Raw genomic sequence first — 288,358 nt, forward strand, 5'->3', positions numbered from 1 at the left:
CACGGTAGGGCATCAGACATGTCAGAGCTTCACTAGTGGTGTAAATACATTCCACGTGGATTCATTGTATGCATAGTCGCCTTTTAATGAATATCACTCAAATCGTCATGGTGATAGGTACGTACGGTTTGTCCAGCATGTCCTAGGTGTGTCTATAAATATATATTTTTTAAAAATAATAAAAAACAGTGGCCCGCCCTGGGGATTGAGGTAAAAAAATATAATTAGGAGACAGGCCCTGGGGGATGGGGTCATCAGGGCCAATAAATTAGAATAAGAAGGGGAACCACACAGCCCCCCTTCTTAAAAAATTAAAATAAATAAAAGACTGGCATCGTGCCGGAGGCCACGCCCCCTCCTTGCAGCACTCTGCAAACGCGCCCCCTGGCGAGTTGTAAGTTGGGGAATTAATTCCTCTTCAATACTGAGGGTCCCTGAGGGCCAACTAGCCCAACAGGCATCTCCAGTATGCGCCAGGGAGCTGCGCTGCAGACAGGTGTTCTGAGGCCAAGCCCCTTTTTACACCTCTCTGCAACGCAGCTCTGTGGCGCTTACTGGAGGTACCTAGTGGTCTAGTTTGACCCTAGGGACCCTTAGGATTCAAGGGGACTTAATCTCTCAACTTAGAACAGCCACAGGGCGCGTTTACACAGTGGTGAAGGGAGGGGACGGGGCCTGAGGTGACGTGTGCAAACACGCACTATGGCACGTTTTAAATTGGGGATATCATTTCCCTTCAATACTGAGGGCCTCTGGGGGCTAACTAGCCCACCAAGTGCTTCCAGTAAGCGCCACTGAGCTGCATTGCAGAGAGGTGGTCCAGGCTGTGCCACTTTTTACACCTCTCTGCAACGCAGCTCTGTGGCACTTACTGGAGGTACCTAGTGGGCTAGTTGGACCCTAGGGACCCTCAGGATTCAAATGAACTTAATCTCCCAACTAAAAACGGACACAGGGCGTGTTTACACAGTGGTGAAGGGAGGTGACGGGGCCTGAGTTAACGTGTGCAAAAACGCCCTGTGGCCTGTTTTAAGAGGTAGTTTTAATCCCCCTGCCCTATTATATACTAGGGGCTTACAGAGGAGGTCATGCTAATCACAGGGGGACCCCAACGCATAATGTTCCCTAGTGTATGTAGGTGTTTTCACTGTATTCTAAGTGTCTTTTAACATAGCACTGGCTCTAGGACTGGTTAGTCAGACTCAATTACCACCAGTATCCGTCTGAAAAAGTTGAGGGTACAGGATGATTTTGCAACAAGGATTCTTTCTGCTCTTCTTTTTGTTCTTTCTGCACGTTATTCTTCTTCCTGCACTTTTCTTCGTCTTTGATTACTTCTGTTGCTTCTTTCTGCACTTCTTTTTTTTCTTTCTGTGCATTTTTTCTTCTTTCTTCACATGTCCTATCTCTGTAGGTATAGTTAAAAATTAGCATTTAAAAAACCTTTGAAATTCACAGAAAAAACCATAGGTTTCACGCACGTTATAGTGAGGAATTAGCATTTAAAAAACCTCAGAAATTCACTGAAAAAACCATAGGTTTCAGGGGTGTTATAGTTAGCTGGACTTTTCACTTGTACAAAACCATTAAAATTCCCCCGTTATAGTTAGTTCAGCTAACTATAATTCGCGCGCCCGCAATGCACTGCTGATGACGTCACATATTACATCACTCATGACATGGTCAGTGACATCACTCATGACATCACTGATGACATCTCAAATGACATCACTGATGACATCACTGATGACATCATCCTTGTGATAGAGTGGCAGACCTCCTCTCACCCTAATATAACCTTTGATACACACATTCAAAAATAGAGACTAAAATTTTCAAAACAATGGACATACCAATACCAGTTACAACAACCTCTTCAGTAATTCTAAGATCCACATACACATCCACTCATTCACCAACAGTCCTATACAGTCACTCATACATGTACTCACTCATCAGATGTACTCATACACCTATATATCCTGTTACACAATGCCACTCATCCATAGAGTTACTCACACACATAGTCACTCATGCTAATAAAGAATCAAACATACATTTACTTGCATATACAGTTATACACACACCACCACACTTACTTCTACGGAAACTTACACATACTTAGTCTTTTAAACAATCACTTATAGAAACACATACTTATTCATACAGGAACTCTTTCAATCTCTCACTCTCACATATACTCACTTATATACACCAATAGTCACATATACTAGTTTAAAACATATGTAGTTACTCATAAAGACACTATTGAGACAGTCATTCACTCACTAACACACCCATACACACACTCATCCACCCATACAGTCCTGCACACATGCTACGTAATACCCCCCACCGAACCATGCAGACACTCAGACTGATACTCAAAAAACCAACTAATAACCTATATAGACACCCATGTAGCTACTCACCAACCCATGCAGCCACTTATACACAAAGTGAGAGACTGATACAGATATTTACATATTTAAACATTACTCACTAAGCCATGTATTCACTATGATACACTTAATCAGTCAGTTACACAATAAATTTTTCAAAAACAAATCATCCATTTAGACACTTATATACCCATTTATTCTTCCATCGACCTTGAGATATACATATATAAAACATATTTAATTTTCAGAAAAACAGACATTCACTGGATGATGTAATCAGTGATGTCATCAGTGATGTCATTTGAGATGTCATCAGTGATGTCATGAGTGATGTCACTGACCATGTCATGAGTGATGTAGTATGTGACGTCATCAGCAGTGCATTGCGGGCGCGCGAGTTATAGTTAGCTGAACTAACTATAACGGGGGAATTTCAATGGTTTTGTACAAGTGAAAAGTCCAGCTAACTATAACACCCCTGAAACCTATGGTTTTTTCAGTGAATATATATATATATATATATATATATATATATATGTACATGTATATATTTTGGACTCCATATGGTTGTCCAAAATTGAAGACGCGCTCAGCGAAGGATGTTTCATCAGAAACTTTACTTACAAAACTGGCATTTCATTACAAACATTTTCCATAGCGTGGCGCATTTCAGAGCTCCTCTCTTTCATCAGAGGCTTGCTCAGTCCACAGAAGCAGTAACACACCCACTTCTCCCCTCTGCATGCTAGTAGGTAATTGCCCTCAGGTGGGCCTCCATGATGAGTTCCAGTGCTTGTGCATTCTGGGAGTTGTGGTATGTGTTGTGCACCATTATTTCCCCCCAATGGGATCTGTGTTCTTATTGCAACATTATTTAATAAGTCCAGTTTGCATTTAAAAAAATGAAAAAAAAGAAATATATATATATATATATATATATATATATATCCCACAGAAAGTGCTCCGATCAGTGAGCCACAGACCCTGCAGGGTGGGTCAGCGCAGGGGCACCGGAGCCATCCGCATTTAAATCCACACAATGCCTCCCTTCAACTCAGAGAGGCGCGCCAACACCGGATGAAATTGGTAAAATGCTTTTAATATCATACACGAAGCCTTTCAGGTCGTATACACCCAACGCGTTTCTCCTCTTTCAAGGCTTGATCACGGGTGGAAAGTTTCTGCCTTTGACTCACTGCGTGATATTCACCACTGCCTTAATGTCTTTTTGCAGATTGAACTACAAACAGGGGAGTTCGTTTTTTCTTTTCCTTAAACGTAGCATGGCAACACTTTATTAACACTCCTTGCACAGTTGCTACTCAATGTTTAAAATAAAGAATGTTTGTAGATGCATGATTCCTTTAAAACCTGTTATTGTGCATGGCTGTTCGTGCTTAGCTTTTCACACAACTTCATCAGCAAGCGGAAAATCCATCTCACAACCCTTGCCTGCTCACCTTCGTTTTTCATCTGGGTTTTATTTCCGTCTTTTAACACTTGGTTTGCAAGGCGGGCCGGGCTCACAGCAAAATTAATCCCACAGAAAGTGCTCGGATCAGTGAGCCACAGACCCTGCAGGGTGGGTCAGCGCAGCGGCACCGGAGCCATCCGCATTTAAATCCACACAATGCCTCCCTTCAACTCAGAGAGGCGCGCCGACACCGGATGAAATTGGTAAAATGCTTTTAATATCTGGATTTCACCGGACAGTCCTGGTTTTCAGAACACTGTCCAGGTGCCCCACACTTTTCGTAATTTTAAATAAATGTCCCAGTTTTTGGGACAAAAGTCAGCTCTTCCGGCCAATCATATATCAAGGCATGCTCGCCTTTACCAGGCACCTACAAAGTCTGAAATAATTGAAGTAATTTATCTGTTTCTGCATGCCAAGCAACACATCCCGTTGTCTGCTCCCAGCACAGAGATAGAGTGGGGAGAGAGAGGGTGAGGTGCAGGGGGAAGGTCAAGCCATAGCTAAAATGTTATGTATATGTAGTCTTGTGAATGTGTGTGTGTGTGTACACACATATTTATATATATTTTGCACTTTGGTGCGCCAATACATATTTCATGAGAACTGACCTCTGCTGTGGTGCCAATTCTCGCTGAGGAGAAAAAAAGTTGAGGGGAGAATTAATTTTCTCTCTCTCTATATATATATATATATATATATATATATATATGTATATATTTTGGACTCCATATGCTTGTCCAAAATTGAAGACGCGCTCAGCGAAGGATGTTTCATCAGAAACTTTACTTTCAAAACTGGCATTTCATTACAAACATTTTCCAAAGCCTGGCGCATTTCAGAGCTCCTCTCTTTCATCAGAGGCTTGCTCAGTCCACAGAAGCAGTAACACACCCACTTCTCCCCTCTGCATGCTAGTAGGTAATTGCCCTCAGGTGGGCCTCCATGATGAGTTCCAGTGCTTGTGCATTCTGGGAGTTGTGGTATGTGTTGTGCACCATTATTTCCCCCCAATGGAATCTGTGTTCTTATTGCAACATTATTTAATAAGTCCAGTTTGCATTTAAAAAAATGAAAAAAAAGAAATATATATATATATATATATATTACATCGCTGTATTTAGACACTTATTTACCCATGTCTTCTTCCATTAATCTTTAGCTATACATATATTACAAATATTTATTTTTCATAAAGACACATATGTCATCAGTGATGTAATATCTGACGTCATCAGCAGAGGATTGCGGTCGCGTGAGTTATAGTTGCCTGCACTAACTATAACGGGGGAATTTCATTGGTTTTTTACGAGTGAAATGTCCAGCTAACTATAACATGTGTGAAACCTATGGTTTTTTAAGTGAATTTGCAAGGTTTTTTAAATGCTAATTCGTAACTATAACGTGTGTGAAACCTATGGTTTTTTAAGTGAATTTGTAAGTTTTTTTAAATGCTAAGTTATTTATTTATAAAAAAAAAAATTTCAGGTTTTTTACCGCGCGCGCACCGTGAAATTATTATTTTTTTTTTAAATCGCGAGGTGCGCGCACCGAGCGCGCGCTGTGGGCGCTCGGTGCGCTTCGCGCACCGAGCTCCCACGGTTCGCAGTGCGTGCCGTGCGCGCGCGGTGCGCACACCTTGCGATTTAAAAAAAAAATAAAAATGTTTTTTTCTCCCTTGGGGGACCTTCTGTGATCCCCTGACCAAGGCTAGGGGGTCAGGAACTGTCCACTCTGCCCCCTTTTCACGTTCTCCACCTTTTCTTTTCACTCCCTCAGACTGCGAGAGACAAAATGGCGGCCGACACTTCCTGGTTTCGACCGATTCGAATGTTTACCGAAATCTAACAACCAATCAGAATTGCGCTCGCGCACGGCAGGGTGCGCGCACGGTGCGCGCGTATAGATATTGATATGCTTTTAAATGCTATTTTCTCAGGAAATACTGAACAGATTTACACCAGACCTGCAATAGGCACTTCCTTGACCTTATGGCTACCTCTCTGCCAAATGTCACGTAATTCTGTTCAGCCGTTCGGGCTGTAGCTGCGTTTAAAGGTCCTATGGAAAAATGCATGGGGAAAACGCGTTTTGGGACCCCCCCTTTTTCTCGGCCCCCGCTTGACGAATCACCCCGAGACTTTCAGGGTAGGAGCTGAGCGGAGCGCCCCATTAGTTTTGAAAATTTCGCGAGGATTCGTCAACCGGCACCAAAGTTCTTCAAAATAGAATTTTGAGATTTCCTATGGAAACTAGGTTGTAACTATAACTATCTACTGGCGACCGCCAGTAGATAATATGTATATATATATATATATATATATATATATATATCTCCTCCTACTGGCGGTCGCCAGTAGGTAGTTATAGTTAGGACCTATTATCCATAGGAAATCCGCAACATTCTATTTGGAATAACTTTGGCGCCGGTTGACGAATCTTCGCTAAAGTTTCAAAACTCGTGGCCCGCTCCGGTCCGCTCCTATCCTGAAAGTCTTGGGGTGATTCGTTAAGCGGGGGCCGAGAAAAAAGGGGGGTCCCAAAACATGTTTTCCCCATGCAATTTTCCATAGGGACCGTTAGTCGCAGCTACAGCCCGAACTACTGAACGGAAAGACACGAAATTTGGCAGAAAGGTAGACCTTGGTTCAGAGTCGTGCCTTTGGGTTAAATGGTGTAAATCCGTTCAGTAGTTCCTGAGAATATCAAAAGTAAAATCACATATATATCTGGGCGGAGCCTACCCACACATCTCATCGTGAGATCTGATTGGCTGTCAGCACTTCATCCAAGAAGTGTTGGCAGCCATCTTGGGACCAATGTACATGATAGCACCTCATTAAAAAGCATTGCAGTTAATAGAAGGTTTTAAAACTTTAATTACATTATAAATCATTTGTTGATGGTACCATACTCATTTTAGGAATTGTGGTGTGTTCTAAGGTGATTTTACCATGTAAAAGAGCCTTCTGCTGGGATATCATGAATCGTGTTTAAGACAAAAATATTTTCTCATGCTTTTCCCACAGAGGTTTGGAAGGTGATCTATAAGCTAAACTGAGAGCATATTTTCTGTAAATTCACATTATCTTTCTCAGTCATGTGAGAATGAAGTCTGACATTCTCAGTAAAACATGTACATCCAACAAGGGCAGCGACTGTCAGTTGATTCCTTTGTGTTCTACTGCAGCTTCCCAGAGTGTTCTAAAAAACAACTAGAGCGCTAACAGGCCTACTTATGACAAACGTATGGCACACCTGAAGCCATCTTGATTGGCATAAAGTGGTATCTCTTAAAACATTTAATTAAAAAAGGAACAAAATGAGGGGGTTCACTTTGCCATAGAAAGTATGATTAATGCTGCAGAAAGAAAAATTAGGGCACATTTTGAGTGACTTCTCAAATCCTCTTCTATTTCATTAAACAATTCTGTCATGCAGACTGAAACATGCACTTTCAATACCAGCAGCAGACTTCCCTGGTGAGCAGTAGCTTTACTACAGTGATCTAATGAGCAACTAGAGTGCTAACATTCTGAATTTATGGCAAATGTGTGACACGTCTGAATGCCTTCTTGATGGAATCAAAGTAAAAAACTGAAAGTATTCCTACTGAGGAAACTGTAGTAAATGAGGAAATTAGGAAACTTCATAACAAATAAGTCGCCCAAGATGGCCACCAGAGACAAAAGAGTCCAAATGTAGCACAAATATCACCCAGATGTAGCCCAAGTATAGCCCAATGACAGAATGTCCCAGAGTGTTCTAAAGAACAACTAGAGCGCTAACAGTCTTACTTATGACAAAAGTATGGCACACCTGAGGTCATCTTGATTGGAATAAAGTGGTAACACTTAAAACATTTAATTTGCAAAGGAACAAAATGAGGGGGTTCATTTTGCCATAGAAATTATGATTAGTGCTGCAGAAAGAAAAATTAGGGCAAATTTTGTCTTCTCAAATCCTCTTCTATTTTATTAAAACATTCTGACATGCAGACTGAAACATGCACTTTGAATACCAGCAGCAGACTTCCCTGGTGAGCAGTAGCTTTACTACAGTGATCTAATGAGCAACTAGAGTGCTACCATTCAGAATTGATGACAAATATGTGACACATCTGAATGCCTTCTTGATGGAACCAAAGTAAACAAGCATTGAAAATGCAATAGGTCTCGCCCTCGTTTAAGTTAAAGCAATTCTGTTTGTAATTAGGTGGCTTTTAAGCTTTGCTTTTATTAGTGTTTTTCAAACTTTCATGTACATAACATGCATATGTATGCACATATGTATATGTATATGTATGCATGCATTTATATTTGTATTTATATAGATATGCAGATTATATATATGTTTATATATGTATGTATATATATATTCACTGAAATAAACATAGGTTTCAGGCCTGATATAGTTAGGAATTAGCATTTAAAAAACCTTAGAAATTCACTGAAAAAACCATAGGTTTTAGGGGTGTTATAGTTAGCTGGACATTTCACTCGAACAAAACCATTGAAATTCCTCTGATATAGTTAGTTGTACTAACTACATCTCGCGCGCCCGCAATCCACTGCTGATGATGTCACATATTACATCATTCATGACATGGTCAGTGACATCACTGATGACATCTCAAATGACGTCACTGATGACATCATCCAGTGAATGTGGTTTGGTTCGTTATTTAAATATGTATTATATATATAGCAATTTGCATTGAAGAATGAGTGGATATATAAATATAAATATCTGGATGGAGGATTTAGTAGCAGTGTGATTGACTGTTTACTTGACTAATTTATAGTGTCTCACTAAATATATCGGATAGTGACTAAACTGTGTGAATATCTGTATCACTTTGTCAGTTGTTGTGTAAACTGCTTCTCCAGTTGGTTACTAGCTATGTGAAAGTCTATATTAGTTATTGATTAGTTAACTGAGTATTTGTATGGGAGAGTGAATGTGTGTGTGGTTCGGTGGGGGGTGTGTGACTGCCCAAAGATGTGTGAATAGTTGATTCAGTAGGTATGTGAAGTTAAAACTACATGTTATAAAAGTTGTTTGGGTGAGTGAATATCTTTATGGGTGTGGCGATGAGCAAATATATGTCTCAATGGTACATGTCCAACAAACTAGAAAAATAAAAGCCAGTGTATGTGTCAGTTGTTGTATATAAATAAGTATACATAAGACTCAGTGATTGTATGAGTGACTGTATGAATAACTGTATACTTGTAATAGTGATTTTATAACACACTAAGTATGAGTTATTATCTATATGAATAGATGAAGTAGTGTTTTTATAAGTGCATAGCTAAGTAAAAGTAAGTATGATCCATTGTTTGCATAAGTGAGTAGGATGACTTCATAAGTGATTAGGATGTGTGCTGGTGTGTAATGTCGATATAAGTGTATAAGTATATTTGATAGTGTTCTAATAGATCATTGACAGCATGTATGAGTGAATCTATAGGTAAATGATTAGATGTGTGTATAGATCTAGGAATCACTGAGTGGGTGTTTAGAAACTTATATTGGTGTGTCAATGGTTTTAAATCTGGCACTCTGTATTTTACAGTGAGTGATGAAAGGTTATACTAGTGTATGATGAGGTGCATCTGATTGTCACGTGAATGATGTCATCAGTGATGTCATTTGAGATGTCATCAGTGATGTCACTGACCATGTCATGAATGATGTAATATTTGACATCATCAGCAGTGGATTGCGGGCGCGCGAGATGTAGTTAGTACAACTAACTATATCGGAGGAATTTCAATGGTTTTGTACGAGTGAAATGTCCAGCTATCTATAACACCCCTAAAACCTATGGTTTTTTCAGTGAATTTCTAAGGTTTTTTAAATGCTAATTCCTAACTATATCAGGCCTGAAACCTACGGTTTTTTCAGTGAATTTCAAAGGTTTTTTAAATGCTAATTCCTAACTATATCAGGCCTGAAACCTATGGTTTTTTCAGTGAATTTCAAAGGTTTTGTAAATGACAATTTTTAATGTATTAATTGTTATACTGATTTTTTTATACTGATTTACTACATTTTTTAAACTATTTATTTTTAGATATTTTATTTTTTTAATTACATTATAATTACATTATACATTACAATACAAAATATACTTTCTCAGAAAGAATTAATTTAGTTTAAATACTTTGCAAATTGGCAATAGACTTTTAAGTACAGTAGTTACTGTTGTTGCAATGGGCAACACAATTTCAAACACAATGCAACATTGAGCTTAATGTGAATTTCTAGTCAAATGCAATTAGTTACTTTATGGATTACTTTTCTAACCACAGGACTGGATCCTAGATTCAGTCCTTGGACATCTCCTGTAAACAGTTGAGTAAAAGCGTTTTGGTTACAGTAATGATTTTTAAGGAATATTATTGTATTTTAAAAGTTGACAGAAATTTTTTCACATAGAATCACCAATGTTATCCTATGGCAGAAAATTCACTTAGCAGGTAAGTAGTGTTATTGTTACTTTTTCTTACTCAGTGGTGGATCCTGGATACAGCACTGGTGAATCTCTTGTAAACAGTTGAAAGAATGTGTTTAAGTCATACAGATGATTTTTTAGGAATATTTTTAGTTTGTGAAAATAGACACAGAAACTTTTCTGCTGAAAACCATGCAATGGATTCCTATGGAAGGAAATACACGTTACTGGTAAGTACGCATAGAATTACTTTTCAGGGTCAGTGCTGGGCTAAAAGATGCAGCACTGGGTTCTCTCCTGATAACAGGTGAGTAAATCGGAATTCGTAGTTCGGCTGATTTTAAAGGAATATTTGCACGTTTCAAAAATGGACACTTGGAAACTTTTCTGCTGAAAACCACACAATGGATTCCTATGGAAGGAAATACAAGTTACTGGTAAGTACGCTTAGAATTACTTTTCAGGGTCAGTGCTTGGCTAAAAGATGCAGCACTGGGTTCTCTCCTGATAACAGGTGAGTAAATCGGATTTCGCAGTTCGGCTGATTTTAGAGGAATATTTGTACAATGGTGAAGGAAGTGGGCGGGGCCTGAGGTGACGTGTGCAAACACGCCCTGAGGCGCGTTTTAAGTTGGGGAATTAATTCCTCTTCAATCCTGCGGTCCCCTGGGGGCCAACTAGCCAACCACGTACCTCCAGTATGCGCCAGGGAGCTGCGTTGCAGAGAGGTGTTCAACCACGCCCCTTTTTACAACACTCTGCAACGCAGCTCCGTGGCGCTTACTGGAGGTACCTGGTGGGCTAGTTGGCCCCTAGGGGACCTCTGGATTGAAGAGGAATTAATTCCCCAACTTAAAACGCGCCACAGGGTGTGTTTGCACACATATCACCTCAGGCCTCGCCCCCTACCTTCACCACTGAGCAAACACGCCCCGTGGCGTGTTTTAAGTTGGGGGATTGAGTCCCCTTGAATCCTGAGGTCCCCTGACAGCCAACTAGCCCACCAGGTACCTCCAGAATGCGCCAGGGAGCTACGTTGCAGAGAGGTGTTCGGAAGCCACGCCCCTTTTTACAGCACTCTGCAACGCAGCTCCGTGGGGCTTAGTGGAGGTACCTGGTGGGCCAGTTGGCCCCTAGGGGACCTCTGAATTGAAGAGGAATAAATTCCCCAACTTAAAACGCGCCACAGGGCGTGTTTGCACACATATCACCTCAGGCCCAGCCCCCTACCTTCACCACTGTGCAAACACACCCCGTGGCGTGTTTTAAGTTGGGGGATTAAGTCCCCTTGAATCCTGAGGTCCCCTGGTGGCCAACTAGCCCACAAGGTACCTCCAGTATGCGCCATGGAGCTGTGTTGCAGAGAGGTGTAAAAAGGGGCGTGGCCTCATTACACCCCCAGTATTCAAGGGGAATTAGTTCCCCCTCTGCAAACGCGCCAGGGTGCGTGTTTGCAGAGTGGTGCAAGGAGAGGCGTGGCCTCCAGCCCGATCCCGTGTTTTTTTTTGTTTTTTAGAAGGGGGGCTGTAGCCCCCCTTCTTTTTCTAATTTATTGGCCCTGGGGACCCCATCCCCCAGGGCCTGCCCCCAATTTGTTTAAAAAAAAAAAATCGGGAAGGGGGCAGCGTGGCCCTCCTCCCGAGGCCATAATTTGCCCCGGGGACCCCATCCCCCGGGGCATGGCCCTTTTCTAAAAAAAAAATATTTTGGAGGGGGGCTGCCTTGCCCCCCTCCTGTGGCCACTTATGGCCCAGGGGACCCCATCCCCCGGGGCATTTCTTTTTTTTTTTTTCTAAAAATGTTTAGGAGGTGGGCTGCGTGGTCCCCCTCCCGGGCTATTACTAGCCCCGGGAACCCCATCCCCCGGGGCTGGCCCTCTTCGTTGGGTGCCGTGGGGGGTCCCCAATCCCCCCACGGTCCCAGCCAGCTCCCTGCATCCTGCGGGAGCCGGCATTGCTTTTCCACATGGGGAGCGCTAACATGCTGCTCCCCAAGTGGAAAAGCAATCTGCTTTGCTTCATTGAAGCGAGAGCAGGTTTCCCTGCTCTCGCTTCAATGAAGCAAAGCAGTTTGCAATGACAGGACGGGAGCCGCGAGGCTCCCGCCCTGTCATTGCAAACTACAGTGTCCCGGGGGTGGGCACCCCGGGACACTGCAGGAGCCGGCCCTGGGGGGTGGCGCTCCCCAGGGCCTATACAAGGCTCCAGGAGGGGGCCGCGCGGCCCCCCTTCCACATTTTGAAGTTGCCCCGGGGGGTGGCGGTCCCTGGGGCTGGGGGGGCCTAAGAGCCCCCCCACCCCAAATGTTTTCAAGCCCCGGGGGTGGCGGTCCCCGGGGCTGGGGGGGCCTGAGATGCCCCCCCCCATTTTAAAGAAGCCGCGGGGGTGGCGGTCCCCAGGGCGTGAGCCCCCCCGCTTATATTATGTTAGAGCCCCGGGGGTGGCGGTCCCCGAGGCAGTGTGGGGGGGGATTGGGACCCCCCACATTTTTTTTTCATTATGCCCCCAGGATTTGGCCCCCCGGGGGCAAATTAGCATATTTAGCACGGGAGCCCGCGCTGATTTTTTTTTTCTATCGGCAGGGTGCACGCATCCAGCGCGCATCCACCCGTATTGGTGTGTCAATGGTTTCAAATATGGTACTCTGTATTTTACAGTGAGTGATGAAAGGTTATACTAGTGTATGATGAGGTGTATCAGATTGTCACATGGATGATGTCATCAGTGATGTCATTTTAGATGTCATCAGTGATGTCATCAGTGATGTCACTGACCATGTCATGAATGATGCAATATGTGACATCATCAGCAGTGCATTACGAGCGCGCGAGTTATAGTTAGCAGAACTAACTATAACGGAGGAATTTCTGTGGTTTTGTACGAGTGAAATGGCCAGCTAACTATAACACCCCTGAAACCTATGGTTTTTTCTGTGAATATATATATATTTCAGCTTCAGGGTAATAATACCCGCACTCACGGGAGCAGTACACCCAGATTTTATTAGGGCGTAAACACACGCAGACGTGTTTCGGCAACCGCCCTTGTCTATAGCCTATTGTACTGCTCCCGTGAGTGCTGGTATTATTACCCTGAAGCTGAAATATTTTGTGCATTTTTGCCTTCGCACATCATAGCACCCGTCCGAGAGTGCGGGAACTAAGGCGGAACTTCGCAGCTTATATATATACACACACACACACACACACACACCTCTATAGGCATACATTTACAAGGCTACGCAAAAAAATGGGATAGGTCAGATATAAAAGTGAGACTAAAGGCTTGAGTCCTTCTTTTATGTCTGACCTGTCTCGGTTTTTGCTCCTTAAAATCTGGTCACCTTATGTATTGAGTTCCGAATTCCTACCCCACACAACGTTCCAGAATAAGCCTTGGATTCTTTGACTTCGTACCCTGAGAGTATAATACTAAAGGGTGTACCTGGTGCTCAGTTTTGGGTTCCTTAGTAGGGTAAATCCCAAGGGCAGCTATACTAAAAGGCTTGGATTGGTCCATTCTGGCCCCAGAAACCATAATCTGCCCTGAGACAGAGGACAGAAAAGGGATTCCACAGTATGGTAATACCTGTGACCCACAAAACACCAAAAAGTTTTGTGTATTTTAACATCTTACTTTTTTGTACCATTACTCCCTTTAAACGTCTAGAGGATGACAGCCTCTCCCACTACCCAATACCGCTCCTGACATATTTTTTCCTGAGCCTCCACTAGACCCATGACCCCTGAACCACATGCTCCTGGCTATGGAGCTGAGAGCTCTGTCTAGGGGGGTGTTCGAGGCGTGGCATCTGGGATGAATGAGTAGAGAAGGCCTGACAGTGAGAAAGTGGAAGAGGGACAAAGGGTGGAAGGGAAAGATTGAGAGAGAGAATGAAAGGCCGGAAGAATTGATGGTGCGCGCGTGAGAGGGACGGGGGAAAGCCGGAAGAGAAATGTGAAGCAGAGAGGAGGAGTATGGGAATACCGCGAGTTAGAGAAAAAATGGAATAGGGATAGAGAAAATAAATATGGGCAGATAGATGGGAGGGAGCTTAGGATAGAGATGGGTAGTGAAAGATTAAAAGAGAAGCAGGGGCGTGTGGAAGAGGACGAAGAAGAAAAGGAAGGATGAAGAAAGAAGGCGAGGCTGCCAGTCACGAGAAGAGACACTGGGGGCAACGTGTAAGGCAGGACAGGAAAATCGAGATGGTGGGCGTGTGAAAAAAAGTTGGGGGGTGGGCAACGTGAGTGAGAAGATGGAGAAGAGTAGGGCTGGACATTGGTAGCTAATAGGTATGGCAGAGTGTGAGGAAAAAAATTAAATGAGAGGAAGGGGAAAGACTGGAAATTGAGTGTGAATGAGTGAGGGAGGGGTGAAACGGCGGGAAAGTCGAAGTGAAGGGTAGAATTGTTTGAGGTGAGAGCACGGAAAGGATATAATAAGGCGGAAAAGAAGGCGGGAGATCGGGTGTGAGTCAGAGGGGCGAAACAGGTGGAAAAAAAGCTGAAGAAAAATGGAAAGAGTGGGCGAGGAAAGAAGGAGAAAATATAAAAAGCAGATTTCGATGGAGAGAAGCAGAAGAGGAAGGGTGAAGCGTGTGATAAATAAATAAAAGAAAAAAGAGGAGGGGTAAGGACGAGTGAGGAGATGGTGAGGAAAGGACGGAGAAGAGATTAAATGCAGATGAGCGTGTGAAATCGAGCGAGAGAGAGGAAAAGGATGGTCGAGGCTACCGGGCTGTGAGAGAAAAGAGAAGGTAGGCGGGAGGGTGTTACGGTGAGCGAGGCTGGAGAGGAGAAGGGTGAGTGGGAGGGTAGCAGATGGAGTGGAAGGGATGAGGGGGGCGCGGGTGCAGCGGCCCCTCCCGGAGAGCGCGGGCTCGCGGCTGGCAGGCACCACGAGCACTCACATGTGACTGCACGTCGAGCCTTCCAAGAGAGCAGCAGAGAGCGCACACGCCTGCTCACGGAGGAGAGGGGCGAGAGAGCGAGGACGGAGAGATGGAACGGGTGAGCGACTGGAGAGGGACTGAGGTGTGTAGGAAGGGGGGCAGGAAGAAGAGAGAGGGGCTATAATAAAGGAGAAAGTGAAAGGCTAGAAAAGGGGAGTAGTAGATATTAAATAAAGCGGGGACAGTATGGATGGATAGAGGGGGAAGACAGTGAAGAAGAAAAAGACAAGGGTAAGGGAACAGAGTAAGAAGAAAGAGGGAAATAAAAGGCCACGGAGGGGAGGAAGAAGGGTCAAACACGGGAGAGAGAGGTTAGATATATTATAATGAGGAGACAGAAGGCAAGAATGGGTAGAAAGAAAGTACGAGGGCACAATGGACCAAGGGGGAGGGAAAACGGGCTGAAGAAAAAGTGGGAAAGAGTGCAAGAAAAGAGGAGAGCAAGACGGGAAGAAGAAGAAGAAAGAAAGAGGAGGCGGTAAAAACGGGACAAAAGCAAACAGGACGGAGATAGAAGGGGCAGAGAAAGAGAGGACAAATGCGGAGGAGAGATTAAAGAGGATGTAAGGTGAAATTGGAGGGAGTGAAAGAGATAGAGAGGGAGGGGAGCAAGAATGAACAAGAGGCAGATAAAGGGAGAGGGGCGTTAAAAGAGACCCAGGGGCAACGTCGAATAAAGTTGTGGATAAGCAAGACAGCAAAGTGAGCAAAGGGCAGCGCGGAGTCACTGAAGGGGAGAAGCAAGGCAGGTGTATTGTTGGCTGAGAGAGTCCGCAAGTGTCAGGACATTTCCCCTCCTCTCTGCACACAGTTCCAAGGCCGCTCCCAAGGCTTGATTGCCCACACATAGTCTATAGCCTCAAATGGAACAACAACTGGGGCGGAACAGCAGTGCTGGGGCGGAAGACAGGGCCGCCCTTGGTGGCAGCCGCTGGCTGGCGGCCTTCCTCTGCTTCATCATTGTCCTCACCACGGCAGGAAACTCGCTCCTCATTCTGCTCATCCTCACTCAGCGCTCCCTCAGGAACACGTCCAACTTCTTTCTTGTGTCACTCTTTGCCGCCGACCTGCTGGTGGGGCTGGTGGTGATGCCGCCCGCCATGCTGAACCAGCTGTGCGGCCGCTGGGTGCTGAAGCAGCCCTTCTGCTCCATCTGGCACTCTTTCGACGTCATGTGTTGTAGCGCCTCCATCCTCAACTTGTGCGCCATTAGCCTGGACCGCTACCTGCTCATCTTGTGCCCCCTGCAGTACAAGCTTCGCATGAGCTCTTGCCGCGCTCTAGGCCTCATCCTGGCTGCCTGGAGCCTGGCCGCCCTGGCCTCCTTCCTGCCCATCACCATGGACTGGCACGAGCTGGAGTTTGACGTCCGACCTGCCAATAACACGTTGCTTCGGGGGCAGGACCAGTGCCGTCTTCTGGTAAGCCTGCCATATGCCTTGGTGGCCTCATGTTTGACTTTCTTCCTGCCATCTGTGGCCATCTCCTTCACCTACTGCCGCATTCTGCTCGCCGCCAGAAAGCAAGCGATACAGGTGGCAGCACTGACCGCAAACATGGCCACCAACGGCGAAGAGTCCGCACAGGTAAGAAGGACATTGATCATCAAGACATACCAATGTGCCTTATATTAACTTATATCATTGCATTATTTTATAATCTCAAAACTAACGAAATACTCTCATCAACCCTAATTGTAACACCCTTACTAATAGTGACTCTAAATTTAATCCTAATGGTAACCTTAGTCCTAATTCTAAACATGACCAAAATCCAATTTGTGACTCTTAACTTGATCGCAACACCAAACCCTACCAAAACCCTACCCTAACTCTCCTGGCCCCCAAGATGCAGGCCAAGCATGTGACAAAATATCTACAAACATGGTCAGCGGTGGCAAGGAGGAGTCCATCCTCAAGATATATGACTGTACTTACATTCATTTAAATCCTGCTATTAGCTCACAGTCCCAACACCAACCAAAACCCAACATTCAATCGTAATTGTAAATCTAAAGATACTCCTAATTATAACCATAGGACTCCTAACCCTAACTCCACTTGTAACAATGATCCCAAATGAAAACTTAGCCCAAATCCCATTTGTGATCCAGCTTCAATGCCAAGATCAAACACAACATGTGGGGCCAGATGTACGACCCATTTTTGCATGCACAAACAGGTTTGCGAACCTGTTTCCGCATGCAAAAACATATTGGGCTACGTACATAGCCTATTTAGCAAGTCGCATTTTTTTTTGCGACTCGCGAAATAGGTTTTGCAACTCGCTATTTGAGAGGGGTGTTCCCTTCAAAATAGCGAGTCTCAAAACAATGTACTAATGTTTTGCAACCGCAACTGCGGTCGCAAAGCACTGGCAATTACCACCTACTTCAAGTAGGTGGTAATGCATTTGCAAATGGGAAGGGGTCCCCAGGGGACCCCTTCCCCTTTCTGGGGACCCCTTCCCCTTTCCAAATGCATGCAAAATAATTTTTTAAGGGCCCACTGTCTTCCCTTAAAAAACGAAACGAAAACGTTTCATTTTTTTTTTTTAAATGCATCCCGTTTACCTTTAAGGAAAACGTGCTGCATTAAAAAAACAAAAGCTGCTTTATTTAAAAGCAGTCCCAGACATGGTGGTCTGCTGAGCCCAGCAGGCCACCATCCCTGGGAAGGCTGGCATTCACAATGGGCTCGCAAATTGCGAGAGGCACATTAATATTAATGAGCCTCACAATTTGCGACCCCATTGGGAATCGCAAAACAGTGTAAACACACTGTTGTACATTTCATTTAGCGCCTCGCAATTTGCGACTCGCAATGTGTCGCAAATTGTGAGGCGCTAAATGAAAGGGTCATACATCTGGCCCTAAGTCTTACCGTGCTGACCGAGGATGAAGGTGGTAACTATAACCATAGGCATGTTCAGCAGTGGGGAAGAGGGCACACGGGTAACAGACAACCACTTCTTGACCCTGTATGTAATCCTAAATGTAACCCTAACTGTAAAATTGGGGCACTTGCAAGCAGGGGGTGCAAGTTTCAGCACTGACCGTAGACATGGACAGCAGCAGGGAGGGCACAGGCAGGGGAAGATGGCATCTGCGCCCAGGTGGATGGAATAATAACCTGGTATTTGTAAAGCGCAAACTAATCATCCTTAAGGGTCTCAAGGCGCTGGGGGCCGTCGGGGAGATTAAGTGAGCTATTGCCCAGAGTCACATGGTGCTGAGCTGAGCTGCCTCCAGCACTGGGGATTGAACCATGAGCCCTGCGCTCCGGAGCCAGATGCCCTGGCCGCTGCGCCACACCTGTGGTCAGGAAAGACAGGGAAAAAAGAGAAAGGGTCAAATGAGAGAAGGAGAGAGAGTGAGAGTGGGAAAGGAGAGAGAGCAAGTGCCAGAGAGAGCAACAGAGAATGAATGAGAGAGTAGAAGGAGAACTAAAGTGAAAAAGAGGCAGGTGGCCAGGACTTAATTTGTAAAATAATAAGTGCCGGTGCCAAAAGGTTTCTCAGAAGCCCGCCTCTGGCACAGCAAACTGTCAGGGTAGCTGAATACCGAGGATCCATAGTTTGGATTCCACCTCTTGCCTCTTACATCCACCACGAGACACTCCCGCTCCTTTATCTCATTCCTGCAGGTTATCTTTCATCCCCGCTTTCTCCCTTTGTGACTGCTTTCCCATCTTTCTCTTCCTCTTTTCCGCTTTTTGTCTTTTTTCTCTCTCTTGTTCTGAGTCAAAGTCTGACAAGGAAAAATAAGTGTCAGTCCCTAAAAATAGGTGCTGCGGGGCACCATCTGCAACCACTGGCTCAAATTAAGGCCTGCAAGTGGGATATAAAATGATAGGAAAAAAGAAACTCTCGAAGAGCAGAGAGAGTTAGGAATAGAACAGAGATAGAGAGAAAGAGTTCATGCTTATTAAAACCCTAACATTAGCCTCAAACCACCCTTAAAAGGAAACTTTACACTTAATCATACCTGTAATCTTTACTCTAACCATGACCCTGACCCAACCTTAGATCTAATTCTGATACTCTCTCCAGGTGGATCACATTGGACCACCACCACTTCCATCTACCACTAGGTCGAACCTTTATTATTCAATCTACATTCAGACTCAGTTCACGGATCATTACTTTTAACTCTATCCTTTTTCTCATCTTTAACTAAACACCCTGGGCCAGACTTATCAAGGAATTGCTTTGCTCTTGAGTCGAGCAGGGTGTCAGAAGGAAAACACAATCCTTAAGTGAGATCTACCAAGCAACATAAGGCCACCTTCCGTGGCCCTGCTCAGCTTGCTAAATCTGGAATAACACAAGGCAGCTTAAATCGCTGCCTTGTGTTACTCTACCCTGGAAAGGTATTCAGTGGATGGTGCCTGGGTGTGATACCACGCACCCACCCATGTATTATGGCACATTCCTAAATTTACCAAGACTGTTAAACCTGGGAATGCATTAAAAGGTGATGTCTTCCCAGGGGAGGAACTGCAAGGAGAAATATCTTTATTTATCCCTTGTTACTTCCTCTTTCTAAGCGTGATGCATTCTGGGGCACACTTAGAAAGAGGAAAACACTTCAGAGGATCGTTTCTGTGGAGGATGGTGTCCCTTCCTGCACAAAAAGAATCCTGCCTACAACCATGGCACCCTTACACCATGGTTCAAGGGTGCCTGGCGTTAGCGCTAGGTAGCAGATTGCGCCAGCGCAGGCAGAGAGCATGCGGTCGACCTGGAAAATGGGGAGCCGGGTTTGAGTCTCAGCAGAGATGCTCAACATCCTGTGATTCTGGGCAAAACACTTATTCTCCCTGTGCCTAACAAAAATGAATGTGTCCGTTTGTAACGCAACTGGTGCCCATGTTCATTGCTCTAATACCTTCAGGTCAAGTTCGCACTATATAAACTCCCCCCCCCCCCCCCCCAAAAGAGATGTGCTATATGTTGGTAAAGATGGCACATTCCTACCATCTTCCTTTCACGCAGGGCAGCGCAATGCAGCGCAGCAAGATGTCTTCCTGCATTGCATGAAATAATGATAAATCTGTCCCTCTAACTTTACCACTGAAATTACCCTAATGTTAACCATGACCGTCAACCCTGAAATTAACCTTAACCCTATTTATAACCTAATCCTATCACTAACACTAATTATATTATATGCTATGGGCCATATTTATGGCAATAAACACGCATTGCAGCGCATCAAACTACCCTGCTGCACTGTACAGCATGACAGGGAAAGAACAGGAATGCGCTGTATTTAAGTCCGGTACGGTACTTTCATGCCTTTCACCTTGCGCTGGCGCTCTTTTGGCTGCCTAGCGCCAACGCAGGCACCCTTGCAGCAAGGTAATAAAGACATTTCTCTTTATTATGCCTCACCAGGGTAGGCATAGGTTTTTGGCGCATTGCAAGGTCTCCCACGTGTGGTAAACCTGGGAATGAGTCAAAAATAAGTCCATGGATGTTGCATGGGAACACCCATGCAATACCCATGAAAACACCTCCCTGGTGCAGAGTAATGCAAAGTAGCGATTTGTGCGTGGCCCCAAGTGACTTATGAAGTCACTTGGGGCCACGCAAGGTGGCCTTGCTTGACTTTATAAATCTCATTATTAAGTTGCGTCGCTCTTGCACCACGCTGCCTGGGGCTGGAGTGACGCAAATATATTCGTAAATATGCCCCTATATATGATATAAAAATTAATGAACATATATAACATTATATTAAAATATAGGCAACACAATCTCCAGCAATTAATCCATAAAAATATATTTAAATATTTTTCCATGCCTAAATTATTGTCAGTTACTAAATTAAATACATTTGAAATGAGTTGATCTAAAATGAAAGCTAACCGCCATAACCCTAACATTCTGACAACTATTACTAAGTTCGCACCAACCTTACAACTTAATTTAACAACAACGTTGACACTGCCTTTAATCTTCTTATTGGCAATTTTATATAGCCAGGGCCAGAGTCAGTGGTGCTATAGCATTGTGCATCGAATATGTTTACAGGTTTCAGGGTCCGTGAATGATTGCTGCATAAAACATACATAAAGACACTCAAAAGATACCTGCATAGAAAGTCAGACGAAGGTTTCCAGGGTGACTGCTACAACAGTGCTTATTTTGTGCCAGTGGTTGCAGGTTGTGGAAACCAGCGCTCATTTTTTGGGATTGGGACTTATTTTTCATTTCAGACGTTTCCCCAGGGCAAGCGAGAGCAAGGCAGAAAAGGAGAGAGAAGAGAAAGTGACCCATAGGAAAACAGTGAGAGAGAGGGAGAGAGGTATGAAAGAGAACTTATAAGAGTGCCACACAGAGAAAGGAAGTGCAGGGTTCGGGAGAATGAAACTTAAGGTGAACTCAAGACCATGCAGCCTTAGTACACTTGGCAGCCTGGCACTCCGCAGCACAGGCAGTGAGCTTCTAAAAAAGAACTAAATAGCGGTGCTATACATAAAATACAGGTGAATAAACAATGTATAAACAAAGAGACTGATATTTTTGATATTAACTGGGTAACTTGTCTTATCAATAGCAAATAATTCCTAAGCTTGCTTGTAAGGGGCACACAAATAAACCCTATGTTGTGAGAAGCAGCTCTGGAACAACACACTTTTCAATTCCTTTTTGGTGGTGTCTAAGGAAGAGACTGTCCTAATGTTTTTTTCCCCTCGGATGGTTTGTATAGGTGTCTTTGTGGAATGCTGAGAAGTAGGTTATATGCGCTGTCAGGTTGGTGCTGGTCCCCTGTGCTTGTCAGTTTCTGGGTCAGTTATTTCAGGACTAGCCAGGTGGGCACTGCATGACAGACAATGCAGGCTCGTCCATAGACTTTTCTTGACTCCATTGGAAGCCATTTTCAAGTGATCAGGTCAGTGACGTAACAAAAGCTCAGGGGGCCCCACTGAAAGGTACATGGAGGGGCCCCCACTCTGGATTTAATCCGGAGCTCTAAGGCCTTAGTACTTGGCTGAGGGGGCCCCCTGCATGTCGGGGGCCCTCCCGCACCGCGGGGGATGCGGGGGCCTGTGGTACGCCCAGTGCTTTAAATGGAAAAAAATAAGTGCAGGTACTCATCAAACGGAGTTAGAGGTGTGGCTAGTGGGTAGGGCTAGGGGTGGGGCTAGCGTGGGATATGATGCAATGGCACTGCTTCCATCTGATGAGTATTCATTTTGTACTTGCATTATCCTTGTTAGTAATCTCAAATTCCCCATATGTGCAGATTCCCTCTGCACATGGAACATAACACATGCTTAGTAATTAATAGCCATTTTGCTGTTATGACCCACTAAAATATGTATGCAGCCCATTGTACTTAAAGTGATCTCGACATATTGTGTGTGGTCTCTGGCCAGAAATGTTTTCACACTGCTCAACACTGTGATTTTTAAACCTTCCTTGTCTGATCATGAGCCGTTGCTGTGATTTAGGCCAGCACTGAGTGATGTTGGGCTGCCAATGTACTATCTTGTGCCAGTGATGTGGGGTCCTGGTTCAGCCCTATCAGGCCTTGCCTCTGGAATTTCAGCTCTTTGCTCTGTACCTTGTTTCTCACAGAGAACACAGACCTTGAAAAGATCAGGATGAGCTCACGAAGAATAGCACTTAGTTCATAATGGCATGCATGCAAAACCTTGTGAAACAGAGTGAAGACTTTTAGCTTTAAATTAAATTGTAACTTTCTCATCCTTTTTCCTTCATTCTCAAGAAAGCTAACAGAAAATAACAATGAAATGCATCTCTCTCATAACTCTTAGGTATTTCCAATACGTTGACAGGTATACATTGGGGGTCTGTAACGTAAGTGGCCATGGTCCTTCCACCTATCTTTATTACATGAAAGGAAATTGCAGGGGGAAACTCTGGCACAGCAGCTTCAACATGCACACTGCTAGACTACTGCTTTACCATTTTTTTCTTTTAAACCAGGTAACACCAACCCGTATTTGTACAGTCCTGGGCATCATCCCTCCTTTAGCACCATAGTTTTCAAGAGATCTCATTTAAAGGGCTCATCCTTATTTCCTCTTATATGCAATGAGATCTCAGCACTGTGGGGTACTGGGTGTTGGTAGTTTAGTTATGTTAATTTGTGCACTGTCATACTGGGCCGGCAGCGGATGTGTGGAGCAGAGTAGAGGCAGTGATAGGTGGGACCTGTGTTAGTTTTTAAGCGCTATGGAAACAAATCAATGACAAACATTTTTAGTGGCTGGAAGGGGGATGTCAAACATCTCAACTATCCCTCTTTATGAGTCATGAATCCACCAGCCCAGGCGTGGCACAGCCAAGCATGAAGGCAGATATGTAATCGTGTCTCCCTCACACCTGGTCTTCTTACATCGTCTTTAGTTGGTGTCAGAAGGTGAGTAGATAAATATTCTAGGGTAGATTCTTTGTAACACTATGCACATCTCATTATTTTAGCTCAGTTATCCCTAAAGATGACATTACATTCTTTGAACAGTATTACAATTCATGCATTACTGCCACCACACTTTAGAATACTTAGCATCTGCCACCCTCTGCTTGAAGCCACCAACCATCTAGGAGCTCCTAGGCCCCTCATTCAACCTATCCTACGTAACACATGGAAGTATGTTTGAGGCCTCAAATAATCAAGACTGACTGGCTTGTGGTGTCTTCTGGCACAGAAGTAATTTCAGCTCACAACCCACATTTCCTTATCAGATTCGTGACTTAACAGGGGTGTGTTGCCTACAGTGAAAGGACAGCCTAAAAGAACTCACTATGGATTCTGCAAGTCTCTCTGCTTGCTGGACATGTCTTGGAATTATACCCAATTCATCCATTCCCTGTCTTAAAGATTGGTACAATGATAATATAGAGCAGAGGATCATTGTCTTACAACCTACTGAACCCTTTTAATGCATTTTATGCAGCCATGCCAGATTCTATTAATTGCTGTCCCCTCTCCACCATCCCGCACACATGCCCCTAGTCCTCTCTCATCTTAACACGGGACAATAGAAAACAATAAATGCAGCAAAAGAGCATCACAGTTCTGTCCTACTTCAGATCCTGCAGGAAAATGAAGCCCAGCTAACCCCCTTTTCATTTTAAGGATTGGTCAGAGACCGCTTTAGCTGTGTCATCAGCCTTATGAAATTAATTTCCATAAATAAAAAATACACATGTAGAGGGGAATTTTACTCAACAGTCTTCATCCCTGGGTCTGTTCAGCTATCATCCACATTCTGCTTCCACTCACCACAACAAATAGCATGGGGTAAAAGCGGCAGCCCATGAAGGCAACTAACCACCTTGCACTGTGAGTGACGACATTTTTCCTAATCACATGGGCAAATTTGCCTTAAAAAGTGCACCTCACTGCCAGGCTGGTGGGCCAGTACTTTACTTTGGCAGTTTTTATCCATTTTTTAGTCACTGTGTTTGTTTAAAAAGGGTCTCCAGGTTACAGTAATTAAGGGCCAAAGTAGCTTTAACTTGCACCAATATGAATCATACTTCCATGTGATGTGTATTAAAACTAACAAGGGGTTCCAAACCAGTTGAGGAGAGGATGTTGCCGAACAACCAGAGAAATTGACCTTGAAGCTGGAGAACCGGGTTCGAGTCTCGCAGGGATGCTCAATATCCTATGATTCTGGGCAAATCAATTAATCTCCCCCTAGACTGGAGTCTAGTTTGTGCTGTATACAACTCCCCCCAACCAAAAAACAATTCTAAGTCACATGCCTGATAGGGTGCACTGATACTGTTAAATTATATGCAATGGTAAATTCTTTTTTATTTAAAATAATTTTTGGATGCTTAAGCTTACCACATATAGGAGGCATGTTTTCTTTTTTTGTGGCATAGTAGTACAATAATCTTTTTTTGAATTAACAATTGCACCAGCTTTACCAAGGCCACACCTAATGGCTTTGCCAATACTTGTTTATCTAGTGAAGCTTCTTGATGCCACACTGTTATTGTCAGGAAAGTGGAAGTATGTGATTCATTTTCACATAAATTATGGATCTGCCCCTTTTGGCATATCATCTGCTGCATAATCTTCAGCTTTTAACATAAAAAAATTCTACCTCAAACAGTTCAAAAGTTAGTAAAATCTTACTGATACATGCTGCTGCGCAGTGGAAGGCCCTTTCCAAAGGTTGACTTCTCACCTTCCTGTTGCTTATTGCAATTTTTAAACTGAAATGCAACCTATTGCCAGACAGTGTTAACAAGTATACAAATTACAAATAATGAAGTAATACAATCAGGAACTATTCTGCATTACGCAGCATAAGTTGCCTTTTCTTGCTGCAATAATTTAATCAACCCTGACGCATATTTACAGTGGCTCTGATTATTATTATTTATTTTCATTGGGCTTGGTTCTCAAATTTTCGTGTGTAGACGCACTCACACAGGCCCGAGCATACAAGCACATACCAAGAAGTGTGCACACTTTCTTTAAAACACCTTCTTAGACTGTCCAGAGTCTATATCTACCTCTTTCTCTTACACCTAAAGGCACACACCACCCTTAAACACTCCCAATCAGTCAAACACTAACACAAAAAGCTCACAGGATAAAGGACACTTTTAACTCCTTACCTCCTGTGGCTTCCTTAATTTCTGCTCTCAGTGGGTCGCCTGGATTCCAGGGTGTGCACAAATGCACACGATTGTGTAACTGTGATTGACAGAGCAGTGTCTGAATGGTATGGACACTGCTCTGTCAAGCTCAGCGTGAACGTGAAATCCGCGACACCTACACATAAAAGACATAATAAAACTGAGCTGCTGTTGAACGGTTCCAGCTCCGCAGGGGCTCAGCACAGGGCTACACGGGCATCATAGAGGCAGGCGCCACCCTGCCTCTGCAGAATTAGCGGAGAACAACATATCAGACAATAGTACCAGTACTCTCCTTGGCGGGGGGAGAAGTGCCAGTACTTGAAGGGATAAAAAAAATAAGGGACGGTACTCAGTACCGGTGAGTACCGGCCCATTTAAAGCACTGGTTACACCCCTGGATCAGGTTTGGGTAGCTGTGATCAAACGTTCTCGAGCCTGTGGCCAGCCTAGCTGCTGAACATGTTTTCTATTGTGAGGGGGGTAGGTATAGTTTGGAGCTTTCAACGCGTATTTATATATATGGGCGCCAGACGAAGATCAGGAGAGGGGCCAATCTAACTAAAGAATAATTGCCCCTCTGGGGAGTTAACAATTCAGATTCGGCAGGCGGGATACTACGTGACAAACGTGACGGATATCCTGTCTGCCGTATTACAAGTGCCATTGGATATACTGCACTTGTAATACGGCAGACGGGATAGTTGCACGTTTGTGACAGAAATCCTGGCCCCGTACTCTAAATCCAACCCAAAGCCTTGGATATGAGGTACCACAACCCCTTTTGGGAGGGGCGAACTGACCTTAGGCTGGTCACTCCTCCCTGTGCCTCTGTCCCTCTGTTGCCTCATGTACCAAATTACTGGAAATCCATACAATGTCAGTTTACTCAATATAGGAATAAGTGAGGAACTCAGGAAGTGGGTGTGGTGATTTGCTGCCACACAGGTAGGCCGCAGTCTTGGGGGCGGGGTATGCTGTCAATAACGATACACACTCGGCTTATGCTCTCTGGGCTAAGACCCCGAGCGGTCTTGAGCTGTTTTATTTATACCCTCGGGTGAGCCCGCCCTCGGGGTGGAGGGATAGGTGCTGTGCGTGGGTGAAAGGGCCGGGTGGCGCTGTCACTACATCGGGGCCTGTCTCCCTCAAAACGACCCCCTTTTCTACCAAACTGACAGTGATTCAGACTGGGTTTTAGCACATGTAAAGGCTTCTGCAGCAGGTGAAATGGACTAGACCATGGGTACTCACAAACATTTCCCCAGGGGCCACAAAGTACTGTCTGTGGCATGCCAGAGGGCTGCACCGATGCCAGCAATGCGGGGGTCGAGGTGATGAAAGGTAGGTCTAGGGGGGCGCGACGCAGATGCATGGTGTGGAGAACAAACCAAGCCTTCACGTGACTTCTGTCTGTCACCAACGCTCTATTCTCATGCACCAAGAATTAAAGTCAAAGCACTAACTTTAATGTAAAACGTGATAGGGAAAGAGCTACTTATCTGGTGGCTTAATTACAAAATGTGAAAGTGGAAAACCTGGCATCAGTCCTGGCTTCCCCACTTGATGAAAGTGGGTGATCCTAGGCAATTGGTTAATTTCACTTTGCCTCCTATTTCTTCATTACCACATATGAGAGCCTCTTAAAATATATGAGTTCAGGATGTGTACTATACAAAACCTTATCTTGTGTTTTATTTAATAAGCTATAATGTTGTTTTAATTATATAACAACCAAGGCTACACACAATGTGCACCTGACAAATGACTTGCCTCTTGGTTCACTAATGGCATTGTTTTCAGAATGGGGGCGTCATAAATGTTTCCAAGATCATGTTGAAAACTATCACTGCTAATAAATGCCTCTCACTGCAGTGATATATTTTGATCTATTAAGGTAAATAAATTACTCATGAATGTTGTTAAAAGACACTTTTTTGAAGTTTGCGGAGAGTTTATCATGTTTAGTGTAAGATGTCTATAAAACTAAAGGTGTTCCTAAAGATAAGTTGTCTAGGACAACTTCTTTTCTTATTTACAGTTACTTTAGTTAACGTGTAAATAAAGCATGCCTGTTTGTTTCACAGCTTTCTGAATCTGTGGCGGCCAGCACGGGCCGTGGGCGTTGGAGCGCGCGCGCAATGTGGAGGGAGGTTGTAGGGGGGGGCACGACAGGTCCCAAGGAAAAAAATAAAATATAATATAAACACTTACATTGCCACCCGGTCCCGCGTCCCTGCTCCTGCTTTCCTGCGTCGGACTCCAGGAACAGGAAGCAGACAGCCAATGCAGTGTTGTGATTGGTCTGTGCGCCGTCATTCGGCGCTCAGCTAGGGATGGGGGCCTGGGCATTTTGTCCATACAGGCTGTAATGCAGCCTGCATGGAGAACAGGGAAAGGGTGCGTGGCTGTTTTGGGTGGCCCGAGAGGACCGCCCAAACAGTCATTGAGCACTTAGGAGGGTTCTACCACTCCTCCCCTGCTCTGCAGCCACGTCACGCCTACTCACGCAAAGCTGTCGCAGCAGGAGGACAAAATAAAACGATACTAACATTATATTATTATTTTATTTTTTCCTTTCTTTTCCTACTTAAAGGCAGTGCGCGACGCTCCTCCACCTTAGCATGGGAGTCGCCCCGTTCTGAATGTTCCTGCTCTGTCAAGTGAACAGAAGCCCAGTGCTGCTGTTCACCAGTGAGCTGCAATTAAAGGTCAGGGTGCCCTTGGGCCATACTTTGAGTTTCCCTGGACTAGACCATGCTGAGAGGAGAGGTCACTGACAGTTATACAAATTCCTGAAAATTGTTCCTGTAGCCAGCCTGTTACTGTACCGGCACGGATCCATGAACCTGCAGTGGGTAGTGTAGTGTAAGAGGGTAGTGAAGCAAAAACCATCCCCACAAGCTGTAGTAAACTATGTAAAAGAACAAAACTACTGAGTATATTTGAGGAATAGCACAAAAACATACCAACGGCGGCCTCATAAAATGAACGGGTAGTCTGCTAAATATTGTAAAGAAAATTCAACTTCTCCCTGTATAGTGCCTAAAACGGAGCTTTTTCCGTTTGGGGCAAGGCTGAAGAAGAAGTGAGGGGGAGAGGGGTTTTAGGTGAGTGGTTGTAAAAGGATGGGGTACTTCGAGACACACAAAAATCCTCTCACAATCCTTGCGGAGGGAAAGGGGTAAGAGATGAGAGAACAAGAGACTTAGAGGGAAGGAGAGAGGGAAAGAGAGCGACATAGAGAGAGGCGAGAAAGAATGAATTTTTAATTGAATTTTATCTGCAGTTTTTCAGCCCGCATGCAAATCATGGCTGACTATCACACACAGAGAATACATATTTTCATAAGTTATACAGTAACACTATCTATAATATAACATTTAGAAAAAAAAATTAAATCATGACTAAAGACATAAAAAGCTCTATCCCTAACTATATTGCTTTAGAAGCATAGGGCAGGGCTAGCATACACCCCCTTCTGAAACAGTTTTGTTCTCTGTTCCTAACTTCTTCTGTAAAATCTTCCAGTTCATTATGTTGCTTTCCTAGACATAGGAAGAAAATTTGCTCGCCCGGCTCATTTAAATGTTCTTGGTTGAGGAGCTTATTAACTGTACTCTTTTCTCATGGCACTGTACAGGGGTCAGTCTAATAAAAAGTGTTTAAGGCTTCTGTGGCACAGTAGATGCAATTAGCAGAAATGGCAGTATTTCTCCTGTTTAAGGTATGAACAACATGTAGCCTTCTCTTGCAAAATGATTTCATCTCTGTGGTTTGTCAGCAGAGATACATACTGCTGTGCACCTGGCGAGGGATCAAACATGCCTATGTGGTCAGTATAAGAAAGATTATCTAATGCTTTCATTTCTTGTTCTTTTGCCAGATGTGTAAATTGTTTGGCAATTTAGGAGTTTATTTGCCTCTTTGCCTTCATTTGAATATTATTCAGGGCTTGGGCAAATGGCAAATTCAGTCACTTAGGGCCAGAATTATGAGATTGTTACGCAGTGCAGCGCAGTCACCTTGCTGCGCTGCACTTTGTGACAGGGAAAGGGCAGGATTTCAGTGTATTTAAAAGAATACAGTGGATTCCTGCCTTTTCCTCTGCACTTGCGCCGTTTTGGCTGCCTAGCGCCAATGCAGACACCCTTGCACCATAGTACAGGGGTGCCTGCGTTGTAAGGTGGTTTGTTTTTGCTGAGGAAGGGGCACCGTCCTAAACAAAAACAATCCCCTGAGGCATTTTCCTTTTTCTAAGTGTGGGACCTTCCACATGGACTGCCTCCCACATTTTGACTAGGGATGGTGTTGCCAGCTGGTAGATTTTAGCTAACTTCGCGGGACGCTGTTGAATGTGGGCCCATCTCACGTTTCTTCTGTTGTTGGTTGCCACTAGTGCACTATGGGAGTTGACAAATGTGGGAGAAGGTTTGGCAATACCTAGGTCCAATTGTCTGAGGGTCAAGATCAAGGCGTTGTGGTCACTATCCTGTCTTTGTTCAATGCAAAAATCAACAACTTTTCCTCAAAATCTTGTTTCCACCAAAATGTAGTCAATTTGGGAAGCCTGGCCTACTCTATTAAATTAACTCTGCCCTGGTTGGTCAGATTTGGTCCGACCATTGCATGCTCTTAATGAAAGATTTAAAGTGAGTGAATTTAGCTGCATCGCTAATGGGGACCATGTTTTAATAGGTGTGGTGAGGGGGTTGGGAATAGACCAGTAAAGGTCTTCTTCCGTTGGGGCAAAATGTGAAGGATTGGTGAGGGGTTCAAAGTGACAGTTAAAATTGCCCCCCACAATCAACCATATCCCTGGATCCAAGGTTGGGATAAAATCTCCCAGATGGGCAATGGTGGGCGATTCTTGGCTGTAGTTAATAGGGCAAGAATACACATTTATTAGGGCGGATTTTCGCCTTTGGTGGGAAGGAAGCAGCACGCACTGGATGTCACTTGTAGGGGTTGGCAGCTGATCCGCCCTGCAACCCAGGTGGGTGGCTACCCAGATGACTAAGCCACCAGAGGGTCTCCCCCTACCCCCGTGGAAGCTAGGATGTTATAGGAGGCATAACCCACCGTTGGAGGTCTTCACTCGCCCAAGTCTCTTGGAATATACAAATGTTGTGTTTATCAACAAAGGCGCCCCATTCTGCGCAAGGCAGTTTGTTTTTAAGACCTACCACGTTCCATGAGAGTATCCTCATCCTATTAACATGCCCACTCACCCCTCTCGTGACCCCTGGGATTACATCATCTTGGGTTGAAGAGTCACTAATGTCAACCACACAACCCTCGCCTGGGTCCCCCCTCGGTATACTTTCTCTACTTACTTCTCCCAGGGGAGGATCGGGTTGAGCATCAAGGACCACAGGTGATTTTGTTCTTCCTCCTTTCTGGATAATCATGTGGGGAATGCGTGGACTGTTGCCCGCCATAAGCTGTTTCGCACCCCGCCTATCTATATCCTTGGGGTCATGTCCTACCATTTGTGTGAGCCCAACCTTGGGTAATCCCTCTCTCAGTCAGTCTACCTCCTCCAGTGCGTCATATCTGTTGTTCACCGGTACGTTAAAAAGAGGATGCCTATTAAGGGCATCCCATCTACCTTCTAGAAGAGGCCCTTCGCCAACTTCTGAAAATGGGGGTGGAGCACAACTTCTTAAAGATGGCTGTGGTTGTGGGTAAAAAAAGTTCAGAGGTTGAAGACTCATGGCTGTTGTAAATTTGTGGCACTTAGTGGAGGTTTTAAATAAGTTGGTCACAGTGTAGGGGTTTTTAAAATTTATGATTACGCACTCACCCTTTTGACTTTTTTTCCGGTTTCCCACCCACCTTACTCTACGAACCATTATGATCTCTCCTGCTCTGGCATAATCAAAATGTTTATGTCTGACAAGCCAGAACAGGCATTTGTTCCTCAGCTCAAGGTGTGTTTCTTTGGTGCTGGGTTCAATAGACGGGACGCCTGTCAAAATGGCTACATACGGGGAGCAGGCAGGAGAGAGATATATATCTGGAAGATTTGAGCTTGGGCAAACATTTCTGCCTTCGCGCAAACCTTGCACTATTTGTCTGCTCGCTTTACTGTTGGTAGCTGAGACTAGGGGGCTAAGTGCGTCCCGACTTCTTGGTCGTGCTGACTTATTATTAGGTCTAATCCCGGGGCTGGTGCTCCTAAGTCTCTGTAGCCTAGGGGCACTTTGGTTCCCTGCCTCCTGACTCGGCTTAGGGCCCTTGCATGCTTTCCCTTCCTGCCCCAGCGGGGGTGTTAAGTCCTCGCTCTCAACCTGGCAGCATCCGTCAGTCCCTCTTGTGGGCTGGCCGGTGGTTAGGCAGGCTAGCCTCCCTTAAACACTAATGTTTTCGCCAGATTGGCTAGGTGGCTAACAAGGGGTGCCAGTTCTTCTTTAATAATAGCCCTCAGGTTGTTCTGTAGATCTACCATTAAATTCAATGCCCAAGGCGGGTGTATCTTGTGTACGCTAGCTGGGTTCAGCCCGTCTACTCTGAGGTCTCGCTCTTCTTCCCCCTGGGTGCTAGCAGTGATGTCCTCACAGTGTTTCTTTTTTTTGGATCCAGCCTCAGATGTTAATTTACGCTTTCCGTTCTTAGGGATGCTCACAGTATTTTTGCTTTTACACGTCACTTTCTTGTGAGATACCGTCTCAGAAGGTGGCGGGGAGTGAACATTTACCTGAATTTGAACCGGGTTTGACTGAATGTTCTGAGTGGATGGGGAAATGAACAAATCAGGGGTAAGTGATAGCCACCCCAAGTGCCCTCTGAAGCCTTTTATCTATAGATGTTAGGGGGAGTGGGGGGATACTTATCGTTTTGGATTGAGCGAGGCCTGCCCTCCTCCCCATTTTATTAGCTGGTGACAGGTTGGCTCCCAATTCCACTCTATTCTGAATTACAGCGTCACTCGTCCAACTACTAGGACCTGTAGACCTCTGGTGTCTGGGGAGGGAGATCTGCAATTATGGGCTTAGAGGTGATACAGCGGACTCTAGACACCCCCGTTATAACACAACCAGCCCATTTAGTCCCAAAGTCACTGTAGTCTGAGGATCCTTATTGCACCTCTGGTCACAAACGTAGGCTGTCTATGGCGGAGGAGTCACAGGAGGGTGAGCTGGGTACTAAAGTAGCGGGTGGGGAGATGAACTGGTACAAGTCTTACCAGCTGGTGTTTCTGCGATTCCGTTCGGAACGACCAAAGGGGGTGGCCCTGCCCTGCCTCCTCCTGGCGATGACGGGCGTAGACGGGCCAGCCCTTGGCCCGGGCACGCTCCGCGCGCGTCCCGCACTGTGGGGGCCCTGTGATGATTATAAGGGCCTCCGGCGCAGCGGGAATGACGTGACTGCAAAGCGCCTCCTGGCGCGAGTACCTCCACCGTGCAGTCAGCTCCCAACGGTCGAGGTGCGGGCGAAATCCAGCAAAGTCTATACGCGTCAAATCTTGATCTGTAATTCTTTACATGAATATAGAATATTTGGTGCACCACTATATATGTTTATTATTATAATGTGCCATAAGGTCACACCCTCGGGCAGCGGGTGCCTATAGTGGGTGCTTATCATAAGGATCTTATTTCAAGAATGACTAAATCTGGGACAAGTGGGAGATGCAGTACTCCTGGGCTCGCTGCTCGGTTGCTTTTGTTGTAATAAATCATTCTTGATCTATCCACATCTTCAACTGCAGCAAACATGCACGCACAGCCAGCCACGAGTCGCTCCTCTCCACATCTTTCACCTTACACTCTCCTGTTGTGAAAAACACTTCCACACATTCTCCTCTCTCTCTTCTACCACAACTAACAAACTTGCTTTGTCCGACCCACTCACTTTTACTGCTCCTTCACCTCTCTTTTGTAGTTTTGCCTCCCTCCATTTCTAGTCTATTCTCCACTTTTTGTACAATCTTTATGCTGCACATGATATGCCTCCACACTCTCTCTCATCACAATTACTCATCCCCACTACAAGTTTAGCACAATTTCTTTCCCTCTACATCCTCTTCCTCAATGTGCTAATTCTGCTCTGGGCTACCCCCACTCTCATTGCACATCAGCTCATTTTCCACTTTGGTATACTAACTCCTCCATCAAATATCACCCCCACACATATCTCTTACTCGCTATCACATATCCCAACACCATACTTCCTCCCCTTGAACCATCCCTCCCTCCCTGCTCCACACAGGCCCTATCATTATGCCTAACTCTAACAGTAGCTCTCCCTTTTTACAGCTCCAACAATCACCTCTAAACCCTCAAACATATCAACCACCAATCACAGTACCTCGAAATACTCTCCCATTTCCACAACCTTCAGCTATTCCGAAACACCCAATGGCCAAACAAACACCTAACCAAAAATATCAGCCATTTTGCCCTACCTCAGCACGATCACACAAGCATCAACAACTAATTCTGACTTTTATAAACAAAATACTCACACCTACTTGAGCCATGCAACATCTCTTCTCCACACCAACCCACCTTGCATTACCAGACCCTTGCTGTCTCCTTCTGCTTCAAATACCTCAAACATTCAGCACACCACTTCACAGCACAATCCCTCCCATACAAGGCTGTCATCAATTGTGGAATTCGGAGATCAGAAGTTAGATTATTATAACCCCGACCACCTTTTAATCACACCTCATTCACTTTCAACAAATGGAGAAAAAACATAAACATTATCACACACACCTTGCATTACCTCTTCTACAACACAACACCACTGAACTTGATTGCAACACATTAAATCAAATAATAAATTACTTGTAAAGTGTGATGGTATCCAGGTGCTACGAACCCTGCAGTAGAGGGGGTTCGGTTGAACAACCAGGTTTTGTGTCCTTTCCGGAATTCCAGCAGAGAGGATAAGGTTCAGAGGTGCAGGGGGAGGTCGGTCCAGGACTTGGCAGCAAAGTAGGAGGAGCATCCTTCACTGTTACTTCGGCGGATTCGGGAGGTGTGAGCGAGGGAGAGGGAGGCGGAGGGCAAGTGTATGGTGGGTTGGTGTAAGTTCAGGCGGTGGTTGATGAATGCTGGTCCTTGGTCGGGCTTTGTAGGTGTGGGTCAGTATCTTGAATTGACATCTCTTCTGAAGGAGCAGCCAGTGTAGTTTCCTCAGGTGGGGGGGGGGGGGGTGATGTGGGCACGTCATGAGGGATCGAGGATGAGTCTGGCAGCTGAATTCTGTATGGTCTGCAGTATGTTCAGGATGTAAGCGGTGATTCCTAAATAGAGTGAGTTGCCGTAGTCCAGCTGGCTGGTGAATAGGTCTTGAGTGACTTTCTTCTTGTTTTGATGGGGAGCCATTTGAGGATCTCATATGAGCAGATGGTGAGGAAGCAACACATCACCGAAACACAATCATCCACCAACTCCAATTGGACAAATAAAGACACAATCACCTTCACCTTCCAATAAAGGCTCCACCAAATCTCTATTAAGCATGACTGTGCAAGAGAGTGACTGCCATGAAAGACAGGATATCACAACCCACTGCTTAACTACCACACCAACCTTTTCACATTTTAATACAGGTGATGATTTTCTGTTCAACAATAAAGACAGTTCAATGGAGAGCAAAAATGATAATCATTTGTATACAATACATTCCTTCCAGAAAAGCAACAAGCCACACCTGTGTTGTAGGCTGATAAATGCATGTTCAGGGAGCAAAAATAAATACAACCGGGACTATTCACAAAGGTAGGTTACACTTGTGAGTAATTTACATGTGTAACTTTACTCTTACACTTTTGAGTAAATTTGCAACTTCTGGCTTTTCACAAAATTTGAGTGTAAAGTTACTCAAAAGTTTAGACTTACATGTCTCCACCCCCTGAAAAAGAAGCTGGTGCAAATTTACTACTAAAAAAACTGTAGTCATTCTAGCACTACACATGGCAAACTCGTTTTTTAATTTAAAAATTAATGTAACTATTATTATGAAAATATAAATAAACTACAATAATTCCATACATCACATTGAATAATTAGGAATGCAAAATAAAAAATAATACTTCCTATGAGTATGTATTTCTTAATTTAAACTTCAGAAAAATAATTGTAATTGAATTTAATATATTTAAATTAATTGCATTTAATTCAAAATTAAGTTACCCATGCTGTAGCATTTTGTTCTTTTATTCTATTTTTAAAATTAATATTTACAATGAATACATAACACTATTTGACTAACTTATTATAAAGTTTAATAAACTATTTTAAAATTGTAATTATTCTCTACCATAAAGATATCTCCACCCCTACTGCCCTGCCTATAGAGTATGGACTATGGCCATCACTTGTTCCGAGACTGAGAACTAATCATCACTATCACTATCAGTGGATAAAATTATTGCCTGAAGTCTGTCTTGTCTGAACAGTACATTACAAATTATCGACATAACCTGCTAGGAGCGTCCACTACTTTAAATCTCCACTTCATAAATCTCAGGTCTACTGAACTACACACAAAATCCAACGTAGTATTCTACACTCTGAAGCCGAGAAGTATGGACACAATTTTACTTAGTGTCAGCCATCGCATCTCAACACTTGGGAAGGTCAAACCCATTGCCCAAGATGACAGAATACAAAGCACCTCACTCATTCAATGACCATTGACCCTCTAAGACCATGCATGAAAATGAGCATTACTTCCGTCTTCAAAGTTTTAACCTCCCTTCGCTTTCTCTGCTCCTTTTAATCAACTGTTGCTGCATCGCATTGCTTCTGCCTCTAGGCCCAGAAGCACCTTCACCCCATAACATAATGATCTCCGAATTTCCTTTCTAATCCATCTGCACACCTCACAAATGATAAACAGGAACGCACACATCTATTACCAGTCAATACTTTCCAACTTCCACAATGCAAATATTGAATGAATCAATAACTGCTATATAACACTAACAACCATTTAATAAACCTAACCAATTGTAAATTAACTTCAATCATGCAGTCATCCAGAGAGCACAAGTCTAAAACCAACTAGTTTTATCCAAAGTAATTCTAGACCAATGCATGAAATTGTTTACAATTTGAACAATTAAACAATGGACTAACCACTAATCCCAGGTTTCCCGGAGTAGTGTAGCTTCCTAAAAAAGCAATTCAGTGCTTCATCAGGGATAGCAAGTGCAGTATAAATGCACCTTCAATAACATAACATAACATGTCCTTCCCAGTCCAGTAAATCAGAATATGCCCTCATGCCTTAATTTTGCCCCATGTGGTTGGTGGCCCTAACAATGGTGACCAGCGGCGTCACTAGGGGAGTGCGGGGGGTGCGGACCGCACCGGGTGACACCATCGTATGGGGTGACACCAATCTGGTTACGCTGTGTAAGTGTAACACAGCTCTGCAGCCTTGCCTCTGACTGCTTTATAATCAGGAGGAACAAATACTGCAGTGCACGCCAGCGCCACGCACGCACCACCTACTAGCATAGTGGTGATGGTGCGATGCGCGGTGGCGTACCCAGTTTGTGGGTCCCAGGGCCGTCAATCTTGTAGTGCTACCAAGGACGGCCCTGGGCCAGCCCCCGCGCTGTGCTCCTCTGACGCGCGCCATCACCACGTGCTTAGACTGTGTGAAGACAGAGACAGTCTCGGCAGGGGAGTGCTTCTGGGCGATTTGCAGAAGCAGAACCCATACGGTAGGGGCCCAGCCACCACCGCAGTGAAGTCTGAAAAGGTAAGATGTTTCGTGTAATCCAATCAGGCTGCTCGTAGTACCCGGAAGACCACACACACTGCAGTTACAGTTCATGTAACATTACAGTGATTCACCTGGAGTCAGCTTGGATGCCCCTGGGAAGAGATGCATGCACAAGGGCTGCTGTCTGACAAAGGCAATGTCACCCACTCACGAGTACCCCTGCATCCACCCACTCACAAGTACACCTGCATCACGTGCGGATAGGTACCGAGAAAGGTCACCACTGTGCCATGCACCTCATTATTAAACTCCCCACTGTAAAAACGTCATGAAACGTATGCCTTTTAAACGTAAACACCGCATACCTAAGGGGTTTATGGCGTGAGTAACCACATGCATATAAGGATTTTCCAGTATATTTCAAGTCAGTTTATTTACTTTTGCTGGACCTATTAAAAGGAGCGTTGACAAAGTCAGCAAGTCTGATTAGAACTTGCTAACGTATGTAAACAGAGGCATGCATAAACGAACACAGACAATGTATGTGGTCTCTCAGTGGAGCATGCTTCTTTCTAGGTCACCCCAGACTGGACATTTTTTTATGCAGTTTTTTTATAGCGTGAAACTGTCCCAAGGGCATTAGTGCACTTAACAACAAAACCATACTACTTACACATTTTTTCATTTTTTAAGCAGCGAAAGATTAAGTGATTTGCCCAAAAAACTGCTAAGCCTAGACAAGGATTCAACCCCTGCTCTCTAGTTCAGCAGCTCAGTTCCACAAGGTATTCACCCCAACCCCATCATGTGGCAAGGCACTTGCACTGTAAACTCAGGAACAAAAGAAAAGCAGCACCAGATGTTTAGGACAAAAAATCCAGGGCACAGACAAAAACACAAACAGAAAGTGACAGGTTACACAGAGGCACCGCACAAATAGTCTGTCTGCATTTGTGTTTCCCTACCTGTGGTTGCATGCCTTAGCAGCAAAGTGTTTCCCAAACTGTGGCTCAGGACCCACTGGAGGGTCGAGCTTACTTTTGGTGGGTCTTGAAAGTTAGTCCGAGCAATATACAAAGATGCTTGTAAATTCTGTATTTATCTTGTCACATTTTCTATGCTTCAAAGATAGAGGACATGACCTGACATTTGACTTCTGACAAAATGCTTCTTCTGTTTTTTTCAACGTGAAGGATTGGTATTTACAAACTTCTCTCACTTTGTGGTCAGAGAAAGTAAAGTGAATTATATGACAATATTGCCAGGCACAGGGAGTGCGAAAGGGAAGGATGTCATTTTTTGTAACCCACAACAAAATGTAGATACCTGTAAATTAAATGTACACATTCACCTGTGAGAAAACCAAGCACAAAGCCCCTTTAGTTCTGAAGAGTTATGGAAACACAGATTTGAATAGGGTTAAAACAAATCAGAACACGCAACTCATTGATGCACAAATGATGAACGGTCACAGAAACCCAAGCTCCACACATCATCATTTGTCACCAATATAGTTTTATCTGAAAAACTGAATGTCTGTGCAAATTTAGTGGCCATTTCAATGGACAAACATGACACCCAAAGAAAACAAACAATAAGAATGGGGTTTGGTGACATAAGGCCACAACAAGGAAGCATTTTCTGAGATGAGTCGGTGTGCATTGGGATGCTCAGCTTTAGAAGATGACGAATGCCAAGCATATAATGCTGCATGTCTGCACGTGCCTCCACAATAAAGCAACATGTTATTGAGCAGACATTGCCTCTGGGAGTTTTTTGGTGCCCCAAGGTAAGACCTTCCTCCTGATGACCTAAACAACATGAAGAAAAAACCTTCAGCAGAAGGCACAAAGTTTTTTATATGGCACAATACATACATGTGGGCCCTCTTCCTACCCCTCGGAACTCACTGTGGTTCATGGGGTTATCCTCAGGTGATGCCACCAGGTGCAGGTAGGCGGTCCAAAACCCTTCTATGGCCTTTGTAAATAGAGGACCTAAATTTACAAACGTTACTAAGGATTCTGTATGGTTCCGTTATTTGCCAACTGTGTCCACTGGCGGACTCGGAGCGGAGGAGGTCCATGCGGTAAGTCGTGAGGGGGTGACACCATGAGTTACCCGCACCGGGTGACACCAACCCTAGTGACGCCACTGATGGTGACCACAGTACATTATCCACTTACTGCTAACACGGGAACTAACGACTCTGGGTTCCAGAGGCTCCTCTACATATTGCTACCTATGCTGGGCTTGTCAGTTCTACAAGGTCCTTGCTGTTAGGAACAAAAGGTGACAACTGGCTTTATCCAGAGTGCTTGTACACTCTCTTACTGCTGCTCCCATACAGGACACATCAGTCATATCAGCCACTACTACAAACACCTGACTCGACTATCAGGCCCATATGTATCAATATTTTTTGCAGTGTAGCGCAGTAAGCCACTTTGCTGCGCTGCGTGAAATGGAAAGTACAGGAATGTGCCATATTTAACATTAAACAACACGTTCCTGCTCTCTGCCTGTGCTAGTGCACAAACTACTGACTAGCGCCAATGCAGGAACCCCTGCACCATGTGGCTGTGTTGTTGGCAGAATTGTTTTTGTGCAGGAAGGGACAGCTTACCACACAAAATCAATACTCAGAGGCATGTTCCTCTTTCTGCGTGTGCTGCATAATGCAGCACACTTAAAAAGAGGAAACAACGAGGAGAAATAAAGATATTTCTCCTCATTGCTCCTCTGATGGGGAGGCATACAATTCAGGTGCATTCCCAGGTCTACCAGTGTTGGTAAATCTGGGAATATGTCAGAATGCATGGGTGGATGCGTGGGAACACCCACGCTCCGCCCATTACACACCTCTCTGCTGCGGAGTAACGCAAGACAGCGATTTGCTCAGCCAAGCTTTACTTTAGATTTATCAAGTCATATAGGGCCACGCAAGGTGGCCTTGCGTGGCTTGGGAAATCTCATGTAGGTTTTGCGTTGCCGTTGTGGCCCCTTGCGTGGCGCAAGGGTGATGCAAAACTTTGATAAATATGGGCTTAAGTGTGCTCGATTGCATCATCTTTCCTTTCTGACAGGAGATACAATGTTGTGTTTTTCCCTTTGCCTTCCAGTGGTGGCTTGTGCAGGTGCTTGCAAATTGTTTGCCTGCTGCAATCATTCGCTGCTGCACACTACAAATGCGCATCTTAGACGCAGTAGAGTGAAATCGCTCCATATTTCTGGTTCTCTGTACAGTCGCGCAGTGTTTCCTTGAGTCCACATCGGAGACCTTTGGCCGGATGATAATAGGTGGGCGCTTTGGTTGAGCGGAAAGGAGTTCTCTAGATGTTGGAACCTGAACCGTAGAGAGAGGGTGGTTCGTCTCAGATGAGTCAGCTAGCGGGCCCAAGATGTGTCTAGGTTCCATTATAAAGAGTCCTTAGGAGCAGGCTTAACTGCAAGTGTGAAGCACTTTCATGGGAATCTTGCATTTCCATACTTTCAAGAAGCAGACAGAAGCAGTGTTGGACCTCTCCTCTCTATGTCAAAGTCAAATTATTATCACTTTCTACGTGCGTTCTTTTATGAGCGAAACCAAAATGGTCATAAGATGGTTATGATAAAGCATAAAAAAAGATAAAATAATAAGACATTGAAACTTTAAGGCAGCATCATATATGCATATTCACTAAGGAGAGACACGATAACAATCGAAAATATTCAGATAAGGAATGTCCAAAGTACACTTAGCAATGCAGTTGGGTCATTAAGCTTCGAAAGCTATTCTTATATTTTTTTTATCTGAGTTCCTGTACTACCCTCAGGATCTCTTCATTATTTCAGTGTCACATTGTCATTGTCTCATAAATCACCTTTAAAGCGCTTCATGGGATTAGTCTGGCATTTCTGCGCCCTAAATTGAAGCATTAGCAGCCCTTCAGCACCCAGTGCTCTTCAAAATCTGTCCTGTTAGAGGAGACCAAACCCTGCGACATGAGAACTGACGGTCACTCCTTGGAGCATATTTACAACAAAACGTTGGAGCGAGGAGCTGTGCCAAATTTGGCAGCGCCACGCTCTGACCTTTTCAAAACATATTTACAATACTGTGCACCCCTGTGCTTTCCCTAGCGCTGGCGCTCAAATTAGCTGCCTAGCTCCAATGCAGGCACCCTCGCAACATAGTGCAAGGGTGCCATGGTTGCAAGGAATTATTGTTTATGTGCAGGAAGGGACCCCAATCCATAATGGCGATTTGTTACATCTATGTAGCAAATTGTCATTATTTAATGATTATTTATGTGCAGGAAGGGACATCTTCCTGCACATATGCAATCATTCATGGCGTTTTGCTCTTTCTATGTGTGCTGCAGAATGCAACACACACATAGATAAAGCAAAAATGAGGAGAAAGAAAAGTATTTCTCCTCATTTCGCCATTCTAACACCTACTCTTGCATGGTGTTAGTTTTTGGCGCTGCCTCAGATTTACAGATCCTCGTAAATCTGGGGTAGCATCAAAAAGCAATGGGTGTTGCAGTGGAGCACCCACAGCAGCACCCACCGCACGCTTCTTCCATGCTAAGTGAAGTGTGTAAAGGGGCAGTATTTACAAATCAGCGCTTAACGCCGCTTTGTAAATATGGAGATGGGCATAGCGCCACCAGAACGTCTCTAAAAGTGACCTTCTGGTGGCGCTATCACCTTTTACATTTATCCCCATCCAAGTATTGGAATGGTTTATCCCGCTTTCTTTGTCTGTGCCATAACTCTGGTCATTTCCTAGGGGGCTCTAAAGGTGGTTGTTTGCCCAATTTGGAGGTGGTATTCTTGCATTCAATTTTTCGCCATGCTGTCACCTCAAAATGCTCTAGGGTATCACTTAATGACTGGAACACAGTGAATCTCAGACATGTAACCTGAAGGCTAGAGCGGGTGAGCTGGAGAACCAGGTTCGAATCTCAGCAGGGGCACTCAACATTCTGAGATTCTGGGCAAATTACCTAATCTCCCTGTGCCTAACAAAAATAAATGTGTCTGTCTGTAAAGCAAATGGTGCCCATGTAAAGCGCTCTGATATCGTCGGGTAAAGCTCATGCTATATAAACCTCCTAAAAAAATAATCTTTCTACAATGCAACATAGAAAAATGGATCACATTCAAACTGCCAATGCTCACAAATCTCGTTGACTTTCTTCGATGCCCTCACTTTTGAAGAGGACATCTTCAACATGACTAGCCAAGAGCATAAATGTTCTGGAGAAGCCACTACACTCATCTACCACAGTCACATGACAGGTCCCCAAATCGTTCAAAACTGGAGAGACCCTCCTACAATTGCAAAAACTAACATTGACACAGATGACATTGGCAACTGCCAGCCTATCAGTCGAAGCAGCCACCATCCAAGTCCAAGAAAAAAAGACCTGCCAACTCCCTTCTACACGACAAACAATCCCTTTCCAGGACATGCAGTACCACAGTGACAATACAGTTTACCTTGTGGTTGGCACCCTTATCAGAGGGGCGTAGCTGGTTAGTAAGATTGGGGGGTGGGTGGGGGTGAGCTTCAGATTTCCCAAGAATCACACTGACACATCATGTTAAAATGCATTATACAAGAAGGGCACCCAAGAGGGGCTTAAGGGGCCGCAGAAAAGGAAACGAATGCGGATTGGTAGGGTACTAAGTGAGGGAAAACACATTATTTTGTGAAATAACCAACATTTTTTAAATTTTTTCCAAACAGTCAGAGGGAGAGAGATGTGTGGATTTTTGTGTGTGTGTAAAAAATCCTGGTGAAATCCGATAGGCACCTCATCATACTCGACTGAAAGCACCTGTACCCAACTATTTATCACAAAATGCATTTATTAGGTGGTGTAACACCACAAACAGCCCCCCTGAAGCTACGCCCCTGCCTTTACACCACAGACAACCGTGACCCTTGCTTATTGTTCATCATTGATCTGTTAGATGCCAATGACACCATTAATCTTCCTGCCCATATAAACATCCTTCGATCGCATATGGGATTTAATGACACAACACTGGTTCACTTAATTTCTACCTCATCGGATTCAACACGTCCAAAACACCTCCAGAGCCCAGCAGATGTCCATGATGTGCAGAGGGCACCAAGGGCCCATTCTCTCCCCCTCGAGCCTCAACCTGTACCTGGGGTTGCACCACAGAATCAAAATTCACCAGAAGCCAGTTGTCCCCTCCAACAGGCCTGCTTCATCTTCAAGACCTGTTGAGTTATGTACAAGGCAGTAACTATCAATACCTAAGCCTTCCTCTCTGACCAACACAAACATCATTTCAAGAGGCCAGGACAAAGCACAAAGCCATGGCATCACCTGAATAGAATTCAGGAGACGCAAGAAGGAAAAGACCAGAAGACAAGCAACCTCAAGGTACATGCCAGTGCTGAAATAGTGTGCTGCGGACGAGGGTTGTATGTTCGCTCCTTCGTTGCGGGACCTTATTCACTAATAGTAAGGAACCCCTAGTGTCTCTCCCTCACTTGATGGAACCCGGAGAGAGCTCAAGTTTGTATACAATGCATGTCTGAAATGTTCACTCCCTAACCATGCTTGGGATGTTGTTGCTTCCTAGCTGGGTTCCCTCTGAGTGAGACCAGGGGAGGGCAGCCAAGGCATTTTCTCCCAGGCCCTGTGCTTCTTCAGGCCCTGCATTTGTGTTATGAATCACATTAAATGCAGATCTGTGCTTTTTCAATAGAACCGACATGGCTATGCTAGATGGCACCGAATACTATGGGAGCAATTCAAAAATACAAGGGAAACAAGGGTCAAGACGACAAAAGTAGGCTTATTTACTTGATAAACCAGCTGTAACGCGTTTCACCCGCGAACGGGCTTGGTCAAGCCCGTTCGCGGGTGAAACGCGTTACAGCGTTCCACGAGCGCGTATGGGACTCCGTTCGTGTTTATATTGTTGCCGGTTTTTTCCGCCGGTCCGCGCCACCCCTCTTTGTGGGCTTGAACTTCAGAAGGAGTAACCTCGCTAAACATATATATATATATATATATATATATATATATATATATATATATATATATATATATATATATATATATATCTATCATCAAAAACCTAGTGAGGCAGCCCGCACTCGAAGTCAAGGGATTACATCCTGTTTATTCAGTCATACCATCTTTGGAACTGGACCACCTTAGAGACGCGTTTCGGCAGCTAACTCTGCCTTTTTCAATCTAAAGTGCGCCATATTGGTGCTCTATTTAAATATGTTTTGAAGTGAAATTGTCCCCTGCAGTGATCGTACATGTTTTTTGATTGGCTGCTAAAAAGAAGTGCATAAATTGTGTTCATTAACTTTGATGTTTAAATAAACCCCCCTCCCTTTTTTTAAATTTAAAGACAAAAATGGCTGGGCACCGGGGGATGGGGTCCCCTGGGCCCAGCCTCCCTTAAAATAAAGTAACATGAAAAAAAAAGAAATGGCCAGGCCCCTTGGGATGGGGTCCCGGGGCTCAAAAAGGCCCGGGAGGGTGGCTGCTCAGCCCCCTCCCTTGAAGAAAAGAATAATGGCTGGGCCCGGGGTAATGGGGTCCCTAAGGGGTCAAGGGAAGGGGGGCCAAACAGCCCTCCTTCCTAAAATTTTTAAAAAAGGAAGCCGGCAACTCGCTGGAAGCCCTGCCCCCTTTCTCCACTACTCTGCCAACACGCCTCCTGGTTGGGGGATGAAGTCCCCTTCGCTGCTGGGGGTCCTTAGGGGCCAACTAGCCCACCTGTTACCTCCAGTAAGGCTCTCATATTGGAATTGCTGAAAAGGTGGTCAGAGGCCATGCCCCTTTTGTCCACCGCTCTGCAATACCGGTGGGGCGATGAGGTCCCTTTGCATCCTGAGGGCCTCAGGACTAAAGTGGACTTCCTCCCCTAAGCAGCAGTGCACCAGGAGGCTCGTTTGCAGAGTGGTGGAGAAAGGGGGCGTGGCCTGTGACCATCTCTCAGCAGTCCCACTGTGTGGGGCTTGCTGGAGGTAACAGGTAGGCTAGTTGGCCCTTAAGGATCCCCAGCAGTGAAGGGGACTATTTCCCCCAACCAAGAGCGCACCAGGAGACGCGCTTGCAGACTGGTGGAGAAAGGGGGTGTGACCTGCTATCAGAACTCAGCTCTCCTGCTGTGTGGGACTTAATGGAGGTAACAGGAGGGGTAGTTGGCCCACAAGGACGTCCTTGGGGCCAACTACCCCTCTTGTTACCTCCAGTACGTCCCACCCAGTTTGATTGCAAAGAGGTCTTCATGGGCCACGTCCCGTTTCTCCACCACTTTGCAAAAGCACCTCCAGACGCACTACTGTTTGGGGGATGAAGTCCACTTTACTCAAGAGGGACCTTGGGGACCAAGAAGCTCTCCTGGTAGCTCCTGTAAGTCCTATTCAGCGGAATACCTGAGAGCTGGTTAGAGGCCTAGCCCCTTTTCTTTGCCACTCTGCAAACATGACTGCTAATTAAAAAACCTAAGAAATACACTGAAAAAAAAGGTTTCAGGGATGTTATAGTTAGGAATTAGCATTTAAAATGCCTTAGAAAATTGTAGGGAAAAAAAGGTTACAGGAACATTATAGTTAGGCTGACATTTCACTTGTACAAAACCAGTGAAATTCAGCCATTATAGTTAGCTGAGCTAACTATAACTCACGCCCTGCAATGCACTGCTGATGACATCATGAGTGATGTAATATGTGACGTCATCAGCAGTGCATTGCGGGGCACGAGTTATAGTTAGCTCAGCTAACTATAACGGCTGAATTCACAGGTTTTTTACAAGTGAAAAGTCCGCCGAACTATAACATTCCTGTAACCTGTGTTTTTCCCCATGAATATATATATATATATCCCGGCAAATAGTCGCGATCACTCTGACTCCTTGAATGGTGGCGGGCTTCGGTGAGGTAGCGAACCTCCTACATACGGTCAATTTTTCAGACGTGTTTCGGAGCAGCCGCCTGAGCGTTTTTGCCATTGAAAAAATAAATATTTGATTAACCACGTTTACGGATTTGGGCTCCGTTTCTTTGGTGGAATTACTGAAAAATTGACCATATATATATATAGGAGATAGTTATATTTAGGACCTATTTTCCATAGGAAATCCGCAACATTCTATTCCCAATAAGTCTGGCGCCGATTGACGAATCTTCGCGAAATTTTCCAAACTTTTGGCCATCTCCTCTCCGCTCCTACCCTGAAAGTTTTGTGGTGATTCGTCAAGCGGGGGCCGAGAAAAAAGGGGGTCTCAAAACGCATTTTCCCCATGCAATTTCCCATAGGATCTGTTGTCGCAGCTACAGCCCGAACTGCTGAACGGAATTACACCAAATTTGGCAAAGAGGTAGTCCTCAGTTCAGACTCGTGCCTTTTGCATAAATGGTGTGAATCTGTTCAGTAGTTCCTGAGAAAATTAGGGTGAAAAAGTTAGTGATATCTATGGCCGGGGAGGATCCGCGCACCCTACCCGCACCGTAAGCGCACCCTCCCCGAGCCGAGCGTGCACCCTGATGATCACGCGCTGAATGCTAATTGACTGTCTACATTCGAAACCAGGAACTGTTGGCGGCCATTTTCTACCTCGGTAGAAGCGAGGCTGAAGAAGCAAGGGGAATAAGTGTGTAAAACATAGAAAGGGGGCAGAGTGGAAATACTCTGACCCTCTAGATCTGCTTAGCGGGTCCCAGAAGGACCCCCTGGGGCCCCCTTTTTAAAAAAAAAAAACGGCGAAATGGGTGCGCGCATCCTATCGCGTTGGGTGCACGGATTCTCTCGCGTTGGGAGAGCGGTTCCTATCGCGTTGGGTGCGCGCATCCAAAAACATGGAAAAAAAATATATAAAATAAAGTTTTGAACATATACTTACAAAATTATTTTAAAAAATATAAAAAAATATGTTTGAAAAACCCATTAAAAACAAATAATATTTTTTAATTTTGAAAAGATTTAAATGAAAAAATAGGTTAAAAAAATAGTGTTAAAAAAGAATTTCAAAAAAACATAATTAATGAAATTGACACACTGAAATTGAAAAATATCGAAATCCAATGAAAATCATTAAACATGATATCTTTAGAGATAAGTTATAGATTCTCTCGCATTGGGAGAGCGGTTCCTATCGCGTTGGGTGCGCGGATCCAAAAACATGGAAACAAAATATATAAAATAACGTTTTGAACATATACTTACAAAATTATTTAAAAAAATATAAAAAAATATGTTTGAAAAACCCAATAAAAACAAATAATATTTTTTAATTTTGAAAAGATTTAAATGAAAAAATAGGTTAAAAAAATAGTGTTAAAAAAGAATTTAAAAAAAACACAATTAATGAAATTGACACACTGAAATTGAAAAATATAGAAATCCAATGAAAATCATTAAACATGATATCTTTAGAGATAAGTTATAGATTCTCTTGTGTTGGGAGAGCGGTTCCTATCGCGTTGGGTGCGCGGATCCAAAAAGCATGGAAAAAAAAATATAACATAAAGTTTTGAACATATAGTTAAAAAAATATTTTTACATATATAAAAAAATATGTTTGAAAAACCCAAAAAAAACAAATAATATTTTTTAATTTTGAAAAGATTTAAATGAAAAAATAGGTTAAAAAAATTGTGTTAAAAAAGAATTTCAAAAAAACATAATTAATGAAATTGACACACTGAAATTGAAAAATAATATAGAAATCCAATTAAAATCATTAAACATGATATCTTTAGAGATAAGTTATAGATTCTCTCGCGTTGGGAGAGTGGTTCCTATCGCGTTGGGTGCGCGGATCCAAAAAACATGGAAAACAAATATATAAAAAAAAGTTTTGAACATATAGTTAAAAAAATATTTTTAAAAATATTAAAAAATATGTTTGAGAAACCCAATAAAAACAAATAATATTTTTTAATTTTGAAAAGATTTAAATGAAAAATAGGTTAAAAGAATAGTGTTAAAAAAGAATTTCAAAAAGACATAATTAATGAAATTGACACTCTGAAATTGAAAAATATAGAAATCCAATGAAAATCATTAAACATGATATCTTTAGAGATAAGTTATAGATAGGAATTAGCATTTAAAAAACCTTTGAAATTCACTGAACAAACCATAGGTTTCATGCACGTTATAGTTAGGAATTGGCATTTAAAAAAACAGTGAAATTCACTGAAAAAACCAAAGGTTTCAGGGGTGTTATAGTTAGCTGGACATTTCCCTCGTACAAAACCCTAGAAATTCCCCCGTTATAGTTAGTTCAGCTAACTATAACTCGCGCCCCCGCAATGCACTGCTGATGACGTCACATATTACATCACTCATGACATGGTCAGTGACATCACTGATGACATCACTGATGACATCTGAAATGACATCACTGATGACATCTGAAATGACATCACTGATGACGTCATCCAGAGAGTGTGTGTTTCTGTAAATTTTAAATATGTTTAATATATATATAGGGAAATACCTATGGAAGAATGAGTAGGTGTATAAGTGTGTGAAAGGATGATTTAGTAGGTGTGTGACTGACTCTATAAGTGAGTCATTAACCGTATCTTACTGCAGACTAGTGACTAAACTGTGTGAATGTCTGTATCTGTCTGTCTGTTGGTGTATAAGCGGCTGCATGGTTTTGTGAATAGCTATATAAGTGTCTCTATGGGTTATTGATTGGTTGTCTGAGTATCTGTATGGGTGCCTGAGTGTTTGTGTGGGTGGGGTGTGTGTGACTCTGTGCATACATGTATGAGTGGGTGATTTTATGGGTGCATGGTTTTAAGAGTGCATCTGTGATGGACTGTATGGTTGAGTGAGTGTATGTATGGGTGTGTTAGGGATTGAATGTATATCTCAGTGGTACATTTGTGACTAACTACATATGTGAAAGGCAGTATATGTGCGTGTAAGAGTATATAAGTGGGTAGATGTGAGAGTGTGTGATTGTGAGAGTGACTGTATGGATGAGTGTGTGCTTGCATCAATGATTCTATAAGAGCGTAAGAATGTGATACTATTTTTATGAGTAAGTGAAGTTGAGTGTGTATAACCACATAGGTGAGTAAATGTGAGTGTGATTATTTGCATGACTAAGTAGGTGTGAGAGTACCTCTATGGATGATTGGTAGTGTGTGAGTGTCTATATAGGTGTATAAATGCATATGATAGTTTTGTATGTTGTGACTGTAAGTATGAGTGACTGTACAGGTGAATGAGTGGAGGTGTATGTAGACCTAGGAGTTAATAAGTGGCTATGTAGTTATTGGTATTGTAGTATGTATGGTTTTGAGAATGGAACTCTTAAATTTTGAGTCGGTGTATCAAAGGTTATATTAGGGTGTGAGAAGATGTGGTAATTTATCACATGGATGACGTCATCAGTGATGGCATGAGTGATGTCATTTGAGATGTCATCAGTGATGTCATGAGTGATGTCACTGACCATGTCATGAGTGATGTAATATGTGACGTCATCAGCAGTGGATTGCGAGCGCGCGAGTTATAGTTAGGTGAACTAACTATAACGGGGGAATTTCATTGGTTTTTTACGAGTGAAATGTCCAGCTAACTATAACATGTGTGAAACCTATCTTTTTTTCAGTGAATTTGCAAGGTTTTTTAAATGCTAATTCCTAACTATAACGTGTGTGAAACCTATGGTTTTTTAAGTGAATTTCCAAGGTTTTTTAAATGCTAATTTATGAATGTATTTTTATATTTTTTAAATATTTATTTTACAATAAGCTACCTATATATATAGTTATAGATTAACTTTAGCCTGTAATATGGAATGGCTCATTTTTTTTTTTTTTTTATTTGGATAGAGTTGAACAGCATAGTTAATATCTTCTATAAACTTATAAACACTTTAAATTATTATTATTATGTTTTTTAAGGGTTTTTGTCCATGCGCGCACGGTGCGCGCACAGTGCACGCATGCGTACATACTCCGTGGGCGCATGCGTACGTGCTCCACGTGCGCATGCGTATGTCGTGCGTGCTCCGTACGCACGTGCTCCATACGCGCATGCGCGCGTGCTCAGTACACGCATGCACGCGTGCTCCGTACGCGCGTGCTCCGTACGCGCATGTGCGCGTGCTCCGTGCGCGCATGCGTGCGTGCTCCATGCGCGTACGCGCATGCGCGCGTGCTCCGTACGCGCATGTGTGCGTGCTCCCTGAGCGTTTTTGCCATTGAAAAAATAAATATTTGATTAACCACGCTTACGGATTTGGGCTCCGTTTCTTTGGTGGAATTACTGAAAAATTGACCATATATATATATAGGAGATAGTTATATTTAGGACCTATTTTCCATAGGAAATCCGCAACATTCTATTCCCAATAAGTCTGGCGCCGATTGACGAATCTTCGCGAAATTTTCCAAACTTTTGGCCAGCTCCTCTCCGCTCCTACCCTGAAAGTTTTGTGGTGATTCGTCAAGCGGGGGCCGAGAAAAAAGGGGGTCCCAAAACGCATTTTCCCCACGCAATTTCCCATAGGATCTGTTGTTGCAGCTACAGCCCGAACTGCTGAACGGAATTACACCAAATTTGGCAAAGAGGTAGTCCTCAGTTCAGACTCGTGCCTTTTGCATAAATGGTGTGAATCTGTTCAGTAGTTCCTGAGAAAATTAGGGTGAAAAAGTTAGTGATATCTATGGCCGGGGAGGATCCGCGCACCCTACCCGCACCGTAAGCGCACCCTCCCCGAGCCGAGCGTGCACCCTGATGATCACGCGCTGAATGCTAATTGGCTGTCTACATTTGAAACCAGGAACTGTTGGCGGCCATTTTCTACCTCGGTAGAAGCGAGGCTAAAGAAGCAAGGGGAATAAGTGTGTAAAACATAGAAAGGGGGCAGAGTGGAAATGCTCTGACCCTCTAGATCTGCTTAGGGGGTCCCAGAAGGACCCCCTGGGGCCCCCTTTTAAAAAAAAAACGGCGAAATGGGTGCGCGCATCCTATCGCGTTGGGTGCACGGATTCTCTTGCGTTGGGAGAGCGGTTCCTATCGCGTTGGGTGCGTGGATCCAAAAACATGGAAAAAAAATATATAAAATAAAGTTTTGAACATATACTTACAAAATTATTTTAAAAAATATGAAAAAATATGTTTGAAAAACCCAATAAAAACAAATAATATTTTTTAATTTTGAAAAGATTTAAATGAAAAAATAGGTTAAAAAAATAGTGTTAAAAAAGAATTTCAAAAAAACATAATTAATGAAATTGACACACTGAAATTGAAAAATATCGAAATCCAATGAAAATCATTAAACATGATATCTTTAGAGATAAGTTATAGATTCTCTCGCGTTGGGAGAGCGGTTCCTATCGCGTTGGGTGCGCGGATCCAAAAACATGGAAACAAAATATATAAAATAACGTTTTGAACATATACTTACAAAATTATTTTAAAAAATATAAAAAAATATGTTTGAAAAACCCAATAAAAACAAATAATATTTTTTAATTTTGAAAAGATTTAAATGAAAAAATAGGTTAAAAAAATAGTGTTAAAAAAGAATTTCAAAAAAACATAATTAATGAAATTGACACACTGAAATTGAAAAATATAGAAATCCAATGAAAATCATTAAACATGATATCTTTAGAGATAAGTTATAGATTCTCTTGCGTTGGGAGAGCGGTTCCTATCGCGTTGGGTGCGCGGATCCAAAAAGCATGGAAAAAAATATATAACAAAGTTTTGAACATATAGTTAAAAAAATATTTTTACATATATAAAAAAATATGTTTGAAAAACCCAATAAAAACAATATTTTTTAATTTTGAAAAGATTTAAATGAAAAAATAGGTTAAAAAAATTGTGTTAAAAAAGAATTTCAAAAAAACATAATTAATGAAATTGACACACTGAAATTGAAAAATATAGAAATCCAATAAAAATCATTAAATATGATATCTTTAGAGATAAGTTATAGATTCTCTCGCGTTGGGAGAGTGGTTCCTATCGCGTTGGGTGCGCGGATCCAAAAAACATGGAAAACAAATATATAAAATAAAGTTTTGAACATATAGTTAAAAAAATATTTTTAAAAATATAAAAAAATATGTTTACAAACGACGCCTAATCTGGCGCTACCTGCTCCTGCAGAACCCCGACATCATCCTCCTCCAGGAGACACATCTCCTCAAGTCTGACGTGGGCCGGATGGCGCACCCGCGCTTCCCCCTTCAGTTCTGGTCCTCGGCTCTCTCGAAGACGGCGGGGGTGGCAATCCTGTGCAGGGCAGGGATATCCCGGGGGGATGCCAAGGTACATAGGGATGCGGAGGGGCGGTTTCTGCGGGTGGAGATCAGGCGGGGCTCCCGCGCTCTGACATTGTGTAATTTGTATGTCCCCAACCAGGGTCAGGATCTCTTCCTGCGTCGGATCATCAGGGAACACCTTGAGCCGGTGACCACAGACCTCATAGTCGGGGGGGACTTCAACTGGGTGTGGGACGCAGAGCTTGACCGATGTGGGGGCGCTTTTCACGGGGTGGGGGCCATGTCTGCGGCGGTGAAACGCTCCCTAACCGCCCTAACCTTAGTGGATGTCTGGAGGTACCACTCCCCGGGGTTACGCGACTATACCTTTTACTCCCATGTTCACCGCACTTACTCCCGCATTGACCTCCTCCTCGTATCGCACTCACTGCTCAAGGACTCCGTCTCGGTGTCCCACTCCACCATCTCGGTCTCGGACCACGCCCATGTAGAGCTGCTTCTACGGGAGGGTCCTCCCCACCCGCTGCGGCCGCGCCGCTGGCGTTTCCCGGACCACGTCCTCCGGGACCCAGTGGATAGAGAGGAGATACAGACAGCCATTCTGGCATATTTTGAGGACAACGACCTGCCGGGGACCCCTCTCCCCCTTCTTTGGGACGCCTTCAAGGCCACTATACGGGGCACTCTCACAGCCTTGGCGGCCGCTCGGGCGCGTGAGGCCCAGCTTTATGAGACGAAACTCACGAGGGAATTGCAGGTGCTCGAGCAGATGGACAAGGAGCGCCCGCTGGCGACGCACAAGCGCCGTTTGGCCGTTCTTCGTGGGCAGCTCCGCGCACACAGGGTCAACAAGGCTGAGCGCGCTCTGCTTGCACTCAAGCAACGCTATTATGCGGGGGGCGACAAGGTGGGCGCTGTTCTGGCGCGACGTTTGCGGACACGGGCAGCCACGGCGCATGTCGCGAAACTACAGAAGGCGGACGGGTCCTGGGCCGTTGCGGAATCGGCGAAGCTCCAAACGTTCCACGACTACTATGCAGCCCTCTATACTGGCGACTCCCCTGCGGCGGAGCTGGTTGCGGAGGCCTTAGACACTTGCCACTGGGACCCGTTGAGTGCGTATCAATCCGGGCTTCTAGAGGACTCTATCACCCCGGCAGAGCTGGTTGACGCCCTACGCGACCTCCCGCTTGGCAAAGCGCCCGGACGGGCTCCCGGTGTCGTTCTTCCGCGCCTTTTTACCGCAATTACAACCGTATCTTTTGCGCCTCTTTAATTCCTTCGAGGAGTCGGTAGGGCCCTCAGCAGATATGGCAATGGCCGACATAACTCTCATCCCGAAACCCGGGAAGGACCACACGCTGTGCTCCTCCTACCGGCCTATTGCCTTGCTGAATACTGATTTGAAACTCTACACCAAAGTCCTAGCTAAACGACTTAGCCCTCACCTACCTAATCTCATCGAACCCGACCAGGTGGGGTTTATCCATCAACGCCAGGGCGCAGATAATGTACGGCGTATTGCGCATATCGTTGGGAAGGCCCAACACTGGAAGATCCCGGCCTGCCTGTTGTCGCTCGACGCGGAAAAAGCGTTCGACCGGGTTGACTGGACTTTTCTTCGAGCAGTGCTGCGAAAAATAGGCCTGGGTCCTAAGATGGTGGCGCGCATTATGGCCCCGTATATTTCGCGGTTGCCAGGGTGCGGGTGAACGGACAGCTCACGCAACCCTTTCCCATCTGCAGAGGCACTCGACAGGGCTGTCCCCTATCGCCCCTGTTGTTCGCCCTGGTGGTGGAGCCCCTGGCCATTATGATTCGGCGGTCCCCTGATATCTGTGGTATATCCCTTCGCGGAGTGCAGCACAAGATTGCTCTCTTCGCGGATGATCTCCTTCTCACCCTCTCCGAGCCCCTGCGCTCACTGCCGGAAGTACACTCGCTGCTCCGCACCTACGAACGCGCCTCTGGGCTCAAAATTAACCATGCCAAGTCCTGGGCCCTTAATATCTCGATCCCGGCCGAGGAGCTCCCAGCGATCCGAGCTTCGGCTCCGTATCAGTGGGCGGACGCGTCAGTGCGATACCTGGGTCTTAACTTAACCCCAGACCTGGCCACTTGGACGCAGGCCAACTGGCAGGAGTACAAAAACTCTGTCCTCGCTGATCTGCGGGCATGGAGGGCCTTGTCGCTTTCCTGGTTGGGCCGCCTCAACACAGTGAAGATGTCGATATCGCCGAACGTCCTCTATCTGTTTCAAACACTGCCAACTCCGATTCCGGAGCATCAAATACAGGGGCTCCAACGCGAACTCAACGCGTTTGTGTGGGGGGGGAAAAAGCCGCGGTTCTCGAATAAAATCCTGAGTCTCCCCCGGGACAGGGGTGGTCTGGCCTGTCCCAACCTCCTCGAATATTACTGGGCGTCGCACCTTCGCTGTATCCTGGAGTGGGGGGCTTGGGAGAGTGAGAAGGTGTGGTTCCATATGGACAGGGCAGTCACCTGTCGCCCGCTTTGGGACCATGCCTGGCTCCCCCGGGCGGCCCGACATCGCAGCGCTTACATGGCCGTCCCTACCAAAACGGTCCTGGAGATCTGGGATAAAGTGGCGGTGAGTAGGGGCTTGACCACCTTTCCATCCCCGCACACCCCGATCGCGCGAAACCCGCAATTTCCGCCGGCATGTCGGACGCCTCACTTCGCGAACTGGACGGAGTCGGGCTGTAGGACGATACGAGACCTGTTCCTCGGTGACTCTCTCAAAACTTTTGCACAGTGCAAGCAGGAGTTTGGGCTTCTGGACGGTGACAACTACCAATACCTACAACTGCGGCACTGGATACAGGGCTCGTCCCTGATGCCGGCGGCCACGCGACCCTACACGCAGTTCGAACAGCTAGCGCGTGACTTCGGCAACTACAAGGGGCTAATATCTCGCATATACAAGGTGCTGCAGCACTCGCACCGGCTTGACCCCCATCCGTATCAGACGAGATGGCATTCCTCTACTGGCTCGGGCGTCACTCCTGCCCAATGGGCCCGGCTTTGGGGCGACATCCCTAAAATCCTGCGTAGCATTCCCCAACAAGAATCGGCCTACAAAGTAATGACCCAATGGTACTACACCCTCGCCAGACTCCACAAAATGTTCCCTAACTCTTCTCCCCTGTGCTGGCGCTGTACTCAGGCGCAGGGAGACTTCATTCATATTTGGTGGACATGCCCACTTCTGAAAATCTTTTGGAAAGAGGTCCTCAGCCATGTAAAAAAGGTACTCGGGTTCCCCCTTCCGGAGGATCCGCTGGTGGTCCTTCTGGGAATTAGACCAACAACCCTGAGAGCCATGACGGGTCGGGATCGGCACCTTAGCCTCCACATGCTGGGCGCTGCAAAACAAACAATAGCCCTTTACTGGAAGAAGCCAGAGTCGCCCTCCGTTAACGTGTGGTTTACTCGTCTGTGGCATGTGGTGGCGATGGAGTCTCTCACGGCGCGTCTGCAGCTCCGAGACGCCAAATATAAAAAGCTCTGGAAGCCTTTGGTAGACTACCTGGGGCGGCTAGAACATGCTCGCTTGCAGCCGCCACGACTTAGAGCCCTGAAGCTCTTTGATGACGTGCTGGACCCCACGGACCCGGGAGGGTACTGGAATCCCGCAGAGGGTGTATAACCTAATCCACTAGCGAAAGCCGGCCTGGAAGGACGGGAGGAGAACTTGCTATTAGCGGACCACACCCTGAAAGGCCCCCATCTGAGGATGATAATTGAGCGCACATCCCTTCCCCCTCGCCATGACTGTTGCCCTTTGCGATGGTCCACACCCCCTCACTTTTTCCCTTGTTCTATCCCCCTGGTTGTTTGGTCGCTGCATTGGCAATCTTTGATGCAGGGATTGGGGCGACATCCTCGCCCTGGCATGGCGGCGGGATATCGGGGTGGAGGGTTTAACCCCTAGTTACGCTTGCAATAGGAGACAAGCCAGCAGTCGACTTGCATACTGCCCTGTACATCATTGATGAAAGTTCCTGGACTTGTACAGCGTCTCTTCTAGGCGATATTCGCTATAATATGCTGTGACTCTTACATTGCACGAATGGGGCGCCCTTGCAGTCTTACCCTAACGCTGCCTGCCCGGCTGGCCCGTGACAGTTGTGACATTTTGTTAGCCATGGTCTCCAGCCTCTAGGAGCTGCCTCTGCAGGGTTGCTGGGCGGGAGGTTTACTGAGGGCTTGGCGTCACTAAGGCAAGAGCCTCTGAGAGTGAATATCTCTGTGGGGGCCGGCTCCTGGGCTATTGATAATGTTACTTGTGTTAATGCATATGACTTTGCTCCTGCTAATGATTGGTCACCTGCTGCCGGCCATTGTGGTTGTAGGCGAACAAGCTGTGTATGGACTTTTGCACGACCGTTAAAATCAATAAAAGTTGGTTCAAAAAAACAAAAACAAAATATGTTTGAGAAACCCAATAAAAACAAATAATATTTTTTAATTTTGAAAAGATTTAAATGAAAAATAGGTTAAAAGAATAGTGTTAAAAAAGAATTTCAAAAAGACATAATTAATGAAATTGACACTCTGAAATTGAAAAATATAGAAATCCAATGAAAATCATTAAACATAATATCTTTAAAGATAAGTTATAGATAGGAATTAGCATTTAAAAAACCTTTGAAATCCACTGAACAAACCATAGGTTTCATGCACGTTATAGTTAGGAATTGGCATTTAAAAAAACAGTGAAATTCACTGAAAAAACCAAAGGTTTCAGGGGTGTTATAGTTAGCTGGACATTTCCCTCGTACAAAACCCTAGAAATTCCCCCGTTATAGTTAGTTCAGCTAACTATAACTCGCGCCCCCGCAATGCACTGCTGATGACGTCACATATTACATCACTCATGACATGGTCAGTGACATCACTGATGACATCACTGATGACATCTGAAATGACATCACTGATGACATCTGAAATGACATCACTGATGACGTCATCCAGAGAGTGTGTGTTTCTGTAAATTTTAAATATGTTTAATATATATATAGGGAAAAACCTATGGAAGAATGAGTAGGTGTAGAAGTGTGTGAATGGATGATTTAGTAGGTGTGTGACTGACTCTATAAGTGAGTCATTAACCGTATCTTACTGCAGACTAGTGACTAAACTGTGTGAATGTCTGTATCTGTCTGTCTGTTGGTGTATAAGCGGCTGCATGGTTTTGTGAATAGCTATATAAGTGTCTCTATGGGTTATTGATTGGTTGTCTGAGGATCTGTATGGGTGCCTGAGTGTTTGTGTGGGTGGGGTGTGTGTGACTCTGTGCATACATGTATGAGTGGGTGATTTTATGGGTGCATGGTTTTAAGAGTGCATCTGTGATGGACTGTATGGTTGAGTGAGTGTATGTATGGGTGTGTTAGGGATTGAATGTATATCTCAGTGGTACATTTGTGACTAACTACATATGTGAAAGGCAGTATATGTGCGTGTAAGAGTATATAAGTGGGTAGATGTGAGAGTGTGTGATTGTGAGAGTGACTGTATAGATGAGTGTGTGCTTGCATCAATGATTCTATAAGAGCGTAAGAATGTGATACTATTTTTATGAGTAAGTGAAGTTGAGTGTGTATAACCACATAGGTGAGTAAATGTGAGTGTGATTATTTGCATGACTAAGTAGGTGTGGGAGTACCTCTATGGATGATTGGTAGTGTGTGAGTGTCTATATAGGTGTATAAATGCATATGATAGTTTTGTATGTTGTGACTGTAAGTATGAGTGACTGTACAGGTGAATGAGTGGAGGTGTATGTAGACCTAGGAGTTAATAAGTGGCTATGTAGTTATTGGTATTGCAGTATGTATGGTTTTGAGAATGGAACTCTTAAATTTTGAGTCGGTGTATCAAAGGTTATATTAGGGTGTGAGAAGATGTGGTAATTTATCACATGGATGACGTCATCAGTGATGTCATCAGTGATGTCATGAGTGATGTCACTGACCATGTCATGAGTGATGTAATATGTGACGTCATCAGCAGTGGATTGCGAGCGCGCGAGTTATAGTTAGCTGAACTAACTATAACGGGGGAATTTCATTGGTTTTTTACGAGTGAAATGTCCAGCTAACTATAACATGTGTGAAACCTATCTTTTTTTCAGTGAATTTGCAAGGTTTTTTAAATGCTAATTCCTAACTATAACGTGTGTGAAACCTATGGTTTTTTAAGTGAATTTCCAAGGTTTTTTAAATGCTAATTTATGAATGTATTTTTATATTTTTTAAATATTTATTTTACAATAAGCTACCTATATATATAGTTATAGATTAACTTTATCCTGTAATATGGAATGGGTCATTTTTTTTTTTTTTAATTTGGATAGAGTTGAACAGCATAGTTAATATCTTCTATAAACTTATAAACACTTTTAAGGGTTTTTGTCCATGCGCGCACGGTGCGCGCACAGTGCACGCATGCGTACGTACTCCGTGGGCGCATGCGTACGTGCTCCACGTGCGCATGCGTATGTCGTGCGTGCTCCATACGCATGTGCTCCATTCGCGCATGCGCGCGTGCTCAGTACACGTATGCACGCGTGCTCCGTACGCGCGTGCTCTGTACGCGCATGTGCGCGTGCTCCATGCGCGCATGTGTGCGTGCTCCATGCGCGTACGCACATGCGCGCGTGCTCCGTACGTGCATGTGTGCGTGCTCCATGTGCGTACGCGCATGTGCGCGTGCGCCATACGCGCATGCGTGCGTGCTTCGTGCGCGCACGGCAAATCATGTGATTTAGAAACAACACTTTTCATTGGTTTATAGTAGTTTCAGTTCCAGAAACTTCCAACACCACACCCACTCCCCTCATTATTACTTCTGATTCCCTGGGAGAAGGAGCTGGGCAGCTTTTCCAGTACTCCAGTACTTGAGAATGGCAGAGCAGCAGTCATCTTCTGGGAGTGAGCAGGAGACCCTTGTGAGACAGAGACAGAGACAGAGGAAACAGAAAGACTCTTTTATATGGCAATTTTTTACATTTCCACAGGGGCAGAAGAAAGTGAATGCTCCAAAAGTCACCTGCACTCTTTGTGATCGTGTCTTATCAAGAGGAGATCCTAAAAAGAAATACTCTTTTAGTATCTTCACTATGATCAGGCACGTTAGAGATGTACATCCTGTGGCTTATGTTCGAGCTGCTAGAGAAAACCCTCCAGCAGCTCAGCCAAGCACATCCGCAGCAGCTCAGCCGAGCACATCATCGGCAGCTCAGCCGAGCACTTCATCTGCGGCGGCAGCTTCACCTGGTTCGGTTCCTCTGGATATACACCCTCTGTTTAAGAGGGTGCATATACGGTGCAATGCGTACAATGCTCTTCTCTCTTATGCGGACACCAGCATTCCGCTAATAGAGAGCAAGATACAGCAGCACACGTGCGGCACCCTATAATTTTTGCAATGTCTTCTTTTTCCTCTGTCCCTCAATTAACACAACGGCTCTTTTTAGAGCCACCTAACATCTAAACACTTAAATTTGATTTTTAATTCTATTTTTTTTATGGTTCCGCCGTGCGCGCACCGTGCGCGCAATCCCGCGATTTAAAAAAAAAAAAAGTTTTTTTCACCCTTCATGGTCCTTCAGGGACCCCCTGACAAAAGCTAGGGGGGTCAGGAACTCTGTACCCTGCCCCCTTTTCACGTTCTCTACCTTTCTTTTTTCACTCTCACACACAAAATGGCGGTCGACACTTCCTGATTTCGACCGATTCGAATGTTGACTGACATGAATCCACCAATCAGAATTACGCTCACGCGCGGCACCATGCGCGTACCGTGCACGCACGGAGCGCGGCTATAGATATTTATGTGCTTTTAACTGCAATTTTCTCAGGAACTACTGAACAGATTGACACCATATATGCAAAAGGCACATGCCTGACCTGAGGACTACCTCTTTGCCAAATTTCAAGTAATTCTGTTCAGCCGTTCGGGCTGTACCTTCGACTAAATGGGGAAAATGCGTTTTAGGACCCCCCTTTTTTCTCAGCCCCCGCATGACGAGTCACCCCGAGACTTTCAGGGTAGGAGCTGAGCGGAGTGCCCCATTAGTTTTGAAAATTTCGCGAGGATTCGTCAACCGGTGCCAAAGTTATTCAAAATAGAATTTTTAGATTTTCTATGGAAACACGGTCCTAACTATAACTATATATATATATAGATATATATATATAAAATATATGTTGCCTAGTTGCCTACTAGGTAGTTATAGTTTGGATTGGAAAGCGTTTTTTCTCATAACTTTAGTCCCTTTTGACGAAACTCCACGAAACCTTCTAAAAAGGTGCTACTTTTTGACTAGTTTATTTTGTGATAATGCACCAAGCTGGGGCCAACTAAAAGGGAGGTCCCACAATGCAAAATTCCCATGCATTTTCCATAGACTTCTTTAAGATGGGCTGCAGCAAAAACTGCTGATCGGAATTACACCAAATTTGGCAGAAAGTTAGATGTTGGTCCGCTGATGTGGTGTAAATTCGGTCAGTCGTTTTTGAGAAATTAAGGGTCACAAACAATTGTACATTTTCGCAGTTGGACCCACGTCAGTCTCAGAGACTCTCACGGGAGTGGCAGTTTAAAAATAGAGTGTTCTGATGGGCCCAGGGAGCTTTATTTCCCATGGACCATCTCGCTATCATGGAAATCAGACTCCGGCAAGAGCGAACGCTAGGATTAGCTGCCACCAACATGAGGAAAATGTTGCTGCCAGCCATTATAGGACTCAGGGACATAGTTCCTTGTCCTGAAGTTGTAAAAAACATAAAGATACATGGGGCAGGGTAGGGATACCAAGAAGACCCCCAATGGCCCATGGGGGGATCTAGAGGGACCCTCCCAGGATCAAAAATCGGAAAAAAAGAAAGTAATAAAAAATGCCGCGATCATGCAAGACTGTTGCGGGATCGAAAAAGAAAAATATATGGCGTCCGGGGCACATTTAAATCCTTACTGCCCCAGGAGCCTTCCTGTAAGGCAGTGGTTCCCAAACTGTGCACCGTGGCTCCCTGGGGAGCCGTCAAACCTACCCAGGGGAGCCGCGCACCAAGCACTTTAATGCATTTAATGTTGAAGGGTCTGTTGGCTTCAGTTAAATATAATCAGACTTAAGCACATGATGTCGATGATTTGTAAGTGACATGCTTAAAGCTGTAAACGTAGTTCTTAATTGATGGAATGTCGAGGGAGATGACCTCCATATTTCACTGGATCCCCACGTTCCAATGCTTCCAAAGTAAGCGGAAGATGCCTTATTTATTTTGTTAGATTTGTTAATAGTTTCATTTTTTTCCGAATGCATTTTACACCAATGCAAGTTATCAGGAAAGTACAGTTGTCCTGCCTATTAAACACACTGAGTATTATTAAATTTTGACATTTGTACTTGAAGCATAGGTACTTCCAGTACACATTTCTTTCAGTATACACACATTTCCAGACAGGCCTGCTCTCTTCTTGAGCTTAGGGAAGTAAAACACCATTTGGAAGCAAGAAAGAGGGACGTTTCAAAAAAAATAAATCAGGGGAATTTATTTTACTTGCATTGATTTGAAGGAGGAGACAGCAAAATAAAGCTGTATGTGGTTTAAAAAATCGTGAGCTGCCCTGCTGAGACAGGTGTGTTGGCACGTATGACATGGGTAGCAATGGAAGTGCATGCAAATATTCTTCAAGCACAGAAACACTTTAGCAATGAGGCATACATGCTATCTAGTCCTTTAAGTGGGATAAAAAAGTTTGAGTAGGTACTCAAAAAAAGGCAAGGTCAAAGAAGTGTAACTAGGAATATTTTATTAGAGGTGCCGCCTCATTAATATTAAAAAAACACCCTGCGTATATGAATATAAAACCTTCATCAGCTGCATCCCAATTATTTTCAGAGAGAAAAATGCAAGCACTCCCAAGTCCGGGCTGCATCCCCCCACCCTCCATAAAAAGTAACAGTAGGGAGCCACGGGCAATGGCCAATGGGTCAAGGGAGCTGCGGGTCGAAAAAGTTTGGGAACCACTGCTGTAAGGGATGACTTCATGTGAGGGGGGAGCAGCGTGACTCCCCTCCTCCTGAGCCTCCAAAGGTCCTGGAGAGCCCACTCCTGGGCCGAAAACTGTTTATATCGGGAGGGGGAAGGCCGGCCCCCCTCCCTGAACCGCCAGGGACCCTGGGGAGCCACCCCTGAAATGTGCAAAAATTGGGAGGAGGGCCACGCAGCCCTGCTCCTTGAGCCTCGTGAAGCCCCAGAGAGCCCACCCCCAGAGCACTATACTATTTAAGGGGAGAGGGGCCATGCAGTCCCTATCCCTGAACCTCGAGAGGCCCCAGGGAGCCCACCCCCAGGGCAGAAATATAATAAAATGGGGAGGGAACCACCCAGCTCCTCTCCCAGAGCCTTAAATGCCATAGGAAGCCCACAAACGGGACCGATTGCTTTATGGGAGAGGGCCACACGGGCCCCTCCCTGAGCCATTAATGGCCCCAGGGACACAATCCCCGGGGCTGTCTCAATTGCTATGTCCCAGGGAGCCCACCCCTGGGACAAAGCCAATTCCCTGCCCACAGCACAGTGGGCAGGGGGACCTGTGTTTGCTCTCGCTTGGCAGGAGCATTTATAAATCTCCCGCCAACTGAGAGCATATACCAAGTCTGTTCCGAACAGGCAGGAGCTTCAAAAATACTCCCACCCGCAGGGAGCAGCATTAGAAGCTGCCTGCTCCTGCTGGAGGCGGGGAGCTGGCTGGAGCCATGGGGGCCTTGGGACTTACCCCAACAGCACTCAAAGACTAGGGTGACCAGATTCTCAAAACAAAAAACCAGGACAGTTCATAGAAGTAGGACTACAGTTTGCAGTAAGCATCGACATAAAAGTAGGACTATTTGACAGTTGTCAAAGACATAGAAATGGGACTACAATGACAGCCACCTCCACAGACACAGATGAAGATTTGCAGATGACAAATCAGATGTGTGACACAGACAGCAATAGATTTTTAGGCTGACAGCATGTGCATTATAGGATGTTGGGTTTTTGCTTTAACAATGCCAAGAACGGTCTTCAAAGTAGTAACTTGCAAAAATGGCTAAAAAGCTTGCCCCATGCTAGAAGTTGAGAAGGGGAAGGGGAAGAAGAAAGAAAAAGGGAGAAAAAAGGCACTATGATGCAGGAAGGGCTGAGGAGGTAGGCCTGTCTGTGTCTCTGAGATGAGGGGAGGGATGAGAGAAGGCCTGTATGTGCCTACGAGATGAGGGGAGGGCTGAGAGAAGGCCTGTCTGTGCCTGAGGTGTGGAATGGGCTGTGACTCTAGGCCTGTCTCTGCCTCTGAGATGAGGGAGGGGGACGGGGACTGTGGCATTTCTCAGGTACAAGGCTAACTCTAAAATAGATGCAGTATGTACTGGTGAGGACCGCTCTGTGCACACTGCTGTTGTACATAAGCGTCTTCTGTTGAACATCTTTACAAATACCGCTAGGCACTCTATGCATCCATTCCTTGCTGTGATAAAACCCATGACATCATAGTGCTCAAAATAAGTTACCTGAGTGCATTTTGGGGAGAGCCTTTATTCAGGGGGCAGTTACTCTCCAATTACAAGCCAGCATTTCTGCTTGTCTGGTAGAACCGTCCAGCGCCCAGCTTCCTCCCAGGAAGGTGATCTGAGTAGTGCGGAGAAGAGTAATACAGCACGGACGTGTTGTAGGTCACAGCAAGCAGACTTCGCCTCTGACCCTACGTATCTCACCCAACCATGTCCCATGAGACAGCTGCACCCACAAACGTCTCACCGCTTCTACCACACACAGGGCCTTCAGATGTAGTCGAACTACTACCCGAGCAGGCTTGGAGGCTGCAGTAAATTGACTACATCACCACTTGCGCACGACACCCGACGATTCTCTCCACAATTCCTTCAACCACTCATGCACCCTGTGCCCTCCCAGCGCTCCCAAACAAGGCAGAATGCTGAAGTCCCATGCAGCGATCTACAAAGACCAGGTGACATGACAGAAGTGCCAAGGCTTTAAGTGGGATGAAAAAAATGGGGGTGTCTCTCTACGGGACCTGGTTGATGTAATTAAGGGTGTGGCTTAAAACACATAAGCTAAAAAATATATGCTTATCATAGTGACGCGCCCGAAAAATTTGCTGCTTCTGTCATTGCATTCAGATAACTAATACAACATGTAACATTACACCTCCAACGACCCAGGACTATTTGCTTTGTCAGTTGTTAGCTGCATAAGATAATTATGCAACAACTTTGGCTTTGTTGTACATAACATAAAAAATGCTTCAGTTATGGAAGGATGAGACTGCGAAAGAACTATAACATACGGGTCTCTTTGAAGGCAGTGAAGGGTGGTATTGCTGCAGCTGTAAGATTTTTTTTTTCATCCTGAAGGCAAAACTGGAGAGCCCGATAGATACCCATCTCAGCACCTGTGCAAAGTAAGAAGAGAAATGTACCAGTTTTTAAATAGTATTTCAGTGCGAGACACTATTTAAAAACCGTGACATTTCTCTGTTTAATCCGGGCACTGCACAAAAACGGGGACATTTCTCTGTTTAACCCGGGCACTGCACAAAACCGGGACATTTTTCTGCTTAACCCGAGCATTGCACAAAAACTGGGACATTTCTGTAATTTGGAGCAAAGTGTCGGGACACCAGGACACTGCTCCGAAAACCGGGACCGTCCGGGAAAAACTGGGACGTTTGGTCACCCTACCAAAGCCGCTATGGTGGGTGCCCTGGGTGGGCACCAAAGCACCCACTTTTTATTGCCCGGGCCCTGGGGGATGGGCTGGGCTGAAATAGGCCTGGGGAGGGGGCCGCATGTTCCCCTCCCCCAAACAAGCACCCAGAGGATGGGGTCCCTGGGCCAAAATCAGCTTTAGGTGGCTAGGCATATGCCTCCCTCTACCAAACAAACATACCGGGCCCCGGGGGATGGGTTCTCTGGGGCCAAAATTGGTCCGATGAGGGAGTCCACAACATCAGTCCGGGGAGGGAGCCACGTGCCCCCCTCCCCCAGAAAATTGTGCTGGGACCCCAGTAGTGAAATTCCCAGGGCTGAAATCGGCCGGGGAGGGGGGTCACTTGCTCCCTCCTCATAAAAATTACACCAGGCCACAGGAGAATCGACCTGGGGGGGTTCACATATGCCCCTCCACTTTATTTAAAAGAATGGCCCTGGGGATGAGGTCACCAGGGCCTAACAAGGCTTGTGGCACACTGCTCCCTCCCCTTTATTTAAATAAGAGGCCCTGAGAGATTGGGTCCCCGGAGCCAATAACGGCTAGGGGAGGGTGGCCATGCAGGTCCCTCCCCTTTAATTAAAAAACAGCCCTGAGGGATGGTGTGCTCAGGGCCAGGCCCTATGACCAAGCCTCTACTATGTATGGCCGAAAGCCTAGTGCAGCAAGGGCTTCGGTCGTTTGCGGTGGGATATTGCATTTACCTTTGGTAATTAAGTGTTACTTTACGTTTTTTTCTTAAACCTTAAAAATGTACTGATAGAAAACAAAGGTTAAAGTAACATTATAGTTAGGTGAATATGTCAGTGATAACATTACCATTTTGAACTAAATAAAACAGAGAAATTCACCAGTTACAGTTAGCAGCGCTAACTATAACTTGCGCCCTGCCATGCATTGCTTATGACCTCACATATGACATCACTCATGACATGTTCTATGACATCATTTGTGACATCATTGATGACATCTCAAATGACATCATTGATGACATCATCCAATGAGTGTGCTAGATTGTTTTATAGTTTACATAGTGGTGGGTAAGTACTATATTACTTTTACTATTACATCAGCTCCTAATGCATCATAGGGGTGTAGAGGTATTGAAATCTTTGTATTGAATAGTACGTTGGTGTGCTGGTGACAGTTAACACAAGCTTTTTGGTTCTAGTCCTAGCGCTGGCACACTTTCGGCTGCCTAGCTCCAAAAGGGGCGTGGCTGGACCATGATGGTCGCACGGAGCTGATGCTCCGTTGCAAACCTACACACCAGCTTCCAGAGCGGTGCATTTCCGCGCTCAATTCACATTGGAAAACCAATTTTCTGCAATCAGAATGCAGGCAGCTCACATAAAACTAAGCATTGCCTCTCTTCGACCCTGCCTGACCGAGAACTGAATCGCAACGTTTCCGTAGGCGAGTGCACTAAGATGGTGCCCGAGGAGCTGCGAGACGGCGCCTGGAGGCCGAGAGAATCGACCCGTGATGTTGCCGAACCACACTCTTTCAGCAGATGAGGCTCTCATCACCGCTTGCCCTCTTCCCGACTAATGGACTTTCCGGCTGCCCCTCCGGGTGGGGGGAACTCCCAGTTCTGACTATGCCAGCCATTGAGAGGTACGAGGCGGCACTCGGGCATTAAGGAGGTGAGAGCTGGAACCCCCGAGGCGCTTTGTATTGCCGTCGCGAGCATTACCTTCGTGCCTGCTGTGCTCATTGAATATCGGAGCCAACTGGGATTCGATGGGGGGGCTATGGTGCGGCTAAACTATCCTGCTGAGGCCCGTCAGGGACGCTGTTCCGAACTTCCGCCGGGGTTCCTGCAGAGAGGTTCAGGAAACAGACGCGCTGCCCGCGGGGGCCCGACATGCGGGTGAATGCCCAGACTAATGCTGCTAGGCTCCCGGTGGAGTGGATACGGGGGCGACTGCTCTGAGGCCCACATACAGTGCTACTCTGCCTGATGAGGCCAGGGGACACATCTATTTGCCAAGTAAATTGCGGACGCACCCGTTTGCACGGTTTACCCGTGAGTGCATCGGAATTGCGGAGTTGGGCCGCTTCTGCACAGCAGCGTGTGTGGTGTGCTACCTCATAGACTAAAGGCGGCCCTAGACCCCTGCCAGACGTTCCATGGTGTTTGTGTGGGCAGGGGCTCCTACTACTGAAGCGTGAGCCTTCTTACAACTGTGGACCTACGTTGGGTGTGAAGCGCAGGGAATGCAGGCGACACCTTACAACACTTATGGTATGTGTGTCGGCAGCGGTGAATGACACGCTTTGAGCAAAGGGGCAGTGGATTGTGGGGAATGCCTGTGGACCCCACTAATGCATAACCAATTGCATCTGCACCTTCCAAATTGTGGCATTGAAACAGGGGAGAGAACCTCTCTGCAGAAGACTCACACACTTTCTTCGCACACTGCATGATAACGCCCTGCAAACATTGTGGACTGCAGTGTATGCTTCGCGCCCCCATGAGCCCCATGATTGCGAGTGAGGGGAAGACTTGTGGCACCACATAGACCCTGGTGCAGAGAGCACAATTGTTCTTTTACTGCCTACCTGTGACTCCTTGCCATCTTGTCCTTGTTGCTACTGGAGGCGATCACTGTTTGCTGCGTGGGACCTGGATCGAGCCTACAGGAAGGAGGAGAACAATGGGCCGCACTGACGGTAAGCAGCCGAAACTGTAATTCTCAGCACGGAAACAGCCCCCCAGCGATGATGCAGAAGCGCAACAGGATGACGACCAGCCCCCCCATCTCAATCCCAAGAGCACTTGTTTAAAATCATTGGGACTGTATGACCCCAAAATGACTGCCACAGTGTTCCCTACCACGTTGTGCAACTCCTCTGAGAAAAAAACGGACTGCGTCCAGACCTTGAACACATGCCCCATCCGGTCTACCCTTTGGTATACTGAATCTATAAACCTGCCTCTGACCGTGGAGACCTAGCTTTTTGGACGATGCCCGGTGGAGCTACTTGATAGCTATAGAGGAGATGGGCTGTGGGCTACCCCATGGGCCGTCACCTACCTAGCCAGACATTGTGCAGTCCTTACTTCATCTCTCCGTCGTACTCTCCCTCGTACCCCTTACTCCACCCACTTTCTCCTTTATGCTCCATTTATCCCTCCTCTTTGCTCTGTAATTGTTTCCTCATTGAGAGCCGCTTGACTGATGCCCTGTGGAGCTACCAGATAGCTATAGTGGAGATGGGCTGTGGACTTCCCCCTCGGCCGTCACCTACCCAGCCGGACTTTGGGCAGACTCTCCTTTGTCTCTTCATACATCCTATCTCCATCCTTTCTCCCTCCTACAACTTACCCCACCTCCTTACCCTTCTAAGCTCCATCTATTACATCTTCCGACGCTCTTGAAATGTTTTCTAGTAACTGATGTAACTTGTAATTGATGTAATTTTGTAATTTTGTGGAACCTTATGTAAATCGCTCTGATACCTCTGGGTCTAGCCAGCGCTATATAAAACTCAAATAAATAAATAAACACAGGTACCCTAGCGTCATGTTGCGAATGCACCTACCTTGCAGGCAGGATTGTTTTTGTGCAGGAAGGGACACCTTCCTGCACAATACAATCCTCAGAGGAATTTTCCTCTTTCTAAGTGTGCTGCAGACTTAGAAAGAGGAAACAACAGCACCTCTATTGAGGAGGTGTACAATTCTGACGCATTCCCAGGTCTACGAATGTGGTATATCTGGGAGTTTGTTAGAATCCATGAGTGATGCGTGGGAACACCCACACTCCACAGATGGCACGTCTCCCTGCCGCAGAGTGACTGCAAGACAGTGATTTGCGCTGCTTTGTATTATTCTAGATTTATCAAGCCACTCAGGGCATGCAAGGTGGCCCTGCGTGGCTTGATAAATCTCATTTAGGTTTTGCGTTGCCCTTGTGTCCCCCTTGCATTGCGCAAGGGCGAGGATATAAAAGTGCAAAAATAAATAAATGAATGCATGGGCCTATGTAGGTCACAGGAGGCCTCCTTCAAACACCACCAGCAGATGTTTACATTGTTACTGCAGACAGGTGGCGGAGATGCCTACGCAAAATACACTCATCAAGGCTTTCTCAACACTACTCATTTCGTTCAGCTCAGCAAGGTATTTTTAGAAAACTGGAAGCATTTCTGTCAGTCTTGCGTCACTACGGATGGAGTGCGGTGGTGGGAGGCGGTGTGCGCAGATGGATGTATTTCTAGAGCTATTGCTGCGTCTTCTTTTGTGCAAATTAAGAATTAAGCAACTTTGTGTGATAGACATGAATACCATTCCCTTTGGCAAACAGTCTCTCTCTCTCTCTCTCTCTCTCTCTCTCCCTCCCTCCCTCCCTCAAGAGGGTTGTAGCTGTCAGTAGTGCAGGAGGTACCCTGGCACAGGATCCATGCAAGCAATTGGTCTACTGCTCCCCAATTACACCTGTTTTTACTATCCTAACACCTACTGACGGAGTAAATTTCCTCCCTTCCTTAGGTGGAGGTGCTTCCTTGCTTAAGGAATGTTTACTTGTTCAATTTTGCATTTGGTTCTACATTTGGGTTTATTTAAACTATATTCTTTGTTGGTTGTATTCTCAGGTGTACACTGATTGTACTTTCTGATATATGATATTGCATACGTGCATGTGTGTTGGTTGTTTATTTGCTTGTCTAATGGCTGCATATTTGGCATATGATCAGGCACACTGAAACTAGGTAGAAAATCAGAGCCAAGGTATGCAGCACTGTTGACTAAATCATGCAGCAAGAATGCATGTGGCATATTGCAGCACTTTCTTCTCAGTATTGTTCCAGAATTTCGTCATTTAACACAAATTAGTACTGTCTGGGCAGAAGTTGCACTTCGTTAGAACCAGTTTACACCTGAATACAGCAATTAGTAACTGAAACATGACCCGTTAATCTCCACAGAGGGTGTGCTACTTAGCCGCACCACGTGTGGTGCTTTTTAGTAACTTTTGATCCAGTTGCGCTAGAAGCAATTTTTTTGTTGCTGAAATCTGCATAATATGAAACAGATGTTGGACTATGTGACTAGTGTGGTAAATCCATTTCAGAATGGCATAATTCCAGTAGCCCGTACATCGATCTGTGCTACACGGTTCCTGAGGACAACCTGAGAGGATGTATGGAATACTGATTGGTGCAGTTTTATAAGGTCACCAATCTCACTATCTGGAGCCTTCCTGAAAGCAAGGCCGGACTAGCCCTTCTGGCACTCTGGCATTTTCCCGGTGGACTGCAGGTTAATGGGGTAAACACTATTGAATCCAAAATATAGACAGGACAGAATATCGAATCCACAATATAGATAGGACAGAATATCGAATTACCAAAATATAGATAGGACAGAATATCGAAATTGGGGTATGAAATATTGATTTCCATAATATCGAATTTAAAATATCGATTTCCATAATATCGAAAAAAAAATAGTGTTATGTGTGGTAGTATATGTGTTAAAATGATGTATTATTTTTGTAATGTATGTTTAATTTTTTTTAAGTAATGAATGATATGTAATTTAATTTTTGCGTAATTTAATTCCGTAGCGGGTTGTGGGTTTATAGGGGAATAGGGTGGGAAGTAATTTAATTATAGTAAATTAAATATTAATTTTTATTTATATGTATTGATAATTAATTGATTGATAATTAATTATTAATTGGTAATTAATTGCTATTAATGGGTAGTTAATTTTTATTAATTGGTAATTAATTTTTATTAATTGATTAATTGATAATAATGTTAATTGTAATGTGTATTATTAGGAGTGGGTTGTGGGTTTATAGGGGAATTGGGTGGGAAGTAATTTAATTGTAATAAAGTAAATATTAATTTGTATTTATATGTATTGATAATTAATTGATAATTAATTATTAATTGGTAATTAATTTTTATTAATTGTTAATTAATTTTTTTCCAATGGTAATTAATGTTTATGAATTGGTAATTATTTTTAACAATTTTTTATTGGTATTGATAATTAATGTAATCTTATTTTAATATTAAATCATTACTTTCCCTACTGTTGCACTCTCAGGAGTGGGAATAGTAATTTTTACCCTCCTGCTATCCAACGCTTTCCCTACTGTTGCACTCTCTGGAGTGGGAAAAGTAATGTTTACCCTCCCACTATCCAACACTTTTCCTACTGTTGCACTCACTGGAGTGGGAATAGTAATTTTTACCCTCCCGCTATCCAACGCTTTCCCTACTGTTGCACTCACTGGAGTGGGAATAGTAATTTTTACCCCTATGCTATCCAACGCTTTCCCTACTGTTGCACTCACTGGAGTGGGAATAGTAATTTTTACCCCTACGCTATCCAACGCTTTCCCTACTGTTGCACTCACTGGAGTGGAAATAGTAATTTTTACCCTCCCGCTATCCAACGCTTTCCCTACTGTTGCACTCTTTGGAGTGGGACTAGTAATTTCTACCCCTACTCTATCCAACGTTTTCCCTACTGTTGCACTCACTGGAGTGGGAATAGTAATTTTTACCCCTACGCTATCCAACGTTTTCCCTACTGTTGCACTCTTTGGAGTGGGAATAGTAAGTTTTTACTCCTACGCTATCCAACGTTTTCCCTACTGTTGCACTCACTGGAGAGGGAATAGTAATTTTTACCCCTGCGCTATCCAACGCTTTCCCTACTGTTGCACTCACTGGAGTGGGAATAGTAATTTTACCCTCCCGCTATCCAACGCTTTCCCTACTGTTGCACTCTCTGGAGTGGGAATAGTAATTTTTACCCTCCCGCTATCCAACGCTTTCCCTACTGTTGCATTCTTTGGAGTGGGAATAGTAATTTTTACCCTCCCGCTATCCAATGCTTTCCCTACTGTTGCACTCACTGGAGTGGAAATAGTTATTTTTACCCTCCTGCTATCCAACGCTTTCCCTACTGTTGCACTCTTTGGAGTGGGACTAGTAATTTTTAACCCTACTCTATCCAACGTTTTCCCTACTGTTGCACTCACTGGAGTGGGAATAGTAATTTTTACCCCTACGCTATCCAACGTTTTCCCTACTGTTGCACTCACTGGAGTGGGAATAGTAATTTTTACCCCTACGCTATCCAACGCTTTCCCTACTGTTGCACTCACTGGAGTGGGAATAGTAATTTTTACCTTCCCGCTATCCAACGCTTTCCTTACTGTTGCACTCTTTGGATTGGGAATAGTCATTTTTACCCCTATGCTATCCAACGTTTTCCCTACTGTTGCACTCACTGGAGTGGGAATAGTAATTTTTACGCTCTCACTATCCAACAAAATCTCTACTTTTTTTTTAATTTACATTTATTATTTTTACATTTTAAGTTTTTTTATATTCTTTTAAGCATGTTTTATTTAATTGTTTTTAATATTTAATTACTTTTATATTATTTTTAATACATTAAAAAATTCAATATTTTAGTTAACTATAATTTAACATTCTATATTTTGGAATCGATATTTTAGTACTTACCTGTTTGTAGATAGGGATTCTATATTCTGTACTTCGATATTTTGGAGTCGATATTTTGAGCATTCTATATTATGTCCCTCGATATTTAGTCACTGAACCGGTTAATGGGCTTCTTTCAGAGCAGGATAGTCTGCCATGGTCCAGCCATACACCAATGGCTCTATTTTATTTACAGGAAGCAATATTGAAGCCTGAGGATATGGGAGCACACCACCATCCAGGAGCACATTTCTTAGAGGTCACATGATTAAGAACTTCTTCAAGGGTCTTTTTCCGGGTCTAATTTCAGAACATCCGGGAGCATCTCTGCATTTTCTCAATATTACAGAACTCCAGCCAGAACGGGCATTGGTCCATCTGACAAGGGCACAAAGCTGCAGATTCTTTCTGTTAAGCTCATACCCAGCAAAACCGGGGCTACAGTCGTCAGGACAATGAATAAATGATGGTTTAAGCTGCGTTCAACAAAGGCAGAAACCAATATCATGCATGCGTACAGAACTCAATAGTTCTTCTCCTGCGCTCTCTACTAATATCGATACTGTGGCCCCTCAATATACAATATGGCTTGATAAAGCCACTCAGCTGCTTGTACCACCTAAGCTAAGCAAAGCTAAGCGAAGGACCATATCCGCTACTTGGTTCTCAGAAGAACTGAAAGCACAAAAACAAAAATACCACAGGCAAGATAAAATCTGGAGACATAACTATGATGAGATGGAGAAAGATAATTATAAGCTCCACTTCGTATTTTACCCAAAAAATTGAGGAAGCAGGAAACTCGTCAGAAGAGCTTTTTATGACAGTAAAAGAACTCACCACAGTGGCATCTCACCACACTGGCATCTGATGATTCCAGTCTTCACTCTCAACCCTTCTGTAACAGTCTAACAGATGTTTTTCTGGAAAAGGTAGGAGCCTGCAATCACTTCTCTCTCTCAACTCTTAATTCAGCTGCTATTACGGACTCCACCTTGACACCCAGTAACGGTCCCAGTTTTAGTAGCTTCACTCCACCTACTCTAGAACAGGTTATCAATCTTGTGAGAGCAACCTCATCTGTCTCGCCTTATGATCCGTGTCCACCTAAAATAGCTAGTTCAGCGGCGGAATCGATTGCTTTCCCACTTTTGGCCATTTTCTCTAATATGTTCCGGGCCAACCAATTTCCCTCAATTTGGAAGAAAGCATCCATCCTTCCGCTCCTAAAAAAAGCTAACCTGGACCCAAAAAACCCTAGCAGCTACCGTCCCATATCCTGCCTCCCTTTCCCATCTAAGGTCATGGAAAAATTATGAATGTTCTACTCAAGGATCATATTGTCATATTGAGTCTAATAATCATCTGGATGGCATGCAGTTTGGTTTCCATAGCAGATTCAGCACTGAAACAGCCTTGAACAAAGCGACCGAAGAGATCAGGCATGTCATTCGATAAAAATAAAGGTGCAGCACTGATACAGCTTGATTTCTCGGCTGCCTTCGATACGGTAGACCATTGACTGTTGCTAAACCGGCTATCGGAAATCAATGTCATCGGTACTGCATGGACCCTTTTAAAATCTTTTCTCACCAAAAGAGAACAATCCGTCAAACCTGGCGAGTATACATCTCAGTCGTTCTCCTTTCCTTGTGGAGTTTCACTCAGCCCGACTCTATTCAATGTTTATATTTCACCCCTTGCTAACCTCATTAAAAGTTTCGGCTTTTCTTTAACATCTTACCCCGACGACACTGAGATGGTCGTATCTCTGACCAAGAGAGATCAAGGAGTCAGTAACAGATTCCACGACTGCATGCAAGCAGTCTCCACTTGCATGAGTAGGAACTATCTTAAACTGAATGCAGAGAAAACCAAGGTCATACTCTTTGGAGCACAGTCCCACTTCTGGACACCTTTATGTTGGCCATCAGATTTGGGGAATATGCCCTCTCCCACTACCAAAGCTCGGAACCTAGGAGTTTTGATTGATCAAAAGTGACCTACAATTACCATGTTAATGCCCTCTCCTCCTTGACATTCTATATGTTAAGCATGTTAAAAAAAGATCCTCCCCTTTATTCCATCTCACCTGCAAAAAATCTTAATCTTATCACTTGTTACCTCCAAATTGGATTACTGCAATGTTCTTTTTCTTACAGCCCCTCAGTATACTCTTAACATGCTGTAAATCTTGCAAAATTCAGCAGCCAGACTTCTGTTAAAAATACCAAAATATCAGTCCGTTTCCTTAGCCATTAAGTATTTACATTGCCTTCCAATCAGAGAGAGATGCACTTTCTAGGCTCTCTGTAGCACTTGCAAAGCACTTCATGGATCAGGCCCGGCCTATCCACAACATAGTTTTAAGTGACAGAAGGGGGATGGGAGCACACTGCTACCTCCCAGCACAGTTCGCCCCTTTGCATCCTGGTACATGCAGTTCAATTTAAATGCTTACTTGAAATTTTGCAGAGTGTCTCACCAAAGTTGGTGCAGGTTAGTGCTGTTAATCTCTAGACACATGTGTTTCTGGATTTCATCCTTCTTCAGTAGAGATAAAACGAAATTCTTCTGGGGTTTGCTGAGAAAGCTGCCACAATCCTCTCAGGTCTCTGTACCTCTCCCTGGCGCACAGGTGACTCCCATGAGCTCGTCAGCCCAGTGGCTCAAGGGAGCGTTTTTGAAACAGAAGGGGGATGGGAGCACAGTGCTACCTCCCAGCACAGTTCGCCCCTTTGCATCCTGGTACATGCAGTTCAATTTAAATGCTTACTTGAAATTTTGCAGAGTGTCTCACCAAAGTTGGTGCATGTTAGTGCTGTTAATCTCTAGACACATGTGTTTCTGGATTTCATCCTTCTTCAGTAGAGATAAAACGAAATTCTTCTGGGGTTTGCTGAGAAAGCTGCCACAATCCTCTCAGGTCTCTGTACCTCTCCCTGGCGCACAGGTGCCTCCCATGAGGGCAGTTTCTGATTCTCTCCCCTTCTTACCTTCTTCACCAACCAATTCTGCGAGGCTCTGTTGTGCCGATTCTCAAAGCCACACACAAGTCATTGACTGTAATTTCATCTGGTCTCTTGCGGTGAGTGCTGCGCTGACTAATTGAGCAGCTTTCCCTTGCTGTTTAAACTCTACTTCATGAGAGTTTTGTGCCGATCTTCTCTGCATATCAAAGTTTTATGCTGAAGCATTTGCCGGAGCGTCCCTGCTCTTTTAACAGTTTTTGAGGGGACGTGTACAAACGTTGTCTTTATCGGTTGGCGCTCGGATTTGATTTGTGAGGAAGAGCATTGTGAACAGTTTGTGGCAAAGCACTGTTCCTGCAGGTTCGACGTGGAGGCGTTTGTTTTTTTTTGTCTTCACACGCCCCTGGTTGTCTGCTGATTGGGTTGCGTGTGACGGAACACCAAGACTCTATTTCTGACCGTTTTGCCCCTCTGATGGCTAGCCCTCTGATTTCACTTAAGGAACGGAGCAATTATTGACTGTTTTGAATGCTGACGTCTCAGCGTGTGACGGAGCGTGAACCACGACCCTGTCAATTTCTGCTCATCGGCTTTCGGCTAAGTGGTTTTCGCACACCTCAGTTTATTGCTTGCCTGCTTCTCAACGTGACGGAGCATAGGAGCACTTTCAGCACACCGGCTTGCAGCTCTGCGGTGCTCCCACGCCTCTAATAAACAGCTGGTTTCCCAGTGTGTGGCTGAGCGTTCTTTTATTCAGCTGAGATTTGTTGCGCGCCTTCGCCGATTGACGGCTTTCTCCCCAGCAGGTGGCGGTGTACTCGTCACGGCAGCTGTCGTAACAGCCTTCCAATCAACTGCAGGGCTCAAAACAAGGAGAGCGCGGGGTGAAGAGACTCTTCCCTTAATTCCTGTGAGCTTCAGGTGTTGGTCGCGAGGGAAGCGCAGTGAGCAAGAAGAGCATAGTGTAAAGACAGCGACGCCAGCATTTACCCTACGACGTGCCTTCTATACTCTGATAGTCACAGCTTTCAAAGCAGTTTGAATAAAAATGGAAACTTTGAACTTGGTGTGTTCCATGTCTATGGGACTTATTCTTTGCCTGTCTTATAGCTGATAGGCACAGCACCTGTACTTCCTCTTGAACCTAGTATTTTATATACTATAATAAGGAATTCATCAGCATTGTTTTTTCTTCTATATCTTCTCTCCTTTTAGCTCAGATACTGTGTTCCTTATTCTCTTTGACATTTCTAGAATTGCATTCCATCTTTTGAAGATTAAGTACTGTAATTCAGCATCTTTTCTATATATATTTTCTTCTATTTTTACTTGTTTTTTTAATTTTTATTTTCTTTCTCTTACCTTTCTTCTCATTCTTCATCTCTTTCTGACTATTCTTTGTCATGGCTTCTTTTGCAATGTCGCAACCTCCTTCTTTCCTTAATGAGGAGGGTGAACCGCTCATTCCTTGGAAGAAATGGGTTAACCTTTTTGAATCATATTTAATAGCTATAGGTGGAGACAGATTCTCTAATGTAAGAAAACAACATATCCTTTGACATAATTTAGGCAAACATGCAAAAGAAATTTATGATGATTTACCTGATCTTGCTGAGGAAAATCAGAGTAGAAATGAAGATGCTATGGGTGATACTCAACAAGATGTTTATCACAATACCCTTAAGAAATTAGAGATGCAGTTTGGGGAAAAATTAAATGTAGTTCTTGAACGACACAAGTTCTTTTCCAAAACACAAGGGAAAAATGAGAAAGTTGTTCATTACATAGCAGTTTTAAGAGGTATAGCTGCCACATGTGATTTTGGTACCTTAACTGAATCCTTAATTAGAGATCAGTTAGTGCGGTGCACCAATGATAAAAAGATAAAGAAGAAACTATTGGCTGATGCGCCTGATCTCAAACAAGCAATAGACATTGCAAAAAGTATAGAACATACTGCATTCTGTATGAGTGAAATGAGAGAGGCGGTTGATGTCAAACAAGTAGTGGATAAAAACGTGTACAGGGTTTCAGGAAAATAAGACAAAAGCAAACCTGTTATCACTGAAAGTTTCAAGCAAAAAGTAGAACCCGAGGAGGGCGCTAGAGGGCGCGCACGCAGTATGGCCGCACTCATGTGAGGCTCCTGCTGCCTGGGCTAACTATCCTGAAATTATCCTGGGTATTGGATCGCCTACCGGACCGCGACCAGGTGTACCTGTAGCTGCTGTTCCCCTGCGGCTCCGACTGAAGTTTGGGAGCTGGGAGACTCTCAGGGACGGAGTGTGAGGCGCCGCAAGTTGCGCCGGGCCAGTGGCTGCTGCGTGGTGGTGGCGACGGCCGGGAGCTGGAGCTACGCGATCCCGGTGCTGGCCGCGAGGCGGGTAGGCCCCGGCCTGTCCATTGCTGTCGTGGTGACCTCCGGAGCGGGGATCGAGGAGGCTGCTCGAGAGAGTGCGGCGGCGGGCAGCGGGAGGGCTCATGACTCGTCCTTTGCCTGGCTAGCCCCCCCCCCGCCGCGCTACTTGCCTGGGATAAGCTGTAGAACGACGTGACCTGTGCTCTATTGACAGATTGTGCTGGTGGCCTGAGGGGACTCTCTGCGCTGCACGAAGGGTGAGCCGCCGCCCCCCCCCCCCATCCTGGACTGATCGCGCTGTTTGGGGTGGTATTGGATGGTTGCCCCCTCCTCCGGCGCTGTAACTGTGCCTTCGTGCTCTGGCTGATGTCCCGCCGAATGTGCTCCGGATCCCCCCCCGCTGCCCGTGAGTCGATGCCCCCTGGCAGGTGGGTGGCCCTCCTGCTTAGCTCACTACGATGAGGCTTTGAGGCCTGTCGGAGGTGGCGCTGTGCCGCAGCTTCAGCGGGGCTCGGGTCTGAGACCTGGGACGAGGTGCGTCGAAGTGGCCTAGTGCTGCACTGACCGGAACTCTACCGCTGCTGGGGCTCCCCTGGGGCTAGCTCCTGACCTCCCCCCTTGCATCCCCTTGCTCTTGCCTGGGGGCCCCCCCCTGATGTTGGTCTGCTGGTGTTCCTGCCGTGGGGGTGCCTCGTCGTGGGACTGCCTCCTTCCCGTGTATGGGCGGCCGAGGTTCGGAGCGGTGTGCTGGCTGGATTTGCCCTGGTGAGGGTGTGGACTGACAAGAAGTTCCCTTCCTGGATTTCTCCCGCGCTGCCGGGTGGGTCCATCGTCTGCTCCGGCGCCGGCGGGGGCTGAACTGCCCTTTGTGAGCCCCTGTTCCCGACCTGCCTGTGGCGAGGGCGACCTTGGCTCCTCTGGGGTGAGAGGCGCCCCCCTTCCACGAGCCCAAGATGGGCAAGCATGACAATAAGCAGTCGAAATTGTCATTTACTGCCCCAGTTGCGAAAGCCGGGCTGCGGAGTGCGCATGATGCTGGAGGCGCACAGGGCCCCCCGACGCGGACGCGGCCTCACCGCCAATGGATCTTCAACAGATGATGCGGGAGATGCGGCAGGGCTTTGCCACCGTTGTGGACAAGGTGGACCGTCTTTCTTCGCGTATGGATGCGTTCGCACAGAAAATCGATGCCCATGAGGAACACCTCACTGAGGTCGAACGGCGGATCTCGGAGAACGATGACACGACTGCTTCCCACTCTACGCAGCTAACGAAAATGGACAGTGTTCTGCGGATCATAGCTGCTAAGAATGAGGAGTTAGAAGCCCGCAGCCGGCGTAATAATATTCGCGTGGTAGGTGTACCGGAGTCCACCAATACAGGGCGCATGGAGGAATATGTGGAGAGGATCCTCATTGCCTCTATTGGCTCAGAAACCTTCTCTAAACAGTTCATCGTGGAGAGAGCGCACCGCTCCCTCGGACCGCGACCGCGTCCGGGTGCTCCACCTAGGCCCATCATCGCGCGACTCCTAAACTACCGCGACCGAGATGCTGCGCTGCGGGCTGCGCGTATGAACCAGAACCTGTCATGTGAAGGTGTCAGCTTCACCATTTTCCCAGACTTCACGCCTGTTGTTCAGGAACAGCGTCGCAAATTTGTTGATGTTAAGAAAAAGCTGCGAGCTCTCCAAATCGACTACGCGTTGCTTTATCCGGCGAAGCTGCGGGTCACCCATCAAGCGAAGCAACATTTCTTCAGGAGCAGGTGGAGGACTTTTTGAAATCCCTGCGGAGGATGCGAAACGAACGGCCTGATGAGGAGGATGCGGCCCAGGGGAACGAACATTGACTGCTAGCCTGTGGGTCACCGGGATCATTCCCTTACACCAGTGTGCGGCCTCTCTGCATTTTCCTGGTGGCCGGCCCCTGCAGGCCCTCTTGATGGGCGGCGTCAAGACTGAGCGAGACTGTCCTGGTCGTGTGCTGGTCGGGGATCGGTAATGTATGCCAGGCACCACCCTTCTCCCTCCCTCTGTGACTATGGTGGGAAATGGGCAGTAAGGGGTGGATCTGTGTGCCCTCTGGATGACCCCCGTAGGGTGTACCCCATTGACTCTAATGACTGAGTTGCTCCTGTTGAGCTTTCTGATGGCACTGACGGGTGGGGGGTGGGTAGATATTTCTGGCGAGTTGGGGTTGCTTCAGTGGGTGGGGGGTGGGGTGGTGGGACTCAGGGCTCTGTTGAATTCCTTATTTCTGTGGCGTTGCGGGACTGGTTCTGTGGCGGTAGGGTGGGGTCCCAGTTCAAGGCTCTGTGGGATTGGGTGCTTCACTTCTCCCCATGGATCGGCGATTGAACTTGGTGCGGGGTACATGCTGGTGCAGACAGCTGGGTTGGGTGGGAGACCAGGGATGTTTCTTAATGTTGTTGCAATGTTTGATACAGCTGTGTTCAGGACGTTGCCGTCCGTGGAATTGTCTCAAGCTCTGGCTGTGCGTTTGCGGAAAGGTCCCCAGGTGGGCCGTGGAGTGTACGCAATTGTTGGAGGTGGATATTGCCTTGGCTTGACTGATGTTGTGGACTGCGGAACGATGGTGGTTTGGCGCGGGGTGTTTAGAGTAGATGGCGTGCACGGCAGATGGGGGATGACTGAGAGAGGCCCCTTTGCCAGTGCACTACATGCCTGTTTTGTGTTGACCTGGCTATGGGGGACACTGACCTGAACATACTCACATGGAATGTCAGAGGACTGGGGGACCATAGAAAGCGGAGACACATCCTGTCCTACCTAGATCGCCACGCCATACACATTGCGTTTCTTCAGGAGACCCACTTCCGGGCGCGGGCTGCCCCTACCTTTGCTAATAGATGGGCGAAGTACTCTACCTTTTCTTCCTACTCATCATACTCTCGAGGTGTAGCCATATTGGTTAAAAGGAACACCCCCTTCGTTCTAGCGGGCACGAAAAGCGATGCTCAGGGACGATACTGCCCGATGTGGGGTAGACTAGGACATAGAATGGTTACTCTGGCCTGCTGCTATGGTCCCAACGTGGACGACCCGGCCTCCTTTGTTGACCTCGGTGCGGATATAGTCGGTGTGGGTACGCAGCACCTCATATGGGGGGGAGATTTCAATGTCACGCTTACCCCGACGTTGGACAGGTCCCATCCGGCCTCACATCATTATACGCGGTCCCGGGAGGTGCTTTTGGAGATCATAGCGGAGCACAGACTGATTGACGCATGGAGACACCTCCACGCGGATGGCCGTGAGGGCACTCACTTCACGGCGCAGGCGCGCTCATGGGCCAGGCTCGACTACGTCTTCCTGGCCCCACAATTTCATGTGGCGCTGGTTGGGGCACGACACCTTCCGAGAACCTTCTCGGATCACGCGCCAGTACGAGTCACATTGAGGGCGGCAGAGCTCGGCCCCCCTCTGGCGGCCTGGCGTCTGCAGCCCATGATGCTCCTCGATGCCCCTTTTCAAGAGGAGCTACGGGAGGAATGCTTGGCTTTCTTTGAGCGCAACAAGGACTCTGTGCAGGACGTTGAGACCATTTGGGATGCATTCAAAGTGACCTTGCGGGGTCTGTGCATTGCCAAGGGGTCGGGTGTTCTGAGGAGTATTGCGGCGCGCCTTAACACCTTGGAGACTGAACTCCGGACGCTGGAGACGTCGCTGGCGAACGGCCCTAATGATGCCACGTTGGCGAGTATTCGGGACAAAATTTCGGAATATACTGCTGAAGCCGTCCGGGAGGCAAACTTTAGAGGCAAATACTGGGTCGCCCGGAGTTACGGTGAGGGTGAGAGGCCGGGGAAAGCCCTGGCTGCGACGATGAGGCTAGCGCGACCGTCTAATACGATCATGGAGATTGTCGGGGCGGACGACACACTGTACAGAGATACCGCACATATTCTCAACGCGTTTGTGGCCCACTATAGTGTGCTTTATGCGTCAACTAGGGTTGGGGAGCTCCAACTGCATGATTACCTTGAAGATGTGTCCCTGGGGTGGCTTAGTGATGCGCAAAGAGAGTTTCTGAGCTCCCCCTTTGAGCTCGACGAGGTGAGGGAGGCCATCATGCCGATGAGGTCGGGCAAGACCGCCGGATTTGACGGGATACCCATTGAATTTTACAAAACTTATATTGACTTTATGGCCCCGGGGTTGAGAGAGGTCTATGAGGATGCGTTGGAGGTGGGTCATCTCCCCCCCTCGATGCGCATGGCCCTCATCACATCACTCCTTAAACCGGGGAAGGAGGCTAGGGACTGCGACTCCTACCGGCCTCTCTCCCAACTTAATTGTGATGTGAAAATTTTAGCCAAGCTCATCGCCAACCGTATTAATCTGTTACTCCCCAACCTGATACTGCCCGACCAGGCCGGATTTGTGCCAGGTAGGGCTACGTCCCATAATTTGCGCACTTTCTTCTCGATCCTTAACTCTGTACATGAGGATCTGCCCATGGCCGCCGTGTTCCTGGACGCCACGAAAGCTTTTGACTCCCTTGAATGGGACTATCTGTTCCAGGTTTTGGGGCGCATGGAATTCCCGACCGTATTTATCTCGTGGATTAAGTTATTATATACTGCTCCTACGGCCAAAGTATTGGTGAATGGTCGGCTATCCTCTGCCTTCCCTATTACCAGGGGCACCAGACAGGGTTGCCCCCTTTCGCCCCTATTATTTGCTTTGGCCATGGAGCCTCTGGCGGCCAAATTGCGGCAACACCATCGTGACAAAGCGTTGCGGTGCTTCCAGAGGCAGATACTAATATCCATGTATGCCGAAGATATCACTCTCTACGTGCGGGATCCGAAGGAAAATCTTAACCCGATCCTCCGGGAATTTATTCGGTTTGGCATGATTTCTGGTATCCAGATCAACTGGAGCAAGTCTTGTTTGTTTCCCCTGACGGCCTCCACTGGGCGATTTGCGCCCGACTTCCCTCTTGCCTGGTGTGAGGGGGACTTTAAATATCTGGGCATCCGTATTGAAAAAAACAGAGATGAACTCATGCGGGCTAACTATGGGACGGCGCTGTCCCGCATTACTGATTCCATTACTCGATGAATCGCTTTGCCCCTTTCAATGGCTGGCAGGTCCTCATTGATTAAGATGGTAATCTTACCGCAGCTGTTATACCTCTTTTTGAATATTCCCTTTTACCCCGGTTCCTTTTTTTTTCGACAACTCCGCTCGGAACTCATCAGATTGGTTTGGGGCGGTAAGTCACCCCGGCTCCAGTGGGAGATCCTTATTAAGCCCTTTGATCAGGGAGGATTCGGCATTCCCAACTTTGAGCTCTATTATCAGGCAGCCCAGGCGCATTATGCTTACTTTTGGATGCGGCAGCCTCGATATATGCCGCAACTTGCGGTTGAACACTGGCTGGCGCACCCCATTCCCATAGAGGGCGCATTGTACATCCCAGTGACAGGCAGAGATAAGACGCCCACGACATTGATTAGTACGGTGACTGCATGGAATCGGTTGGCTGCCACTCTAGGGCTTGACATGGTGTACGCACCACTCCTGCCTCTTGTTTACCACCCAAGCATGCCCCTGCTGCAGGAGGCGGGTTTCCGGAAGCTACTTCACGCTATACACGTGAAGACGTGGGGTGACCTGTACCACAATGGCACGTTCCGGTCCATGGAGCACATGTATGCCAACATTCAGCCTACTCCCCTCGATGTTTTTCTATACCTCCGCCTCCGGCAGGGGTTGAGAGCCCTCATGCCCTGCTTCCCCCAGGAACCCCCACATTTGTCTCCGCTGCATCGTATACTGAGTGATGACACTCCGGCTAAGCTCGTTTCCAAAATATACCGATCGGTACACTCCTCCACACAGGCGCCGCAGTTGGCAGCCAGGGAGAAATGGAACCGAGAGCTGCAGGCCCCGTTGACGGATAAACAGTGGCAGTTCTGCCTAATGCAGACGGACCGCGTCTCCTCCAGTAGCCGACTCAGGATTATCCATTACAAATACCTTCATAGGCTCTACTACACGCCGGCCAGACTTCACAGATATCAGCTTCGTGAGGATGATAGATGCGACAGATGCCGGGCTCCAGGTGCGGACTTTCTTCACCTGGCGTGGACGTGTGATGCAGTTCATCGCTATTGGTGCCAGGTGTTTGAAGCGCTCTCAAAAATGATCAACACAGTATTGATGCCCTCCCCTCTCCTGGCCCTTCTGGGCTATGTAGAGCCTATACAGGCGACGCACCGCAAATTCATTGCGCTTGCCTTTCTGCTTGCTAAACGGAGAGTGGCGTGTCGCTGGGGCAGAGGCAGGGCCCCAAAATTCAAGGATTGGGTGCGAGATCTTGTGTACTGTCAAGACCAGATCCGTACGTACTCTGAGCTTATGCCGCCCACGTCGCGGCCCGCTGACATATGGGCCCCGCTGCAATGTTATCTCCTGGCTGGGACGACGGCCCCGGATGGCAGTCAGGCTGCTGAGTGAGCTCGTGCTGGGGAACTAGGGCGCCTGGAGGGTAGCTGCCCGAGGATGCTGCCGGGGTGGGCTGGTGCTGTTTGCGCTGAGGTTGTGGGTCTCTATCCGGACTGGCGTGGGAGTATGTTGGTGGGTGGAGTGTGGAGTGGGAGGTCCCACCCCCCCAGGGGTCGGTACCCCATGCAATGGCCTCTTTGGTTTAGGTATATGGATGCTATTTTACACTAGGTTTGTAGTGCTGTTCAAGCCACCCCTGCCAGTAATGTATTACCTATGCCTCCTTCCAGCCTTCTATGTATCGCCCATGTTGCTATGTATGCGCAATGTCGCTCCTTGGAATACAGCTGTATGTTTTTGTCTTAAAGTTTCAAAAATAAAATTAAAAAAAAAAAAAAGTAGAACCCGCTAAAATTAAATGTTTCAGGTGTGGTAATGCGAATCATTTAGCCAATAACATCAGGTGCCCTGCCAGAGGAGTTGTATGCAGGAAATGTAATAAAAGAGGGCATTTCTCTAAAGTTTGCAGAGACTTAAAGAGCAATGTTACGCATTTAGTCAATTGTGAGGGAAATCTCAATGAAGATATAATTTTTCACATCGCAGATAATTTAGGTGTCTACAACAACAATTATCCGACATGCGATATACTGTTGGATGAGGTTTCTTTTACAGTTTTTTCTGATTCATGTTCTCCATTTACTTTGATTAATGAATCATATTTTCTGGAGAGGTATAAAGACAAGAACTGCACTTTTCTACCACCTGATGTAAACCCGGGCGGTTATAACAATGATCCTATACCATTGGTTGGAATGCTGGTCATGCAGATAAGTTTCAAAAACAGATCCACCGTAGGGAACGTATATATATATATATAACAAAAAATGGTTCAAACTTGTTAGGGTGGAAACACCAAAAAGACTTAGGAATCAAATTGGATCCCAATGCTCCTGAACCAGTTTATCTTGTTGAGGAATCCATGACAGAGAATGACATATGTGAGAAGTTTCCTGAAGCTTTTTCCAACAAGTTAGGTTTACTTAAAGGCTACCGCCATAGAAGTAAATTGAAAGATCAATACAAACCAGCTGTTCATAAGGCGAGATCAGTCCCATTGCTTGTACGTGATCCTTTGAAAGAAGAATTGAACAAATTAGAAGCTAGTGGAATTATTGAGAGAATTGAGAGTTCAGAGTGGCTCGCCCCCATTTTCATAGCATCTAAGGAAGGGGGAAAGAGCATCAGGTTGTGTGTCGACTTAAGAGATCTAAACATAAACATTTGGGTAGACAGACATCCCCTCCCTAACATCAATGAGATGCTTAGCGTAATTCAGGGTGCAAAATACTTTAGTGTTTTGGAACTTTCGTTGGCATACCACCAGGTAGCCCTTAATCCCGACTCTAAGGCTCTCACGTCCTTTATAACTCAATTTGGTGCATACCAGTATTACAGAATTTCTTTTGGATTAGCGTCCGCTGCAGCTGTATTCCAGCATATCATGCAGCACATTTTGCAGGGCATTGATAAAGACCTATGCTTTCAGGACGATATCCTTATGTATGGCGAATGCAAGGAAGAGCATAATAGAGTTCTTGAGGAGGTTCTTAAGAAACTAAGCAGAGCAGGATTTACTACACAGATTAGTAAATACAAAATTGGTGTACAATCTGTGGTTTACCTTGGCCATTCCATTACCAGGGAAGGAATAAGTTGCAAGTCCAGTCTTGTTGATGCAGTTAGATTGGCTCCAGCACCATCTAACAAGGAGGAACTTAAGTCGTTATTAGGTTTAATTGAATGTCCAAATTTGTGAAGAATTTCGCTGAGTGTGTACATTCCCTTAGAACTTTGTTAATAATAGGTACCCCATTTGAATGGAATGTTGATTGTCAAAAATAATTCACACATATCAAACAAGCCATTGATGAAGCACCTCTCTTAAGCATGTTCAATCCCAATGCCCAAACCTTTTTAAATACTGATGCCAGCATGAAAGGATTAGGTGCGTCTCTCACTCATATGGTTGATGGTGAAGAGAAGGTTATAGCCTTTGCATCTAGAACTCTTAGTGTCCCTGAGTGTAACTACTCCACCATAGAGAAGGAGACTCTCGCCTGTTTTTGGGCAGTTAATCATTTTAAATTTTTTCTGGGGAGTATTCCATTCACTATAAGAACTGATCACAAACCCCTTTTACCCTTGTTCTCCACAAAATCTATCATGAAGGCCACTCCCCGCATCTCCAAATGGGTGTTGGGTTTACAGGGTTTTAATTACAATATGATTTTCATACCAGGTGAAAAGAACCTGGTTGCAGCTTGCTTGTCCAGACTTCCTATAGAGGTTGAAGATGTCCATACAGAACTCTCGGATTGTGCCATTCTTGTTATTGACATTCCTGCAATCAGTAAAGATGAATGGGTGAAATGTACACGAGACGATGACACTTTTGCCCCCCTAAAAGAATTCATTAGTAAAGGGTGGCCTAGGAACAGCAAAGATGTTTCTGAGAACCTGGAACCTGTTGCCAGCCCTCAAGCCAGTCTTGTGCCTCCTCCTGTGTGGGGAAAAACCATGTCTTTCCGTTCGCCTCCACTCTGAGCTTCGCGGAGAACTGCATTGAATATTTGAGTTCACGTTTCCTAAGTTCTTGTTTTACGGTGATAAAATGTTGTCGCTGTTTGGCCACAGCCGCCGTATAGTCTGGAAAGAAGGAGAGTGTTCTTTGCTGGTAGCGGAGCAGGGGGGGCCGCTCTGGCTGTTTGGAGGATGACATCGCTGTCTCGAAAGTTGAAGATATGCGCCAGTATGGGCTGAGGAGGCGCACACGGCCTGGGTTTGCCTCCAGGGACCCGGTGGGCCCGCTCAACTGAAAAATTGTTGGAGAGCCCTCTGGGTTGCAGGTGTTTCTTGTCCAGGTCCTCTATAAAAAGGTCCATCACAGGGTCCCCTTCTCCTTCAGGCACTCCCACTATACGAACGTTATTACGGCGGGAGCGGCCTTCGTAGTCATCCAGTTTCGCCGCCATGACCTTACTTTCCATTTCTAGCTGTTTCACTTGTTTCTTTAAAGCAGCTGTGTCCGCGTTCAGCTCAGTGGTTGTGATTTTCACCTCGGTCACTCGAGAGCTGAGGTTTCAAAAATCTGCACGGATTAGGGGGAGTTCCATAGTGTCTATGTGGGATTCTAATGCTGTATGTACCTTATTAAGCGTGGACATGATATCTGCTAGTGTGATCTCCTTTCCTTTTGGAGGGACCCTTGCCGGCCACAGCCTCAGCTTCGATACGCTCGTGTTAATCTTGTTCCGGTTTGGAGTAGGCATATTTTTTTAGCTTGTTTTGGTGGGTCACTCGTTGGCCACGATCCCCCATTGCATCTTGCTCCGTCGGATTGGGCCGGGGGCCGCTAGCTGTCAGCTGATGGTACTCACCACCACCTGCCTGTGCCATTTCACCACGCACGCGGCCTGTTGGGTTTTCCACCAACTGGCTGCTGTTGCGGTGTCGCCTTTGGCAAACACAAAGTGTGTAGTCCTCTTTCCTCCTGACGATCCGCCCCTCTTGGCAAATTCCAGTTGTTGGACTTCGGGGCCCTCAGGAATGGTTGTTGTAAGCGGATGGATTCCTCCCTCGTCCTTGGGGGAGCCGGTGCGCTATGCGCCCCCGGGTACGCATCCGCAGCCCGTGATTATACCCCATTGGGGTCAGCCTTCGAGCAGGGGTCCGACCGTGCAACCTCAGGGCCAGGGTCACTGCCAGTTCCTAGCGCCCCAGCAGACAGGCCCTCAGGCCAAAGGGATCCTCACCACGAGCCCCCAAGGCGCCGTTGCATTCCACTATATGCCGCAGCTGCGACCGCTCTGTATGCGCCGGGGCGATCCTTGTCCTAGGCCCCCAGCTGGGAGTCGTGGAAGCCTGCGCCGCGGGGGCCCACCTGATGTCACACGATGAGCACCCTCCACTGCTGCAGGCCGGTAGTCACAGATCAAAGCTGGTTTCAGCAGTGGGCCTCTCGCCTCCCAAGCCTGCGGGACCCACGGCTTTGGCAGACGGCTGAATTACTGTACCTCAGGCGTCAAGAGGAAGCTCCCAGGAGCAGGAACGGCCCGCGGCGCGGCGCGCCTCGTGGCCTCCCGGGATCGCGGGCGCCGGAGGCGGCCGCCGGGCTCAGTCAGCAATCGAGACCCTGGTCGCCCTGCGGTCGCAGGCCTCGCCCTGCGCCGCTGCTGGAAGAATGCGCAGTCGACAAGTCGACGCCCCGCAGTGCAGCTGTCAGGGACCACAAACGTTTCAGGCACCTCTACCATAAGGTATGCCGTGTTTGAGGCACGGATGACTGCTCGGATGGCACTATTAGCCGCCGGGGGTCCGAAGCTCCTCTAAGCTGCGGCCATCTTCGATGGCTGCAGGCAACGCCCTACCCTCTCTTTTTGTGATGACTTTCTGGCAATGTGTGGCATCTAGGAATCCTATATTGTATAATTCTGGCTACTCTTGACATGTAGAGGCCCTTCCTTGAATGTTAGGAGCTCAGTAGCCCACCATAGAGGTGTTGCTACCTGGGGGCTATATGCCCATGGTAAAAATAGTTTGGGGATGGGTTTTCCTTCTCTGGCCCTGTCTCCAGCTAGTCTACAGGAACAAAAGGCTGCCCCTCTGGAGTGTTTGCACCATTTGACCATCAAAGGTGGCTTCCTCTTTGAAACACGCCTTTTGGGATAACACCACAAGTGATTTCCTGTGAAGGGGAGATAATACCTCAGCCTGCAGCAGGCTGTGTTTGATCCTAAGCCTGGGAGTCATTCACACAACTGCCCAGGCGGGGAGAAAGCTATCTGTGGGTCGTAGCCCATGTGGGGCTATTGCACCACTGGGGCACAGAGTAGCAACTTTCTAAAAGTTGCTTTACTTTGTTAGTGACATTAAAATCGATCTGGGCATCAGGTCAGGTTTAATGCCACTATTAATTTGGTAGCTTACAATATCAAGTTTAGTAGTCCCATTCAGATTTAAGACAGACTGCGGTGCCAGCCTGTAACCCTGAATTAGCAGGGAGGGCTACTAACTTTTCAACCTCAACACGACAATTTTCAGGGTTTTCTGGCTAATACACAAATAAACTATATGTCCTACTTAATAAGGTATAGCTCCTTGCCTTAGGGCACAGTAGGCCTTGCAAAAGGGAGGCCGACATATATTATTAAGAAAAGCGGTGGTTTTGCCATTAATGGTAATGGCAAAGTCGAACTGGCAGTGTATCAACTGCCCTTCCAGTTTGCAGTGGCACGCTGGGCGCTATTTCGTATTTTGTCAAACACAGGGTGGCACAAACAGAGCTGCAGTCCTGGGTGGACCCTCTGCCTTACTTGCCCTTGGTACCTTGAGTACCATGTACTAAGGACTTATAAGTAAGTCAGTACTTGACACCTGGGGATAGCCTATTCGACATACACTTTGCAAGGGGTTATAACACTGGCCCTGAGTTCTCAATAGCAGGCCTCAATGTGAAAAACCATCAACAGTTCCTAAATATGGGGGTGAAGATGCAAAAATGGCAGTTCCTTACACATATATTTTACACGAGTATGAGAACTATCTGGCCCAGATCACCTACAGAGGTGCCCAGAGTGGCAGTGAAGGATTTATTTAAGACACTCACTTCTAAAGCTAAAGTCCTGTGGTTTTATACTGCATGTAATTTTAAGTTGCGCTGCAGATTGCTCCCGTTACAGAAATGTAACAATGTCATTAACATATAACTTTTGAAAAGTGAGATCACATCTAAATTTGTGTCATAGATGTAAGATGGTGAAGTTAGATTCCAGTTACCTTATATGTTTCCAGTACTCTAAAATAATATCTACCTATACTTTGCTCCAAAATATTCGAATGATATACACTTCTGTCTTGAAACGTTTACACTTCATGCCTCATGTGATTTGCTCTCCAGTAAGAAATTCAAAGTGGCCCTCAGACAACGTACAGATGGGATTGAAGAGGTTGCTGTGGTCTGTTTTGGAAACATTGGCTCTCTTCAGAGAGTAGGCCAGAGAGCTCAGATCAGCTGAGAGTAGATCCATACATACGTATAAGGAGTTAACGCCGCCTTAGCGGCACTTTTCTGACGGTTTTTCTGCAATGTTCACATCGCCATATGTACAAACTATCGCTAACATCTGTTAGCGGCAGTTTTCCAGCGAAAACATCCATAGAAAAAATTGCCACTTCTGTTAGCCACAATGACATGCAAGGGAGGCGTTCCTGTGCAAGAACGTCCGCTAACCCCACTTTGCGATATGTACAAGGGAATCCTTGAAGGTAGGAGGACCCCAAAAACTGCCTCTAACTGCAGTTGGAAGCCGTTTTTTTAAGACCAGAAAATAGCTGGTCTTAAAAATGGAGATAACACCTGGGGCCTCATTTTAGCAGGTTTTGGTGCTGGACCGCGCTGCAAGCAATGTTGCTGCGCTGCCCTGCGACAAAACTACAGGGCAGGAATGCGCACCATCAATAATGAAAAGTGTTGCAGCGCTGCGACAAGACAGCGTTGGAACATTTTTCACTATGCCCTTCTTGCGACACCACGGATGAGCTGTATTCACTGGACAGCGCTCCATCACGCAAGTAATGACAGATAAGTCTGGAATCCTGACGCATATGTCTGCGCCAAAGCCACGCATTGCTGCAGTCGTGTCACAAGCATGACGCAACTCCAGCAATGCATGGCGCCAGCCTATTCCTGTGGCACTGTGTCACCCTTACGCCTGCCCTCAGGCAGGCGTAAGATACTGACGCAGTGCCGTCCTACAATTGTTGCAGTGAAATGTGAAGGATTTCACTGTGCCACTCCTATGAGGCCTTGTCGCGTGGGAACGCACACCCTGAGTACATCATATCTGATGCAGGTATGATGTGGCTTAGGGCTTCACAAGGTCACACATATGCCTACATGCGTCACTTTGCAAATAGAGCGCAATGTGGTGCTAGTTTTGCCTGGTCCATTCTTGAGGGGTGCCAGGGTGTTGGTGCAGTTGGAGATCCATCGGTGGTGGTTGCGCACTGCGGTGTCATCGTCTATAAGTGTTGGCAGAGTGGTGGTTCTGAAGAAGTTGACGAGACGTTCTTCGGTGGCCTTGATCATGCTGCGAATGGGGGGGCGATGATGGCGGTGGTGTACGGTGGACATGGTCAAGACGTGATGTATACAATGATGGTCGGTCCAGGAGAGTCCGGTGGTGTGGCTGTAGCTGAAGTTCCCACTGGCAGAGAAGACGTGCTTGACCGTGTGCCCTGCTATGTGGCTTGCTGCAGTCTCTAGCTGCTTGAGTCTGATGTTGGGGAGCTTCCTCAGGAGGGGGTGGTATTCTGGTCACTGGGGTTGTCCAGGTGGAACTTGAATTCACTGAGAAGGATGTCGTCAGTGGATGGGAGAGCCTGGGGTGCAATGAGGTCTACAACGGTATCGGAGAATGGGGGTCCATGGCCCGGGGGTCTATAGATGAGGGTGCCGCAGAGGATGGGCTTGGGGTTGGTCCGGATCTGGAAGTTGAAGTGTTCCATGGTCACCGTTGGGTCATTAGGGTGCGTGGTCAGTCAGAGTGTGAAATAAGTGGCAGACAACGTTTTGGTAAACAAGGCTAAACAAACATTGGTAGGAGGAATACAATGCTACAGAGTGTGCTTCTGTAGGTGATGGCAATGCCTCCTGGACGGTTGGGGTGGTCCTTGCGGGTGATTTAGTAGCCGCAGTGATGGCGAAGGTCAATATGCGGTCCGGAACAGATGTTGGTCCTGGCAGGTGATGTGGCATCTAGGGTTGATGGCGAGGAGGGTGCTGGCGTGGTAGCGGTGGAGTGTCCAAGAGGAAGGGTTCTTGGTGCTTAGCACGTTCCAGGAGCAGACTGACGCAGATGGGCTTGCCTTAGGCACGGGAGACATCTATTACAATGCAGGCATTACATCATAATGCCTTTACAAAGCAACCCCAACAACGCAGGTGCCTTTACATAGCATTCCATTACAACGCATTGTGAGGTCAGTAATGGGATATTTTTCAAGTTTTAGGGCGGGTATGGGTTGCGGGTGTATCATGGGATAACATTTTTAATTTGGGGTGTGTTTTGGGGTCAATTATGAAAATTGGGGTGTTCCTTTGGGTCAAATATCATTTTTAGGGTGTGTTTTGGGGGCTCAAAGATGAATTTTAGGGTTCAGGGTTTGCTTTGGGATGCAAGGGTTAGTTTCAGGGTTGCACTCACTGAAGTGGGAATAGTAATATTTACATCTCCACTATCCAACACTTTCCCTACTGTTGCAATATGCCTAGTATTAGTATGCATTGTAATGGAATGCGATGTAATGGTGTGCGTTGTAACTTCATATATACCTTTGGCACACCTGTGGTACGCTCGCTGCGTATGGCCACACAGCGGCCCCCAGTGAGTAGTGTTGCGGGGGGGACTGAACAGCTGGGAGGTGGGAGACGCCGGGAAAGACACTGGCTGGGGCATGGACACGGGTGGGTGTGTGTGAGCGGGTGTTGGAAATATTTAAATGAGAGAAATCTTAGTTCGTCTTGTCTTCGTTGCTCCTGGTCTTCTAAGTCTGCTTCCAGGAACAGGAAGTAGGCAGCCAGGCTCCCTCCCCTAAGCCAATCACAACACTGAAATGGGGTGTTGGGATGGGTCATTGGCGCCGGGACAAGGCTTTCAGCCAGGGGCTGGAGGGGTGGGCATGTTCTCCAAGTAGGCTGTAATGCAGTGTGCATTGTGAGCAGGACAGTGCGCTTGACTGCTTTGCGCGGCCTGAGTGGGCTGACCACACAGTCATTGCGCACTTGACTGGGCATGCCACTCCGCCCCTGCCCTGCTCCGTAAGTGGAGCAGCCATATCCACCCTCCAGCCCCAAAGGAAACATAGCACGATTACATCAGGAAGGTATCATCATGTGATAATTTTTCCTCTACTTGCACTGCTTGAAAGCAGTGGGGCGATGTTCTTCCGACATAGCGGATGAGCCGCCACTGGGGGTGTGTCATCTACATGTGCTAGGCCTGGGGGAACTCAACCCCCGGGCCTCTTCCGCTACGCGTCCCACTTTCCCCTTACCTGGACACTGACACTGTGGCGCAATCCGCTGCACTCTCTTCAAATCTGTGAATCAGCCAGCAGTAGCCTCAGCCAGGTGGGATTTCACAAGCCTGGGTACAGCACTCGCGGATAAGTCCGCTGGTGAACCTTCCGATGCAGTTGATGCAGCAGTGCCCCCTTAGGCATGAAGTTGCAGCGCTCCCGCCACACAAGTTCGGCGCAGCTCAGGGGCCTCACCCTCCACAGCGTCCGGCCAGCACAACATCATCCGGCCTGTGATGCATAGAGGCGCCGCCCACAGTTGGTAATCCCCTCCATGCACCCCGGTGTAGTGGTGGATCGTAGTATGCGATGCAGACCTCCCTACGTTGGTGTGCAGGAACGCCTCTACCATTCACAGCTCCAAGGGGCTCCAGGCGGTTTTCACACAAAGGTCAGCAACGTGTCTCCATGCGACCTGCCAGACTTCACCACCAGGTACGGATGATCACCATGCCTAAATGTCTACTGCCACGGCTCATTGACTCCACAGCTCCTCCGCATCCCACTCCAGGCTCCAGACACAGGTCCAGCGAGGCATCCAGGCTCCAGACGCAGGTCCAGCGAGGCATTCAGGCTCCAGACGCAGGTCCAGCGAGGCATCCAGGCTCCAGACGTAGGTCCAGTGAGGCATCCAGGCTCGAGATGCAGGTCCAGCGAGGCATCCAGGCATCAGGTGCAGGTCCGGCGAGGTATCCAGGCTCCAGGCGCAGGTTCTGATAGGCATCCAGGCTCTCATCCTGGTCATCCTGGATGTTGGGTGGCTTGAGGGGGTTGTTAATGTGTGTTGCACTTGGCCCTGGCTGCTCAGTTCTGCCTTTCATCGTTTTTTTTGCCTATTTTCTATTGGAGGTCGACTGATAGGCTATTTTTCCAATAGAGGCAAAAAAACTCACGTTGGGCTGATTAATGTGCGTTTTTTTGCTAACACCAGAATTCCTATCGCCATCACCCTAATATGAGCTGCAGTTTTCGCCGCTGATCCCTGAAGCTATCACCATGTTGCGACGGCTTGTACATACGTCACTAACATGGCGATAATTTTCATCGGTACACGGCGGTAAGAACACTGCAGCTAACTAACGTTAGCGATAGTTTTCGCCAGTCCTTGTACATATGGCCCTTTGTTTTATAGGGCGTGTAGTATATGTGATGCCACAAAGCAAATTTTGTGAAGAGCAAGTGCATAACACTGTGACAAAAACTAAGAAGAAAGTGATCAACTGGCAAACATTTATCGTTGTGTTTCACCATTTTTTATAACGCTCAGAAACATACAAAAATCGCTGGCAATTAGCCCTCTAGTGTTGTGCGTAAAAGTTTATTTATGATTTATTCTTAAATGTAATTGATGGCTCCTTAACACCAGTCTAGGCTTGCTATTATTGCTAATTAACAGAAATCAAATAGCATAAATGCAGTCCTGCTCCCAAATAAAATATACTCAAGCTGCAAATATGTTTGGCAAAAAACAGAACGTACATAAAATGCAACCTGCTTAGTTATGCTTGAATATTTACTAAGAATAATTTATATATATATATATATATATATATATATATATATATATATATATATATTACCTACTGGCGGTCGCCAGTAGGTAGTTATAGTTAGGACCCTGTTTCCATAGGAAATCCGCAACATTCTATTTTGAATAACTTTGGCGCCGGTCGACGAATCCTCGCGAATTTCTCAAAATAGGTGGGGCGCTACGCTCCGCTCCTACCCTGAAAGTCTCGGGGGGATTCGTCAAGCGGGGGCTGAGATAAAAGGGGGGTCCCAAAACGCGTTTTTCCCATGCATTTTTCCATAGGACCTTTAGACAGGGCTACAGCCCGAACGGCTGAACAGAATTACTAGAAATTTGGCAGAGAGGTAGTCCTCAGGTCAAGGAAGTGCCTTTTGTAGGTTTGGTGTAAATCTGTTCAGTAGATTCTGAGAAAATAGCCTTTAAATCAATATATATATCTGAGCCAGCTTACGGTACGCTTACCGTAAGCTTACCGTACGCGTACGGTGGCGTGCGCGAGCGCGATTCTGATTGGCTGTTACATCTAAGTAAACATTCGAATCGGTCGAAACCAGGAAGCGGCGGCCGCCATTTTCTCTCTCGCACTCTGAGGGGGGGGGCTGTAAACAAAGGCAAAAAACATATAAAGGGGCTGTTTAGACAGCGCCCATGCACATAGCCATGTTAGTTGAGTCCTCAAAGATCCCCCAAGGCCAAAAACGGTAAATTTTTATTTTTTGAAAATTTCGCCGATTACGCTTACCGTACGCGTACGGTGCGCTTACGCTAAAAATTTTAATAAAAAAAAAAAAAACTCTGTGCATGGCATATTATTGTCATCACTTACAAATTAAATTTAACAGATTACCTATCACAAGGAAGCGCATAATATGTCCTCCATGTGCGCACGGTGCGTAACGTGGGCACGCGGTGCGCGTAGCGCACTGCGTGCCCACCTTGCGTGTACGGCACTAACTGCGTAAAGTGGGCGCGCGGTGCGCGAAGCGCACCGCGTGCTCACTGTGCGCGCACGGTGCGCGAAGCGCTCCGTGCGCGCACGGAACGAACTGCGTTAAGTGGGCGTGCACGCCACGAATGGCGTAAAGTAACTTAGCATTTTAAAAAACGTAGGATTTAGGGGCGGGTGTGAGGCCTGTTGCCTGGACGATCCAATGCCCATCTCATTTCCTTTTTTTTTTTCTTTCTTTTTTACATAAAAATGATCTTTGGTGTCTTCTGTACTTTCTGCCCTCTCTCTTGGAAAGGGCAGATATGGGGTAAATCCTCCAATATGCCCCCAGAGGTGGGGAAGAATGATTGTTGGGTCTTCAGTGGTGGAGGTATGGCCCGATACCAGGACAGGCTGCCGCATCGCATTCTACTTGTTTTTTTAATCAATCACTGGTCTCTAGTGCACTTTCTTTGGCGAAGGCTGGTTGGGGATAAATCCTGAATGGCTATTTGGGGTAGGGTTACGTCCAGAGCCATGATGGGGATTCCCCGCCAAATTATAATTTTCTTGTTTTTTCATAAAAAGCAACCCTGATGTCTAGTGGTAAATTCCTCTATCTGCCCACTCAGGGAAGGGGGATTGAATGTTGAGCCTTTAGGGTGGGGGTACAGCCCTTACCAGGACAGGCCTAGCATCACGCTAATATATTTTAAAACAAACCAACCCGTGTCTACTGGACTTTCTGCCCCCCTGAGGGGCAAATGGGGGCAAGCAGCCCAACCACCCTCTCAAAGAGGAGAGAAAGACTGTACTGCACCTCAATGGAGAAGTGAGGGCATTTGGCTACTTTGCCCCCCTTGAAATCATCCTAGGTGACTTGTGGGTGGATTCCTACTTGTGGACCCACCATCCTGCGGCGTTCCCAGAGCAGAGATCCACTGGGGAGAGGCAATGTTGGAAAAAAGATATTCTGCCATTGCCAATGGTACCTCTACCATTATGATCCTGCTACCTTTAAATACACATACTTTGACTATGGTCATAGTAAAAAATTTAGAAAGGAAATTCCTTTGGTGCAAGCAGAGTCCAGTCCACGTTTTGCTCGAGGCTCGAGGCTGTTGTGGGTGTTGGTGCTAGAGGCTGCGGAGCGGTGTCGGCTCCCGGTTGCCGCCGTGTGCCGTGTGCTGTGCCGTGTGGAAGAGAGGAGTAGCCGTCTGCAAGGCCCCCCTGCGGCGCGTGGCGTGTGGCCCCCCTGCAGCCACACCAAAAGCCGAAAGCCACACCAAAGGCCGCTGAAAATCCTCCAAAAGGCGCCCCCAGCAAATGAACCTAATCAGGATCCGCGGGGGGAGAGCCTGCCCACAGCGACTGGAGCCGCGAGTCTCCCCAGCGGAACTGCCCAATAGCGGGGCAATAGTTTGCCCACGGCGGATGGAGCTGCGAGTCTTCCCAGCGGGACTGCCCAATAGCAGGGGCAATAGTCTGCCCAATAGCGGGGGAAAAGCCGGCTCACAGTGGCAGGAGGCGCGCGAGACACCCGCAGCGGCAGGAGCTGCAGGAGCAGCATGAGCCGCATGGGATACCCCCAACGCTAGGCGCTAGGTGCTTGGTGCCACATCCACCGAGGAGCTGAGAGTCTTCCGCAGCAGTAGGAGCCGCGTATGATATCCCCGCAGCGGCAGTAGCCACAAGCATCACTCCACATCAAGCATCACTCCACAGGAGCAGGAGCCAGGCAGGGCAGGCAGGAGCCGTGGTAGCCACCCTGCAGAGCCTCCACAGCCCTTCACAGCCCTCTGACAACAGCGGTGGTAGCAGTGGATGTAGTGGCAAAAATTCCTTTAGCAACGGCAAGGATCCTGGTGAGTGCCCTGGAGAGTTGGCCCAGCGCGGATGTCCGAGTTCTTTCATGTGCCCGCTGCACTTTTTGTTGACCAAGTCACAATCCACATCAATCCCTAAGGAGCATTTACCCGACCATTCACCTGACCAGTTCCACTTTTCAACGCTAAGCGCATGCCCACGAGAGAGAGGCTCTCTTGTAGCAAAAAACATTTGCCGATTAATTAGTGCTAATTAACCGGTGCCCTTTAGCAAGCGCTTTTAAAACAACACTTCACTAAATCAAACAAACAAAAGCACCAGCCATCGCTTCATCTGAGCAGTTATTGTTTCACTAGAACCTGTCAAGGAAATTAACAAATTGTTTGTTCCCCATGCGGTATAATTGAGCCACGATGTCCTCCGGGAGATACCCTCTGGAGCACAGATCACTTTAAGCAGCTCGGTCAGTAGGGGCACGCGAGGATCATCCCTAACCCTTACCACCGACGTCCCCCAGCGATGAGATCCGGGAAAACCAGGAAAGCTCCACCTAATCCTTCAAAAAAGATATTAAAAAGAAGGCCCCCAACGGAACAGCAAAAACAACAATTGATGGACAGAATGCAGAACAATGTCATACATTCACCCCAGTACAGAGATCTGGGCCTAAATCCATCGTTTTTTTGCTCACCATGCCATTCCAGTTTGAACCCAGCCATATGCAAATCAGTCCTGACCCTGTGCCCCATGGGAACAGTCCAGCCCGAACTGCCAAGCCAGGTCCTCCCTGGACTGGAAACAAGCATCCTAGGACCGGTTTCGGGCTTTCAGCCCTCGTCAGCCAGGATAGCTTGATTCCAGTGGCATGGAGAGCAAGGGACTCACGTCTGAGCATACCCTTCCCACTCGGGGTGACAAATGCAAAAACAACAATTGATGGACAGAATGCAGAACAATGTCATACATTCACCCCAGTACAGAGATCTGGGCCTAAATCCATCGTTTTTTTGCTCACCATGCCATTCCAGTTTGAACCCAGCCATATGCAAATCAGTCCTGACCCTGTGCCCCATGGGAACAGTCCAGCCCGAACTGCCAAGCCAGGTCCTCCCTGGACTGGAAACAAGCATCCTAGGACCGGTTTCGGGCTTTCAGCCCTCGTCAGCCAGGATAGCTTGATTCCAGTGGCATGGAGAGCAAGGGACTCACGTCTGAGCATACCCTTCCCACTCGGGGTGACAAATGCAAAAACAACAATTGATGGACAGAATGCAGAACAATGTCATACATTCACCCCAGTACAGAGATCTGGGCCTAAATCCATCGTTTTTTTGCTCACCATGCCATTCCAGTTTGAACCCAGCCATATGCAAATCAGTCCTGACCCTGTGCCCCATGGGAACAGTCCAGCCCGAACTGCCAAGCCAGGTCCTCCCTGGACTGGAAACAAGCATCCTAGGACCGGTTTCGGGCTTTCAGCCCTCGTCAGCCAGGATAGCTTGATTCCAGTGGCATGGAGAGCAAGGGACTCACGTCTGAGCATACCCTTCCCACTCGGGGTGACAAATGCAAAAACAACAATTGATGGACAGAATGCAGAACAATGTCATACATTCACCCCAGTACAGAGATCTGGGCCTAAATCCATCGTTTTTTTGCTCACCATGCCATTCCAGTTTGAACCCAGCCATATGCAAATCAGTCCTGACCCTGTGCCCCATGGGAACAGTCCAGCCCGAACTGCCAAGCCAGGTCCTCCCTGGACTGGAAACAAGCATCCTAGGACCGGTTTCGGGCTTTCAGCCCTCGTCAGCCAGGATAGCTTGATTCCAGTGGCATGGAGAGCAAGGGACTCACGTCTGAGCATACCCTTCCCACTCGGGGTGACAAATGCAAAAACAACAATTGATGGACAGAATGCAGAACAATGTCATACATTCACCCCAGTACAGAGATCTGGGCCTAAATCCATCGTTTTTTTGCTCACCATGCCATTCCAGTTTGAACCCAGCCATATGCAAATCAGTCCTGACCCTGTGCCCCATGGGAACAGTCCAGCCCGAACTGCCAAGCCAGGTCCTCCCTGGACTGGAAACAAGCATCCTAGGACCGGTCCTAGGATGCTTGATTCCGGTCCAGTGAAGACATGGCTTGGCAGTTCGGGCTGGACTGTTCCCATGAGGCACAGGGTCAAGACTGATTTGCATATGGCCATGTCTAAACTGGGGTGGTGTAGTGGGCAAAAGAACGATGGATTTAACCCAGATCTCTTGACTGGGGGAGAATGTCTGCATTGTCAGCATTCCGTCCATCAATTGTTTGTTGTAACGCTTTTCGCCCTAAGTGGGATGGGTATTCCCAGACGTGGGACCCGTGCTCACTACGCCACTGGAGTCAAGCTATCCTGGCTGATGACGGCTGATAGCCAGAAACCGGTCCTAGGATGCTTGATTCCGGTCCAGTGAAGACATGGCTTGGCAGTTCGGGCTGGACTGTTCCCATGAGGCACAGGGTCAAGACTGATTTGCATATGGCCATGTCTAAACTGGGGTGGTGTAGTGGGCAAAAGAACGATGGATTTAACCCAGATCTCTTGACTGGGGGAGAATGTCTGCATTGTCAGCATTCCGTCCATCAATTGTTTGTTGTAACGCTTTTCGCCCTAAGTGGGATGGGTATTCCCAGACGTGGGACCCGTGCTCACTACGCCACTGGAGTCAAGCTATCCTGGCTGATGACGGCTGATAGCCAGAAACCGGTCCTAGGATGCTTGATTCCGGTCCAGTGAAGACATGGCTTGGCAGTTCGGGCTGGACTGTTCCCATGAGGCACAGGGTCAAGACTGATTTGCATATGGCCATGTCTAAACTGGGGTGGTGTAGTGGGCAAAAGAACGATGGATTTAACCCAGATCTCTTGACTGGGGGAGAATGTCTGCATTGTCAGCATTCCGTCCATCAATTGTTTGTTGTAACGCTTTTCGCCCTAAGTGGGATGGGTATTCCCAGACGTGGGACCCGTGCTCACTACGCCACTGGAGTCAAGCTATCCTGGCTGATGACGGCTGATAGCCAGAAACCGGTCCTAGGATGCTTGATTCCGGTCCAGTGAAGACATGGCTTGGCAGTTCGGGCTGGACTGTTCCCATGAGGCACAGGGTCAAGACTGATTTGCATATGGCCATGTCTAAACTGGGGTGGTGTAGTGGGCAAAAGAACGATGGATTTAACCCAGATCTCTTGACTGGGGGAGAATGTCTGCATTGTCAGCATTCCGTCCATCAATTGTTTGTTGTAACGCTTTTCGCCCTAAGTGGGATGGGTATTCCCAGACGTGGGACCCGTGCTCACTACGCCACTGGAGTCAAGCTATCCTGGCTGATGACGGCTGATAGCCAGAAACCGGTCCTAGGATGCTTGATTCCGGTCCAGTGAAGACATGGCTTGGCAGTTCGGGCTGGACTGTTCCCATGAGGCACAGGGTCAAGACTGATTTGCATATGGCCATGTCTAAACTGGGGTGGTGTAGTGGGCAAAAGAACGATGGATTTAACCCAGATCTCTTGACTGGGGGAGAATGTCTGCATTGTCAGCATTCCGTCCATCAATTGTTTGTTGTAACGCTTTTCGCCCTAAGTGGGATGGGTATTCCCAGACGTGGGACCCGTGCTCACTACGCCACTGGAGTCAAGCTATCCTGGCTGATGACGGCTGATAGCCAGAAACCGGTCCTAGGATGCTTGATTCCGGTCCAGTGAAGACATGGCTTGGCAGTTCGGGCTGGACTGTTCCCATGAGGCACAGGGTCAAGACTGATTTGCATATGGCCATGTCTAAACTGGGGTGGTGTAGTGGGCAAAAGAACGATGGATTTAACCCAGATCTCTTGACTGGGGGAGAATGTCTGCATTGTCAGCATTCCGTCCATCAATTGTTTGTTGTAACGCTTTTCCCCTAAGTGGGATGGGTATTCCCAGACGTGGGACCCGTGCTCACTACGCCACTGGAGTCAAGCTATCCTGGCTGATGACGGCTGATAGCCAGAAACCGGTCCTAGGATGCTTGATTCCGGTCCAGTGAAGACATGGCTTGGCAGTTCGGGCTGGACTGTTCCCATGAGGCACAGGGTCAAGACTGATTTGCATATGGCCATGTCTAAACTGGGGTGGTGTAGTGGGCAAAAGAACGATGGATTTAACCCAGATCTCTTGACTGGGGGAGAATGTCTGCATTGTCAGCATTCCGTCCATCAATTGTTTGTTGTAACGCCCAACGGAACAGCAGCAGAGCAATTGTTACTTGAAAACCCAGCAAAATCATCGGATTCACAGTTACAACCGTTATTGTCATAGACATAGCTGCAGACACAGTTACGGACATCGCATCCAAACTACAACCCCCCCAGTCTACATTTCAAGTCCAGCCTCCCCTCGTCCACCAAACAATAAGCGGTGCGGGTGGAGTCGCTGTGCTCAAGGAAAATCAAACCCGCAAAGACACGCTCCTGAGATTTCCAGCCCTCCCAGTTTCGTCATAAAAAAAATGTCTTTGAGGGACTATTTTAGAAGCTCCGTATCCTCTTCGAAGCTAAGATCAACCTCACTCGATATACCTCGACTTCCTGCTTCAACTGCTTCACTTTTACTTTCAGTCCCAGCCCAGCATCAAAGACTGGTCCAGCCCATGATCCATGCGTATGCCAGCGAGAAAGGCCTCAGCTCATCGCTCCCAGGCCCACCAACAAGTATTGACCCCCCAAAAAATGAAACATCAGGGACCACTCGATCTCCTCAGGCTCACGCCCAGCCTCTCGACCAGTCCTCTTTTGATTTCCAAGTCAACAACGCCCACATACCAGCCCATGTATCAGCCACTGTTTCCCCTCCGCCTTCGCCCGAAGCCAGCTGACCCCGCAGGATCATCACCCCATTTTAATCCCCAGCCAGTTTTCCCCCTTAGCAAATAAGCCTCAAGCGCTCAAGGTCCACTCAACAGCTACGACTAAAGTCCTCACTCCGCAAGTAGCAACCAGGGCAAACAAGCAACTAAGCAACCCCACAACATCATCACCAACTGCTAATAGTTGTCGACAAAAGATCAACACAGGCTGGGGCAACAGCACCATGCCCAACACTCATCTTGACTTATCCTTCTTTACCAAAGAACCCAGCAGATTGCCTGTTAGCCCTTCTTCTCTGGACCTAAATGAGCTCTGGTCACAACTCCTTCAAACCCTCCATTCTACAGTGTCAGCATTGAACTACCACTCAGACAAAATGGATCAACAGGTAGATTTATTAAATACTCTTGCCGTGTACACCATAGGAATCGACCAAAAAATGGAGGTGCTCAATTCGCTGATAATCAAGGCCCAATCTCAAGTGCAACTAGTTCAATCAGTATGCTGTTGCTCTCCCATCATCTACTCATTATCCTCATTGCCCCAATTTCTGACATCAGTACTAACAGAAATTCAGAGGATCCCAGAGTCCAGGCCTTCTGGCTCCGCGTCACCGGCTCCCTCACATGGCAAACATTCCGCTTACGAGCACACGCCCGACAACTTATTACCGGTTTCCCCACCATCATCTAAAGCAACAGCAGTCTCCAACGCTCCCACCGACTCAACAACTAACGCCAAATCACCCCAGTCACCCGCCCACCGACTATCAAAATGGGAGAAAAAAAAAATCCCGTAAAAGGCTCATAGAAGCACCCAAAAAAACAATTTGTAACTATTTTACAAACAACCAACCAGTGACAGCACAGGTACCGAGCACACTGCCCACTGCATTCACCAGTCAGACGCAAGTAGCCCAGATCCGAACGCCCCAAAAAGGACTCATACAACCAAAACGCTCAACAAAAACTGAGTCATCACAAGCCCCAAGCCCCAAGGCACTCCCCATTCCCAATATTTCAGGACAAAATCGGAGACATCGGAAATAAGCAATTACAAACCAATGACGAGCCAATAACTGTCACTAGGCTGGTTGCATCCACGCCGCCCGCGAAGCGTCTACCATCCACCGAATCATCTTCTCCACTTCAACCGACGATTATTAGCCAAGGCCCACATAGCGCAGCTAACCTCGCCAAAGAAGTGGACCATCAGTCTCCAGCAATTCAACTCAGTAAACTTCCTTTGGCATGCATGCGCAAAACAGTTTTTTCCTCAGCATCAGCCAACCAAGCTAGTGAGCAAGCCCCCCTTAAGCACTGCACATCAACTTCTGAACGATTGTTAGTAGACAAGCTTACTTCATCTGAGCCCACACCCGCAGAAATTCAAACACTGATCATAGACTCCGATGAAACCAAACTACTGTTAACACCAGAGTATATCTCTCAAGGCCCGCACGACATATTAAATCGCGGGAACATAATCCGGCTCTTCAAATCAAATCCAAACTTGTGCAAGCTGGAATCAAAAGACATCCTTGCTATTGAATTTAAACCCATCATCGGCCCTCACACGGGAGAATCAACCCTAATTACATTAGCATCTAAAGCCATAAGGGAACTGGTTCAATCAAAAGCTGACCAATTTAAAAACTGGGAAATAATTATAGCAACGCCTCGAGTTCCCTGATATCCTTCAATACTCGCTCCCATGAAAGTTTCAGCATCAAGCACAAGCCACACCCCCTTTTTCAATTTTAAAGTCAGCCAAAGTCGCTCCCTAGTCAGTAATGATGAGTGCAGTGAAGTCCAGCAAACCACCAGAAGCACAGATTGGTCATTTCCCAAAGCAGGACCAATTGAAATAATTCGGAATATGTTCTAACAATCTGCTCCTGGTACATCAATGGTCTTTCGTCAAAACTGCAATCTCTGGACACACTCAGATTCTTGAAAAAACACGACATCATCCTTCTCCAGGAAACCTGGCAATCAACAAGCAACCCACTCGAAGGGTATCTGGAATTTACATCGCCTGCCACAAGACAGAGCAAGCATGGCAGACAATATGGTGGGCTGTCTATCTACGTGGCTACCAGACTGTCAGCATGCATTAGACATCTAAAATTTGATCTTGACTGGGTCACTGGCATTTTGGCCGACAATTTCTCGTCAGAGAGTAAGCTACTACTGTTAAATGTTTACATCTCTCCATGCCCCAGCGAGAAAAAATCCAAACTGGACTGCTTGATCGAAATCCTATGCAACATCTTAAGCACATACAGCAGTATACCATGTCTAATCTCTGGAGATTTTAATACTAACCTTTTTTACAACCAGTTTGAAGACCTAGGAATCACTCTCTCAGCGGTCCCCTCACATCTCGCCACACAATCATTACCGCCTAGACTCAGACCATCTATATTGGGCGAAAACGTAGTTCTCCAACTTAGCAGAGTAGGCTACATAGTAATAAATGGTTGCTCACCCACAGATACCCCCCCGGCCTGGCCAAGAACCAACGGACGAACCCACTAATTTCTGGACTTCACACTGGCTAACAGAGAAATGTTCACCCTAATTGAGTGCCATCATGTAGCAGCACTGGAGGAAACTGATCATCGACCCCAAATAATAACATTGTCCTTCGATATCCCTCACCATCAAGCACTTGCTCACACGATATCAGACAGCCACACGGAGAATCGAAGACAAATGAAATGGTCGTCAAACGGTGTCCCCACTGCTATGGAGAAATGAGATTGAATCCAAATACTATGCCAGCATCCTAATAGAAGAACTGACATCCTGGGTTTAATCAACACAGCGCCTTCCCTTCAACCAGACCGGCTTTGTAGCTAAGTCAGGTACAACCAGTAACCTATTTGCATTATCCATACTGATGGAAAAGGCCAACGTCCGCCGCATGCAACTATATTGCTGCTTCGTCGACTTTAAGGCGGCTTTTGATTGAGTGCCACGCGGCCGTCTATGGCAAAAATTGGTCCGCTGGGGTACACCCCCAGCCCTCTTACAAACCATCATTCAACACCACACACAGACCTGGATAAGGATAAAGTTGGGCGACGGGTCCCATGTCTCAAAAAAGATCCAAACAGGAAGCGGCGTCAAACAAGGCTGCGTCTTGGCGCCCCTTCTTTTTAACCTGTTTATTTCTGACCTTTCCCTCATACTGGACAAGGTCAACTCCCATCCGCCCAACTGGACGGGACCCGCATCAGCAACTTGCTATACGCCGACGACCTTGTGTTATTGAGTCACACAAAGGTTGGCTTGCAGAGGCTTCTTGGCAAACTTCTTCCTTACACATTTGAAAACGCCCTCGAATTGAACCTGTCAAAAACAAAAATAATTCATTTTAGCAAACAGAAGCAGCAGAAAACCAGGTGGTTTTTTAACAACAAAAGCATCGACACAGTGCCACACTACAAATATTTGGGAATTTTCCTTGATTCCAGAGCTTCTTTCACCAAACAAAAAGACACCATCAAGGCTAAGGCACTGTCGCTGGAGGTTGTGTCGGCAAAACTCTCAAAACACCTACTAGGACCAAGCCTAACTAATCTGCTCAAGGTAATGAAGGCTAAGATCTCAAATTCCTTATCATATGGCCACGAGATTATGATGGGCTCAACAAACATCTTACTAAATAAATCAACCACCAGACTCTTCAAGCGAGCATGGCGTTTGCCGAGGTCTTCATCCCCGGCACAAGTCAGACTAGAACTTGGCCTGCTAGATCACAATGGTGTAGAGGCTGGTGCGTATAATCAAGTTCTGCAACAGACTGCGCAACTCCCGGGGCAACAGTCTTGAGATCAATCTCTGGAACGAAATATCGACCAGCGCATCCAGCTAAAAACATCGGCACCACTTGGACAAATCCCTACAGCTCCTCGGAGTTTCAGAATATTGGGGAACAAATCCACCACAACAAGCATTGAAGAGCGTAATCAAGCGAAGCGTTCGGCTCTGGTCTTTCCACTCCGACAGAGCAAAATTATCCAGAAAGAAGCAAGCTTGGGCCGTCGTCACCGATTACAAACCGGGGGTTGAGTCATCCTACCTGTCAAGTACTTGTTCACTCTTCTGGAAGGTAAAATTTATGGCCCTAAGGCTAGGCGAATGGCCCTTTTTAAAGTATTTACCACAATGGTGGCGCCTCAGTCACAAAATCGAATGCAGGGAATGCGGCTACCACTCCGAAAGTTTGGAGCACATAGCCTGCGCATGACCAGCTCTGCTACATGACAGAAGGATCTTACTGAGAGCGGAGTGGATCAAACTAGGCTCTCGCACATGTCGCCAGGTGATAATGGCAGCCATGAATCAAGAAAATAGAAAGCTGAACATCCGGTTCACCAAATTCATTGCCGGAGCTGCAAAAATGCTGGGGAAAGAAAAGACACCAATTATTTCGCCAGTTGGGCCAGCTATCTCCCTGCAACAAAAACTCTAGCGGCCGCCGGCACCCTTCAGCTAGGCCCATATGGACACCGTGTTCAGCATTTTTAAAACCAGCTCTCATACTTACTTGTCCACCTTCTTAGACTTTCTTAAAACCACTCAGTGACTGTCATGTTACTTAACCTGCCTGATTTGTAAAAGACAAATGCCTATTCGGACAATTTTTAAATGTATCCATTTTTATCGCTAGACAACTGCACTGCTGTTGCACTAACTAAAGTCCTTTTTTTGCTCCTTTTTAAACTTGTACATGTTACATAAGTCATAAGGTTTTAATATTTTATTATAATTTCTAGTAATCAAACAATAAAATTTGAATTTGAATTTGGTGCAAGCACTGGGTGTATTTCACTTTAGTAAAAGGATGGGACATTCATGTCATCTACACTGGCAAGATAATGCGAAGGATGTCAGCGCCTCATCTTCCACACTACAGAGGTTAATAATAATAACTACAATAATAATAATAAAAATAATAAACTATTAGCTAAGCTGGCTTCAATTAGGAATTTATTGCTCTGTGTTGGTAGCTGGTTCAAGAAGCAAGGTTCCATCAGAGTAATTCGTGTAGCAGAGATGTAATAACTGGCCAAAAAAGCAATTCATTGATGTAAAAAAATCCTTAAAATCTGATTAGTTAAAAGATAACAATGCAATAAATGAGAGAAAGGTGACGAAATGATCAAAAGTTATAAGCAAAATGGAATGCTTGTTGGTTAGAGTCAGCTCTGGAAAAAGGGTAAAAGAACATCACACAAGAAATATGCTGTATTTGGCTCACAAAATCTTCCACAAGGAAGCAGTGGTGCATTTATTTCTGGTACTGTGGCCCTAAGAGAACTTGTGTAGGTGAGAAAGTTTCCTCTGTGGCAGCTCAAACAATCTGGACTCACATGATATCCTCTTATAGTATCACATTGAGCGGTAGCAGTTCTTTTGAGCAAGCTATATGAATTGGGATTGCATGCAATAAATCGACACACAATCCTGGATCTGAAGCTATAACAAGCAGGGCCGTACTGGCCGTTGCGGGCAGAGGGCGTTTTCCCGCTGGGCTGCCAGGTTGGGGGGGGGGCGGTCTTGGGCCCCTGAGGGGCTGTTTTTGTTACTGGGGGCCCGCAATATCAGCCCCCTGTAACAAAATCAGCCGAAACAAACCCTAGCAAATAGCTCAGCTCACCCCCCCAGGGGAGCCGGCGAGCTGTTTGCCAGAGCCGGTTTCGATTTCCAGTCCGGCCCTGATAACAGGCTATGCTTGATGAGCATTATGTGCCGTAAGTTCTGACTTTGTGAGGAATTACCCAATTACAGACACAGGGGAACAAACAAAGGCCAAATACAGCCTTTCTCCAACTCCAGGTTGTTCAATATTCAGTCCTGATGAAGACCCGCTATGATGAAGAGAAAGCCCGAGCTCCCTAAGACGGTCAAAATGTCGACAGTTTTAAACTCAGCCTGTACCAATCAATTCCGGGATCTGGGCAAATTAAGAACTGATGAATTTAGCCCACCAGTGAGAGATTACAGATATGAATATGTTGGACAGGCTCATTGAAGATTTAAACTGTCCTTGTACAAATATTTGAGCATTATTTTCCTTGATGCACTGCACAAGCACTTTTCTTTACTTATCACCCATGGAGCATCTTAATGTATGACTTATGGAAATTAATATCATTGTAACAACTAAATATACATCATTCTCACTAATTTAGTTATCTGGACCTCCATGTTTCTTCCTTTCTGTGTCAACTATGCATACGATTAATTGTACAACTACCCTACAGAACCAATTGTTTGTCCAGACACTACAAGATACCCTGGCTCTGAGGAACACAGGGTCACCCCATTGATATATAATGGTTCAAGAGGCAAGGCTTCCCTCTGAGAAATGAGTGTAGTAGATAAGTAACAACTGGAAAGCAATACAGTGAAGAAAATAAGTGATGTAAATCCTTAAAATCATGTTGATTAAAAGATGAGAATATAATAAACAAAATGTCACACAAATAAGGGGAATGTGACATAATGATCAAAAGTTATATCATAAGTAACCCTGGGTGTAGTGGGCGTAGTGGGGCTACGTGGAGCATCGCGTAGTGTGGCCAAATCTACGCACACTCGCGCGCTCCGCGTAGCCCCACTACGTGCCGCCCGCCTTCCGCCCGCCTCCTTTTAAAATAAGGTAAACTATGATAAAAAAATAAAATAAAATGCCTTACCTGCAGCGCGGCGTCCCGGGGCTCCCTCTTCCTTGTTGACGGCAACTTCTTTTCACAAATGCGCATGCGCGGAAGCCCGCGCATGCGCATTTGTGAAAAGAAGTTGTCGTCAACGAGGAAGAGGGAGCCCCGGGATGCCGCGCTGCAGGTAAGGCATTTTATTTTATTTTTTTATCATAGTTTACCTTATTTTAAAAGGAGGGCGGGCGGGAGGCGGGCGGCAGGCAGCTCTGCTTCGCTACGGCGTGTGCGTAGCACTGCCTGCTACGCCTACTTCGTAAACCGCAAAGCAGGCAGTGCTACGTACACTCCGTGGGCGAAGCGAAGTACTACGCCCGGGGTTAATCATAAGCAAAATGTAATGCTTATTGGTACGGGTCAGCTCTGGAAACAAGCATTGGCATAGGCAATATTGCTTACCTTTGGGACTATATAAGTATTTTGCCATGCAGCATATTATCCTGAGTGCTACAAAATCTACTGTTACTTCACGTGCCACATGGCCACACACCCATGGTTGGTCTTCCATGCTATTTAATGAACACTGGAAATGCAATTTATGCCAAGATAGGGCAAGTCTGCAACCTAGAGGAATTTAAATGATGAATAAGAATAATGTTACTCAAATAATGCACTCACTAACTGTACTAGTCCCTGATGCAATGAAAACAAACCTGTATTGATTAATGGCAGGAGTGATCTGATGCATGTTACTTGATTATTACCTATGGGAAGAAGAGAAAAAGAAAAATAGTACCTTAATCCCAATGCCAGCAGCGGAAGGGCCCTAATCAAGATGAAGCAATTCGTACTTGGTACATGCTTAAGAGGAAAAAAGAGAAGCTGGCAAGCGCTGCCCAATTAGGAGACAGAAAGTAAGAGTGGCCATGAAGCTAATGAATGGTAAGCAATGGGCGGGCTCCAAGTTCTTGTATACAGTCGCTTGCAAGCACTTTTGTTACTGCCTCTGGGAGGCATGCCATTGTGTGGGATATTATAAAACTGCCAAACCTAATGCTTCTGTTAGTGCTACTTTTAAAGGGGGACAACTCCTACCACACACTTTATTCACGAAGAACAGTATGACTATATATCCCATCTGGTGTTTAACTGTATTGTACCTGCCACAGTCGGGTCAGTTTAAAGCTGTATGGAGGGCAAGCACTTTTATGTGGAAGCACGGAGCGTCTGCCCAATCACACATGTACTCCTGACTCTCAACATGTGGGCAGAGCCTAAGCCTCTCTCTAGTGATGGTTACATAATTGTTTGGCTACAGGTCCACTGTCAAGCCAGACCATAACAAATAAAATAAAATATTACATATTAAATCATGGACAGGAGTGAAAACCAGAAGTCTCTAACACCTTGGTAGTCAGAGACAGGACCCCAAACTGATGTTAAGTGCCAGGTGCTATAATTCCATTAACATGGGGGCCTGTGGCTAAAGTTCTCGAAAAGTAGGTGTTCACCAAGTACAATGTGCTGCTGCATGATGAAGCACATCCAAAATTAACTATCCTTGCAAAATCAATCCAACACAGAAAACCAAATCACACTAATACAATGATACACTTTAATGGGAAGCTCTGTTTGTTACACTTTAAAGAAAAAATATGGGTTTGCTGTGTACCTTAAATTAATTTAATTTAGTTAATGGTGGTGGAGCGTTTATGCAGTTTTATTGCACCTGCTACGAAATCGAAATGAAGTCTTTACTGGACACGTGAAGCACCTCCCAAAGGATGAATTACACACCCTAAACCTGGCAAACAAATGCTATTCCTTTTGTCACTTTGGTGATGTTTGGTAAAGCGACCAGTGTCCAGTACATGAGCTGGTTGCACGGTCTATTGTAGTCCAACAGTTCAGAACCCACTGGGATCCCCATCCCATAGGAAAGAGAGAAATATACAAGGGAAGGTAGCATTACGCCAGGGATGCCGCCAATATACCAAGAATAAGCATTCTGCCAGTGAGCGATAGTGAAGGATCTCCGATACCAAAGATATCCATAATCATCCAGGTATGGTCATTTGTAAATAATTATCATTGTTATGCTAAACATGGACTTCATAATGCGAAGGTGGTTTGAGGCAGTGCCACACTTCCAAAGACCCTTGGAAATACAGACCAACTGCTTGCTGCTCATTGTCTTAACCGGGTCAGTTTCAATTATTAAAACAATAATTATAAATGACTGCATCTCCCTTTAAACTAGACACCATTTTTTTTTAACTCTCCACTACAGCTGCTGCCATGTGTAGGGAGATGAAAAATCTGAAATCCTGGCAATGCATGGGGAAGACAAGCACCGCAGGAGATGATGAGTGCAGTAAGGGCGGCGGGAAATGTGATACGCATGGGGAAGGGAGTGTACAAAGTCAACAGGCGCTTCTATGTATCGCTGAAGAGGGTGAAGGATCACAATTTGAAAGGGGGCACTGGGCATAATAGGAGTTAGCAGTGGCATAAGCAGCAGAGAGTACAGTAAGGGGCACAGTCCATAAGCATGCAGAGGGGGACAGGCATCGCAGACGTTTAGGAAGAAAGCAAAGTTAACAAGCATAGACTAAACAGAGGGTGGAGATGTGGCAAAAGGCACAGAGACTATGCAATGCATGGGAAGGGACAGCACCACTAAAGGAGAACAGGAGGTGAAAGATATCAGTAGCAGTGAAACGTGTGGATCTACAAACTTCACTAAGGAAGCAACCGAATGTTCACTCACATGCCCTCTAAGTCCAGAGATAGAGTAGGATCCTCACCTGGCATCGCATTCATGGTCTACTGATGGTCTCTGTCCAGCTACACTGGACTCCGCAATAGGAGTCCAGAGTACTTTCGACATCGAGGATGGACTAGCCGCCCGCAGACGTGTCAGCCAATGCCACCTTCAGTGCCATCTTCAGCGGAGCCCAGTTAGCTGTATAGTTGCAGAAGTGAGAGGTAGGGGATAATTGTGTAGGTTAATAAAAGCGTTTTTTCTTTTGCTAGAGTCAGGCCAAAAATACAGAAATATGTGGCACCTAGTCAAAAACGACATATTGTACAAATCTTGAATAACTTGGCCTCCTGCGCGCATTGATTAGTTAATTAATTCCAAGTGGAGACCAAATTTAGCCTGCAGGCCCTCTCCACTCTCCCCTCCCCCTGCTGCTGCGCGAGGCGCGCGCGCGCGCGCTTGTGCTTGTTTATGTCTTATGTCAGTGTCTTCGAATCTTCAAACACCAAACCCACGGAGCCCGCTACTTTTCCTGGGGCTGGAGCTGCCACTCTGTGTTTACGCATTACTCCACTACCTATGAGAGCGCCATTGTTAGCCCCCTGCACCATATAAAGACAATACGCCTTCTAACTTGGCGCCTCACGTTGCTGCTGAGGTAATCCTCCACAACACACTCTTGGCGTCCCCCATCCCTGGCCCCGCCTCCAACAGCCACACCTCCCGGGCCACACTCTGACGAAGTGACTGCGCGAGGACCACCAGCACGAGGACCATCGGTGCACAGGGCTCCTCACCTGCAGGAGAAGCAGCCAACAGCAGGCAAGGGCAAGGCAAGGACAAGCAGGGGCCACCATCAGGCTCTGCACAGGTCGCATTGGGGAGCCAGCAGCGAGAAAACAGGGAGAACACCCAACAGGACAAGGTGTTACTTCACTTTGGAGCGCTAGGCTCAGAGGATCACACCGGGGGAGGGTCAGAAGCGGAAAGTCGGCCACACCCTCTTTGGCAATGGTCCTTAGTTAACCCTATGGGCTTTCTTATGACAGCGTGTCACTCTTTGTGATCGCGATCTGCAATCCGTCCTCTGTCTTCTAACCACCTATGTACTAGGAGAGGTGAGATTGTGCTATGTAAAGTGTTATTTAAAGTGCAGAGGTTTATAATATAGGTGGTGGAATGTTGATGGAGAGTAGGATGAACAGAGCCATGGAATTGTGAAGGTGCGTTTAGAGTGGTGGGGCAGTTATAGCTTTCAGGGCATTCAGGGCAGTGGGCACATGCATCCCCGTGTTGTAGCGCAAGCCGCAGCGACCTATTGCCGGCCGTCTCCACACCACAGCCGGGAGAACGCAGCCTAATGCCAGGCACTCACTACGTACAGCATACAGCCTCCCCTCTCCTGTTGGCCCTTTACCTCCTCCTAGCCCCCCCTAGCTGCTCCTTACAACACACTCAGGTGGAAGGAGCAAACACTGCATCGGGGGCTGGCTGCCACTGTGCCCCCGCGGTCCCCCTTCACTGCAAGTAACAGAGGCTCGATAGACCCTTTGGATGTCGGGTCTGCTCCTCGTGTGGCCACGCCCACTAGCTTCCGCTTTCCTGTGTAACTGTGTAAATGCACAAGAAAAAAGCACAAGCATATATTGTCCCATTTGCATAGTGCCTCATTCAAGCATAAAAGATAATGCCCCCCAGTTCATGCAATGGCCTAGGCCTATTTAAATCACACATTTACCTGTCTGCATGAGTAAAGCACATACTGTGAAGTTTGTAAAATTCCCCAGGGTCATGTAAAGCAAGTTTTGTTCAATTTTCTTTGATATGTAGAAACAATAAAAATATTATACTTCAAGTTGGAACAACGTCCAAGAACAGTAGAACATATATTGCTTCTCACTGGGTGATTTCATGTGATATCAGGTGAGGCAAAGTGCCAGGGCAAAATATTTGTAATACTTTATTTTAGAAGAGATTAGGCCTCTGGGCTAAACCATCTGGGACTTCAAACTGAAATGCAATTTAGTTTCCTTGCTGACCACTGAACTGATCTGAAATTAAAAATGGGTACAACAATCAATAGTAAACTCTTCAAAACCAAACTTTACTTGAATCACCTAAATCTTCTCTTCTTGTCATACCCAAGCCTCCTGTGCTGCTTCCCCATGCCACTCACTCAAGTTATTTAGACAATGCTTCTCCGATCGTCCCCCAGTTGAAATGTGCTCTATCATCTTGCTTTAAAAGTTGTTTTAAAGACTCGTATACCTATACTTGAAGGTGGTCAAAACTAATTTATAACTAAATCTTGCACACTTATGCCCTCCCTTACGTCCCACAACAGTGTGCTGCCTACCCTCTTAATTGCCAACTATTTATGATGCCTGTATTTTGTCTCTCACTCAATAGGTATCATATGACTAGCATACAAAACAAGCATTGGCATAGCCAATAGGTCTCGCCTTCGGGACCTTATAAGTGTTTAGTTATCCAGCACAATATCCTTGGTGCAACAACATCAACTGTTGCATGGCTAAACACTCGTAAGGTCCCAAAGGCAAGACCTATTGGCTATGCCAATGCTTGTTGTCTATGCTGTGTTCCAGACTCAGCAAAGATAAGGGAAACCTTAAACTATCTGTGCGCCTCACACCAGTCTATGGTAGACAGAGCACAAAGCGCTGCCATTGGCTGAGTGCGCTACTTAGTTATAGGCACAGACCATGCAGCGATGAGGGTGGGGGATGGGTCAAGCTGTGAATCAGGAGGGGTTTGAGTGGCAGCATGGAACACAGGAAAGAAAGCATTTAATTTTAAAATAAGCGACCTATCATTCGCAAGTGCAAAACCGTGTTTAAAAACAAGTAGCTGCATATTACCAGAATGGCAATACTTTCTAAACTACCATTGTGTGAACACGTTGCGATGATCAACATGCCAGTTGAGGGCTGGGTCAAACTGCAAATCTAGAGTGGGTTGGGAGATGACTCACAACATGGAAACAAGCATGAGCATTCACTGGGGGACAGGTCAAGCTGGAATAGGGAGTGGGTTGGGTGACAGCAAGAATTTCAGAACATTGCAAAAAGACCAGCCAAGATTTTAAAAAGTTAGCCGAAGTGTAACTGAAATAGACAGAAGTGAACGCCTACATGTAATAGGGCAAGTAGCCATGGTAGTGAACCACGTCCCAATGGTGGGACAAATACAACCAAAGTATCATTGAAAAGCCAGCATTTCAGAATGACACACAAAAAAAACCCAATGGAAATCGATGGGCGTGATCGAAGCCCATAGAGTAGATAAAGCATGTCTTGAAGAGACAGCACATGCGCTGCCTAGGCGAGACCTAAAAAGGGTAAAAGAACAACATCAAACTAGGAATGTTTCGGATTTGGTTCTCAAACATGGCCATTAGGAGGCAGTGGTGCATTTGGTTCTGGGGCACTAAAGGAGATAAGTGGCCCAAGAGAACTTGTCTAGGAGAGACAGTTGTTTCTGTGGCAGCTCAAACAACCTGGATTCACATCGCATTTTCACTCCCTAAACACTATAGAAAAGTTTCACTGCTGAATAAAAGCAAAATATCCAGTTGCAACTGGTCTTCACTCCAAATCAGTCTTAGCTCCTCTGTCTCCAGAACCTTCTTCACAAGGCAAACATGCTTACTGGTGGTACTTGTCCCATCTGTTCTCCTACGCATACAGTGAGCAGCTTCACTTGTATGAGGATGGACCCCTTTACTTAAAGGGAATTAGTATTGTACCCTTCTATAAATATGTGTGGGTGTAGACAGCAAGCGTCTTTAACTCAAGGCATCTTTTTGTTGCAGCTAGCCTTTTAATCCAGACAGTTGGCCACTGCATGCCTCATGGGCGATTCTGTTAGAAAAGTGACAATGGTTTATCAATATGTTATTTCAATGTGAATAGCTTTTGCAAATACTGCTGCTAGGTTTCAGTCGAAATTACAAATGTTAAAGCATGGACAAAATGTAGGATAATCACAATTTTATGTTTCCAATGGCTTTTGTCTTATTAAATTACATATTTGCAGCACATGTGTACTGTTAGACCCAGCAGTTTCCGACTGGCAGTGACTCATTGAAGCCAGTCAGAAACCACCGCTCTAGATAGGATGAGTACAATACACGTGTCCGATAACCTTTGCTCACCCTTAGGTAGCTTGGCACCGAGCAGTCAGGTTTCTCCTCAGGGCCCAAATGTAAATTATTGGCACAACACCAGCCTCGAAACACACTGCGTACAACACAAAAAGACTTCACATCGTTTGTATAAAACCCTTTTCTTCGTATTACATCCACACTGAATTCAAAACGAGATACACGTTGTATTTACACATTACAGTTATAGGCAATTGTCAAACTTCCCCATTGAAATCAAGATGAGATACACATTGTATATACACTTCAGAGTTATACGCAATTATCGAACGTTACCATTCGCAGAGGAGTCAAAAACTCTCAAGTTTTTGACTACACCTCGTGACCCAGCCCTTCGGTCATTCAACTGCACCAGCCAATGATACACGTTTCCCCTGCTGGCTCCCCGTTAATTAGACAGTCAGAACAGCCTAACAAGGAAAAAACTGTTACTTAGTTTCGTCCATCCAGATTAGACCTCCAGGTGCCCGACGGCACCTTCACAAGTGCGGGTTTGCGATCCCCCTGTAGACAAAAGGTTGTGACCCAGGAAGCTGGCAGGCTTCCAAGTCTGGGGAAATGTTTCCCCTCAGGTGGAGATGTGAACTGCCATATCCCCGACAGACAGCTGCAGGTGCCCAGAAGCACATGAAACCCCTTAGACTTTGTCACGATGTTCCACAGCAAAGTACCTTGCAGTGTGGGTCCAAGGAGAGGGAGTCCTTAGACAGAAGCAGAAATGTTAGGCAATATCATCCTCCTGATTTGGAGGTCGGAGACAGTCTCAGGTTACCCCAACACCCCTTGGACACCACATGCTCTGAAGTGCAAGCTAGAACCTGTCACCTTCGAAGTGAGCACGGGTCCCTCGGACTCTGCAGGCTTCCCCCACATTCCTCAAACTCCTCACATCTCGGCACCTCAGGTGGCTTCTGATCTTCATGAACACACTCCTTTGCACAGTGTAATGGTGGTGTACGTCAGGACAGTCCTTGTCCTACCAACGATCACATCCACCCTTTCTTGCCACACCCTTATAATCTCATGGAAACAGTGAGATCCTTTGCGTCCCTGGGATCTTGTGGATGACGGGCAGCTAACTGGCCCTTGGAGAGTACTTCAAGACCTGGGCCACAACAGTTCGCACTTAGCTGCAGGCCAGCAATGTCAAGCAAATTCTACCAAGTGATAGTCCCCTTCCTAGAGCACGACAAACCCCAGGCCACCACAAGTCTACAGATACTCCAGTTGCAGTCCCCACTGCCCTAAGAATCTCTTGTTTCGATGTCCCAGCCTCAAACCAGTGTAGTATGGTTCCAAATCCAAAAGCATATCTAACTGCTAAGGCCAGCGCCCCAATAGGTATACCCACAATGGCCTCTGAAGATGCAATCAATTAAAGAGGCCGCCTTTGAAATGCACAGGCCCTCTCTAAATTCTGTCCTGTCTGCTATCCTACCCCGGGGTTAGATCGCTATCTTTAGTGGGGCCAGCACCCTGCCCCTTGGAATGCAGGTGCCAATTCCACCCCCACGTGACCATTTCAGAAATGCCCCTCAGAGTCAGAGGTTTGCAGTTTCCCTTGAGCCCCTAGTTTATGGCCTTCAATCAGTAATGCACAGATGTAGCTTTCCCCCTACCACCCAGATGTGAATTGGAGACAGGCCAACAGGTACACAGAGCCATGAACATTGAAATGCCCACTTTCTTAAAAGTGACATTTCCACACACGAAATGTCGGATCCACTTGCACTACCGGAGATGATTTGCCATTACAAACTCATTGATAACAAACATGTTACTGCTACTACTCAGCCTTTAGGAAATCCTGCTCAATAGCCCTTCCCTACATTCCCCCATGCTAATCCAATGCGAGAAGCAGGCCCTATTGTACTGAACACACCACCCGGTGCCATTCATCATACTTGCATGTGACGCACACTCACATGTCCTATCTCTTCCCAACCCCGCACCCTATCCCCATGGAGAACATCGATATAGCAAGAGACATGCAAAACCTTGGCACGTAGCTTTTTAAATGCCAACCCGAGTAACATTCTAATTAATCTTTATTCGATTCACAAAGTGTATCATAAAAACACACATATAATGACAATGTAATATAAAATCCAGAAACAGAAGTATAAAAATGCGGTCACAATTTAACATACAGCAGGATTTGATTTTCTTCTGCTTAAAACAGCCCTGAGAAACCTTGCTAGTACCACACATGTATACAGGTTAGGAAGTAATTGCAAATACAAAAACCCTGGTCTACATTGTATACAATTTAGAGAATTCAGTAAAGGTACAATAAAAGATCTCCTCAGATCAGAGAAAAATTTACAAAAAAATAACACGTGAATCTGTTATTGATTAGACATATCACAGGGACATAACATTAGTTCCCTTGAACAATTATTGACACTTGGAAAAGATGCCAGGCGATGAAATATATCTAATCTAAAATGCGTTAAAACAAATCTGTCTTGAGCTTTTAAAACATTAAAAAGATATGGTTGCATAGAGCATGTAGTCAGGACCAATTGATTGTGGAAAACAGAAGGTTTGACCAATTCCACAGATAGTCTCAATTCCTCCATGAGGTTTAAACACTCTATTTTAAGGGCTTTCCTCGTAATATTATTCAAAGTTTCTGGCTGTTCATAGAATTCCGGATGGCTAACATCCGCCATAAAATTCTTAATAAAATTTAGCCACGGAACTTTTAGTGAAGACTCAGAGTCACAGCAGTCTTTTACTAATGCACAGTTAAATTCCATATAATCTGAAGTCCAGATCTTGTGCCAAAGAAGGACTGGCTGTATCTTTATCAAATCTGTTAAATAGGTGGCACCCAATTCAGAGTGACACATGAAGTTTGAACAACTTGATGGGAGTGCCAAAAGGTTTTAAAAAAATGAGTTTTCAAACACCTGTAGTTGTTCCACATTTACATAGCACCACAGCTCAGAGCCATACATAGCAATGGTTCTACATTTTGCATTGTAGATAGATAGCATTTCTTTTGGCTGCTTGCAGCCTAGTTTCCTTGCAAAATTACACAAGGCCGTAACTGCTCTAACAAATTGCAGCTTTCTTAATTTGATGGCGCTATTCCATCTTCCCTCACAATCAAATAGGACACCCAGATAAGAAAAGGTGGGAGTTAGTGGGATGATATCTTTCCCTAAAGAGATGTTGTGCATCTTAGTGGGACTTCGGCCTACTTTCATTATGAAAGTTTTACTAATATTAATTCTCAGCCCCAAGTTCGCCATAAAGTGCACAAAACTATCAAGGAGATGCTGCAGAGTCATTGGAGTATGTGCCATGAGTACTGCATCGTAGGCATAAAGCAGGACGGGTACGGGTCGTTGTTTAATTTGTGGCAGGTCCAGACATGAATTTGCAACGGTATCACCTATGTTGTTAATGTACAAATTAAATAAAAAAGGGGCGAGCACACACCCTTGGTGGACTCCTTTCTCAATATTAAAGGAACATGTGCATTGGCTCTTTAAACCCAAGCGAACCCTTGCACAACTAGTGGAGTATACATATCTCAAGAGGTTAATAATAGTGTGGCCGATACCCATTAAGGTCATAACGGACCAAAGCTTATCATGAATTACACAATCAAATGCTGTCGACAAGTCAACAAAAACCAAAAACAGTTTACCTCTTTTAATTACAGCATATTTGCTCAAAAACATGTTTAAATTAATAGATTGATCTTTGGTCCCTATTCCTTTGCAAAACCCATACTGTAGGTCTGAGATAATATTATTGCAATTCGCCCAATGCTGCAGTCTACTTAGAATCATATGACCCACAACCTTAACTAGAGAATCTAGCAGAGAGCTGGGTCTGTAATTTGCAGGGCAGTTGCGGTCACCTTCCTGTTTGCGAATGAGTTACCATCTACTTCACGGAGTCGGTAAAATATGAATGTTTTGCAACCGCATTCCAGTTGCATGCCCCTGTGACTCGTTATTAGGAAGGGATGCCCTTGGCATGCCCCTTTCTAATAGAGACTCACAAACCCAATTTAAATTTCAGTAATAGCGTACTAAATCACAGCAAGAGCTTTGTACATTTAAAAAATGCTTTTTTCAGGTTGCAAACAAGAATCGGGCCGTTGACGAGCTGAAAAAAACTTTGTATATCTGGCACTGTGTTTTTATCTTCATGTTAGAAGTATATTTGGTAGTTAGTGGTGAGTTGGTTACAATGCAATTTACCCACACCCAACACTCACCATGCCTATAGCACCCAACACCCCACCCTCTCACACTCACACAGCCCTTCAACCACTCACTCAACACTCCATACTTGCATATATACTCCTCGACACCCACTCACTCACCATAAATGCCACAGTGATTTGGGACCTGTTGCATGATAAATGCCCCTAACCTACTTTTCCTCATGGAAACATGGTTGAACACTGCATCTGCACCTGACACTGACACAGCCAGTCCTTCCTGGCTACAAGATTGCCAGGCAAGAGAGACACCACAAGCCAATGAACAAGAATGGCCATTACCCACAAGAACACAATAAGCTGCAACACATCCTTGGACATGCTGCCCTTCAACATGGAACACTTGTTATTCTAGATCGACTCCATAACCAACTTCACCCTAAGCACACTCTCATCTACAAACCACTGAGATCAAGCGCCAGCTTCACTGACACCATCACTGAATTTGTCGTAACACTCACCATCCATGCTAGTAATTACCTCCTACTTGGAGACCTGAACTTTCACCTGGAAAGCCAAGCTGACCCCTAACTCAAGAGCACTCATCATCAAAGGCCTTAGAAGCATGGGCCTCATCCGAGTGAAGAGAACCACCCACAATGCCAGGCACCTCCTGGACCATATTTTCACCAACTTTGACAACTTCTGATTAGACAACCACAGCCTCTTTTATGTTCAGGATCCCCTCCCTGGTCTAATACACATGCACCACTGCAAGATCAGCCTGCCGAAACCTGAACAGCATCACTGGCAAGGACCGTAACACCGTTCTCAACACCCACTGACCTGAAGACAGCAACAGCCTCCCCAAAGTCATCAAGAATTATAACAATTGGGTCATCTCCTGGCCACCCTCAAACACAGCAATACAATATCCAGACTCAAGGCCTTATGTTGCATGGCGGAACTCAGTGAAATTAAATGCCACAGAAAGCAACTGGTGCACAAATGGAGAATGAACCATGACAATCCAGACCAGAGCACATTCTAATCAACCCTAGGATGCCATCACCAAATGATTCAGACCACCAAAAGTGCTGCTCTGGTGGGTCGCATCAATGCCAGCAGCAATAGAAACAAGGAAATCTTCTCCTTTGTGACTAACACCGGAGGTCCCTGCAGCCTGTTACCAGAGGATTGCCCAGCCCATGAGACTGCCAGCAACACACCACTCCCTGCAAGTGCTTAGAGTAGCACTTTTGTTTTTCTGAAATAAAAATAAAATAAAAAAAAGGCAAGGAAAGAGTATACAGATGCAGAAGCAAGACCTACAAGGCATGTGGACTACTTCTCTCTCCAGGCGGGCTTGTGCATTTCTCCCCAGCATGCTGTCCTTGAAGTGGCATCTGTTATAAACAAAAATCAGGATAAGGAGAATAATCAGAAAATAGATAAAATCCCTGAGGCTACCTACGAGCAATCTCACAAATCATAGTAGGATAATTAAGTTTCCTGGTCAAGACTCTTCACCACCAGCAGTCTAGTAAGGGGAAGTTCAGTTTCCAACAGCCAGGTCTTTTATTCTTCCACCAAGCACCACTACATTCCGCCTCCCTGTATAGGCACCATGTCTGCTATTCCACCAGTGGAACCACTTCTAATTGATGGCCCTCCCTTAGCCCAGGTGGCAAAATGGAAGGACTGGGTTGAGCGTCTGGAAACCTATTTCGCAGCAATTGACCTGGATGATGACAGACGGCGCCCCATGCTCTTACACTTAGGGAGGCCAGCCATACATAAGTTGGGGAAATCAGTAGTTGAGGCTGGGCCACCACACACGTACAACACGCTGGAACGAGCGCTGACAGTCCATTTTGAACCGTTAGCAAACCCCAACTATGAAAGTTTTCTGCTACATCAAGCCAGGCAATTACCAAAGGAATCCGTCGACACGTTCTATGTGCGCCTGACAGACCTAGCTAGCACCTGTACATTGCCAGATGCCATTGATGAAATCCAAGCACAATTCAAGGCTGCTCTTCAACAAAGTTGCAATGAGAATATTCTACAGGTTCTGGCATGTACATGGCAGACATGTTGACCATGGGTAGGTCGAAAAAACTGTCCAAAGTACGAGACGCCCACATCACTTCAGCACACTGTCAAAGTAGAGCCGGTAAATGCAGTCACCGCCAAGACCCTTGACAAGAATAAACCTAGGAACAAACCACCATCTGAACCCAAGTCTTTCTATGGGTGCGAAGAACCTTACCCCCATAAGGGACCTTGCCCTGCATATTGGAAATGATGTTCAGCCTGCAACAAGGCGAATCATTTCGCAAAAGTATGTCGCTCTTCTGCTTCATTTAGGAACCCAAGACCTGGGTAAGTCAACAAGGTGTACACCACCGACAGTCCCGTAGATGAAGGGGACATGGACGATGATGATGTTGAAGGAGCTGTCCATATAATCCATGCCATGCAACTCGAGGTAGAGGTGCTGTCAAGAGATTTATTCAAGGAACACAGCAATATACTTTCAAATTCTTAATAGGGTATAAGCTTTTATCAATTGCCTATTAATAAATAAATTCTTGAATTTCATTTTAAGCAATATCAATCACAAATAAGAAGTTTAAATCGAAAAAAATATACAGGCACGGTTGTATATAGAAAAGAATTTATATTTTTCTAAATATTTATATGGGTCCTGAAAATATACACATACAATGTAACAAGAGGAAGTACAATAAAATTCAATGGTCCTACAATGTCACATTTGTATACACTTTTCCTTATATAAATGAATTTTCGAAAAAGTGTCTTAAGTCGACGTTTCGGTCTCTTATGCAATCGTCCATGAGACCATCTTCAGGACTATTGTGTATTATATAGATGACCCCTGAGGTCGATTGAAATAATCTTACTGGCTGCTGCACACTATTAGCGGCTGATCGCGATGTAAATGTTCTTTTGCTAAGTATCTGTTTTCGCGGATGTCTAAATGATCATCACAGACCAATAATATTGGGAGAACCGTGTTATCACTGAAGGCCCTCGAAGAGAGTGTAGCAGCATAAGGCTTCAGTTATGAATGAATCTGATAATTAAGGCCTGGTCGCGAAGTTTATACGAGGCACGCCTGCGTCCTGGTCGCAAAACTCTAGCGCTCTCGAGACATGAGAATTATGGATGAATCTGATAATTAAAGCCTAGTAACGAAGTTTTCACGAGGCGCGTCTGCGTCCTGGTCGCGAAATTCTGGTTCTCTCGAGACACGTCTGCAGACATGTCTCGAGAGCACTAGAGTTTCTGCAGACGTGTCTCGAGAGCACTAGAGTTTCGTGACCAGGATGCAGACGCGCCTCGTGAAAACTTCGTTACTAGGCTTTAATTATCAGATTCATCCATAATTCTCATGTCTCGAGAGCGCTAGAGTTTCGCGACCAGGACGCAGACGTGCCTTGTATAAACTTTGCGACCAGGCTTTAATGATCAGATTCATTCATAACTGAAGCCTTATGCTGCTACACTCTCATCGAGGGCCTTCAATGATAACACAGTTCTCCCAATATTATTGGTCTGTGATGATCATTTAGACATCTGCGAAAACAGATACTCAGCAAAAGAACATTTACGTCGCGATCAGCCGCTAATAGTGTGCAGCAGCCAGTAAGATTATTTTAATCGACCTCAGGGGTCATCTATATAATACACAATAGTCCTGAAGATGGTCTCATGGACGATTGCATAAGAGACCGAAACGTCGACTTAAGACACTTTTTCGAAAATTCATTTATATAAGGAAAAGTGTATACAAATGTGACATTGTAGGACCCTTGAATTTTATTGTACTTGCACTTGATGCATTGTATGTGTATATTTTCAGTACCCATATAAATATTTTGAAAAATATTAATTCTTTTCTATATACACCCATGCCTGTATATTTTTTTTGATTTAAACTTCTTATTTGTGATTGATATTGCTTAAAATGAAATTCAAAAATTAATTTATTAATAAGCAATTGATAAAAGCTTATACCCTATTAAGAATTTGAAAGTATAGTACTGTGTTCCTTGAATAAATCCCTTGGCGGCACCTCTACCTCTACCCGTTTATCTAATTTTGCCCAGGCCCTCAAGGGTAGATTGGGTTTTTCCATTGCATTGAAACATGCAACTCGAGGGGTATCTACGAAAACACATCCTGAAATGTAATGTGCTTGTTGAAGGCCACCAAGTGCATGCTCTAATCGACACAGAAGCAGCCGTCAATATCATGGCATAGTCGATGATGCTCACTTTGCCTGTTCCACCTGTTGTGAAACACACCACTACCAAAGTCTATGTCTATGGGCCCACCGCTCCACTTCTGCTGGCAGGGGTGTTCACAGCAGAGATTACACATGAATCTCGCTCGATGCGAACCAAGATATACGTCACGAAAGGAGGACACGGGATGTTGCTGAGCTGCCAGACCGCGGAACACCTACAGCTGGTCGCATTCACTCTCAGTGTGCATCAGGCAAGTGTGGATGACTTACTAAATCAGTCTGCACCACTATTTGAAGGCATAGGCTGTTTGAAAGACCGGTTGATAAAATTACATATTGATGAATCGATTCAGCCAGTAGCCATATGGCACTGACGGGTAGCATTCCAACTGCAGCAAAAGGTGGAGGAAGAATTGAACAAACTGGAGCAGCCCAATATCATTGAGAGAGTGGATGGCCTGACCCCCTGGGTGTCTCCCATTGTTGTGGCCCGCAAACCCAAGCAACCCGGAGAAGTTTGAGTTTGCGTGGACATGCGTTTACCTAAGCTGGCCATTAAACGAGAACGACAAATCACATCCACCATTGATGACATGATGGCCAAAGTTAGCGGTTCAAAATGGTTCTCGAAAATGGATCTACGTGCTGGGTATCACCAGTTGATGCTTGATCCAGCGTCCCGAGTAATCACCACTTTTTCCACTCATGTGGGTCTGAGGAGGTACAAGCTCCTCAGCTTTGGAATCTCGAGTGCAGTGGAAGTCTTCCAGGACACTATCAGAAGTGTACTTGCCGGCCTCGAAGGAGTTCTCAATGTCAGTGATGACATTTTAATTCACACCCCCATGTTAGAAGAGCTTTTTGACCGTCTGAGGGCAGTGTTTCAATGCTTAATGAGAAATGGATTAACTCTCCACAAAGAAAAGTGTGACTTTCTCAAAAATTAACTATCCTTCTTTGGATACCACTTCTCCCAAGATGGAGTGTCGCCAGGCCCCCACAAGGTCCAGGACATTCAGGCTGCCCCTGCTCTCACCAATATAACTGGAGTAAGAAGTTTCCTGGGGATGGTTAATTACTGTGGCCGATTCATCCGCAACCTTACAGACCTCACTGCTCCAAAGAGGGAATTGGTCAAGTCCAATACAGTATGGAACTGGGGACCTGAACAGGAGAACTCTTTCCAGGCCATGAAGCGTGCCCTTTCGGCAGACACCACTCTATAGCCTATTTTGACCCTGGGAAGGAATTCAAACTGTCAGTTGATGCTAGTCCCCCAAGTCTAGGAGTGGTACTGTCGCAATGGCAGGGCAAAGGTGAATGGGCCACCATAGCATATGTCAGTCGAGCACTGACTGCGACGGAACGGAGATACTCACACATCGAAAAGGAGGCCTTTGCCATCCATAGGGGTTGTCGCCATTTTAATTTATATCTGTATGGACAGCCTTTCACTATAGACACTGAGAACAAACCTCTCATTCTGCTGTTCATGGGATCGTCATCCAAACAACCACCTCAAATTGAAAAGTGGATTCTTCAATTGCAAGACTATCACTTCACAGTAGTTTTCCGCCCAGGAACTCAAAACCCGGCAGACTAACTCTCCAGACATGCCCGTCCTGCTACCAAGAGTGAGGAAGTGAATGCAGAGGAGGTGGAGGAATATGTCCGTTTGGTAGTTGAACGGTCCAAGCCACTCCCTTTCTCACTTGAAGGACTCATCGAACCCACCAAAACTGACGAATGCATCCAACTAAGTATCTCGGCTGTGCGATCTGGGAGGTGGAACACCTTACTGGACAAAACTATATATCACACAGACGAGACGAGGTTAACTTTGACATCCCTGCACAATGTGAGGAACGAGCTGGTGATATCTCCAGAAGGCTGCTTGATGAGAGGTCCACGTTTGGTGATTCCGGGACCTTTGCAACAGAGGGTTGTTGATCTGGTGCATTTGGCCCATCAAGGGGTAGTCAAAACGAAGTCTTGACTAAGATGTAGAGTGTGGTTCCCCAGTCTGGACGCCCTGGTAGAGCAAGCGGTGCATCAATGCTCTCTTTGCCAAGCAGCAGGTCCTGCTGATATGCCGGTGCCCATCATCACTGAAGTCATCCAGCCGTTCCCATGGCAATGAGCCAGTGCAGACTTCGGAAGCCTCCCCGATGGGCGGCATATGTTCATGATCATTGATGATTTCTCAAAATACCCTGAGGTTGAGATCCTGGAGTCTATCACTGCAAGCCAGACCATTCCTCGTTTGGAGAAGATTATGGCCACAAATGGATTATTCAAAGAACTGCACACAGACAACGGTTCCACCTTCTCAAGCCAAGAATTTGCGGAAAACCTACAATCCAGGGGTATACATCACCGAAAGATTACGATCCGATGGCCCCAAGCAAACGTAGAAGCAGAGCGCTTCATGCATACTCTCAACAAAATCATCAGAATTGCGCTGGCCAATGGGCAGGAGGTGGACTTTGCTCTTTATGGTTTCCTAAGAGAATATCGGATGACCCCTCATGGCGCCACTCAAGTGAGTCCCGTGTCATTGTGCATGAACTGTCCAGTCGGAGATGTCATTCCATACTTAGTAGTATCAACCACGCAGAAACAGGTCGTGGACACGCTACAGAAACGCCATCTGAAGAATGAACATATGTCCAGGCTTCGCAGGGCCAAACAAAGATATTTCAAAGTAGGAGACCTGGTGATGATTAAGAACTGACATCCTCGGGGGAAGTTTAGGCTACCTTTCGAACTTGAACCGTGGAAGATACAGAAAGTGCAAGGGACCATGATCATTGCAAAGAAAGATGGAACGACTATCACCAGGAAAGTTTCCTTCCTCAAAACATGCCCTACTACTGGAAACAATCACAAGGTGACTCCCCAGATCTTGATCGAGGCTGAGCCACTGTCCGCGGATGAGTCAGGATCAGTTGGTCAATCTGCCAATCCAAAATCTCCAAGGTCGATGCCCTCGTCCTCTGAAAGGGGAAACACCTGTTTGCGGGATGAACCATCCTTCTTGTACGCTGAGAGAGACACTTCGCCCAAAGTAGAAGAATCCGAGAGCAAGGGGAAGGTGTCAGTCGTCACGGGGCAGAGAGATACCATCTTTGACCTTATCTAGCGAAATCATCTAGTTTGAAGAACTTTTTAGTGTATTGAGCAGCTGAAAGGGAACATGTGTCTTGAATTGTTTTCTTTGCTATTTTGTTTGTTATTTTGTTTTTATTTTTTTTGTTGGTTGAGGAGGAATGTTACGTTTTGATAAGTGAGCCAGGCTCACATGGTCAACCCTGAGAGGGGTGCTCTAACGGTCCCCCCTGTGTGCTTCAGTCCCAATAGTCACGACTGTGACATAGGGACGTCAGAAGAACAATAAAGGGACCCGGGGTGTGACCCTAGGTTAGTTAACCACCAGAGATAGTGTGTGCATGGCCATTTATTCAGGGGTGCCAATAATTGATCCGGGCCTACATTCACTGGCTGCTGCACACTTTACACAACGTAACACTGTTTGTTTATTTGTTATTTGTTGTGTTGTCTTGTCTAGTATACATTTCATTGTATACTGTGTGTACATGACCCTCTCATTCCACCCTTTTCCTTCGGGTTTTCGCTCCAGGCTTTCTTTCCTTTCTCCCTCTTTTTCTATGCGCCCCCTAACCTCTCTCACATCCCACTCCCTGTCAGTTCGACCCTGATTTATTGTACCTCTCAGCCTTGGGTTCAGTTCTCTCTGCAGCTTTTTCCTTCCAGTCTCTACTACATCTTCCTCCAGGTTCGCTCTGTGCTCTTCATCCTTGCTGTGCCTCCAGACATACCGTTGCACCTCCCCTTCCAGTCCCGCTGTACTCTACCACCTCTCTCTCCTGTGCTCCTCTTTGGGCTGCCCCCTCTTACAATTCCTTCCAGACTTTTCTTGCAGTTTGCCCCTTGGCCTTCACTCGCCTCCCACGTCCTTCCCGCCGGTCTCTTCTTGCGGTTGTTTGGTACTTTAGGCTCTTCCTCCAGCCCTTTCTAGACCCAGTCCGTCACTTCCGGCTCTTTCTCCAGCTTTCGCTCCAGCGTCTCTTTCCAATCTCTCTACCCATCGGTCACCCCAGGGTCTCCCCCTCCCTCATCCCTCCGCTCTATCCCGCACGCACACCTGGGTGACCTCAGGGGATTTGATTCCAGATGTGCATTTGTCTCAGTCACGAATGCTAACAAGCTCGGACTCCAGTCCAATAATGGCTGTAATTAGAAAAGGGACAACAGCTTCGTCTCATTGAGTGAACTCGGCTGCAGATCGAACAAGTCACGTTTTCTAAATGTCAGACCCCCAGGTGCCTGGCGTTTCCCCGTTACTGTGGGAAGTTATTTATGTCAGGTGAGTGTAATTTACAGATCGGTAAATAAGCTTTGTGGTGTCTGCGAAGCGTGGTATCGGACTCTCATTCAATATGCTTAATTTATTATAGATCATGATCGAACGAGAAGCCAGTTTCAGCGATTGGAGGAAAGTGTAATATTTACAAATGGACGTTCTTTTTTTTTTTATTGGAAGATAGGTACGAGTGAGTAGACGAAAGACACGCAGGAGCACAAGAAAGCTATCCTTGCAGGGAAGCATGATAGATATAGAAGAAGGATGGCTACAAATTATAACAAGCATTTGCAATGCAATAGGTCTCGCATTTATATGAGTTTGAGCTATTGGCATTGTAAATGACAGTGCCTTTTATTTATGTTTTAAAAAAAACAAACTTAAATAAAAGGCACTGTCATTTACAATGCCAATAGCTCAAACTCGTATAAATGCGAGACCTATTGCATTGCAAATGCTTGTCAGTGTCTTTCTGACACTCTTCTTGAGCTGCATTTGCAGTTTAAAAGCACCTTGCCCAATATAAATAATGTGAAACTGCTGTGGATTGTGGGATTGTTAGCGGCGTGAAAGATTGTACTATGGATTGAATCTTGGTGCTTGAACATGTACTGGTGGATGGCTGCGCAATGGACTCTGTGTGCTGGCCAAAGTTACCCATGGCAGTTTGATAAGGGGGCCATGGAAAAGACATTTTGAACTTGACAAAAACCATTGTGTGTTCTTGCTTGTTGCTGCCGCTGTCCTGCCCAAAGTATCACTAACCGAAGTAAAAGACAGTTCTCATTTAAGGATTCCCTGGTGCTTCTGAGTTTGTTGAACGTCTACAATTTTTAACATATCTAATCAAGAAGCGGTTGTTGTGTATTTGTTAAGCGCACTATCACCCACCAGGGTATCCTGGCGCGGAGGGTGTCATGGCTTTGGTATGGGTAATGCTCATTAACCTCTCATTAATCATGACCTATATTTGTGCCATTTGTTTAACATACACCCATTTTCAAGATTATGATCAACTGCATACCCATCTTTAAAAAGAATGTAATATTGATTATTTTCCTTCTGATTGTCTGATACCATGGCATAAACATGCAATTCTATAATGCTCAATCTTGGACCATAATCACGAGCAAACTCCTAATCCATTTGCTTACCTGCTCTCTCTTCCACTTCTACATTAGTGAGACATGCTGCTAAAATTATCTTTCCATATTCCGTTGCTGTGCGTTTCCCAAAAGATCTTGGAGTAATAAACGGTAGTGCATCGAATGTCTGACCTCTAAAGGAGTATAAATAAAGACGCTTTGGACAAGGATCATGTCCCCTCTTACCTATAGTTCAAATATTTTAACGATACCTCAAATGAGCGTTGCATTGGGCTTGAAGGCTAAAATTACATGCACAAAGCCCTACCTCGCCATGTATAATGTTATCACCCATCCTCATATGGGAGTGACGTCAGTAAACGTCTGCTTTCTTTAGTCTGACTCGGTGACCCGAACTGCTCCCGTAGCGCTTTTAATGTCTTATTTTAATTTCAGTACCCAGAAAAGGACGTAACGTCTGTCATGAGTGACTGATGCCAGCTAACTATATGCTAATATTCCCACATCTATGAAAGACCTCACAAAGAGTATTTGGTTATTTTCGATTTTTACTTTTGTAAAACGTTACAAGCAAAACAAATCAGAAATGAAAGTTTAACAGCTTCTCCCTTAAGAACGTTATAACAATGAAACGTTACAGATTTGTATTTGAGTGCTAAACGTCATAAGTCGTCAAATGCATTTTCTGCCACCCGAAATACGAAGAATGCAGTTTGGTTCCATAGCAATTCTTGACTGTGTATAAAGCCCTACCTCGCCATGTATAATGTTATCACCCATCCTCATATGGGAGTGACGTCAGTAAACGTCTGCTTTCTTTAGTCTGACTCGGTGACCCGAACTGCTCCCGTAGCGCTTTTAATGTCTTATTTTAATTTCAGTACCCAGAAAAGGACGTAACGTCTGTCATGAGTGACTGATGCCAGCTAACTATATGCTAATATTCCCACATCTATGAAAGACCTCACAAAAGTATTTGGTTATTTTCGATTTTTACTTTTGTAAAACGTTACAAGCAAAACAAATCAGAAATGAAAGTTTAACAGCTTCTCCCTTAAGAACGTTATAACAATGAAACGTTACAGATTTGTATTTGAGTGCTAAACGTCATAAGTCGTCAAATGCATTTTCTGCCACCCGAAATACGAAGAATGCAGTTTGGTTCCATAGCAATTCTTGACTGTGTATATTCCATAGCGCTTAAATTGATGCTTTGACTTTACTCAATGATGCACAAGTGTTGGAACAAACCTTAGATTCTTTCAGCAAGTTGCAACAAGCAGGAAGGGGGTGGCAAATGGTGTTCACGGGCGCTTTGATGTCCTCAGTGGCCGCGCGGCTCACTGAAAACATCAAAGCGCCCGCGAAATGTAAGTGATCGCAATCGCGATCACACTTCAAAGCGCGGCCGTGTGGCAGGCGAAAGTGAAAGTAGTTTTGGAAGTGCAAACAGTGGCTTTTCAGGCCGCCAAATGGTGCGCGCGCCCGGGGCACATGCACTGTACTTGGAGGCCTGAAATGCCACTGTTTGCACTTCCAAAACTCGCTTACTATAAGTCTCGCCAGAGCAGCGCTAAAGCGCTGTCTCAGGCGAGACCTAAAAACAAACATAGGGTTAGAAGAATGATACGTACAAGGGGAAGAAACATATTGTTGTGAGAATGATACACTGAAGGGAAAGAAACATACGGTTAGAAGAATAAAACCCACCAGCGGAAGGAAGATAACTGAAGGAAGGAAGATACTCATGAGTAGAATTATACCCAGGAGTAGAAGAAAGACATTCACAAGAAAAGAATGACACCTAGAAGCGGAAGGAAGAGACTCACGAGTCGAAGAAGATACTCATTCAGGAGTAGAAGAAATATATCCTCGCATGGAAGAAAGATACACATGTGAGGATGACAATTACTAGTTAAAGAAATATATGCTTAGGAGAATGATACAGAGAAGGAGAAGAAACAAGAGGTAGAAAAATTATACCCAGGAATGAAGGGAAGATGCACAAGAGAAGAAGAAAGCTACTCATGAGTAGCAGAGTAAAAAAAAGTTACTCATAAGTAGAGAAAGATATCCTTGTATGGAAGGAAGATACACGTAGAAGAATGACACGCCCTTGAAAGAAACATAGAGGAATGATACGGACAAGTGGAAAAAGATGTGGTTCGAAGGCTGATTAGCATGAGTGGAAGAAAGATACGATTTGAAGATTGATACCCAAGAGTCAAAGGAAGATACACAAGAGTGGAAGAATGATACCCACGAGAGGAAGAACGATACAGACAAGTTGAAAAAAGATATGGTTCTAAGAACGATACCCACGAGTGGAAGAACGATACAGTTTAAAGCACAAGACCTACGAGTGAAAGAAATATGCAGTTCGAAGAATGATGCCCATACCTACCAACATATAAATTGATGCCACTGTGTGAAGAGGGGGTGGTTCCTTGAAGGATGTGGGGCCTCATGCCAAGATCTATCTAAGCAGCACTCATCCCCTCACCAATTACCCCGACTGTTGCCGATGTCCTGGGGTGTTTTCACACCTCTTAATCTACATCGGCTTCTAACCGCCACCGAAAATGACCAGAAAATCCACTGTTTCCAGCAGTTTTAGCTTGTTTTTTCTGCCTGATTTTGGCTCCTCACTTGGTGACGGTGTGAAGGGATCTGAATCATGTGACACAGTGGCATCGTGTGAGTTTACAGGTATGGATAGCTACGAGTAGAAGGAAGATATTCATGAGTAGAACGATGATAACCACTCTGGTGTCTTCCACATTAAGAAAGAACTGACATACACCAAGTAAGGCTCTGGTCTGATTTAGTGACCCCATCCATCAACAGCTACTGAGTACCTGACCACTAGTGAAAACAAGGAAGGCTTGGGCCATGTACTCCCCAGACTGGACCACCCAAATAGTGAAATCACAGAAAGGTGTAAATATTCGCGATAAAACTGAGACCACTAATTCTGAGGTTTATGAGCATTTATTCTGCTTAGTTTTGATAATTCAAAAAGACATTCATAAATCAATTGGACATGTCTTTTAAAAGGAAACACCGCCTTGTGTTTTCAGTGCAAATGCAGGACTGGTTTAATTTCAGGCTGGCACACATAATTTATCTACGTTTGTCTTGTGATCATTGGTTTGCTGTATATATTTTTGTCACAAATAACGTTTGGTATTATGTATGTCTTGTATATATTGTCTCACAAAAGAAATGGTTCTAAATCATGCATACAAATGTGTTGCAATTGTGTGATTTACTAATCTGGTGTTTCCTTTTAAAAGACATATCCAATTGATTTATGAATGTCTTTTTGAATTATTAAAACTAAGCAGAATAAATGCTCAAAAACCTCAGAATTAGTGGTCTCAGGTTTATCACGAATATTTAAAATAAACCTCCCTTGACACCTTTCTGTGATTTCAAGAGTAACTGACCACAGCAGAATCCCCTTACATCGTGAAGTTCTACTTAGAACACATGGTGAGGTTCCACAAAGAACCAGACATGATGTCACACATCTCCTTTCTTTACAACAAATGAAAGCTAACAAAACATAAGTAGGCAAGGGTGAGAATGATGAGTCACAAGCAATGCAAATAATGAATCATAAGAAAAAACAACAATGCAGATAAGTAAACTTAACAAACATAGTCCTTCATATACAAAGGTTGTCTACGCACCCTCTGACTCCTCTCTCTATCATTATCGGGCAAGGAATCCGCCCTTGTCGGAGAGAAATTAGCATCACCTGTTGGGGAATAAGAGCGAGTGCGACACATCGTACCATCACCAGTCTTCACCGCATTCTTGAAAATATTTGCAACTTTTCTTACCCTGGTATACTTTGACCAAGGTTGACAACCAACAGGTGCCATAATTTTCACAAAGTAACCCACATTCACATCATTGGTTTGAACACACTTAATTTCATCAAAGTAGTTTCCTTGCCAACTGTATATCAAGCTCTCTGCGTCTCCAATCGCCTATCTGGTTGTTCTTCAACCCTTTGTTCAAATGCATCCATCCTGGACACAACTTAGAGTTTGAGACCCTACCCTTGAACAACTCAAAGGGAGTTCTCCCCGTGGTCGTGTGAGGTGACATACGATAAGCAGTGATCCTGTCTTGAAGGACGGTTTTCCAGTTTAAATTACTCACCCTGGCCAATTGAATACTTTCTTTGAGAGTTTTGTTTACCCTTTCTACAGTCCCATTCGTTTCTGGATGGTAAACAGAACTTCTCTTATGAATTATGCCGCAATCTTTCAAAAAGGTCTGCATTTCAGAAGAGCAAAACTGTGCCCCATTATCAGAAAGGATGCAATTGGGATAGCTTTCCCTCTTGAAGATTTCCTCTAAGAATCTTATGACACTAGACAATGAAATATACCTAACAGAACTAACTTCAATCCATCTTGAATAAAGATCCGAGACAACAAGCAAATAGGGAGTTTCACTCACACCATGCAAGGGTCCAACAATATTGATGGCAATCTCATCCCAGGGATGTTCTCGTAACTTCCTGCAGACCATGGGCATCTGCTTGGTTTTCAAAATGTTGTCACTAGCATAACACTCCATGCAATCGTGAAACAATCTCTCAACTTCCTTAACCATACCAGGCCACCAGAATTGCATCCTCAAATACTCCTTGGTTTTTAAAATGCCTATATTACCAATGTGTGCAAGGTTGAGGAGCTTACACCGTACACCCAACGGTGGAATAAGCCTGGTACCACGAGCAAGCACACCATCCATGAGTGATCACTCTTCACAAACCAAAGACCAGGGTTTTTCAAGATGCTTGTTTTTCCCCAACAACAGCAACTCAATCAATTTGGAAATTTCTGGATCCTTGGCAACCTCAGTTCTCCACTCAGTCTCGTCAACTACACCCAACGTAACCTCACAGACATTTATCACATCATCAGTCAGACTCTCCTCATCCAAATCAATCTCTTTAACTAACATCAACTAATCGAGATAAACAATCTGCAGAGTTGTTGATCACACCTGGAATGTAATCAATGTCAAAGTCATACTCTTGAAGAGAATAATCCACTTCCTTATCCTAGATGAAATTGAATCTAGACCTTTTTTTGCAAAAACCTCCTTTAAGGGCTTATGGTCCGAGAGAACTCTTACTTTAGCTCCTCAAATCAAGTTCCTGAACTTCCTCAAGGTCCAAAAGATGGCCAAGGCCTCTTTCTCGATTACCGAGTAATTCAGTTCATCAGGCAATCAGACATTCTACTCCACAACTCTTTTTTTTTTTTACAGAGTTTTATATAGCGCAAATTTGACTCAAAGGTATCGGGTATCAGAGCGCTTTACATAGCACCAGTTGCGTTACATGAGGACACATTCATTTTTCTTAGGCACGGGGAGATTACGTGATTTGCCCAGAATCACAGGATGTTCAGCGTCATTGCCGAGACTTGAACCCGGTTCCCAAGATTCAACGTCGACCGCCCTAACCGTAAGGCCAACTCCTCTCCCCCAGAAGCAACATCACTCCTAATCCCTTAGCACTAGCATCGGTCAAAATGTGAGTTTTATCACCTGACACAAAGGCTTGTAAGGAGGGAGCTTTCATCAAATCTTCCTTGATGGAGCCAAATTCTCTTGCACACATCGTACTCCAATCAAATACCACATTCTTACCCGTCAATCTCCTAAGACTTTGCATCTTGTCAGCATAACCAGGAATGAACTAACAATAAAATTCTACCATACCCAAACAGGACAGCAACTCCTCCTTGTTACAAGGTTCATTCATCTTCACAATGGTGCTAACCAGTTCTTTTTGTGGAAAGACACCCCACCCAGAGATGCAATGACCCAGATAGTTAACTTCTTCCACAGCAAACTTACATTTCTCCTTCTTAAGCGTCAAACCAGCTTTCCTCAGACTTTCCAAAACAGCACAAACCCTTGAAAAATGCTCAGCCTTGGTGCTACCATAAATCAACAAGTCGTCCTGATAGCACTTCACCCCCGAAAGACCTTTGAGTACATTTGACATAATCCGCTGAAAATCAGACGCAGCTGAAACAAGCCCAAAAGGCATCCTAAGGAATTTAAAAGTTCCCATGGGTGTCACGAAGGCAGTCAAATCTTGCAATGCCTTATCCGACTCCACCTGATGGTAGGCAGATGCAAGATCTAGGGTGGTAAAGTACTTATCTCCCTCTAAAGTGCCAACAATCTCATCGATGTTAGGTAGTGGAAACCTATCCACAACTACCTCTTTGTTGAGAGAGTGCAATTCAATGCAGAGATTAATCTCGCTATTGGCCTTCTTCGCAACGACAATCGGCCTCAACAAACTCAATGACACCCATGTCAACCAACCGCTCAATCTCTTTCTGCACACTGGCTTGCTCATTCAATGGTACTTTCCTAACCTTGGCAACAATGGGGACAGCACCTTCCTTTAATTTTATGTGATGTTTGTACCCCCTCAGACATCCCAAGTTGTCTTTGAAAACATCAGCAAAACGTTCAGTTAGGACGGTTAATGGATTGTCCACCACCTGTACTTGGACTTGCCGCACAGCATTAGGATTGAGAAGAACCCCAAGCAAACGTTGATGAGGTCACCCTAAGTGTACGTCACCTCTCCTGGCAGCATAAACCTTACCATCAGTCATTCGTCCACTCAATTCAATACAAGCCAAGAAATATCCCAGCATTTTTATTGGTAGACCACCATAACCAACGGGAGAGACATCACTTTTCAGAAGAGTAACTTTGTCTTTAAATAACTCATCAAATGTGTCCTTGCTAATCATAGGGAGGTTTGAGCATGAGTCAAACTTCATTTTAAGCTCAATACCTTCAATAAAGACTAAATGAGAGGGATTTCTTTTGTCGTCTACCCAATAGATGATTTCTTTAACCTGTGTTTTTTCTTTAATCTGTGGCTGTTCTATTCTTCTCACCCTACTCTTACAACATTTTGCAAAGTGGCCCTTCCTCCCACAGGCATTGCAAATGACCTGCAGAGCAGGACAGAAGGAAGCATTTGCTCTGTGGCCTGATCTGCCTCATCTAAAACAGATAGACCTGCTTTCTTGTGAAGTGGTTCCTTCTATGACACGAGAAGACTTACCACAGTCAAAATCAACAGATGTCTTATTTTTTACCAGACAGACAACTTCATCAACATTAGTGCTCAATTCATTTGACTTGCTTTTAGCTTTAATTAACTCGTCTACACATTTCATCATGTGTTCAACTCATTTGGCAATTGCCAACACCTCATCCAAGGGGCGCTCATCTTTTAACCATAACTCCTCTCTTATTTTATCATGTGCACACTTCAAAACAAATTGATCCCTAATTCTCTCCTCTACAGCACCACCAAACGTGCAGAAGGCAGCAAGTTTCCTTAACCCAGTCACAAACTCCTCCACAGACTCATCTTTCTACTGTTCACGTAAACCAAAATGGTATCTCTCCATTATCATGCTTAAACAAGGGAGATATTGCCGATCAAATTGTAGAATGCATATCTCGTACTCATTTAGTGTCCTCTGATCAGCAGCACTGAGTTCAGGCAAATGCTCAAGTACCTCCTGTCCTTCCCCCGCAGACAGTGAAGTAGCAAAGAATGTTTACGTTCTGTACTTGAATTTGTTCCACAAACTCTTGCATAGTTTATGAAGATCTTCTTCCAGTTTTGCCACTTTATCGTTGGTTCTCCTGGACTTGTCAAGAAAAAAGGTGGTTGTGTGACGTTCTGCATTTTGACTTAGTATCAACAAAGTAAGCAAATGTCCCTTAACGCCGTAGAGATGATGCAAAAGTGTCTTAATTTCCTTCTGGTAAATCTTCAGTAGGGCATACTTCCAGGTTGAAGAATTTCCTACACACAACTACAATAAGATACATTTAAGAAAACATGCCATTTTTTTATTTTTATAATGCAAACAGGATGACAGGAGAGCAGCACCTACATTCACCAAGTGTAAATGAAGGACTTATTGTTCCAGTATGTATCACGGTGTTTCAATCACAGCGGTTCCTTGTCATAGGCACACAGAAAATGTTAAACAAATGTGGAGGTGTGCCAATCATCGACGATCACTGTGCCTCAAACCCGTTTTTGTTGCTTCATAACAGAGAAAACAGGATGTGAACTTTCTCAATATCGACACACAAGTTGAGGTGTGCCAATTACTGTAAACTGAGCTGTGAGATATAGAGAAACACGGTTACTTAGCAACACATCCACGAGTGAACAACTTGATTGAAGAGTTGTCCGCTTCCCAACCTTTCAAAATGGCACCTGTGTGTGACGACGCATGTCCAGACACCCAAACAGTGCTGAGATTTGACTTCCCAAACCTTCAAGGTGGCCTCGCGCGTGATGACACACGTCTGCGCTTGAAGAACAGCTCCTCCGCTGGAACACAAATGCGTTCCAACAATTGTACTTCACACAGGGAAATGAGGCCTGGCTAGCCTGGGCAGCAAAGACAACCAAAGACAGTGAAACGCATATGCGTTTCACCGCTGGCCCCTCCCGCGGAACTCCTCACCAGTGCATCCGGTACAGCCGCCGGAGAAGTGTGAGAAACAGCTTCTCATCTGCCTGTAGTTCTGCTGCTGGAGAAGAGTATAACACTACTTCTCTGCCAAAAAGAAGGAGGGAGGGAAACACACCTCTCTTGATGTTGAGGTGAGACCCACGCTCGTCGCCAAATTAATGTGGTGTCTTCCACATTAAGAAAGAACTGACATACATCAAGTAAGGCTCTGGTCCGATTTATTCACCCCATCCATCAACATCTGCTGAGTAACAGACCACAGCAGAATCCCCTTACATTGTGAGGTTCTACTTAGAACACATGGTGAGGTTCCACAAAGAACCAGACATGATGTCAAAACTACAAGTAAAAGAAAGATACGGTTTGAAGAATGATACTGACGAGTCAAAGGACGATATTCACCAGTACAAGAATGATACCCAGGAGTAGAAGAAAGATACTCACAAGCAGAAGAATGATACTAGGAGTGGAAGAAAGATACTCTTGATTAGAAGAAAGATATCCTTGTGATACACGTAGACGAATGACACTCACAAGTGGAAGAATATATGGTTAGAAGAATGATACGGATAAGCTGAAAAAATATATGGTTTGAAGAGTGATATCCATGAGTGAAAGAAAGATACTTATGAGAAGAAGAATGATACCTATGAGGGGAAGAAAGACACTATTTGAAGAATGATACTCAGAAATGGAGAAGGATGTGGTTCAGAGAATGATACCCGCGAGTCGAAGGACGATACTACTAGAAGAAAGATGTCTTTGGGTAGAAGATATATACACCTGAAGAATGATGCTGGTATGTGGAAGAAAAGTGCAATTAGAAGAATGATACCAATGAGTGGTCAAAAGATGTTCAGAAATAGAAAAATGATAACTATGAGTGAAAAAAAGATTCTCACGAGTAGAATGATACCTACGATACACATAACATATTCAGAAGTAGTGGAATGATAGCCCGGAGATCAAGAAATATAGTTATGCATAGAAGAAAGATACATAAGAGTGGGAAAAAGATACACACAGGTGGAAGAAAGATTGCCACAAGTATCCAAATGATACCCAGGAGTGGAAGAAAGATACTCATGAGTAGAAGTGTGATTCTCACATATAGAAAAATGATCCCCTATGAGTGAAAAAAGATTCTCACAAGTAGGAGAATAATATCCATTAGTAGAAGAAAGATACTGAAAAATAGAAGAAAAATGCAGGAAAGTGGAAGAAAGAGATGAGTAGAAAAATGAGTGAAAGAATGATACGAGTATAGTGTTGATCTAAGGTCTTCAATAGGGGTGCAGGTCAGAACTAGAGTTTTCCGTGTTGGGCCCCAGATCTTGAAAAGAAGTGCGATCTATATTTCTGGGTGGAAGTACATTGATTAATTTGTGTTTGGAGTCACAGCACTGTATTGGAAGCAGTGTCTTCAGGTCATTGTTAGAACTGGGGGTCTCTAGTTGGCAGAGGTAGGTACCTTTGACCAAATAGGGACCCTTGCTTCTAAGTCAGGGAAAGGGGATTACACTACTGGATAACCCCTGCTCACCCACTTGGTAGCTTGGCACGAGCAGACAGTCTTATCTCAGAGGCAGTGTGTTAAGCATTTGTGAACACATACAGTAATACAGTGAAAACACTACAGATGGACACCACACAGGTTTTATAAAAATAAGTATTCATTATATAGACTTAACACAAGACCAAACACTACAAAAATCCACAATACTGTACTCAAAATAGACTTAAAGATGGTAGAAGTCACTTTGTTCAAGTTGATGATGAATGTGACACAGTTCTCACAAAAGTACCTGGATGCGTAACGCAAAGCAAACAAAAGGTTCGCAGAGATGGAGATGCGTCGGTTCCTTGCTTCGGGGGAGATGATGCGTCGCGCCGCAATGCTTGCACAGAGTAGAGGATGCGTCTTGGTCCTCACCGGAGAGGAGGTGATGCGTTGATTGTCGTACTGCTTTCCGGTTACGATGCAGCAAGATGGCGCCTTGATGCGACAATCCGGTGCGATGCGATAAGATGGTGCCCTTGATGTGAAGACGATGCGTGCACGCCCGGCAGCCGTGCGGCGATCTCTGTAACTTTGGAGCCACGACAGGCGCTGCGACACGCTTCTCAGGTAATGCGTCGGGTTACAGCTTTGACGAAGGCACGCTTATCTGGTGATCTGGCGGCGACACGCTTCTCCGGCGATGCAACGGCAACAGCTGCAACTGCGACATGCTTCTTCTCGTTTGGTCGCGCTTTCAGCTCCCAGCGACACGCAGGCTTCTGCAGACAGAATTTCCAGGAAGGAAATTCAGAGGGGAGCTGGTGGTGAAGTCTTTTGTCCCTGAGACTTCAGCAGGAGGCACACACAAGTTCAAGCCCTTGGAGTAATATTCTGCAAGATGATGAAAGTTCTTTAAAAGTTTGTTCTCCTCTCCTTGGCACTGAGAACCCAGCAACACAGCACACTGGCAGGTGGGCAGTCCAACTCCTACAGCTTCCTTGGTTCTTCTCCTTGGCAGAGGTTCGTCTTGTTGTTCCAGAAGTGTCTTGGGGTCTGGGTCCCCATATTTATACTACTAAATCCTTTGTCCTCTAAAGGCAGAGGGGCCTGTACCTAGTCCAAACCAGTTCTGTGCAGTCCTGGAGCACTTTGTTTACAGGACTCCTTCTATCCTTTGGCAGGGTGGGCCAGGGACATCAGACGCACCACAGGAGGTGGAGCCAGAATTGTGGAAGGCACGCACGACCCTATTCAAGCCCAGGTGCTACTCCTCCCACCACTCTACATGCAGATAGGTCTATTCAGCCCTGTGCTGACTCACCCTGTCTCCTGGAATCCCCCAGCCCCTGTCACTCACAAAACCAGACACATAATACACAAGCTAGCAGAGGTAGGCTGGATGGTTAGGTAAGAAAATATCTTTATAATTGCAGTCATATGTCTTCTTCTTCTTTTTTTATGTTCTGCACCTCAAGGGATACTCTGGCCCTGAGGGACGTAAAAATAAGAAAATTATCCCACAAAATAGGAGAAAAGTCCAATGGTTTTGGGACCATTAGTTTTTACTCTTCCAAGAAGAAACTCCCACTTTGGGAGTTTGTTTTTGGGAAAGTAAAAACTTTAAAAAGTTTGGTGCAAGTATCTGTCACCATTGACAGATGCACACCAAACAATTAGATGACTTTGTGTGAACCGTCTGACAGCAGTTCAAACAAACCTAGGGAAGGACCAGTGGTGAACTCTAAATGTGGTGGGCAGAGTAAAGGCAGGGTGGTGAACATAAAGTCCCCTGCCACCGTGGTTGACTCTACTCTGTCTGCCAAACTTTAAATCGAGCCCAGAATTCCCTAACAGTTCTGTAAGTGCTTTTGTTTTTGTAATTTATATACTGTCCCTCAATGTACGTTCGTGCACACAGATCAGACAAAAGAAGACATTTGTGTTTGCAGACCAACTTTTGTTTATTTATTAACATTATCTAACCCTTTTACCTGCCCTATGATCTCAACATTTCTTCTTGCTGCAGTGCAACTGAGGAAGTGTTGGGATTAGGGTTCTAGGTGCTGCTGACCCTTGAAAACTAGGAGGTACATTTGTTAAAGAAATATTTCCATGCAGCGTAGCAACTAAAGGTGCTGCACTGTGTACGCTGAGGGGAGAGATTATCCAGGAGCCAAAGCTATTAAGATATGGCACTGCTGCTCTATTCCCTAATGCTAAGACACAAACAGGCTGCCTTGCGATGCACATACCTTTGCACCGTAGTACAAAGGCACATGCATGATGTCTAGTCAGTGCTTAATTTGAGCTGGTGGTTTCCGGTGCTCAGCACCAGCACTTAATTGTCAGTACTGGTACCTATGACAGTCTGCCACATTGTGGTTCTGTTTTGTTAATTCAGAGATGAGCACAACAACTGTTGTTTATTAATTTAATATACATTAAGAACGACTAATACCTGCTGCCAAAGCCATTCTGTTAACTTTGGGGCCCTGAAATTGTCAGAATTGTCACACTTGTAGGAGTGTGACTTATTAGTTAGGCTGTTACTGTAATTGGCAGCAGCAATGGGCAGTGCAAGTGGAAGTAGTCTACTGATTAGAGTCCTGACACTTATGTTGTTTATACAGATTAAGCACTGTGTCTAGCATATGTTTTATACTGGAAGTGTACACTTATAGTACAAAATATTGTGCTTAGAATAACTCTACAACTTTCCACTCAATGGATGTGTATTGTACAGTGCAGCAAACAAGTGATGTGAGAAAGTTAGTAGTAGTGAAAACATTTCTCATTAGCGCCTGTCTCAATGATGTGTTATTTTTTGGTGCAAATCCCTATTTACCAATTTTAATACGTAAGGTGTTTGAGTCAAAAGCCATGGGTGGTAGCAGGGGAATGCCCATGTACCACCCATGGAATGGTCCCTTGATGGAAAGTAGTGCAAAGTAGTGCAAAGCACTATATGCATCACTCAAGGGCTACTTTTCAGCACAAAAATGTTCTGCACTGGAAAACAACTACTTTATCAACATTGTGCGCTGCTTTGCATCACTTTGAAGCAGTGCAAAGTGTAGATAAATGTGCCTCTAGAAGGTTTCTTCTTATTTCCCAATACATATGTGCCGTTGTCCCCTGACGTTTATGCTTTCTTTCGTATTGTATACAATAAACTAGTGTATTAAAAAATATATTTGTAATCTGTATTTGTATACTATATACTTAATTAGCTGCATTTCAATCTAATTTTTATGCTTTGTATTTATGTTTAATACTTCTTGTCAAAGTAAACTTATTGATTGATTGATTGATTGATTGATTGATTGATTGATTGATTGATTGAAATGCCAATGCCGGTATGGAGCTTTTTCCTGCCCTTTAAGGCTTTTTCATCCTAACTAAGACTCTCTGAAGCAGACAAATGATACCCTTCACAAATATATTAAGTGTAGGTGGCACTGTGGCTACTGGGCGGAGTTGCCCTTTATTCAGGCAATCAGAAAGGACATTAGAAAGATCTTCAAAGCGTCCTGTGCTTGAAAGCCATGGTCTGTACTTTACATAATTTTTGCAATGGCTCAAACTTTCTTTTGTTCATAACACATAAAAAAATATTAACTAAGAACACAGGACATATCTGTGTGATAGGTCTTCTATGAAGACTAGTCCTCCCTCCTAGATATTCCGCATAATGACACCAACCACACCCTCATGCTATCAGTACTCTGTCAATGACCACACTGATGGCAACATGGCACTCTTTAGCATCACTAACATAAAATTATTTATTTATGTTTATATTTATTCTGTAAAGTGTGGCAACCATCTTCGTGGTTGCTTCTTTGCTCTTTTTGCTCCATCGTCACAGTCGGCTGTCGAAGGCATCAAATGTGTTTCTTCTGCGGGAGCTCCTGGGCTTGAAAGAACTCTCATTTTGTTGTTCAGTAGAGTCTGAAAGATGGGTGTTGGGACAAAAGTCTCATGGTGAACATTCACCTGACATCCACCAACATTTTGGGTCTCTGGCCTAACCTATGTTTTTTCTGACCCGTGTCCTTGGTTTTCCAGGACAGTGTGGAACGACCAATGGTGATCCTGTTGCTCCACCAGCAGAGCACTAGATTATGTTTGCTAGACTAGGTCTTTTGATGGGCCCCTTGACCCGCTTACCTTTGTGAGAGCTGACATCACTCTTTTTGCAGTTCGAAAGGGAAAACGTTTTCCCTATCAGTCTTGTCACTTGTGACATTCTGATATCGGAACCGTTTGAACCTCTCTGTATGAACTGCAGTAAAAGACATATCAAGAGTACATCATATGCCAGGACCTAACTCTAAAATAAAAGGCGTGCATGGGAACTAAAGGGTCAACCGGTGGCCTAGCATGTGTGAGTGCCAGAGCCATTGAAAAAATCCACTCGTATATAGATATAAAAGCCTAAAGCTTGTTATCCCTTGGACCTATATTGGGTGCTAAGCCACAACCCAGCTTTGAAATTTACTCAGTTGGAACACTGACCCTGGAGAGCAGCTGGAGCTGGTCTCTCCCTAAACTATATCTGGTGTACCCACTGTTACCTAACAGCCGAGCCAAGTGAGCCCATGAACTGGGCACTGGGATTTTGATTTGGTGATGAGTTACTTTTTTTAATTTCAGGAGTATTTTATTGAGCATTTTTCATAAACAATAAACAATAAAGAGCAAAAAAAAATTAAAAAAGAGTCTAATAATACAAGGAACCAATCTGTGATGAGTTACTTTTTACCGTCTTGTGGTTGTTGAGAGTCCCACTTCACTTTGGGTGTGTGCGGTTTGGCCTTTGGGAGATTTTTGGACAGTTCTGAGCCACCTGAGGTCAATCACATGGAGGTGTCCTTATCTACAACAACAGCTGCTTCAAAACTATGACAAAGAGCAGACGTATTATTTTGTACTAGATACATTATCTTGTCACCTTGAGCCATTGAGAAACATTGGCAGTAGTAAAAGTCTGAGTCCAAAAGCTTTGAAGAGACTGCTGAGGACTCCCTGCATGTAGAGCCCGGATTTGAATTGCCATAAATGGTATTTTGAATTGTTGCACATTACCGCTTAAGAGCGATAAAACAGTTTGAGTTTTATCTCAGCACATTAAGGTGCTTAAACCTCCAGTTCGTTTTGTTTATATTCATTTTACTCTTCTACATTTTTTCTATTGTGAATAATTAACAAAATGCCTTAAAAAGTAACACTGCGAGGACGAGACCTTATTGCTGTAATCAAGTGTCCAACCCTGGTCACCTCTTGAGTGAGCCTTGAGTGTTAAACCATTCTCCTCTATGGAGAATCAGGACCCCAAATGGAATGCTTGGCAACCAAATAACAGTGCAGAAGTACTGAAGGCCCGGTGATGCCAGTGGTACAGGACAGTTGTTCAAAAGATTAATGCAGAGTAACCATTGTCTTCTCCAGAATCTGGGATAAGACCTGCCAGTGGGTTGAAGAGGTGACAATGTAGAGCCCAGTCCTTAAAAAGAGGTATAAGAGCATTTGCGATACCACTAGGAGGTGAATATCTACTTGAAGAGGTGTTTTAGCTGTTTTCTAAACTATCTGTAGTTGTCTTATGGTTTTGTGGTAATTTCAGACTGTTGCAGAGCACTTGCTACACTTAAACTGCTCCCCCTTAGTTTTTTCATTGCCCCCTCTTCTGGTTAGTTAAACTGCCTTGAATTATTAAAGATTCCTGTATGTGCTGCTATATTTATCAAGCAGTTATTTCCCTAGACCCACAAGTTTGTATTTGTTGCAAATAGGATCTTGTATTTTGATTTCTCATACACTGATAGATCACAGGCTTGCTTCTTGTAAAGAGCCTTTCTGTTAAACCGCAAACCCCCTTCTTTTTTTTTTTTACAGAGTTTTATATAGCACGAACTTCACCTGAATCGGGTATCAGAGCGCTTTACATAGCACCAGTTGCATTACATGAGGACAATTTCATTTTTTGGGGTTTTGTTAGGCACGAGGAGATTAAGTGATTTGCCCAGAATCACAAGATGTTCAGCGTCATTGCCGAGACTCTAACCCAATTCCCCAGATTCGAGGTCAACCGCCCTAGCCGTTGGGCCAACTCCTCTCCCTGTTTCTCACAGGACCTTTGTTCTAGCATCAAACTTGGTTCCTACTCAACATTTCAGACACCATCTTGCGAGCAAACAAAGCCACGGTTCTCGTCCTTACCTTCACCACATCCTCCATCTTTGCACACACCGCTGCTCTATCTCAAGCTGCAAAGGCCATACTGCAACTAGCACTGTCATTTTCCTCTTCCGCATTCCCCCATTTGATCCTTTGGAAGGATCACTCACTCAGTAAACAATGCCTTAATTTCCCTTTGTTTTGTTCTTAGCTGCTCCCTCTGCACTTTAAGCATTTGCTTTGTTGCTGTCACTTACATTCCCTTTATAATCTTGCCTGTTCTCTTAACTAAACACTTCATAAGGCACGTAAGCAGCTGAACGACCACTATAATTGCTATAATGTCCCCAATCTCTGCAAGAGCTATCTCTACAAAATAAGGTTCCTAGCAACAGCACAGTGCAGACTTTGTGTCAAAACAGCTGATGGGTGTAGTGTACAGAAAACATTATCAATAGGTTCACAACAAAGGCACATGGGGACTTTTCCAATACATACACCCTCTGGGGAATCAGGCGGATAGACACTTTTACCAGGAGGATAAACACACGGGGACCCTAGCTCCCGTCAATTCATATGACCCATCATTTGACATGATACGTAAGTATTCTATATGAACATCTGTCTCCAGCTATTTCAGGTCATTTCATATTTATCCATGGAGGAGGCATACGTACCCCCCAACTGACCCAGTGGTGGCTATGAATTGTGTGACGTGGAGTCCGGAAGTCTTTGGGTCCATTATCCTGAGAAATCGTGAAGTAGAAAGTCTTCAATTGTTTCTTACAGTAAACTAGGTCAGACGACCATGGTTTGAGCTTGGGGAAAGGCCTCTACCACACCCTTGCCACTCTCCTCTTAGCCAGCAATACCGAAATGGATGTGAAGTGTCTTACAAGACACGGAATCACACTAGAATTTCACAGTAATGCCAACATAGGTGATGGTTGGATATCTAGAGATCTAGAGGTATATTTACAAGAAAATGTCGGAGTGCGGAACGCAGGGATGTGCCGTATTTACTACAATATGGAGCACCCCAGTGTTTTCCATAACACTGGCACCATAGTGCAAGGGTGCCTGCGTTGCAGGGAATGATTGTTTATGTGCAGGAAGGTGTCCCTCCCTGCACATAAACAATCCATAATGGCAGTGTTCCAGCCCTTACAATTATGTCTGGCCTGAGGGTTGCGATCCCAGTCCGGCCCTGCAAACAGCCTCTTTTCTGCGTTATTTACTAAGGTATAAATCCAGTAAAATCGGCAGTACCCTACTATTTTGTACTTATTATCATAATGCATAATTCTCTGCTTATGCTATTAGGGAGCTTTATAAAAGAAGTTCTAGGGCCAGTATTATTATCAAACTGACATACAAAATGTACCTCTTCTGTTTGTTGTGCATGATCAAGCTCAAAACACTCTTATAAGTAAAAAAGAATGTAAGTAAAAAACAAATTATCAAATTCCTAAAATACCATAGTTCAGGCTAGATAATGGCTCTTCAAAATCTCATCGCACAAGAATGGTGACTCATAACAGGGCACAGGAGTGTGCAACGTGGGTAACTTATTGTCAGTACTCCCAGGAATATCTGCATATATGTAGCAATCATTCACATTAAACAATCTCGGATGACCCACTATCCTGTGCACAAAACCTTTAACTTGAAACCTTGGATCTTGTATTTTCATCATTGGTTGTTACTGTCTTCCCTGCCTATTTGAGATGCACATGTAAGACTGCATCCCACAAACATGAAACCACCATCATATAGCAACACTCAGCAGTGCAGACCTCATCATAGTACAGTATATGAATATGCAATGTCTCGTTGGTATTCTGGCATCTTTTTTAGTACTTTGTCTATTGTTTGTCTCAGTCATCCCCCTGCCTCCGAGTCCATTCCTTGGGCGGAGAACATAAGTGTGGTACGTGACAGTATGTGTGCCATCTTGAAGCACTGATTCTCCGTTTTTCTTTACTGCTAAGGTTGGCACATAATAGGTTTCTAGCATGTCTATTTCACCCTCCTGGCCTCTCTATTGGCTCAAAGGTCCTTTTCACTGGCTAGCATGCACCCACGCGCCGGTTCCTTTTTTGTTAACAAATGTGAGAGAGAAAACGACAGTGCTTGTTGTTACACAGATCTCATAGGCTCAGGCTCTTACAACAGAGATTATCTGTTGTAAGGTTACACCGACTCTGCAGGCCCGTGCCGATGACAACAGAGCTATTCAATGAGTTACATGGATTTTACAGGCTCAGGTACCTAGCAGTAAAGCTGTTACGTCAGGGGGTTACACAGATCTGTCAGGCAAAGGACTATGACAGTACATATATCCCTAAGATTTCTGTGAGTTAGATGTTTGTTAATATAAATGACTGGCTTCAAAAGGACCTACAGCATGCCAAGAACAGTTTCAGCCTCATTTGGCCTCATCAGTGAGGTACGGCTTGAGACCTATGGCACAGTGAGCACAAAGCCACTTCTGAACATACTAACCCTACTTAGAGCAAGTGATGCGATGAGTGGAATGCTTCAAGTAATCTTAGTCCCTTGGGATTACTCTGGGCCGCATTGCAACCCATCATTTCCTTTGCTCACTGCACCGCTTAAGACAGGGATTAACCTAATGGAAATCAGCCTTGATCTGGCTTCAATTTGAACAAGTTCATGCCCCCATGAAAGGGAACACGAGCAACCCTAGACCAGGGTTGGTATTGGTAGTTTTACAGCAGTCTCCCTAAAATATTAAATATACACTTACACACTCCTCTTTCCAGAGTGTACAAACTTTCACCCATTTCTTTCCACAGTGCCTCGTTGCTAAGCAAAAATATGTGTTTGGGGATTATGATGAATAGTCCTACTATTTAAAGCACATATGTATAAACTATTAGCTTTTTTTACAGTTAAAATCTAATTTAGATATGGGCACAGAATCTGCTTCCACCCACTCCAAAAATTTGCCATTTTGGCTGACGATGGTAATTGCCCTGGATTAAAAAGGCAGTTGGGCCATGGTGGGAGAATGGTGGAGTGGTGGCGGGCATCAGCATGGTGGCGCAAGCACCCCATTTTTACACCATTTAAGGTCTTAGCTAGACAGCGCATGTGCTATCAAAAAGAGACATTTTGTATTTCATCTGTGGGCTTCAGCCCGCCCACAGGCTTCCCATTTGCATGCTCCATCGTCTGTCTCATAGTTATGTCACCATTTGTCCCTGGCATTCATGTTATGCCTCTTCTTGTGTTTAGCCCTCCCCCCAGAGCATGGCCCAAGTACTTGAAAACATCTCCTGCTCCTGTTTTTGTGACCATTTTAGGACCTAATTTTCTTTCTTTTTCAGCACTCTGCACAGTGCTTGGGGTTTTGCTAGCTCCATCTCCTCCATCCCATCTGCCCTCATTCCCCATCCACAGATCACCCCCACCAGTCACTGTTTTCCCTTCGCTGCTGTTTTCCGTATCCTCCACCTCCTACCTTCCATCTCTGCTTGCTCCCTCGCACATCCCGCTGCTTGCCCTGTCCATAGATCAACCCCACCCCATCACTGCTTTTCCCATTGTTACTGCTTTCCATTTCTCCCACCTCCTCCCTCCCATCTCTGCTTGCTCCCTTGCACTTCCCGGTGCTTGTCTCATCCATAGATCACCCTCTCCTGTGTCACTGCTTTTCCTATTGTTGCGGCTTTTCATTTCCCTCACCTCCTCCCTTCCGTCACTGCATGCTCTCTTGCACCTTCTGGTGCATGCCCCATCCACAGATCACCCTCTCCCTATCACTGCCTTTTCCCTTTGTTGCAGCTTTCTGTTTCACCTGCCTCCTCCCTCATGTCGTTGCTTGCTCCTTCACACCCTCCGGCACTTGCCCAGTCCACAAATCAACCCCTCCCCTGACCCCGTCACTGCTTTAAATCCCCATTGTAGTCTAGTGAGTGGTGGTGTTTTGCCTTTTAATGTCCTGTCTATAGCTGATGTGCTGATTGGAGCATGCGTGCACAGTTGCTATTACTTGGCACACGTGTAGTATCCATTTATTTGCCATGCGTGTGGGCACTAGGTGTGTGTGCGTGCTTACACCATATGTTGTCGTTCTGCAATGGTACTTATAGCTAGAATACCAGATCTCAAGTGAATCAGATATGTGTTATCACAGGGCATGTCAGAGCTTCTAGAGTACCTGTGTCTTCTGCTATAATTGCATAGCCAAATGATTGAACTGGTTGTGTCTCACCTTGTGGCTAATCATTTCATAGGGTGGGTCACTCTGTTTCTTCAAATCTTTCCTGTCGGAACACTTTCTTGCTATTTCCTAATTCACTGATAAAGTGTGCCCATGCACCATTGTTGCTTAACTTGAATTATCTTCAAAGAAGCCATGCAAGGCACGTTCTGCCTGCCCATCAGTGTCCATGGCAAAAAATTAGACCTTTTAATGTGTTTGCCTATGTGATGTATTTCCTCATGTTCACTACTGTAAAGCAGCCTAACACTGTGATTCTTTGTGTTTTTTTGTGTGCAGTTTTATATAGTGCCAACACCACCTAAAGGTAGCGGAGTGCTTTACATTAGCACCAGGTGCTTCTTTTGAGTAGGTTTATATAGCAGCAACACCACCCGAAGGTTATGGAGAACTTTACATTAGCACCAGTTCCTTTACAGGAGACATTCATTTTTGTAGGCACTCGGAGATTAAGTAATTTGTCAGGAATCTAGGAGGTTAAGCCAACGCTGAAATTTGAACTTAGGGGCCTATTTACATGAACATTGCATCACCAGAACGCCACTTTTTCAGACGTGCCGGTTTCGCAATGCCCTACTCCATGTTAACAAAGCAGCGTTAAGTCACTTTGCGTGGCTTAATGCTGCTTTGTAAATATCTTCGCCTTTCACTCTGCATGAAAGGGGCATGCAATGGGTGTTGCTGTGGGCGTTCCACCTCAGTACCCATTGCTTTTTGAGGCTCCCCCAGATTTACAAGGATCTATACATTTTTAGGCAGCAGCAAAAACGAATGCCACTGAATAGCAGGTGTTAGATTTGCACAATGAGGAGAAATACTTGTATTCCTCCTTGTTTTTGATCTTTCTATGTGTGCTGCATTTTGCAGCACACATAGAAGGAGCAAATCGCCTTAAAGATTGTTTATGTGCAGGAAGGTGTCCATTCCTGCACATTAACAATCATCCCGCAACACAGACACCCCTGATTTGCAAGGAATCATCCCAGCAATGCAGGTACCCTTGCCCCACGGCGTAAGGGTGTCTGTGTTGGCGCTAGGCAGTTTTCTTTACACAAGGGAAAACAAAGGGGTGCCCCGTATGCCGGTAAATACGGCGCATCCCTGCTTATTTTAAATGACGCAGCGTAGCACTGCTAAATTGCGTGCAGCGCTGCTCCATTTTCTTGTAAATGTCCCCCCCGGTTTCCCAGCATCTTAGTCAGCAGCTAAGGCCCTTATGCCACATCCTCTCTCGAGAGGACTTCACATCCTCGGCATCCGTTCCACATTTTGTGATTATGGCCAAATCACTAAATCTCGCTGTGGCAGCCCGCATTTGCTGTTGGTTGCCCGTCCACCTCCTGCCTGTCGCTGCTTGCCTCACTGAACTCCGTTACCCAAATCCCCTCGTCCACCAACTCTTCTTATCATATTTTTTGGGGCGGTTTAATATAGCGCCAACACTACCCAAAGGTATTGGAGCGCTTTACATTAGCACCAGTTACTTTACACAAGGACATATTCATTTTTGTAGGCACCGCAAGATGATTTGCCCAGAATCAAGGATGTTAGGCGGATGTCGGAACTTAAACCCAGTTTTCCAGTTCCATAGTCGACAACTGTGACCCTTATGCTATATCCTCTTCCAAGAGGACGTCCATTGTTTCCCTAGCCCTGGCCTCAGTTCCACATTTGGTGTTATCGGCAAATCAATTAATCTCCCCTTGGCTGCCTGCATTTGCAGGTGGTTGCCCGTTCCCCACCCGCTCTTCACTACTTGCCCCCACTGAGCTTTGTTGAACAGATCACCTCCTCCACCGACTGTTTTTTCACTTTTTTGTGCAGCTTTATGTAGTGCCAACACCACTTCACTTCACTTGAGCACCAGTTAATTTTTTTGGGCATTTTCATATAGCGTCAAGACCGCCTGTAGGTAATGGAGCGCTTTACATTAGCACCAGTTACTTTTTTGGTGCAGTTCTATATACTAGTAAAACAAAAAATCCTTGGGTCTGTGCTAGCACAAAGAAAGCTGAAGGAAGTCGGGCTAATGTCTCAACAAAATCTCCACATGGGAGAGATCCCTTTTAGGACGAATACCCTCACCCACCATAGGTGGCATGCTTCATCATATGGGTTTCTCCTCCCAGTGGGAAAACCTAGTCCCACTGAGGGCTACAACCTCCTCAACGTGAGGAAGGAGCTCAGGGATGTTTTTAAGGTAGTTAGGACACTATCAAGGATGCTAAAATCCCATAGATGAATAGTAGTGTGGTGAGAGTGCAGCGCACAAGAGATGTGAATCAAACATGGTGAGATTAAAACTACCTAGTGGAGGCAAAACAAAGCACTTAATTTACTTGCTCGCACTGGTAGAGTTAAAAACAGTGCAGCGAGCAGTATGGATTTAAACTGCTGGGTGTCGTAAAAAAAATGTCCACATTTTTCAGCCTAAGTGATCTCAATAAGTATCTAGGCTTTCATCAGGACCAAAAAACCAAAGCTACTGCTGTGTTAAAGTGAAAATATGGAAGAAAATATATGTAGTGATACCAAACCAGTAATCCACATTGTCTTTTTGTCGGATTTTACTGGGTGTGCCCCAATTTTTGTATAAGCAGCTCATGTACCACGACGGGGTACCGACGGAGAGAGTGGGGCCCCCTTCCCTGAGCTGTCGCCAGGTTGAGGTGAGGCCGCTTATACAAAAATTGGGGTAAACCCAGTAAAATCCATCAAAAAGACAATTTGCATTACTGGTTTTGTATCATTACATATATTTTCTTCCATATTTTCACTTTAACACAGCAGCTTTGGTTTTTTTTGGTCCTGATGATGAATCTCTCCCATGTGGAGATTTGGTTGAGACAGTAGCCCGACTTCCTTCAGCTTTCTTAGTGCTAGCACAGACCCAAGGATTTTTTGTGTTACTAGTGTATTTGAATAAGGAATACTTTCCTTGCAGGTCTATAAACTTTCTCCCTTGAACCCTCTCCTCCCGTTCTTTGTGTTGATATGCAGTTTTATATACTGCCAACACCACCCGAAGGTACTGGATCACTTTACATTAGCACCAGTTACTTTACACAAGGACACATTCATTTTTGTTGGCACGGTGTGATTAAGTGATTTGACCGAAATCAAGGATGTTAAGCCGATGCCGAAACTCAGACCCAGTTTTCCAGCTCCAGTCAGCTGCCTTGGCCCTTACGCCTTATCCTCTCTGGAAGGGGCATCATATCACCTCCCTCGCATCTGCCTCAGTTTAAAAATTTATGAGTACAGATAAATTATTTAACCTCCCTGTTTATAAACACAACAAGCATTGGCAAAACCAGTAGTTTCACTTGTGAGAAATCCAATGTTTTTAGGTGTTGGATAGACAGAGTATGCACTGCTAGGCTGGACAGCATATGCACTGTCTCAAAGAGACACGTTATGTTCTATCTGTGGGCTTACAGGCCACCCATTTCCTACCATTAGTAAACTTCAGCATCACTCTCATTTACCATTTGTCATGGCATCGGACGTCATTTCCATTTGTTTGGCATGTGGGCATCATGCCCTTCTCTTGCGTTTGGCCCTCCCATAGGGCATGGACCAAGTGCATGTCTCCTTATAGTGCTCCCGGTTTGTGCAGGTATTTTTTCTTTGTTTTCAAGCTCTCCATAGGAGTGCTTTCAGGCTGTCTCTCTAGTGCACATACACATATACCACTAAAATGCATGCATGTGGCGGCGTGGCCAACCATCATGGCCGACCAGACGTAATCCTGTTCTGTTCTGCTCCAGGCCCGGCCACTATAGCCCATTTTCAGGCACTTGGCACCCAAGACGCGGACTGCCTAAGTCTCCTGATCACCCGGAGACGACGAAACCCCCCCCCCCGGCGGAAGCATCATGAGCCACAGATGGTGTGAACGGCGCGGTGGAAACCCGGAGCCGGGAGCCGCAAAGGAACAAGACAAGATGGCGGCTGGTAGGGAGGCGCGATGCAGCAGCCAGCTCGATGGTCCCGGATGGGGCTAACAGGCGAGGAGGTGACCTGTTGCTGTGGAGGATTGGAGGCTCCCCCGGCGGGATGTGTGTAGCCCTGAGGATCGAGCTTGCTGCTGTGGGGACACATACAGACACTGCGGCATCCTTGGGAAAGGTCGCGTACTTCGCGAGAAGACCCCCAGGTAAGAGACGGGCCTCCGTGTGTGGCTCTGTTGGCCCCCGGGAGAATCGGCTCATGCGGGATGTTCGTGGGAGCACTGAGGGGACTTCATAATCCCACACAGAATTCAGCTTGCGCGTCCTGCCTTCTCGCTGGGAGGGCTCCAATATCGACAGGGCCCAGGCATTAAGGGCTCTGTACATCTCCTGCGATGTGCGGTGGGGCCTTCAACCGAAGATTCCAGGACAGATCTGAGATGTCCCTGAGGTGGTATCCCACAAGGCCCCTGGCCGTTCCTGCTGCTGGGGGGCCACCCACAGAACCGCAGTATTCCAGGCAGACCTCTAAAAATGTAGTACCTGGCCTTCACATGGCACAGGTCAGGCACCTGATCCCTTCACAAGCAGCCCTGTGCCGTGGTGTCTGGATGGGGACACCATAATCCCTCAGCGCATCCAGCTCACGCGTCCTGTCTCCTTAACTGTGAGGGCTCCGGATCCAGCAGAGTCCAGGCATTAGGGGATTGGCGCTTCTTCCGAGATATGTGGTGGGGGCCCTTGTCGGAAGATTCCCGGACAGTTTTGAGGTGTCCTTGCGGAGGGATCCCACGTGGCACCCGGTCATTCCTGCTGCAGGGGGGCCCCGGGCTGACGTTGCGCCCTAGCCCTTATGCCACCAAAAAAGCTCCAACCCGCAAAGGTCTCTAGCTTCTTCACCCCAGTGACCAGGGGGGCAGACGGTGAAGGGATGGCCCAGCCCAGCGGAAACATGGCGTTCACAAGGGAAGACCTGATGATCTTGCTGAGAGAGGTTAAGAAGGAGCTCCGAGATTATATAAAAGCTGGCATGGGGGCCTCGTTCGATGCATTCAAAGCTGAGATGGGGGCCCGACTGGTGGCCCTGCAGACGATGTTGACTCGATTGGAACCCGCACCCTGGACCTCAAGATGCAATGCCAAGAACTAGCTGTCCAGATACGACCACTTGAAACCCACTCTGGAGACCGTCGTAATCAATTGAAGGCCACAATGCTCCGGTGCGAGGACCTCGAGAATCGTTCCCGCCGGGATAATATCCGCGTGAGAGGCCTGGAGGAGGATTGCGAGGGCCCAGACCTTGAAGCATTCATGGTGGAACTTTTCTCTACGGTGTTGGGTGAAAAAGGCCCGGAGGTCCAGCTGGAGAGGGTGCACAGAGTGGGACCATGATCACCCGTAGACTCCAGAAAGCCCAGGGAAGTGCTGACGAAATTCAGTTCCTTCAAGACCAAGAAATTGATACTCCAGAAAGAACAGGCCCTTGATAGGGTGTCGTTCCAGAACGTATCCTGTTCACTGTTCCAGGATGTGGCCCAGGTCACATTTACTCAACGCCAGTAGTTCAGGCCAGTTACAGAAGTCTTGAGATAGCGCAAGTTGAAATACCGCTGGACCTTTCCCTTTGGTTTGGCTTTTTCCTTGGACAATAAGAACTTTCAGTTTACAGAGTTGGAAGATGCAGCATCTGCCTTGGGAATAGAAGTACCTGCACCGAATCAGACGACAGAAACAGGTGAATCAGGAACCGACTCATGATTGAGGAAACGGCGTGGGGGACCTTGGCTGCAGCAGAAAAGGAGTGGCAAGAATGCCTCGGATTGACTCAGGCACAATCTCGATGTCTGGAAACAAGTATGCTGTGTCCAGGTTTCCCCAGATGACTTGTTGAAGGTTGGACTCTGCCGGTGGCCTGATACCACCTGTGACGGTCGCTGTCTTATCTGACTGTCATCTGACTGACAGGCTGGGGATGAGGGGGCTGGGGCTTGAAGGGGTGAAGTTATGATTGCTCATTAGGGAATTTGATGTCTAATACTACAACCATTCCAAGTAGACGTACTATGGCCCGTGGAGGCAGAACTTGGTACGCCCCTGGAAATGCTCAAGATGAGGTTCTCTTCCGAGATTGATAGCCTCGGAGAGCAAAGTTATGGTTTGTATGAAATTTTTTTTTTTTTTTTTAGTCCTCATCTCACCAATAAACACCTGTGGGTCTTATGAAGCCGCTTAAACGATCTGTGGGTATGACATATGTTTCCGTTGGCCGACCAGTCCCTTGTTTAGTATGGGTATCTGGTGTAATCATTGGACCAACGTATTTAGTCGTAAGTTGTGCCCCCAGCTCATAAAAGGATGCCAGAGATTGGTAGATTTTTCCTCTACTCCATCATATTCCAGATGGGCCATAGCAAAGGAGACCTTGAGCCAGTCTTCTCTGTTAGGTGGTTGGGTGTCCTTCCATCTCTTACATATCTCTCTTCGTGCAAGCAGAACCAAGTATAACAATAGTCCTCTATGCTGTTGTAACGCCTTCGTACAAAATAATCCATCATCTCCAAAGAAAATCAGTGATATATTAACCTAGATGTTGGATTTAAACACATCTTTGAGGATGTCACCAATCCCCTTCCAGAAGGTCTTTATTTCTGGGCACTCAAAGAAAATGTGGAGGTCATTGGCTAGAGGAAGCTTACACCTTGGACATTTCGGAGTTGGTGCTGAGGCAAATTTCGCAATTCTTGCTGGGGTGTAATAAAGCCTATTAATGATGAAGAAGTGATTCTTTTTTAAGGCCGCAGATTTAATGTATTTGTACAGCAGCTTCAGTGAAGGCTCAAACAGTGCTTCTATTTTTGGCCCAAGGGGGGACTGCTCCCAAATTTTAATCGATGGGGGGATCATCGGATCTACAGCTTCTAGGGCTAGATTGTACCACACCGATACCTCTTTTTTTATAACCAGGGTTGAGTGACACAGCCTTTCTATCTCCCAATTTCCTCTTGTTTGCTCTTTCTCTGCCTCAAACCACGAAGCCAGCTGTAGAAATTTAAACCTAGAGAACCCGGTGCCAATCCTGGACCTCAAAACCTCCCAGGGGAGGATCCCCTCTGAGTCTGCCAAATCCGACCAGATTTTAATACCAGCCCTCTTGATGGGTAAAGCCAGCCCGTCCTTTAGACAATGAGGTGTCCCGGGGGAATCCCAAATGGGAGCATAGTGTGAATAATACCCTGTCCCCCATGTGGTTCTAACTTTATGCCAAAGAACTAGGGCTGCCCTTAGGACCTTCAGGCGAACTTTTTTGAAGTACTTAGGAATACCGAACTTATGCAGAAAGGCCTCTTCGCTTCCTCCCCCTCCTTCCTCTCTTACCATTTCGCCCAGCAGTCTTCCCCAGGCTGATTCTTCAGGTCTCATCAGAAGTATTCGGATAGCTTTAAACTGAAAAGCTACTGCGTACCAGCTTATATCCGGGAGTGCCAATCCCCCCTTGACAAGTCTATGCCTCAGTTTTTTCCAAGACAGTCTGGTACCCTTATCTCCCCAGATGAAACTCCCAATCTTACTCTGGATTTTACTTATTACATTTTGGGAAAATGAGAGAGGGATAGCAGAAAAGACGTAAGAGAGCTTAGGGAGAATGATCATCTTCACCAGACTAACTTTCCCATATATGGTCAAAGGGAGGTTCCTCCATCTAGAGAAAAGGCGATCGATTTCCTTGGTTACTCTGGTCAAATTTACGAGGGGGACTTGTGCCAAATCTTTAACTATATAGATACCCAAGTATCTTAGTTCTAAAGAATCGGCTCCTCCCCATTGCTCAACATTCCAACCCATCACCTCCGTCTGGGATTTATTTACCAAATAACCTGACAGTGCCCCAAATTCCTCCGTAATTGACTCTAAATGGGAAAGAGCCACTCTAGGGTTGTTTGTGTATACTGTCAGATCATCAGCATACAGAGCTAATTTGCAGCTGTAGAGTTGAGATTTAAAGGGATAGATGTCATTATCTAATCTGATGGCTTGAGCTAGTGGTTCAATATAAATTATGTATTAGGTTTTGTTGAATTTGTTTTGGTATCACAGATTGCTTTGTGTTTACTGCAAATATTTGGTCGCGGGAGGGGTAGAGGGGGGGAGGGGAGAGAATTGGCCTTCACAAGCACATTCAACAGGGCAGGTGTGTTGGTCACATGTAGAATAATGGGGGTTAACTGTTTGACGTGGAATGTGAGGGGTCTTAACTCCCCCAATAAGAGGCAGCAGATTTGGACATTCCTGCTGGACCACCAGGTTAAAATAGCTGCTCTGCAAGAAACCCACCTCTGGCGCAGTGACGAGCAACGGCTGAAGCATAGGGCCTTCCCACAGATATTCCGCTCCTCAGCACACACTAAACACAACGGGGTTGCTCTCCTCTTTCATTCCTCCGTCCCGTTTCTTCTTCAGGCTTCTAGAACAGATAAGGTGTGGAGATTCTTGATGGTCAGGGGTGAATTAAGGGGAAGATTATGCACCGTTGCTATGTTCTATGCACCCAACACAGGGCAACATGACTTCTTGAGTTAATTTATGGCTTCCCTAGAGGAGTTCGCCAGGGGTGACATACTGTTGTTTGGAGACTTTAACTCAATTTGGGACCCATCCCTAGACACTGCCCACCCACACAGGGTGATATGGGGGTGTTTAGTAACTCACTTAAGGCCACACTACAAGGGTTAGGCCATCTCGATACATGGATGGGTTGCCACCCCACGACAAGCGATTACTCCTTCTCGCACTCACATAGGACATACTCCAGGATCGAACATGCTTTTATTAGCCAGTCCCTCTCTCATGCAATTTTAGGATGTCAATTCCACCCGATTTGCCTCTCGGACCATGCCCCACTGGAATTGGTGCTGGAGTGGCCGGCCCGTGCTCCAAACACGCTAGGTGGTATTTCCCCAACTTCCTCAGTAGGGACCGTCTTCTCAGGGATTAATTAAGGACGACAATCAAGGAGTTCTATGAGCTTAACGATCCCGCCCAAACCTATTTGGCTAGCATTTGGGATGCCTTTAAGGCAGTCATTAGGGGGAAGTGCATTGAACTAGATGCCACTCTTAAAAAACAACGCAAAGGGGAAAGACTGTTGCTAGAGGGGGAACTCCAAAATGCCGAACATGATCACAAGACTAACCCATAAGTTCGTTCCCTAAGGAAAGTTACGCAGATTAAGGGGAAGCTGCAGGCCATTTACACTAATGGGGTGGAAAAACCCTCCTGCACCTGCAGGCCAGGAGCTATGAGGGAGGAAACAAGGTTGGTACCATTGTGGCACGCCAACTTAGGGTGAAGCAGGAAAAGGATCGTGCAAGTAGTGGATATGAAAGGGATCTCCCAGAAAAACGAAGAGGGAAAAGCCGAAGCCTTCGGGGAGTTTTACCGCTCCCTATATACCGCTGACCCGTTGGTACCTACAGCCCAAGAGCAATATCTAGAGGCTCTTGCTCTGACTCAGGTACCAGCTTCCATGAACGAAGATCTAAGCAGACCTATTTCTTTTTTTTTTGTTTGAAAATGCTTTATTAGAGAAAAAAAAAATAGAAGAAACAGCGAATACAGATCATTCAAATAAACATAGTCCATGTTACATTAAAAAGAAAAACAATAGATCAATATTCGCAACAAACGAAACCCAAAAAGCATTTTATAAAAAGTTTTTATAGAGAAAAAGAGGGGGGGGAAAGAGAGAAAAGAAGGAAAAAAGAAAGGAAGGAAAGGAAGAAGAATAAGTAAAAGGCACTATAAAGAGAATAGGAAGGAAATCAGGCAAAAGGATATGTAGAATAGAAAAAACAAAAAGTCTAGGATAGGGGAAGCGTAAATACAGTGAGAAAAGTAGATGTAAATGGAAAAATATACGAAAGATAGAAGAAGAAGGACAGAGAAAAAGCTGTTCATGGAGGTTTTAAATTCTCAGAGGATAAAGGAGAGATACGCTTCAGAGCCATGCGGTCCAGATAAGTTGTGAGAGGCAACCAGAATACATCTCTATTTAGTGTAGGGGTGGAAGCAGCAGCAAAGCGCACATCAAGCCTATGATGATGACAGAGAGAGTTCCACCAGCATTGTATAGAGAGTTTATTAAGATCTTTCCAGTTAAAGGATATGTGTTGAAAAGCTAGAGCCAGCATGAGATCTAGTAGACCAGAGGAGTGTGAGGGTATATCTAAGGTGTCAGAAAGACTACCTAAAAAGAGAAGAGGGATAGAATAGGGAGTAGAGATCGAGAATAGGCGAGAAACATAAGACCGTACCTGACCCCAAAGAATGACAACAGAAGGGCAAAGAAAGAGTAGGTGGAAAAGATCAGCATTAGGGGAGGAACAAGTCCAACAGTTAGAGTCCTTATCAGGAGAGAAGCGAGAAATAGAAACTGGAGAAAGGTACAATCTGTGGTAAAGAAAAAACATAGATTGAGTCAAGGAGGCAGAGCGAGAAATTTTTAAGGACTTGGACCAAACTTTATCCCAGAGAGCTATAGACCAGTCACAGCCCAGATCCGACTCCCAAGTACATTCCAACTTAGATTTCAGACGATTAGGATTGGGGGAGGAGAAGAACTTATAAATAAGAGAAGCTTTGGGAAGAGTAGATAAGATCTGAAGTAAGGGGGATTGAGATATAGGAGATGATGATGAAGGGAGGGAATAGTAAACATCAAGTATAAGGGCCATGAGGACAGTGAATCTGTGGAAAAAGGATTGCGGACAGTTAAACAAAAGTCGGAATCGAGGAAACGAGCATGGAAGAAGACCATCAAAGAGTTGGTTAACCCACACCAGACCCCTTGACCTCCAGGCACTCCAGCAGATAGGGCGGTTATGCAGGAGAATGAGCGAGTTATACCAAATAGGGGAGGCTAAAAAGGATTCACGAGAAGCTAGATCAGGACGGACCAATGGACGCAAAAGAGAGGAAGTATGCTTGAACAAGGGGAGAGGAGTGGTCAAGTTCTTAGCAGAAAAGTGCACCACCTCAGATAAAGAGAACGGAGAAAGCAAAGAACGTTCAATAGAAAGCCAAAGAGGGGCCAGAGGGGAAGGCGTCAGAGAAAGCCAGTTAGAGGCTTGACGGAGAGAAAATTACTTGTGATAGAGACGAAAGTCCGGAAAGTTGACTCCGCCATTCAATTTTGGTTTCCGGAGAGCAACTAAAGCCACCCTCGATTTTTTATGGTTCCATAAAAACTTAGAAAGACAGGAGTCGATGCGTTTAAAGTAAATATCAGGAATATGGATAGGGAGCATGGAGAAAACATATATAAGAATGGGGGATATCATCATTTTAATCGAGTCCAGTCGACCCCACCATGAAAGAAAGAGAGGATTCCAGGAGGATAACAGTTTGTCAATACGGGATAGTACGATAGACATATTCAATCGAATAGATGAAGAAATGGAGTTAGAAAACCATATTCCGAGGTATTTGATTTTAGAAGCATTCCATGCAAAACCAGTGGCAGAAAACTGATAAGGAAAACAAAATTTGGTGAGAGGAAGAATCTCAGTTTTATCAGAGTTGATCTTGTAACCAGAGACTTGCGAAAAGGAATAAAACTCATTCAATAAGGCAGGGATGGATTTGTCAGGATCGGAAATAAATAAGAGGATGTCATCTGCGTACGCAGAGAGCTTCAAATGGGACTTGTCATAAGGAAAACCAGAAATAGACGTGTTATTCCTAATAGATGTAAGAAAAGGCTCTAGAGCCAGAACAAAAAGTAGTGGGGACAAAGGACAACCTTGACGGACTCCACGTTGGAGGGGAAAATAAGGAGATAAATGGCCATTCACTAAAACAGACGCCTTAGGGGCAGAGTAAAGTAGAGAAATAAGAGAAATAAAATTAGGGCCAAAGCCGTGCCACCTCAAGGCCGCAAAGAGAAAGGACCAATCAACTCTATCAAACGCCTTCTCAGCGTCTACCGAGATGGCAGCTAAAGGAATAGTAAGAGAAGGTACTTTGTTGAGGACATTAAGAAAAAGGCGAGAGTTGTCCGAGGTAAGTCTGCCCTTCACAAAACCGCACAGTTCCTTGCCAATGAGATGAGGGAGAAGAGGATCTAAGCGCAGAGCGAGAAGTTTGGCGAATAATTTGTAGTCCACATTAACTAAGGAAATTGGGCGGTAGTTTTTACAGAATTGGGGGTCACGACCATCCTTGGGTATAAGGCAGATCGTGGCCTCGTGAAAAGTACCAGCAGCTGTGCCAGAGCTAAAGAAGGACTGGAAAAGTGAGAGAAGTTTAGGGAGCAGAAGGTCTGAAAAATGAAGATAGAATTCTACAGAGAAGCCATCAGGACCCGGGGATTTACCTTTAGTTAAAGACTTTAAAGCACTGCCAAGCTCGGTAATAGAAAGATCATTATCAAGAGCAGGGAGATTGAGATGAGAGGTGGAAGGGGAAGGAATGTTATCAAAATAGGACTGGATAAGAGAAGCAGAAGGGGGCGATTCAGGGGTATAGAGAGACTGGTAGAAAAGTTGGAATTGGGCGAGGATATCCTGTTCTTTGTGTAGAAGGAGATTATCGGAAGAGTAGATCGACTCAATAAAGTTACGCTCTCTACGGGACTTAAGATAATTGGCCAGAGGTTTACCTGATTTGTTGCGACCACCATAGTAACGAGCACTACTCCGTAGTAGGATTGAAGAAGCATTATCGGTAGTGGATTTGTTGAAGTCAAGTTTGGCCCGTATAAGATCAGGTAAAACAGTTTTGCTAGACGAGGTATAGAATGTATGCTCTAGGGACTTAATATGCGCAAGCAATTCTTTCTGCTTATTGAGAAAGCGCTTCTTTTTCTTCGAAACAAAATCTATTACAAAGCCACGAGCGGTAGCCTTGAAAAAATCCCAGATAACATGGGGGGCTAAAGAGGGGTCAGAGTTGAGTAAAAAGAATTCTGTAGCAAAGGAGAGAAAAGAAGAGGAAAAAAGAGGATCCATGAGAAGAGAATTATTGAAGCGCCAACGAGAAGACTTGGGATGTGGAGGGAGAAGATCAAGGACTGTGACAATGGGAGCATGGTCTGAGATAACTATTTGTTCTATAGATGAAGAGAGGAGATTTTGAGAGAGAGATTGAGAAAGGAAAATGTAATCAATCCGAGAAAAAGAGGTATGGGGAGGTAAAAAAAAGGAATAATCTAAAGTGTCAGGATGGGAAAGTCTCCATGAATCAATAAGGTGTGAATTAGATACAGTGTCCAGAAATTGTGTATGTGATTTGTGAGGTGTAAAGCGGGCAGAGGATTTACGATCAGGGAAAGGATCAACAATTTGATTACAATCCCCTCCCAAGATGAACATGGAGTCACTGTGCTGAATACATTTCGAAGTGATTAAAGGCCAAAAATTACAATCAGGGTGGGTAGGACCATAAACATTAAACACAGTCAAAGAAACAGAATTGATTAACAATTTAACTAAAACCCATCGACCTTCAACATCATTGTCTTGAGAGAGAACTTTACATTTAAGCTTCTTGTGACACAAAATGGCCACACCATTCTTTTTATTAGACGTAGGAGAAAATAAGACCGTTCCCACCCAGCCTCTCTTCAGTTTAAGAGATTCAGCCTCAGAGAGATGAGTCTCATGTAAAAGGACTAAATCAGGGTTGTAAGAAGCTAAATGGGAAAGCACTCTCTGTCGCTTAATAGGGTTAACAAAACCTTTCACATTCCATGAAATAACTTTGAATTAAAAAGACTAAAATTGTAAAAAACAAAGAAAAGCCATAAGTACAAAAAGAGTATAAACAGAGCCAACCGAAACATGAGAAAAAAGGGCGAGACAAAGAAAGAGTCAAAAGATACAGAAAGATAAAGGGAAAGGAAAGAGGGAAAGAGGCAAGAAAGAAAAATTACAAGAAGAGACAGTACATATCCAAATAGGACGACTGAAGAAGACATACCTGAAGGGGGGGAAGGAGATGACATAACAGTGGGGTACGGGAGGATTCGACAAGAATGACCTCCTAAGCCAGGAAAGCCACATACTGCACCAGGACGGGGAATGAATAAGACGAACCGTATGGGATGAAGGAGGACACATCAGCAATCTGGGAAAGGAAGAGAGAAACGAATTATACAAAAATAATGCTAAACAAAAGTCACAGTAAGGCCAACAACATAGGAAAAAGGAATCCAATCTGGAAGCACCAAGGAACCACATCAAAAGGAGAAGAACATATGTCAGGATAAAAAACATAACCACGAAACCTGCAAGAAAAGCGGGAAAGCCAAATAACAATCAACCATTAGCAGAATTGGAAGTATCCATGCCAGCATTAGTTTGAATATGAATGAAATTCTTGAGTTCAGCTGGATCTTGAAAGGACCAAGTGTTGTTTTGATGAGTCACTTTGAAGGTACAAGGATGAAATAGACCATATCTAGCCCCAAGAGAGCGTAGAGGGGCTCGAAGAGACAGAAACTCTTTCCTTCTGGCAGCTGTAGCATTAGAGACATCTTGAGAGAGAAACACTCTCTGGCCCATCCAGGATACTTGAGGCTTTGCTCGAGCAGCAGAGAGGACCAAAAGAAGATCAGTAAATTTTAGGAAGAGGATGATGACCCCTCGTGGCTTAGTTGAGGAGGAGGAACGAGGGCCGAGCCTATGGGCTCTTTGAATGCTTAGAGAAGTAGTAGCAGGAATGTCCAAGAGTTTGAGAAGAAAAGAGGAGAAAAACGCCACAGGATCATCTCCTTCCAAGGACTCCGGCAGACCATAAATGCGCAGGTTGTTTCTCCTGTTCCTGTTTTCCAAATCCTCAGTGTGCTGTTGGAGAGTGAGAAGAGACTTCTCAAGAGAGGAAATACGCTGAGAGTTAGTCTGAATCTCTGTGGCCTGCTGCTCCACAGATGACATACGAGTCTCCATATTTGACCATTTGGCTTCAAAGAGTTGCATCTTCGTGTTGGTCTCCTCCACAAATGGGCGCAAAGCGCGTATTTCCTCCAGTAACATTTCCAACGAGATAGGCGATGAAGGCGTCTCAGATGGAGGAGGAGGAGAATCTTGTTTCAAGCGCTTGGACAAAGAAGCTGAGGGAGAAGACTTGTTCAAGGCAGATTGCGCTGGAGGAGCACGACTAGAGGATGCTGTCGCCATTTGCTCTGTGGGCGAAGAATGACTTGTCGATGAAGAAGAGTCAGTTGAAGGAGAGCTCTTCGAGGGCACAAAGACAAACTTTGGGTTGCGTAGCTTAACCATAAAAGCTGGAGCTTGCCAATGACTGGACTAACAGTAAGCAAACCACAAATGAACCTCGTATGTGAAGAGCAGAACATTCACTAAGCTTAAGTGGAGAGCACAGAGGTTAGCAGGAACAGCAAAAACCACAGTAAAAACCATGGAAAAATCAAAAACAAAATCAGTTCCAACTAGTAGTTAACTTCCAATGGTAACGAAGAGATCACCAGCCAGTGCGGATGACTTATGCGCAGAGGAACAGTGAAAACAGCTGCAGAGAGATCCCAGTGTGTGGCGAGATCTCACCCTAAACATGAAATCCTCAAGGAAGAAAAAGGACGAAATCCTGAAGAAATCCTCAGAGAGAGCATCTCAAGGAACATTTGCTGAGAGAAGTATGAAGGCAGGGGTCTCCCGTGAGGCAATATTCATAAGAGGAAAGAAAGCGTTCCGCTTTTTAAACTACCATGAGGTAATCCTTTTTTTCCAGACAAAGCAGTGCTGAATAGGGCGAATGCGGGAGACTGAAGGATTGGCGAAGCAGGAGCATGACAGGAGCCATAGTATCAGAGTCCAGGCACTAAAGGGGTGATATGAAGAACATACCAGCGTTCTCCTCAGCTTCGCGCTCACGACGTGCTGATGACAAAATGGCGGTCGTGCTGAGGGAGATACATGAAGGAGCGATAGCGGGGCAAAAACTGCACAAAAAAGAAAGCTGGCGCTTACATCTTGAGCACAAGGCTATCCGCTCCAAAATGACATCAAGAGCAGACGAAAACGGCCACAGGTACAGAATCGGGAAGAAAAAGTCCGCCGCGGTGCAGGAGAGCTCCGAGCTCAGGCGGCCATCTTGTTCGGCGTCCAAGCCACGCCCCCCAAGCAGACCTATTTCTAATGAGGAAGGAAGTTCAAAAAGCGATAGACACACTTATGCTTCTAAAGGCACCTGGCCCGGACAGGTTGAATGCCCCCTTCTATCGTACCTTTGCGCCAGAACTGGTGCCCGGTTTGGTGACGCTATGTAACGACATGGCTGCCTCACAGCGGGTGAACCCCTCTATGGGGGAAGCACTGATCTCCGTCATCCCCAAACCGGGATAAGACCCCACAAGCCTCTTACAGGCCTATCGCACTCTTGAACCTGGATGCCAAATTGTACTCTAAAATATTAGCCACTCGCTTGGAGCATGTCATGCCGTTGCTCATTAAGCCGGATCAAGCGTGCTTCATCAAGGGGAGGCAAATCCACGATAATCTCCAGAGGGTGGTACACATTATTGAGAAGGTTCAGAGGAAAGGAATCCCAGCGGCCCTTCTCTCGCTATTTTATTTTATTTTATTTTAAAGGTTTTATATAGCGCTGGCTAGACCCGGAGGTATCAGAGCGCTTTACATGAGTATAAGATCATAGTTACAGGCTACATCGTTACAAAGGTTACACAGTTATTATAGCATAGCAACATAGTTACTTGTAAGGTCGAGATAAACAATAAGCACATATACGAAAGGGAAAAAGCAGGCAAGGGGAGAGATTCAGTGGAGGGGGTAAGGAGCAGGGGAAGTAGACAGAGAATGAAGAAGGGAAAGAGGAGGGGAGGGGGAGAGACACAGCGTGGAAAGAGGGGGGGGGGAGGGCGATGGGGACACAAACCGGAAGACGAGTCAAAGCTGCGTCCAAAGTCCAGTAAGCTGTGATCATAGGGGAAGTGGTATCATTTCCCCATCTCTGTTGCGAGAGGCTCCCTTTACGCAGTGGACTCTCTCAGAGGGGTCTCTGAGACTCCAAGGCCTACATACTGGATCCATTCCCCAAAAAGGGGAGAGGGAGTGCTTTGGCAAGGGGGGCCATACCATACCTCAGTTGTGAGTGGCTCCCTTGGCGCTTTGGACTCTCACTGCGGGTTCGCTGAGACTCCAGAGTATATATGTGGTGAAGGCCTTTGATCGGGTCGACTGGGACTTTCTGACTCGAACATTGAGGCGACTTGGGTTCAGTGAGACCTTTATAGCTATGGTGCATGCCAATTACTTCAACCGAGATCCTGCATTTTGGTGAATGGGGTGTCTTCCGAACCTTTTGATCTCTGCCGGGGAACTAGGCAGGGCTGCCTGGTGGAACACATCCGGTCCAATCCTAGCATAGGGGGGTCACGTTCGGAACGGACAAGCACAAGATCTCTCCCAATCACAAGGCCGTTGTCCTCTCTCCTTGCCATCCAATCAGAACTCGCCCTGTATGAGTAAGACTCTGGGTTTAAGGTAAATCTTTCAAAGTCCTATCTCCTTAATCTAACTCTGCCCAAGGAGACTATGCAGGGCATAGACATAATGTCCCCTTTCCAAACCACACACAAAGACATCACATACCTAGGTATCAGACTCACTCCCAAGCTAATACACCTCTATGGTGCTAATTATCCTCCATTACAACGCCAGCTTAAAGCGGACCTGGCCAGATAGAGAACAGCCTACGTCTCCTGAATAGGGCGAGTCAACTCCATCAAAATGAATGTTCTCCCTAGGCTGCGTTATCTTTTCCGGGGTCTTCCGATCCCAGTAGACAGAGCTCTCTTCATCGACCTGAAAAAAATGATCTCTAAGTTAATCTGGCTGGGTCAGAGAGCGCGGTCATCCTATCGGGTGTTAACTAGACCGCGGGAGGAGGGGGGACTGGCCTTGCCGGATTTCCTGGGGTACTACAGAGCGGCTAAACTCAGAGTGATCACTGACTGGTCACTCCGTGAATCCGAAAAACTCTGGCTTCACATGGACCGACAAATAGTGGGTAGGACAATTTGGGATCTCTTGTGGAAGCAGAAACACCATTGACCCCGAAATGCCTATATTAGCACCCCCACGGCTACCACTCTGAGGGTTTGGGATGACCTTGCCAGAGCCACGCCCCTTACCACCTTCCCATTCCCCTATACAACTGTTCACTTTATCCCTCGAGTTCCCACCGGCCCTTCAGGAGGGGCCATTCAACAGCTGGCAGGAGGGAGGTTGCCTTATGATCTCTGACCTTTATAAACAGGGGAAGCTACTGACATTTGAGGGCTGCGCTAAAATATTTAAACTCCAGCCCTCCGACAAATACCAATACATACAACTCAAGCACTGGCTTCAACAACCACATGTTCGGTTAGCCATAACCAGGGAGCTACTCCCCATCGAGAAGTTTGAACAATCGGGGGCCTCCACGAAGGGCACCACCTCCTTCCTCTACTCACTCATACGGGCTCGGGGTCTCGTCGCTCAACGCCTAGACACCAAAGATTCTGGGATTAAGTCTTGACCATTCCACTGGAGGGTGAACAATGGAACTCCCTATACAGGGACATCCCCAAATACAACGGGTCTATGTTCTTAAGGGAAGCTCACTATAAAATGATGTACGACTGGTACCTGTAACCTTAGAAATTGCACACAATCTTCCCTAATGCCTCAGATAGATCTTGGAGGAGTTGCGGGCTCCTGGGGGACTTCAGGCACATCTGGTGGGACTGCCCAGGCATCAAGCCTTTCTGGAAGGAAATACTATCCCAAATCAAGCTGATCCTGGGCTATCCAATTCCTGCAACCTTGAACACACCCTCTTGGGGGTTCAGGATCCCAGCCTGATACGTCAAACACAAGGGGATCGCTCCGTGATGTGGCTGTGCCTAGGTGTGGCCAAGATGGCATTTGCGGCAGCTTGGAAGAAGGTGTAGGCCCCCTTCCTTACTCAATGGCATGCCAGGTTATGGCGGGCACTGGCGATGGAGAGAATGGCGGACATAGTGGAGGACTCGAGAAAGGAGGTTGACTATATTTGTGCCCCTTTGGTGGAATACCTGTTGAAGGGTCTACCCTTGTTTGCATGTGGGCCTAGATTGAGGGCCCTTCACCTCTTCCATATCTAGTTTTCCCCTGAGCGGCCCCTGGTCTGGGGGTGCGTCCCCGGTCCCCGTCAACATGTCCTCACTCGCGACCAAGCCTGCAATTCTTTTTTCTTTTCTGACCGTGATACCATAGTTTGTTTACTCTTTTTTTCCCCTTTTTGTTCATTTTAAACTTTTGATGGTGGGATGGGGCGGGGGTTGGGAGAGGCGCTTGCTACAGAGTAACATGACCAACAATGTGAGCCACTTGAATAGTGATACTTGACCTACCCGGTTGGGGCCGGCAGAGGTCATGAAATGAGCAATTCTCGCAGATTGAGTCCTAGTACACAAACTGAATATTGTACTCTAGCTTTCTGTAACTCTTGATCTGTAAGCTATACTGGTGTCTCCCACCAATGTTTGCCTTGTACTGTTTCAGCTTTAAAACCAATTAAAAAATGTTTACATAAAATTCATGCACATGTACATAAACAAATACATTTCTTAAAAAGTTGTTAAAGTTGTTTATTTTAATTTCTTTGCATGATCGGTTGGTATTGGAGCGCTCGCTCCGTCTTGCCATAGTGCGAACACAAGCCGATGGTATTGGAGCGCTTTAAGTGATCACCAGTTTCATTCCACAATGACACATTCATTGTTGTACGCAGGGGGAAGTCTAAGTGATTTGCCCAAAATCACAAACTGTTCAGCTGACCCCAACATTCTAACCCGGTTCCCCAGTTACCCTGTCAGCAGCTCTGGCCGTTAGGCCACATCCTCACTTCACTTCAAAGCTCCTCAACTGTTTCTCACTATCACTTCCACATTTTTTCCATCAACACCGAACAAGCATTGGCAAAGCCAATAGATCTTAGCAATTCCCAAGACTTTCAGCCATGCTGAATGGCAGATATGCTGCTAGACAACATGACAAAAAGACATTCACATTGACAAGGCCAATAGCTCAGGCATGGCCAAGACCTTTTGGCTCTGCCAATGCTTGTTGCATCCGGCAGAAACAACACCAAGAATAAACCTCTTGGCACTGGCAAGTGCCCAGGATTCCCCCATTTACAGGCACTGCAACACATACAAGGCACTTTTGGGTGAAATCCTGTAGCTTACCCAGGTTTCACATGGCACCCTGGTAATTGCTAGGATTAGGTTCCCTGGGGTGCCTAAGAACCGTACGCAACAAAAGAGCTCTGATCCCACCATCCTCCTTTAGTCCTGTCAGGCTAGGTAAAAATGTGTGTGGCGAAGACTGAACCCCAATTCATACATTGGTGGGGATTGACTGGTGGCAGTGGCAAGATACCAGATTGGTGCTATACCAGCCACCACTATGTAATCACTAGCTGGCTGGCAGGTGATGATATCTTGGTGGATGGATGCTGCAAGGTGAACATCAAGGCATTTGTGCTGGGTATAGTGCGGATGGAAGACTTTTAAATAACTGTTTAAGAAAACAAAAATATGACATTTCCCAGAGAAATTAACATGGATGTACAAGTTCTTAAAATAACTCTTTAAAATCTGTGTCCAATGAAGTAAAAGTGTCTCCTTTAAATGACATTCAGTATTTTGGGTGTATTAGATACTGTCTTTTTAGAAAGGAGACACTCTAAAGTGAAGGTTATGTTTTTAATATGTTGCATACAGATTGAGAAACAGTATTGCATGTCATTCACTCCCACAGGTGTGGTGCACAGGGGCAGATGACAGCGCAATATTCAGGGGCAGATTTACTAGCCCCTTGCATCATTATTGGGCCGCTGTTGTGTCACTTTTTGTGATGCAGCGGCGGTGTAACAATGCGGCATATTTACAATGTGACGCATCTAGGGAGATGCGTCACGTTGTAAAGCCCTGCGTCACATTATACCTGCGTCAGGTATAATGTATGCAGGGTGGGCGTTCCCACGCAAAAAAGCCTCGTAGAAGTGACGCAGTGAAATCTACAAGATTTCACTGCGCCACTTCTAGGATGCCACAGCGTTACAACCTTACGCCTGCCTGGAGCAGGCGTAAGGAGTGACGCAGCACAATGAGGATAGGCTTCCCCATGTATTGCAGGAGTTGCGTCGTGCTTGCGAAACGACTGCAGCAATACGTGAATTTTGCAGCAAACAGATGCGTGAGAATTTCTGACGCATCTGTCAATCCTTGCGCCAAGGTGTGCTGTATTGTAAATACAGTGCATCCATGGTGGTGCAAGGGTTTCTCAGAGTGGCGCAGGTAAAGTGACGCATCTCTACAGGTGCGTCACTCTCTTGTAAATCTGCCCCTCAGTGCCTAATTTGAGCCGGTAGTTTCCGGTGCTCAGCACCGGCAATTAATTGGTTTCTGGTGCTCGACACCGATACTTATTTGTCAACACCGCACTTATGACAGTCTGCCACATGGTGACGCTGCTCATCTAATTTAGAGATGAGCAGAACAGTGGTTGTTTATGAGCACAATATGCATTTAAAATTACTAATACCTGCCTTCCTAGCCATTCATTTTTCTTTGGGACCTGGAATAATCTGAACAGTCACACTTGCTGGAGGAAGAAATGGTTCGTAAATGTTTTGGTACCGCCATTGGCACCGATGACAGAGGCAATGAGTGGTGCAAATAGCAGATGCCTCCTGGGCACCTATTATTTTACAAATTAGGCATTGGCAACATTCACACTCAGCAGCAGAGATCTGCTCAGTCTATTTTGGGGCCACCTGAAATGCTGGGTCCCGGGCCAAATCCCAAGCCTTAAAATGTCCTTAAATCCCAAAGTTCTTTTTTCCAGCATCCATAGGGATGGAACCTGTCCTTGAATCCCAAAGTTCTTTTTTCCAGCATTCATAGGGATGAGACCTCAATAAAAGGGGATCTCAACATACAAACAGCCTGTAAGACCTTGAATGAGGGAGCCTCCGCAACTTCTGAAATAGTTCACAGGCCAAACTTTCAGTACCCCAGCGTAATAATGCATAATTTCTGATATTTCACATTACGCTTGGTAGGCAAAATTCCAAATTTACACCATTACGCCACATTGCATAATTTCAAGTCTGTTTAGGAAAAGTCCTATCACGGGTGCCTGAGATCATTGTTAATGGACAGAAAGTGAGTGGATATTGTTTGTAGCACTTGTGCTTTTTGCACTATTTTTATATTGTGAAATGCATCTTTGAGAAGAAAATGGAGGCGAGTATGCATTTCACTCTAACATATAGCGGTAATTGCCAGATTTGCATTTTGCTTAATTTCATGTGTTTTTTCATACTTTTTCCATAAGTTTACATAATTACATGAATGAGAAAATTATTCTAATTTCGCTCACCCCTAAAGTATAGCCAATTATTACCTTTCGAGTGTAAGGGGGCCTCAGTAGAGCCTAGAAGAAGGCCCTGATCAATCATCATTCAAGCAGGCACCCCTTCCTGGAGCAGTTATAGTTTCCTGGCTGCCTTTCTTGCTTACATCTTTAGTGGTCAAGGGGCCTTCAACAATAGCTGTAATGGGCAAGGCGCCTCACCGTGCTTTTCATTGTAACCTCTCTAAGGAGCACTGGGCCCTCCACCCAATCCACACGCGTTGTCCAGGACATACCTTTGAAGACAGAGTCTTAGCCAGCATGGCTAGTCATGAGGAGTTTCAAAAGCATACTTGAAGAGAGATTCAACATACACAAATATATACACTACAGTGACTGCAAAGATGCTCCTATAAGTCTCCCAAGCACCCCTCAGCTGTCTCGGCACTTTAAGGACTGCTTCTCCTACTAACATTCCGATTCTTATCAGGCTTACAGGCCCTTAGAACCTGTGGCCATCAGAACACGTGGCCCCTTTGTTTAAGTGGTAAAAAACACATAGATGCAAGGTCCTACCGCTGTTCTTAGGACGCAGACGCTGCAGAATGCCACAGCTGCCTCAGTCCCTTTTCTTCCACCGCCCAAAAACACTTCCTGTACCTTTCTCGCGGTTTTGCAGATTCCTGTTCGTTTCTGCTTTTTCCCTTTGCCGCGTTTTTCTTTCGATTCCTCCTTTTTAGGTCGAGGACCGTCCGGTCTGCCGAAGGCAGAACCGGAAGTCGGAGATTTAATGTTTTGGAGAAGAGGGGCTTGCACCCGACCCTCTTCTCCCCTCTTCTCCATTGGCTGGCCTCTTGAATGCTGGCCAGCCATTGGAGAAGAGCTTCGTCACTCCGAACAGGCCCCGTCCTTTTCGGATTCGGGGGCGTGTTTTTTTCAACTTTTTTGATTATCTCCTCCAGCCAATGGCAAGAGGAGAGAAAAGAAAAACACGCCCCCGAATCCAAAAACGCCGCTGCCTTTCTCCGAGGCATTTCTGCTTCGCCTCGGAGAAAGGCGGTGATGGCGTATCAGGCTCTTCAGCCCCTGAGGCCGTGTTGTCAAAACAGGTCTGTGCTGTGTGCTATGAGGCCAACCCACAGGAGTCGATGAGGTGAGCCATGTCTTTAATTTGATCTTTTTATGTTACTGACCAGATCTCAAAGGATTGCAACTTTAAAACCAGGTTTTGTCATTTCTGCGCGTTTTCATTTGTTATATCTCCATCTAACTTTCCGTAGCATCACTGCGGTTAGTTACTGGCGAGTGGCTCATTAGGAGATAATACGTACTCTGTGCCCCTCGCTCCCTCTCTTTCTTAATGTTCCTTCGCTGGGCTGTCGCCCCTCCGCCACCGGCCAACAGTTTCACCTGAAAGGTCCCCCCGAAGGGTTGGAAGCATTTACTTCGACTCGTTCGAAAGCGGAGCGCGCCTGCTCAGATTTGCATAACTTCAGCTCCTGCCTCGATCAGCGTGGAATAGTTTGAGACCAAGTTGTGAAATGTTTTTACCACACACAGCAGGCCCTCCAAATATTGCTTAGCACCAGCAGTCACTTACGGCATTGTGGCCTGAACTGGGCATTCGGGGCTGAGGATCAAATTTTTAATTTGCCTAGCTATATGCTCCAGTAAGGCCCTGGGCTGAGAACGTGCGCAGGGGTTTAGCTTGAATTGGAGACACGTAGAAGGCCAAGAACCGTGCCGGTTTCACTTAAGGAATTCTGGGGTAACTACAGATGTGCAGGACCCGCGCCTGTCAGATTGCTGGCACAATGGAACATTTGTCCCGTTTTGCAGTGCAATCTAAAAAATCTATTTGACCCTGCATGTCAGTTCTCTCCAATGGGAAGTCAGTAGGACGTGACCTCAGATGTTCTTAAGGCCCTGTCTAACGCTGCAAAGTACTAAAAAGGTAGGCGTTTAAACTCTATCTGAGCTAATATCTTTCAGGGACCCTTGCTGTTTCTCCATTTACCTTGTTTTTCTTTCAACACTTCCTTAGCCTCCCCATGGTTCCGTGGTTCACCCTATACTCGCTTTTCCTCCTGTCCTAGTCTCCTCCAGTCCCTTAGCCATCGCACGCTATAGAAACTTATCTCCACTCTTGCATCCTCTCAACTCAAGGTGTCACCCTCGATATTTCCCCTTCTTGATCTCACGCTAGTACCCGTCTCATCTTCTACCATGACCAAAAACCCGGTCTTGTCTCCCCATTACTTACACAAACCTACTGGCTGTAGTTACTCTGTGAACCCCAATCACCTACCATTTACCTCTTGCACCCCCCGCCCCGCTTACAGCCTGCTCTGTTCCTTTTATTTACTGAATTCATCCCTCAATACCCTTTCCTGAAACTGTTTCTGAATCGTTGTTGTTTTATAATCTGTTGTCTTTCTTGCTGCTAGACCTATCTATCTAAGGAGCTGATATAAGCCCCCTTGTTATTTTCAATCAGTCAAGCAATGTATTTATTGTCATTAGAAAAACAATATAAAATGCCTTACAGATCAAATTTACCATTTCATTGCAGAATGAATAATATAAAGCAATACATAAAAACCCTCCATACACAATCCCTTCTATAAAGAATGTATATGATGTGCATAACGGAACTAAAGAATGAAATATAAGCTTTTACAGCTAACTAATAAAACATGATCATCTCTTTCTGTATCAAAGGTAACAATTTGTTCTTTTTTAATTGCCCTTTATCTGCTTTGACATTTTTGCTGTACAATGGTACACTTCAGATAGCTAAATGATTCAGAGCCCACAAGTTAGTAACAGTCGGGTGTTATTCATTGTAAACTTCCCCCCTTGACACAACTTGGGTTACCAATTCCTTAATTAAAGACGTTTTCTACAAAAGTAGGAGAGAACACAATACTCTTATTTAATGTCTTAAAATGATAGTGGAGTCGTTACTTCCTTGTTAATAACCATCCTAAAATCCCTTCTTTGTTGGAAACAAACACTCCCATACAATTCACGGCATGCCGGTCAAATCAAATTAATATTTGACAATATAGAACCTCATCGATTGCACACATATTAGTAGCCGAGACCTGTACTGTATGGGAGTCAAGTATAACAACTCTTACTTCAAAGCAAGCCACCTGACAAAACTATTAGATGTCATGCATTATCGGGGTTACCTCTCTCACGTTATCCGACCAATAGTACACTAGGCCTAGTCTAAGTTACCAAACCCCACTCCAAATACTTGGCTTACAACCATGCCAACATGCATAGAAGAGCCCAAGGATAAAAAAAATACTTATTCATCTATCCTGGAACAGTATAATACTACCCGTGGCATGCCTCGCCTGCTTTAAGCCGACCGCTCCAAACGCTTGATTTTCGGCCATATTACCCATAAAATAGAAGGACACAGGACACCCAGCTAAAATGTATTTGCTTATCTGTCCTTAGACAGAGTGTCAGGCCGTCTAATACAGACTGAGTACCACCATAAAGCTTGAATAAAGAGAATAACCATTGTTTACAGACCTGGTCAAACTTGGTGGAAAATAGCAAAAAGTGCTTAATAGTGTCTTTTACACCAAAAGTACAGTCACAGCGATCATTACCTTGCCGGTACCTTTCACATCTCACTATGTGTTCCCTAGCTGGAAAAGGTAACCAGTCTAAGTGTTATATGTAAGGAGTGTTTCAGTTCCGGATGACTGAAGTCAAAGTACTTCTCAATCCCCAGATCCACTTTGCATTCAAGGTACCTTGCCAATGGGCTACCCTCCTGTACGCTGTATACATGTTCCTCTATTTTAAAGGACCAATGCCTCTCGCAGTCTCGCTCGCGAGATTTAATGATTTCAGTACGGGGCTTGAACCCGCCCCTCTTCTCCATTGGCTGGCTTCCTAAACAGAGGCCAGCCATTGGAGGAGAGGGGCGTCTGTCCGTTTAAGCCCCGTCTTTTCCGGATTCGGGGGCGTGTTTTTCGATTCTTTCTCTCCTCTGGAATGTAAACATTCTAGCCAATGGCAAGAGGAGAGAAACAAAAACACGGCCCCCAATCGGAAAATGACGCGCTGTTTCTTAGTTACAAAGTCGGCGAGCTACCTTTGCACCACGGGTCACCCACTCTTGCCCTCGCTCTCACTCGCCGTCAGGGTGTCCTCGATGAACAGCGGGAACTTCTCCTCGCTGTCCCTGCAGACTTTGACCAGGTGCACCATCTCTCCTGCTTATTGCTGCTGCTCATCCGTTGGCAAGGAGGGGGCGGGGCCGCACTCTTGGGGAGGGTTGTATCGCCTGGGTGTCCATGCGGTGTGCCGGATGTATGCACACAGGCAGGAGGCAGCGAGGAGCAGACACAACATCACCCCGGTGCCTGCAGGGAGCAGCCTTCTCGCCCTGTGCTCGCTGCCAGCGAACGGCGTCATTGCAAACCAAGGGTTGGTGCCCAGACCCGGCTGGCCAGCCTCGGTGTGAGTAGCGCTTTGTGTGCATTCTTGCGTTTTAGAGCTGCCCTCTGCCATGGTTCAGGGTTGGACAGGCTGTTATTGACGGGCGGAGACAGTGGAAAAAGAGAGCGGATCCCGTCATAGTATTCGCGGGCAGTGTCCTAACAGATTAGAGAGGTCAGATTTATGGCTGGGATGATGTAACAATCCATAGACGCCTTCTTTCGACATGAAAGCATTCAAGCGCTTTACGTGAGCTCCAGTTCGTTCCGTTACACAAGGACGCATTCACTTTTGGAAGGCACAGGGAGATTTAGTGATTTGCCCAGAATCACAGGAAGTTGAGCTCACGCCGTAGCTTGAACCTGGCTCCCCAGCGCCAAGGTCAGCAGCTCTGGCCTTTATGCCACATTCCTCCAATGTTTGCAAAATACTCTCATATAGCGAGGATCAGGTCTACCAGCTGTCCGTGCAGTGATTCCGGGCGTGTCGCGGTGCTCGTCGGCGGATGACGGATCTCTCTCTCATGTGAAGCGTGAATATTAAGCTGCTCATAGGACGGACTGCGGACTCGGCCCTGCTCTTATCTTGACAGCAAACAGCGGGATAATTTCTGAACTCACCTCACAATAATAACACTCGCACTTCAATATTTGCGGCAGAAGTCGAATGCAGCTTTGTGTGTTCGGGGACGTTTAATGGTCGTAGTGTTTAGTTGCGTAGTTTGTAGGGCGTGGTTTATTTTGCCAACTGTAACGATATCTGCGTAAAATAAAAGAGTAAATAAGCGTACCTTTTTAGAAGTGAGCCATGAAGTTCATCGGGCGAGCAGGTCTGGCTTGTGTCTAGGAGCCAAAGCAAGCATCGTTTATCAAAATATTCGTCATGTTAATAATGAAGCAAACGTCACGTAAAATATGCTAAAGAGTATTTCAGATCAAACCAGGTTAATTCTTGAACGCTTGTGTTTCACATTAGTATCACAGCATTAACATCTGTTAAGTCAATGTCAAAGCAATGTCAAGAGCAATACCAATAGCTCTAACTTTGACAATGCCGAGACCATTGCATTGTAAATGCTTGTTCTGCCTTTCACTCTCTTATTGTTGGTCAAAGCCACTGGCACCAATTCATCACTCCGTGGCCCTCAGCAAGGCGGCCTATGATTCCCTATTCTAACACCTGTTAGGCATACCTACCTTACGGTACACCCGATTCAGGCACGAGACTCCCGATTTTCCAAGCTAAAAATGGGTTTATTTTAGCACCCTCCTGCAGGGCCGGACTGGCCGTAGCGGGCACCTCACCCCTGTAACAAAATCGTCGGATACTGGCCCTAGCAAACAGCTCGGCCGCACACACCCTTGTCCACCAGGGGGGGCCAGGGCAGGTTTTGGTTCTCAGTCCGGCCCAGCCCTCCTGCCTAGGGTGACCAACCATCCGTAAATTTCACGGACAGTCCGTCATTTCGGCCGTCTGTCCATTGTCCGTGAAGGATTCTTTAACGGACGCCATTTGTCCGTAATTTTAACCGGGCACTGGTCGCACCACCCTAAAGCCGGCACAGCTTTCACCCACCTCCCTTCTTGCCTCCGATGCTGTTGAGGTCGGGTGTAACAGCTTCCGATGCAGTACCAAAGCTCAGATACCCAGCAGCGGGATGGCAACCCTCACACCTTCCGCCCTTGACGAGCTGTTAAGAGCTGTTTGAAGCTGACTGAGAGGGAGGGGCTGCAGCTTCAGGAGCAGGGGCATCTATTCAGATGCAAACAGCCCTGAATGCATCATGTCTCTGCAATTTAGAGGGGCCTCACACATTCCCTTTCTGCCCAGGACCCCAAAAATCGTAGAACCGGCCCTGATTACACCGAGGCAGCACGTGGTTCTCTTCACAGAGCTTAATTACTGTTACTAAATTGTAAGCAAACCTCGGTTCTTCGAACATGCAGTCTATAATGTAATAAAATGAAGAAATGGCACAATCGCACCCACACTGATTAACAAAGTATGGAGGACAGTCAGTTAAATCAGTTCTCTTGGAGTATCTCATTTAAGTACTGTACATCACAGTGGGGGATGGCAAAGCTAACACATTTGAGAAAGAGAGCCTGTCGTCTCGTTGTCTTGCCCAGGACGGGGTGAGGAGCCCTACCCCACCCTGGAAGAGACCAAGATGATACTAGAATACTGCATGCCCACCCCTGTGTCCACCCTGGCGGATCCTGTTCCCCCTCTTGTATGGCTCCTGCCCCCCCCAATGATGGCTTCTGTCCCCTCCCCCCCACCCCCACCTGTGAGGGCTCCTGTCCCCCCCCTGTGGTGGATCCTGTCTCTGCCCTGGGCGGCTTCTGTCCCAGTCCTGGAATGACTCCTGCAGCGAGGGTGAAGTTCTTGATGGGCCTCTTCTCAAAAAGGCTCAGCTCAAAATTAATATGAAAAGGTGAGCAAGTGAGTAAGTGAAGGGATGGGTGGATGGCTGGATGAGTTAGTGATGGCTCCTGTCCCCCCCCCCTGTGGTGGATCCTGTCTCTGCCCTGGGCGGCTTCTGTCCCAGTCCTGGAATGACTCCTGCAGCGAGGGTGAAGTTCTGGATGGGCCTCTTCTCAAAAAGGGTCAGCTCAAAATTAATATGAAAAGGTGAGCGAGTGAGTAAGTGAAGGGATGGGTGGGTGGCTGGATGAATTAGTGAAAGGGTGAATGGATGAATAAAAGATTGAATAAATGGATAATGAGAGAGGATGGATGTAGGAGAGTAGGATCTGCACTTATGTTGCCACTTTTTTTTCTGATGTATACACTGGTTTCTGGCTATAGTCTGGCTGGGTCCCTGCTAATCAGGGCCCCAGTCTCTCTGTTCTCTCTAAACAACTTTGAGTGCATACTAGATGCACTAGTGATTGGATACTGTGATACCTTATGAGCCCCTTGTATATGGTACCCTAGGTACCAAGGGCATAGGTACTTCATAGGCCTACCAGGGGCTGAAGCATGTATTATGCCACCCTTGGGAAGCAGACTAAATCTGAAACCACAGGCCTGCTGCTGCAGCCTGGGTGAGGTAGTGTTAGCACTCCTCACTGAGGTATAGGTTTCTATATCTCATCATACACACACATATAAACCTATCAGTCACCCCTAAGCAGGCCCTATCAATCCTGAGGGCAGGGTGCTTGGTTTACAATGTGAGGGGTTGCCTCTGCCTGAGCAGGGCCCCTCTGCAGCTGGCAGAGTCTATTCTCTGTGGCTGTTTGTGGATGTGGTTAAACCATATACTCTTAAGTGCATTATAAATGCTAACTTTGGAATGACTCCATCAAAACATGTTGTGTTTGGTGTCAAACAACTTGGAATCGTACCCCCACATCAGTCCATGATGTGAGGGCATGATCCCACCCTTCTAGAGGGGACGACATGTGCCTACTGTGGTAACACAGTAGAAATCTGAAAGAGCCCTGGCATCACAAAATGGATGCCACCAGCACAGACACTGGGCTGCCCTCCTGCTGCTGACTGAAACTCGCAGTGGAGGAGGCCCAACAATAGGCATCCTGTCACAGGGAGGTGTCACCACCTTCCAGACAGGATTTAGTGTATTGGGGCTGGGTGGGATGCTTTGAAGTCCTGCACTGTGGGAGCAGTAGGCTCCTCTGTGCATATGCCAGTTCGGTTTAGGGGATACCTGTCCCTGCTCTGGTGCGAGACTGGACAAAGGGAAGTGGGTGTAACCACCCCCTACCCTGACCCTCCCAGAGGAGTGGTCATAGAGCTAGTCCCTCCCCTATCTTCAGTATAAGATAGGAAACCTTGCCATTGCAAAGTAGATAACCCTGGACAACGCTTTACAAGAAGAATCCTGGTCCTTCGACGTTCCACTACCTTTGGAAGACGGAAGAATCTCCCTTGGAGTCAAGGAGTGACTCCCCTGCTTGGCAGGCACCAAAACTTGAATCAACGGTCTTAAACTTTCCCGCTCCCGCCGGAGTCCGAAGTCCCTGCAGCCCCAAAAATGGATTTCCTGACTTCTTGATTTTTGTCCATTGTGAGTCCCCAGCAAATCTGAGGCGAGTGGACCCCACGAGTGATGAGGAACTGCAATACCTGGGAACCGTGCACTATTGTCGAGTGCAACCCCTTCACGACATTCTACGAACTTGTGCCTTGGAACATTTGTGGCCCAAGCCTCCAGCAGGTTGTGCAGCGAAAATCAGATGCCTACCCCATCCCGAGTGACCGTGGGCTCCTGTGAAGCATTTCCTCAAGAGGCGTCTTCGTGATCCCTTGCCCATTGGCTGGTGGGTCCCCCGAAGACTTTCTGAACAAACCAAAGAGCTCCCCTGGTTGCTCCAGGTCTGCCCTCACGTACCCTTGCTGGGTGAGTCCCTCAGACCTTGCTGGTCTGCACCATTGACTAAATTCACTTTCCACAAGACTTGCTGTTGCCAAGGCTTGTTGGCTCCAATCCGGTTGCCGACACCGCAGTCAGCTGCAGACGTCGTGGGACACTCCGAATCCAGCTGCTGGTCATCGTCGATCTCTCCTGGACCTCGTGAGCGAAGAGTCAAAACACCCTTGATCACCTGAAATCACCCGACATCCGTGGGCATCCATCTTCCTGGCCCCGGGTCACTGGCAAGTGACTGTGAACACTGTCCCTTCAATTTTCAGGTCTTCTACATCTTGAATCCACCCTTGGATTCCACTGCACACTTCTTCAGTCTTCGCAAGCAGCAAATCTTCTTTGGTCTCCATAGAAAACAGCGACGCGACCTGACACCAAAAGACACCTATGCACCCGGCTTCCCTGGGTGAGGTAACTCGTGCACTCCAGTGCCCTAGTGTGTGTTGGCCCTCGAATTACTTACCTTGTAAGTGGCTTGCTTGTAGACTTCCTCGAAGTACCCTAAAACTTTAAAAATCAAACCGCGACTTGCTCCATTGTAATCAATAGGGAACCCGCGGCTGTGTTCTCATACTGCATGCGTCTCCCGTGGGTCTGTTACTTACCTGCTTTTACTGCATTAGTGAAGCCCCAGCGATTCTACAGGCCCTAGGCCTTGTCATTCTGCAAGTCAACTTTCCTAAACCTCTTTTTTAGTATTATGGTCTGGTACGCCCCTAGGGCCCCAGCCATATTTGTGCTTAACTTATTGTGAAACGTTGATATTTGAATGTGTTCCTGGCTTCTAATCTCATAAAGAGATTAGTAGAGTGTGTCTAGAAATAAATACATATATATTTGATATATCAAGTCAAGTCAAGAAAGCTTTATTCGACGATTGTCATAAAAGCATAAATATACCATACATTTACAAGATAATACATTTTAAGATATTTTAAGATGATTTAAAACAATAAATAAATAGAGATATTTACAGAATGATTGAGCAATTCACGGAGAGGAAAATTAATCAAGACAACATTTTGCTCCTAATCACCCATGCCCTGCCGAGGAACTTTGCAACAGATATATAAACAAATGAAGTTTCAGCAGATCGTAAAATACGAACTGCCACCTTGGTATTCCTGGTACCCAGGGTCCGGCACATTGGTTTAAGCCAGGTCTGTCGAGGGATTATATAAGAAGGGCATTGGAACAAAAAGTGATTAACAGATTCAATAGATGCAGTACAACCAGGACAATTGAGTACATTTTCTGTGGACCATCTAGATGTAAACTCTCTTACTGGGAGACTGCCAACTCTGAACTGAAAATAAAGCTTTCTGTCCAAAGGACTGGTTATATCATCCCAAAAGGGTGCCAAGGAAATGGTGTCCTTAAAGTCCAAGAAGATGCCTGATAGTGAAAGCGGTGCTGTCGATCTGAAAACTCTGGATGCTACCATTTCCCAGTACAAAGCCTTCAGGACTTGTTTGGTGGGGAAACAAGCATTTTGAGGATCATCCCACAGGTTTTTTAGGCCCAGGTCCCGAAGCGACTCATAGATCCTACGGAGCCACTTGACCTTTCGGCAAATGTCCAGTTTGATAATGTCCATGAGGCCAAGAGCAAAAAGCCTAAGTTCGGGGGTGACCCATAAACGCCGCCAGTATAGAATAGGGCGGAAAGAGGCAATTAATGCTATCGGTCTCATACCAAGGTCATAGAATAGGGGACAAAGGGGAGTACTCTGAGATAGACTAGTTAAATTTCGAAGGAAATTATTTTCAGAGGTAGATAACTTATGTACATTTTCAAAACCCCACAGTTCAACTCCATAAAGTGCAGCTCCAACCACTTTGGCATCATACACCCGAAGTGCAGGATCAATGGGTTTGGTCAGAGATTTGGCATGTTCTTTGCTTAGAGCACCAGAGAGTTGGGAGTGCTTAAGAGATGCCAAATTAACCTGCTTTTTCCAACTCAAATCATGCTGGATACAAATGCCCAGATAAGTAAAATCTTGGACCTGGTCCAGTAACAAACTATTCATAAATATCTTACATTTAAAAGATTTTGGTTGATTAAAAGACATGAATTTAGATTTTAAAACATTAATTTCAAGCCCACGGGCTAAACAGAACTCCTCGAACAATCCTAAGGACCTCTGTAGGCCACTCGGGGTTTTTGAAATTATAAGGCAATCGTCGGCAAACATTAAAATAGGAATTTTCGCACCTACCAGAGAAGGGGCATCCACTTTCGCATCTATTAATAGTTTTGCTACGTCATTGATATACAAGGAAAATAAGGTTGGTGCGAGGACGCAGCCCTGCCTGACCCCCTTTTGAATAGGGAACTGCCTGGTCACTTGTCCAACACCACCCCATCTAATCTGCGCAAAATTGTCTAGATGGAGTCTAGCAATTAGAGAAACTAGAACAGCTGGCATCCCCAGGTTGTCTAGGACAGCCCATAGGGTATTCCGAGGGACTAGATCAAAGGCTGCCCTAAGATCAATAAAAGCGGCATATAGGCTGCCTCCCCCCAGGTAAACCACCTTCCAATAGAGCATAGCAAAATGCAGCACCTGATCGATGGTGCTTATTCTTGCTCTAAAGCCGGCTTGTAGATGGGAAAGGATTGCATTGTCTAGGGCCCAATCCAACACTTTGTTCAGGATCAACCTGCCTAAGATCTTTTGTGTGGTATCAATCAGGCTGATAGGACGGTAGTTAGCAGGGAGAGACTTGTCCCCCTTCTTGAACACTGGAATAATTTCTGCTCCCTTCCAGGACGTCGGAATCGGAGCACCTCTAGCAATCAAATTGGCTAAAATTAAAATGTAGTTACCCCATGACTCACTTTTACAGAAGAAAATATCAACAGGAACTCCATCCATCCCAGGAGCCCTCCCAGGAACCAATGACTTGAGGGCAATAACAACATCACCCAGGGTAAAGGCATCTTCATTGTAAAAAGTATATTGATAATTTGAAGATGGGCACGTGTTTTCGTCAATGGCATATAAAGATTCAAAATGCTTAACCCAATCATCTTGTGACACCCAATTTTGTGGTTTATCAGGGTTACCTCCAGCCCCCCATTTAAAAACTGACCAGAATCGTCTCATGTCTTTATGGGCACCTGCTTCCCTAAGTTCCTGCCATCTTTGGAGGTCCCACGCTCTCTTGGCTTTAAAGATAGCTTGCTTATATGCATATCTAGCGGGACGAACCAAAGAGATGTCACCAGATTTCAGTGCGGAGCCCAAATTAGCACGAGCTTCTCTACAATCGGTAGAATACCAACGTAGTGGGGAGTCGTCATTGGGTTTAGTTTTTTTAATGGGTCTTACAAAGATATCTTTAAGTTCTGAGAAGAAGGTTTCATGGATCGAAGTTCCCAGATTACAATAAGATGCCAAGGGGCACTGGTTAAGTACGGCCCCCATATCCTGAATGGCAAGCACTAATCTATTAAAAATATGAATAAGACATTCTTGACTTTGAGCAACCTTTGCCCACTTTACATGACGCATATCATTAGAAATAACTACGTCTTGATGGAGCTGAAGAGAAAAATTACTATGGGCAATGGGAGTCACCCAAAACGAGGTAGTTAGAGAGAGAGGGTTGTGATCACTCTCCAATCTGGCTATTACTTCCATGCCCTTCAGGGATTCCCATAGATCTAAAGATAATAGGATGTAATCTATCCTGCTTGTACGGGAACCACTCTTAAAGGTGATTGATCCAGATTTATCCTGTTCAGTCCTGCCATTAGTTGCACGAAGCCCCTTGCTAAAACAAAGGGCGTTGATCTGGATTGCCAGTTCAGACCAACGAGTGACAGGTTCAAGATCTAAGCATGGGACACCCCATAAGCCATCCTCAGCCTCCATGATACTCCAATCAATACCAGAAAGGGGTTCAAAGGTTACATTAAAATCACCACCTATGATTACATAGGAGTGGTGGGAGTGGAGAAGCAAGAGTTCCTCCAAACGAGCAATAATATCAGATTTCTTGCCCCCAGTACTTCTAGCATAGACATTGTAGATATCCAGCGATTTACCGTTACTAAGCTTAAGCTTAAGTAGCTGGATATCTGGGTGAGAGGTGGGGAGCTCCTTAACAATAATACCTAGATCCTGTCTAATTCAGGTGGTTAGACCACCTGAGGGACGCCCCTTTTTGCCCTTTACGGCCAAAACATTAAAATTCAAAAAACCCGCTACAAACTGAGCCTCCAGTAGCCAGGTCTCTTGGAATAAACAGATGTCATAAGAATTAATAAATCGTACCCAGTTAGGATCATTCAACTTAGATTTCAGTCCTGCGATATTCCAGGACAGGAGTGTACCATGCTCAGGGAGGGTTACACTATCTTCTTGGATAAATTCCGGAATATCATTCAGTGGAGTGATCCCTATCGGGTCTACAGAGAAACATTGCTTATCCATACTACCCAAGTTACCAATGTTAGGGACTTTATTAGTCTCTGGGATGCTGTTCAGTGAAGTAATCCTGACAGGATCTATAGAAGCATATTGTTTATCCATACTAGCCAGAGTACCGATGTTAAGGACTTTGTTAGGCAAAAAAGAAGAAACAGGGGAAACCACTAGCCTAACTTCTTTACAAAGTCAATCATTTAAATCTAGGCAGGACTCTCCCAAGGACTGAGGCCAAACACCACCTGAGCTGGAAGATTGAATAGGGGAAGACTTGATTTGGATTGTAGAATAGTCAGGAGGACAACTTCTGAACTCCAGATTGATAAGATTATCTGCTATGGTGGGATCATAAAAAGTGACCTCTATAAGGTCCATCATATTACCATTCTGAGAAATCCTTCTAACTCCCTCTATGTCAGCTCTGATTACAGAGCAGCAACCCCTTACATGCCTGAGCCAATGTATGACCTTGTTAGTCAGAGATTCACTGGTTTCAAAATGGGACCCAGAGGACAATCTTGGGACATTTACCATAAGGACCTTTCGTGGATGAAAAATACGACTGTATGGCCCACGTGTTTGGGTTTGTCGGTAAGGATTACCTCTAGGAGTGATTCCAGTTCTCTCATTAATAAGGGAAGGTCTTCCAGCACGTGATAATACCTGAGGCATACCAGGAGAGGCTCTGGTAGGATGTCTAACCAAGGGTGGGGTGCAAGCAACGGCAAAGTTATCCCTTGATTGTGCTAGGAGACGAGACTGAATATTCACGGGGTGAGCAACATGGGGCAGAATCTTAGCATTAACATTAGATGTTACTGGTGGCCCTTCAGGCACCTCTACGGGGGCCTTTACCAAACCCCTCTCCGAGTTAACAGAGTTTAGTTTAGAATGAATATCAGTAACCATCTTAGATTCACCCAACTTCATAACAGTAGTTGATAGTATATCAATCTTAAATTGCATAGTCTCAATCAAGGAGTGCAAGTTTTTCACTAGAACCAACAAAGATTTTATATCATGTTTGCAGGATTCAGTCCCTATAAATCCCTCGGGTAGGTTAATGGTAGAGCTATCTTGAGATAGAAGAGGACCTATATTTGTATCCAAACGTGCAGGAGAAAGCAGAGCTGGACAACTAGCATCAGTATCAACATCGCTCAGAATGGAAAACCTGTTGCTACATGCAATACCCGGGGGACCGTTGCAATCAGAAGGGGATTTACCAGAGTGAACTTGGCTCGCAACCGTTATTACTGTGGGGGTGATAGGGACCAAAGCTTCGCCCCTTACCCCATTTGTTTGTTCCTCCCCACCCTTTTTCGAGAGGAACATATCCGGAACTGTAACAACACCTTTGGTAGACACATTTCTATAACCAATAGCCGGCAAAGGGGTGGCATTAAGTATTTCCCCGCATTCATCGACTATAACCTCAATGCGGTCCATTACACAGTTACTGGCTGCATGTTGGCGAGCTTTCTTAGATCTAGACTTCCTTATCTTAGAATTCACAGGCAGGGAACGTGAAGAGTCAGATTCTCCCTCGGGAGTTTTCCTTTTACCCATGTCTGGAAGAAATGATGACAGGTATACGGACCTTGGCGAATCGGGAACACGTTGTCAAGGACCGGGCCGACCCGACCCAGTTCGTCCCCGGACGGCCACAGACGGCCCGCCCTCTGCCCGGGCTCAGCCCGGCGCCGCCCGCGCGCGTCCCGCGACGCGGAGGGAGCCTCGCTCTAAGTAGCGCCTCCGGGCGCGATGTCCGGCGGATGTGGGCGTGGCGGGGAGGGATGCTGGGTCCTGTAGTTTCTCTCCCGACTGCAGCCTCGAGTGGTAGGAGGCGGCGGGGAGAGCTGGCGACCAGGAAATTATGCGGGCTGCTGTCGTGAGCCCAGGTAGGAGCAACGCTGAGACTCTGAGATGACCCCCAGCTCCACCGAGGGAGCCTCGCTCTAAGTAGCGCCTCCGGGCGCGATGTCCGGCGGATGTGGGCGTGGCGGGGAGGGATGCTGGGTCCTGTAGTTTCTCTCCCGACTGCAGCCTCGAGTGGTAGGAGGCGGCGGGGAGAGCTGGCGACCAGGAAATTATGCGGGCTGCTGTCGTGAGCCCAGGTAGGAGCAACGCTGAGACTCTGAGATGACCCCCCATATATACCTGTGCGGTGTCCTTTCATTTGGTAATTCAAGGGATTATAAGGTAAAACAAGCTGCTTTACATTCCTCAGAGACTTAGCCTGAAGGCTGCTCTCCACAGCTACCACTAGGATAGCTTTCTTTAAAAGGTTGTCTTAAACCTATCTACCATAAGAGTCAAATTGGACTGGTGCAAGGTGGCCACTATAATTAGTGACCAGCATATGCCAGGCCAACTTATCACAATGGATGGATTGATGAGTGAGTGGAAGGATGGATGAGAGAAAAGGTAAATAGCTGGATGTATGGGTGGAAGGGTAGCTGGATGGGTAAAATAGTGGATGGATGAGTAAAAGGATGGATGAGTGAAAAGGTGGATGAGTGAAAAGGTGGATGAGTGAAAAGGTGGATGATGAGTGAGTGGGTGGATGGATGAGTAAAATGATGGATGTATTGATGAATTGATAAGTGCAAGGGTGAATGGATGGACGGATGAGTGAAAGGGTGGATGTAAGGATGGATGAGAGTGAAAGGGAGGGTAGGTGGACAAAAGGATGAATAGATGAGTGAAGGAGTGAAAGGATAAATGGATGAGAGAAAGGATGGATGAGTGATGGGGTCAATGGATGGATTCATTAGTGGATGAGTAGATGGATGAGTAGATGGATGGGTGGGTGGAAGGAAGGATGGCTAAGTGAAAGGGTCGAAGGAGAGAGAAAGGGAGGATGGATGGATGGCTGAAAGGGTGGATGGGTGGAAGGATGAGTGACTGGGTGGATGGATGAGTAAGTGAAAGAATGGCTGGATGGCTGAAAGGGTAAATGGCTGGATGGATGAGTGAATGGATGGATGGGTAGAAGAGTGGATGGATGAGTGTACAGATGGATAGGGTGAAAGGGTGGATGGATGGATAATGGATGGATGAGTGAAATGATCGATGGAAGTATATATGATGGATAGATTTGCAAATGGCTGAATATGTTTGGATATGGCTGGGCTTACTTATATACTATTGCGCGACCTCCTCTGATGTGTCTGTAAAACTTACCTATTGTCCTGAACTTTTGTCCTGAATTTTGACCTCCTGTTCTGAATTTGTCTCCTGAATTTTGACCCTTTGTCCTGAATTTTTACACTCACTGTCCTGAATTTGCACCAGTGCCAGTTGGTCACCCTACTCCTGCCTAAAGAATAAATGCCTTTGCTTTAATATATGTAAATGAGGAAAATGAAGTACCCCGACGTATTTTTCAAAATCTTCCTTTTTTGCAGTTTCATAATGTTGGCATGAATGAGAGGGGCCGACGGGACTAGGCCGTCATATCTCGGGACTCTCAGCACAAGCGGCTCTGGCCGCGCGCCACCCGGAAGGAGCGGGTTGTGTTCTCTCCGCCTGTGGCTGGGCACGTACAGTCTGCATCGACATCTAGCCCTCTCATTATCTGTCTTCCCCAGCTGTCGTGCATAAAGATATCCGATATTCTGAGCAGTGCAGCTCGCGAATGTTCCATTACATGGATTTAGGGCCCTTTTTCCACACAAAAGAAGTAACAAATGGTGCCGGTTTGCCAGGGTCATTGCTTCACGCTTCTGTGGGCATCAATCTCCCTCGCAAATTAACTTGTAAGTATTTATTTAGCTAAAATCAATTTGAGTATTGATCGACACCAAGGGAGCTCCCTTAGAATACTGATAGCTCCCACTCTGTTAGACTTAAATTAGTGGTGTTTTGAGTGGGCGGGAAGCCGGCTTTGCGCGTGGCTATCAGGAGATACATGGTACACAAGCACTGGCAAAGCAAACAGGTCTGACATTGCCCGCCAGCCTTTTGGGTTTGTCAATGGTTGTTTGGTTCGTGATGCGTTTGGCAAACTTTATTGTTGGGGAAGCTCTTGGGGCCTCATCAAATTACACCCCCAAAAAAATTTGGCTAAATGTTAAAATATTTTTGGGGTCTCAAAAACACACATTGCCAAAGTAGTCCTTGGCACTTAAGGGAAACACTCTGTATGTGGATGTGCTCCGTGTGGAATGGGAGCAGATTGTCACTTACACAAAAGTTAGCTAAAAATGTGTAAGTTACATGCCTCCATTCACAGACTAAAGCTATTGGATTACTCCTATGTTGGTGGGTGACATCCCTTCCTAAACCACACTTCCACTTTCCTAATCCCATCCCCTTTATGAGTGAGTCTGCCCTTCTCTCCCTACCACACGCATGCATCCCTCCCACGTTTACTTCTAAAACTTATACTTAAGTGTGCTCAGACTCCACAGTCAGGGTGGAGAACATTGCACACATATGTATAGGTAAAACTTACATTTTGGAGTACGTTTTGTAGCACTGCAAAAAAATACTACAAAGAGGAGTCATATATATAGGGATTGAAGAGAAGTAAAACCCAAGTTACCTTCAAAAAGGTATCACATGGCAATAGACACTATAGGGCATATTTACAAGGAGTTAACGCCACCAGAACGTCACTTTTTGCGACGTTGTGGTGGCATTAACTCCTTCGCCTTACTTAATAGGCGGCGTTAAGCCACTTAACATGGCTTAATGCCGCTTTGTAAATAATGCCCTTATTCACACAGCACTTAGCGAGAAAGGGGCATGCAATGGGTGTTCCACTGGGCATTCTGCTGCAATAGAAAAAGAAAAAGACACACAATTGATGGACGAAATGCAGAACAAATCAAAACATTCGCCCCCCCGTCAAGAGATCTTCGTTAAATCCATCATTCTTTTGCTCACCATGCCACCCCAGGTTAGACCTGGCCATATGCAAATCAGTCTTGACCCTGTGCCTCATGGGAACAGTCCAGCCCGAACTGCCAAGCCAGGTCCTCCCTGGCCCGGAAACAAGCATCCTAGGACTGGTTTCAGTGTTTCAACCCTCATCAGCCAGGATAGCTTGATTCCAGTGGCACAGTGAGCCCGGAACCCACGTCTGGGCATACTCGGCGCACTTAGGGCGAGAAAGCAAAAGACAAACACATTCTGCTGCAATACCCATTGATTTTTAACACTGCTCCATATTTACAAAGTATGGGGGAAATGTCAAAAATAAGATCAGGAAATACCTGGTCTTAAACAGGCGATACGAGGAGAAATGTTTTATTTCTCCTCGTATATTTCTTTTTCATTTTTTTTTTTCTTAGAGCAAATCGCCTGTAAGCAGTGTTTGAAATGGAAAAATAGAATTGCAGGCACTCTGTACCAGGGTACTTGCTGGTTTCTGAGAAGTGCCGGTACTCTCGAATTAAAAGTATTAGGTCTCTCTTGAAAAGTGCCAGTACTCTCCCTCTCAAAATAAAAAAGTGCCGGTACTCAGTACCAGACAGTAACGGCCCATTTAAAGCACTGCCTGTAAAGATCCTTTATGTGCAGCACAGGCACCCTAGCAAAATAGTGCTAAGGTACCTACACTGGCACTAGGCAGCTTTTTTAGTGCCAGCGTTAAGGGAAATGCAGGGGGGCACCGTATTTTTGTAAATACGGCTCATCCCTGCATTTCACAACTGTCGGAGCGCGGCGAGACTACCGCGCTCCACCAGTTTATTGTAACTATGTCTCTATGTATTCTAAACAAGGCTGAATGGACATCTGCCACTTTTTGGCTCATGGTCTGCATCTGCAAAACTCCAAGGGCCTTATTATGAGTTCGCAGTGCAGAAGCGGGACTGCCCTGCTCCCATGCAGCCACATCCATGTTTGAAATGCCTGCCAGATTAGGAGTTATCTCCTGCCTGGCGGGCGTTTTTTTGGCATTTCTAGGGCAGTGCCTATGAAATAGGTACCGCAATGGGATTTTCAAAATCAGTACCTGCATGGCATGGACTGCTGCAGTCCATGTCATGCAGGTACTGGTGTACGTGCGCACAGGGGGGCACATGCTGTGCCCCCCTGTGTGCATCCACACTGATCAGAGGCACAAGGGGACCATGTAGGCAGGGATATCTTAAGGATTTTCGGCGTCCTGGGCCAAATGTATTTTGGGGCCCCTCTTCAGAACAGCTTTGAATTAATAACCCAGTTTCAGCTCTTTCCTGCCCTCTTTGACCAGGTCGCTGACAGTGAACAGGCACTCTGGTCCAAATTCTAAATGTGTTTACATCTAATTTTCAGGGATAGTGATGTGTTTTCTATATTGTATATTGTATATTGCAGCAACTCACTAATATTACTGCAAATAATCTCTGTGACACCCTCCCATTTCTCATATATCAGTTCCTGTTTCAAACTTTTTAATGGATGAGCATGAAACATAAATGTATTTCTCTGACAAACATCTGTAATAGACTCACATATGACCCACATTAAAAAATAAATTCAAAGAAAACGTAATTTAAAACAATCTGTTTAAGAATTATTCAAGGTCATCATTGCAAGACTCTGAAGAGCAGAGAAGGCTCTATCAGGCCCCCCCCCCAAAATGCTGGGTCCCTGGGCCCACTTTGTCCAAGCCTTAAAACATATCTGCCTGTAGGTCCCCCTTTGTTTCCTCACCACCATGAGAAGTGTGGCTGTGAGGAAACTTGTAATATGCTTAGTGAGGCCGAGCAACTTGCGGCCTCAAGACTGCCGCACCACCACGGTTGCGGTGGTCCCACCGCCCTTGTCATAATGGGGCGGTCGGAAGACTGCCACTGTGCGCCCCCACAAGTCTGGCGGTCCATGCACTGCCAGATTTCTAATAAAAGCCCTAAATCAGTGTTCTGAAGAGCCACCAAGAATAGTTTAATATCTAGCAGGTATGAGGACAACAACAACACAACTACCTTCAGCCAGAGCAGGGACAACTATCAGTGAAGTTTTCATCTGTACATTCATGGTAGCTAAAATTACATTTGCAGTTATAGGAAATCTCAAGAATAACCCACAATATACTCTTGAAATATTTCGTTAAAAATACTACTTTAAAAAAACCATCGGTACTACAATATGTCATATGTAAACATACACACAATAAATAAATAAAAACGTTGTGGTGCGGGAAGGGAGTAAATGATAAGGATAGAATGGGAGGGTGAGTGTTTGAAGTTTGGGTTGTGGGTGGTGATAGTGTGTAAAGGGGGACCTAAATCAGTACCTGAGTGCAAGGCATCCTCTACCTTCCACCTTGTTGACATGATTACAGGACGCGTTGTTGTTGGTTAGAGTAAGGGGTGGATGTAATAACTTCATCAATTGTGCAGAAAGTAAGTCTCTTTTTCAAGCCGTTAAGCAGACACCCTCTTCCCCCACCTTCTCCTTGACAACTGCCACAAAACTCTTCAAACACCAACCTTATCATAGACTTCACAAAAGGAGCTCAATGTCAGTGCTCAGCACACGCCTCTCTTATAAAAAATAATGAAAATACAATTTTCTGATTTTTTTAATCATATAATATAATATAACTTTACTATGTAGTACAATCCAGTATTATGACCAACTATCCAAAATATATGCTAAATAAACAGAAAAAATTGTAACTGGGACTACTCCATGACATGATCCTTAAATCGTGATAGACCTACAACAGACTGACCAAACTTACTCGGGCCACCACTCTCCCCTTCACTTCTGCACACCTCCACTATAGGACTCATCTCACTGTCCTCTACTTACTTACTGTTCTCCACACACTCAGTAACTTCCCCCACCTCATCAACATCATTTTCCTCCAGCCACCCATAATGCTGCAACTCTTCCGACTGAACACTCAGTCTCTCAACATATTCACCTCTGCACGCCATCCTCCCCATATGTCTTACTTTGCCATTACTAAGCCTGGTTGAGTTATTCAACATTTCCTCCATGACTATTACATCAGAAAACTTATGCTCTTTTCTTTCAGACCCTCCTTGGGTATTTCACTCTCACTCAATGCTCCCACGTTAAGGCCACAACTTCCAAGTCATGTGTCTCATCATTGTGGTTTTGTAGGTCATTTAGGCCGTAAAAATATTTTCTCCAACTACCAGACAACTGCTCAATACGGCAATGGCAACCACTTAGGTTGTCTTATGTTTTAGGATCTCTTCCACGCTTAATGGCAAATAGGGAATATCCTGTCACCGTAGGAGTAGTGCGATAAGCCCATACCATTTTTCCCCCTGAAATCCAGTCTCTATTCCAGACTCACGCAAATTGCAAAGAACCTTTAATAACACTGTTGAACCTCTCAGCTTCACCGTTACCGCCAGGATGGTACACAGATGTGAAAACATTCTCTGTCCTTTTCTCGTTTAGACATATTTTCACACAGTCAACTTTAAATTGAGGCCCAATTTCAGTATTCATTCTCCTTAGCAGGCCTTGACATCTAGGAAATTTACCACAGACCCAGAATCAGTTTGAGTGACAAAGTCCACTTCAGACCATTTAGAAAAGTGATCGACCAAGACAAACACAAATCTGGAGCTCCCACGCTCCTCTACAACTGGTCTCATGATAACCCCACTGATAGTTTCCTGTAGAGCATCAGGACACTGCACACATATGTTACAATCATTTTCAAATTCAAAAAAGGTTATTAAAATATGATAAATAAAATAATAATTTTTTATATTTATATAATTTTTAAATATTACATTAAAATTATTTACATTTTAATGATTTTAAATAATTTAATTTCTTTTAAAAATATTTCCTAAGGGGTTCTATATTAAATCCTACTTCCATTATTTTCAAGGGGAGGGTGCTGCAGGATCAGTGAATGACCATGCGTGGGGCTAGACTTACTACTGTTCTGAGCTTGAGGACATTTTTGACTGTTTTGGATCCCTTTTTTGCTGTATTAACTTTAGAAGTGCCATTTGTGAATAGGAATGGGTTTACTCTTTTGTGGGTGGGTGTGCGCCCCTTCCTAAACCCCTCCCTAACCCTGCCATAACCTCTCCTTACTCCTGTGTTAACCCCTCCCATTTAGTAGTAAATAGTTCTAATTTCCCAGCCACTCCCTCTTGTCTCTCTCACATTTACTACTAAAAATGTACATTTATGTGTACGGAGACTCCTCAGTCAAGGCTGACAGCTTGCACAGAAAAAGATAGAAGTGGCAGAACCTCCTCGTGTACGTTTGTGAATAGTATTTTGTACTACGTTTATTAGAAGTATCTAAACATAGTAGACAATGCAGTTTGTGATTAGGCCCCAAGATGTTCAAAGCCAGATCTGCCGGTTTCAACAGATAGTTCCATTAGTGACGCCTAGGGACCAGAAAAAAGGGGGGCTATATACCTGAACCACAGTGCACCTTCTTTCCTTTCTTTTAAGTCATTAAAGAAATCCATGGCATGGCATGAGTAGTGTGGGCAATGGTAGATTCTCTATCCCTAGGGATAAATTCACTGAGGATTTCTTTCTTGCCATGAGATGCACTCTGCACTGAAGATGGAGACTGGCCTAGAGAGAAGGGGGTCTAGACCTTACTCACCAGATCTATTAGAGGCACTGTCAATCTCCAGATTTAAAGTCCACGTCTCCTTAGTTAGAATACCTGCTACCTACTTCTCCAAACCGTTGTAATGAGGTTATTGTTTTTGCCAGGTTCTTCGAGTCCAGAACACAGGGGGCTGCGAGAACAGGAGATATGTATCCAAGCACAGCAAGAAGGCTCTGAAAGCCAGCCTAACCCTCGGCATCCTACTGGGCATGTTCTTCGTCGCCTGGCTCCCCTTCTTCATAGCCAACGTAGCTCAGGTGAGTGCTCAAAGAAGGTATGTGACAATGCATAAAGAGACAGAAGAGGTAAACAATTCAAACACAACTAGAGCACCTCATAACTCAAGCTAATGGCGAGGCAGAGAAAGAGTGCATCATAAACTACTCTCTTTGTAGTACTCCTACAAACAGCTGCAGATATACTAGTGTTTGCAGTTCAGAAACAACCCTAGTAATGTGCATAGAAAATGGCACCAGACACAGGTTTCCTGGATTAATTTTGGGAAAATCATGTGGCATGTTGCCCATGTTCACTTTTCCCCAAAGCATAATGGTCCTTAGTGTAAACTTTCACAATTGTGAAAAATATCCCGATATGCAGATGAACATTTTTATCTTTTTTTTCTCCAGTGGGTTTGCTTACCCAGAGATAAACCCCCTTTTTTTTTTTTTTGCATATTTATATAGCGCGAACTCGACCGGAAGGTATTGGAGCGCTTTACATAGCACCGTATTTACATTACACATTCAGGCACGGGGAGATTAAGTGATTTGCCCAGAATAACAGGATGTGGACGCGACCTCGAGGCTCGAACCCTGGTTTCCTGCACCAGAGGCAGCAGCGCAGCCGACAGACCACAAGTTTGGAGGTGATCTGTTCCCTTTTCCACCCTGTAAGAGGAGTGACTCCAGCAGTTTGCTGAAGTACATCTAACGACAGAGGGCCAGATTGATCAAAGTTTTGCGTCGTTCTTGAGCCAAGCAAGGTAATGCAAGGACAACGCACAACTTAGGTGAGATTCACCAAGCCACGCAAGGTCACCTTGCGTGGCCCTTCGTGGCTTGATAAATGTGGAGTAACTCAAGGCAGTGCAAGTCGCTGCCTTACATTACTCTACATGGTGGGAGCGTTACATGGGTGTTCCCACGCATACACCCATGTATTCTGAAGCATTTCCAGATTTAGCAACACTAGTAGACCTCGGAATGCATCAGAATTGAACGCCTTTCCACCAGATATGCAACAAGGAGAAATATCTTAGTTTCTCGTCGTTGTTTCCTGTTTCTGAGTTTCTACGCACTATGCAGCACACTTAACAAGAGGAATATGCTTATAAGGATTGTTTTTGAGAAAGAAGGTGTCCCTTCCTGCACAAAAACAAATCTATCTTTAATGCAGGCATCCTGGGTCCATGGAGCAAAGGTGCCTGCATTGGCGCTAGGCTGCTAATTGTGTGTCAGAGGACAGGAATGCACCAAATCTTGATAGATGTGGCCAGGGCCAGACTGGCTGTAGCGGGCACCGGGCGGTTTCCCGGTGGGCTGCCAGGGTGGAGACCAGTTTTGGACCCCTGGGGGGCGTTTTTGTTACTGTGGGGCCGGTTTTGTAGCATAGCTGCAGTATTGGCCCCCTGCAATAACAGCGGCAGCGGTGAGACGGGGGTGGTGTTTCCAATTAGCACCCCCCGGGGGCCGGCCGAGCTGTTTGCTAGAGCCGTTTTTGGTCCCCAGTGCGGCCATGGATATGGCGCAGTCCTGTCCTCCTTCTTTCACGCCGCGCAGTACAGCAAGGTATCTTGCTGCAGTGCGCTGCATGAAAATGTGATAAATCTGGCTCGGAATCCTTAACTGGAACAGTCTATGTGAGACAGAAAGAGAGGGTAAAGGCAGTTTAACAACAAGGATAACATTGACTACTGAGCTGGGCCTTTAAAAGTTTCTCTTTTGCTCTAACCTTACAGATGGATCATCTATGAGGATGATGTCCTCCGAAGTTTGACTGGGGCTTGCTGAACAAATTGATAATTTCCATGGGAGTGGATGCTTTTCCAAGAACGGCCAATCTCTTTCAGATAACATAGCTACAGTCTGTGGCCTACAAATCCCAAATGATGACCCACTCAGATTTAAGAATACAGATAACAAAAAGTGTATTAAAATCATAGTGTTCTAGTGAGTTAGACTACCACCAGTTTGTAAGCCTGTGTGTGACAGTGATGTCAATTACTCAAAAAGAGTAGGTGCTTGGTGCTCGCTCGTAGTGCTTGGGCACTTCAAGGAATATGTAGAAGATATAATATATATGGTGACAATGGGATGTTTTGCGCCTGGAAATAGTTATGCCAAGAACTTGTGGGGAATCTGTGTATTATCTTTAGATAACTGATGATATTGGCACATGTCTGAGCTCGGTCGAGACCCAACTGTTGTTGTAACGTGTTAAAACCAATAGAAAGATTTTGACAAAAAAAAAAGAGTAGGTGCCTTGGATCTATGGAAAGGTGTCTACATATGGGCTGAAGCTCTAGAAGCAATGAACACAAATTTTCAGAGGATAAAAGGTAGATGTAAGCAAGCTATTATCTGGTATGATTATCTTAAACTGCATTTTTGGTCCCTTAGTGGGTTTGGCACATAATACCATCCACCTCTGAAAATAGATAAAGGGCGATTCAAGCACATCAGAGAAACGCCACAATTTGATGTTTGTCCCAGAAGTAGTATTTATTGACACACCTGTAAATCCATAATGGAACAGAGCATACAGATTACATTACCTGCTATCTTCATTGATTTAGTAATTGTTTCCATACAATAGTTTAAAAGAAAATAAATTATTCCTGTTGAAATATAAGTTCAAGATATGAGGCAATCAAACTGTGAGCATGGCAAAATGCAGTGCACAGTTCAAAAGGCAATGTCATGAATACACAAGCTGCCCTTCTCAATTTGCAAACAAGTGACCCGGAGCGTGTCCTGGTTTAAAAGGGCACATGTCAGGAAAGACTTCCAAGCACTGAGGAAGGAGGGAACAGAAGGATGTCTACTGGGAAGGGGACTTTTTCACCATGAGGCACATCATGAGGACAGCAACAGAGTACACACCCCTGTGAGACAGAACCACTCGTCAGGGCGGTCTGTTCAAGGGGAACGGCATGCCCCTTGCAGCGAAGCGATGATCGGTATGGACTGTACCCAAGGACCTGAACTAGAAAGGCGCCGACCATATCAGCGACTGCCCAACCCAGCTACCAGTCGAGCCCTCAAAGACTACATGTGGAGGCTCGGATGCACAGTCCATACCGACCATCAGGATACAAGACTCGCAAACTAACTTAGGGAGGGATATAGCTGACTATCCAGCCTCTAACTGGCTTTGTGGCCAAACTGTACACACCCCTGGATCAGACTCGGCCGGATGGATTAAATAAAGGAGATGTGGACTGCTCGAGGCCTCTCCCAGACGGGCTCTACTGTGTAAGCGTATGTCTTTAGCAGCTGGTGCCTTGGCTTGTATCCCAGAGTGTGAGCACATCTACAGTTTGGTAAGTCCACAAACGTAACAATTCAATAATCTAAAAATAGACCCAACGAAATTACAATTGCCAGAGATTAACTCTTCCCTTTTTTTTAAATATCATTTCCTACACTTAAGTTGGATAACAATTGTACCTTACAAAGTTGCCAGCCTACGATGTATTGAACCATTTGGAGAGATAAGACTTGAGTCTAAACTCCTGTGAGATATGGATCCCTACATGCTGAAATACAGTGGAAGCAAAAGACACACAGATGATGGATGGAATGTAGAGCAAATCAAACTAAACATTCACCCCAGTCAAGAGATCTGGGTTAACTCCATTGTTCTTTTGCTCACAATGCCACCCCAGTTTAGACCCGGCCATATGCAAATCAGTCTTGACCCTGTGCCTCATGGGAACAGTCCAGCCACGAACTGCCAAGTCCAGTCCTCCCTGGACCAGAAACAATCATCATGGGACTGGTTTCGGGGCATCACCCTCATCAACCAGGCTAGCTTGAATCCAGTGGCACAGTGAGCCCGGGACCCACGTTTGGGCATACCCGGTACACTCAGGGTGAAAAAGCAAAAGACACACAGATGATGGACGGAATGCAGAGCAAATCAAACATTCACCCCAGTCAAGAGATCTGGGTTAAATCCATCGTACTGTTGCTCACCATGCCACCCCAGATTAGACCCAGCCATATGCAAATCAGTCTTGTGATACCTCGAAACAGGTCCCAGGATGCTTGTTTTCGGTCCAGGGAATATATGGCTTGGCAGTTCGGGCTGGACTGTTCCCATGAGGAACAGGGTCAAGACTGATTTGCATATGGCTGGGTCTGAACTGGGGTGGCAAAGTGAGCTAAAGAACGATGATGGATTCAACCCAGATCTGTGACTGGGGGTGAGTGTCTGAAAAGTTTCAGCGCTCCATCCATCATCTCCTTGTGTTTGAAATACAGTGGAAGGTATGACCACAACACTTAAATACTCAGGAGAGCTCAAGCTTTGCAGATAAAGAAATGGCACATGCTTTACCAATGAGCGTGCTGACAGTTTACCTCTATATCTTCTTTTGTGTTAGAAGAAAAGGTTTTTCTAGTTGGCTGAGGTATGCACCTAAGCCTGGCAGAATCCACCACTGCAGTCAGGATCAGGGGATTACATGTCTAAAAAAACCCTACTCACCCCCTTGGTAGCTTGGCACGGCAGTCAGGCTTATCTCAGAAGCCACGTGTAAACGATTGGCATAATACAAACAGTAATACAGTGAAAACACTACAAAAGGACACCACAACAGTTTTAGAAAAATATCCACTATTTATCTGTGTAAAACAAGACCCAAAACAATAAAAATCCAACATACAGTAATCCAAATACAAATAAAAAAAGAATAGACTTTATATACAGCCCTTTGAAGTCGATAGCTCCTTTCGGGGATATCATGGTGTCCTGATCAAACAAATCCAATAGTTCTTGCCGGTTGCAGTATCGCGGCCAGCTGTCGGGGAGACTCGTAAAACAGTACGTTTGGAGATGCAGGGAGTCGGACCTTGTGGTAAGCTTTGGAGGAGTGGTTTCGGAAGTCGGTTCCATAGTCATCGTGCTCTTGAAGTCACACGCGTTACAGGATGAACTCTGTGAGTTTGAAGCCAGGAGCGTCAGCAGGAGTTGGGGTGCGGTGTGAAGCAGAGCGCTGCGACGTGCTGTGCCTTCAGGTCACGGTTTAGGCAACCACTCGGTGATGGTAGTCCAGCGGCATTGGTGAGACCAGGGCTGTAGTGAGCAGGGTCGGACTGGCTACCGGGCGTTTTGGTGTGCTGCCGAGCTGGGGCCTGATATCACTGCGGTGGGGGCTGATTTTGTTGATGGGGACCTGCATGTGCTCCTAAATAAACAAAGCAAAACGAATGGTTTTAAGCACACGCAGGTCCCCATCAACGAAATCAGCCCCCAGCTTGGCAGCACACCAAAACGCCTGGTACCCAGTGGTGAGAAGCAGGGCGGTGCTCATTGCAGTGCTGACAGGTCATGGTGCAGACAGCGGCGTTGCTGAGGCGCTGTCGTCGGTAGACCCAAGACTGCGGTGTGAGACAAGGCAATGCGATGTGCAGGGCCCACAGGTCTCAGTGCAGGCAGCAGTGTCTGTTGAAGAACTTGAGTCGATGGCCCTGGCGTCAGTGGGCTAAGGCTGCGGTGTGGGACGGGTCAGTGTGTCATGTAACTTACGAGCAGTGCCCCCAAACCACGGTGCAGGCCGCGGTGTTGATGTTAGTTTGGAGCGGCAGCGTTGGTGAGACCAGGGCTGCGGTGCAAAGCAGGACGGTGCTCAGTGCTCTCCACAATCGGTTTCCACAGATCATGGTGCAGGCAGCAGCGTCGGTGACGGCATCATCAGGGATACCAGGGCGTTGGGGTGAAGCGAGGCGGTGCCGAGTGCAGTGCCCACAGGTCACGGTGAAAGCATGGGTTGGTGGTGGCATCGGCAGCCGCGTCGGTGAGACCAGGGTTGCAGTGTGAAGTGCAGCGGGGCCCTCTGAGATGCCTTCAGGTCATGGAGCCAGCAGCGGCGCCATTGACGGTGTCTGGTTACCTTTTTCCACTGTGGCAGTTGAAACATCCAGTTCCAGAAGCCGGTACCCAGAAGATGTTGAAGTCTTTGATTTCCCTGAGACTTGCAACAGGAGGCAAGCTCTACATCAAGTCCTCGCAGATACTTAAGATGCAGAAAGCACAGCCCAGTTCTTTCCCTCCCCAAGACTGAAGCTGCAACTACAGGCCAACCCAACAAAGCCCAACAGCAAAGGGGTAGTACTCCTCCTGGCAGCTCTTCTTCCCGGCAGGTCCCTTAGTCCAGCAATAATCTAAAGTTCTGGGGTCAGGGCCCAATATTTAGACCACATTTTCCTTTGAAGGTGGTACAAACAAAGTTCCTCTGGCACACATAAACCAGCTCAGCCTGGCTCAGGCCAGGCTCACCACAGGAGTTGGAGACAACTTTGTGAGAGACAGCCACAGTCCATTCTGGTGCAAGCAACAACTCCTCCAACTACTCTAAAAGCAGCCAGGTCTGTTCAGCCTGGTTATGAGTCACCCAGGAAAGGGAGGACACACCTCAACCCCCCCCCCCCCCTTGTGTCTGTCTAGTGTGACTGCACAGCCCCAGCTCCCGTCACTCTAAACCCAGACGGGGAATACACTAATGGCAGAGGCACACAGGGGGGTTAAGCAAGAAAATACCCACTTTCTAAAAGTGGCATTTTCAAACACACAATACAAAAACCACCTTTACTAAAAGATGTGTTATTAAATTCTGAATTCAGGAAGTCTAAACTCTATGCTTGTAATATGGTACAGGGCAACTCGCATGTTAGCCTATGGGACAGATAGACTTGCAATAGCGAAAAACGAAATGCACAATATTTCCCAACAGGACATGTAATAAATACCAGTACATATCCCACCTTTCCCCCACACTGAACACTGCCGACAGGGGCACCTTGGGCCTACCTTAGGGGTGTCTTATATGTGCGAAAAGGGAAGATTAGTGCTTAGCAAGTGGGTGCACTTGCCAGGTCAACATAGCAGTAATAAAAACTGTGCACAGACACTGCATTGGCAGGTCTGAGAACCCTTTGAAAGGCTACTTGTGTGGGTGGCACAACCAGTGCTACAGGCCCACTAGAAGCATTCGATTTACAGTCCCTGGGCACACACAGTGCACTGTACTATGGACTTAGTAGTAAATTTAATAAGACAATCATGGAAACACCAATCCATAACCCCTATTTACATGGAGAGCATATGCACGTTCGCACAGAATAGCAGTGGTAAAGTGCTCAGAGTCCTAAAACCAACGAAAAATAGGTAAAAAACAGGAGTTAAAAAAAAAGTAAAACGTCTGGGGTGAACACGATAAAAAAGCCAAGTCTAACAGCTGGTTAAAGGAGAGTCCAGTCGTGAGGTGCCCTAGCATGCCACTTTGTAGCCACTCCAAGGCTGATAGTGGTCTGATAAGTGCTCTTTAGCCATCTTAAATGTTTAGTGAGGTTAATTTTGGGGACTAGGACACCCAGGTTTTATTCTGGAATTCAACTCCATGTATAAATGTAAATATTGTCCCAGAGGTGGCTAGTAACATAAAACTCTGGTTGGGCAGGGCATGGCGCCATGCTGAAAAACTCACCAAGATGGGATGCAGTCATCAATGAAGACGGCACTCTAAGCCATGGCTCTCCTCTCCCCAATAAATCAAAGGGAAGGAAGTGGGTTGACTTCCTGTACAAATCCAACCAATCCTGGAGCTGCTCTCTTGCTGAGAGCAGCTCCAGGATTGGTTGGAGCAGGCTACCCCAGCGCTCGTTTTGAGGCTGGGGGCCTGTGCATGCAATCTCTCAGCTGCTTTACAGCACTGGGATTGTAGTGTCTAAAGTGCACATGTCAGATAGCCCGGCTGTCTACAGCTGCTCAGTCTGACATGCGCATTGAGCACGGGCAGGGGCAGCAGTCATCCTATAATGTGCAGGAAGCTGTCCCGCCCACTCCCTCACATTGGCGTCTGAGCAGCATGGTCCAGTGGTTCACAGAATAATAAAATGGTAATGACCATTTTATTATTCTGTGTGTAACGCTGTGCTCGCAGCAGATGGTGTGACACTCCTCCACCCGCGAAGACGATCGCTTCTTTATTCTCCTCTCTTCTTTTCTGATATTCAATTTGTGAGAGACCAACACCTGTAGAGGTGCTTTGATGGCCCTCACTATCCTCTCGAACACCATAATAAGGGCAGAAGATTATTTTTGTGAATTAAAGTGCTCATCATATATAGAGTTTGGCAAAGGTGAGACTTAAATGTGGCAGATATCCTTGCCACCTTATTTCATGTGCCATAGGCTTTAAAGCACTTGTAATATGGTGGCCAGGATATCTGCTACATTTGTAATGAGTATCCTGTTCACCAAACTCTAATAAGACACTGGGACTCTTCCAGGATCCCAGAGTACTGAGCAAGTTCTAGGGGAGGGATGAGCAATTCGGGAGTCGAGCCTCCAAAGTTGCGGGGCTGGAACTCAATTAGAAGGGGTCTTCCTTCAATGCACCAAGGGCAGACACTTCCTTTTCTAAAGAAAATAGTCTTGGATACTCTCCAGGGTATTTCTCTAGATATTCATCCAGAAAAAGTTGGTAATCTACTCTATCGTGCAGGCTTCCCAGACGTGTAGTTGTGAGCTGTGTGCATCTAGCACCAGGCACACATGTTCAAGCTTTACCCTCTGTGGCATTAAGGTGTTCCATCCTCTCCCCATTCCCCCATGTTAGAGCTGGTACCTGTTTGTTGTGAAGCATATTAAATGTGGCTCCATGTATTAGTCTGTGTAAAAATCATAGTGCAAAGTGGAGAAGCCTTCCGAAGGGCCAGATTACCGGGGTGCCCTCATACAATAAGTTTGCATACAGTGAACCTCCGTGGAAATCATTCATGCAAGTCAATTATTATTTATACAACTTTGATGGAGGGGAGCACACTGCCACCCTGTCAGCACCAGCACCAGCCCTCTCAGTGCATTCTGGTACATGCAGTCTTCAATAGTGTTCACACTCCCAATTAATCTTTTGTTTGCCACTCAATGTTGGCACAACAAGTGTTACATATCAATTTGGAGAACAGGTGAAGGCAAGTGGGAGCATGCTCTCCTCCCCCATTGTTCAAATAGCCAATGCTTATCCAGAAATTCTGGCACAGATCCTTAATCATCATTATATGGCAACACCGCTGTCACGTATATGTACTAGAGTATGTATCAGTATTAAACATTGTTTCTTAACTAATGTAAACAACCAGGTGCTCCACTGTGAGGTCACAGTGTATGCGCACATGTGCACCAACACTTCACTTTGAAAGCCAGTTGTGATGTCAAAGGGTCTTCTAAAGGTATATAAACAGGAGCGTAGAGTGCTAGGGGTTGTGACCCTGTGACTGGCTGCAGACCATGCACTTACTCCTCTCACTGCTGCTTGTCTCTTTGTCTCTTTCTACAGGCTGTGTGTAACTGTGTCCCAGACAGCCTCTTTGATGTCTTCACATGGCTGGGATACTTCAATAGCACCATGAACCCCATCATCTATCCACTGTTCATGCGTGATTTTAAGCGGGCCATGGCCAAGTACCTGCCCTGTTGCCGCCGCTCCTGGGAGCACAGAACCAGCGCCATCTCCCTATCAATTCGGAACTCCAACAGCGCTCACCGGCTTGGACTGTCCCTCAAGAATGTGCTCACCCTGCGAGGGGATATGGACTCCATGGAGTCGGTCACTCAGGCCAACGAGCATCTGCTGCTACCACACTGCAAAGACCACGCACTGGACATCCTCCCAGTCACGGGCGCTGATTCAGTAAACTTATTCGACTTGGAGCACACTGACCAGGAGCTGCAGGTGCACCATCTGAACACGCCTATGGACTGACACAGCAAACAGGAACTATCAGAATACATGGACTGAGTCTGCTTGCTATAGAAGAAATCTTCTAAAGGCGTTTCAGGCATGGATCAAATCATTCCTTGCAAAGTCTCGGGGGTTTACCACACATGGACTGAGTCAAGCTGGTAACGCAGACCCTCCCCCCCCCCCATCTTTGGGACAGTGTCTCCACTCTGTAGATTGGACCATTCCTGGTAATGTGAAACCAATTTCGTCTTGGGGTCTGTACTGAGTAAAGCCACCACGAACTGTACCATCCCTGGTAATGTGAACCCATTTCTGTGGTTTGAGTTAGGTCTGCCCTCCATGGACTGAACAATTGATTGTAATGTGCACCCCCTTTCTGTGTAGTAGGATCGGCCCTTCCTAGACTGGCCTATTCCTGATAAAGGAAACTTTTTTGTGTACCGAGTTGGGTCTGCCCTCTGTAGGCTGAACCATTCCTGGTAATTTGAACCCCTTTTTTGTGGACTTGGTTGTGTCTACCATCCCCAGAATGAACCGCTGCTGCTAATATGAACACCTTTTCTGTGTACAATTCATTTTTTTCTGCCCGCCATAAACTGAATGATTCCTAGTAATGTAAAACCCTTTTTGAGTACAGGTTTGGGTCTGCCTTCCCTAGACTGAACTCTTACTGGTAATGTGAATCCCCTTTTTTGTAGACTGGGTGGGTCTACCTTCCCTCGACTGTACCATTCCTAGTAACGTGAACTCCTTTTTTGTATTCTAGAATGAACAATTCCTGATATTGCAAACCTCTTTTTGTAGACTTTATTATGGCTGCCCTCCATGGCCTGCCCCATTCCTGGTAATGTGAATGCCTTTTTGTGTACCGAATTGGGCTTGCCCTCCCTAGACTAGGCAATTCCTGGTAATGCAAACCCCTCTTTGTTGACTTGGTTGAGTATACCATCCATGCATGGAACAATTACGCGTCTTTTTTTACCCCTCTCCTGTGGGCTAGGCTGGGGGTATCATTCATGGATCAGACCTTTACTCTGAAGCTTCTTGAAGAATGAGGTCCTTCATTATGCGCTGCGATGTAGGTTTATAAATAATTACATATGTGATCATGATGCCTTTGCTAACAAGACTGACTCAAAAATTGTAGTGGTGTTCACATGAGCATTCTACAATCAGTAATTACACAGTACATACCTCCAAGGTCTTGGAAAGCAGAACATGGAAGGACTGAATTATTTCTGACACTGGAATATATTTCTGTTACAAGGTCAACACTGAATTATGTAGGGCTGTGGCAATATTTGGACTGTGGCGCGTCCCACAAGAGGGCTAGACTCAGTAGTTGACAAATGGATATACCAGTCCCGACATTGTAGCGTCTCCCACAACATGCCAAATCCATCCAAAAAACAAAAAGACTCAACTATTTCTGACACTGTAGCACCTCCCACTGACGACCAAGGCTGCATAGATTTCAAGTGGTCTGAGCCACTTTCAGCACTGGACGAGCACCTGCCACAAGAGGTCTTGGCAGAATAAAATGTAAATGGATGGAACAGTTTCTGGCACTGGCACCTCACCTGAATCGCCTTAGCTGGACTAGTAATGGGTGATATTATATGGCTCTGGGCCGTCTCAGTTAACACTCCTACCCTGGGCCACAAATGGACTAAACCGCTCTTGGCATTGGAAACCTTTCAATCATGGGCCTAAGCTTCTCTGAACACAATTGGACTGAACCATTTCCGTTTCCGGAGCACCTTAGCCAACGGGATTGGGCTGGATATAGAATGTTAGGAAACAGTTGTGGCACTGGGAAAACTCTCACATGTGCAGTGGTGGCTGGTAATCCGAACAGGAGCGGGGCGGGCAACATACGCACACACATCCACTCATCCATCTACATGCACGCTCTCTCACACTCATAAATTCACAAGCGTGCACACACACACCCTCCATTCAAAAGCACACACACCCATTCACAGCATGCATTCACAAATACTCATACATTCATACATACAGACATGCACACACGCACACACCAAACATTAAAAACGTACTGGCTGCAGGGAAGCCTCCGAGGTTCCTGGAGGGTTGGGACTGCAGTCTCCTCTCATTGGCTGTGTCCCATACTCATCACAGAGTGGGATGGGGTCAGTGAGAGATGTAGACCCCCACCTCACTCTGACGCGGTGTCACTGATTGACACTCAGCCCTGGGCACATTAGGGCTTATAACTGAAGTGCCCAGGTCCGAGTCTATCAGTAATGCTCCCCTCGTCAAGAGGGGGAGGACCTTGCTGCGCTTTGCTGGGCTGAGGAGGTCATGACCGCGGGGCTGTGACATCTTCAGCCCGGTAAAGTACAAACCAGACAGCCAGACGCCTGCATATTTAAAGCATGTATAGCACCTGGCTGCCTGCCCTGAACATAAAGATTGTCTGTCAGGCTGATCTTTGTTCAGCCTGACAGACACTCCTCATGTCTGACAAAAAGTGGGGGGACAGGTCTCCTCCATGACACACAGACGTGGGGTGATTTACCATCACCAGTAACATTACTTGGTCCAATATAGGGGGATCATGTCTAGGCCTATATTATTGGTGGAGTTCCCCATTCTGGCACAGATTAAGCTCTGTAATTTGGGCACTGTTCACTACCCGATAGTGTAACATAGAGAAAGGGTAGGACCAGCAGCTTCTCATTTCCTTCTGAATTCTGCAACCAAACAGAGCAAGCGCTACATTAAGGCAACTGTAGGTTGCTGCATTACCAAGTGAACAGAGGAGAGCATGTGAGGTTGCCAGTTTGACAAAGGTTGACAAATGACCTTAGAATCGCCTAGTTGCCTTGGAAAGTAGGGTGCCCAAGCGGCAAAAAAGCTATTTTGCTTGTATCTTCAAAACATGATTGTACCAGAGCTGCAATTATTGTTGACTGCACAAACCCATGCTCAATCTGGCCTTTCTTCCGAGTCCCTGCATCCCCTAGTCCTTGTGCACATGTAAAATAAATGTCCCAAAACAAAAACGTTGGTCGGTATACATGTTACTAATCGTCTATGGTTTGTGTAAAGGTTCTGGGACAAACTAGTGGTAGATTGAGGTGGAGTGGCATGCAGGAAAATGAATAATCCATAGTTCAACAGAAAAGAAAAGGCCACGGCCAACATTTATCCTGCATTACAGTGTTGAGACCTTACTTGGTCTCCAGCTTTACCATGGCTGGCCCTGATTTTCATTGTTCTTTGTGAGTTGTACATTGTCTACTCCACTTCCATATGTGCAACATTTTTCAACTTAAATTTCACATTTTTGCTGCTTGTCATTTGTCCAATGTTCATGCTGTAAACTTGGAAGGACTTCTGGCTGCTGGGTCCTAGTCTCGTCTTCAGAGCATGACACCTTGTTGAAAGGAATTCCGAGCAGGATTTGAAACCCCAAGTTCCTGCACTCCTCCAAAATAGAATCGAGAGATTCCATGAAGTAAGCTGGCTCTTTTAGGCAGCTGGGTTAGAGACAGCATAGGGCTCCAGTGTCCTCAGGAGTGCCGAAGGAAGCCACTCCCTCCAATCCTGGCGCTTCTTTCATGCTGCATGAGAGCAGTGCCAGGATTGGTTACTACAGTTTCCTGGGTCCCGCGTTGGAGCCTGCCTGCCTGGAGAAGACCCAAGCAAGAAGGATGTTGCACCAGGAAGGTAAGTCTAATTATTTTTTTACTTATATTTTACTTTTATTTTTGTCCCACCCGCCCCAGCATCCTCTGTGCATGCCGGCCGCCACTGCCTGACATGTAACAGACTCTTACCCTCTCAGCATTTAGAAGGCACTAGCAGGTTGAGAAGTCACCTGATTTCAATATGGCCCATTTTGTAGGCAATTTATTTCATATAAAGTTACCAGCAGGCTCCATGTCCTCCAGAATGCCATGCGCCAGTCCATTGTTTATTTCTGTAAACCATTATATATCTTTTACGTGAATGGTTAGATTTGAGTGAATCAGAGCTTCAACACCCTGCATGCACTGGGTTGTTAGCCGAAAGTCTGAGGCTACAATGATGGTGTCCCTTAATGTATGAAATTGCCTAATATCCTTTATTTCAAAAGGGAGGGATTTTGAGTAGCAGTCTATGCTGCTGGGAGGATGGTTGGGACCAGCTACAGTGCTGTGGCTGAATGGCAGGGTTTTTGGAACAGCCTTTTTGTTATCATCATTCTCGATCCTAGAGTGCAGCTCAGGCTTACTGTAATGGGGAATTACGAGGAGGTGTACCTGGATTCGGGCCACAGTGCCTGTCGTTGCACTGCTGCCTCCCTAACTACAAACAGGACGCTGTGGGGAGAGCTGCGCCGATACATTGCTGTGTCACCTGTTGTAAAATTAGGTACATAGGCACCAAACATCTGCTTGTACTCTTTCCCTGATGTTAGTCCTCTTAACAATGCGGACCCATGCGAGCGGTACACCACTAGTACATTTGGGCAGCCTATTGCTGCCGATGTGACCATCGGCAAGATGGCAAATAATTTCAAGGGACAAAATACCTAAAGATATGCTCACAGAGGGATGTATAGAATTACTATTCTTAACTCCACAATTAGGTACTGTAGGAAGGTGGAATCTGACTGCATGGTTGCCCCCACTTTTTTTCTGGTGTTTTGATGGTTTTTGACTAGTCTGGCTGGGATCCTGCTATTCAGGACCCCAGCCTATCTGCTTACTCCCTTAAACAACTTGGAGTGCATATTAGATGCACTAGTGATTGGATACTGTGGTACCTTATGAGCCCCTAGTATAGGGTACCTTAGGTACCAAGGGCATAGGTACTTCACAGGCCTACCAGGGGTTGAAGCATGTATTATGCCACCCCTGGGAAGCAGACTAAATCTGACACCACAGGCCTGCTACTGAAGCCTGGGTGAGGTAGTGTTAGCACTCCTCACAGAGATATAGGTTCACTATATCTCTCCCTGCACACACATTTAAACCTATCAGTCACCCCTCAGGCAGGCCCTATCAATCCTGAGGGCAGGGGGATTGGTTTCCATGTGAGGGGGTGCCTCTGCCTGAGCAGGGCCCCTCTGCAGCTCTCAGAGTCCATTCTCTGGGGCTGTGTGTGAATGCGGTCAAACCATATACTCTTAAGTGCATTATAACCTCGCGGTAAATGCTAACTCTGGGATGACTGCATCAAAACATGTCGTGTTTGGTGTCAAATGCTTTGGAATCATACCCCCACACCAGTAACTGGTGTGGGAGTATGATCCCACCCTTCTAGAGGGATAGACATGTACCTACTGTGGAAACACGGTAGAATCCTGAAGAGCCTTGGCATCACAAAATGGATGCCACCAGTCACAGACACTGGGCTACCTGCCTGCTGCTGACCGAAACTCGCAGTGGAGGAGGCCTAACAATAGGCATCCTGTCACAGGGAGGTGTGCTCACCTCTCAGACAGGATTTAGTGTATTTGGGCTGGGTGGGTGCACTCCTAGAGTGCTTTGAAGTCCTGCACTGGGGGAGCAGTAGGCTCCTCTGTGCATATGCCAGCTCAAACCGGTTCAGGGGCTACCTCCCCCTGCTCTGGTGCGAAACTGGACAAAGGGAAGTGGGTGTAGCCACCCACTCCCCTGACCCTCCCATAGGTGGGGTCATAGAGCTAGTCCCTCCCTTCCTTCTAGTATAAGTTAGGGAACCCTTGCCATTGCAAACTAGATATCCCTGGACGACGCTCTGAAGAAGAATCCTGGACCTTCGACGTTCCACTACCTCTGGAAGACTGAAGAATCTCCCTTGGAGTCAAGGAGTGACTCCCCTGCTTGCCAGGCACCAAAACTTTGAATCAACAGTCGCAAACTTTCCCGCTCCCGCCGTAGTCCGAAGTCCCTGCAGCCCCAGAAGTGGATTTCCTGACTTCTCCAAGGCCATCGTGAAACCCCAGTGACTCTGAGGCAAGTGGACCCCACGAGTGACGAGGAACCGCAATACCTGGGTACCGGGCACTATTTTCGAATGCAACCCCTTCACGACGTTCTGCGGACTTGTGCATTGGACGACGTGTGGTCCAAGCCTCCTGCAGGATTTCCACCGAAGATCAGAGGCCTACCCCATCCCGAGTGACCGTGGGCCCCTGTTGAGTGAATCATCCCAAGGCGTCTTTGCGATCCCTTGCCGGCTGGCTTGTGGGTCCCCAGAAGACTTCTCTACAAAACCAAAGGGCTCTCCTGGTTGCTCCAGGCCTGCCCTGACTTGCTGTTGCCAAAGCTTGTTGGATCCAATCTGATCGCCGACACCTCAGTAAGCTGCAGACTTCGTGGGACACGCCGAATCCAGCTCCTGGCCCTTGTGGCTGAAGAGTCAAGACACCCGTGATCACCTGAAATCACCCGACGACTATGGGCAAACATCTTCCTTGCCCCGGGACTTTGAACACTGTCCCCTCTGCTTTCAGGTCTTCCGGCTTCCGAATCCAGCCTTGGATTCCACCGGACACTTCTCCCGTCTTCACAAGCAGCAAGTCTTCTTTGGCTCCAATTGAAAACGACGCCGCAACCCAACACCAAAAGACACCTATGCACCCGGCTTCCCTGGGAGAGGTAACTCCAGCACTACGGTGCTCCTGTGGGTGTTGGCTCTAGAACTACTTACCCTGTAAGTGACTTGCTTGTAGACTCTCCCGAAGTATCCTAAAACTCTAAATTTCCAATCGCGACATGCTCCATTGAAGTCAATTGGGATCTGCGGCTGTGTTCTCACACTGCATGCGTCTCCCGTGGGTCCTTTACTTACCTGCCTTGGGTGGATTATTGAGGCCCCAGCACTTCTGAAGGCCCTAGGCCTTGTCCCTTCTCAAGTCGTTATTCTTAAGTCTCTTTTTTAGTATATGGTCTGGTACGCCCCTAGGGCCCCAGCCAAATTTGTGCTTAACTTGTTGTGAAATGTTGATTTGTGCATATGTCCTTGACTTCTAATCTCATAAAGAGATTAGTAGAGTGTGTCTAGTAATAAATACATGTATATTTTATATATATACCTGTGTGGTGTCCTTTTATTTAGTAATTCAAGAGATTATAAGGTAAAACAAGCTGCTTTACATTCCTCTAAAGACTTAGCCTGAAGGCTGCTCTCCACAGCAACCACTAGGATAGCTTTCTTTAAAAGGTTGTCTTAAACCTACTAGGTAGTCGAATTGTACTGGTGCAAGGTGGCCACTTTAACTAGTGACCAGCATAAACCAGGCCAACTTCTCACAGGTACCTTGAAAATATATATATATATATATATATATATATATATATGTATATATATATATATATATATATTCAATGAAAAAACCAAAGGTTTCACACATGTTATAGTTAGCTGGACATTTCACTCGTAAAAAACCAATGAAATTTCCCCGTTATAGTTAGTTCAGCTAACTATAACTCACGTGCCCGCAATGCACTACTGATGACGTCACATATTACATCTCTCATGACATGGTCACTGACATCACTCATGACATCACTGATGACATCTCAAATAACATCACTGATGACATCACTGATGACATCATCCTTGTGATAGAGTGGCAGACCTCCTCTTCCCCTAATATAACCTTTGATACACACATACAAAAATAGAAACTAAAATGTTCAAAATAATGGACATACCAATATCAGTTACAACAACCTATTCAGTAATTCTAAGAACCACATACACATCCACTCATTCACCAACAGTCCTATACAGTCACTCATACATGCACTCACTCATCATATGTACTCATACATCTATACATCCTGTTACACAATGCCACTCATCCATAGAGTTACTCACACATAGTCACTCATGCTAATAAAGAAACAAACATACATTTATTAGCTTATACAGTTATACACACACCACCACACTTACTTCTACGGAAACTTACACATAGTTAGTCTAAAAAACAATCACTTATAGAAACACATACTTATTCATACAGGAACTCTTTCAATCTCTCACTGTCACATATACTCACTTATATACACCAATAGTCACATATACTAGTTTAATAGATATGTAGTTACTCATAAAGACACTATTGAGACAGTCATTCACTCACTAACACACTCATACACACACTCATCCACCCATACAGTCCTGCACACATGTTGTCTTCAACACATACAAAGAGTGAATCACTCATTCATGCACCAATGCACTACATAATACCCCCCACCGAACCATACAGACACTCAGACTGATACTTAAAAAAAGAACTATTTACCTATATAGATACCCATGAAGCTACTCACCAACCCATGCAGCCACTTATACACAAAGTGAGAAACTGATACAGATATTTTCATATTTAAACATTACTCAGTAAGCCATGTATTCACTATGATACACTTAATCAGTCAGTTACACAAAAAATTTTTTTAAAAAAAAGCATCCATTTAGACACTTATATACCCATTTATTCTTCCATTGACCTTGAGATATACATAAATATAAAACATATTTAATTTTCAGAAAAACACACATTCACTGGATGATGTCATCAGTGATGTCATCAGTGATGTCATTTGAGATGTCATCAGTGATGTCATGAGTGATGTCAGTGACCATGTCATGAGTGATGTAATATGTGACGTCATCAGTAGTGCATTGCGGGCGCGCGAGTTATAGTTAGCTGAACTAACTATAACGGGGAAATTTCATTGGTTTTTTACGAGTGAAATGTCCAGCTAACTATAACATGTGTGAAACCTTTGGTTTTTTCATTGAATTTCTAAGGTTTTTTAAATGCTAATTCCTAACTATAACGTGTGTGAAACCCATGGTTTTTTCAGTGAATTTGCAAGGTTTTTCAAATGCTAATTCCTAACTATAACGTGTGTGAAACCCATGGTTTTTTCAGTGAATTTGCAAGGTTTTTTAAATGCTAATTTTATTTTTTTTTTTACTTTTTTTTTTACATATTTTTATTTTAATTTTCTATCCTTTTTTAAAGACTATGGTTAAATTTTAAAAATTCTACAATATGTTTTTTTTTACCATTTTTATAAAATAAACATGTAAGATTTATTAGTATAACATATTGGGTTTTTTTTTCCTTTTTTTTTTTTTTAAATTTTTTTTTAACGTGCGCGTACGGTAAGCGCACGTCTTGCTTTCATTACGTTAGATTTCTACGCTGTTTGCGTTCATTTACGCAATTTGCGTAGACGCACGTCACGCGCGCACAGCGCGTAACGCGTACGCTGCACGCGCACGTTACGCGGAAGTGAAGGGGCGTGCCTGTTTTGCGCATGCGCGCGTGCGCGTGTCTGTTTTTACGCGCATGCGTACTTTTGCCGTAAGCGCACCGTAAGCGCACCGTAAGCGTAACGTACGCGCACGTTGGGTCATGTGATCAAGAAACAAGACTTTTGATTGGTTTTTACTACTTTCAGTTCTAGAACTCTCCTACACCACACCCATTCCCCTCATTTCTGCTTGTGATCCCTTAGGAGAAGGAGCTGGGTTGTCTTTGTGATACGATGGCAGAACAGCAGAGCTCTTCTGAGAGTGAGGCTAGCAGCACTACCTTGAGGCAGAGAAGGAGGAAACAAAAGACCTCTTTCATATGGGAGTATTTTACTTTTCCAGAGGACAAGAAAAAGGTAAATGCACCCTTAGTGACTTGTAAGCTGTGTGGCCGTGTACTTTCAAGAGGGAATCCCAACAAGAAGTATTCCTTCGGGAATCACACCATGTTGAGACACCTTAAAGATGTACACGGAAGGACACATGCTCGACATACTGAAGGTAACCCTTCAGTAAGTCAACCAAGCACATCCACAGCAGCTCAGCCTGGTCCCTCATCTGCAGGGCCGAGTCCATCTTCGGCAGGTCAGGTGAGCCCTTCATCTGTGGGGGGAGCATCTCCTTTTTCTCGTCCTCTGGAAATCAACCATCGGTTTTCGAGGGTTTTAGTTCGGTGCGCCACTTGTCATGATCTAATTGCTCATAGGGAGACCAGTGTTGCCCTAGTGAACAATTTAATAGATCAGCACATTTGTCGTAGAGACTAATATTCCCACTCTTTCTTTCCTCTGTCCCTGCATGAACACAACGGCTCTTTTAAGAGCCAACCTTACCTTTTAACTTTTTTTTATATATTTTTTAAAACTTTTTTTTAATTTTTTTTTTACCGTACGCGTACGGTATGCGTAATTTTTTTTTTTTTTTTTAAAAAACACTAAAAATCAATTATCACATTACAAGGTCCTTGAGAGACTACAATGAAAAACTGAAAATGTGATTGTGGAGAAGTGGAAAAAAGGGACCATGAAATTTTTGACTTACCATACCCACTCAAAAAATTATTTATTAATTTAAATTTAATTTTAATTGCTATAAAAATGGTTCTAGTTTTCGAAAATTTTCTATCTCAATCTGAAAAAAAAGAAAAAAGTATTAATATTTAAGAAAACATTTTATAATACAGTACACATATTTCCATATTTTTAAAAAAAAATGTTTGCCTTTTTTTTGCTGTTTTCAGAATATATTGCATTTCACTATAAATTGTGAAAGCAATTGCATTCATCATTTAACAGCGGGCAAAAAAAAAATTAACAATCTCAAAGATTGTTTTACAAAAGCCCACAATCTCTTTTTGCATAAACATAACTTTATAGAAATGCATAATATTCTTAAAAAATATCATCTAATATCAATACTTATTTCTTTAAAATACCGTCTGACATTTTTGTTTCAGAAGTATAATCACAAAAATATATCTCAAACAACTCCACAATACATCTGGTTCCATTTCCTTTAGGCCAAATAGTAATTTTAAAATTCTTTTTTGATTAAATTTCCAATGGTAATCCAATAAAAATCTAAAGTTTAAATTGTACAGATCTCACCGATTGTCTGTAACATTTTGGTTTCCGAAAGATTAATTAATAATTAAATAAGTCCACAATAGAATTGTTTACCTTTCCGCATGGCCAAATAGTAATTTTAAAAATCTTTTTTGAATAAATTTCCAATGGCAATCCAATAACATTCCAAAATTTAAATTGTGCAGATGTTACCGATTTTGTCTAAATTTTTGGTTTTCCAAAGTTTCATTAAAAATTGAAAAAGTCCACATTACAATTGGTTACCTTTCCATTAGGCCAAATGATAATTTGTAAAATCATTTTTTTGGAAAATTCCAATGGTAATCCAATAAAATGGTAAAATTGTTTTGTACAGATGTTGCCAAATCTCTCTAAAATTTAGGTTTCAGGAAGATTAGATAGGAATTTGCTAAATCAAAAGGCAAACGTTGCTTAAAAATCAATTGGGAATCATTACACAGTGTCCAGCCTTTTTCACATTTAAGATAAACTGTGTAATGTCCAGAAGTTACAGTAGGTCCTTCATGGAAAATTATTGCAACTGTTACAAAAGTTTTTCCTGAAATTGATAATTGCTGTCCTGTAAACTTCTTTATTAAAGTATCTAATTTTGAACCATCAGCTTTACAGCGTTGCATCATTAAAATTACATATTGTCCGTATTCCTTTAAAATTAACGTTGAAAACATGTCAGATTGACACTCACTGCATTCCATGCTATGATTAGCATCTTTAACTAATTTAGCAAAAGTGACTGTTTTACTTTCTGGCAATGTTAAATAAATAAACCTTTCAGAATCAACATTAGAGCCACATATATTGTAACAGTTTTCACAACTATGTTCCCATTTATAAGAGAGACCAAATAAATTTTCAATGGGAACCCCTTCTTCTTCCAGTACCTGAAGAAAAAACATCAAGAATTCCTGTGCGTCTTGCTGTACATTTTGAGAAAACTGTGTTCGTCCTGAACATACATCTAAAAGTTTTCTAATTTCAGTAGCACTTTCTATTTGAGTTTTATCATTACTCAGCTTTTGAAAAAGGAGACTCAACTCAGAACAGAATCTTTTTCCCTGATTTACTATTATCTGCTCTTGCACACTTTCCAGATAAAATGCAACATTCAGCACTACATTAGCGTAGCAGTTGACACCAGAGCTATTTTCAAAATGACATCCTACAACCTGTTCTTCATTTTCCTTTTTCTTTTTGCTTGCAATTACATCACTCCTCTTTTTTTTCCTCCTCTCTACATCTTCATTACAGATATTCTCATTTCTCCTTTTACGAGAAACTACACGTTTCTCCAACACAGGATACTGACCTAAATGAGGAGCATAGCTTCTTCTTAATCTATTATACTCCTTTACACAATTTGTATCAGCACTAACTTTTGAGTCATCAAAGTCTATCATGAATAAACCTGATAATGTTTTCACTCGTGACAAAGCAACATATGCCATACCTTCTTTGAACACAGTTGAACCAATGTTCACAAATGCACAATCTACAGTCAATCCTTGAGACTTGTGAATAGTTACAGCATATGCTAGAGAAAACGGAAACTGCTTCCTACGTACATATAAGTCTTTCACAAGCATGAAACGAACTGAACAACGACAAATGTCTTTAACTTCTTCTATCTGATCAAATTTTATTTGTAAACATTCAATTCCATCTTTTTTCTGATAATTAATAAAACCCACAACTCTTCCCATAGCTCCATTAACTAAACCTTTTTCAACATCCAAATTTCTCCTTAAAAATACTCTACAGTTCATGCAAACATATAGATTTTTTTCTAATCCAGCTGTTTTGGAAATGTTCTTCTCTAGTGAATCCAATTTATTTTTCAGTGTGCCTGTTAATGTGATAGTAATTCTTCCATCCTCAATTTTGTCCACTGCTTCCAATTTCCTGATATCTTCCTTTTCCAATTTCAAAAGCTCCTCATTGAATATTGAGCATTCACGTAGAGTTGGCATTAAGCAGATGACACTTTTCTTTTCTGCAATGTTCTTGTATATCTTCTCTGCAACTATTTCTTCCTTTGGAAATAAATTATGTAGCAACCGACTCTGTAATGCTTTTGTGCCTGCTTCAGTGAGTAGTCCAATCCTGATATCTTTCAGAATACTTCCATATTCTTCATCGTTTGCTTGCCTCATATTAGTAGTAAGTTCCTTGTACTCAAAGAAGGACCAAATATTTGCATTACCAATGCTTCCCAATGACTTCTTTGTGTCTTCATGTGTCACAGTATTAAACACTGGTTGTCCTTTAACTGGAGTAAGCTGTAGAAGATCCCCAAAAACTATGACATGTTTTCCACCAAATAACACGTCATAGTCTGTCCTTAGAATTTGCTGCATTCTTAAATGCACAAAGGCAAGCATTAAGTTTGATACCATGCTCACCTCATCAATAATGAGAACTTGCATCTTCTTCAATACTCTTGAAACTTCCAAGCATGCTTCTCCAGTTAGCTTGTTGTATTGTATTTTGTTCTCATGCTCCACTGGTAACATTAGCAAACGATGTAAGGTGATTCCTTTTATGTTATAGGCTGCTAACCCAGTTGGAGCAGTAACCACACAAGACAAAGTAGAATCCGTTTTTTGCTGTAGGTAGCTTCTGATGACTTTTATTAAGAAACTTTTTCCAGTTCCAGCTTGTCCACTTACATACATCCTGATTGGATGAAATGATGTGCATGAGCACTCTTTTTTTTCATGTTGAAATCCGTGATCAATTTTGCTTCTGATCTCTTCATAAATTTGTTGCTGCTCTTCATTCAGTTGTCTTTCCAAATTTTGTAAGTCTATAAATTCTTCTTGAGTTTGATTCATAGCCGTTTCCACTTCATTCATGGCTATTGATGCTTCATTTTCAACGATTGGTTGTCCTAGGGGATCTTGACTGAGTGTTCCTGAACTTTGGCTGTCCTGAGAACTGTCTCTAGCTACTTCTGCTGCAATTGTAGTTTCCTGTTCAATTTCTTCATTTAACATTTGCAGATAAGTTGAGAATGTACTGCATTGTATGCTGTCTTTGCAAGCATTAAAAGAATCTTCATAGCTTTGAAATTCTCCCAGTAGTTCATCCTCTGTACGCCATGGTTTAAACAGCTGTAAAAGAGCCAAGTAGTAAAATTCCTTTTTGTCAGTAGTGTCGCAACTCAGCTTCCTGTGATTTATCAAACTTCCTTTTGTTTGCTTCACCAAACATCCTTCCTCACCAATGACTTTATATTTTCCATTGTTGATGTCTTCTGCGGCTTTCCGTGAAAAAATGTAGTTCTGCAGCACTTCATAGAGACACATGTTCTCCAGATGATGACTTCTCTTGGGATAATATGTGTCCAACATGTTTGATTTCAAAATATCTGTACTTTCTGGGTCATTCTCGGCCAAATATTCAATTTCTCCAACAGATTTCAGTACCCGATTTCTCATTGCTGCAAGGCCTAAACTTGCCCAAATTATTCTTCTTGATTTCGAGTAGAGACTTGCAGAAGATAACCTATCTGAACATTCGTAGGATCCAATTTCTGGATACGATAACATCTTTAAACTGAAACTGTACAGCTTCTTACTGACAGTCTTCTCGTGAGAAATCTCTTCCCACATTTCTTTCAATTCAGTTTTTTCTGATTTAGTAATGTAAGACGTTACATATCGAGCAACAGCAATGGAATTGTCAGCTACATACTGTCTATCCATGTTAGCATTCCACATGGATAAAATGACTGGGTTGTAGTCATTTATATTTTTTGATTCTTCTTTTCTTTTAAGGTTGTAGGTATTCTTAGGTGATTTTCTTGTGATAGTATGTCTCACAGATGACATAAAACTGTTTACTCTTCCATTTGAAAGAACAGGTCTAGGAAATCCAAATCGACATTTAGTGTAGTATTTATCTTTGCTCTTGTATTTCCGTCGACAGTATTTTCCACACCGATGACTTTGGAAACGTAAAACTTGCTCCTTTAACTTTTTCTCTTCTGTGCTTTTTGGTATAGCACATGTTGCATATTCTTCAATGTAAGATAACACTGCTTCATCAGCATCTGTTCCAAACTTTGGGGCATCCTTGATCCACAACAGCATATGAATATGAGGAGCACCTCTTGCCTGGTACTCTTTTCTCCAAAAGAAATCCACTACTTCTCCTAGAGGTGGATTTTTTTTATTGCAGATGAAGGACATCATAGCCTCAAATCTATGATTGAAATATCTGCAAACATTAACCGGATCCAATGAGCACAGTTCTCCTGCTGTCTTGTATTCGATGTTTTTAATGTTTGAATTTGCCTCTCGTAGAAAATCCAGTAAATCATCCCAAGCGTACTCAGCACAGCTTAGGGTAAGGAACCATGTTGGTGTTCCTAAATTCCGTAACATGCATTTTAATTCACCATGGCGTCAGTACCAATATTCATTTGTCCCACGCTGACAAGCCATCAGATTGATCAGTTGTGTTTCCAAATGATCATCTCGGTGCTGCACTTTCTCCATAAAATCCTTAGCAGACACATTTTGTAAATGTACTCCACTTTTTAAAATGTGATTTACTGCATAAGACAGTGCAGACAAGTCGCTTTCAAATAAAAGATGGAACAAATAAGGAATACTTTGTCGAAATCTGGGATCTTCAGCATATAGTCTTGTAGTCCGATACTCAGAAGCTGGAATCTGTTCTGGACGTTCATCGTATCGTCCTCCTTTTCCTTTAGGAAACAGCTGGGGAAAACATCGAGCTTCCAAGCTCTCCTCCCATACACTCACGGGAGTTCCTTTTGCTTTCTTCATCTGAAACAGATCAATATTGTCTCCCATAACTTCTTTTGAATGAAGAGGATGTATGCTAAAATGTTCATAAATTTCTTCTTCCTTTGACTTGTCCACTTTTTCAATTTGTCCAGTTGGTGTTTCTGTGTCTTCTTGTAAATCTTCTTCTTCTTCTTCTTCTATATAAATTGATTCATACCATTTGTTATTCCTTTTCAAATACAAATTTGCTCTTTGTACTTTCCGTACATCTACCAGCTCCTGCCAAATCTTCTTATTCTTTGTAGGTACACCATTAACCAGAATAATTAATGGTTCAGTTTCCAAAGTATCCGCATCAATAGTTTCCATATTTTTTTTTCAAATCCAAGGGCAAATACACCACTCTACCTTTTAAACCTCTCAGTAAATCTGAAGGAGGTAATTTACCAGTTTTGGGCTCCATACGTACTATGGTCTGGAACGGATGAACACATTGAATGAGTATAGACTCATATGTATTTAATTCAGAAAGTTCAGCAGGAATAGCATCCATTTCTAAATTATTATGTACAGCTCTGGTCGGCATTCTATTTTCCTCTAACTTGTTGTAACAGTATTTACAAATACGCTGATCTTCACCCAATTCAAAACAATTTTCAAGAAATATATATGTGGCAAAATCCTTCCATTTATAATTATCTTCATTTTCACTCTTTCTGTAGAGATCAACATTCCTAGTTTGTTTTCTATAATGAGTTCTGCGGCAACAAATACAAGTAATATTTGGTCTTTCATTAGAGATTATTGCAAATTTTGTTATGTGATCATTAAATGTCTTACTTACAGAGGGTTCTACATTCTCTTCCACTTCTTCCTCATTTACTGTGTCCTTTTCGGCACTGTTTTGTTCAGGACCAAAGTAACAAAACTGAATTTCATCAACAACCTTCTCTACATCTGATACCGATCCACGGAACAGAGCCCTATTCAATTCATCTAACTTTATTGCTGGACTTTTAGCAAAATACAACCGTCTCACAAACTTTCTCATTTCAGTATGATGAACAGCCAGCATCCTAAAATGATGGAAAACACTATTACACACTTTTCTAGATAGACAAGCCAGAGAATGACCCTGCAAACCAGTATTCTCTCTCACTCTGCATGGATCTAGACTTTGAAGCACCTTAATCTTCTGTTTTACACTTTTTTTACTATATTTTCTTAGAAACTCACGAAATTTATCAATAGATTCCTGACGCACAGTGCAAATACTACTACAATTCCAAGTGTACACTGGGGCTTTAGGACGTCTCCCCATAGCCTCATCCGCCATCACTTGTACCTCATCTCTTGGAACCATTATCTCCTTCTCCATTATTCAACCATTTTTCACTTCGTAAGCACGACCTCTGGTGTCAACTGCATGCAGCAAACTATTACTTTGAAAATAGCTCTCTTCATTAAAAAAAGGTTCACTACTTGAACTATGCATCCATTTTCCTAAAAACACTTTACAAAAGTTTGTTCTGTTCACTACTCTTTTCCTTTTGCTTTGTGATTTCAGCACATTAACCATTTTATCTAATGTACGCATCCTATTCAAAATTAAAATGAATAGTTTCCTTTTTAATTCTAATGCCTTTGCTGCAATGGCTTCAATTTCTTTTTTTCTCTTGTAAAATTTTGCCTTTTGCTTATATTTCTTCACATCCTTTATCAAATTGGACATAACTCTTCTCTGAAACATTTTTCTACGTATCTCTTTAAACGCTGTTTTTCTGTTTAAGTTAATCTTTATAGTTACAGAAGGTATATTTGCATTAACTAAATTCTCAATTTTTTCCTGTCCTTTTCTATTGAAAACATTCTTTCCAGTACAGATATTTTGTACATTTTTCCTTTTTTTGAATATGTTCTTTAAAAAATCTTTTGTCTGCTTACCAGAAGATTTTTTCTTTTTCCCAACATGAGCATCTCCAACTAACTTAGGTCCTCCAGTTGTCTTCAAATATAGGTTTTTTTTGTGGTCTTTCTTTAGTCTGGATTTTGTAGGCATCTTAAATTTTGTTCACTGCTCTTCAGCAATACCTGAAAAAAACTAAAAAAAAAATTCCTTTATTTTATTTAAATATATTACTACATTTTTTATGTTCTTTAGAAATCTTAAAATACTATAAACCCCTTTCCTATAAATGAAAATCACAATAACACCTTCACAAATTAAATATCTAAAAATAATTCCTGTGTGCACACAAAGTCATGCTTTGAAATTAGACAGAAAACGAAATTTCTTTGCCAATTGCAAAGCATACTTTCTACTACTTTTTAGGCAAGTGATAAGTACTTTTACAGACTGACACATTTTGAATCCACTTTTCAGATTCTTAAAAAAGCACATGTCCAAACTGCTTTTTCAGACCAGCACCATGTGTAACCTGGGTGACTGACTACACTCCAGCAAGGGCAACCAGCCTTAGTGATGCTGAATGTATTTGCATTACTGACTGAAACCTCAAACCCCACTCGGTTGTGAATACTATGCATGATTCCAGAGGATAAGCAGCTGGGTGTGTGCTAAGAGTCTGCTTCTACACAAAAAAATGGCTCCCCCTTTCCATCTAATGCAACTGTGAAATCACCAGAGCAATACGCAATAAATCTCTGCCTGTAATTCCTCTTTGCACACAGAGTCATGTTTTCACATTAGTCACAAAACGAAATTTCTTTGCCAATTTGAAAGCACACTTACTTTTCTTTTTTTTGGCAGGTGATAAACACTTTTACAGACTGACACATCTTGAATCCACTTTTCAGATTCTGAAAACAGCACATGTCCAAACTGCTTTTTCAAACCAGCACCATTTGTAACCTGGGTGACTGCCTACACTCCAGCAAGGGCAACCAGCCTTACTGATGCTGTATGTATTTGCATTACTGACTGAAACCTCAAACCCCACTCGGTTGTGAATACTGTGCATGATTCCAGAGGATAAGCAGCTGGGTGTGTGCTAAGAGTCTGCTTCTACACAAAAAAATGGCTCCCCCTTTCCATCTAATGCAACTGTGAAATCACCAGAGCAATACGCAATAAATCTCTGCCTGTAATTCCTCTTTGCACACAGAGTCATGTTTTCACATTAGTCACAAAACGAAATTTCTTTGCCAATTTGAAAGCACACTTACTAGTCTTTTTTTTGGCAAGTGATAAGTACTTTTACAGACTGACACATTTTGAATCCACTTTTCAGATTCTTAAAAAAGCACATGTCCAAACTGCTTTTTCAGACCAGCACCATGTGTAACCTGGGTGACTCACTACACTCCAGCAAGGGCAACCAGCCTTAGTGATGCTGAATGTATTTGCATTACTGACTGAAACCTCAAACCCCACTCGGTTGTGAATACTGTGCATGATTCCACAGGATAAGCAGCTGGGTGTGTGCTAAGAGTCTGCTTCTGCACAAAAAAATGGCTCCCCCTTTCCATCTAATGCAACTGTGAAATCACCAGAGCAATACGCAATAAATCTCTGCCTGTAATTCCTCTTTGCACACAGAGTCATGTTTTCATATTAGTCACAAAACGAAATTTCTTTGCCAATTTGAAAGCACACTTACTACTCTTTTTTTTGGCAAGTGATAAACACTTTTACAGACTGACACATTTTGAATCCACTTTTTAGATTCTTAAAAAAGCACATGTCCAAACTGCTTTTTCAGACCAGCACCATGTGTAACCTGGGTGACTGACTACACTCCAGCAAGGGCAACCAGCCTTAGTGATGCTGAATGTATTTGCATTACTGACTGAAACCTCAAACCCCACTCGGTTGTGAATACTATGCATGATTCCAGAGGATAAGCAGCTGGGTGTATGCTAAGAGTCTGCTTCTACACAAAAAAAATGGCTCACCCTTTCCATCTAATGCAAATGTGAAATCTCCAGAGCAATACGCAATAAATCTCTGCCTGTAATTCCTATTTGCACACAGAGTCATGTTTTCACATTAGTCACAAAACGAAATTTCTTTGCCAATTTGAAAGCACACTTACTTTTCTTTTTTTTGGCAAGTGATAAACACTTTTACAGACTGACACATCTTGAATCCACTTTTCAGATTCTTAAAAAAGCACATGTCCAAACTGCTTTTTCAGACCAGCACCATGTGTAACCTGGGTGACTGACTACACTCCAGCAAGGGCAACCAGCCTTAGTGATGCTGAATGTATTTGCATTACTGACTGAAACCTCAAACCCCACTCGGTTGTGAATACTGTGCATGATTCCACAGGATAAGCAGCTGGGTGTGTGCTAAGAGTCTGTTTCTGCACAAAAAAATGGCTCCCCCTTTCCATCTAATGCAACTGTGAAATCACCAGAGCAATACGCAATAAATCTCTGCCTGTAATTCCTCTTTGCACACAGAGTCATGTTTTCACATTAGTCACAAAACGAAATTTCTTTGCCAATTTGAAAGCACACTTACTAGTCTTTTTTTTGGCAAGTGATAAGTACTTTTACAGACTGACACATTTTGAATCCACTTTTCAGATTCTTATAAAAGCACATGTCCAAACTGCTTTTTCAGACCAGCACCATGTGTAACCTGGGTGACTGACTACACTCCAGCAAGGGCAACCAGCCTTAGTGATGCTGAATGTATTTGCATTACTGACTGAAACCTCAAACCCCACTCGGTTGTGATTACTATGCATGATTCTACAGGATAAGCAGCTGGGTGTGTGCTAAGAGTCTGCTTCTGCACAAAAAAATAGCTCCCCCTTTCCATCTAATGCAACTGTGAAATCACCAGAGCAATAAGCAATAAATCTCTGCCTGTAATTCCTCTTTGCACACAGAGTTTTGTTTTCATATTAGTCACAAAACGAAATTTCTTTGCCAATTTGAAAGCACACTTACTACTCTTTTTTTTGGCAAGTGATAAACACTTTTACAGACTGACACATTTTGAATCCACTTTTCAGATTCTGAAAACAGCACATGTCCAAACTGCTTTTTCAAACCAGCACCATTTGTAACCTGGGTGACTCACTACACTCCAGCAAGGGCAACCAGCCTTACTGATGCTGTATGCATTTGCATTACTGACTGAAACCTCAAACCCCACTCGGTTGTGAATACTGTGCATGATACCAGAGGATAAGCAGCTGGGTGTGTGCTAAGAGTCTGCTTCTACACAAAAAAAAATGGCTCACCCTTTCCATCTAATGCAACTGTGAAATCACCAGAGCAATACGCAATAAATCTCTGCCTGTAATTCCTCTTTGCACACAGAGTTTTGTTTTCACATTAGTCACAAAACGAAAGTTCTTTGCCAATTTGAAAGCACACTTACTTTTATTTTTTTTGGCAAGTGATAAACACTTTTACAGACTGACACATCTTGAATCCACTTTTCAGATTCTGAAAACAGCACATGTCCAAACTGCTTTTTCAAACCAGCACCATTTGTAACCTGGGTGACTGACTACACTCCAGCAAGGGCAACCAGCCTTACTGATGCTGTATGTATTTGCATTACTCACTGAAACCTCAAACCCCACTCGGTTGTGATTACTATGCATGATTCTACAGGATAAGCAGCTGGGTGTGTGCTAAGAGTCTGCTTCTGCCCAAAAAAATGGCTCCCCCTTTCCATCTAAGGCAACTGTGAAATCACCAGAGCAATACGCAATAAATCTCTGCCTGTAATTCCTCTTTGCACACAGAGTCATGTTTTCACATTAGTCACAAAACGAAATTTCTTTGCCAATTTGAAAGCACACTTACTTTTCTTTTTTTTGGCAAGTGATAAGTACTTTTACAGACTGACACATCTTGAATCCACTTTTCAGATTCTGAAAACAGCACATGTCCAAACTGCTTTTTCAAACCAGCACCATGTGTAACCTGGGTGACTGCCTACACTCCAGCAAGGGCAACCAGCCTTACTGATGCTGTATGTATTTGCATTACTGAGTGCAACCTCAAACCCTTAAAGTATTCCTTATTTTTACCAGTACACCTTAATTTATCGTGAAAACATAGTCCATATTATTTTACATGTTCCTCACATTTAAATTTCTCCCAAAACAGAAAATGATAAACACAACTTCAACAAAAGGAATTCCATTTCTATTATTCATTTCTTAATTTACCATAGACATCCCCTCTCAAACTCTAAACTCACCTTTAAAATTAGTTAGTTGTGAAAGAAATGTGGCACTCAAACAGCAGTTAATCAGAGCCAGGATCTCTGTTCTTTACACCTCTCTCCTCTCAGCAGAACCAGATAATGGCAAACTTTCCCTCTCTTTTTCCACACATATACATGTTAATTTCAAATCTCAGTGCTTCCCCCTTTTTTTCAAATGTAATCACACATTTCTATTGGTTGAAAACCAACCCTTTTCCAAAAGTACCCTTCCCCCAACTTGACTTCTGCCTAGTGCCCTTCCCCCAACTTGACTTCTGCCTGCTACCATAGCAACAGCTCATGGAACACTGCTGTGTGGAGTTAGGTCAGAAGTTCACCAAACAATGTTTCAATTCCACAGAGCAAGAGTGCTTGACTTTTCAAACCTAACAGCAAATCCATAGTACTGTTCTTTGGTAACACATTTTTCTGTACCAATACAAAACATGCTTCTATTAATTTACACATACAGCCTAGTTTTTATTCTAGAATGGTATGAAACAGCCAATCAGTTCTTTTTTTTATAAAAAAAAATATGTATGCCTCCATTTCCAAACTGTCTTTCATTTCTTTTTACCATTCTACTGAATTACACCTCCTGAGTGCATCCAGTTCTCCTTTGAAGATGTTCACAGTGTGGATTGTAGGGCACAGCTATGTCTTCTGGAGTGAAAAGTATGCAGAGAAAACAGATATGGTGAGAGACCTTGCTTTGCCAAATGTAGACATTAAATGGATTGGTCAGAGAGGGTTAAAGTGGCACCAATTGATGCCATTGGTGAAATCCTTCATGCAAATCCAACACCCTGACCTCATAATAGTGCACTGTGGTGGCAATGACCTAGGCACTTTGACTGGGGTAGGTCTGGAAATGCTTATGAAGGACACCTTTGCACAACTGTTTTCACTTTTCCCTAAAACTGCCTTTGTGTTTTCTAACATATGCCAAAGGCAAAAATGGAACTGGTCCAATCATTTCTGTCCGCAGATTGACAAAGCAAGAAAGCACGTCAACAAATCTGTTTCTGCTTTCCTCCGTGACTATGGTATGGGTTCCATTTACCACAACAACTTGCGTTACGACATGCAAGACATTTATAGAGGAGATGGTGTGCACTTCAATGATGAAGGGAACAGAGTCTTCCTCTTGAACCTTAGACTCTGCATCGGTACTTACTTGTAGGTACCACTAAAAAATCAAATCACTTCATAAACACAACGGCTCTTTTTAGAGCCCCCTAATATCTAAACTCTTAAATCTGCATTTCATTTCTTTTTTTTTATTTTTTTTCTACCGTACGCGTACGTTGAGCTTACCGTACGCGTACCCCGCGATTTTTTTTAAAATCAATAAATGTTTTCTTTGTACTTTTCTGTCCTTCTTTGACCCCCTTACAAATGTTAGGGGGTCTGTAACTCTCTCCCTTGCCCCCTTTTCAAGATATCACCCTTTTTTTTCTGAGTGAAACACACGAAATGGCGGCCGCCGCTTCCTGGTTTCGACCGATTCGAATGTTTACTAAGAACTAACAGCCAATCAGAATCGCGCTCGCGCACGCCACCGTACGCGTACGGTAAGCGCACCGTAAGCGCACGGTAAGCTGGCTCAGATATATATATTGATTTAAAGGCTATTTTCTCAGAATCTACTGAACAGATTTACACCAAACCTACAAAAGGCACTTCCTTGACCTGAGGACTACCTCTCTGCCAAATTTCAAGTAATTCTGTTCAGCCGTTCGGGCTGTAGCTGTGTCTAAAGGTCTTATGGAAAAATGCATGGGGAAAATGCGTTTTGGGACCCCCCTTTTATCTCAGCCCCCGCTTGACGAATCCCCCCGAGACTTTCAGGGTAGGAGCGGAGCGTAGCGCCCCACCTATTTTGAAAAATTCGCGAGGATTCGTCAACCGGCGCCAAAGTTATTCAAAATAGAATGTTGCGGATTTCCTATGGAAACGTGGTCCTAACTATAACTACCTACTGGCGACCGCCAGTAGGTAATATATATATATATATATATATATATATATATATATATATTCACTATATATATTCACTAAAGAAGCCATAGGTTTCAGGGGCATGATAATTAGCTGGACATTTCGCTCGTACAAAACCCTAGAAATTCCCCCGTTATAGTTAGTTCAGCTAACTATAACTCGCCCCCCCCCGCAATGCACTGCTGATGACGTGACATATTCCATCACTCATGACATGGTCAGTGACATCACTGATGACATTACTGATGACATCTCAAATGACATCACTGATGACGTCATCCAGTGAGTCTGTGTTTCTGTAAAGTTTAAATATGTTTAATATATATAGGGAAAGGCCTATGGAAGAATAAGTGGGTGTATAAGTGTGTGAATGGATGATTTTGTAGGTGCGTGACTGACTCTATAAGTGAGTCATTAAATGTATCTTACTGCAGACTAGTGACTAAACTGTGTGAATGTCTGTATCTATCTGATTGTTGGTGTATAAGTGGCTGCATGGTTTTGTGAATAGCTATATGAGTGTCTATATGGGTTATTGATTGGTTGTCTGAGTATCTGTATGGGTGCCTGAGTGTTTGTGTGGGTGGGGTGTGTGTGACTGTGCATTGATGTGTGAGTGGGTGATTCTATGGGTCTATGGTTTTAAGAGTGCATCTGTAATGGACTGTATGGTTGAGTGAGTGTATGTATGGGTGTGTTAGTGATTGAATGTATATCTCAGTGGTACATGTGTGAGTAACTACATATGTGAAAGGCAGTATATATGTGTGTAAGAGTATATAACTGGCTATATGTGAGTGTGTGATTGTGAGAGTGGCTGTATGGATGAGTGTGTGCTTGTATCAGTAATTGTATAAGAGCGTAAGAATGTGGTACTATTTTTATGAGTAAGTGAACTTGTGTGTGTATAATTGTATAGGTGAGTTAATGGGAGTGTGATTAATTATTTGCATGACTGACTAGGTGTGTGAGTACCTCTATGGATGATTAGCGGTGTGTCTATATAGGTGTATAAATGCATATGATAGTCCTGTACTAAGTGACTGTAAGTATGAGTGACTGTACAGGTGAGTGAGTGGATGTGTGTAGACCTAAGAGTCAATGAGTGGGTATGTAGTTATTGGTATTGGAGAATCTATGGTTTTGAGAATGGCCTTCTGAAATTTTGAGTCGGTGTATCAAAGGTTATATTAGGGTGTGAGAAGATGCACTAATTTATCACATGGATGATGTCATCAGTGATGTCATCAGTGATGTCATTTGAGATGTCATCAGTGATGTCATCAGTGATGTCACTGACCATGTCATGAGTGATGTAATATGTGACGTCATCAGCAGTGCATTGCGGGGGACGCGAGTTATAGTTAGCTGAACTAACTATAACAGGGGAATTTCTAGGGTTTTGTACGAGGGAAATGTCCAGCTAACTATAACGCCCCTGAAACCTATGTTTTTTTTAGTGAATTTCTAAGGTTTTTTAAATGCCAATTCCTAACTATAACGTGCATGAAACCTATGGTTTTTTCAGTGAATTTCAAAGATTTTTAAATGCTAATTCCTATCTATAACTTATCTCTAAAGCTATGATGTTTAATGATTTTCATTGGATTTCTAAATTTTTCTATTTCAGTATGTCAATTCCTTTAATTATGTTTTTTAAAAATATTTTTATCACCATTTTTTTAATTTATTTTTTCAATTAATTCTTTGAAAAATTAAAAAATATTATTTGTTTTTACTGGTTTTTTTTTTAAATTGTAATTATTTTTAAAAATATTTTTTTATATTTTTAAAAATATTTTTTAAACTATATTTTCAAAACTTCATTTTTCCCCCCCACTTTTTTGGGGATTCACGCACCCTATGCGCACCGTTCTCGATCCCTGCACGAAAGCATCCGCGTACGGTATGCATTGGGTATGTGTTTGGTGCGCAATTGCAATGCGACTGGTACGCGACTCATAGGATGCACGTTACGCGATGCTTGCGTGCTTCCGCGATACGTCATATGCGTGTATGACGCGGTGGGTGCACGAATCCCGCAAAATATTTTACATTTGCAATCTCCCAAAACTTTCAGTTTTTTTCCCTTGGAGTCTCCTAATTTTACCCTAAAAAAGGTTTTATTATCCCCGGGGACCCCATCCCCCGGGGCTTATAAAAAAATGTTGGAGACCGTGGGGGGAGCCCCAACGCCCCCACGGTCCCAGCCGGCTCCCCGCGTCCTTCGGGAGCCGGCATTGCTTTTCCACATGGGGAGCTGCTGACATGCAGCTCCCCATGTGGAAAAGCAATATCGTTTGGATTTTGAAAGAGAGAGCAGGTTTCCCTGCTCTCTCTTTCAAAATCCTAACGAAGTTTGCTATGGGAGGGTGGGAGACTCCCGCCCTCTCATAGCAAACAACAGTGTCCTGGGGGTGGGCACCCCAGGACAATCTGGGAGCCGGCCCTGGGGGGTGGCGGTCCCCAGGGCCCTCGAGGGCTCCAGGAGGGGGGCCACGCAGTCCCCCTTCCCCATTAATTTATAAAGATTTTGCCCCCGGGATTTGGCCCACCCGGGGGCTAATTACTAACGAAGCGCTGAAGCCCGTGCCTCTGGGTTTTTTTTTTTTCCGGCCGGATCCGCGCGCCCTGCGCGCATTTCGTCCTTCTGGTACCCCCTAAGCAACACTAGAGGGTCAGAGTATTTCTACCCTGCACCCTTTACATCTTTCACACACTTATTTCCCTTACTTAATCAGCCTCGCTTCTACCGAGGCACAAAATGGCTGCTTGACAGCCAATTAGCATTCAGTGCGTGATCAGGAGGGTGCACGCTTGGTTCGCAGAGGGTGCGCTTAGGGTGCGCATAGGGTGCGCGGATCCTCCGAGGCCATAGATATATCTATCTTTTTTACTCTAATTTTATCAGGTACTACTGAACGGATCTACACCATTTATGCAAAAGGCACGAGTCTGAACTGAGGACTACCTCTTTGCCAAATTTGGTGTAATTCTGTTCAGCAGTTCGGGTGTAGCTGCGTCAACAGGTCCTATAGGAAATTGCATGGGGAAAACGTGTTTTGGGACCCCCCTTTTTTCTAAGCCCCCGCTTGACGAATCACCACGAAACTTTCAGGATAGGAGCGGACCGGAGCTGGCCAAAAGTTTGGAAACTTTCGCGAAGATTCGTCAACCGGCGGCAGACTTATTGGGAATAGAATGTTGCGGATTTCCTATGGAAAATAGGTCCTAACTATAACTACCTACTGGCGACCGTCAGTAGGTAATATATATATATATATATATATATATATATATATATATATATATATCTATATATATATCTATATATATATATATCGCCTGCAAGAACAGACTAGGAGTGCCAAGATCATGATGTCTTTCCACGCCAGCTATTTTGTATCCAGCAATAACAGAAATTAATTTTTAATTTAAAAACATTGACATTTGCAACACCTGTGTCATGGGCATGTGAAAAAGGTAGTTAAGCCAAAACATGTCACGCCGGTCTGATTAAAATTTGAAGCTCCACGAACCCAAGTGTTCTCAGGCCTTTTCCTGTGGGGAATGATCATGGATTGGTATATTTACGTGCAGCCATTAGCACAGAGAGCACCCTTCCTTAAGCAGCAGTAGGACATAATGGAGTTTCTCCAAAGTTTTTGGAAGCTGCCATTTGGCTGCAGCCCACAGTAATGGCCTGCCAACACGAGTTGGAATATTACTGCACAGAATGCGGCGTACCCTAGGGATCCTCCCTCAGCTCGACACTGTTCAACATTTACATGGCCCCGCTCGCACACGTCGCCCGACAGCACGACCTCAACATAATCTCCTATGCCGACGACACTCAACTGATCCTCTCCCTCACCAAGGACCCCATCACCACCAAAGCCAACCTCCACGAAGGAATGAAGGCCGTCGCCGACTGGATCAAGATTAGCCGTCTGAAGCTGAACTCGGACAAGACGGAGGTCCTCATCCTCGGCTCCAACCCTTCAGCCTGCCTCCGCATGCTCCACAAGATCTACAGATGGATCCCGACAGATACAAGCAAGAAAGACAGTCACCCAGGCCCTCGTCAGCAGCAGACTCGACTACGGAAACGCCCTCTACGCGGGAGCCCTGACCAAGCTCATCAAATGACTACAACGCATCCAAAACGCCTCGGCACGACTGATCCTCGACGTACCACGACACGGCCACATCACACCCCGCTTGAGAAACCTGCACTGGCTCCCCGTGAACAAGAGGATATCCTTCAAGCTCCTCATCCACGCACACAAAGCACTCCACAAGACCGGCCCAGCCTACCTCAACAGACGGCTCTCCTTCTACATCCCCAACCGCCAGCTACGCTCCGCCGACCTCTCACTCGCCACCGTCCCGCACATCCGAAGAACAACCACCGGCAGGAGATCCTTCTCCCACCTCGCCCCCAAGACATGGAACACCCTCCCACTGAGCCCACGACAGACTCAAGACCTGCTGACCTTCAGGAGGATACTCAAGACCTGGCTGTTCGATCAGTAGCACCACCTCCCCAGCGCCATGAGACCCTTGTGGGTATGTAGTGCGCTTTACAAATGATTGATTGATTGATTGATTGATTGATTGATTGATTGATTGATTGAATGCACAGGTTACTAAAGCTGTGCTTTCAGGTACAACATCTGAAGGGAAAAAAGCGGCTGGTTGAGGGTTTAAGAGATTATTAATTGTTTTTAGACGTGACATTGATGTGTGTGATGGGAAGAAGCAAGCGCCGCCCACTATTGGATTACAAAGGTACTTACCATAGAGCGCCTGCAAGAACGAACTCGAAGTGCCAAGATCGTGATGTCTTTCCATGCGTGCTATTTTGTATCCAGCAATAACAGAAAGACATTTTTTGTTTACAAACTTTCTCATGGGCATTTGAAAAAGGCAGTTAAGCCGAAACGTGTCATGGCAGTCTGATTAAAATTTGAAGCTCCATGAACCCGCGTGTGCTCAGGTATTTTTCAGTGAGGAATGATCGTAGATTGGGATATTTACATGCGACCATTAGCACGGAGAGCACCTTCCTCAAGCAGTTCGGCAGCAGCAGTGGCACATAAAGGGGTTTCTCCAAAGTGCTTGCAAGATGCCGAACCGCTGCAGCCCACAGTAATGGCCTGCCAACATGAGTTGGAATATGACTGCATAGAGAGGCACAGGTTACAGAAGCTGTGCTTTCAGGTACGACTTCTGAAGGGGCAAAAGCAGCTGGATGAGGGTTTGAGAGACGTGACATCGGTGTGCTTGATGGGAAGAAGCAAGTGCTGCCCACTGTTGGATTACAAAAGTACTTACCATAGAGCGCCTGCAAGAACAGACTCAGTGTGCTGAGATTATGATGTCTTCCTATGCCAGCTATTTTGTATCCAGCAATAACAGAAAGGATTTTTTTATTTAACCCCTTCGCTGCTGCGGACATTCCGCTGCAGCGCTGGGGGGGGCAGGGGGGCAGCGCGGCGGGCCTGTGCTCATGACGGAGCCGCTCCGTCATGAGCCACAGTTGAGCTGTGCTCATGACGGAACGGTTCCGTCATGACTCCGCCCATTTGCGTTGTCGCCCCGCACAGGCGGGGAAACAGCGCCGCGCAGGCGGAGCGGCCGCCGGCAGGATTGTCATGACGGAACCGTTCCGTCATGAGCACACGACAACCGTGGCTCATGACGGAACGGTTCCGTCATGAGCAGGGAAGGGGTTAAAAATGTTGACATTTGCAACACCTGTGTCATGGGCATTTGAAAAATGCACATACTCGTGTGTGCTCAGGTCTTTTCCGGTGGGGAATGATTGTGGATTGAGATACATATATATATATATATATATATATATATATATATATATATATATTACCTACTGGCGGTCGCCAGTAGGTAGTTATAGTTAGGACCCTGTTTCCATAGGAAATCCGCAACATTCTATTTGGAATAACTTTGGCGCCGGTTGACGAATCCTCGCGAAATTTTCAAAATAGGTGGGGCGCTACGCTCCGCTCCTACCCTGAAAGTCTCGGGGGGATTCGTCAAGCAGGGGCCGAGAAAAAAGGGGGGTCCCAAAACGCGTTTTCCCCATGCATTTTTCCATAGGACCTTTAGACACAGCTACAGCCCGAACGGCTGAACAGAATTACTTGAAATTTGGCAGAGAGGTAGCCATAAGGTCAAGGAAGTGCCTTTTGCAGGTCTGGTGTAAATCTGTTCAGTATTTCCTGAGAAAATAGCATTTAAAAGCATATATATATGTGGGCGGAGCCTAACCACACATCTCATCCTGAGATCTGATTGGCTGTCAGCACTTCATCCAAGAAGTGTTGGCAGCCATCTTGGGACCAATATACATGATAGCACCTCATTAAAAAGCATTGCAGTTAATAGAAGGTTTTAAGACTTTAGTTACATTATAAATCATTTGTTGATGGTACCATACTCATTTTAGGAATTGTGGTATGTTCTAAGGTGATTTCACCATGTGAAAAAGCCTTCTGCTGGGATATCATGATTGAGAGAAAAATATTTTCTCATGCTTTTACCACAGAGGTTTGGAAGGTGATCTATAGGCTAAACTGAGAGCTTATTTTCTGTAAATTCACATTATCTTTCTCAGTCATGTGAGAATGAAGTCTGACATTCTCAGTAAAACATGTACATCCAACAAGGGCAGAGACTGTCAGTTGATTCCTTTGTGTTCTACTGCAGCTTCCCAGAGTGTTCCAAAGAACTACTAGAGCGCTAACAGTCCTACTTATGATAAACGTATGGCACACCTGAAGCCATCTTGCTTGGATTAAAGTGGTAACTCTTAAAACATTTAATTTAAAAAGGAACAAAATGAGGGGGTTCATTTTTCCATAAAAAGTATGATTAGTGCTGCAGAAAGAAAAATTAGGGCACATTTTGAGTGACTTCTCAAATCCTCTTCTATTTCATTAAAAAATTCTGACATGCAGACTGAAACATGCACTTTCAATACCAGCAGCAGTTTTCCCTGGTGAGCAGTAGCTTTACTACAGTGATCTAATGAGCAAAAAGAGTGCTAACATTCTGAATTTATGGCAAATGTGTGACACATCTGAATGCCTTCTTGATGGAATCAAAGTAAAAAACTGAAAGTATTTCCTACTGAGGAGACTGCAGTAAATAAGGAAATTAGGAAACTTCATAACAAATAAGTCTCCCAAGATGGCCACCAGAGACAAAAGAGCCCAAATGTAGCCCAAATATCACCCAGATGTAGCCCAAGTATAGCCCAATGACAGAATGTCCCAGAATGTTCTTAAAAACAACTAGAGCGCTTACTGTCTTCATTATGACAAAAGTATGGCACACCTGAAGCCATCTTGATTGGAATAAACTGGTAACACTTAAAACATTTAATTTAAAAAGGAACACAATGAGGAGGTTCATTTTGCCATAGAAATTATGATTAATGCTGAAGAAAGAAAATGAGGGCACATTTTGAGTGACTTCTCAAATCCTCTTCTATTTCATTAAAACATTCTGACATGCAGACTGAAACATGCACTTTTAATACCAGGAGCAGACTTCCATGGTGCAGTAGTTTTACTACAGTGATATAATGAGCAACTAGAGTGCTAACATTCAGAATTTATGGCAAATGTGTGACATATCTGGATACCTTCATGATGGAATCAAAGTAAAAAACTGAAAGCATTTCCTACTGAGGAGACTGCAGTACATGAGGAAATTAGGAAACTTCATAACAAATAAATCTCCCAAGATGGCCACCGGAGACAAAAGAGCCCAAATGTAGCCCAAAATCACCCAGATGTAGCCCAAATATAGCCCAATGACAGAAGTGTGCAAAACACTTATTATTTTGTGTTTTTGCAGTGTTATATAGTGCAGACTTGTCAGGTATTGGAGTGCTTTACATGAGCATTGGTTACATCACACAAGAACAAATTCATTTTGGTTGTAGACATGGGGAGACTAAGTGATTTGACCAGAATCACAGAATGTCGAGCTGAAGCAGAAACTTCAACCTGGTTCCCCAGTTGCAAAGTCTGCAGTTCTGGAAGTAACACCACATCCTCTCCCCTAAGTGCAACATTTAATCAAGTGGTCAACTGGATAAAAAAACATAAAGATAACAAATAATTTAAAAGTGCTTTGTCGCTATTTGAAAACTCAGAAAATATGTCCTTATTTTAGTCTTTTAGAGCACTAACCATAATTTTGATGCCAATAAGACCCTCTCATATATGTAATTTCTAAAGGAAATGCTCTAGGTATTACAGTTTTGATTACATCAAGATGATGTCAGGCGTTCCACACTTTTGTAATAAATATAGAATGTTAGCAATCTAGTTGTTCATTAGGATACTGTTGAGAGGCAGAGGCCAGGGGCACGGACTCTGAAAATTGAAGGCAGGTAGGAGGGTGCAAAGGCAACAATTTAACCACACTGAGCAGGCAGGAAGGGCCGTGGAAGCACAACAGACTATGGAGGGCAGTGGAAAGGGGGGCAGGGGCAACAAACCAACAATACAGGACTTGCAAGAGAGGCTGTTGGAGGGAAGATCTATTACGGGTCAAGGAAGCTAGGGGCGGTCCCCAGATCCCCGGGAGCCACCACAGAACTGAGCAGGAGAGTGAGTCAGGGACAAAAGGGGCACCTTAATTTGAGCCGGGGTGCCTAGGAACGCTTGCTCCAAAAATGAAGAAAACAGACATATGAGACATGGAATTGGAGGCAGAATACAATGGCAGTTTAATGAGAAGATGCAACTTCAAAGAAACCGCAGATTAGAGACATAAAGTACAAAATACAGAATCCAGATAATCATACAGCTGTCATAATATTCTCTGTATCTCAATTAATGTACTGACAGAGAGAGAGAGAAAACCCATCGATAAATGCATCATGAGAAACAAGTTACACCAAGGAAAATGTTACCTAGGAACACTCACGTTTATTCTTAGAGCAAGCATTCCTGCAATTACAATACAAAATCTTTTAAATGCAAAAGTAAAGAGAACAATGGTTAAACATAACATGACATTTCATATAGGTAAAATAGAATAAGATACTTCAAGCAAAGCAGAGCAAGACATTTTAAGCAAAGGAAGACAAGAGCTCCCAGCTCTTGGGGAAAACCTGCACTGCCTGTTAACCTACATACAGACGGCGAGGTAGTCCGTCGATATCTGTGGGTGCTCCCTTTTTATATCATTTTGTGGGCTCCTTTGCACGCTACATCTACCTACGTATGCTACCCAAAAGCTTCGTCTGCAGATTTTACCAGACATTTCGTCATTTACCCACTTAATGCTGACAATGGACTGGGTGAAAAGGTCAGTCTCTCAGGCCAATCGCTTATCGTAAGTTCCATAGAGCAAGCAGAAAATAATGGGTATTGTACGGGAATTCAATATATTCATGTATAAAATCTCCTCAGTTCTCCTAACTTGACGCTCTGCGGTTGCCACTTCCTTAAAAGCGGGAAACCTGCCCAGGAAGCAAGTACCAGTCCAGGATGCAGCCTACTGTATGTCGACAGCTTCAGGGGGATGTTGAACTTTGATACCGAGCACGGAGCACTCGGGTAGGGTGGGGGCTACTAGTTTGGATCAGAAGGCCTCGCAGACCTGCCTCCAGACTGCTATACACTAAAATTGCAGAGCTATGGTCAATTTAACAAAGAGGCCTACATATTGAACAGAAGGGCCTACACAGGGGTTTTATGCTGGCTGAGTGGTAAGGATGTCTCAGGATAATTATATAGCAACACAGGACCCGCTGGTCAATTTAATACGGCCTACAAATGCAGCTGGCAGGGCAAGGACAAGGGTCTCATACTTCAGGTGTGGACAGAACGGGCCAGGGGCCCCCTGTGATACAAAATCTACCCTCCTTCAAGGCTGTGGCAATGTAATAGACCATTGTGGGCAGAAGGAAGAGGCAATGGTAGTACAACCATACATGCCAACAGACCCGATTCAGCCAGGAAACGTCCAATGTTTTTAAGCTCAAATGGGCTTTATTTGATCTGTCTCCTGTCTACAATATCCTCTTTTTCAATGTAACTCAAAGGGGAAAATCAATACCCCAGTTTTTTTTCAAAATCTCCCTCTTACCAAGTTCAAAATGTTCGCAAGTATGGTACATTGGATCATGGAAGGAAATGGGATAGGGACATGGACTTGGATAACAGAGGACAGGAGGGACATGGAGAGGTGCACCAAACTGACCCTGCAGGGCAGGCATCAGGGTTTGCAGCAGCACAATACACCACACAGGGCATGCAGGACGGGAGTGCAGCACAACAATCCATAGAAAGCAAGAGGGAGGGGACAGGACCATGCACATGGACAACAGAGAACAGAGGGGCAAGAGGCAATGGTAGCTAGCTGACCATAATGGACAGACAGGAGAGAAAGCTGCAGCATAACAGACCATAAAGGGCAGGAGGGACGGATCAGGGGCATTACAATGGAACAGACAAGCCAGGAGGGAGGGAGTAGGGCTGGGGGCAAGGGGGCAGGGCAGGAGCAGCAAGATAGCCATGGAGGTCAGGCAGGATGGGCACTAGAAGCAAGACACACCATGAAGAGCAACAGTGAGACTGTGATGGCATACACACAGACCATGGAGGGAAGGTGGGAGGGGGTCAGGGGCAGCTAACTGACCACACAGGGAAGGTGGGAGGGGCCATGGCAGCACAGAAGACCATGCATGGCAAGTGGGTGGGTTAGTGGCAGCACAATGGCTATGATGGGCAAGAAGGAGGGTGGAGGGGCATGCACAAAGGACGATGGAGGATAGAAGGGAGGGTCAGGACCTGTGCACAGACAAGAAAGTTCAGGGGAAGGGACCTCACAACAGACCACACGGGGCAGGCAGGAGGAGCAGTTGCAGCACAACAGACCAGGGAGGGCAGAAGGGTGTGGCAGTACAATGGACCATGTAGGACAGGAGGAAGAGGATAGGGGCATGGCATGTGGACAGGCAGGGTGGAGGTGGCAGGGACAGGTTACAGTCATCTGACAATGCTAGGCAGGTGGGAGGGGAGTGGCAGCTCAACAGAACACTCAGAGTAGATAGGAGTGGCAGGTCCATGGGACATGGTGGGCAAAAAGGATGGAGCAGGGGCATGCACAAAGACATCGGAGGGCAGGGGGAAGGAGAATAGGGGCAGCAAGCTAAGCACAGAGTTTAAGCAGGAGGTCAATGATGGGGCATAGAATTGGGCAATGGAGGGCAGGAGGAGTGGACTGGTACATCATACTAAATTGAGGGCAGTGGCAGCACATCAGACCATGCATGGCAGGAGGGAGGAGGCTAGTCCATGGATTCACACAACAGAGGATAGGGAGGAAGGGGATGGGGCAGCAAGCTAACTGTTCAGAGAAGGCGGGTATTAGGAACTTTATTGTTTTTAAAACATTGTGTCTGTGCGAACTACTTAAAATATGAACAAGTATGCAGCATAATCTCACTTTTATTCAGGAAGAAGAGGACGTTTGTGACTGTGACTCCGGGCTCACTTGGCAGAAACACCCCCTGACCCTCCACCCCCTATCGCAAAATGTAATGCCCGTGAAAAGGGTAGGTGAACACAGTGTTATATAGAACATAGTCCTGAGAGCACGATTGAAAATGAAAACTAGATATAGTGTATGGTATAAACTATGCACCAAAAAGTGTGATATAAGATGAACCGGGCGTGAAATATAATATGCACTACATTGTGCGCAATGACAGATTCATTGGAGAGCGCGAGATAGCACAGGCACTAGCGTGTGCTATGCGATATGCGCCTTGGAGTGTAATATGCACAGGGCAGTGTTGTGTAACCTAACTAGTCTCTAAAGTTGTAATATAAAATATGTGCTGGGGAGTGTAACGTTGCATATGCACTGTGACAAAGATATGGATCCCAGATTGTAATATGTATGGCATAGCACTGTGCGTTATAACATAGGCATCGAGAAAGGCACGTTAGATGGGGCAATATAACCCGTGCAAAGACAAGTGTGGCATGACATATTCACGGGGTGGTGTTACAGTGCACATGGGCTAGAGAGTGTCATAGCATATGCACTAGCTAGTGGAATACAACACAGAGGTGTGTGGCACTCGGCAGGCAATGGTGGGTGTAACACAGCATTGGTGTCTGTCAGGAGTACGCTGTGACTCTCAAGTGATGTTCGTCCCCTTTCCAGAGAGTAAAATAAAAAGTATTACACATCCGGCAGTGGATGTGTGTTTTATTAACCGTGAGGGGGGTTTCTTGCATAGTTTTGGTCGAATTTTTGTCGAATCCCCTTTGAATGGCTTGGTGTGCATGTGTATTAAATGTGCCCGTCAATAGCTACCCATGTTTGTATAAATAAACGACAAGGGTGTCTACCAGGATTAGGCACGGTAGGGCATCAGACATGTCAGAGCTTCACTAGTGGTGTAAATACATTCCACGTGGATTCATTGCATGCATAGTCGCCTTTTAATGAATATCACGCAAATCGTCATGGTGATAGGTACGTACGGTTTGTCCAGCATGTCCTAGGTGTGTCTATAAATATATATTTTTTAAAAATAATAAAAAACAGTGGCCGGCCATGGGGATTGGGGTCAAAAAAATATAATTAGGAGACTGGCCCTGGGGGATGGGGTCATCAGGGCCAATAAATTAGAATAAGAAGGGGAACCAAACAGCCCCCTTCTTAAAAAACTAAAATAAATAAAAGACTGGCATCGTGCCGGAGGCCATGCCCCCTCCGTGCAGCACTCTGCAAACGCGCCCCCAACAGGCATCTCCAGTATGCGCCAGGGAGCTGCGCTGCAGCCAGGTGTTCTGAGGCCAAGCCCCTTTTTACACCTCTCTGCAACGCAGCTCTGTGGCGCTTACTGGAGGTACCTAGTGGTCTAGTTTGACCCTAGGGACCCTTAGGATTCAAGGGGACTTAATCTCTCAACTTAGAACAGCCACAGGGCGCGTTTACACAGTGGTGAAGGGAGGGGACGGGGCCTGAGGTGACGTGTGCAAACACGCACTATGGCACGTTTTAAATTGGGGATATAATTTCCCTTCAATACTGAGGGCCCCTGGGGGCTAACTAGCCCACCAAGTGCTTCCAGTAAGCGCCACTGAGCTGCATTGCAGAGAGGTGGTCCAGGCCGTGCCACTTTTTACACCTCTCTGCAACGCAGCTCTGTGGCACTTACTGGAGGTACCTAGTGGGCTAGTTGGACCCTAGGGACCCTCAGGATTCAAATGAACTTAATCTCCCAACTAAAAATGGACACAGGGCGTGTTTACACAGTGGTGAATGGAGGGGACGGGGCCTGAGTTAACGTGTGCAAAAACGCCCTGTGGCCTGTTTTAAGAGGTAGTTTTAATCCCCATGCCCTATTATATACTAGGGGCTTACAGAGGAGGTCATGCTAATCACAGGGGGACCCCAACGCATAATGTTCCCTAGTGTATGTAGGTGTTTTCACTGTATTCTAAGTGTCTTTTAACATAGCACTGGCTCTAGGACTGGTTAGTCAGACTCAGTTACCACCAGTATCCATCTGAAAAAGTTGAGGGTACAGGATGATTTTGCAACAAGGCTTCTTTCTGCTCTTCTTTTTGTTCTTTCTGCACGTTATCCTTCTTCCTGCACTTATCTTCGTATTTGAGGACTTCTGTTGTTTCTTTCTGCACTTCTTTTGTTTCTTTCTGTGCATTTTTTCTTCTTTCTTCACATGTCCTATCTCTGTAGGCATAGTTAGAAATTAGCATTTAAAAAACCTTTGAAATTCACAGAAAAAACCATAGGTTTCAGGCACGTTATAGTTAGGAATTAGCATTTAAAAAACCTCAGAAATTCACTGAAAAAACCATAGGTTTCAGGGGTGTTATAGTTAGCTGGACTTTTCACTTGTACAAAACCATTGAAATTCCCCCGTTATAGTTAGTTCAGCTAACTATAACTCGCGCGCCCGCAATGCACTGCTGATGACGTCACATATTACATCACTCATGACATGGTCAGTGACATCACTCATGACATCACTGATGACATCTCAAATGACATCACTGATGACATCACTGATGACATCATCCTTGTGATAGAGTGGCAGACCTCCTCTCACCCTAATATAACCTTTGATACACACATTCAAAAATAGAGACTAAAATTTTCAAAACAATGGACATACCAATACCAGTTACAACAACCTCTTCAGTAATTCTAAGATCCACATACACATCCACTCATTCACCAACAGTCCTATACAGTCACTCATACATGTACTCACTCATCATATGTACTCATACACCTATACATCCTGTTACACAATGCCACTCATCCATAGAGTTACTCACACACATAGTCACTCATGCTAATAAAGAATCAAACATACATTTACTTGCATATACAGTTATACACACACCACCATACTTACTTCTACGGAAACTTACACATACTTAGTCTTTTAAACAATCACTTAAAGAAACACATACTTATTCATACAGGAACTCTTTCAATCTCTCACTCTCACATATACTCACATATATACACCAATAGTCACATATACTAGTTTAAAACATATGTAGTTACTCATAAAGACACTATTGAGACAGTCATTCACTCACTAACACACCCATACACACACTCATCCACCCATACAGTCCTGCACACATGCTGTGTTCAACCCATACAAACAGTGAGTCACTCATTCATGCACCTATGCACTACGTAATACCCCCCACCGAACCATGCAGACACTTAGACTGATACTCAAAAAACCAACTAATAACCTATATAGACACCCATGTAGCTACTCACCAACCCATGCAGCCACTTATACACAAAGTGAGAGACTGATACAGATATTTACATATTTAAACATTACTCACTAAGCCATGTATTCACTATGATACACTTAATCAGTCAGTTACACAATCAATTTTTCAAAAACAAATCATCCATTTAGACACTTATATTCCCATTTATTCTTCCATCGACCTTGAGATATACATATATAAAACATATTTAATTTTCAGAAAAACACACATTCACTGGATGATGTCATCAGTGATGTCATCAGTGATGTCATTTGAGATGTCATCAGTGATGTCATGAGTGATGTCACTGACCATGTCATGAGTGATGTAATATGTGACGTCATGAGCAGTGCATTGCGGGCGCGCGAGTTATAGTTAGCTGAACTAACTATAACGGGGGAATTTCAATGGTTTTGTACAAGTGAAAAGTCCAGCTAACTATAACACCCCTGAAACCTATGGTTTTTTCAGTGAATATATATATATATATATATATATATATATATATCGCACAGCAAAGCGAATCTCATGAAAGAATTCCTGCGAGCCCACTCGGTCAGTTTCAGTAGTTTAATCTCGGTACAGCAAACGTCCGTGGTCTTGGTCACATGATATATATTTATATTTTCAAGGTACATTGATGTGGAGTTAGGTGAAGAAAATCTGTACATACTTAGCTTTTGATAATTAGTTCCTCGATGTTGATATTCAGGAGCCACACCTTCAATAACTGAAAATGTGTTAATTGTGTACTATCAGCATTTCTAAATAAATACATCTCAAAGCCAACCCTCAATGCTACAAACATATTCCAACAAGCCACCAGGCAAATATGCGCCTAGGATATTTATTTAACTACACATACCTGCCCCTACCTTTTTGATCTGTTTTGGATGACCGAAGATGAACTCTCAATCCTTTCCCTTCTGCTGCAACATCTCGCCTATTAATACCACTCACCTCTCCACCTCCTAACTACTTTGATACCCGAAATGCCCAGAAAAACAACCACAAAATGACCACTGAAAATATTACTTCCTCCTGGCCATTAAAACACACACTATCTAAAATGAACAACCTCTCTAGTAACAAGTCCACCATCAAGTCCACCATAATTGGTCTTCATAATTTCAGTGGAGCTGTTCATTCCTTTACTGACCATTTCAGAATCCTTGTACCCATATCCTTGTAAGTAAACAAATAAATAAAACGAATTTCGTAGCGCGCCCTGCATCACAAAATGCGGTGCGGCGCGCGCTACGAAATTCGTTTTATTTATTTAATTGTTTACTTACCTCCAATTATCCATGTTCGGGTGTTTAGTACCCCCCACCCTGCCCCTCCCCCGCCCCGCCTTTCCGCCCCACGGAACTCCCTCCACGGACCGCTGCTGCACACACATCTTCCTAATGCTGAAGAACTGCAGCACTGGATGTTTCCCACCACATTTAGAGAACTAATGCCTGAATTTTCAATATTCCCTGTTGCAACAGTCTTTATTAAAAGCCCAACAGGCTCCCCCTTGCATTCCTTATTCCTAGATGCATCACCCACTCCATGCAGGATGGGCTAACCTGGAACGGGGCGATGAAGCATAGCAAGTTGTAAATTGTTGCAGCAGGTCTGCTAGGAGCCGTCCACTGTAACCATAGGTCTGCGTCCACTTCCCCCACATCCCATCTGCATCTTCTGCCGGCCCATTCCAGGCCCCAAACTGTATTTGCGCTTCCGTTGTCATTTCGATATACTTAAAAAGCGCCTTACTCCTCTCCAAATACTTCTCACAATATATACTAGTGTCTATCAAAAATGTGGCCGTCCAATTCTCAATCATTACTAGCAGTTTCAGTCACTTGGAGGATTACATTTCTTCTTCCTTTAATCCCTCCTTCGCTCTGACCTCTAAGTGCAAAAGCTTAAAAACCTCAACATATTCCCCTTTCCAAATCCATTCGTTTTCTCCACCATCAGGTGTGCCCACATGTATGTAAGCTTTTTGGGGCATACTTCCTTACTTTAGTTTTCAGATTCTTTTTTCCCTTTTTAGGTCGAGCCTGGGCAGTTCATGCGCTGCTGCTAGACATGTAGTAGTGGGGTATGGCTTTAAAGCCCTGCCCACTCTCCGCCCATATTTTTAATTGGCTTGTGTCCTTCTAAATGCTGGCTTCTGATTTGGAAAAAGGCTTGTTAGTCCCTCCTTGGTACCACCTTGTCTGAATTTGTTACTTTCCATAACGACTGGACCTTTTGCTTGGCTTGTTACATGGTCTGCATTATAAGTCTGTGAGCACTATTTTGTTTATTGGCTGATGGGCACAATGGCAGCTGCTTTTTGTATTTTCAGCGTGCCCACACAGGGCAATGGCGGCCACTTTTAGTTTGCAGCGATATGCTGCTCTAACTTTAAAAGCCGCTGAAAACCTACCCCCCACAGCACTCACGGTACAATGGCGATGCTTTTTAAAAAAATTACTTTTAAGAAGAACGCAGCGTCCGCTTCAGGGACACCGCGCTTTCTTTCAGCTTTTATTTATTTTTTTATAAACTTGCATGCTGAGCGCGGCGCCCACTTTAGGGACACCGTGCTCCGTTTCATTTAAAAAAAAAAAAAAAAAAACTTTCATGGTAAGCGCCTTGCCTTCCTCAGTGACACAGTGCTCTGTTTTCGTTTTTTTATTTTTTTACTCCAATGGTGAGCGCGACGCCTGCTTCACAGACACCCCGCTCTGCAATACAACAGGTCTCACTTTTGCCAAAGTTTGACCTATTTGTATTGTAAATGACAATGCCTTTTAATATTATAAAATGCATTGCCATTTACAATGCCAATAGCTCAAAATCCCGCAACTGCGAGACCTATTGCATTGTAAATGGTTGTTTTATTTTATCTGACTGTTCCCCTATCTACAGCATATGTTCCCTTACTCAACCTCTCCTTGCTCCTCAGAACATTCCTCAGCCCCTTAAGCCCATAGATCTTCTTTCCAAATCACCCTTTTCCCATCAGCTTCACCACTTACTCTGCATTAAACCCTTCTCACCACCAATCTGCGGATTTTCCACAGCTGCCACTCTATGCAGTTGGATGCCAATTTTCTGGCAAGTAAATTCCCTGAAAACACCAAACCCTGTTTCTTTATTAGCCACTTTAGGCCGCGTTTGCTGTGATAAATTCCCATTCCACCATTCCAAACTTTTAAGTTTATTCACATCATCATCTCTTATTTCCACAACCTCTCCTTCTTCAAAGTCATCACCATCCGTCTCATCATAATCTAACATGTATCACACTCAAATCACACCTGGCCCCTATGGCTATGCTCTGTCCCCTATCTTCCTCCAGGCATGTACTACCACTGCTCCAACCTGGTCACCCCATCCTTGCCCTCAGGTGGTGCCTGACCACTGATACAAAGTCAACACCTGCTGGCCACCATGCACATGTGCAGCTCATGGACAGGCGTTCACTGATGCTCCCAAATGCTCCCGCGTTGCCACAGGCACCAGCAGGGCACAAGTCGGGGGTACACAGCGTCCACCCACTATTTTCACAGGGTGGACGCCGTCCACCCTGCAAGAAGTAGACCTCACTGAAATATGCTGAACCTGTCCCAGTGTAATTTTTAGGCACCAGGACACATTCAGCAGCACGCCCACATCTTGCCTGCTTTTTAGGTCTCGCGCCTAGCGTTGCAGTGCGTAGCACTGCTTGCGTAGTGAGAGACCTTACGTAGGGGGTTCTGAAAGCTGACCACACGCTTGTGCGTGTGCGTTTGTTTTCGTCAGCTGCTATTGGCTTTTACGTGCGTCTTTGTAAAAAAGGCAGCACGCCATTGGTGAAAGGCGTGTGCATGTCCCAGCTTCTTTAGAAATGTAACCGCCTATTTCCCAGTGGTGTCTGTTACGCGCAGCAGCAACATCTGAGACCTAATACTAAACATGTGTTTCTAATTAGCGCGCGTCCGCTTTGCTGCCGCACTCCCTCGCCTCTGTGGTTCGCGCACACTACTGTTTTATCTCCCAGTCAACGCACCGGCGCGAGGTATTCGTCCCTTAACCACTTTGTGTTACGCGTCTGACCTGACACATGCGCGGGGTTCCCGGAAGACATGCGTGTGTGGTTGCCAGCAGTGGGTTTTATTTTATTTTTGTGTGGGGGTATTTGCAATATACGCCTTTACTCTCATGTGAAATATTTTTAAATGGATCGATGGATGCCAGGCCTGTTTACAGGTAAGGACACGTCGCAGGTTAGTGCAAAATCTGCGTCATTATATATAAGAGTTTATTGGCGAAGAAACGCTTGAATACAGAATTAGAGAGCTACGCCAGTTTCCCAGGGCACCGCTTTGCCCCTCGCAGTGACGTTGGGGCACGTGTACCTACGTCTCGGGAGGGCGCCTGCTCTTCAGCCTCTGCATGGCATCAGAAGTGAGGACCGAGCCACCTGTAGGATTCTGCCTGGCAGTGCTGCCCAGCACGTGTCTGAGGTAAGCTATGATGCCCAGACTCACGAAGCGTGTAAATAAAACCAACGCTTGCTTTCAACCAGTCGTACGTATTTGCATCAAAAGACATAAATTGAGTCCCCGTTGGATGTTGCTAGTGGGAGTAGTACCTATGCATATTTTGATATATTTGTTATAAACGCACAAGTCTTCATTGTAACAGCACTTTTACTTTTTTGTTGATTGAGGACTGGCCACTTGCCATGGGTGGGAAGCAAAAGTGAGGGCACGGATCTTGCCCTCAAAGTGTGTTCTCTTGCAGTGTTCATCGGTACTCGTATTTTTTCTTGCCATGTTGTTGTTTTACAGGACAAGATAGAAAAAGAGTCAGATTTACGATACTGCCTTATCGGAATTATATCATTTTGGAGCAAAACTATTTTTTCAAAAACTGCATACCTGTCAACCATCAGAAGGCATACGAATATTTCTATTTGTTTTGTGATCGTTTCCTACTGCGAGTACTCTTTTGCGATATTTATATAGCGCTAATAGCCGAGAGCTTCTAGGCACTGGTGATCAGTGGTTTCTGGGCGCGTCACATTCTCGCTGCACACTGAAGTCTCCAACATTCTAGCCTAGTGTTTGTGTTTACCGCTCCTTCTACAGCCTACTGACTCTATGGTCTAAGATCATAGAGATGCCAGCTGACAAGACCCAGGTAACCATCTCCCATTATTTATTGTTAACCCTTTCGCTGCGGCGGGAATTCCGCCGCAGCGCTGGGGGGGGGGGTTTGGGGGCAGCGCGGTGGCGCGATGCTCATGACGGAACCACTCCGTCATGAGCCGCGGTTGAGCTGTGCTCATGACGGAGTGGTTCCGTCATGACTCCGCCCACTGCGCTAATCGCCCGCACAGGCGGGGAATTAGCGCCGCGTGGGCGGCGCGGCCGCCAACGGCCGCAGCATGACGGAACCACTCCGTCATGAGCACACGGCGACCGTGGCTCATGACGGAGTGGTTCCGTCATGAGTGGGGAAGGGGTTAAGCTGCGCCTCTTCGCATCCGTGCCCCCCTGAAAAGTCGATGCCCCTCCCACCTCACACGTGGCTGTTCTTCTGAAGGTTTTCACAAGGCTGGGTTTCTCTCCTTTCTTTTATTTCTCCTGCAAGACCAGCACTATAGGTCACGAACACGTCTTTTACGTCCGTGTTTACCTTTCTTGCAAGCAGAACTTTCACTGCTCCCCCTCCCCGGTCTCCTTATAGAATAAAAAAATTAACTAGACTGTCTCCCCCTTTCATCATAAGAACACCCACATCACGATTTACTGACTGTGTTCCACCAGGGTCACTTACCATTATCAGGTCTTTACAGACATCGATATTGTAAATATTGTTCCTCTTAGGCATTTTGTACTTTTTTATGATTGATAAGGGCCTGGCAGCTTCCCAGGCGAAGGAGTTTTGCAAAGACCATGACACTCCAAAACAAGCATTGACAAAGCCAAATGACTGTTGGCCAATGCCAGATCTATTGGCTTAACAGTGCGTGTCATATGTAACTGTGTTTTCAAGCACAGACACTTAAATAAGAAACACATTTCACAGCTCCTAACAATCAGGTACACTGTTTACACCACAAAGTGCGTGACTATTTGATGCATCAGCTTTGTTTCACAAGACACTGTCACATTCATTTAGAGCCATGGTTGCATCGGCTGATAGGGCAATCTAAGTGTGCCAGAAGGGCTGGTCTGACAGGAAATTGTGTGGGATAGTTGTTTGCTGTTTGTAGGCCTGTTTTATGGTCTGGTGGGCCATCTCTACTGCTAATTTCCTATATAGATTACCTCAATCATTGACTTCAGCAAGCACAAATGCATGCATGCAATCTCCCATACCTTGCAAATACCTGTATAGAGCGTCTTTATAAGTTAACAAAATGCCCAATTTGCAAATCTGGCCCACTTTTTAAAGCTATCTGATTGGCTATGGGACACTTTTATTTTAGTGCTGGGCCTATTTTATGTCCCAATCCGACCCTGTATAGAGCAGTGCAGAAATAATAGAAATGTGTGTTGACCTGTTTAACGCACATTTGTTCTCTTCCTGCTCATCTTGAGTATTGCATTAACACCAGTAATCACCACAAGTAAAGACTGGTAGTAAACAAGAGCTAAAATGTGGAAATGCATTTAAAACAGGAGCAGTAATAGCATCTTGCGGGTTCATTTTCATCCGTTCTTTCTCTATTGTTTACTGTTCTACTTTATTTCACTCTCTCCTTTCCCCGTTATGTTCTGGATTAAAACCTGGAGGATAATAAATAATTCCTGGTTCACCAAAGGTGAATGGTGGCCCCCACCACTGCCACAAATAATGTACTGCATTCAAGTATGTAGCACACGTTTTACCGATTTTTGAGGGTTGGCTCCGAAACTGGATAGTACGATTTCTAAAACACAGGGGGGAGGAGGGGGAGTTTTTACGACATCACAGTTATAATCCATAATTTTGCGAGATAATCTAGGGGCATATTTACAAGGCGGCGCTAAAAAATTATCGCCGCTTTTGCAACCGTTTTCGGCCAAAAAAGCGGCGATAATTTAATCGCCTAATTAATAAGGTCACGCTAACGCGTGAAACCTTGCATTAGCGCACTAATTCTTAACGCCCAACTTTGCATCTCTAATGAGATGCAAAGTGGGCGTTCCTGACCTGTCATGACAGGAGAAATGTCGCTAAGCGACATTTCTCCTATCATCAAGCCCCACATTATGAAGCATAGCGGCAAGAAAATTAGCGATAACCCCTGTTATCGCTACTTTCCTTACGCCTGCTTCAGGACTGACTTAGCCATGATATCCTATGGAAGGTGGATATCATGGCTAAGTTTGTGGGGTCCTATCAACAAGCTAACGCCACATTTTGTGAGATTATCGCTGGGTTTCCAGCGATAATCTCACATTAGGCAGTTAGCCCTAGGATTTTTATTGCTTTTGAGATAAGCGTTGCTAATAGCACGCTATCTCAGCGATAAAAATCCACGCTAGCCGGCGATAATTATCCTAGCGCTAAGTGCGCTTAGCGATAATTATCGCCGGTTGTTGCTGATATGCCCCTAAATGTTTTTAACCAAGACTTAGAATGTGTACTTGATAGGGATTTTACAATGGTTCCCTCATCCATCAAAGGCTATACTATTGTTTCAGAAAGTTAAGGCAGTATAAAGCTGTGCTATGTGATGAGATGATGAACATTTCAGAATTGTATGCTGTATACATCCACATACATAGGTTGTCCTTTCAGGGCTACTTTGGCATAACAGTGTCCAGCTAACAGTGGCTAAAGCGAATATAAGCATGATCGAGAATTTAAGGATTAGTAATATTTACGTGACTTTCTAGACCTTTCAAATTATTCTAAGCAAGGATAAACATGCGACTTGATGAATGTTGGTGCAAAAAGGTTTTTATTGGTCAGCACTAACTGCCCTCTATCCACAGGACCCTGAACATACTGTGCTTCTGAAAAACACGGCATGCTCCAAGAGTAACAATCAGTGGCAAAGACAACAAGTCTGCCGTTGGTTATTCTTTTTGATGTCAAAAAGAACTCATTGGCTTCAGGTTGCTGTGTATTTATTCTCACTTGATGCTTCACTGCCTTTGCATCTTTAACTTTGGTTAAAAAAAAAAGGCAATCTGTTTTAACATGATTTCAAGAAATGAGTGCTTCCTTTGAAGAACACTGAGCAGCTGTTATTTTCTGCTTGATGTGGGATCTCTGTGCTATTTAAAATCATTTTTGCACTGGTAACCATCTTAGAAAATGCCGGACCTGAATTAGACATCATCTAAAAGGCTGCACTTTCAACATGCTTCAGCTTTGTTATTTGATGGAGCGCCTACACTGTGATACATTTATAGCCAAGGAGATCTACATTGCACTAATGTGTGATGTGCTGCATCACTAAATACTTCTAAGTTCCCAAAGGCGAGACCTATTGCATTGCAAATGCTTGTTTATAGAGCAGCAATGTGCAGGCGGTGAGGGGGTTATCGTATTTCAGACTCCAGCTGGGCCCATAACAAAGGCCGAATTGAAGCGGCCATCAGGCCTCCTTTTGGTCCACTATCCTAGTTGGGAGCAATCTGAGTGTCACACCTAGATGCAAGGGAGGGGAAACAACGGCACACAGCTTGTTACCTCTTCACAAATAATTAAGAGAGACATGCTTTCCACTTTGTTTAATCCCTGTATATAAGAGCTATGCATGCACTGTAAGAATGTCAAATGTGCTGGTCTGTCCCAGTATTTACACAAATAACATTTTAAATACCATTATTTTATTTTATATAGGCACTAATCATTCCATTGCAGGGTGTTAGAGCGCTTTATATCACACGTGCACATTATAAATTGACAATAAATCGTCTACATTTGTAAATCAATGCACATGATGTGTTACATAAGACAGTGAGACTTACAAGGCGTAGGAGTCACATGTCCTTTATAGATCACTGTGCTATATTAGAAGGATTACAATGTATGAATTGCAAGGAACAAAATGATCTCTATGTTAAAAACAGTAATCCACTTACCTAGCTACATAAAATAAAAATCTGTCATCTGCATGTTAGATTATGTGCTTTGCAGGAGACACATTAACCCTCTACGCTACTTTGATTAAAAACTGGGACTAGAGAATACCCAGATCTCTCCAGCAAATGCATTAGCCTCCAGAGTTATCTTACCATTATTATTTTTCCTTGGGATTTGCTGGGCACACAAAGATCTCTACAGTAGGTGCCTTAGCCCAATAAGGCATTTAAAAATGCAGACTTTGCAACAAATTAAACAGAATATATTTACTGCCACATTTCTCCTTGTTGTCAATTTCTTTGTGGCAGAATTTTTACAAAATGAATGTGTAAGTTGAGGCCCACATTTTGTGTCGGGGGATGTGTCACTGTTTTGGCACAACCCCGACGCAAACTCTCATTTGTTAAATCTCGTAATGCACTCAAATGTACTAACGATAGACCTGCAAAACATATTTGTGAGGTGTTAAGATCTGATGTCACTCCTTGTGATGTCACTTCCTATGAGGCATGGGTTGCGATGCCACTTTCTGTGATGCAGCGCTGTGATGTTGTGCTGTGATGTCACTTGCATACTGTCTGGCTTGGTTAGTCCCCTCCTTCTTTTTAGGTCTCGCCTGACCCAGCGCATGCGCTGGTCTGGCGAGACATTTTGTGAGGGCTCCAAAAAGTGCTACTAGGCCAGCCTAGACCTACAGTGCATGTGCGCGGGCGCGCGGGCCGCGCTTTACCGCGATTACTTTCACTTTCGCGGCTGCACGGCCGCTTTGATGTTCTCCGTGAGGCTTCAATAGATTGCAGCAGTTAAAAAAAACATTGGCATAGCCAATAGGTCTCACTTTTGGGACCTTATAAGTGTTTAGTTATGCAACTGTTACATGGCTAAACACTTATAAGGTCCCAAAGGCGAGACCTATTGGCTATGCCAATGCTTGTTTAGGACTTGTGCCCTGGGCACATGCATTATGTCATCCCCGACTGCCCTGATACCTTAACCTGCCCTACTAATAGGAAGCATAGACTCAACTGCAGCATGCTGTGCCCTTTCCGCACACCTCGGGTGCTGCTGCACTAATTCTTTAGAGATTTTTTAATGCACTTTGATATTTTCTGTGGCAGAGAGCATGCTAGATCCACTACAACTACCTCGGCTGCAAAACGTTTTTGGGGTATCATTTGCTTAGGTACTCAGGCCTGCTCCAGCACCCCATGGTGCTATCAGGTCTTTCTTCACAGCCGCCTTCACCGAAAAACAAACCTAGTTAATATGAACCCACACATTTCTTACCAAATCACCCATGTAGAGTGCCACACGGCCTCTACTAAACACTGCTGCAGTTTACACGCCGAGGACCGGGCATGGCCCGAGGTTATAAATAAAAGAGCGAGCAGGGACATTTTACGGATTTCAGAGGCTCTTGCGTCCTGTTCCGAACAGCTTTGAATTTATAATCCAATCTCAGCTCTTTTTACACTCTTTGGCCAGGGCACTGAAGGTGGGCATGCGTACTCGTGCAAATTCTAAATGTGTTTACATCTAATATTCTTGGATAGTGACAATATTGTAACACAGTAGCAGGTCGCTACTATTACTGCAAATAATCTCTGTGACACCCTTCCATTTCTCAATTGAGAGGTCCTGTTTTTATGGATGTAGCATACAACATACACACAACATTTCTTTGCAAAATGTCTGTAATAGACTCTCACACGTCACCCACATTAAAAAAAGTAAGGAAAACGGTATCTAAACAATCTTTTCAAGAATTATTCAAGGCCATCAGGGAAAGACTCTGTAGAACAGGATTGGCTCTGGGGCCCTGGGCCAAAGTCCACTTTGCTCATTGCTTTAAACGTCTGTGTGAGCGAGTGGTCGCTCGTGGCCATAGCTGAATACTACATACTGTGCGAGTGTCTATTATTCACTCACAGCACGTGCTGACATTATAGCAGCACTGTGTCCATCAGGCTGTGGACATGACACTGGCGACGGGAATGGTGGCTATCCACCACCTGCTATGTGCCCGACTGCCCAGTGATTGCCCGCAGCTGCACTGATGGTGCACGCTGGAGCGTGTGCGGCCTGACAGAGGATGAGGAAGATAGCCGTGGCACTCCCCGGTAGTCAGCTGACACCCCAGCAACCTGACAGTGAGAGGCCTCTCCCCCTACTGCCCGATCAGCCGTCTGCCTACACCCCCCCGGCTGAGACTGCGCATCCTGGGTCCTTGAGCCCTGCCGGCGAGCAAGATGCCTCAGCATGCTGTGGAGGGCAGGCCACAGTGCCACCTAGCAACCGCTTCATTATCGGATGCTCTGTCGGCAAAGGGCGGAAGAGAACAGCCCACGGCAAGCACACTGCAACGCCATGTGAGAAGAGAAGGTAAATGGAGGTTCCTGGAGGTTGGAGGCCCATGGGAAGACCTCCCACCACTTGGAGAAGCTGAAAGGAAACTCAACATGATTGACTGTGGGCTAGAAACACCACTAGAGATGCTCAGGTGTACCCCAAAAACAAAACAAAAATAAAACAAGAAAATAAGTAGGGAGAGATAAGTACAACAAAGAAGGGAGAGAAGAGGGTGAAAACAGCACGGAGCCACACAAAGGGGAAAAAAGCCAGAGAAAAAAAAGAAGCAATGCTAATGCCAACCATATCCACACATATAGAGACATAGGAACCCAGACCATCACCTGATCGAGTATAATGACCGACCAGGGACAAGACCGCCAAGACCAGGAACAGAAACCCCCCACTCCATATGCACACGCCTCAGTAGCACACGCTATCCCCATTCAGCAAAATAGCTGACCCCGCCACAGAGATGGTGCACATGGATTGGGCATTTACACCACAATTTTTGCGCCACCCGTGAAACCGATGAGGCAGTCAAGAGATCACTATTTGTGTACTTCGGTGGAGTGGAACTCTACAATCTACTGAGACTCTGCCCAACACAGGGGGCGATGCAGACTTCGATGCTGCTGTAACGACACTAAACATAGATTTTGACCCGCAACTCAACCCTGATTATGAGCAATTCAAACTACACTAGGCCCGACAAGCAGAAGAAGAGCCAGTCGACATGCTCTACACATGCCTGAGAAAGCTGGCAAGCATGTGTGTGAACATCAATCAACAGGAAGAGATCCGCGCCCAAATAAAACAGGACTGCAATCATCAGTACTCCGGTGCCTTATCTTGCGCCTTATATTCCTAGATGGCATCCTGGTATTAGCCCAATCCCACAGGCTATCGAACAGCAGGGCTGAAGACTTGGAGGTAGCCTTGGGCAAAGGCATGACCCTGGGTTGGCCTCCGAAAGGCGTGAAAGTGAAAGAGGAGCATGTTGACGCAATCCAAAGATGATCGGCGCCTTCCCACCCAATGGGTGCCTCGAAAAAACTGGGTGACCAATGCGGCAACTGTGGTCTGGAACACGAAACCCCTGATGTTTGCCCAGTGAGGGGGAGTGCATGCTCGAAATGCAGCAAAATCAACCATTTTGCCAAAGTGGGCAGGAGCGCGAGACAAGTAATCTGAGGAAGACGACCAATGCACTATGACAACTGTTCCTTGACGAGCAGGAAGCAGAAGAATTGCTGAGCAATGGCCCCATGCGAACAGGGAGGTCGAACGGTTCATGAGCACCTTGAACCAGATGCTAAGGTTTGGAGGACACCAAGGTGAAGACCCCGGAGTACTACTTGCATCAGTTCCTGAGAGCATACCCACAGACCCATCACAGTACCACCAGCTGTGCAACAGTGAACTCCATGTTCCAATGACTGACGAGAGACAGTATCCCGACAGGCCCTGAGTGTCAGCCTGCCATTTTGGACATCCGAGCCACGCCAGACAAAAGACGAGCCACCAATAATCGAGTAAGCTTAGAGAGAAGGGCAATGACCCCAAAAGTCCAGGTAGGCCACAACGTCATCATGCAGGCCCACACCGCCTTTGAAGCAGAAACCTGGCAAATAGTAAAGATCAATAGCATGATGGTCACAGTGCAGCAAGGACACCACAGTGCTGGGAGGAACATGTCCTGCTTCAAGAAGGTACCGGGATCCGCCAGAGACTTTGGTGCAACTTTGAAAGAAGATGAGGATGCTAGTGAAGGTGGGCTGCCCATGCCCAACTCGCCAAGGCATGGTGTTCAGGCAGGAACCCTGGGTGGCACTGCCTGTCTAGATGACCACCGTTTCGTGTCCCAAACATCGATGAACTGACTCGCACCCTGGCTGGTGACAGCAGAGATATGCCCTTTCCAGCGAGTGGGAGTGACGAAGAGATCCAGAGTCAGAGGTATGATCTCCGCCCAAACTCCATGCTTAGCCAGCGGTTAAGAGACCATGGGCATATTCACAAGAGCGTGTGATAACTACTGCAAGAGTAGCTTAACGCAACTCTCAACATCGCAGCCCATCGCGGGAAAATAATCCTGTGTCAATGTGGAATTCACAACAAGGCGGTACCATACGATAGTCTGCCCGCGATACAACCACCTCGATGGAGATAAAAACACAAACCACAACACCAAAAAACCTGCGCTGGGCCTAAGCGTGATGAGGAAATCAGCGATAAGCAGCGCCAGGCCTGCAACACACACAAGGCCGGCGGGAAAAATCTCCATAAAAGTAGAAAAAAACACCCAAACACAAACTGACCAACACCCAAGCACCATGGAGGCAGCCGGAGCAGGCGCAGAGGACGAGCGCAACCCCACAATCACCCCGGACGACCAGCCTGGGACCTCGGGGACAGGGAAGGGCAAGGACATGAAGAAGAGGAACAGGAAGACGAAGTTCAGTCTGCAGGCGAATAGGATCCTAGTCACGGAGGTGATGGAACACCCTCAACAACTGTTCATCACCTCCAACGTGTCATTGGGCACCAAAACTGGAACATGGCGGGACATCGTGGACAAGGTGAATGCCGTCGGAGAGTGCAAGAGGACAATGGACGAGGTCAAGATGCGATGGAATGACATCAAGTGAAAGACCAAGGAGAAATTCGCAGCCAACCGGAAGGCAGCAATGCAGACTGGAGGTGGGGGCCCAGCGCCAGAGCTCGAGCTGGATGACATGGAGGAGCTGGTGTCTACAGTCATCAGTGTGGATATTGCGGCCGGAGCCGGGGGACCGGACAGTGCTTGATAGGACACAACACAACCGCAACAGGGTGAGTGACCACCTGGTACTGGGGGGACGGGTGGAGATGGCCACGATGGCACACATGCACAATCAAGCACAGCACAGTGCACACCCTCAATGACTGGGTCATCGCCCAGATCCACAGACTGTCACAAGATACAATGCCATGCTGTCTGAATGTCAACCTGTACCATGCGGCTACATACATGTGGACACATTGCAATACTCCATCTCCCCTTCACATTGCAGGGACACCGTCAACACCCCCTGCAGAGCAGTCCTAGCCAATCTTCACTGATGACGAGGAGGACAATGCCAGCATCGACACCCAAGCCCTCCTAGACATCATTGACATCATCCGCGACTCACCTCCAGTATCAGGGCTGACCAGCTGCATCGAGGAGACCCCGCCCACTACCCAAACCACACAGCAGGAGGCACCCACAGCCCACCAGTCTCCCAAGACCCCCAGGAACAACACAAGGCTTTCCAACGCCGTGTGCTGGAGGTCCAGAGGGAGACGGCTGAGCAGGTGCGGGTGGCGTTCGATCTCATAGCTACCAAACTGGACGCCATCCATGGGTGTCTAGGCCCGCTCCATGGTCTCCAACGAGCCCTGACTGACATCGCTGGAGTCCTGACGTGGGGAAAAGAACACCTGTCCGGTCAGAGGGGCTCCAGCGACAGCAGCCGTGAGCTGGCACACATGCGGAGGCTCATGGAGGACATGGTTCGGATGGAGGAGGAAAGAATGGCAGCCACCGCTGCACATCAGCAAAATGTAGCTGGGATCTACCATGCCCTGCAGACCATCATCATGCATTGCTGCCACAAGGTGTGGCGCTGATGAATGCTGCTGACCCCACACCATCCACATGTCCGCCCCTGGTGTGTCAGTGCCCCACAGTGCGGCAGGCGTATCCACTCCGGCACCTGATGTGTCACTGCCACACAGTGCGACCGACCACCCTCCTCCGGCCCCTGATGTGTCAGTGGCACACAGTTCCCCAGCCGGTACTGCAACACCCACAGGTGGGGCAGTGCACACATCCGGGGACGAGGACGTGGATGGGTTTGTGATCAGGAGGCACTAGCATTCATTTCCGCCACCTGGCCTGTTCCTGCTTGGTGCCGCACATGGCCCCATTACCTACCACTGACCCCCGATACACTCCGATGCACTCACCTTGGACAGCGACATGGACTGCCATATCCTGTTTTATGGCCAATGACACGGCGACCACACTGCGGACTGTACCCTACCTCTTCCGCAGGACTTGTCATCCCCGGATGGACTCTGGCTGGCCCTCCACGGGCCCATATTGTGTAGTGTGCTCGGCATTGCCCTGTACCGCTCCAGCTGCAGGACAGCACTGGATGTGCAATAAACATCCAGTGACGCACTGCTGTGTTAGGTCGTTCATCATCCATGTATGAATGTGTCGGTGAATGTAGGGACAGTGATGTCCCTTGCGTCAATGATGCTCATCCTGTGGGATGCCATACAGAGGGTGCTACACAGCATATTGGGTACTGGGTCCCGTGAACACTACAATAGGGACACACGCATCAGTCACTTCCATGTCCGGACATGGACTTAACCACGCCCAAATCCCAAGTGTCATTGTAGCAAGCCCTGCACTGGTCCGGCGTACGGCAGGCCGGCCCACTCCTCTTACGCTCTGAGGGGGGCCCTCATTGCTACCCGTCGCAGGCGTACTCGCTGGTGGTGTGCAGGTCACTGGTCTAGTTGTCAGCATGTCACAGCCACTCCCTGAGGGCAGGTTTGCACGCACACCACACCCATCAAGCACTGGCGTCACAGGCCATGTGACTCCGCCAACATAAGGGGCCGACGACGTCATATTCCCCTCTGCCGGTGGTGACTGGATGATGGACGCTCCATGGTTCTCAATCATAAAGGGCCCATGCGTTGTTGTGCACAGGGTTAGTGGGACCCGAGGCCTTGCGTCCGTCACGGGTCTGCCACCACGTGGTGCTGACTGGGCTTGCACAGTGTTAGTGGCACCCGAGGCCTTGCGTCCGTCACGGGCCTGCCACCACGTGGTGCTGACTGGGCTTGCACAGGGTTAGTGGCACCTGAAGCATTGCGGCCAGCACAGGCACCCCGCCACGGGACGGTGACTTTGGGAGTCAGTGCCACCTTAAGCTGCTGAGCAGGTGTGCAGCCTGCGATGATGCCCCATCCCGGCAGTCCGGACAGCTCAAGTTTTGTGTGCCCTGCTGGACCGCAGTGTAGGCCAGAGCCAGCGGGCAGCGCGGGCCTACCGCCACATGGCGTCACTTGCGGGATCACAGAGTTGGTGGCACCTATTGGGCTGAGCGGGTGTGCAGCCTGCGATGAGGCCGGGTGCCCTGGTATGTCCTCTGCCATGGAGTAATCAAGACCCAGCACCAAACGTGAGACCTGGTGGCCTGCAAAGCGGGGTGGCATGGTGTGGAGTGTGCCATGTCCGTGGGCCTCGGGCTTGTGGCCTGCAGCGACACGAGGTGGGACCTCCTGTCTGCACGCCGGTGGTGGAAGGTGAGCAGTGCAGCCTGGGTGCGCAGGGGCAGGCATGCTCCGATGGGCGGCGGGAGGGTCTGGGTGTGCATGGGCGGGCAGGCGATGTTGTCTTGTGCGATTGTGTGTACTGTGCCAAACATGTATCTGGACTCTGTTTCAGATGACGGGTCTGTCTCAGATGTGTGACCTAATGGACTGCACTAAATGCCGGCAAGTGGTTGGAAACACACCGGTGGCAGCAGGTGAGCAGTGTGGCCTGGGTGCGCAGGGTCGGCGCTCTCTCCCTCCCTCTCCCCCCTCTCTTCTTCTTCTCTCTCTCCCCCCTCTTCCTCTCTCTCTCCCACTCTCTTCTCTCTCTCTCTCCCACTCTCTTCCTCTCTCTCTCCCACTCTCTTCTTCTTCTCCTCTCTCTCTCTCCCTCTCTTCCGCTCTCTCTCCTTCGCTCTCTCTCTGTCCTTTAATGTGCGCAGGACACACCTTCTCATCATGATGTTTGTCTTGCAGGCTGTGACCAACGGATTGGCCCGTGGGGAGCCGCAATGTGTCTTCATTTAATTTCTGTGTTAATTTTAATAAAGTTTGATTTGTTAATTCGGAAATGAATGTGTGATGCTCATTTTTGTGACGACACTTGCATGTCACCAGTTGTGATTGTGCGACATCATGCGGATAATTTTGTACGTGATTGGGTGTAGCTGATGTGGCATGTCTTTGGTCGGGGGGCCGGGGAGGGGGGTCCTGCAGCTGTTGTTTCCCTTTCGGCCCTCCGGGCTGCATGTTCAGTTGCTCGGGTGCATCTGTTGTTCTTCATGCGTGGCTGTGGGCTGTGCTCCCTTTTGTGGTGCAGGCTGTATTCCGACTTAGCACCAGGTCAGAGTAGGTGTTATTTTCCTGCTGCTAACGCGCCTTATCGCCTGTTTCGTGTTCTTATCGCAGTTTGTCTGGTCGTTGTGAATGTTGTGGAGTGGTGTTGTCACGGCTTTTGGCACGGGAACGCCAATTCTGCATCTCATTAGCGATAGTTGTGGGGGTCATTAGTGGCGATGTTTTTTGCGTCTGCTATCGCAGGTAAACTGCTGCTGTGGGCTGTAAACACCAGCTTGTGAATGGGGCGATACATTTATCGCAACTTTGGCTGCGATAAAGTGCTGTTAACTCGGCGATTGCTCCTTGTGAATATGCCCCCATGTGTGCCAGTTATGAGGGGTTGCATGACCCGGTGCAGTTCAGTAAAAGTTGGAAGGAATGTTGAGTGTCACCCGGCCTCTACTATACATTGTTGCAGTTAACACGCTGAGGGCAGCCCGAGGTTATAAGTAAATGAGCAAGTGGTCGCTTGTGGACACTGCTGAATCCTACATGCTGTGTGTGTGTCTATTATTTACCAGCTACTCATGCTGACATTACTATGGTCCCTCGTCCACCAGACCGTGGCTATGACAACCATCTTCCCCCACCACCATCCAGTGTTCTGGATACCTACGAAGACAAGCATTGGCATAACCAATAGGTCTCGTCTTTGGGACCTTATAAGTATTTTGTTATGCAGCACAATATCCTCGGTGCGACAACATCAACTGCTGCATGGCTAAACAATTTTAAGGTCCCAAAGGCGAGACCTATTGGCTATGCCAATGCTTGTTAAATATTATACTGAAATATCAATTGTCCGTCTAAAAAATACGCTTCCCATTTAACTTTAAAACGCATAAACCATTTCTCAAGCCATGTTATACACAAACGTCGATTTAAAAAGTCAAAATTTTATACAGTTTGAAAAGATAAGAATTTTTTTTTACCTAACATTAAAGTGACAAATGAAATGTCATTTAGTCACTGGCAACAGTTCCACAGAACACTAGAGATTTGTGTGCAAAACATGGTTAAGTGTATCCATACTGCAGCCTCAGCGTTATGCACTGCACATTCGGTTCACTTGTAGAACACCACGCGTCTCGTCACGCCACCCCCGCCCCGGTGTCAACTGTGAACAATTATTGAAGAATGTCACCCAGACAGGAGAGGGCGTTTCCCGCTCTGCGACAAGTACCTCAGAGTGATAGGGTGCGGTGGCGCTGTCTATGCAGTCTATTTGCCCAATAATTCTGAGCCTATCTATTTTTCCTGTTCCAATTACAGTTAAAATAAAATTACGTTGTGGTGCATATTGGCAAAATAACAAAGGGATTGACACTGTATACATGCCTCAAGGGAGTGCACGCACTGAGTTGTTACCGAAAAATATGTACATACGCAGCAGGTCAGCGTTTTTAAAACTATACCCAGGCTGCAGTTCTCTGGATTTAAATATAATAATTAAAAAGTTAAAAGAAAATGAGTTGTGCACAGACACTTAGCAACTTTAAATATGTTTAGTATAAATATATCATCAGAAAAGTATACATACATCATGATTAGTTCATGTTAAATTGTCATGCTCAAGAAATACTTCGAAATCGATTTTTAATTCTGGAATTTCTGGAAGATTACTTAATTGTCTTATGATACAGACCACTGCGCCTCAACTTTAAAGCAAACAAACCAATTAATTCCGTGGTGGGGTTGCTTTGGAGTCAAGTTAAAATGGAGACTCCGCCCTCCTACTTGAAAGGACAGAATATTACGATGCATTCTTCATAATATATATCCCCGAGTTCTGCTTTGTCCACATGAACCTGCCAAGCAATTTAGGAGAAAATATTTTAGCGGGTACACCGGACACCAGGGTTGGGGGAGATTCACTTCTATTAAAAGGAGCTAGGAGCACCTAGACAGTAGTATTTCTTCTTCCTGTGACCGCCTGTTTACAAACCAAGGCTGGTGCTGCGGTGAGAACACAGGCAAAACAACAGTTGATGGACAGAATGCAGAACAATGTCATACATTCACCCCAGTACAGAGATCTGGGCCTAAATCCATCGTTTTTTTGCTCACCATGCCATTCCAGTTTGAACCCAGCCATATGCAAATCAGTCTTGACCCTGTGCCTCATGGGAACAGTCCAGCCCGAACTGCCAAGCCAGGTCCTCCCTGGACTGGAACCAAGCATCCTAGGACCGGTTTCGTGGTTTCACCCCTCTTCAGCCAGGATAGCTTGATTCCAGTGGCATGGAGAGCACGGGACTCACGTCTGAGCATACCCGTCCCACTCGGGGTGACAAATGCAAAACAACAGTTGATGGACAGAATACAGAACAATGTCATACATTCACCCCAGTACAGAGATCTGGGCCTAAATCCATCGTTTTTTCGCTCACCATGCCATTCCAGTTTGAACCCAGCCATATGCAAATCAGTCTTGACCCTGTGCCTCATGGGAACAGTCCAGCCCGAACTGCCAAGCCAGGTCCTCCCTGGACTGGAACCAAGCATCCTAGGACCGGTTTCGGGGTTTCACCCCTCTTCAGCCAGGATAGCTTGATTCCAGTGGCATGGAGAGCACGGGACTCACGTCTGAGCATACCCGTCCCACTCGGGGTGACAAATGCAAAACAACAGTTGATGGACAGAATGCAGAACAATGTCATACATTCACCCCAGTACAGAGATCTGGGCCTAAATCCATCGTTTTTTTGCTCACCATGCCATTCCAGTTTGAACCCAGCCATATGCAAATCAGTCTTGACCCTGTGCCTCATGGGAACAGTCCAGCCCGAACTGCCAAGCCAGGTCCTCCCTGGACTGGAACCAAGCATCCTAGGACCGGTTTCGGGGTTTCACCCCTCTTCAGCCAGGATAGCTTGATTCCAGTGGCATGGAGAGCACGGAACTCACGTCTGAGCATACCCGTCCCACTCAGGTGACAAATGCAAAACAACAGTTGATGGACAGAATGCAGAACAATGTCATACATTCACCCCAGTACAGAGATCTGGGCCTAAATCCATGGTTTTTTTGCTCACCATGCCATTCCAGTTTGAACCCAGCCATATGCAAATCAGTCTTGACCCTGTGCCTCATGTGAACAGTCAAGCCCGAACTGCCAAGCCAGGTCCTCCCTGGACTGGAACCAAGCATCCTAAGACCGGTTTTGGGGTTTCACCCCTCTTCAGCCAGGATAGCTTGATTCCAGTGGCATGGAGAGCACGGGACTCACGTCTGAGCATACCCATCCCACTCGGGGTGACAAATGCAAAACAACAGTTGATGGACAGAATGCAGAACAATGTCATACATTCACCCCAGTACAGAGATCTGGGCCTAAATCCATACTTTTTTTGCTCACCATGCCATTCCAGTTTGAACCCAGCCATATGCAAATCAGTCTTGACCCTGTGCCTCATGGGAACAGTCCAGCCCGAACTGCCAAGCCAGGTCCTCCCTGGACTGGAACCAAGCATCCTAGGACCGGTTTCGGGGTTTCACCCCTCTTCAGCCAGGATAGCTTGATTCCAGTGGCATGGAGAGCACGGGACTCATGTCTGAGCATACCCGTCCCACTCGGGGTGACAAATGCAAAACAACAGTTGATGGACAGAATGCAGAACAATGTCATACATTCACCCCAGTACAGAGATCTGGGCCTAAATCCATCGTTTTTTTGCTCAGCATGCCATTGCAGTTTGAACCCAGCCAAATGCAAATCAGTCTTGACCCTGTGCCTCATGGGAACAGTCCAGCCCGAACTGCCAAGCCAGGTCCTCCCTGGACTGGAACCAAGCATCCTAGGACCGGTTTCGGGGTTTCACCCCTCTTCAGCCAGGATAGCTTGATTCCAGTGGCATGGAGAGCACGGGACTCACATCTGAGTATACCCGTCCCACTCGGGGTGACAAATGCAAAACAACAGTTGATGGACAGAATGCAGAACAATGTCATACATTCACCCCAGTACAGAGATCTGGGCCCAAATCCATCGTTTTTTTGCTCACCATGCCGTTCCAGTTTGAACCCAGCCATATGCAAATCAGTCTTGACCCTGTGCCTCATGGGAACAGTCCAGCCCAAACTGCCAAGCCAGGTCCTCCCTGGACTGGAACCAAGCATCCTAGGACCGGTGCCGGGGTTTCACCCCTCTTCAGCCAGGATAGCTTGATTCCAGTGGCATGGAGAGCACGGGACTCACGTCTGAGCATACCCGTCCCACTCGGGGTGACAAATGCAAAACAACAGTTGATGGACAGAATGCAGAACAATGTCATACATTCACCCCAGTACAGAGATCTGGGCCTAAATCCATCGTTTTTTTGCTCACCATGCCATTCCAGTTTGAACCCAGCCATATGCAAATCAGTCTTGACCCTGTGCCTCATGGGAACAGTCCAGCCCGAACTGCCAAGCCAGGTCCTCCCTGGACTGGAACCAAGCATCCTAGGACCGGTTTCGGGGTTTCACCCCTCTTCAGCCAGGATAGCTTGATTCCAGTGGCATGGAGAGCACGGGACTCACGTCTGAGCATACCCGTCCCACTCGGGGTGACAAATGCAAAACAACAGTTGATGGACAGAATGCAGAACAATGTCATACATTCACCCCAGTACAGAGATCTGGGCCTAAATCCATCGTTTTTTTGCTCACCATGCCATTCCAGTTTGAACCCAGCCATATGCAAATCAGTCTTGACCCTGTGCCTCATGGGAACAGTCCAGCCCGAACTGCCAAGCCAGGTCCTCCCTGGACTGGAACCAAGCATCCTAGGACCGGTTTCGGGGTTTCACCCCTCTTCAGCCAGGATAGCTTGATTCCAGTGGCATGGAGAGCACGGGACTCATGTCTGAGCATACCCGTCCCACTCGGGGTGACAAATGCAAAACAACAGTTGATGGACAGAATGCAGAACAATGTCATACATTCACCCCAGTACAGAGATCTGGGCCTAAATCCATCGTTTTTTTGCTCAGCATGCCATTGCAGTTTGAACCCAGCCAAATGCAAATCAGTCTTGACCCTGTGCCTCATGGGAACAGTCCAGCCCGAACTGCCAAGCCAGGTCCTCCCTGGACTGGAACCAAGCATCCTAGGACCGGTTTCGGGGTTTCACCCCTCTTCAGCCAGGATAGCTTGATTCCAGTGGCATGGAGAGCACGGGACTCACATCTGAGTATACCCGTCCCACTCGGGGTGACAAATGCAAAACAACAGTTGATGGACAGAATGCAGAACAATGTCATACATTCACCCCAGTACAGAGATCTGGGCCCAAATCCATCGTTTTTTTGCTCACCATGCCGTTCCAGTTTGAACCCAGCCATATGCAAATCAGTCTTGACCCTGTGCCTCATGGGAACAGTCCAGCCCAAACTGCCAAGCCAGGTCCTCCCTGGACTGGAACCAAGCATCCTAGGACCGGTTTTGGGGTTTCACCCCTCTTCAGCCAGGATAGCTTGATTCCAGTGGCATGGAAAGCACGGGACTCACGTCTGAGCATACCCGTCCCACTCGGGGTGACAAATGCAAAACAACAGTTAATGGACAGAATGCAGAACAATGTCATACATTCACCCCAGTACAGAGATCTGGGTCTAAATCCATCGTTTTTTTGCTCACCATGCCATTCCAGTTTGAACCCAGCCATATGCAAATCAGTCTTGACCCTGTGCCTCATGGGATTGGGATTGGTTTGATTGGTTCTGATGCTCTGTCCATCACCACCCCCTTTTGTACCGCTTTGTTCGCCATAAGTTGGCAGGGTATGCTCAGACGTGAGTCCCTTGCTCACTTTGCAACTGGATTCAAGCAAGCCTGGCTGAAGACGGCTGAAATGCCAGAAACCGGTCCTAGGAAGCTTGTTTCCGGTCCAGGGAAGGCATGGCTTGGCAGTTCGGGCTGGACTGTTCCCATGAGGCACAGGGTCAGACTGATTTGCATATGGCCATGTCTGAACTGGGGTGGCAGAGTGGGCTAAAGAACGGTGATGGATCAAACCCAGATCTGTTGACTGGGTGTGAGTGTTTGATTGGTTCTGATGCTCTGTCCACCACCACCCCCTTTTGTACCGCAGTGAGAACACAGGGCAGCACATAGTGTTATACCTAGGCGGTGTACACTTTAGAATGCCAGATTAGATGACGCCAGGCCTTTAAATTCATACCAGTTTCTTGCACGTTTCAGTATATATTGCCCTGCAAGTAAGGCAAGAAAATGCCGACACATGGGAATTTTGAAAGGCTGGTTTGGTTAAAAACGCATCTACAGTATACACATAAAAATAACGTTTCAGTAATACTCAGAAAACAACGAGGGAACTTGGAGATCTGGAAAAAAACGCATGTCAAACGTGAAAAAACGAATGCACAAGTTGCAATAGCTTTATCATCTAAGACTGGCCAAAGGACAGTCATCTGAGAGATCCCCAGAGAAATCTGCTTTAACGGATGCGGCAAACACAGCACAGAGCGAGGGGAGTGGGGGGGGAAGCCTCTGGGGGCAAATTCAGATGATATGTTTCCAAGTTGTCTGAAAACTGATACAAAGGTAGGTCACGTGCATTTTCTGAGCACCAGAATTTCCTTTAAACCTGCTGCTAGCCTCCCCTGTTACAGAAATGTGCTTTGAAGAAAAATAAGCCTGGGAGTTGTGTGCGCGCGTGTGCGCTAAACCGAAATAAAAAAAAACACGCGAGTGGTGACACGATCTGTGGTGGGGGAGGGGGAGGGAATTGAAGCGCAAGCAAGGCGGAGAGAGACACGCAAGGCTTAATGAGCCTTGATAGAAACCCACATGGCGGCTGCGCGCGTGCACGCGCGCGTGAACGCAAGCTTGAGGCCAGCAAAAGCCTCTGGTAGCACTTTGAAAAGCCCCTTACTAAATGTCTCGCAGAGCAGCACATGCGCAGGCTCAGCGAGACCTAAAAAAGGGACCCCCGTAGTATTCTGCAAACCCTGTCATCCACTGTTAAACATGCAACCAGGACCCTCTACCAATGTGGTACCTCTGCCAGCATGACACACTCAAAAAGCTCAGGAGGAAGCTCTGCAGCTTGCCTGTCCTTGACCCCTTACATGCAACATTAAGGAATGTGGCAGTGCACTAAAATAGCTCCCAACACAAGCTCACTGCTTAGCGTACACAAGTGCAGGCTCTAAGTATGCCCTGTACTGTTTACCTGCCTCTCTGCACTAATTTTTCTTTTCATTTGGGCACCTCAATAAAACACATTTGTTATTTAGGTGCATAAGGTAGGATCCAAACTGGAGTGACATAGTGAGCAAAAGAATGATGGATTTAACCCAGGTATCTTGACATTCTGGGGGTGAATGTTTGATTATTTCAGCATTCCACCCATCATTTGTTGCTGCAGCCCTTTTCGCCCTAAGTGGGATGGGTATGCCCAGACGTGGGTCCCTTGCTCGCTGTGCCAATGGATTCAAGTTAGCCTGGCAGATGAGGTTTGCTTCTCCAAAACTGGTCCCAGGATGTTTGTGTCTGGTCCAGGGAGGACCTGGCTTGGCAGTTCGGGCTGGACTGTTCCTATGAGGAACAGGGTCAAGACTAATTTGCTTATGGCTGTGTCCAAACTGGGGTGGTGTATTGAACAAAAGAACAATGGATTTAACCCAGATCCTGACTGGGGTGAATGTTTGATCAATTCAGCATTCTGTCCATCATTTGTGGCTGCAGCAATTTTCGCCCTAAGTGGGATGGGCATGCCCAGACATTGGTCCCTTGCTTGCTTCTGCCACTGGATTCAAGCTAACCTGGCTGATGAGGGGTGTTACTCCGAAACCAGTGCCAGGATGCTTGTTTCTGGTCCAGGGAGGACCTGGCTTGGCAGTTCGGGCTGGACTGTTCCCATGAGGCACAGCGTCAAGACTGATTTGCGTATGGCTGGGTCCAAACTGGGGTGGCAGTAGTGAGCAAAAGAACAATGGATTTAACCCAGTTCTCTTGACTGGGGAGAATGTTAAAATGTATTCAGCTTTTCGTCATCATTTGTCGCTGCAGCACTTTTTGACCTAAGTGGGATTGGTATGTCCAGACGTGGGTCACTTGCTCGGTGTGCCACTGGATTCAAGCTAGCCTGGCTGATGAGGGCTGTTACCCCGAAACCGGTCCCAGGATGCTTGTTTTCGGTCCAGGGAGGACCTGGTTTGGCAGTTCAGGTTGAACTGTTCCCATGTGCAACAGGGTCAAGACTGATTTGCATATGGCTGGGTCCAAACTGGGGTGGCATAGTGAGCAAAAGACCAATGGATTTAACCCAGATCTCTTGATTGTGGGTGAATGGTTGAATAATCCCGCATTCCATCCATCATTTGCTACTGCAGCACTTTTCGCCCTAAGTGGAATGGGTATGGCCAGACGTCGGTCCCTTGCTGGCTGTGCCACTAGATTCAAGCTAGCCTTGGTGATAAGGGATGTTACCCCGAAACTGGTCCCAGGATGTTTGTTTCCGGTCCAGAGAGGACCTGGCTTGGCAGTTTGGGCGGTACTGTTCCCATGAGGAACAGGGTTAAAACTGACTTGCATATGGATGGGTCCAAACTGGGGTGGCGTAGTGAGTGAGCAAAAGAATGATGGATTTAACCCACATCTCTTTACTGAGGGTGAATGTTTGATTAAGTCAGCATTCTGTCCATCATTTGTTGCTGCAATTTGTGAACCAGCATTTGTTCAGGATGCCTAAAGTTTTATTTCTATAGTAGGTGGAGGCATCCTGTATGCACACCAGCTACTTGGCATCCATTTTACGCTCACTAAAATCAAATGTGCGCACATAAAGCTGGCGCAAGTGGGAGTTGAATCACATATGTCGTAATGCACCCCTAAATTGGGGTTCTCATTTCACTAAAAGCATCAACGGAGGACCTAAAAATCTCTCTTATTTTAAACTGTGGAAAGACCCTGGAGTTCCAGGCAATCACCAGCAGCCACTCTCCAGCCACCATGAAACCAGACTTTACTTCTTTCAACTGAAATTAAAGAAAAGAAGGAATTTAACGTGGCAAAATACTCATTTGATTTTGTTATAACGATATCTAAGGTGCCATAACATCTCCATGTGTGGTCACAAGCTGTTTTTATTTGATTAAATCTTGTTATGTTAACCATTGTTTCCTTGGCAAAGCAGTTCTATATCGCAGTTAAATTTTATGAGTGTGGAAATGTGAATGTAAAAGGGAGAATGGATGGCCTGATCTAATGGGTGCAGTGCCAGGCGAAGGCCCATTTCTAGTAGAATGGTTTTGGGGGTGCGGGGAGAATATAAAGCCTTCACCTCAAAGTACTAGGGTCTGAGAGGGTTTGTAAAATCTCTTTCAGCATAATCCTACAGCCATGGTTGACTTAAGATTGACCTCAGCTGTGAACAGTCGCTAACTCTATTGAGCTAGGCCAAATACACGCGTTCTCATCAGAAAATGGATAGTACGCAAAGAAGCATAGTACAATCCAACACGATTACAGTCATTGGCAAAACCCAATGGGCCTGGGCTTGGCAAGCCTGCAATTGGTTTTTATTTTTTGTGCAGAATTATGCAATAGTCATTCGAAGTAATCAAAAGTAAAAATGCCACAGTCTAAAGCTGGCATGTGTATATTTCCACAAAAAGAAGTAAAAATAACCTGTCGCATAATAATAAAAAATAATAATAATAAAAAAATATGAAATCAAGGAAGAGATTAGCCAACAATTCCTGGATCTGAGGCGGACTACTTTTTAGGTGGGTGGGCACAATCAATGCCATCATTCTCAGTAATAAAAGTGTATGGGTGACATGGGCTGACCCATTTTCCCTTGCTGTATGCTGAGGTGAAGAAAAATGTGAATGACACTTGACCAGACACACGGACACACACACCACAGACACGTATATATTTTTCTTTTTAAACATTTTTTAAAACACATGGTTGGCGAGATAGATGTGAGACAGCTAAAGCTGCTTCTAGTCCACATCCAAAACATGGAATAATGGATTGGCAGATGTTTGAACATCCCCAAAAACCATTCATAGACAACATTTAAACATGGAAAGGGATATTGGGCTCGACAGATCGAGGCATGACGAGAGGAAGAAGGTAAAAGAAAGCAATGCAGTTGAGTGGTGAAAAGTGAAGAAGGACCTCAGACATATATGAATCAAAGAAACCGGTTTTCAGTTTAATGCCGATTCAAAGTCATGAAGTAAATTTCTCAGGTTGAAGGAATGTCTGCCACCCTGTCGTGGAACTGCATGCAGTGAGACTCCCAGCCGCGGAGCCGAGCAGTAAATGTCTAATGGGCTGATTTAGAAGCGTTCAGACAGAATTTGCATTCACCTATTTGGTGGGTCCATGTCCTTTGTAAAGACTCACCACACTGTTGGTAGATAGTGCACCAACCCCAAAGTCAAGGTGTATTCATAGCTTTGACTAACCATTACGCCACTCTGTTATTTCTCCTGAAGTCTGCGGGATAGGGAGCTGATGTCAGAGCTAGATGGGCTGCTGTGATCCAGCCAAGACTCATTGGCCCCATTCAAGTCATGGCCTTCTCCAGTGTGTGGCTCGTTTGAATATTTTTCCCCGGGCTGATTTTGGTTTCCAGTCCAGGTGTGGGTGCATAGCTCACATATTATCTTCTCATCATGCTAAGGGTATTCCCTTGCTTGTTAGGAAAACAAATCTCAACTTTTTATGAAAGCCCCCCATCTTCTCCACAGCACTAATGTTTTTTAAACATTTATTTATTCGGATTTTAAGAAGTTTCTATCTAGTACATAATATATCACCAGCTCTCAGAAGTTAACAGGGTGATTGCATTAAGCATAGTTGCTTACAGCATAGGCAAATTACAGGAACAATATTTTTCAAATACATCATTGGGTAGGTGTGCCTTCCAGGACCTTACTGGACCATCAGTGGGTTCTCCACAGCACACATCACTAATGGTGCAACTCTTCCAAACCTGATGGTATTTCTGCCATTTTAGGCAGGGTGGCGGAATCTTCACTATCTATGGTCAAGTTAGCTCTGCACGTTGGCTTAACCTATGGCAGAGACAAAGGTATTCCCCCACGCCCAAAGCTCAAAAATGGAATAAAAGACCACCCTTTTTGGTGTAACTCTGTTACTATCCTCCAAAACCAGGGTGGACCTCTCTTTATATTTAGCAAGGTGATTGATGCAGGAATGTCTCGATTAGGAAGGTATCACAGGCAAGAAAATCCACAGTGTCAGGTTGCTGCCAAGATGGCGCTTCCTTATGGACACAGAATCAAAATAATTCACAAAATGGTGAGAAACATACAAGTGTAACACTTAGACATATAAATGCCACCACATGTGCATAGCTGGGAATTCAAAAAGGTTTTCCAGAAATACTGGAAACCTGCTACTGTACCAGATTTCCAGCAAAACTATTGGGAATCTTTGTGGAGTCTACAAAACGGTAACTCTACACATAAATATAGGGGTATACCTAAGGATGTAGATTTGCAAATGATTTTATGAATCGGATGCCTAAAACATTTACTGTGTAAGAAAGTGATTTATTAATTGGGGTGGATGGTGGATTAATAACGTCACTAACTTGTTAGGTCCGACAAAGGAATCAATAATTTAAACCTGAGCTCAACCCCTGGTAGTTATGGCAAAGAGCAGATAGGATTTACTTTGAGAAAACTTTGAGAACATATTTAAAGGTACCAAAATTGTTAAAAGTCAAAAACACAACAAAATAAAGATCTCACCCCAATTTATTGCAAATGGAGTCAAATATAATGAGCAAAATAAGACCAAAAGTTCACAAATCCAATGCGAGAAAAGGACAATTCGAATTTAAAAAAGATTTAAGATTAAAGCACCAAGAACAACGTAAAGTACCAATCAATAGTGACTGTTAACAGGTAACCAGGACATAGGTGTGATTTCAGGCCGACCATGATGGAGCACAGTTTGGATACTCCAATCACGTTTGTCTCGGTCAAAACGGGGCATGGTTAGAGAGGGTCTCTAAAGTAGTCTCTCAAAGCTGGATTGCCTTTGGACATGCTCTCGCTGAAGCCATTGGTTTTGGCAGTAAAAACACCAAGTGGGAAAACTTCACATTTCGCGCCAGAGAGGTACATTTGTCAGCCTGTTACGTTTTGAACCTTTGCCCAGTCAGGATTTCTATGTTCGGACTTGGTCTCTTTTTTGAAGCTCAGAATCCTTCTATGCAAGAAGACTGCAGGTTGTATCTAATGATTAGTGCTACGAGACCTGATACCTTCTCGCTGAGGGCCTGCTGAAACAGATTTTCTCACCTGAGGAGAAGCACCAAGTGGGAGGAACCTGTTTCTTTAGCCCCACAAAGTCGCACCTTGGCCGGATCGACTTGGTTGGATGTTCCCGGTTTTCCGGCATCTAGAAGTCTGAAACTTCCAAGTCCCACACCAAGTACAGTTAGACACAGACAGGGGTACCAAGTCTTCAGTGACAGCACTTAGGGCCCAGGTCTCACTCAGGCGAATGTCACCAGCAGGGTCCAGCTCAGGTCCAGTTGTAAATGGTCAGGCAGCACTTCAGGAAAAAGACCTCTTGCATTTTGTTGTGTTCCTGTAGCCACACAGGAGGTCAGCCAACTGACTCATGGAGTCCACTTCTTTGTCCTGGGTATAAATAGGAGCAGGTCTAGCCCTTCAGATCTCCTCTCAGATCTCAAACAGCAGGTGCAGTACTTCTTCTGTTCTTTCACTTTTCCAGACTTTGTATTAAGGAGGATGCCTTGGGGTACCACATTCATTCATTGGAACTAGCTTGTGGGTGGTTTGACTCTTGGCTTCTCCCTAACCAATGGGGTGAAGTTCTGAAGGGCACCGCTACCCACTTTTACAGCAGCTCCTGTTTTCTTTACTGTAAACAACCCTACAGTGTACCTTACTCCCAAAATCTAAAATGGGGAACCCTTCCTCCCACCCAGCGGTGTGAGCAGGCCCCTCCTCTGTGAACACTCAAAACCAGATCTGGGTAGTTCCCCTTCCCTTTGGGTTTGGTGCCAGCCTGACTGGTGGAACAAAGAGTTGCCTTCTCCAGGTCTCACCTTACATTTATTTTGAAAGGCCAGGTTCATTTACATGTTAATGAAATTCCTGGGTCCACTCTAACTAGCCTTCCTGCAAAGGGAAGAAAAATACCTCCTCACACCAAGGCCATATTCCACACAGAGGTGTAGCTGGGGAAATCAGCAGTTCCATCCTCTGGGGTGACTCAAACTGGTTCAGGGGGTGTCTCCCCTTCCACTGGATTTGGGCCAGCCTGGCTGGAGGAACAAAGGGTTGCATGCTCCAGGTCTCACCTTACATTTACCTGGGGAAGGGCAGGTCCCTCTACAAGTTAATGACATGTCTGGGCCCGCCCTAACTGGCCTTCCTCCAAAGAGAATAAAACCAACTCCCCAAACATAGGGCACTATTCCTGCTCTGGGAGCAGTTTTCACACCTATTAGGGTCAATCACGGGATGGGCAGCTGCGGAGAGTCAATGCAAATAGCCTCCAGGAGTTGCAGGCAAGTAAAAGGTAACTTTCGGAAAGTTAACTTTCCGAAATATTTATTAAAAATCCAACTGCACAATCGAAATAAGCCTTTAATAAATATTAAACGTAGATAGTAGAATTGATATTTTAATCTCAACATAAGTTTTCCTCATAGGACAGCCAGAGACGTCCACAGTAAGAATAGCTTTTGGGGTATTTTGACTGTAGGAACACTGTAACATTAAAGTTCCACATTTGTACTAAGTCTCTTTTTCAGAGCTCGGAATCCTTCAGCGGTACAAGGCGTCAGGCTGTATCCAACACTGAGTTCCACAATGCCAGACACCTTCTCACTGAAGGCCCATTGAAATGGTTGTGCTGCAGCAGAGAAGCTCCAAATGGAACAAACCTGTTTCGTCAGCCCAGCGAAGTCAAGCACTGGCTGGATTGGCTTGGCTGGTTGGCCCTGTTCTTCCGGCACATGGAAGACAGACTTTTTGTGCAAGTCCCACAGCTTTTCAGAGAGTGCAAGAGAAGTCCAGTTAGACACAGCCAAGGGTACCAGGACCTTAGGGCAGCACTTACGGACCAGGACTCACTTAATCAGAGGTCAGCGGCAGGGTCCAGTACAGGTCAAGTTGAAATTGGTCAGGTGGGCCCTTCAGGATATAGGCCTCTTGCAGCTTGTTTTGTCTCTCTAGCCACAAAGGAGGTCAGCCAACTGAACCTTGAAATCCATTTATTTGTCCTGGATACAAATGGAAGCAGGTCCAGCTCCTTCTGTTCTACCACAGTTTCAGAAAGTGCCCCTCCCCTATGGGCACTTAAAACCAGAAGCAGGTGCAGTCCTCCTTCTGTTCTTCCACAGGTTCAGAAAGTGCCCCTCCCCTGTGGACACTAAAACCAGATGTAGACATCTTTCAGTTAACATATGTCTCTAAAAGTACAGATGTCCTAAGATTCTAAAAACATTCATTTCCATCTTTTTAAAGAATGAAGACTTTAATGCCAACACATACGGAAGTGGAAACAAGATTAGCGGTAAATTGGATGTTCGATTATTCAAATAGCTTTTATCGGGAAATTACGCAAAATTATTATAATAATTACAGTTGCCTCAGAATGCCTGGCCAGGTTCATAGCCGCTGCAAGGAGACAAAGTAATGTCCTCAATGCAAAGCACAATTTACACCGGTCCTATAATATTATCAGCTGAGAATGCGTGGCACTGCACTGTTTTGCTCTGCTCTCACAGGCTTTAATAGAGCTAGGTAAATGAACACAATGTTTTGTGGCACTCTATGTGGCTTTGCTGCATGCAACCGCTCATTCAAGACCTTAGTAAACAACCGCCACTGTTTCCTCCGCAAAATTTGAGTGAACCGGATTAGGAAATCACAGGTTTTCCTTGCTGGGGCCTATGTGGTGCAACAACCCACACATTTTACTAAAATTAGAGCATTCTTGTAAGAAATTGGATTATTATTTTTGGTGGGTGACTATACGCCTCATGGAACAATTGCACCCCTTCTCGGGGTGAACCATCAAAGTCACTAAATTAACCTAAGCTGAACCCCTTGGAAGCTATGGCACACACCAGACAGGTTTAACTTAGAGAAATGTGCAAAGTATTATTAAAATAGAGTTATATGTAATAAACAAAATTACACCAAAATGATAAAAATATAATAAAGGGAACTGAAGATATGATTTTTTAAAGTTTTACATAGAAATTGCGCCAACAAGCAAAAAGAGCCCTAGGTGCAATTTGAGGCTGACTGTAGCGGAGTGCAGGTTGGATACACCAACTAGGTTCATCCTGGTCAAAGATTTTACCTTCTGACTCAGTCTTTTAAGTTCCAATCCACCACAGGAGTACACTTCTAAAGCTGCACAGGATCTCAGGGGTGACACTAAGAGACTCACAGGGTGCCAGGCAGAGGCCAACAGCAAAGTCCAGACCAGGTTGAGTTGCCACAAGTCAGCAGAGCAGATCCAGGAAAATGCCTCTTGTAGCTTGTTGTATCCCTGTAGCTTGAACAGGAAGTCAGCCTTATGACTCTTGGAGTTCACTTCTTTGCCCTTCGTTAATGAAGGAGCAAGTCTAATCCTTCACGGCACCTCTTAGGTCACAGGCAGCAACTCCACTCCTTCTGATCTTCTACATGTCCAAGAAGTGTTCTGAAGTGGGGGCATGAAGGGTCACATTTTTGCCAGGCACTGGCTAGCAGGTGGAAATGACTCCTAGGCATGCCCTAACCAATGTGGTAAAAGTTCCCAGCGTCAACCCTACTCACTTTGGGCATTTTCAAGTTGGGGAATGTCTTTAGCCAAACTGAGCTTGAGCGCAGAGGGCTGGGTGTGTATTTGGGGAGTGTACTAAGGAAATCTAAGTGTCCTCCCACATCAAATACTAAAATCCAGTGTGAGGCCTCCAATGTATAAATAACAAACCCAGTGACAGAAGTCTGGTAGGGCAAAAACAGAGTCCTTCAGTAACCAAACAATGGACCCATAAGAATTGTCTTTACATCCTATTCTCTCTCCTTTCAAGAGTGTTATATGTGATTCAATCAGACATGGCAAGGAGGATTTGATACTCAAGCAGATTTTGACACATAAGTGGCAAAAAGGATGCCCGGAGGCCCAACCCTGCATATTCTGTAGAGTACAGAGGAGTCATTTCTGCCCATTCAGGTCAGCCTATTGTTTGCTCTCTGGAGGCATTTCACAACTATGCAAGACTAAATACTGGCTGGGAGAAGCCCAAGAGCCAATGTAAATTGACCTCTGGTAACTTCAGGGCAGGAAAAGATAACTTTCTAAAAGTTACTTTTCCATATTATTCATTAGAAATCCGACTTCACCATTGAATTTGGTTTTTGATAACTATTGCTATGTTCTTAAGTTAAATTTAGTAGACAATTTGATGTATATGACTTAGAGGCATCTGTCTATAGGATGATATTTAAGTGTTCTTACACACAGTTCCCTGGGCAAAGTTACGTAACTTGTAGGGGGGCCCATCATGTTTTTTTACGCCAGTGACGTGGTTCCACCAAGTGCAGGTTTCTACACAGACTTTACTCAGATTCCCATATAGCATTTGCACAGGCCAATAAAATCAATCTAGCCAGAGCCTCTGGAATTATGTGATTCTCTGGCCACAGTGTTTTACAAATAAATATGAATTTTCAGCACTTACCACATAATCTAAAATTTGCTGGATAATTTACAAATGTTATCAAAAAAGAATTTATTTCTAGCTCAACAGGATTGAAATTAATGTAAAAAGTTTCACATATGGTGTCACTCAGTAGCAGATCCTTTGCACAGTTTAAGTAATCACCTTTCAGTCACTGATTGTTTTATTCAGATGTTGAATTAATACTAATGAAGTTAAACTTTTGCCCAGACAGTGAAATAATACTACAATAGACACTGCCATATAATTTTATTTTTCTGTATGCATAATTTAGTCAACTCAATCGCATAATTTGATCCTCCATTGCTGCACAAATCTATTGGCCCAGTCTAAGACCGGCAGATACAGCCACCTGCGGAAAATAAAATCCCAGAATCAGCACCCTGTTCTTTTCCTCTTCGTGTGAGCATGCAACATTTTCCACCTCATTTTATCACTCACTCACATTGTGAAAGTTAATTTAGTGTTACTGCACTTATTGACAGTGACACACAGGATTAATCTATGGCTCTCAGCCTGTCATTTGTAATGACTCCCCATCCCCATGATATAACTAATCCAGCTTAACCTTAACCTTTCCATAGAAATGTATTGGCCGCCATGAATAATTGGACAATCTGAAGGAAATGGGTCATTTTTTCAATATAATGAGGGCTGGTCACACTAAGTGTAAGCTGATGTATGCTCACCCACTCCTATTTGTGCACGCAAACGAGAGGTTGATTGGCATATCATTGCGTATGTGGATTCTGTGGAATTTGATGGCCCTCAAACAAAGCAGAATTCCAATAGGATATATTCAGCAATTTCTCATGATAGAACCAATGCTGCTAATCTGCCATGCCTTTGGCTAGAGCTAAAGAAAAACGTAGAGGCGTTTATGGCTCTGAAAACATCACTGGAGTTAGTGATTGACACCTCTTTTTGTGTTTTGAAAAAAAAGGGGAACTTAACATTTGGCCACAATTGACGATAGCAGGCTTTGTTTTCTTCAATAGGGCCATGATCACTGCAAGGCTGAATATGTTCAGGTAGCCTCTACTAGAGTGAGTTGCTAATGATTTTAGTGACCTTCAGGGTGTGTGCATGAGAGAGATGTTTGTCAACCTTTCAAGGACAGAGTCCCTGAGACCATGACATGTCTACTACACTATCAATCATTGCTGCCACTACCTTCTCTACAACTCATGAAAACGTCTGGAGGATAACACTGGAAACATGAAGAGGAAAATTCCAGCTAATGCGAGAGGACCACCTCCAGTGGAGGCGATTTGAACTCAAATAAGAATTTGTATAGTCATCACAAAACATGTTTGTGGCGGGGTGCGCTATGAAAATTGTCCATCTTTGAATTTGTAGTTAATTCTAGATCTTAAAAAAGCAAACCATAATGACCTGTGCCATAAACAATTATTTTGCTATTTTCTTTTTTTTGCCTTGAGATGACTTTTAGTTTCTATGTGCCCTTTCATGTGCAGACTGTTTGGACTTCCTCAACTTGCACCCGGCTGGTCTGTTGTACTCTTTTTTTAAGATATTACAATTGTGCAATTAATTATTTGAACGTTTGGGTATTTTAGATGACATGAACTGCTGACGGGTAATCCTCTTCATTCATTTCTTACACTCTGCTCTTAAAATTATTTTTAGCTGTTACTGGCACCCTTTCAAGTAGATAGTTTAAATGGATCTATTTCCAGTTTAGAGCTGGTTCTTTGCCCCTTAGATCTTTGACTGGAAGGTGGGCCGCGAACTCGGAAAGGCAATGTCCTGCATGTGGGGCTGCGATGGAAACATCTCCCCACTTTCTGTTTGTCTGCCCGGCACTTGCTATTCCACGGCGTGTTTGGCTTACACCAATGTGTAGATCTCTCGGCACAAGGAGCAGCACTGTAGCCTTACGCATTTTGCGCACTAGCTCTTTGATATTGGTCTCCATCGCATTGGCAAAGTACCTGGGCTGGGCATGGGCATTGCGGAGAAAATCAATTAAGCGCTCCCTTGATGGTCCCTAATGAATTCAGCGTTCGGGTTTTCCCCACTTTTAAGTTGCACCAGGGACAATTTTAACCCAAAAAATCTTTTTACTACTTTATGTCAGTCTATTGAATTGTTTAATGTTTTTTTAACAAGGTACTTTTAATAAGGTATTTTAATGTATTTATTGAAATGTATGTTTGTAGGTATTATGTCTGTGTCTTTTATGATTGTATTTTTAAATCGAATAAAGACTGATTGATTGATTAAATGGATCTGAGCAGACAGGCTTAAAGCCTTTTGAGTCAGCAGCAGACAAACTCCCAACGGGCTTTAAATTGTATTTGCAGATATTGTGGTGTTTTTCTTGCTGTGAGAAGGGAAGATACGATCCCTATAAAATGAATGGATTTATATGTTAATCTGACGGCTCAGATGCATGGCGTACATGGCATTTAATGAAATGCCAGCCGAAATAAGCCAGTCAAGAGTATGTCTTAATTGTATGTGCTAACCCGAATCCTGGGGGTCATTGTGCTGCTTTGACGAAATGCAAATTTTGACACAGCTGGACCTTGCCCCGGGGGTGCGCCCACAAACAGAGATCTCACATATAAACGCACATTAGAGCTATGATGTGGCATTTCTTATAAGAATGATGGCAGTTCTACCAGAATAACCTTGGTTTGACCCCTAGACGATCAAGATGCATGTGTACTGTTACGCAATATGCGCGCAGAGGATTTATGCTGAAACGATTTATAATCATGGCTTAATTTGAAATTAAAATATTAAACAAATACATAAGTGCAGGGGCCCAAAGATTTTCCTCCGAGTCAGCAGCTGGAACAGCTGAATGGCAGATGTGCCATATACCAAGGCTGCTCTGTTGTGATGCCCCTCTTGCTACTTGATACCTCACCATACTCTCCATGTCACCACCGTACACGTCTACAGGATTTTTGTCATCCATTCGCTAACTCTTTGTATCTGTTTTACTCTTTCTCTTCCTGCTTTTTATCCATTTTCGGCCATTCTCTCTCTTGTTCAGAGTCAAACTTTGATGAAAAGCAAGCTCCCAAAAACAAGTGCAGGTGCACACCACCTGCAAAAATGAAGCACTGTTTATAGAATAGTGCGTTAACAGATTTACAAGTTATAACATTTGCTAAATCACCATTTTTAAATATAATTTGGTATGTGGCTGAAAGAATCTTAACAGGAGCGGCTGCATGAAACCACATTTCAGTGAAGCCCAAAGTACCCGGTTTACAACTGGAAGGAATCATGTCATATATGTAGAAAGAATACTTCATTACAGACCAGGCATGAAAGAAAACAGGTCACTTTGTGTGTGCTCAAGTCAGCCTAATAGATGTCTTCTTGCAGTCAATTATGATAAAGAATTTGTGAAAGGGGATGTAAATCAAGGGAATGGAAGATGTTACTCATGGGAATATTTAGACATGTGTGACCTTGACGTTGCTCGGTGGTGTAGCTATGGGGTGACTGGCAGATCTGTGAAGCATTTGTCCTCGTGCACCAATCTGCCAAATATTATACCATATAATATTATATCAACAGTGCGGAAGGTCTCCCAAACGCTACTGTTGTATGGCATAGCTCAAAGCGTGACAAGTAGGTGGAATGTCCAACGTCCAAGCAAGGCCCGACAGGTCACTGAAAATGTCCTAACCCTCTACCTTCCAACGCCCAAACAAAGTAATGAGAAAAGATTAACAGTTTGAAAATAAAAAGCATGAAAAGCAAATATATCGAATGCATATGTTCGAAGAAAAATTTGAAAATTAAATCACCCTGGGTTTTAGAAGGATTTTTAAGTCTTCAAAAAATAAAGCGGAGACAAGGAGAACCACAGCAAAGAATTAAACATTAAAAACAACAAAGCATTGGAAAAGCCAAGAAGACAGGCTTTAATGTGCCAAACCATGTAAAAACAGGAATTCACAAATGCTGTTTAGATGCCTTCATTGCATACATTCTGTTTCCACAGTAAAGCCTGCTCTACTGTTGCCATTGCTGGAAACAAAGTTTAAAAAAATGCTTTTCGTAGAAGTAGAAGAAATGATAGGAGGAATATTCCCACCACAGAATGACGAGCCTTTGCAATAATGTAAAAAAACATACCACGGATAAGCCACGTTTTGTGTTCCAAAATCCAAATGTTACAAAAAAAGTATAAGTAATTTCCTGTTCTAATGAAATTGTATTAAATGTAAAACATACTCTATTGGCCTAACTGGTCCATTAGGGCATAGATGGCTGCAGGGGGTTAAGTCATAGCACTTATAAGCCACCAATAAAAAGAGTCTTCAGCAGTGCTTTAAATGGGGGCAAAATAGTGTAGGCACTCATTTAAATGTGGCGAGTGGGCGGGGCTTGGGGGCGGGGCTTAGAGCAAGACATGCCGATACTTATTGACTTCGATACTACTTGCAGCACATACCAAAACACAAGGGAAATGTCTTTCAATGAACAAAGCAGGTTTGTTTAACACGAAACCCAAACGCGGCGATATTTCAACTTTTCGTTGTTTTGTAAAATGTGCAACATAAATTTTTGCTGTTCTCGAGTGACACAGAAAGAAACAAGCAGACATGCACCAACAAAACATTCCACACATTTCCGCTAATATACCTTCCAAGAGTGTCTCTATTGTCTCCCCCCTCCCCCTCCCTTCTCTCATTTTTCTCAACAATCACAGGCAAGCAAACATAAGCAGACACTTAACAAAAGAATCGGTACGCTTTAAAGCCATTTGAACCTGGTTACCTCCCATGGCTTTCTTAATTACGCTATCACTGGGCTGCCTCGCTGTCTGTGAACACCGAGATGGTATGCAAATGAGCCCACGCTGAATTGTTCAGCTGGGCTCGGCACAGGTCTATAGAAGTGCCTTAGTGATCAAAAAAAGGCCGCCGGCGTTTCATGAGTACCGGTACTCTTCTCGGCAGTAGAGAAGTGCCGGTACTCCGAGTGATAAATCTAAGAAGTGTCGGTACTCAGTACCGGTGAGTACCGGCCCATTTAAAGCACTGGTCTTCAGTAAAGTTAAGTATTTTAACCTCACTCCAAGAGCTTAGCTGATGTCTCTCCTGCGCATGCGTGCTGCACGTGAAAGGAATACGACAGAGCCGCTGCTCTCTTGCTGTATGCAGTGCATGTAAACAGAAAGCATGCACCTTCGCCTCACGAGGAGTGGCTAAGCTCCAACCCTTGCTCATGCAAGGACCTTGCTAAATTTCTCCGTCTCCTAATCTGCAGTCGGGGTAGGATATCAAAAAGCTGATAACCGCGGGGGTGTAGCTACCATTGGTGCAGTATGTGCAGTGCACACGGGCCCATTAAGTCCTAATAATTCCTGTATTTTGCTACCTGGATAACAGTTAAAGGCGGGGCCATTTTCCTTGCTTGTACCAAGGCTGAGAAGAGCCTGTGGGTCTGAATGCATGCATATTTTGAGGGTTGGGATGTTACTTAGATGGGCAGTGTTGGAAACAGCCCCACTCCCACTCCGCAGGGTGGTGGAGGGCCTTCCCGACACAATGGGGTAGCTTGGCTCGAGTGGTCAGGAAACAGGCGCAGTGCTAAGCATACAATATACCCATACAATAACCATGCGTGCATCCGTTCCAAAAACGACTCTACACCGTAAAAATTATGAAAATATTCTTCTTTATCTTTTTCTCTTAGTTGCTGATTGGGAAAATAAATAACAATCACAATATACAAATTCTTAAATAGAGCAGGTCAAATAAATATTTGCTGTTTGCTGAAATAAATAGGGGTGATCATAAATAACAGGGCATAAATACAAGTGCAATATATACAGACAATTAAATACTTTGAGGTAATAAATACTGTACCAATAAATACTGTACCAATAAATACTGTACACCAACAAGTCCTGTGGACCTATAAATACAGTGCAGCAATAAATAGATAAGAATTTAATAAATACAGTTTCCCCAATAAATAATTAGAAGTATACAGTAACACTCATGAATCAGATGACACTTCAATACTTAAGGGCTGACTTGGCCCAGGCACAGCTTGTAGGGTGTGGAAGGCTTGGGGGGGGTTCTACTCCCTGGCTGAGGCAAAGGCTGAGGCCTAAACTGAGGTAGATCAAAGGGGGGAATTCCAATGCCCTGGCTTCCCTTCTCCACACAACCTCTCTAGGTTAGTCCCAGTTCACCCCAGGCACAGTCAGGTGGGTTTCAGCTCCTCCCTAGCCCCTTAGAGTAGTCTCTCAGGTCTCCACAGGGCCTTAGGCGCCCTCTACTCCACTTACTGCCCTTTTCTGATGTTCCGACGCCGCTGGAGTCGTGTCGACGCCGTGAGGCGGTTCCGGTTCGGTCTCGGCGGCCTCGGCACAGTGTCAGTTCTTTGTCGACGCCGGTAGGCGGTTCCGGTCCGATGTCGGTGGCCTCGGTTCGATCTCGACCGCCGATTCGACGGCGTCGGGCAGTCTCTTCACGATGTCGACTTCGGGCGGCTCCGGTCCGATGGCGCTCTCGGCTCCGTTGACGTCGGCCGGCCTGGCTTCGATGTCGACTTCCGGCGACTCCGGGGTGCGATCCTCACCCCCGACCTCCGGTGCTCCTCCTCTCAGGTTCCGGGCGACTCCGGAGTGCGATCCTCACTCCCGACCTCCGGTGCTCCTCTACCTCGGTCTCCGACGACTCCGGAGGGCGGACTTCACCCTTCCGATGACGCCGCTCGCTCGACCTCGGTTCACCTCCTTCTCGACCCTTGGTATTCCTCTCGACCTCCGCCGGCGCCCTCTTACGACCTCAGGCGGCTCCGGGTACGACGTCTGCTACCTCAGTCAGCGCCGCTTCTCCACCTCGGGCTCCAGGTCTTCGGCTACTCGACGCCAGGCTCCAGGGTAACCAGTTCTCAGGTCAGAATCTTGCTGCTTTCTTGGTTCTAAGGCCTGTTCCTGCTGTCCAGGTCCTTAGGTTGGTTTTCTTCTGACTTCTTCCCACACAGGGCTATAGGCTGGGATCCATCAGTAGGGACAAGTATCAAGGGTGGGTTTATGGACCCCACTCCAGGCACAAGTTTCCACCCCTGCTGCTTCACTCCTTCCTCCTTCACTGTTGTGCTCCTCTCTCTTCACCAGTCAGGTGCCAACTGCCAGCTCCAACTGCCAACTGCCTCTCTTGTCCTCCCAACATTCTAAACCGCCTCCAACGGTCACAGGGTTCTGGAAGCTCCTGGAATGTTCTGGAAGGTGCTGGTAGGTTCCAGTGGATGCTGGTGATGTCATGGGAGGCCACCATTTTGTGCTTCAGGCCCTCAGACAGAAGTTTCAGGGGTAGCTAAAATGGTTCCCTGAATCTGTAGCAACACGAAAAAATCTGGTGGTTCCCAAAAAGGAAAAATTCAAACAGGGTTTGAGGCAAAAGTGGGACAAAATAAATAATGATGAGGAGGGACCACCCAAAGGGCTGACAGGTCTAACACGCGTCCCCCCCAGCTGAAAGTGGGGAGAGCTACCCAACCCCTTGGGAGTTCTCATCACTAAGGCGGAAGTACCTTGAGAGACCGTCTGCATTGGCGTGGTCCACTCCAGGCCGATGTTCCACCTGAAAGTCCATCCCCTGTAGGGAAATAGACCACCTCAACAACTTGGGATTCTCCCCCTTCATTTGCATCAGCCAACGAAGGGGTCAGTGGTCGGTCTGAACCAGGAAGTGCGAGCCAAACAGGTATGGCCGCAACTTCTTCAGAGCCCATACCACTGCAAAGGCTTCACGCTCTATTGCACTCCACTTCTGTTCCCTGGGAAGTAGTCTCCGGGATAGGAAGACCACGGGTTGATCCAGACCCTCTTCGTTGAGTTGCGATAACACTGCCCCAATGCCATGTTCTGATGCATCTGTCTGGACAATGAACTCCTTGGAAAAGTCTGGGGCCCTTAAGACCGGGGCCTCGCACATGGCTTTCTTCAATTTCTCAAAGGCTTGCTGACAAGCCTCCGTCCAGACTACCCGTCGAGGTTGTTTCTTGGACGTGAGCTCCGTGAGAGGGGCTACGATGGTACCGTACCCCTTCACGAAGCGGCGGTAGTATCCCGTGAGGCCCAAAAATGCTCGGACCTCAGTCTGAGTCTTGGGGGGTTCCCAGGCCATGATGGCCTCGATCTTCGCCTGGAGGGGTTGCACCGCTCCCCTACCCACCAAGTGTCCAAGGTACACTACCGACCCCTGCCCGATCTGGCACTTGCTGGCCTTGATCGTCAATCCAGCTTGTCTCAGGGCCTGGAGAACAGCTTGCAGGTGACGCAAGTGATCCTCCCAGCTGTTACTGAAGACGGCTATGTCATCCAGATAAGCAGCAGAGAAACTCTCCATTCCGGTGAGGATCTGGTTTACCAGGCGCTGAAACGTGGCAGGTGCGTTCTTGAGCCCAAAGGGCATCACACAGAACTGGTAGTGGCCATTGGGCGTGGAGAAGGCTGACCTTTCCCTTGCTCCATCAGTCAACGAGATCTGCCAGTACCCCGAAGTAAGGTCAAAGGTACTTAGATATTGGGCAGCTCCCAGCCGGTCAATCAATTCATCCGCCCTAGGGATCGGATGAGCATCAGTCTTTGTCACTGAATTCAGTCCCCGGTAGTCCACACAGAACCTCAGTTCTGGTTGGGCACCCGGTGGTGCAGCTTTTGGTACTAACACCACCGGACTGGACCAGGGGCTGCTAGAAGGTTCAACCACTCCTAGCTCCAGCATCTTAGTGACTTCACTATGAATGCTGGCCTTCAC

General features: G+C 45.4%; 1 protein-coding gene across 1 annotated transcript; it reads left to right on the forward strand.

Moving 5' to 3' along the window:
• Positions 1-15,597: 15,597 nt before the first annotated feature.
• Positions 15,598-207,207, forward strand: HTR6 (5-hydroxytryptamine receptor 6). The gene is made up of 3 exons (XM_085609100.1): positions 15,598-16,875; positions 196,727-196,879; positions 206,188-207,207. The coding sequence occupies exons 1-3, from the start codon at positions 16,153-16,155 to the stop codon at positions 206,611-206,613; spliced, it is 1,302 nt and encodes a 433-aa protein (XP_085465226.1). The 5' UTR covers positions 15,598-16,152; the 3' UTR covers positions 206,614-207,207.
• The last annotated feature ends 81,151 nt before the right edge of the window (positions 207,208-288,358 follow it).

Source organism: Triturus cristatus, chromosome 1_2, assembly GCF_964204655.1.
Source record: "Triturus cristatus chromosome 1_2, aTriCri1.1, whole genome shotgun sequence".
Lineage (NCBI taxonomy): Eukaryota > Metazoa > Chordata > Amphibia > Caudata > Salamandridae > Triturus > Triturus cristatus.

Coding starts and splice junctions, on each gene's coding strand:
- HTR6 (XM_085609100.1), top strand. CDS start 16,153: ATGGAACAACAACTGGGGCGGAACAGCAGTGCTGGGGCGGAAGACAGG. Junction 16,876..196,726: donor ACGGCGAAGAGTCCGCACAG/GTAAGAAGGACA, acceptor TGTTTTTGCCAG/GTTCTTCGAGTCCAGAACAC. Junction 196,880..206,187: donor TCATAGCCAACGTAGCTCAG/GTGAGTGCTCAA, acceptor CTCTTTCTACAG/GCTGTGTGTAACTGTGTCCC.